This window comes from Lepidochelys kempii, chromosome 4 (assembly GCF_965140265.1).
Source record: "Lepidochelys kempii isolate rLepKem1 chromosome 4, rLepKem1.hap2, whole genome shotgun sequence".
NCBI classification, from domain to species: domain Eukaryota; kingdom Metazoa; phylum Chordata; order Testudines; family Cheloniidae; genus Lepidochelys; species Lepidochelys kempii.
The window spans coordinates 87,338,390-87,561,036 of NC_133259.1; the positions used below are offsets into that span (position 1 = coordinate 87,338,390).

Genomic DNA, 222,647 nt, shown 5'->3' on the forward strand with positions numbered 1-222,647 from the left:
AGAAAAAAATGATGATATGATATTCCCTGCACAGCCACCTCATATCTTGGCTCATACATGGAGGGGAAAGCAGGAACTAGGTGCCTGATACCCCACTTTATCCCTACTGTATTGGGTCAGGAGTAGGAGAATCTTGACTCTGGCCCTATAGCATGGCAACCAGTAGACATGTAAGAGGGGCAAAGTAATCGGTGTCTGGGAAAGAAGTAGAGCAGATTACTTCCTTGAGGTGCAAGCTCCTCCTGAGTTGATGTGCTATCCCTTAATCAGGGCCGGATCCAGTCTAGCCTTAATAAATATTGATTTGCTCATGAATTTACCTGCTGAAACTCCATAATATTCACTGTTTTAATAATCCATCTTTCCTGTACATATAATAGCTGTCAGATAATATTTAAGCTCAATATACAATTAGCAACCTTAATTTAGAGTTACTGATCTGGGTATAAGCTGCATTCTATTTATTGTGTAAACAGAATATTTTCGTAATTAGGTATGAGCTCAGACCAATCCAAACACTGAGGAAACTGGGCTTTGAAATCCACATCCATATTTTGCTGCTTGGATCCACCTCTAGTTTTAATTATTCATAATTAAAATAGCCAGAATGAATAGACGGTTCAAGGTGTTATTGGTATGACCAAAATATTCCATCTTACTTGAAATACTGAAAAATGCTACAGAGAAAGTGCAGCCCATTTTTGGATCACCTTTTATTCACAGGGCTTTTTGTGGGGGTAAAGTAGTATTCAGCATAAGTGAATGTGCCTGAGTCTGGCTTTTTATGTTTCTCAAATACAACATGTTCCATAGCCCATTCTTGTCTATATTGGAGCAATTTTGCTTCTAAGGGCAAGAATATATAGTATATATTCCCATCTGAAACACATGCTACCTTTGACATTTCTGGTCAATAGAAAGTCTTTGAGTGTTCCCCAAATACAATACTATTAATACTACAATAGAATGTAGGTTTCAGAGTACCAGCCGTGTTAGTCTGTATCCGCAAAAAGAAAAGGAGTACTTGTGGCACCGTAGAGACTAACGATGTATGCATCCGATGAAGTGAGCTGTAGCTCACGAAAGCTTATGCTCTAATAAATTTGTTAGTCTCTAAGGTGCCACAAGTACTCCTTTTCTTTTTAATAGAATGTAGCAATCAAACAATTTCTTGTGGCGGACATAGCAGACTTTGGAAAAAATGACCAAGTTTTCCTGTGTCTGTATCTGCTTTAGACTTTTAGTAAATACACTGTGTAATGAAGTACAGACTCAGTGTTCTTGGGTGTTAATTTTCCTGGTAGCCTTTGATCTGTAAGTAGGAAAAATACAGAGATGATAAAAGAGACCTTAACTGCAGGGCATTTCCCCTCTCAGACTCTAATCAGCAGTGTCAGGCAGCTGAGGATCTTCACTGCGCCGCTGCCACATGGTGAGATGAGCTGCAGAATATAAAGTGATTGAGTGATGACAAGATGGGTCAAGACTGTATGTGAGAGCTCTTAGCAGGAAGAACTTTAAAATTCAGTAGTAACAGGTTCTTCTGTCAGTAAACAAGACACACAAAAGGCCAACTGCCTGGCGTGCTGGGGAGAACACTTTAATTCTGTTCTAATAGAGCTCTAACTGAAAAGCAAAATAGACTATACTGTTTTTTTACAGATGTGTTCAAGAGTCAGAAAATCTTATTATCCAGTTAGGCTGGACATGGGCAAGAATTCCAAGTTCATTGCAGAAAACAGGTGGAGATTTTAATATATATGGCTTCAAAAATGCACTGAGTCTGCAATTTATTCGTATAAAACCTGTTAGCTGACATACTTTTTTAAAAGTCATTTAAGTTGTGTCATCACATAGCCATTCTGAAACTTGGATCAAACTGCTGCATGAAAAATTGGGTCTTGCTGACTGAATTGCATTGGTTTGCAGATATGCAGAAATTCAAGCAAAACATGAGTTAACTTACTAATGACAAATCAGTATCCCAGTCAGAGGAAAACTTTTACATGGTAGTAATTTGCAGGCTACATGACATGCTCTATCTGACACTATAGAATATACTGAATGAGTTCAAACAGTCCTTCCTCCATTTCAATCATTTCATATCTATTTCTAACAGAGCAGTTGTACATTAGCAGTTGCTCTTGTGACAATTTGATTTGACAGGTTTCAGAGTAGCAGCCATGTTAGTCTGTATCCACAAAAAGAAAAGGAGTACTTGTGGCACCTTAGAGACTAACAAATTTATTTAAGCATAAGCTTTCGTGAGCTACATGCATCCAATGAAGTGAGCTGTAGCTCATGAAAGCTTATGCTCAAATAAATTTGTTAGTCTCTAAGGTGCCACAAGTACTCCTTTTAATTTGATTTGAGGTACCAAATGGTTAGTTCTTGGCTATCAATAATCTTTCATCTATAATTGATAGCGCATTAGTCTTTCCCCAATGTATTATTTTAGTTAGTGTTTGTTTTCCAGATAAAAATGTCAGGTGAGCAGTCCTCACCTTCCAGCTTGTCATTCTAAAGAACAGCTACAGCAATGCTGTTTGAATTTGCATGGATGACTGACGAAGATCAATAAATGCTAATGGACATATTTTGCATTTCACTGTTCCACTGACATTTATGTGAACTCATTACTGGAAAGAAGGTTTGTGATACCTCTAGTTGCTAGAGGCTGGCATTTCATGGTGAGGTTTCTGACAACACTTTTTTTAAAGGATGTGAAATAATTGATACCATTGTTTTTGGAAACTTTTCATAATACATGGATCTGGATATTTTTTAGCAGCGTTGTTAATTGTTAGCTGCCATAGTGGCTCCTGTGAATAATTACTGAACTTACATTCCATGCTGTGTTCATTCTGTGAGGGATATTCAGCATAATCAGCGGAACTTTCATAGGAGTTGAAGGTGCTGTCTGGGATCAGCACCTTCCTCTGAAAGACTATAAAATGACATATTAAAAGCTAATCTAAACAGGCAGGAAGTCTCAAGCTCTCCATACCTCCTGGTGACTGGCTGCCACGTATGTCCAGATCTGGACCAATAACTGATATATTTTTTGATTCAGTGGCAGTTACAAAATATCAACATTGTCATAATAAATAATTTCAGGTTGACATTTTATGGAATTTTTGGTGAATCAAAAAAAATTCATTTCAGGTCTGTTCTAAAGTGGGGATTTAAATTTGAGTCTCCTAAGTCCCGTGTGAGTGCCCTAACCACCAGGCTAAAGGGTATAAGAGGGAATGGGTAGTACCCACACTGCCTCCACCTCCTGGCCATTTTGTGAATGGACAAAATTATTTGTGTAAAATTTTTGAATAGTTTTGGGTCTACCAAAACTGCACCTTTTGTGCAATAAACTAATCATTCTAAAAATTTCGCCCAGCTCTATATTTCACCCCTTTGAATATTGACTATTGAGCAATTCCCCAGTAGCATGTAAGCTCTTGAGAACCAAGTTGCAGAGTTGAGATCCAGATCTGGATTAAAATTCTCCAAAATGTAGAAGGTGCTGAGATATTATGTTAGCTTGACATCAACAGAGGGAGAGGTTGAATCATTAAGTCTTGCAATGCTTTCTTTTCCTGCAAAATATGAAGAATACATGACCATGGAATAAGTCATTCCTAACTAAAATAAATCATACAGTCATTTTTGCTGCCTGATCCTCTGGAGTGGCCCAAATTCAAGGGAGGAGCCACTCCCTTTTGGTACTCTAAAAATGCAGTAAACCCATCCAGCTGGTTTCCAGCTCCTGGAAAGTGTGAACAGTGACTCAATCTTAGTGCTGCTTGTCATCTCAGGTCAACAAAATCAACAGCACCATTCACAACCAGAAAGGTTCCAGGTTAAAAACCTGTCCTCTAGTAAATATGAATGTGTCAAATTCAGATGTCATGTGTAAGTTACATTCCTTTACTCATAATCATACTTCCTTACAGCTGCTTGCACCCACTTTACCATTGTGTGAGGGAGCTTAAATTGATGTAACTTAACTATCAAGGAGCCAGAAGGAAGTGTAAATCTGCAGTAGAGTGGAGACTACGTTTGTTTCCATCGGCTGTCTCCTTGATGTGTAAGGTACATCACCTGACTGAACTTCTTCAACTTTCTGGATTTTGCCAACAGATTATTTTAAAACATCAGCTGGCTCTGCATTGAAATGTTTTTCTTGTTCTGTCTCATCTCACAACATAGTATGACTATCACGAAAATGGGAAAGAGATCCAAAAGTCTTCCACAAAACCTTAATACAAACTCTGTGAAAGGAGTCAAGCGATATTGAAGTAAATCCCAATGTATGTGATAAAAAGCTGAATCTCTAAGTTTCAGATTTGTAAGAATTATTTATCCAGCTGCCTTCCATCCCATCTCCAGCCGCTGTTTTAACTCCTTCCTATGTGTAACTTTTATGAGACTTTTTGTAATGATTTCTACAGCTTCTTTGTTCAGTCTTTTTTAACCAGGGTGTTTGCTTTTAGAGGCCTCATTTATGATTTCATGTTTGTTTGTAAAAGCAAAATAGAAAAGACTAGTTCATTGCTATATGGATAAACAATATGTAAAAAAAATCCTTTAAAACTTTTATTTAATTCTTACTGCTTTGAAAACAAGTGCCACACATCATGTTAATATTATATTTTTCTCGATGCCTCCTCGTAGCTAATTTGTCCCATTCCTTCTTTCATAATTTTCAATGAACCCTAGAAATGGCAACAAAGAGAAGTTCAATTGAGTTATCATAGGCCCTGTCTTCTGAGCAAAAGAAGGGCAGGTAATTCTGTTCACATTCTAACTGGTAATTTTCATACTTGTAAATGCTTATCGGTTTTGTAATTGTAATATTTTGTATGTTGTTTATATAAGGATTATATGAATCATGGGAGCAACCTTAGATATAAATTAACAAAGATTTTTAGTATGGGGATTATAGCTGACTTGTAAGATACTTGGCTTTCCGGTGGGGAACATGTCTCTTTTTAAAAAACAAAAACAAACCTAATATATTATTGGATAATTATAGGCAAGGTGTGTTCACCTGATAGGAATAAAGATGTATAGAGCTGTATCTGAGCAATTCACAGCTGCTGGGCATTGCGCTAAATCTTTCAGCTGTCCTTTCAGTGTCAAACTTAATGTGTGTTTTTAATACAATACATACTTTTGTTATGACAAGGTACTTATTATCAAAAAGATCTGTGTGGTGTGAAAAAAAATGCATTAATACTGAAGTGAGTGTTTTAAACATGTTTTAAGGTTAAGAATGTACATTTTACTGTGCAGTGATCCACCATAAAAATGTCTCTCATAATAAGCCTTATCTATCAATTAAATAATACCACATTCAAAATCTCATCATTAAAGCATTTTCTGTCCCAGCAAAAAATGGGAAGAATCAGAGGGCTGTGTTATTTTCAGCAAACTGTCATTTATTTTTAGATAAATTTTATTTAACAACGTAATGATCATTTTAAAACCATTTAGTAAAACAAGTTAGTTTCCAAACACTGGTTTCTATTGTACATACCACTTTACTTCTAATATTTTGGCTGCGTAGCTATTATTACCAGCTTTATTTATTTATTGGCAGAGTAGTGCTCATATCATCCAACCTAGGTTGGGGCCCTATTATACAAACCCATGAAAAGTAAGCCATACCTTCCATGTGGCGTACCAGCACTGGACATCTGCCCCACACTTGCATAATATATTGCAACATACAGCCTAACTCCCTTCATGCCTCACGTTCACAAAGCCCTCCCTGAACCCGCTGTGAGGAAGGTGAAAACCCCCTACTTCACCTAGGCCAATCTGGTGGTGAGGGAAAAATTCCTTCCCAACTCCCCTAGAAAAGGACAGCTAGTGCAATGCCCACCGCAGGTCCTTTTCAACCCTTCCACCCTTCTGGTCCCAGGGGATGAGTCAGCATCACCATGCTGACCCATTTCCCCCTTTTGCAGCAGCTTCTGATCTCTTTCCCCTCACCGCCCACAACCCATAGAGCACTGTTCCCTTTCTCTCGGCCAGCTGGACAAGATCCTCCCCTCCCCCTAGGGTGACCAGGTGTCCGGTTTTCGATTGGAACACCCAGTCAAAAAGGGACCCTGGCGACTCCAGTCAGCATCGCCGACCAGGCCATTAAAAGTCTGATTGGTGTTGTTGCAGGGCTAAGGCAGGCTAGTGCCTACCTGTCCTGGCAGCACGCTATGCCCCGGAAGTGGCCAGCAGGTCTGGCTCCTAGGCGTGAGGCCATGGGGCTCCGTGTGCTGCCCCTGCCCCAGCACCAGCTCTGCACTCCCATTGCCCGGGAACCGCTTCCAGGATGCACACAGTGCAGTGCCAGGAAAGACAGGCAGCCTGCCTTAGCCCCACTGCACTGCTGATCAGGAGCCACTAGGGTGACCAGATGTCCCATTTTTGTAGGGACAGTCCCATTTTTGGGGACTTTTTCTTTTATAGGCGCCAATTACCCCTCACCCCCTGTCCCGTTTTTTCATAGTTGCTATCTGGTCACCCTAGGAGCCACCCAAGGTAAGCCCATGCCCCAGTCCTGAGCCCCCACACCCTGCCCCAGCCCTGAAGCTCTCTCCTGCACCCCAAATCCCTCAGCCCCACCCCCAGCCTGGAGCCCCCTCCTGTACCCCAAACCCCTCACCCACCCCAGAGCCAGCACTTCCAGCCCACAGCCCTCACCCACTCCACACCCCAACACCCTGCCCCAGCACCAGAGCCCCCTCCTGCACTCCAAATTCCTCAGCCCTAGCCTGAAGCCCTCTCCTGCACCCCAAACCCCTCATCCCCAGCACAACTCCAGAGCCCTCACCTCCCACGCACACACCAACCCCCTGCCTCAACCCACAGTCCCCTCTTTCATTTTGAATCCCTCAGCCCCACTCCCCAGCCTGGAACCCCCTCCTGCACCCCAACCCCATGCCCCAGCCCAGCGAAAGTGAGTGCGCGGGAGGGTGAGCAACTGAGAGAGGGGGAATGTAATGAGCAGAGGTGGGGCCTCATGAATGGGTGGGGCGAGGGTGTTCAATTTTGTGTGATTAGAAAGTTGGCAACCCTACCTCCCCCTCTTAAAGGTGTGGAGTGGTCATTAGAGCACATCCCGTCTTGAGTCATGCTCCTCACCAAGAAGGAACTGCCCGGTACTGCAGATTAGTTACTTGCATAGTGTAGGCAGCAGGATCACAGGCCAGCCCAACTGGATGGGCAACAAGGCAGGAACCTTGCACGTAGAAACTATGGAGTGTTGCAAAAAGCATATATTGTGAACAGGCTTTTGCTCTTGAATGCTTTTGCACCAATTCCATGAGACATTTGTCAACAAAATTTCAGCCTCAGGGAATTTACAATAATTTTTGCTTAGCTGTAACATTTTTGAAAGTTTGCAAAATACATCAAACTGCAGTTTAATTCACCTGAGTGTTACAAAGAGAGGACTGGAAATGTCACTTAGCTGTAGACACAATTAATAGATGGTGCATATACATTTGGATTCTGTCCTGCTTAACCTCACTCCACTCTTGTGAGCAAGGATTAATCCCGTAAATAAGGGTTTGCTAGATTTAGACTTTGAAACAAATAACTTTCTTGAAAGTCTATCTGGCAGAACTGCCTCTTTACTTTACCCAGTGGTTATTTGTTTAAGGTCTAATTGCCAATGGAAACTACTCACTAGGAACTGAAGCAGCCACAGTGCTTCAGATTGACAGGAAAGTGCACATTTGGCAACTGATTTGGGAACACTGGACAAGTACAGCGTTTCTCCAAAATGCATGTTTCAGTAGAACTGGAAGGCAAAAGGGGAAGCAATCAGGGATTTTAATGAATACCAAACTACAGGCCTGAAGTTAGAGAAGAACAGTAGTCAAAATACCTGCTCCAACAGCACCAAAAAAAAAAAAAAAACGTTTGCTCTTGGCAGGCTGCCTAACTCATGATCTTGTCCAGGAATGAATGTTCCTTTATATCTGAAGGAGGAGGAAGAAAGACTGAGACTTTCATCAAGAATTTCTATCTATCAATCTGTTGATTGACTTAAGTATAAATATATTTAAAGAATAAAGTTACTTATTTCATCAGATAGAACTTCATCAGACTGTATTTCATGGAACTATGTCAGAAAAAAACATTTGTAAATGGTATACAATTCTGTTAAATGGAATAACTGATTATCACTACCCATTAAACTGCAATGGAAACGAAATATTGGGTTGGAAATCAAATTACAAACTTGGACCAAAGCATGTGAATTAACTAAAAACATTTCCACATGTGCCAGGCATAAGTTAATATATTTCAAATTCTTATATGGCACACATATCATTCTAATAAAATGACATCATGGATGAAATCCCAACCCCATTAAACTCAATGGGGATTTTCCCACTGACTTCACTGGGCTCAGGATTTCACCCTGTATATGGATAAAATCTATCCCAAATGTTACCCAAGATGTAAAATTAATCCCATAACATTTTCCATTTAATATAAAAGCATCCAATGACTGAATAATTTTTGAGTCTGTCAGTAAAATTCTAAATATAGCATAGGCATATTAAAGCTTTATCTCTGTTATGTCTTTTTTCTGTACTTGATGATATTTTCACTGAGCTCAGTGAATTTATTATATAAATGTCCTTTCCACTTGGCAAGCATTGATTATATATACATTGATTATATAATAAAATTATCATTAAATTAAGGACATTCTATATTTCACCTCTGTGGAAGAAGTAATCTCCAAGAAACAGTGATATTTAAAAAAGCCTGTCTTGTTTAATTAAATCAGAGACAGGAGCTCAAAATCTGCAAACACATCTTTAAATTACACCACAGTCAGGCTGTTCCCTGAATTAATGGGTAGACTAAAGACTTAAAAAAAAAAAAAGAATACCAAGGTATAAGAAGGCAAATGCAAATTATAACCAAAGATTTTTGGAAAACTTGCAGAGTTCATAGAATATCATGGTTGGAATAGACTTCAGGAGGTCATCTAGTCCAACCCCCTGCTCAAAGCAGGACCAATCCCCAATTTTTGCCCCAGATCCCTAAATGGCCCCCTCAAGGATTGAACTCAGAACCCTGGGTTTACCAGGCCAATGCTCAAACCACTGAGCTATCCCTCCCCACAGCTAGAATAAATACATAACTTTAGCATTGTATTATTTCTTAATGAGGAAGTATAAATGAACATTGGGAGACATATTTTCAGTTTGAGAAGTTGCTATATTTATTACCTTCTGTAACTGATTCCACAGTCATTTCCAATGAGGCAATGTATGCCATATATAAGAGAAACTACAGGGAATGAGAGTCAGACTTTTTTCAGAAAGGATACCTAGATCTAAAACTTTAGCAAAGTAAATTACATTTACTTACATTAAAAGACTGAGAGATAAGAAATGAGCCATACTTATATTTTTTCCAGGATAAAAGTTATAACTTCAGTAAGCCAAGCTAAATCTACTGATCCACAAAAAGAATTCCACATCTGGAAAATCTTTACTACATCTGTGTTGAGTTTTTTTGCTTTCTACTGCTTTCTTCACCAGTTCCCATGACTCCAACTTACCTCTGTCCTGTTTTCTTAACAGAAAAGCATTTTGTTGTGCAAGAGCACTGCAGTTCAGCTAAAAATAGAGTGATCATTTCATTTCCTGGGATCTGTTACCTAAGCTTTCTTACCTTCATTTTCTTTAAATGAGACCAAAAAAAGCAAACCTGAAAACAAAGTGATACAAAATGAGACAAAATAAGCTACATACAGATTTAAATTTTAGAGACATTTTAGGCAGTATCTTTTTTTATCTCGCTTGTTTTTACTGGCTGTCAACATTTGATCCTCTTTTTTCCACCTCTGACTTAAATCAAGGAAAATGAACAACTTGTATCATTCTCTGGTATGGACAACAGCTTTGCTTCTGTAAACTAAAATCAATGGATGATTTTAATGTAAATGGCAGAGCTTATAGACACTAGAAAATGTATGTTTATACAGATTCAACTTAATTCATCCCAGGTGGAAACTGACAGAGACCCTTGTGAAGGCCTTAAGTGAGCAAGAGGTTGCAGCAACACAAAACAGACACAACTTCTTCTCCATCATGATCCTTACAATGCCAGAACTGCTCAAAAGGTGAGCCGTGATGGATGGCCTGTGTTGCTAGTGCAGCCAGGGGAGAGTTGATTCTTAGAAGTAATGTACAGCAATTGACAGCTGATGATCCCCTAACCATTCAGAAATCCTGAGGAAGGCAGCTGCAAAAGTACCACCTACCCTCCCTTGATGTGAATCCCCCTCTGAGATGTAGGAATCCAGCCTGAAGAATGGAGGTGCATTTCATTTGCCATTTCATAGGAGGTTTTAAGTGCAGCACTAATGCCTCTGACTGTATACCCCCACCTCTGTGGGAGGGGAGGCACAGCTGACAGGGGGGCTACCTGACATTTTGAAGGTGCAGTAGTGGTAGAAGAGCCACTCTGCTAACATTTCATGGCCTAGGGAGAAGTTTGTCTCCCTACTTTCCCCCACGCCCATCAATCCATATTGACCTCCCTCACACACAGCCAGTTTACTCAGGTTAGTCTTTGGGGGAAAGATTTGGTTTTAAAATCCAGCAATAGTCCATTCTGGGGATGAGCTGCTTGAACGGGGTTTTACCCTGATGTCTCCCAATGAAAGTCCCAGAAATGAATGCCACACGCAATACTTTGAATATGTGTCACAAAGAGACTAGTCTACTTACATTTTGTCTTCTAACAAAAATGTCTCAGTGTCTGAATAAGAATTGCTGGTCTCACATAACCTTCCACCGCCCCCATGCTCTCCCCGACTGAGTCATTGTCAGATTCTTTTTTAATTTTTACCAAAAATGGAAATTGTGGAGAGTGATTGTTTTCACTGGAATTAAAGGGCCAGGTGATGTTATGTGCTGTGCCTGCAAGCTGTGTAGCTGTTATTATCTTTCAATAATTCATTTGGTGACGGGAAGAAGAAAAATCAGTGATCTAGAACATCAGCTGCACCAGTCTCTACTCAACACTACTGGTAGGAAGGCCAAAGCTGGCATTAGGCCACTGTTATGCCTCCCTCACCCCAAGGGCTAGCTCAGCCCCGGCATAGTTGTAGAGGAGATTCAGGGCTCCTCTAATTTCTGGCAGCTGGTAACGGCTGTGACACTAGGCCACCCTGGCATTGTTAGAGTGCAGCACTCTCTACTGAGGCCTGTCCTGGAGTAGGAGGTTGGAGAGGACAGAGTAGAGCCTCAGGACAGTTTTACAGCCTTTTGTGCCTATATTGCAAGGGTATGTGGGAGCCACTCTGCAGCCATAACTAAAGCCCTGAAGCTGCAATAATTTTTCTGCTCTGCCTGAGCTCTCACTCCATCAGGGCAATAGCTAGTGCAGCTACAAAGTGATGGATCCACTGAATTCCCACCCTTAATCGCCTGCATGACACTAGGCAAAGAGCTGGGCTCCACAACATGCATGGAACATATATATCCTACTCAGCCTCCCAAAATCCTCCCCCATTCCAGCACTTATGCTCTGTATGGAGTCCTCCACAGTCCCAGAACAGGGGGCAAGATTTGCTTTTATGACGAATAGACCTTTTCAGATTCCTAATAAGGAGCAGCAGATCCTGGTGACTCTATCTGGTAAGCAGCAGATAGCATTGCAGGGCTAATACTTTCCTGAGCTTGCAGCTTTGACAGATTGCAGTCTAAACAGAATAATGCTTCCAAGGAGAAAGAAAACCTCATGTAATGGGCAATATTGGGTTATAGTGCAGATAGAGCATATTTTGGAATATTCTTCCACAGTACAATGGCAAACCATGAATTCCTGTTTCCTTCCATCATCTGTCCCTTATTATTCTTTGAGTATTTCAATTTTCAACATTTTATCCCATAAAAAATTACATAGCCATATTGCCAGATGTGTCCTGTTCATTATCCATAAAATTTCATATATAAAATACCACCATTTCCATATTACTGACTATATTTAAAAATTAGAACCAACAGCGGCAGTAAATCATGGCAGAAATGTGGGTGGACTAAGGTTTAATTCATAAAGTGTTTGGTCCTTTTATTTTATTAAATAAAAGACAAAGTTCCTAGTGCAGGTAAAGGCTAATTTGTATTCCCAGACAAAAACTACTTTGAAATAGAGTTAAGGTTAAGAGTATGTATTAGTAACTGACAGGTAAAAACCACAGAGATGTAATTATCCCCAAAATCAAGCATTAAAAGCCCCCAAAATTCAGAGTTAAGGTTTTGCTGAAAAGAAATCCAAACATGTTCAGGTAAGTCAAGGCACCCAGACAATCTTAACTTTGCCCTGCACTGATGTTAACATCTCAACATTATCACCCTTTTGTACGTCTTCAAACATTCTTTTAAACAGTTTCCCAGGTAGGGCCTTTAAAAGTCCCATGCTAATTATCTCAAAGGCTAGAATGAAGATCTACCCAGTTACAGAATCTTTTGGAACGAAAGCATTCATTGTGAATTGAGAAACTTTATCACATTCCATAACTGCATTTTGTTTTCATTTGCTCTTGGCTTGTTGACAATGCACTCGGCTGTAGCATGCAAGATTTTCAGGTTCAAAGCTAGCTGTCTAAAAAGTATTTTGTGTCTTGATTGAAAGGCTGTGGGAATGATGTGAACCCCTAAGAGCTGTCTCTGTTATAACTGCATGCATGTGGTTTGAAGCCCACTGTGGGTTCATATTCAAATAAATGCTTCTGATGTTTCAAATGACTCCTTTTTAATTAAAATTCAGGTAAGTATTTCAGTTTTTCTTTTTCATTATGCACAAATTTTGTACCCTTGGATAATGCATACTACCATATGTATATTGAAGGCTTGGGTATGATTTGCCCCTGCACAGGTGGGAGAAGAGGAGGTGCACAGGAAGTAAACAGGTTTTGCATAGGGAATCTTTGAGAATTGAAGGGATGCAGTCCTCCTCAACATCCTGCCATTAGGGTGTGGAGCGCACACACAGCCACTCCCATGCTGCTATCACATCTTGTTGAATGCAACAGCAGCTTGGCTAACCCCACACTCTCTCTGCAGAGGTTTGGAGCCGTGAAGAAACTCCAGGACCACCAAACCAAGCCCCAATTTCTCCCGACTGTTGTCTATGCTATTGCGGAGTGATCCATTGAAGAGTATTGCTTCATTGTGTTCAGGGAATGTGGAATCCCCATGCGCAGGCTCTCCACATCCTGCCCCCAAGCCTGACATGTTCACTGGAATCTCAAAAAGAAAAGGAGTATTTGTGGCATCTTAGAGACTAACAAATTTATTTGAGCATAAGCTTTCGTGAGCTACACTCACTTCATCGGATGCATGCTTATGCTCAAATAAATTTGTTAGTCTCTAAGGTGCCACAAGTCCTCCTTTTCTTTTTGCAGATACAGACTAACATGGCTGCTACTCTGAAACCTGTCATTGGAATCTCAGTAGTTCTGCTGCCAGTGAGACCTTTCCCATCTGTGTAAAGGATACTGGATTTGCTCACTAATCTGTTCTCAGCTAGATACAATTTTCTGTGGTTCAGAGAATTTTTAGAATTTCTAAAAGTAGCATGCATGAAAACCTGTGGGGTATGTTTCTGACCAAACTGCAACAGGAATGGAGTTAAAACTGAGCGAGGCATGATTTCTTTATAATTCTCTTTGATAAATTGATTAGATTCTCCCAAAGTTTCTTGAATATTGTCTTAAAATTAATCCTGAAAAATTCTTATTCAGTAATCATTTCACTTCCAAAGCACAATACGCTTTGCAAAGGGCATAAAGATTTTTCTTCAAGAAAACTAATAAGAGACTGTCTTGTAAGCCCAAATGAGCAAGGCAAGGAGAATTCATTACTCAACTTAATACCTCTGTGATAAAAGTTAATGCTCCACCTCTCATCAAAAAGGTATTTCAGAGCATTTTTGAAAGTTTGTATAAATTTGGACATATTTTTTCACCACTAGATATTTTGAATTCGTTGGCTGACAGTACTATACACAAGCTGCTGAACTGTTACAATTGTTTTTTGTATGTTTTTTATTTTCCCCATGAAAGAATAAATTATCTAAAACTAACCTAATTAATGAGGATTCAGTGCTGATATCATTCCTACAAGACAGAGCCTTTTAGGGCCTTTTTTAATATTGGACAAGATCTTGGACCCCTTCTGTCAATTGCACTATTTACTGCGTCTTATATATGTTTATTTTACGATATATATTTTAATTTTGTCCATTTGAAATATATATACATATGATATATATTATATATATGTATATGATATATATTTGTTTCTGATTTTTAATAACAGCTACTAGAACTTAGATCTGTTCTCTGTATCCTGTCAGCTGTTCTATTCAACAACTGACTCCAAATTTCAAATGAGCCGCTTACAAGTAGTCTCATTTTAAGGTGTGCAGGGGAAGGAGTTGAGGAGGCAACTTCACAGGGTTGAGGAACAAAATACTTTCCCCTTACACCCTTTTTCTTGGAGATTTTCACAGAATTCAGGGAGGTTCTTCATTTTTGGTCCCTGTATGTGTAACTTTTTGCTAGCCCACAAGAATGATATGATTAGATTTAACTCATTTTGCCACCATTTTTTGTAAAAACACCACCTTTTATTTCCCTTCCCACAAGCACCGTCACACTTTTCGTCAGTGTCATCCATTATGCATGGAATGCCTTAAATATCTCCTCAGAACATCATGAAGCCACTACCCCATCTTCCTTCAAATGGAAGGAAGTCACTTCTGCTGCCAACTAATAATGGTTAGACAGGGAGCAAGCTCATTCAGTGTATGAAAGAACACCCTTGTATTTCTGTATACTGTCTCCCCTTCCTGCTTTCCCACATTTATTTGGTGCATCCACCTGTTGGGTCTGAACTTAAACTAAGATTGGAAACACTTTGGGATAAGATTTGACATTTATGATATGTTAATACAGGACCTAGCATAGTGGGCCCCCTACCTTGTTGTGTCCATTAGGTGTGAATGCAGTACAAATAGTAATAATGATGCTGTCCAGTTAAGTGAAATGAAAAATTTCGCACCCGATTAGAATTGGAAAACATGGTCAAGAATTTTGTGTGTGTGTGTGTATCAACATAAATAAATAAAATCATATATACATATATGTATATATCATACAAAATACATATATGTAGAGATCTAAATATGACTGTATGCAGTGTAATGCCTAGAATATAGCAATTCAGATGGACTCAGTCACAGAAACAAGATTCACTTTACTGTGGGTGTATGAATGCATGTTGGCTGTTGTTAAACTGCATCCGCCAAGACCTAACCTTCTCAGTGCCTAATTATTACGTACAGACACACCTTGAGTGGTACCTGAGCTACTCTTCAGCACCTTTCCTGACACTGTCACAAACATAACCATCCTCAGAACTCTTGAAAATGTATTTCTGATGATATTATGGAAACTCAATCACCCCTTTTAAGACCAGTGCATTACTATGTACCAGATATCTCAGTAGCCCTTTCATCAGCGGTGATTTGCATAGTGTGTCATGCAGCAATTCCCAGAAGTACCATTTAATGGTAGGTGCTGAAAAATTCCTACTGTGTGTAATTTATGTATATAAATTGAATTGAACCAAAGCCTGGGTCTTGTACACCCTGGACTTTGTGGAAATTCTGATCTGGATTTGAATTTCACAGTTGTTGCCAATTTCCACAGCTTCTCTTGGGAGACAATTTCAGTCTGCTGGGGGAAGCCTGTTCTGTTCCCAGTAAGGATCAGGACAGGGAGGAAAGGTAGCTTGTTACTGTGGAGGAGCAGCACTGCTAGGGATGTGGGCCTTGTCCGTCTAAGTCAAAGCTGAGCCTGCTTCAGGGCACTCAAGGCCTGCTTGGAATGTGAAAGGAGGCCCTGCTTTGTGAAAACATTTTCTCATGGGTTTGTGAAGTGAGGGACCTGTGTGTATGGATTCCATGGAGGTGGAAGACATAGAAGCATGAGGCCAAAAGAGGCAGCAGCAGCTGAGAGTATAGGTAATCCTGTAGATACTGAAATAGCAAATGGGGAAGCTGGAGATTGGTTTGTGGCAGTGTCCCGCGGGAGCATGTGTGACCAAAAGAAAAGCAGCAAATGGGAACACTTGTGCTGACAAAAACCTGATGAGCCCAGAAAAAGAAAGAAGGATTAGTTGCTTCTTTAGAAAATCATCTTTGGGCCCTCCAGCCATCCTAGGAAAAGGTAACCAAACACCTAGGGGAGAAGTACAGGGGCTCTAACTAGGGTTGCCAACTTTCTAATGGCACAAAACCGAACACCCTGGCCCTGCCTTTGCCCTTAGGACACACTTCTACTCGCTCCATTTCCCCTCCCTCCATCACTCGCTGTCCCCCACCCTCACTCACTTTCACCGGCTGGGGCAGAGGGTTGGGGTGCAGGAGGCGGGTGAGGGCTCTGGCTGGGGGTGCGGGCTCTGGGGTGGGTCCAAGGATGAGGGGTTTGGGGTGTAGGAGGGGGCTTCTGGGCTGAAGCTAAGGGGTTTGGAGTGTGGGAGGAGGTGCGGGCTCCGGGGTGGGGCCAGGGATGAGGGGTTTGGGGTGAAGGAGGTGGCTCTGGGCTGGGACAGAGGGTTGGAGTGTGGGTGGGAAGGGGTGAGGGTTCCAGCTGTGGGTGTGGGCTCTGGGGGCGGGATGGGCTCTGGGTGGGGCCAGAAATGAGGGGCTCAGGGTGCAGGAAGGGGCTCAGGGCTGGGGCAGGGTGTTGGGGTGCAGGAGGAGGTTCAGGGTGCAGGGTCCCTGCGGTGCTTACCACAGCTCCCAGGAAGCGGCCACCAGGTCCCTGCAGCCCCTAGGCGCATGGGCGGCCCGGGAGGCTCTGCTTGCTGCCCTCACACCCGCAGGCGCTGCCTCCGCAGCTCCCATTGGTCGCAGTTCCTGGCCAATGGGAGCTGCGGATCCGGCAATCGGGTGGGGGCAGTGCACGGAGCCTCCCTGGCTACCTAGGCTCCACAAGGACCTGGCGGCCACTTCTGGGAGCCACAGGGAGCCTGCCTTAGCCCCAGACTCCCGGTGCATCATGGACCGGACTTTTAGTGCCTGGCAACCCTAGCTCTAAGACAAGGTGTCAGGAAGGGAAGGACCATCGCGCTCATGCAGTGTCACTTCAGTTATTTCAGTCAGGCACTGGGAAAGACAGTTACTCTCGTGCAATCCCTTTCTTTAAGTTCAGTTGACCATCGTGTCAAGAGACATAGTAGTCAGCAACTCTCTAGCAGACAAGGGGCCAGGAAGAATACAGGTGCTGAAATGTTATCATCTGGTAAAGCTGGCAAAGGTACTGGTCATGGGAAACAGTTTTTAGATGCCTTCTCTTCAGAGTTTTTATAGTAACAGTTTTGATCATGACCGGGCCATTGAAGAGGGACTTTGAATGTCCAAGCATTAGGACTCTAAATTCCAGCCACTCATAAATGAAGTTGTGATGCTTCTAGGTGTGTCACCTTGTTACCACCTGACTCCAGCATGAGGGAGTCTTGCCTGTACCAGCTGGCTGTTAGCTCCCTAACACAAACCAGCCTGTCAGCCACTCAAGCACTCTCCTCTGGGCTATCCCAGCCCTACCAGTTGACAATAGATATACCCCACTCGCCAAATCCCTTCAGCGCATGGATGGCAGAAATCATAGGCCGGGGAAGGCTGTGCCTCCTCAAAAAGCCTGGCACGGCTCTGCCCACGCTTTGCCTCCAGGCCTCTTCCTGCAGTTCCTACCTGCTCTTCCGTAGCCTAGGGTGGCTGAGGCTGGGATGGGCCAACATGCTGCCGGGACTTGGGGGACTGGGGCTGGGGCCACGCCGCTCAGGGTGATGGGACCCCAGCGCTCCAGGGCTGGGGTTGGGAGCCCGCACAGAGCTCTAGGGCTTGGGGCGCTGCGGCCATGCCGCCCGGCCTCCCGGACATGGGGGCACTGCGGCCGCGCCGCCTGGAGCTCCGGGGCTGGGTGTGCTTGGGTGGGCTGGGGCAAAGTGGTGAGGGGTGGGGCCTAGCGTAGAAGGGAAGGGGCCGGGGCTAGCCTCCCACAGTGGCTGGTTCACTGGCCGTCCATGCTTCAAAGTATCCCTCTGTGGTATCCAGCCCCTCATCGCTGGATTACCCCACAGAAATCCCAGATCCTCTGTTCCCAAAGGAACAGTGTATCCCAGTTTAACAGTTTTCCCTTAGACTGCCGCTGCTATATCACACAAAGCACTGGAGTTCAGTTATAGTCAAGCAAATGGAAATGTATTGAAGAAAGAATAGAGATTCAAACTGAAACAAGTATGAGTGATGGAAACAAATGGTTAGATACCAAACAATCCTAAAATGCAAACTAGGGCCTACACTTATTAATAGGTTTCAGAGTAGCAGCTGTGTTAGTTTGTATCCACAAAAAGTTAATAGTTACCTTGCCAATCTAATAAAATAGATTCTCACCCCAGTCTTTTGCAGCAGTTGTAGTGACAAGGAGCCAGGACCCAGTCTTCCATGAATCACCCCTGCGCATCAAGGTACCGCCTCATTGAATGAATACAGCCTGTGAGGTACTGAATCAGTCTTTTGTCTTTATTCACTGACAGGGTGATCCCCTCATTGTCATATCATTCCTTCTCACTGCCAAGTCGTTCTGATATTTATAGTTTGTCTTTCATGGTTTTCCATCGACTCTTCTGGGTTGTTGCAATAGTGGACAGTTGAGCAATACTTTACATAATCTGCTAGCCTAGCCAGGGAGGGGTGACAACACCCTTCACTTGAATGGGCCATCACTGAGACATGAGATTACCTGGTGACTCCCTTTCATTCCAAGACCATAAGGGCATAATTTTCAATATTGTTACATTATTCCTTAACTATTATCTATACACGTCTTGCAATGATATAAGTTACAAGCTTTCAGCGAAGACCTAGCATGCTACTCGTCATGGATAAATACCATGGAAGTGATGTATTAGGTGCAGTGAGTTTGTCAGAGCTGAGACAGGAGTTGCTTGTAATGAACAGTGAACCCTTTGCTAGTTGGCACCAATTCTTCAAGCTTTTGTCACTCTGTATTGTACCTATCAAGAATATAGCCTGAATCAGAGATGGGACTAAATACAGCAAGAAGGGACTGGCAGATAGTTATGGGCTCCTTGGGCCACTTGGGTATGGTGGGTTAAGGATATTAATTTAAAGGGAATTTTTTCAAATGTGTCTAAAGGATTTAGGCACATAGCTCCTTTTGAAAGCTAATAACTATCAAATAACCTGTCACTAGGTACTTGAGGTACAAGGCTCTTCTGGTAGGTTTCTGAGACGTTCACACTAATTATCATGAAGTGGTGGTATTTGGGGAATGGGGAATGAAGCAGGTTGTATTTAAGACCCTAGTCCCTTACCTTTCCATCACCTACTTGCTGGTTTTTGGTGGGAATTTCAGTTGTAGGAGTCATGTATTAAAAAGTGCCTCTTGAACAAGAATCTTGAAATCAGAGCATCATCTTTAGAATTGCAGATATCCCAGAAAGGACTTCCAGATGTTTTTTGGCACAATTAGTTTCATGGCATATAACACTTGGATTTACATATCATTAAGGGGAATGTAGAACTTATGGTGATTGTTTGTATGACCAGGATGTCACTTTCCAGTTCCAGGGATGGAATGATTTCAGTTTCAATGACTACATTAAGAACAGGAGGACTTGTGGCACCTTAGAGACTAACAAATTTATTTGAGCATAAGCTTTCGTGGGCTACAGCCCACTTCATCGGAGGCATGCAGTGGAAAATACAGTAGGATGATTTTATATACACACAGAACATGAAACAATGGGTGTTACCATGCACACTGTAAGGAGAGTGAAATGTACTCTCAAATGAGTAACTGGCATGTCTGAAAAGTAGGTTCCTGCCTCACAGGTATATCCTGAAGCACTTGCATGAGAGGAAAGTGATCAGGAACAGCCAGCATGGATTCACCAAGGGAAGGTCATGCCTGACTAATCTAATCGCCTTTTATGATGAGATTACTGGTTCTGTGGATGAAGGGAAAGCAGTGGATGTATTGTTTCTTGACTTTAGCAAAGCTTTTGACACGGTCTCCCATAGTATTCTTGTCAGCAAGTTAAGGAAGTATGGGCTGGATGAATGCACTATAAGGTGGGTAGAAAGCTGGCTAAATTGTCGGGCTCAACGGGTAGTGATCAATGGCTCCATGTCTAGTTGGCAGCCGATATCAAGTGGAGTGCCCCAAGGGTCGGTCCTGGGGCCGGTTTTATTCAATATCTTCATAAATGATCTGGAGGATGGTGTGGATTGCACTCTCAGCAAATTTGCGGATGATACTAAACTGGGAGGAGTGGTAGATACGCTGGAGGGGAGGGATAGGATACAGAAGGACCTAGACCAATTGGAAGGTTGGGCCAAAAGGAATCTGATGAGGTTCAATAAGGATAAGTGCAGGGTCCTGCACTTAGGACGGAAGAACCCAATGCACAGCTACAGACTAGGGACCGAATGGCTAGGCAGCAGTTCTGCAGAAAAGGACCTAGGGGTGACAGTGGACGAGAAGCTGGATATGAGTCAGCAGTGTGCCCTTGTTGCCAAGAAGGCCAATGGCATTTTGGGATGTATAAGTAGGGGCATAGCGAGCAGATCGAGGGACGTGATCGTTCCCCTCTATTCGACATTGGTGAGGCCTCATCTGGAGTACTGTGTCCAGTTTTGGGCCCCACACTTCAAGAAGGATGTGGATAAATTGGAGAGAGTCCAGCGAAGGGCAACAAAAATGATTAGGGGACTGGAACACATGAGTTATGAGGAGAGGCTGAGGGAGCTGGGATTGTTTAGCCTGCAGAAGAGAAGAATGAGGGGGGATTTGATAGCTGCTTTCAACTACCTGAAAGGGGGTTCCAAAGAGGATGGCTCTAGACTGTTCTCAATGGTAGCAGATGACAGAATGAGGAGTAATGGTCTCAAGTTGCAGTGGGGGAGGTTTAGATTGGATATTAGGAAAAACTTTTTCACTAAGAGGGTGGTGAAACACTGGAATGCGTTACCTAGGGAGGTGGTAGAATCTCCTTCCTTAGAGGTTTTTAAGGTCAGGCTTGACAAAGCCCTGGCTGGGATGATTTAACTGGGAATTGGTCCTGCTTTGAGCAGGGGGTTGGACTAGATGACCTTCTGGGGTCCCTTCCAACCCTGATATTCTATGATTCTATGATGAAGATTTTGTGGCCTTAATGGATCCTGTGGGATTTGTAAATTAATTGATGGAAGCAAGTCTACTTTGTGCATTTTGGTTCTGTGTCTACTAATGAACTGAATTTTTGTTAACTTTTATTGCTTGTCTGCACTATTTTGAGACTGACATACACTTGATGTGCCTTTGTTTTCTTTGTGTTAGTGATGTACCCATTTAGGCCCGGATCCTGCTAATTCACATGCATACGTGTGTGCAGGAGGGGGATTTACACTGTTGTAGCTGATACGTTTATTTCTATTTGTCTGACATTCTCTTCCGTTATGCTTCACATCTGCCATTGTTTTCCTTGATTTTTTTTTTTTCCTCATGTATCTGTTTTGTTGGATTTCTACTGCCAGGTTTATTTTTGAGGCTCTTTAAAAAAGTTCCACAGTATACTAGATCTCATGTTTTGGCATTGTTTCCTAAAATTCAGACTGAATATCAACTGGTTGTTCTTATCCCCTGTACCACCTTAAACAATTTCACTCCTTTGATGTGCACACTTTAAATGCTTGTTAACTGTTATCATTATTCTCTCCCTGCCCCATTAGCTGTCATTTGGCTAAGCTCAACATGTTTTGCTCTTTTAATCTTTCCTCATAAATCAAACTCTCCAGCCCATTAATCATTTATGTTGCTCTTATCAGAATTCCTTCAAACTTGTTGACATCTTTGTGGTACTGAAGTGCCTAAAACTTGCATTCTAGGCACAGTTCCATTTGAGTCTTACTAAATATGTCCAATTCCATTTATTTTTTGGTGGAAACTTCCAGTTCTTTATGTATAGCTGGTCCATTCTATTATAAAGGTAAACAGAGAGGTGATAATATGGAATAACAAAGAATAGTAGTGGTAAAGAAAAAATATTGTATATATTTGTCCCCTCATGACTACACCTATTCATATGCAAATAGGAGTGAAACATTCCATGTCATCACTGCGGACATGTTTTATTGTAACAACTTTATCTGCAAAAATTACTTTCATTTAATCATTCTCAGAATTATGCCTTTGTTTTTGTTTGTGTGTTTTTGAGAGCGAGTTTGTTTTTTGTTTTTATTTTAAAATACACAAAATGCTTTAGAAAATTCAGTGTGCTTTGGCAATTCCTACTGTCATGATTAAAATCTGAAAGGTATTAAAAGTTTGTCTTGGGAAACCACTATCTGATATCCTATCAGAACCACTTCCCCTTTAAAAGTGCCCTTTTACAGCATCCACATCAGCAAAGGTGGTTGCAAGAATTAATTTAATTTCTTCACTACTTCACCAACCTCTTTAATTGCCTCCTTCACCCTTTGGTGGTCTATAGTGAATGGAGTAACACATGTAGCTGTTTTGCTTCCAATGAAGTTAAAGATTTTTAAATGATTTTTCCTGATACCTATGGCTAGTTCTTTTGCAGAATACCTGGTTGCTTTTTTGACACCTGATCTTGAGAGATGTTGCACTTCCAGTAACTTCCATTGAACTCAGTGAGAGACTCTTAGGATCAGGCTCATATTTTCAGTTTTCACCAAGAACTGTGTAATAATTTATGAATATAACTTCAGGCCTGATCCTATAAACCTTTAGGGTGGAATCCTGACTCCATCCAAGTCAGTGGCAAAACTCCCATTCATTTCAATGTAATCAAGATTTTACATGAAGGCTTTACTTGTCATTACTTTACTCAATTGAGTAGCCCTGTTGAACTGCATGTTTACAGATTGGGCCCTATATCTTTAACTACATGAAAAATATAGTATGGATTCTTATATGTAAAGTCACAACCGCCCCAAAAAATCTATTTTGTTTGATTCGCTACTGTGCTGTGGCCATAAGAAACCCAGAGTGTTTTGCCAATTGACAAATACAGAAGCCGATAACAAACATTTCAGAAACTACAAAGAGTTAATACTGGTACGCTTAGTATAAATACTTTAGAACCAACAAAAAGTATTTTAACTATAAATGAACATTGGGTCAGATACTCAGCTGTGGAAAAACATCATGCAGTGCAGTCTGGGGTATGTGCTTACAAGGGTAGCCTACAGCTCAGTTAGGGTTGTCAACTTTCTAATTGCACAAAACCGAACACCCAAGCCCGGCTCCTTCCCGAGGCCACACCCATTCCCTGCCCCTTCCCCGAGGCCCTGCCACCCGCTCACTACATTCCCCGTCCCTCGGTGGCTCGCTCTCCCCCACCCTCACTCACTTTCACTGGGCTGGGGTGCGGGAGGGGGCTCTGAGCTGGGGCAGGAGTGTGCGAGGAGGTATGGGCTCCAGGCTGGAGTTGAGGCAGAGCAGGGGCCACCCTAATTGAGCTGTAGGCTACCCTTGTAAGCACATACCCCAATCTGCATTGCATGCTGCTTTTCTACAGCTGAGTATCTGACCCACTGCTCATTTATAGTTGAAATACTTTTTGTTCAAGGTGTGGAGGGGGCTCTGGGCTGGAGTAGGGGGTTGGGGTGCAGGGGGGTGAGGGCTCCAGCTGGGAGTTTGGGCTCTGGGATGGGGCTGGGAATGAGGGGTTTGGGATGCAGGAGGGGGCTCTGGGTCAGGGGGGCTCAGGGCTGGGGCAAAGGGTGGGGGCTCAGGGTTGGGGTGCAGTCTTACCTCTAGCAGCTTCTGGTCAGCAGCACAGTGATGGGGCTAAGGCAGGCTTCCTGCCTGTCCTGACTCCGCACTGTGCCCCAGAAGTGGCCAGCAACAGGTCCGACTCCTAAGCAGAGGCGCAGCAGGCAACTCTGCGCACTGCTCTCACCCGCAGGCACCACCCCTGCAGCTCCCATTGGCCACAGTTCCCAGTCAGTGGGAGTGCAGAGCTGGTGCTTGGGGTGGCAGCAGGAGCCCCATGCATTACCCCCCTCCCCTCCCCCCCCTCCCCCCCCCCGGGCCTAGGAGCCGGACCTGCTGGCCGCTTCTGGGACACAGCACGGAGCCAGGGAAGGTAGGGACTAGTCTGCCTTAGCCCTGCAGCACCGCCTACCCTACTTTTAATGGCCCAGTCAGCAGTGCTGACCAGAGCCGCCAGGGTCCCTTTTTAACTAGCTGTTCCGTACGAAAACCAGATACCTGGTCACACTAAGCTCAATTCTGTACTCCCTTGTTCCTGGAGTTGCTGAGTACAGATACACTGTATCAAAATAAATTGGAGCAACCTGAAGGTATATGCCAGAGGTTAATAGCCCCAGGACCCCAAACCACAGCTAGGAATTGGTGCAGTGTAGGGACTTTGGCCACACTTTCTCTGGCTACTCCTCCATACACCAACAGCTGGGGCTCTGCCCCTCTGAAGGGTCCTCCTTGGGGCAGAGTAACACTCCTGGAGCCAGGTAGGCCAGGTCTAGAGCCAGATTCTAACTAGGGGCGGGGGATGAAAAGTGGCAGCACTACATTTAGGTTTGGTAGAATTCATTTTTTTAAAATATAATTTAGAAAGATAATATCAATATTTATTTTTAAGTACTTTTTTATTTTTATCATTTACATTTTCACTATTATGGGAAATTATGGTGAATTATTTAGTGACAGTAGACATTGATATTCAAAAAGTTAGAGCTTTTTAAACTATTAAAACATAAAATGTCAACATCACACATCAAAATATACAAAATAAATATCCTTAAAGCGACATATCATACCTGTTTTCACCATTCATTTGCTAGTCCATTTGTAACAAACCTAATTCAGAAGTCTAAATCTGTAGATTTTCACTCTAAAACTATCTAAAGTGGCATTTTTCTTACTTTGCCTGTCTGTAGATTTAGATTATTATCTACAGAAATATTTTTGTCTGTGCACGTGTACAGTGAAATTGACATTTACTGATAAAAATCTAATCCTTCCAAGCCTAACTACACTGGAGGATTTAGCCATTTATAAAGTAACTTAAGGAAAGTCATAAAGAAATCTAATTCCTTGAATAATATACCAGACTATGTTATGAAACTTCATTAACAGTGTGGCTAGCACCACATAGTAAATGTCAAACATTAACGTGTAATGATAACCTTAAATGCTGTTGTGACTCAATTTTAGAATACCTGTGTGTTTTAAGGTTCATTGTATATATTCATTATTCACAGCTGCTTTATTGTGGATAAGACCATATCTTTCAGCCGATATGATAATTGCTATAATCTTCAAGATAATTGTTTGACACTTCCTATAATGCTTCCTCTTGCATCTTTGATACAATAAACTTACATCAAGTTGAAGTGAAACATTAGCTTGTTTCTCTCTTAAAGATTAGGCACTAGAGCTTGTAATCAGCAAGCAGTTACTACAATGTTTCAGTTGAAATATTAGAGCCAAGGAGAAAGAGACTGTAGACAAAAAATAGCTGAATGTTTCATATTCGATGGAGGGAACACAGTTTAAAAAGCAAAGCAGTGTAATATTGTAGTAGTCAACACCTATAGAAAATTGGTCTATACACTAAAGGGCCTAAAATTGCACAGTCTTCTATTGTAAGCAAAGAAGATAATAGTATAATAAAGAAGTGTTTGTTCTGTTTATAATATTAAACAGAAAACAAAAGTACATTGAAAGAACATAATTAAAGTTGTGAGCTGAAGCACTCAAAAGTTAGCAAATTTCAGAATTAAGGTTTGCCTGTACAAAACTACCTTTTGAGTCAGGCTCAAAATCTGCAAGATTGCTCATTACTTATCACTTGGAATCAAATTGGTCAACTGTTTCTCACATAATCAAACCACTACGTGTCTAATGAAGTTTTCTGACAAGAAAAATAAAATACAACAACTAAGGGCTTGTCTACTCTTAAAACGCTGCATTGGTGCCACTATAGCACTTCAGTGAATACCCTACCTACGCTGATGGGAGGGCGAGCACGGTCCACATCACTGTCTACATCACGGGTTAAGTCGGTTTAACTGCTTCATTCAGGGCAGGGTGTCAATCTTTCAAGCCCCTGAGCAAAATAGTTATACCGACCTAACTTCCAAGTGTAGACCAGGCCAAAGTCTTCCCCTTATTCCAGAAGGAATAAAGCTAAGAGAAAGGAGCATACATGAAAATATTATGGATTTTTTTCATCTATATCATCTTATCCTTAACTAAAGCAATGTTTAAAATAGTTATAAAAGCCAAAACATTGAATAGAAAAAATCAAATAATGCACTAATGCAGTGGTTCCCAAACTTGTTCCGCCGCTTGTGTAGGGAAAGCTGCTGGCGGGCCAGGCCGGTTTGTTTACTTGCCGCGTCCGCAGGTTCAGCCAATCACTGCTCCCATTCGGCTGAGGCTCCCATTGGCTGGAGCAGCGAATCGCGGCCACTGGGAGCCACGATCAGCCGAACCTGCAGAGGCAGCAGGTAAACAAACCGGCTCGGCCCGCCAGGGGCTTTTCCCGCACAAGCGGCAGAACAAGTTTGGGAACCACTGCACTGATGAAAATCCAGATGCTTCATAGAGCCAGTTTAACAATATTTTTTAGCACTGTGTTTCTGCATACTTTCATTAGCTGTGTATGGTAACACATGAAAATGACCCACATACCAACTTTTCTCTTACTAATATCTTTAATCCAAAATGATCAGACAGGGTTGATATATACACACATTTTTGTTATCCTTGCTATGACTCTTATATGAGTAAAGAGGATAAGCTTTATCTGGGCAGCTTATATTTTCCAGGTATGTCGTCCTAGAAAATTAAGTCCAAGTGGAGATTTGACTCTGAAGTTAAACTTATGGATATCTATCAAGTCAGCAAAAATTGAGTTGATGCTTATCAATCCAGCTTCTGGGTAATAAGAACTAAGTTATTTGCCAATATTGTTCATTTTTTGTAGCTGTAGCTCCCCAAACTTTCCTATCCTCAACTGTTGTCAAGGCTTTTCTTGCTCAACATAAAGGAGTCGGCCTACAATAGCAACGGTCCTCCCAGTTAATGTTTACATAGCCTGCAGTGGGGCACAATCAATTCCAAAGCCCACCACCATGCTGGGGAAAGGCACATGGTGCATCCGATGAAGTGAGCTATAGCTCATGAAAGCTTATGCTCAAATAAATTTGTTAGTTTCTAAGGTGCCACAAGTACTCCTTTTCTTTTTGCGAATACAGACTAACACGGCTGCTACTCTGAAACCTATCATTTTCAAAGAACTTCCCATTTCCCCTCATTCATACACATTACTAAAGAAGTACCTGCCAGCAATTTGGGTAAGGCTACATGTAGTAGTCTGAGGATGGCTTAAGACTAATTACATGAGGAGCCGGTGAGGCCACCAGTGAGCAGGGCATAATGGAGCCCTGAAGCCAAAGCTGTCTTGCAGTGAATGCTGGTTTTGGTCACTGCTTAGTGTTTTGTATTTGTTTTTGACTGATTTATTTTTATCTAGTTTTTTCACTTTGAGGACACAATACTCACTGATTTCATCTGTGAGCCAAACAAATCACATACACACATGCTGAACTTCAAACGCAAGTCAATGGGACTACTTACATATTCAAAGTTAAGAGTATGCTTAAAATTAAATGTGTGCATGTGATTTGCTGGATCAGGGTCATAATGTGCACACAGTGGCAACCTTGTAAATGTCTGCTTGTATTTTGAATATTTTTATATAAAAATAATAAAAGTACAATCATAGAAGTACTGAACTACTCCACTGTGCTTATGTAAATCTGTCAGCTTGGATTTATCAAACAACAAAAGACAATTAAGTGTCTGCCCAGGTGGAGTGTTTTGAGAGGATTTCCTCCAAGCACTTTGCCAAGAGAAGTGTGGTTGTCTAGGTATGGAAGAGACTTTGGAAGAAAAACAAACCATAGTGAGTTTGGGGTATACCAGAAAATGGTGCTAATGGAATAGCCTGGATTGTTTTTTAAAACTTTACTGTAATGCTTGTTATACAGATATAAAGGGCCAGATAATCCCCGGATATTGCATCAGAGCAAGTGTGGCAAGGGGTAAAAGGCTCGCATGCGCTGTGCAAGGGCCAAAGACAAATACTTAGAGAAATACAGGCACTGCTCTTTCTATGTACTCCCAGAGGAGTACATTGCCCTGGAGGAGTTGCTATGCCTCTTCCTCCACTTCAAAGCAGGCCAGGTGCTCCAAGGAGATTAGACTGCATATTTCCCCTATGTGTTGGGAAATCCAGGGAGCTCCCACTAGGGCAGGGCAGTGGCCGACTATCTCCTGCTCAGGGCTATGCTCTAAATGCCACAATTAAATCCATGGTTGAGGCCTGTAAAGATATGTCTACACAGCAATTTGACACCCACGGCTGGCCATCCTAGCTGACTCAAGCTAAGGGACTTTTTAATTGCAGTGTACATGTTTAGGCTGCAGCCCAAACTCTGGGACCCTCCCACCTCGCAGATCCTAGAAATAGGGCTCCAGCCCAAGCCCCACCATCTGCACCTCAATTAAACAGTCCCTTAGACTGAGCCCCACAAGTCTGAGTCAGCTGGCATGGGCCAGATGGTGGTTTTTAACTGTGGTATAGACATATTCTATGAGAATTCCCTGCATACCTGCACACCTTGCAAAGGTCTTTCATCCCCATTTCTTTCTATCTTCATGCCTGATCTTCATTTTCATTTCCTAGCTTCCTTTTATCTGCACTACACATTGACCCTTGAGCATGTGACTGCATCCAAATGTTCTTTCTTAGCCGCTTTGCCCCACACCATGTACGTTGGAGAATAAGGATGGAGGTGTTGCTCAACGTTATAGTTCCTACTTTTTCTGATTTCTAGTATTCTAATTTCAAAAGGCTAACCCCATGCTTTTCAGTAACCAGTAGACTAGTAGAATTTCCATTGTGTGGGAAAATCTGACATTTTGAAATTTGTTTTCATTCCAAATTGCAATGAAAAGTCAAAATTTAGAAATTTCTCGCTGAATAGAAATTCCAAAAAATTTCTATTTAGAAGTATCAAAATGCTTCATTTTGATAAGTCAAAACATTTTCTGTAGATAATGTTAAAACATTATCATATAAAATATTAAATGGTATATATTATTAAATATATTGTAGAATAGAAGTAACATTTTAATAGTCAAAATGAAGTGAATCTAAACAAGAAAGTTGAGGTGAAATGTTTTTACCTTACTGAGATGAAATGTTTAGTCTTAATTTAAACAAATGAGAAAGTCAAATGAAATAAGACTTGTTTAAACTTTTTCCCATGAAAAATGTCTTCAAAATTGACACATTTCCACAAAACGTTTCTATTTTGATGAAAATACATTTTCCAGCAGAAAACTCTTTTATCAGAAAAATGTCAACCAGTAACCAGACTGGTCATAACAAAAATCAAACACTTTCCTCCATGCCTGTGGGGTCTAAATTAAGCAGTACTTGGGAATGCCGAACTTCCAAGGCTGTGGCTACACTATGCAGCTTTTAGCAACATGACTGTGCCGCTAAAAGCCGCGCAGTGTAGCTGCTGTTTCCTGCCGACAAAAATCTTCTACCCCGCATGAGCGGCAGTGTCTTTGTCGGCAGGAGAGCACTCCTGCCAATAAAGCGCTGTTTAAACCAGTGCTTTTCATCGGTAAAACTTTTGTCATTCAGGGGGCGGGAGTGTTTTTTAACACCCCTGGACGACAAAAGTTTTGCCATTGAAGTGCCAATGTAGACATAACCTAGGGGAAACACAATCCTTAAAACCTTTGTTTGGATTAATGTTTGCCAGCTGGGGATATGTGTCCATCTGTTTGTGTCTGTTCCTGTAGGAATTTCCCTAATTCTTTACAGTATGCTGGGACTGGTAGCTTTAAAAATATTGAGCATGGGTGAGGATCTGATATGTATCAACATGCCATTTAACAATACAATACCAGGTTTCTGTTGGAAAGTAGCCTCGGTTGAGCTCCAGTCTGAAAACTTTAAATTATGATCTTTCATGTTGTTGTAAATGGGTAAAAGCTTATTTAAAAGCTGATATGCTAAAGGTCTGCTTCACAATCTGATCTCACATACTGCACATGGTATGAGGTGTGAACTGGTAAATGTTGACATGCGTGCGTGCACAGCAGGTGATTTTACAAGACACACAATGTTGTGCACCATGAATTTGAGCTCAGAATCACGCTTGTGATAGTTAACATTGCAGAATTCTGCCATTGCTTTTATTTTAAAAGGTCATGTCAATGACAGTCTGACACTCATAATGTCATTGGTTGCTTTGAGGAGGGCAAGAAATGTTTTCGATGCTAGCTAGCAGAAGCAGAGTAGCACCAAGGTAAAATGGTCTGGATTTGCCAGTCTAGGAGAACTGGTTTCAGAGTAGCAGCCATGTTAGTCTGTATCCGCAAAAAGAATAGGAGTACTTGTGGGACCTTAGAAACTAACAAATTTATTAGAGCATAAGCTTTTGTGGGCTACAGCCCATTTCATCGGCTGCATAGAATGGAACATATAGTAAGAAGATATATGTATACATACAGAGAAAGTGGAAGTTGCCATACAAACTGTAAGAGGCTAATTAATTAAGATGAGCTATTATCAGCAGGAGAAAAAAACTTTTGTAGTGATAATCAAGATGGCCCATTTAGACAGTTGACAAGAAGGTGTGAGGATACTTAACATGGGGAAATAGAATCTATACAGTTTGTATGGCAACTTCCACCTTCTCTGTATGTAAATATATATCTTCTTACTATATGTTCCATTCTATGCAGCCAATGAAGTGGGCTGTAGCCCATGAAAGCTTATGCTCTAATAAATTTGTTAGTCTCTAGGAGAACTGTGTGACAGTTGCAGCCCTTGAAGAGGCCAGTCACTGATAGACCCAGAGTGACAACACAGCAGAGAGTGATGTAGCCACATGCAGTATAGGCAAACCCAAGAGTTAATAGACCAAGATAAACACAAGGCCCCCAAGTCCTGAAGGCTGTGCCAAGCTGATACACACATGTAGGGGATCTCTGTGTGTTCCAACCAATCCTGAGGGGAGCTAGCCTGGCATAGCAAGATTATTTATGCAGCTGCTCTTTCCTTAGGTGCTGCCAAAGCCCAGAAATAAAAATGAGATCCCCATCCACCCAGTCCTTGATGAATCTGGATTACCCTTTCTGTTGTAAGAACAAGAGGGGTTACTATTGCCCATGTGTATTTGTAGCCCATGCAGAACCTCCTGCAGGAGTGGGAGAAGAGGGGGAGGCATGGTGATGTGTGGACTTAGATCTGCTCAGACACTAATGTGTGGAATTGAGGGGTGACAGGAGGGGTTAAATGGGTCTCCGTTGCTGCCCTCTGCCCTCAATCATCCTGAGAAGGTGATGTCTTTGGGCAGGTGGGTTGCTGTTGCTGAGTGACAGCTCAGTTTCAGAGTTGTTAGCCAGTTCTGGTGCAGCATGGAGAAGTTGATGGCTCATACCTTTCTTCCCAGCAGTCACTCAGTAGGGAGATCCCACCCCTGGCAGAGGGACATTAAGGAAGCGTTCACTTTAATTCACTGGTGATCGATTGTCAAAAAGGGCAGTGGGGAAGGAGGAATCTGTAACTCCATTCCAGAGGAGGGTGGGATCTGGGTGACTGCAGAGCAGACCTGTGATTGCTGACCATGGGGAGCCTCCACCATCTAGATTCCAGGCTGCAGAGTTCTGGCCAGACCCACATCTGCTGAATAGGAGGCCAGGATTTGGCCCCTAAGATTTATTTTCCATCTGAAATTACACAGAAACTATTTCCAGAGCATGTGCTCTTGTCCTGTTTGCATATATTGCTGCCTTCTGCCTGGTAGCATACTACATGCCTGCTTCCTAGTTGCAGACCACTGCTTAAGATTTGTCCTCTCCAGTCCTCTGTTGCCGGCAATTTCCCCCTCCCCCTCAGAGCTCTTTATTTTATTATTAACCTGGTATGAAGTCTTTGACATAGCCGGTTTAATCTGTGACTGAACCTATTTCTTTGGTTTTCATTTTATTCATACAACAGAGAAATATTGACTAAAATAAAAGAATTCTAGAAGACAGCGACAGCACCCATGTACTGTAACTATAAAAACTAAGATTAGTAATAAAGTACTAAAGTATTCCACTGATGGGCTTCCTTACATTGCCAAAAGTATTGAAACACAAAAATAGGGCTCTAGCTGCATCATAAATTTAACCCATTGTGGCTAGACGTTGAAGGAGGTTTCAGAACAGTGCTTGTCCTTGCATGGGATATATTTTGCTGCAATACTGGTTGTGATGGGTTTACAGTAAGGTAAACTTGGTGGCGGAATAGTATTGGGCCAAGAAGGCCCTGCTCCTCCACAGCTGCCGGGCATGCTTCCTCTGGAGGACCTACTTAAAAAGGAGCTCTGGCAGGCTGGTGGAAGGATAGAAAGAAACGGGCTGCAATAAGGCAGACAGGCTGCAGCCAGTGAGGCAAAGCAATGTACGAGGGAAGGACTGGGACTGTAAAACTTGGCCGGGATCCCCCTTCTCACTGATGAAGGGGGGGACAACTGGACTTTGAGGGTGAGCTTGGAAGCATTCACCACGCCCCAGCTAAAGCCCTGGACTACCAAGACTGTGTAAACAGAAGGTTGAGGCCATGCCCCAAACTGAAAGGAAAACTGAAGGCCCAGGGGAGGCTGACCTGGAGTGGCAGCCAGAAAGAATTGACCGCCTCTCACCTCTCTCCCCTTGGGCCCTCGGTTGGACCTGGTGGAGAGGGAGGGCCTGGGTCCCCCTATCTTTCCCCCAGACATTACCAGGCCCCCAGGACTTCCCGGAAGAAATGCCTCAAGGTTACTGTTTGGCTGTGGCCTGTCCACTGTGCCTGCTGGCCTCCAACCAAAGCCCATTATACCTGTGCACAATTAGTTGAATTGTCAGAGTTAGAGACAGAAATTACATATGAGGGCACCTGGGTGATTCACCAACAAAAGCAGGTCAGCCTCTTTCAGTTAACATCCCTGTGATTTGTCCAGTCTAATTTCAAATATCACAAGCAATGAGGCTTTCACTATTTCCCTTAGAAGCGTTTCCCTTCCCAGAATAGAAGACCTGACCATTAGAAACTGCCAACTGATCCCTGACCCCATCCTAAATTTTCATTTCTTTAATTTTTATTTCCATTGTTCTAGATTAGCTGTTTGATTTAATTTTTAATCTTTCCTCATAAATTAATCCCTCCAACTCGCTAATGAATTTTTCTCTTCTCTATTCTTCCATACTTTTGTCAAAATCTCTCTGATATTGAGGTAGCACAGACCAAAACGGAATGCATTATTTCCGATGTGCCGTTACTTGAATTGTATAATAATGTAGGGAAAGACTATCAGCCGCCTCCTCAGCTCTGACCCGAAGTTTCAGTCCAGAAACCTTTTCTGCTTCCATATTGCATTGGAAAGTCATAGCTAATTTTCTGTCTACTGTCACCTGCTATGTTGCTTTAAGCTTTCACTAGTGATGACCCTCAGCATTCCCACATAAGTTTATGGTTTTGTGGTATGAATGAATGAGGGTGGGCAAGTGTGTATATTGTGATGGTTTGTGATGTCATGGAGACTATTTAAAAACACTATAATAGAGGCTCAAACTAAATGTATATCCAAATAAAAAAAATGGTAAGACGACCTTACCAAAGTCTCTTAAGCAACTAAGAAGTCATGGGATGAGAGGGAAGATCCTCTCCTGGATCAGTATCTGGTTGAATGATAGGAAACAAAGGGTAGGAATAAATAGTTTTCACAGTGGAGGGAGATAAATAAATGAGTCCCCCAAGGATCTGAATTGAGACCAGTGTTGTTCAACATATTCATAAATGATCTTGAAAAAGGGGTAAACAGTGAGCTAGAAAACTTGCAGATGATACAAAATTACTCTGGATAGTTAAACCCAAAGCTGACTGCGAAGAGTTACAAAGGGATCTCACAGTTGGTCAACTGGGCAACAAAATGGCAGATGGAATTCAATGTTGATAAGTACAAAGTCATGCACACTGGAAAAAAATAATCCCACCTACACATACAAAATCATGGGCTCTAAATTAGCCATTACCGCACAAGAAAGAGTCATTGTGGATAGTTCTCTGAAAACAGCCACTTAATGTGCAATCGCCTTCAAAAAAGCTAATAGAATGTTAGAAACCATTAGGAAAGAGATAGAAAATATCATAATGCCAAGATATAAATTCATGGTGTGCCCACACCTTGAATACTGTGGACAGTTCTGGTTGCCCCGTCTCAAAAAAGCTATATTAGAACTGAAAAAGGTTCAGAGAAGGGCAATGAAAATAAGAGAATGGAGCAGCTTCCATAAGAGGAGAGATTAAAAGGCGAGGACTGTTCATCTTAGAAAAGTGATGACTATGGGGGTATGACAGAGGCCTATAAAATCATGAAGTGTATGGCGAAAGTGAATAAGGAAGTGTTATTTTCCCCTTCACGGAACACAAGGAGAATACATAACACATAACACAACTAGGAATCACCCAATGAAATGAATAGGCAATAGGTTTAAAACAAAAGGAAGTACTTCTTCACACAACACACAGTCAACCTGTGGAATTCATTGTCGGGGGTGTTGTGAAGGCCAAAAGTATAACTGGGTTCAAAATTAGAAAAGTTCATGAAAGATATGTCTGTCAAGATGGACAGGGATGCAACCTTATGCTCCAGGTATCCCTAAACCTTCAACAGCGAGAAGCTGGGACTGGATGGCAGGGGATGGATCACTTGAAATTGCCCTGTTCTGTTCATTCCATCTGAAGCATCTGATACTGGTCACGGTCAGAAGACAGGATACAGGGCAAAGTAGACCACTGGTCTAACCCAGTATGGCTGTTCTTATGCAGGGAATGGGGGGGAAGTGAGGGGCTATGTACGTTTGGGGTTCTTGTGTGTGCTGGTTATGTTGTTATGTGGGTAGTTGTGTTGATTTATTCCTAGAGAGGTTGTGCTGGGAGGTTTGTGTTGATTTGTGCAGGTGGCAGTTATGCACACGGGTCTGGCAGCTGGCGAAGTAATCTACCATCTGTGCAATCTCCCTCATACAATTTGTGGCATGCAAATTAGGTTGAGTAAGGGCAGTGATTGGTCGAGTTACCTCTGTTATCACAGTGGTCTAGGACTCTTGGCATGGCATAGATTCATGCTTTACTGTGGCTGTACACTGTATTGGGTGCAATTTGTAAAGTCAAGATGGCTGAGAATTTCAAAGCTGAACAGTAAAACCCAGTGATGATTCAATTTGGGGATACTCTGAACAAAAAGAACCCTCAACCATGCTTGTAGCTGTTCCCATCTCTTTACATGACACTACAGATTTAAACTTAATAGGTTTCAGGGAGAAACGCAGAGTGACAGACCTGGAATCTTCTTATATAGACGTGTCTCAGATTTCTTCCTCTGACAATATATTTCCTTTGGATTAGTTTTTCCCTAGATGCATCAGTTAATGGTTTTCCAAAATCCATCTCATTTTATTCCCTGATCATATTTCTAACTTCTCTATATTATCTTAGTGTTTTTATGTCCCCACACTTGTTTGCAGCACCTTCCATATTAGTATCACCTGAAAATTGAATTAAATTCTTTGCATAACATCTTTAAGATTATTACTGAAGATGTTAAGTAACATCAGACCAGTAATGCCCCACAAGTCACCTCCATCCAATTTGTTGTGTTTTATTACTTTCTTTACCCTTTGTTTGCTCATTCTGACAGTTTCCAAACCAAGTTCTTGAGCTTTCATCTATTTTAATTGATACTTTGAATTAACACTTTGAAATTCCACATTTCTACATGTGTGTCAACAGTTCAGAGGCCACAGAAATGCATAAGGCATGGAACTATGATGCAACCATATCCAGTATCTCCAACACTTGGCTAACATGCTTGGTAAAATGAACAATTCTGGAGTTTCTGTTATCTCTCCACCTGCTCTTTTCCTCTTTGGGCCAGTGGGGCTCAGATAAGTTACGGAGATACATTTATCGAGTACTAGAGTTGAGCATAATGCTGCCGTCTCTACTGTAGGCACATCTATATGAGGAAAATGTGTGTTTTTCTGTATTGGTGCATCTCCACCATTGATTGAAACAGTGGAAGATGTGGGGCTGTGGGGAGTAGTTAGTTCTACTACCCTGAGTAAGGTTAGATGATACTATGGTCAAAATGCCTGCACTGGTCTCTGTTGGTACTTCCACTGTGACTATAAATGCTGGGCTGTGTGGGAGCAGAAGAACACTTACAGATTATCTCTGTGCATACCCCAGAAGGCTCAGATGTCTACACAAAGAGGCTGGCTTCTTTCCTCACCCACTGCCACTGCCAGGGAGAAGGAGGAGTACAAAGGGTGCAAGATTATGGTTCTACTATTGTTTTTGCTCTAATATTTATGCAGGACAACCGAGTTTACAGGTACTTTACAGAAATAAAAAAAGACAAAGGCCCTGAGCTGAAGAGTTTTCAGCCTGTGTTAGACAAACAGAGGGCTAAATTCTACTCTCACTTATACCACTATAAATCCTGGGGACTTCTGTTCTGATCAGTGAAGTCGTTCCCAATTTACACTAGTGTAAACAAGATCAGAATTTGGCCCAGAAGAAATAATGACAACAAAGATGAAGGAAAAGATAACAACAAATAGGAAGGTGTAAAGTAAATGATTTGTATGCCTATTCAAAGAACAGTTCTTTTAAACGTGAGAATAAAGTATAAAAGAGTAGAACCTCCCCACCCCTATCCTTCAGGGTAGAATCTCTGGTCCTGATTCTGCAATGGAATCTGTGTGGGCTGATCTGTACGTGAAGTTCATCAGTTAATTTTAATGATAATAATACTTCTCATGAAAATAGCGCTATCTGTTTTTAAAAGTTCAGTTGCTGGTGTAAAAATAAGGAACTATGGCTTGAATTAACTCCAGGACAACCTGCCCCTGAAGTCCTGACACACACATCACTCTCATTGATTTCAAAGGAAATTAGACACGTGTAAGGTTTGTAGTCTGGGAGCACTGAGCTATTCACACATTGCCAGGGGCACTTCAGACACTGCTAGTGGAGAATCAACTCCCCCTTCATTCCTTCCTTCCTTGGGGAAGTGCAAGGTCAAACTGAGCAAGGTCAAACTGGCTTCATTCAGGGTCACTGGAGTTTGCCTGAACCTTTTAGAGTGTGGAGTCTTACATTCCCTTTTAGCTAAGATAGAAAGGGCCCAATTCTGTCCCCCACCCCTTATGTACTGTGACCAACAATATTACTTGTGCAGTAAGGAATTACTCAGCAGAAATAAGGATGGCAGAATCAGGCCCTAAATCATCTTGTGCCACAGACAGAATGAAATGTAAGAAAAATAAGGTAAAAAAATAAAATAAATGAAACAAGTCAGAAAAAAATTGCTCTTTCCCATTCCTTACTTTTTTCCTCTAAAAAAAAATGAAAGATTACCTGAGATGTCAGTTAAGCAGAGACATGTTATCTTAATAAATGAGCATGCAAGTATGTGCCCAGTAAGTTTTTTGATTAAACAGGAAGCTAGAATCATATAGATATCCACAAATAAAGCTCCAAATCTAAACGAGTGTATCGTTAGCTCATTTGTAAGCCTTTCCAGATGTAGCAGCAGTTCTGACTTTGGCAGCTTTCCAGGAGGTTGCCTGCAGTCTGAGCTTTCCTGTGTCCGCAGTGAGAACTGCAATGCCTGAGTCTTGAAGGAAAGGGCTCCGCAAAGCTGACGACTAATTTTACAAAGTAACGACCTGCCTCGTGAAGGAAATTTCAGGCAGATAACTGAGCAAAGAATGCCCATTATCCTGTGGCCAAACTGCTGCAGTTTTACTGTGGATGTGTGATACTCTGCACTGCATTATGGAACACCCAGTGAAAGCCCCTTTGAGAAGATCATTTAGTGATCATATCAGAGACTCTACTGCTAGAGCCCTGGATGTTATCTGGAAAAATACAAGAGACAGACGACTGGCAGGTGAGGAGGGGGTAAAAAACATGTTTTAAAATACACAGGGATAATTAGTGGTGTCATTTTTATAAGGTATGTCAGTGTCACTCCACAATATTTACCTGTTATTTTCTTTCTATGTCATGTTACTTTGGTGCTCCCCCTTCAGTGGGACTGCGCAGGATTCTCCAGCTATGATCTTGTGATATATATTTTAAAGAGCAGGAACAATGGATGTAACATTTCACTTTTGAAATTATGTTGTGGATCCCTCACAGCGAAGCATTTTATTTTGCCATTAAGTCAGCTTCTGTGTTCTATTGGTATGATATGCTTCAGTGAGTTGCATTACAGACTGTGTCCAAGCCAGGAAGTATGTCAGTTGGAGTATCTGGGCTGTGCAGTGAAAGATTACTGGTATTTCCTCTGGCAAGGCGCTCACTGCTTTAAGGTCCAAGTGTGTGTCAGGTATGCCAGAGCCAGGCTTTTGAAATATAAATTAAGTATAACTATACAGTTACAATTCATATGTTCTTATTTTGGCTTACAAGATGCAAAACATGTGGCAAACCATTATGGAGGCCTGGGGAAGAAAATAATTAACCAATTGTTTTTCTTCTGTTTGTTGTCTATCTCTGAGACCAAGGGGTTCTCATTTACATAAATGAAGGCTGTTGTTTCATAACATTTAGATACCTCAGAAAAGGCAGCAGAAATACTCAATGGGTGAGGCACATAAAAGAGGCCACTGCAGTTTGTTTATTTACTTTTACAGGGAATGGCTTATTTTGAGGGGGTGGGAGGAGGGGATTTTTTAATGATAGTGGCAAAATTAGTCATCCCTGTGATGACCAAGAAAAAAACCTTTTGGATCCAATAAAGTAAACTGAATGTTTACATCATTTTCATTTCCTTCTCTGTAGGAAAAACAAGGACAGCTAAATATTGCAAAAGCTTTTGTGATGGTGCACTAATGCCAGAAATTATTATATTGGATATTTTGGGGGAAGGATGGGCATGGATTATAAAGAAAAACATTTTAAAATTATATACTTTTTCTTCAAGACAATAATAAAAATACATTAATACTAGCCATCTAGTGCAGTTATCTAAGTATTGTAAGTTATAGTAAGTAAAACGATGTTATCTGGCAACAGTTTTGCCATCAGATTATGTGATATGCCTCATACAGTGGCAGGGATATAAATATACTTTAAACCATAGTAGATTATAAACAACTTCAGCCTGCTGTGCTAGTTATTAAATTGCAGGATTATTTCTGTGGCTGTTACTATATCTTACTATGTAGCCTTTCATTATTTTTAGATTTCTGAGATCCCTTAAAAACACCCATTTCCTTCACTTTACCTTCCATCACTGAGTTTCACAAAGAGGACCACAACACTTGAGATGGAAATGTTGGATTTAAAACTCCACACCTTGAGGTGTCAATAGCTAAACATAAACTTGCCAGTGTCATTGAGGGGCAAGACATCAACCTTTCTTCCATGATCAATTTAATTTAGCAGTCAGCCATAGACTGAGTATCATGTCTCCACTGTCTTACAGAGACAGATGGGTCGGGGAAGGGACACTGGATTTTTCTCTGTGGAAAAGGATTATGGGGCATTGTATAAGAGCCACAACATCAGGACCTATTGCAGTCAAAAGCAAGGTGCATGTAAGACAACTGGAGACAATGACAGGGAAAAAATTGGATAGGTTCAATGACAAAGCAAGGTTACACAAAATCTAGAAAAGGGAGGCTGGGTTGGCCAAGTGGTCCTTTATGTTTAATATTTTCTTATTTCCTAATCTGGGTGTTGCCAGGTCATCTAGATATTTGTTTACCCTTGGAACTTGTTTTCATTCCATCTGCTAGAGATGTTTGTATGAAATGCTTTGAGTAAGCTTTTCAATTTACAGTTAAACCTGGCATGGCATTTACATCAACAGGCTCCAAGAATGTCTGACTTACTTCCAAATAAGACAACAACAACAACAAACTCCCTTGTCTTCCCACCCATTGGTTCATACAGAAAAACATGTAATGACACAGGTAATTTGTTCCTTCCCACAGCGAGTGACATATCCATGAAAATATGTAGGTTTTATCAGGACACAAAAAGACGTTGTTAAATATATATATGCATATGTGCATATGATTGACAAATATCTGAGGAATACACAACTGATAATTTATTTCTTGGAGCTGTCACATTCCTAGAAATGAGTGAACATGTAACCCTTCAACCTCTTAAAATATGTTGATAAGGGTGGGTATGTTTTTATTCTTGATGGCAGACGTTTGTGAGCAGCCACCGTTTTTATCAATACAGTGCTTAGATGTTGGAGTGCCCTTAAAAGTAGGGAGCATTCCATTTTCCAGGCTGTGCTGGTGATCTGAGAGTTGACAGGTACAATAATACATTGGGATTGTTGTCAGCCAAATCGCTTTATTTAATCGTCAAGCTGGTACCCAGATATACAGCACAATACATAACTGCATTGAAAATATTCAGGATTCATTTCGGTAAAATGCAATGCTAGTACTGGATGAGATCAATAGAGAGACAATAAGAAGCACAAAACATCAAATAACTTTATGCTGGTTGATTGATTTACAGTATTAGAAGTTCATGAAAGGTACATGACACTAAAATCAATATTGCAATTAGATAAGCAAATTTTCATATCAGGACCTTAAAAAGCACAGGGTCCAAGTAACTTTCAAGGGAAAGCAGAAAAGGTGAAAAACTCATTCCTTGTGATATATTCAATAAGAAAATCATCTGAACAATGTTCTGCCTTGGAGTGGCCAAAAGTTATCAAAGATGTAAGCCTGTGCACAGTGATGGCAAATCCTGCAATTCAGTCCAACACAAGGATCAGACAGCTAGACACATCTACTGTAAACTTTTGGGCACCCAAGTGTCCTTACCCATTACTATTTTACATTTGGGGACAATGTATACCTTCAAATCAGCGGCACTGCTATGGGTACCCACATGGCCCCACAGTATGCCAACATTTTTATGGCTGACTTAGAACAACGCTTCCTCAGCTCTCGTCCCCTAACGCCCCTACTCTACTTGCGCTATATTGATGACATCTTCATCATCTGGAGCCATGCAAAAGAAGCTCTTGAGGAATTCCACCATGATTTCAACAATTTCCATCCCACCATCAACCTCAGCCTTGTCCAGTCCAAACAAGATATCCACTTCCTGGATACTACAGTGCTAATAAAAGATGGTCACATAAACACCACCCTATACCGGAAACCTACTGACCGCTATTCCTACCTACATGCCTCCAGCTTTCACCCTGACCGCACCACACGATCCATTGTCTACAGCCAAGCTCTGCGATCCAACTGCATTTGCTCCAACCCCTCAGACAGAGACAAACACCTACAAGATCTCTATCAAGCATTCTTACAACTACAATACCCAAATGCGGAAGTGAAGAAACAGATTGATAGAGCCAAAAGAGTTCCCAGAAGTCACCTACTACAGGACAGGCCCAACAAAGAAAATAACAGAACGCCACTAGCCGTCACCTTCAGCCCCCAACTAAAACCCCTCCAACGCATTATCAAGGATCTACAACCTATCCTGAAGGATGGCCCAACACTCTCACAAATCTTGGGAGACAGGCCAGTCCTTGCCTACAGACAGCCTGAAGCGAATACTCACCAGCAACCACATACCACACAACAGAACCACTAACCCAGGAACCTATCCTTGCAACAAAGCCCGTTGCCAACTGTGCCCACATATCTATTCAGGGGACACCATCAGAGGGCCACACATCAGCCACACTATCAGAGGCTCGTTCACCTGCACATCTACCAATGTGATATATGCCATCATGTGCCAGCAATGCCCCTCTGCCATGTACATTGGTCAAACTGGACAGTCTCTATGTAAAAGAATAAATGGACACAAATCAGATGTCAAGACTTATAACATTCATAAACCAGTCGGAGAACACTTCAATCTCTCTGGTCACGCGATTACAGACATGAAAGTTGTAATATTACAACAGAAAAACTTCAAATCCAGACTCCAGTGAGAGACTGCTGAATTGGAATTCATTTGCAAATTGGATACAATTAACTTAGGCTTGAATAGAGACTGGGAGTGGCTAAGTCATTATGCAAGGTAACCTATTTCCCCGTGCCCCCTCCCACCCACCCCCGTTCCTCAGACGTTCTTGTTAAACCCTGGATTTGTGCTGGAAATGCCCCAACCTGATTATCATACGCATTGTAAGGAGAGTGATCACTTTACATAAGCTATTACCAGCAGGAGAGTGGGGTGGGGGGAGAGAAAACCTTTTGTAGTGATAAACACCCATTTTTTCATGATTTGTGTGTTTAAAAACAAACATCTTCTGTATTTTCCACAGTATGCATCTGATGAAGTGAGCTGTAGCTCACGAAAGCTTATGCTCAAATAAATTGGTTAGTCTCTAACGTACCACAAGTACTCCTTTTCTTTTTGCAAGTGAGGAGGATATCCTAGAAAAATACCATCATGGAGAAAAAAGAAAAGAGATCTCCCAAAAATATCCTAACATAAATATTATATGCTGAACTCTAAATGACACAGTGATTAGTGCTTCTCATGCATAGCAAAAAAGTCATCAATTATTAAAAATAATTCACGAAATTAAGAAATGTTTTTGACTAAAAAATGACCTGTCATGCTGGTGTGCGGAAAAGGGGCTGAACAGGTATATGGATCCTCTTCTCACCACATCCCCCTCCCTCAGTCTACCACAGACATGAGGCAGGATACCTGCCTAGCATTTTTATGAGCCTTAAGATTTAAACTAGGGTACTGCATATGCACTCTGATGTCTAGGAAACATAATCTGCTACCTTGAAGATGTGGCCAGGCCCTCCTACACACTTGACAATTGGCAAAAAGATCTCAAAGAGGGGCATGCATTGCTCCTCTGTGAAGGAAGAGTAAGATGCACTACAAGTTGCTTTCACCATGGCCCCCCAGGAGCCAACCTGGACTATGCTAGCAGGATGACTCATGACCCTCTGCTCTGCTCAACTCTTCTTCCACACTCTCCCACCACCTTGCATAAAGACAGGATATTGCTTTTACAGTCCAGCAACATTCAATACATCAGGAATCATTGCAACGCCATGCCAGCAGTGTTGTTGTGGTGATGTCAAGTGGGAGCATCACATACCTATTGAAGGGGGATGAAAAAAGTATGTTTGTCTTGGTTTATTCACTGCTATAAAATCCACATTTCATAATTCTTTTTCAGAGTGAACTTCAGTAGTCATGAAAGTGAAGGGATCTCTACTTGCAGCTAATACTAGCTAATGGGTGGGGAAGCGGTCGTGCACACATGAGCACCCACAAAATCTGACACTGTATGATCTTAGAATATTGAAAACAAGGGCTGTCAATTAATCTCAGTTAACTCACATGGTTAATTTAACAAAATTAATCGTGATTAAAAAATTAATTGTGATTAATCGCACTTCTAACAATAGAATACCAATTGAAATTTATTAAATATTTGTGATGTTTTTCTACATTTTCAATATTGATTTCAATTGCAACACAGTATACAGAGTGACCAGTGCTCATTATATTATTATTTTATTACAAATATATGCACTGTAAAAATGATAAACAAAAGAAATACTATTTTTCAATTCACCTCACACAAGTACCGAAGTGCAATCTCTTTATCGTGAAAGTGTAATTTACAAATGCAGAAATTTTTTTGGTTACATAACTGCACTCAGAAACAAGAGTGTAAAACTTTGGAGCCTACAAATCCACTCAGTCCTTCTTCTTACTCTGGCAATCGCTAAGACAAACAAGTTTTTTTACATTGACGGGAGATTCTGCTGCCTGCTTCTTATTTACAATGTCACCTGAAAGTGAGAACAGGCGTTCGCATTGCACTTTTGTAGCTGGTGTTACAAGGTATTTACATGCCAGATACGCTAAACATTCGTATGCCCCTTCCTGCTTCAGCCACCATTCCAGAGAACATGCTTCCATGCTGATGATACTTGTTAAAAAAATAATGCATCAATTAAATTTGTGACTGTACTCCTTGGGGGGAGAATTGTATGTCTCCCGCTCTGTTTTACCCGCATTCTGCATACATTTCATGTTATAGCAGTCTCGGATGATGACCCAGCACATGTTTATTTCAAGAACACTTTCACAGCAGATTTGACAAAACGCAAAGAAGGTACCAATGTGAGATTTCTAAAAATAGCTACCGCACTCAAACCAAGGTATAAGAATCTGAAGTGCCATCCAAAATCTGAAAGGGACAAGTTGTGGAATGTGCTTTTAGAAGAGCAACACTCTGATGCAGAAACTACAGAACCCAAACCACCAAAAAAGAAAATCAACCTTCTGCTTGTGGCATCTGACTCAGATGATGAAAATGAACATGCATCAGTTCTCACTGCTTTGGATCATTATCAAGCAGAACCCCTCATCAGCATGGAAGCATGTCCTCTGGAATGGTGGTTGAAGCGTGAAGGGACATATGAATCTTTAGCACATCTGGCACGTAAATATCTTTCAACGCCACCTACAACAGTGCCATGTGAACGCCTGTTCTCACTTTCAGGTGACATTGTAAACAAGAAGCAGGCAGCATTATCTCCTGCAAATTGTAACCAACCTTGTTTGTCTGAGTGATTGGCTGACCAAAAGGTAGGACTGAGTGGACTTGTAGGCTCTAAAGTTTTACATAATTTTATTTTTGAATGCAGTTGGGTTTTTTTTACATAATTCTACATTTGTAAGTTCATCTTTCATGATAAAGATATTGCACTTCAGTACTTGTATGAGGTGAATTGAAAAATATAACTTTTTTGTTTTTTACAGTGCAAATATTTGTAATCCAAAATAAATATCAAGTGAGCACTGTACAGTTTGTATTCTGTGTTGTAATTGCACTAATATATTTGAAAATGTAGTAAACATCCAAAAATATTTAAAATAAATGGTATTCTATTGTTTAACAGCACGATTAATTGTGATTAATTCTTTTAATTGCTTGACAGCCCTATTGAAAACTGCTATCAAATCCCCCTCACTCTTCAATTCTGCAGACTAAATAAGCCCAGTTCCCTCAGCCTCTCCTCATGAGTCATGTGCCCCAGCGCCTAATCATTTTCGTTGCCCTCCACTGGACTCTCTCCAATTTGTCCACATCCTTTCTGTAGTGGGGGGCCCAAAACTGGACGCAATACTCCAGATGTGACCTCACCAGTGCCAAAGATAGGGGAGTAATCACTTCCCTCGATTTGCTGGCAATGCTCCTTCTAATGCAGCCCAATATGCCCTTAGCCTTCTTGGCAACAAGGACACACTGTTAACTCATATCCAGCTTCTTGTCCACTGTAATCCCCAGGTCCTTTTCTGCAGAACTGCTGCTTAGCCAGTCAGTCCCCAGCCTGTAGCTGTGCATGGGATTCTTCCATCCTAAGTGCAGGACTCTGCACTTGTCATTGTTGAACCTTATCAGATTTCTTTTGACTCAATCCTCCAAATTGTCTAGGTCACTGTGGACCCTATCCCTACCCTCCAGCATATATACCTCTCCCCACAGCTTAGTGTCATCCGTGAAGTTGCTGAGGGTGCAATCCATCCCATCTTCCAGATCATTAATGAAGATGTTGAAAAAACCCAGCCCCAGGACTGACCCCTGGGGCACTCCACTTGATACCGGCTGCCAACTAGACATCAATCCATTTGATCATTACCCGTTGATCCTGATGATCTAGCCAGCTTTCTATTCACCTTATAGTCCATTCATCCAATTCATACTTCTTTAATTTGCTGGCAAGAATACTGTGGGAGACCATATCAAAAGCTTTGCTAAAGAACAGGTTGCCACATACTTTAAAAACCTGATACAAAAATTAGAATTTATGACTTTTATTACTACAGTAACTTAAAACAAAGACACATCATTGGAAGATCACCTTCCTGACTTTAGTTCCTGACTTAACCATATATGTGAAAACGAAGGCAAAGTCTGGCTTGTTTGGCAGTCTTTGCTCAAGTCTTGAATACTTGAAGTGAAATCCTGATCCAGTTGACGTCAATGGGATTTTTGCCATTGACTCACGTGAAGTCAGGATTTCACCCTGGGAATGTTATCCTGTTGTGCACGAAGACAGCTGGCTGAGTACCATAAACTTGAATAGATTAGGCTTTCACTGTGCTTGCTTCTCTTGTTTTTTCACTTTCATACATACTCATTCACGAACATTGTTAGAAAAAAGAAACAAATAAGGAACCTGCCCAATAGATCTTGGACATACCCCCTATTTGAAGTTAATTGACTTTTCAATAAAGGACAGACCTAAATTCCTTACTAAAATGATTTGTAGATACCAAAATACATAAAAGATTAAAAGATGTATTGCTAACTCTCCTTAGAAAAGACTATCTTCAGATTGCAATGAAGAAAACAGGTTTCTGCAAGTTCAGATAAACGTTGTACTCAAAATAGCTCCTCTCTTTTCTTTGTGTTATTTTCAGAGAAGGTAGAAAGACATTTGCTAAGACCCTGCAAAATTAACTTTACATTTGCATGTGTGTGCACGTGTATATGATAACTGGACAAATAGTTCAGTAATATTTCTTTTGACTTTTTCCATTTTCAAAAAACCAGAAACAACTAAGGAATTTTAAGGGGAGGGTTTGGCAGGGTGGTGGAATGAATTTTTTCTCTCTTCCCCTTGCCCCCCGCCTCCCCCCCACCCCCAAACAGCCAATTTTCATTATTTTGGGGGGGGGGGATTTTTTCTCTCTTCTTTATTTATTTATTTATTTTTGCTGAATAGGATTATTATTTTCTACAAAACTCTATAATTCAATAGTCAATTTTTCTTCTGATTTTGGCCCTCAGGCACCTAGTCTTACAAATGGAAGGATATAAGAAGTAGTTAATATGTGGCCTTATTACTCAGGAGTGGTGAGCTTAATAAATGTGTTTTGTATAAAAGATGATATTGTGCAAACATGTTTTTGTTGACTATTGATATACATTTAAAAAGAGATACGGAAGTCGACATTTAGACACCTAGGATAAATAAATTGCAAGATTTTTCAGCGGTACATCAATTGAAGTAACTGGCAGATCTGAGTGCCCACCACCTCTGAAAACTAGGCCTATGTAGCCAGACAGATGTGGCTATCTGTAGCTCTCTAGTAATATAAATGTAAAGGTACATATGATGGGTGCATGAATATATAAATTTGTTCATATATGACAGACAGATGGTATGTTAAGTTTTTGTCTGCATTATTTAGCTATATAAAGTGTTTTGTGGTAGCTTTTATTTGAAAGACACAATATACTGCATTTATCTTACTTTAGTTCCTGACTTAACCATATATGTGAAAACGAAGGCAAAGTCTGGCTTGTTTGGCAGTCTTTGCTCAAGTCTTGAATACTTGAAGTGAAATCCTGATCCAGTTGACGTCAATGGGATTTTTGCCATTGACTCACGTGAAGTCAGGATTTCACCCTGGGAATGTTATCCTGTTGTGCACAAAGACAGATTCAAAAAAAATTTAAAGATCAGAAAGGACCATTATGGTCTCTTGTATAACAGGCCATAGAGCCCTGTAATTTTTGCATTAAGCCCATAACTTCTGTTTGAGGTACAACATATCTTGAGGTAAAGACTTCAAGGGATGAAGAGTCCACCACACCCCTATGTTCTAACAGTTAATTACTTCCCTCTTTAAAAATTTGTGCTGCCTTTCTAGTCTGAATTTGTCTAGCTTCAACGTCCAACCATTAGATTTTGTTATGCTTTTTTTCTGCTAGATTAAAGTGTTGTCTACTATCAGAAATCTCTGATACAGGTACTTGTAGACAATGATCAAATCACCTTTTAACCTTCTCTTGGGTTAACTAAATAGATGAAGCTTCTTGAGTCTCTATAAGGCAGGTATTCTAGACCTCAGATCATTCTTTTAGCTCTTTACTGAGCCCTTCCCAATTTTTCAACATCCTTAAAAAAATTGTGGACACCAGTACTGGATAGAGTATTCAGGTAATGATCTCACTAGTACCGTATACAGAAGTAATACCACCTCCCTACTCCCATTTGGTGATTGCCCTTTTGGCTACAGCATCACATTGGGAAATCAGTTATCACATAACACCTAAGTCCTTTTCAGTTTCACTGCATTCAAAGATATTGTCTGCCATCTCATAAACTATTTCACATTTGGGAACAATGTACACCTTCAAATCAGCAGCACTGCTATGGATACCCGCATGGCCCCACAGTATGCCAACATTTTTATGGCTGACTTAGAACAACGCTTCCTCAGCTCTCGTCCCCTAATGCCCCTCCTCTATTTGCGCTACATTGATGACATCTTCATCATCTGGACCCATGCAAAAGAAGCTCTTGAGGAATTCCACCATGATTTCAACAATTTCCATCACACCATCAACCTCAGCCTGGACCAGTCCACACAAGAGATCCACTTCCTGGACACTACAGTGCTATTAAGCGATGGTCACATAAACACCACCCTATACCGGAAACTACTGACCGCTATGCCTACCTACATGCCTCCAGCTTTCATCCAGACCACACCACACGATCCATCGTCTACAGCCAAGCTCTACGATCCAACTGCATTTGCTCCAACCCCTCAGACAGAGACAAACACATACAAGATCTCTATCAAGCGTTCTTACAACTACAATACCCACTTGCTGAAGTGAAGAAACAGATTGACAGAGCCAGAAGAGTACCTAGAAATAACCTACTACAGGACAGGCCCAACAAAGAAAATAACAGAAGCCACTAGCCATCACCTTCAGCCCCCAACTAAAACCTCTCCAACGCATCATCAAGGATCTACAACCTATCCTAAAGGATGACCCATCACTCTCATAGATCTTGGGAGACAGGCCAGTCCTTGCTTCCAGACCGCCCCCAACCTGAAGCAAATACTCACCAGAAACCACACACCACACAACAGAACCACTAACCCAGGAACCTATCCTTGCAACAAAGTCTGTTGCCAACTGTGTCCACATATCTATTCAGGGGACACCATCATAGGGCCACACCATCAGAGGGCCACACATCAGCCACGCTATCAGAGGCTCGTTCACCTGCACATCTACCAATGTGATATATGCCATCATGTGTCAGCAATGCCCCTCTGCATGTACATAGGCCAAAGTGGACAGTCTCTACGTAAAAGAATAAATGGACACAAATCAGACATCAAGAATTATAACATTCAAAAACCAGTTGGAGAACACTTCAATCTCTTTGGTCACTCGATTACAGACCTAAAAGTGGCAATTCTTCAACAAAAAAACTTCAAAAACAGACTCCAACGAGAGACTGCTGAATTGGAATTAATTTGCAAACTGGACACCATTACATTAGGCTTTAATAAAGACTGGGAGTGGATGGGTCATTACACAAAGTAAAACTATTTCCCCATGTTTATTCCCCACCCTGACCCCCCCACTGTTCCTCAGATGTTCTTGTCAACTGCTGGAAATGGCCCACCTTGATTATCACTACAAATGGTTTCACCCCCTCCCCCTGGCTCTCCTGCTAGTAATAGCTCTCCTTACCTGATCACTCTTGTTACAGTGTATATGGTAACACCCATTGTTTTAAGTTCTCTGTGTATATGAATCTCCCCACTGTATTTTCCACTGAATGCATCCGATGAAGTGAGCTGTAGCTCATGAAAGCTTATGCTCAAATAAATTTATTAGTCTCTAAGGTGCCACAAGTCCTCCTTTTCTTTTTGCGGATACAGACTAACATGGCTGCTACTCTGAAACCCATCTCGTAAGTGTGACCCGTCTTCTTTGATTTTCTAGATGCCGTTATATTTGACAGTACTAAAATGCTTGTTGTTCAAATGAGCCCACTTTGACAAGTGAGCCAACTCAGTCTGTATCAATGAACTATCCCCATCATTATTATCTCTCCTCCAATGTTTGTATCATCTACAGACTTTTCCAGCAATGATTTTTCTATTTTCTTCCAGATCAGTAATAAAGATATTGAATAGCAGTGTGCTAAGAACACACCACACAGCGGCACTCAAAAAAACAAACAGAATGTTGGGAATCATCAAGAAAGGGATAGATAATAAGAAAGAAAATATCATATTGCCTCTATATAAATCCATGGTATGCCCACACCTTGAACTGCATGCATATGTGGTTGCCCCATCTCAAAAAAGATATATTAGAATTGGAAAAGTTTCAGAAGAGGGCAACAAAAATGATTGGGGTATAGAATGGCTTCCATATGAGGAGAGATTAACAAGACTGGGACTTTTCAGCTTGGAAAAGAAGTGACTAAGGGGGGATATGATAGAGGTCTATAAAATTATGTGTGGTATTGAGAAAGTAAATAAGGAAGTGTTATTTACTCCTTCTCATAATACAAAAACAAGGGGCCACCAAATGAAATTAACAGGTAGCAGGTTTAAAACAAGTACAAGAAAGTATTTTTTCACGCAATGCACAGTCAACCTCTGGAACTCCTTGCCAGACCGTGTTGTGAAGGCCAATACCATAAGGAGGTTCAAAAGGGAGATAGATAGATTCATGGAGGATAGGTCCATCAATGGCTATTAGCCAGGATGGGCAGGAATGGTGTCCCTAGCCTCTGTTTGCCAGAAGCTGGGATTGGGTGACAGGGCATGGATCACTTGATGATAACCTGTCTGCTCATTCCCTTTGGGGCATCTGCCCTTGGCCACTGTCAGAGGACAGGATACCGGGCTTGCTGGACCTTTGGTCTGACCCAGTATGGCCGTTCTTATGTTCTCCATAAAATGATGATTCCCCATTTATAACTCCTTTTTGAGATCTATCAATTAACCAGTTTTAATCCATCTAATATGGGCTACATTGATCTTAATATAGTACTAATTTTTACGAGAATATCCCTGTGGGACTAAATCATATGCTTTATAGAAGTCTAAGTATATTATGTCCATGGTTACCTTTATCAACTAAACTTGTAATCTTATCAAAAAGATATCAAGTTTTCTTACCAGACCTATTTTCCATAAAACCATGTGGATTGGTATTAATTATGTTACCATCCTTTAAGTCTTCAGAGATTGCATCAGTTTTTCTGTGATTTTGCCTGGGATCAATGGAAAGTTAACTGACCAGTCGTTGCCTGGATCATCCCATTTGCTCTTCTTAAATATTGGCACAAATATTATTTTTCTTCTGTCTTCTGGCATTTCCCTCGACTGGAACTTCTAAGGTTTATCAAAAGTCATTATTAATGGTTCAGAGAATTCCTCAGCAAATTCTTTCAACACTCTTAGGTACAAATTATCAGGCCCTGCTGATTTTAAAAATATTTAATTTTAATACTTGCGCTTTAACATCCTTCCTGAGGTTACTGGTGGAAGAGAAAGCATTTCCTTGTCACTGTAAGATAGATACGAGTATGTTGTTCTGCTTTTTCCAAATACAGAACAGAAAAATGTATTGAATATTTTTCCTTATCTGTTTCATGATTGACGTTATAGTATTAGAACTATAATGTTGTTACAGTTTTGTTTGTTCCTGGTATAATTAAAGAATTTCTTCTTGCTGTTATTAGTCTACTGGCAATAGATTTTTTGTTTGATACCTTTATCTTCCCTAATTAGTTCTCTGCATTTCCTAACTGCTGGTTTGTACACAGTACTGTCAACTTCCTCATTTTTCCATTTGTTAAGTATATTTTTTATTTTTGTTTTTATTTTGACTTCCCCTCTGAACCAGGATGGCTTTTTCACAGAAGGAGCCTTCTCGGGGGATTGTGAGGTTTTGGGGTCATCTAATAAAGCATTCTTAAACAACTTCCAATTATCATTCTCATTTTTTGTGTTTAATTTTTTCCACCCACTGAATTTTGCTCATCATTGTTTTGCTCATCATTGTCCCTGTTTAAAGCACCAACTCTACAGGATCTCAGATAAAGGTGTATTGTATCACATTTTACCTATTCTCAGAAACGTATTCTCTGCATGTACAAGGAATATATTGCTTTAAATGTTAGCTCAGTAACTGTCTTGAGGTTGGAAGAATATAATATATTTGGTGGGTGGCTGTGTGGGTGTAGATGAGGTAATGTTTTACAAAATATGCAATTATACAAGATACCACACATTGAGTGCATTGTGAGGCTTCAGGCCAAGTGCTTTCCACCACTTGATATGTAATCCTTCTATAAACTCACTTTTGAACAATATAAATGCTTTTAGAAATCGAGTGAGGTATCTATTGATTAATAAGAATCACACATGCAGTTATTCTACACTGAATTCTGGCCTTCCTTGGAATCAGCTTCCTGATCTGATTGTTCCTTTTATCCAGGCCATTTTATAAATAATTAAATATAGCCACATCTAAAATTATCACATTTGCAAAATATTTATGAATGGTGTTGATGTTATCCTGATAAAACAGTAATTTGATAACTTCTTGTTAATAGACAATAATTCATGGAAAGCAAACAGCACAACAATACATAACTTTTACTGTTTTGTCATGAAATAATCCATACCCAGTAAAGAACATGACAGGATGCAGTGAAAGAAATATTGATCATTTCTTCAGACTAAAAGCTGCCAACTGTTTTTATCAGGTTAAAGTTTTCTCACTTCTGCAGAGGGTTTGTTGTTATCCTGAGAGCTACCTGAAAAACATGTTGTAAACTAATATTTGAGAGGAATATTAATTAAGTGGGTTTTATAATTCATCACAACTTCAAAGTTCAGACTACATATGTGATTGCACATAGATCTATGTGCACTTGTCTACATATAGACACACTTGTCTGCACAGTACATATACATCATATGTTTTTATATATTTGGAAAATGTTGGCTACACTCATATTATAACTGTATATGGAAAAATGAAATATTTCACTTTGTTTTTTAAACAGGGGAAGGTTGACATTTGTAGTGCAACGTTTCTGAGCCAAAATTCCCAAATTATGACTGAAATATATTTTGTTGTTGGGTCTTTTCCTATACTTTATTCTCTTAATTTGTCACTCTCCAAAGAAAAATGTGAAGAAGTGTTGAAATGATCTGAAGAGGTTGTAGTGCTGCTTATTTTCAGCTATTGGATTTTGTTTCCAACACCTTTGCACTTCCAATTTGAAGGGTGATATGGGTGGAGTTTGTAGCTATCATACAGCAATGCAAGTGAAAGTGTACTTTCTCTGTTATCTTGGCTATTTTTAATGGGTATTTCAGTATAAAACCGCCACATTGCAGTTTGGGCAGGATGAGGCACTGGAGAGTTGTAGCTATTGTTTTGACATATTTCACCATAAGTTGAATTTTAAACATTTCCTTCATGCAGTTCCTCTGTCATTTCCTTAACCAGAATTCAATAATAGAATTGTTTTGTCAACATTTATTAAACAAAAAAAGAGCACACAGTACACTAAACACATTATGAAAGTGACTGTAATAAGGTTCTCGTGTATACAAGTTAGAACAGCTGGAGGGTCTTATGGAAATATACACTATTTTCAGCATTCTGTTTTTCCACAGTCCTCTTAGTCAGTTCCAACACTGAAAGAAACACAGCCTGATGTCATGTACTGTGCTTGAGCTTTTAGGGTTGTGTATTGATAGAATGCAAGCCCAGAAATTTTCTGGAATCTGTAAATTTTGGAATTAGTTTTACTGTGATCCTGGAAACCCAAAATATTTATAAAGATCACATGCAACTGCCAGGAAGGGACGAGATACACATAGGGAAACGCTCAAAGCTTGTCCCATTAGGGGATGAGTACTCCTGTCGACCAGCAGAAAGAGGTCGAGCACCACCACATTCATTGGTCAGCTGTGCAGCAAGGCAGTTTGAGCTGATTCTGGGGGAAGAAGGAGAACATAGCTTGCATCAGGGAAGCTGCCTGTTAGGATTCCAGGATATGCCCCCTCATCTGTATTTCTCAATGTTCTGAGGCCTAAATGTGGTTTACATTGTGGGACAGGAAGCGAAAACAAGGGATGAGGACAAAATTATATCTGTTCTCTGTGGCCCCAGCTTTATGATTCAACATTGTAGATGTTATTAAACTATACTATAAAAATTGAGATACAACAAGATCGTTGAATGAAGTTCGTCTTAATGACAGACTATTGAGAGGTGTGCCCCTTTGAATATCACAGTTCTTTGCATGTTCATATGTTTCCCAAGATCCTGGGACTGAGTTCCTCGGTTTCCAGGACTGTGTTCCCTTGCTGCATTGTGTGAGCAGTTCACACATGTGAAAGATTATTATATTATTGAAGCTTTTCTAAAAGTGCTGAAAAGTGATGTAAGTGCTGAACTGCTTTACTGCTTTGATTGTTTGGAAGAGCCTCCCTCAACAAATATTACAATCTCTGCAATTCCATTAACATCTGGACGATTTCCTCACGTCAGAGTTTGGTTGATGAGTTCCAGATGTTATGACTTATTGATATTTTCATTAACTTCTGAGCAGTACTGTCTTTCTGTTTTGTTTGCAGACTCAAACTTCTTAATACACCAGTGTTATTGTGGGTAAGGAATGAAATTAGTGTTTGGCACCAACCTAGAACAACTGAATTCTCTTGTTACCATGTGCATTCTCAGTTCTGTTACAAGATCTCTAGCCTGTGGGAAGGTCAACTTTAACCCCCACTAAGATAAGGATAATTTCACTGAACTGCTACTTTCAATTAAAATGAATTACACAAATTGCTAATTCTGCTCCAGATTTAACTTTATACATTGAGTTACCCAGACATATGAAGCACAGGAAATAAGACAGTATTAATAGGGAGCATTCTCAACTTTTTTCACTTCTTATAATGTAACTGTAACAATCATGTAGAGAATAGGTATTGCTCTGAAAGAATACCACCATCGCCCCACTTTCAGGAAGAAGCTCAGTTCTGTGGTTGGTTGCATATTAGGAATTAGCTGCATACTCATTGTTAAGTGGTAAGGAAGAAAATGAAAAAAGTGGAGATAAGCGGGATATGTAAAACTACATATCTATTCAGCTGACTGATTATCTTCTATGGAGATACATATATTTTATGGTTGCTAGTTTTATGATAGAACTCCTAGAGGATAAGAGTTGAAACAATTCCCCCAAGTTAGTTCCATCAGCACTTTTTGGAAGTAGTTGCAAGTTGAATGAATGACATCAGAACAACTTTGCTTTCATTAAAAGAAAAAAGAAAAGGAGTACTTGTGGCACCTTAGAGACTAACCAATTTATTTGAGCATAAGCTTTCGTGAGCTACAGAAGTGAGCTGTAGCTCACGAAAGCTTATGCTCAAATAAATTGGTTAGTCTCTAAGGTGCCACAAGTACTCCTTTTCTTTTTGCGAATACAGACTAACACGGCTGTTACTCTGAAACTTTGCTTTCATTGTATTGTTGTTCTGGAGACTTGAGTGTCAAATTTTCAAAACTAGCTCTAAAACTGCACTTGAAAGTTTTTCACAAGCAAACCGTACATTTATGTATGAAAATTAGATTCTGTGTGTGTGTGTTTGTGTGTGTGTGTGTGTGTGTGTGTGTGTGGTTTGCTGTTATTTCTTAAGTAGCACAAGTGTGCTTGGCACCATATAAGACACAGATATAAAAAAAAGTTCTTGCTTCAAAGAGTTTACAAGCAGGGAAACAAACAGAATGACAGTACTTAATGGGAGAAGCAGAGGAAGGAGATATGTTAGCTCTTTCTCTCACACACACATGTACATTATGTTTTTCTATTAAAAATATATATACTGATGTGATCCACTGCTGCATAAGGAACACAGAAGGAGAACTAACTGAGCCCCCTGGTTCCTCCCTGCACAGCCAAGACTTCCAACTTCCACGAATGGGGTGTGGGCTGGACTCCAACAGGGACTTCCTCAGCATCCTTAAATAGGAGAAACTCCATAGCCACCTCCTTCACCAGGGGGTTAGAGACTCAAGTGGTCCACTGATATCAGCAGCTCTAGACTCTGTGAGGGCTTGTGTGGTTGGATCGTTGCCTTTTGGATAGGAGAGGCGAGAGAAAGGGGAGTATCTGAGTAGGGGCTTAGGTAATGGATAGACCCTAATATCAGCCCTGGTGCTCACTGACATCAGAACATTCACTCCATGATGGACTAGCCTTCTGACACCTTCAAAGACTCGTCCTGGCTCCTGGACAGCAGAAGAAAGGGTGAGAGATCCCTCCTCAGACCCAAATAGTTCCCTAACCCACACTTGAGGCATCCCAAGGGGAGGGGAACTTGTGGCTTATGTAGAGAGGGAGTTGGGAGGATAGCTTACCTATGACATACGTGTTATATATACTAAAAGGAGCTAATCATGTTAGATGAGGGAATGGTTTGGGAATAATCTATATCGAAGGGATAAAACAAACATACAACCAAAAATAAATAAAATAGTATGAAAATAATGGGCAGTGAGCGCTAAGTTGCTTTTTCTGGAGTCAGAGAAAATTTTAAGGAAACGTGGGGCGTTCTGCAGTGATTGGCATTTTTAACATAATTTATTTTAAAAGTTTAATTCATTGCCACCTAATTGTGCACAGACATTGCAGGATATGATTACTGTTATCTCATCCTCCCTTCCCACTACCTTCCTCATTTGTGACTTTGTTTTGTTAGATCCTAGGCTCGTGTCTTTTTATGTGGTTGTACAAAGGGGCCCTCATTCAGATTCGTGTTTTTTGGCTGTCACTCTACTTTAAAGAGTTATTCATAACAATACAATATATTTCTCAAACTCAAGCAAATGTGAATCTCAATCAGTGAGAAGTTTGCACACTCATCCGAGAATGTTCATGGCTGCCTTTCAAAGAGAAATTATGGGGGAAGAGCAAGTATTATGCATTCCATTTTCTCTGGTGTGTTTTCTTTTATTTTGAAGTTATAGTTCCATAATTTAGACATTTGTTACTTCAGGAGTCTGACATTGATTTGGTAGAAGAAATAATTCAGAACCTTCACAAGGCTCTGCAGTCTCTGGTCTTAGGTGAAGAGTGTCACTGCCTATTGGCATTCCATGAAGCCTGTTAGCTTCTAATCTATTGGTATTCACAGATGCTCAACTTGAAAGCTTAGCAGTGCCTGTTTAGAGTTGTGCCCTGCATTACTTAGGCAGCTTGATGTTCTATATTTGTTGTTTGGCAGTCACCCTAACATAGCAAAGTGTCTGCCACTCTAGCTGATGTAACACTGGGCTGTACTAGGGATCCAGAAGAAGACTTCAGCACATGCCCCTGCTTGTTGTTGCCTGTCTTGGCAGACAAACTCCAGGCATTTAACTGGCATCAATCCAGTCCAGAAACTGAAACAGCATCTTGTGCTTCTTTTAGTCAGTCATAAACTTGGTGTTTTTCAGGTCAGTTGAACTGCAGCTGAATCCATGAAATGCATAGAAGAGAGATTCACACCGAGAGGCTGTCTGCATTAATAAAGATGTATCTGCATTAATAGTTTTCATGCACTATGCTGTGCTGCAACTTTTCGCTGTGTAGTTTCATTTGTCCATCTTTACAGTAGATGCTCAGTCACTACTTCAGTCAAACCCTGTATAGCTGTAGATAGGAGGCTGTACATATGAGACTACCAGCACATACCCTATAAGCAGTGTTTTGAACCCTAAACAAGCACAGCAACATGACTGGAATGGTAACTGGAATAGTAAACGGTTGTGGGAACTGCCTGCGGGTGGTTTTCATGCTCTGTGGGCTACCGTAATATTGTGTTGTTACAAGTTGTGTGACAAAGTTCCTCATCTGCCTTGGTGAGTTCTGTGCTTATTGGCAGATTTGCTCACCTCAGAGGTTCACGGCAGCCCTCAGTTTGCCCACTTTTGCTAGTGGCTCAAACCTGCTGTTCACTCAGTTAACCTCATCACTGGGCAGCATGGGGAAAAGGAAGGAGAACAATCCCCGCAGTCTCTGCTGATCCACCTAGTGGGTCGGGGGACAGGCCAGGGACCTTCCCCTCTGGTGGGACCCACAGTCCAGGTCAACTCCTCTTATATCCAATAGGGAGGAGGGGGAGGGGGAGAACCTGGGCCCTTTCTCGACTCCGGGTTCCAGCCCAGGGCCCTGTGGATCACAGCTGTCTACTGTGTTTCTTGTAACAGCTGTGTGACAGCTACAACTCCCTGGGCTACTTCCCCATGGCCTCCTCCCAACCTTCTTTATCCTCACCACAGGACCTGATGCCAGATAGCGTTTGTACTCCTCAGACCTACAGCAGCACACCCTCTCACTCTCAGCGCCTTGCGCACCCCTCCCTGCCTGAAGTGAGGTCCTTTTTAAAACCAGGTGCCCTGATTAGCCTGCCTGTTCTAATTGATTCTGGTAACTTCTTAATTGGCTCCAGGTGTCCTAATTAGCCTGCCTTAATTGGTTCCAGCAACTTCCTGATTGTTCTGGAACAGCCCATTATCTTACTCAGGGAAAAGGGACCTGCCTAATCTGGGGCTAATATATCTACCTTCTATCACTCTCCTGTAGCCATCTGGCCTGACCCTGTCACAGTTGTTTTATTATAGATATTGTTTTCATTATTATTCCTCTCACTAGGTGCTTGATCCTGCACAATTAAAGTTAATGGAAGCTTTTCTTGGACTTGAATGGGAACAGGATAAGCCATAAGGGCCTGATCTGAAAGCTCAGGCTCACCGGGAGTCTTTTGATTGAGTCTACTGGGCTTTGGATCACTCTCTAGTGGTGTTACATGTCTGAGGTGTAGATCATTAGTCAGTGTAAATAAAAGTTAAATCCAGTTAGCAGAACTCATTCATTTATCGCTGTAAATGAATAGTTCTAGCCAATCTACCAAAATGGACATGTGCCGGTATAACAAGACCAGACCAACTCTTCAGTTCCTCAAGATGGCTACTTTAATCAGCTAGACTGTGATTAGAATGTAGTATTAGTATGCAGTACCTGTGACAGATGACTCTTAAAGTTGTAGCATGCTTCCATGAGACTACAGGAGATTGTGGTAGGTGCCAAGGGATCACAATAACTTCCTCAACCCCTTGCAGGGCCACAGGAGTCAGGCAAAGTGACATTTTCATATGCACACCTTTCAAAGGGAAGGATGGATGCTGAGGGTGGTGAGATCTGCACTACTCTGCAAGAAGTAGGTGCAATAAGAGTGACAATAATTTCATGCCCATGCAATGGGGAGCCCAGGAGACTATCATTGGCAATTCTATAACCATGGAGTGATCCCTCTGCCTCAAAATACACTATAATGCAAGTAATCTTTGCCATAATTTTACAGATTAACCCCCTGTCACCCCCAGGATTGGGAGAAATGCAAAGATTGCTTAGGACCTCCTTTGCCTAGTCCCTTTAGCAATCCTGAGCATGAGCCTGGTACAAATAAGGATTGTGTCTTTCATGTTTTTATTCTTATGCTTTCTTCCCTCCACGTGCCAGGCCCATAGTTGAACCAGCAACAGCTCAGTTTAAAGAACATTTTGGGAATCCTAGAAAACAGGGCAAATGAAATTTTCTTTAATATATTGAAGAGTCTAGGGTATTTTGGTTTTTGTTTTGTTTTTGTTTTGTTTTTTTATGCTGTGAATGAACAGAAGCCCAAGTTTAATAAATAATTAATATTAGTTACTAGTGCCAATGAGCTTGTCACCCAGAGATCTCAAAGTGCTTTACAGAGAAGGTACATGTCATTATCCTCACTTTACAGCTGAGAAAAGTAAGGCACAAAAAGGTAAATTGTGTTTCCCAATGTACTTAGCAGGTCATTCCAAGTGAAACCTTGTTTGACTCCATTCTCCATCCCTAATCTGTCAAACACATATTTTTTCCAGTGGGCTGATAATGGTTTTTTGTTTGCCCAAAGAGCTTGGGTATCCCCATTGGGGTCACTCTGCCTTACTTCCTTCTGAAGCTTGGCATTCTGACCCAACACTCTTTCATTAAAAACTTGACAAATTAAAGCTTAGAATATATGAACGTCATAAGTAGTCATGCTTCTGCTAACCAGTTAATAGTGTAGTTCGTGTTGATCTGCACTCATTATTTTTCCTTTCATTTTTATAACATGAGGAAGATAAAATAGTCAGTCTGATCTTATTCAGAGTCTGACGCAGTTGGCCACTAATATCAAAGATTCCCATCCTATTAACTTCAGTGGGCATTGGTTTAGACCTTGACACACATGCAAACTGGAGTTACTCCAGTACAGTCAGTGGATTTACTTCAATTTACACTGGTGCAACTTAAAGCAGAATTGGCACGTTCTTGTCATCTGACTTGACTAACATACTAGAGAGAAGATGTTTTTATGGTCTCAGATGGATTATGGAAGAGAGAAATCAGTCATTAGCAAAAATGGATTAGTTTAAGTAACAAGCTTTGAAGGATATTGGCAGAAAGAGAGTTCTAATTGGAAAAAAATAGCTTGATCGTCTTACGGGATCTTTTCTCTTTGAAGTTATGGGGAGGGATTTTTTGTGCATCTGAAAGAGTGAGTATATTATGTACCTAAGTGCATGTGAAGAAATTATTTCATTTTTCATTTTTTGCCTGAAAAGCAGAAAAGATTGACAACAAACTTTTTACTTCTCATTTGACATAGTCCAACTTAATCTTCCATATCTTAGTTAGTAGTATTTATAATTCTCATCTTGCTCATAGGCCATCTTACATTAAGTCACTAAGGTTAGAGTCCTCAGAGAGCTCATCTGAAAGTTGAAACCTGTAATTCCTGATCTTTGCACCCACCATTGTTTTTTGTAAGAGCTTCTGAAGCTGTTCGGAATTAAAGGTCATTATGGCTCTATGTATATTTGGGCTATTTGGCCAAATTAGCTTACCACGGTGGCCTGCTGGTTGGTGATGAGCACATCTGGTTCCATTTCTTTGGTGCTACCACAGTAAAATGTGATTTCAAGCACAAGGTTTCACTATCCACCATCTGGGGAAATTCTCCACAGGGAAATAACTTTTCCCTGCCCCTTTCATTAAGATCATTCGATCTGATACTCTCTTTGCTCTAATTGCATCACACCATCTCCATTTTCATCTCTTTCAGATGTAACAATTTCCAGTTGTAAGCCAGGAGCCAGTTCACAATATTTATGAACAAATTGGGCTGTAAAATTCTTCAACACAAGGACTGACTCCCACTATGTGTTTGTGCAGTGCCTAGCACAATAGGGTGTGATTATGTCCTCTCTGTGGTACTGCTGTACACATACTAGCAATAATACACTATAAAGCTTTGTTTGCTTATTAAAATTGCATAGTAATGGGTAAAATGTTATGCTTTTAGGGAATAAGAGGAATTCCTTTTACATTACACAGTATGCTGTAGCTATATGGTCAGATTAATATTTTCTGGCAAATCTACCTCAAATGTATTTAAACAAAATAAATTAGCTAAATTAAAAAGGTAGCAATGTGTGACTTTTAGGTATAATACTCAGACCAGACAGCAATTTAAAAATAGTATTGTCATATTGTGCATTCTAACGGGACAATAAAATGTAACAGGAATAGCAAATCAACTTGTTCACCATTGGATATGTCAGTTACATGTACACGCTGCTACATATTTGCAAATGTAAGCTCAAAATACGTGCCTTGCACTTGGTACAGAAGGTGGTGAGGTTTTGGGTGATCCTTTGATCCTGTGTGAGTTCATTCCACGGTCTCAGACAAGGCCCTGAGAAATCACACAGACCCCACATTTACAAATACAAATTGCTCATTTCCATGTGCAGTTTCTCAATGTGCATGTGAAAAAAGACCTTTATTTTCTACTGAGCCTGCAAGAAAGATGGTGCTTTAGTTTCTTTTCATATTCTTCCACCACAATCATAGCTTTTTCCAGTGTTGGGCACATGATATGGCTCTGTCCGTAGCCCTGGCGAGATCTTCTATGGTGCACAGTTCCTCCAGGAGCTGGCAGACCAACAGATGTTCCATGGTTTGTGTTTCACTGTAGTCATATGTGTCAGGTCATTGGAATAGCTCCACTTCCGCATATTAACTTTTGACTGGACAGCTGCTTGAAGGCAGTTTAAACATCTCCAGGTCAACCAATCCTTCTCCACACCTGCAGTAAGGCGTTTGGCACTGTTGATGTGCAATTTGAAATCCTTGTCAAGTACGTCAAGCAGAGTGCACCATACTTCCAGTCTTGTAGCTGTCAGTGATTTTTTTAAATGGTTTCATTGCAAGTAGGAAGCTTTTTTGCGATTTCTGGTGGCTAACTGTTGCACTGTGGCCATGTAGTGGGTATCTGGAGCTCATCAGAAAGGCACCACCTACAACTGTTTCCAACAATATAGGAGAACAATTTTGAAGCCTGATTGTTCACTGAGAAGAAGAGGAAATGGAAGTAAAATTTCTACATTGAGAAGGCTAGCACCTGCCTCACTGACTGCTGGGGAGGACCCACCCATTTGTCTGAAGAAATTTTGCCACTTCACAGAAAATAGTGAATTAAGAGTTTGTTTTGACATTGTGAAACCATTGCTCCTGATCAGTACAAGTATTCCAAGATATTTGAACCAACATCTCTCCAGAAAAGATTCCCTTTCTGTCTTGTCTTAGTCAGTTTTCAATTTTAAGTAAATTTATGGGCTTAATAGTCAAAATAGTTACAGTAGAGTACCTAATTAGGATGGACTGCAGGAAACTGGTGAGGTGCCAGAACTGTGCTGAATGGAGAAAGGATAATTAGTGCCTAGAATTAGTGAATCAGGATGTTTATAAAAGCAGGAAATAGGCTTAAAATAGTTTTCTCACAAGTAAGACAATCACTTTCAATTAAAAGTGAGTTTTCCTGAAACCTAAGAGGCACATTAAATTTTATGCTGTGATGTTACATTGTCACATAGAGCTGCACAGAACTCCCACCCAAACTATTTCTTTGCCTGTCTTCCGTACTAACTGCTCATTCTGACAGCAGTTCTTTTATCTATTCAGCACATATACTGAAAGCCTGAACCTGATTTTTCACCAGCATAATTTCATTAACTTGAATGGAGTTACTCCAGATTTACACTTGTGTATGTGAGATCAGAATTCTAATACTGTAGCACCCAGAGGCTCCAAGGAGGGTCAGGACCCCATTGTGCTACATGCTGTACGAAGACAATACCTGCCCTGAGGCACTTAAACTGTAAGGGGGCTAAGAGAATGTCTTTCTCTCACCAGGCATGTATGATATCAACACCATTGAAATTAATGGTAATTACTGATCCATTTGAAGGAGCATATATGGTAACCTACAATTAACCCTTCATAAATTTTTGCAGCTAAAGATTAAAAGTCAGATTTTTACTTACACTAAGGGCCTTTTATGCTGCCTGGTAATTTACACCTCTTTTAAGCCCTCTTACTTTCAGTGTAAAGGGATCTTAGTATAAATAAGGCTATGTCTACACTACAAGCGCTACAGCAGCTACACCGCTGTAGTGTGTGTAGACACTTCCTACAGCACAGACAGGGGTTTACTATCGCCTAGAAATCCCACTGCCCCAGGGGTGTCTATACAGCAGCTCAGGTCAGCTTAATGATTTCTCCCAGGGATGTGAATTTTTCACACTCCTGAGCAATGTAGCTAGGTCATCCTAAGTTTTAGGTGTGGATCTGGCCTAAGAATCAGGCTCTGGAGCTTTAGAAGTCACTGCTTTGTTGGTCCAAGGTGAGGATGGGTTCTGCATCAGCAGAAATGGCTGAAGGCATTCTGCGTAAGGAGAACACAGGCGGGCAAAATGTCTCTGTGTGTTCTAAGAGAGGGGCAACTGCTACACCCTTTAAAAGTGTGAATTGTGCATACCCGTCAGCACCAGTCAGGGTCCCCCTCAGTTGGTGGGTGGTAGGGCTACAGTCCCATCCTATCCTTCTCCCCTTGGTGATGTGTAGCCAGTGATACTGTGAGTTTTTGATACACTTGCACTAAGGACTAAAGATGAGGATACTGTCTGGACCCACAGAGCACCCTAAGAAACATAATTGAATGTACACACTGTGAAAAGAATGTGGATGAGAAATTACTGGAGGAAAGTAGTCTCAGAAAAAATTAAAGGACGTTCAAAATCAGTTGTAATGGAAATCTAGTTACAGCTTGTCATTACCATGGCTCCATAATCACTTCAAGGAGGATGAAGATCTGTTTGCATCCCTTCTTAGACTTAATATAACTTCTTTGGATGTTTGCAGTTACAGTTGGAGGAGCACTTTAGATATTACAGTATTCCTGCGACAAACTATAGCAAACTGAAACAACACACAGTTTAAAAAAGGGAAGAAGTCATCAGAACGCAACTCAGACTCATGCATTAAACAGACGGGCATTGTAAAGTGTACTAAGGTAGAATTTAAGATAAAAGCTCAAAATTACACACACAAGACTTTGAGACATTTCAATAAAAATGGTACAAGATGACATCAATTAGTAAGGGAAGAAACACTTGAAAAATAGCTATGAAACTAAGAATCTAAATAATTCAGTGTTTAGACAGAGGCCATTAAACTAGACAAATAGCAATAGAAATTAATCTAGTTTTTCCTGCCTTTAGTCTGCCCAGTCACAGATTCCTTACATCAGTCCACATAGTAGTATGACTTGCTTCTTTTTTCCTCATTTCAGAATCTATTCACCAAACATTCATAGCTCTCTGGAAAGCAGGCTTTCTGAAAATCCTCAGAAAACATTTGACACCTACACAGCAACTTTTCCTAGAAGATTGTATGTGTTGTACAAACAGCAATTTTCAGATTGCAAAATGAGGCAGGCCAAATCCAACCCTGGTGTAACACGATGAGCTTCATTGGAGCAATAGGCACTATTTAATATGATCCTATCACTTCATGTGAGCAGGAAGGATATCATTAGTTTTATTAAGCCAGTCTCTGCTCTCATTTACACCATTTTTAATTGTACCAGTAATTCTACTGACTTCAATAGAGTTATACCTAATTTATTGCAAAAGTTTCTACTTTGAGTGCTTGCTTTCTTCCATTAGCTTTGTTGGTTATTTTTCAGTAATCTGAAAGTAGCTCATTGTAGGTATAACATTATGAACACTTCTAAGAGTGCTTTATTACAGTCTACTCCCTCTCCTCATCCACATTCTTTAAATACCAGCAGTGATCATACCAAGTATTTATGAAGATATCTTATAATCACTTTGTACTGGCAGTGAGTGAAATAAATGTGTTATTACTCAATATTTACAAGACATCAAAGTGATTTCTTAGAAAGTAATGAAATTTGCCTCCTGGTCTGTATGCGTGAAATCAGTGAACCTAAACTAGAAAAGCCTCATTAACAGGAACAACAAAGTTGCCACTGTCCTTCATGAGTGAGCAGCAGCAACAGATGAGATCAAAGGTGCTTTGCCTCCTCAATAGTGTCTGTACATCTGTTTTCTTTATATCCAATGTGTTATTTAGTTTGTTGTTTGGCAACATCAAAGCTTCTAGCAATTACGTTTTTTCTATGATATGCTGACTTCAGTATTTCAACCCATCTTTATCTAAGGCATAAAAGCATTGTGACCTCAAGTTATTTACTAGTTTGATTGGCATGATTTGTCTCGTAGTTTAATACGGGGCTTGTGGATAAGATGCTCATCACCTGCCTTGTACTGGCAGTGAGTAAAACTTCCAGTTAGAGCTGGGCTTGAGCTAAAACCCTTTAACCAAATATCACCAAAATTTAGGGTGTTTAAAACTGAGATCCAGATCTGAATGTTAAAGACTAGATCCATCATTATTAAAAAAAATTCATACTTGAACTTTTAAAAAGGAGTGACAAGTCATGAAGAAAGCTATTGAGGTTTAACTTGTGTTTTTCCAGAGCCCATACATATAATCACCATTTTGCAAGATCATCTTTAGTTAGTTTCCAAATTTTGAAATCTAACCAGTACATTTTGGGCAAAACTCCCATTGATTTTAATAGGGACAGGATTTCATCATTTGTGTGGAGTCAATATAACTGGTTTAGTTACCTCAATGTTTTCAAAACATACGATGTTTTGATAGGCATCTTTCACAAAGTTTAGGGTTTTTCTAGGGCTTGGCAAATAATGAGAAAAAGTATGGAGAAACATTTTTACCAGATTTGAATAGCAGCTATCCAGCAACACTCTTACTTCTTTTTGTACATTTTCCCACAAATATTTGTGCAACCGTTTCTTTGTTTGCATAAATGTTTTGGAGGTGTCTCATCGGAATATGAGTATTCACGCATGAACATATGTATTTGTGTGCAAATTAATATATTCATACTTGAATATCTGTATGTTTGGGAGTAAGGGGTCGAGGGGACAGTGAGATTAGGAGAGTGTCATAAAACTGGTTTTCTGAGACAAAATAAATGAGTACAACCAATCAGCATGAGCAGCAGTAAGAAGAAGATGGGAAATAGAGTGGTAGGAGGGAGAGATGCTCAGTTAGCAGTGTGTTGCCTGGAGACATTTCACCTATGTTCCAGCACCTAAACTTGAAGTATGATGTATACCGTGTGATCAGACAATGAAGCAGGGGGACCCTAGCAGTTAAGGGCAACTGTTCTATAGAATGATCTCTACACCCTACACAAACCCATGCATATGCTCCTGCAGCCATGGTTACCCACCAGCAGTGAAGGCCTACTGTGTGTGGCTGGCAGTGATCATGATGAAAGATGACAGAAAAAGTGAGACACTTTATTGAAAGTTAATTCAATAAAGGTGAAATGTTGTATGAGATAGTTAATACAGTAGTTCCCCAAATCCTGCTTCTATCTAGACCCTGGAATTGAGACAGTTAATCAAAAGGGATTGTAAAAGGCTGCACACTGAGTATGTAGCACTGTGCACATACATCTGATTACTGAGTGTGGTGAGTGGCTGATAACAGTGTGACATAGAATAGAGTCCAGTAGATTCAATCCATGCCCCTTGGAAGATATATAAAATAGTATGTGTAGGATGGAGGAATACATAGAAGATTCTTGAGTCACACTGGCTCAAGCCCTGATGGCCAAGCTTGTTAAATGAGCTAGACATGTTTCTGAGTGACCCAGTCTTCATAAGGACTGCACGTACACACGCGCACACATTTACTTAGGAGAATGTAATAGGATGAGAAAATTGAATTTAAAGTCTGATAGGCAACAATAAACTTGTCTTAAATCTTTCTCTTTCCTCAGGAAGGACCCCAGCTAATTTCAAATCTAGGGTTTAAATTTGAAGCCAAATATATATGCTCTTTCTTTTTCAAAAAAGGACAGGAGAGGATTTGTAATGTCCCAAGCCTGTTTGTTTCCCCCTATCTTTATCACTCCCCAGAGTGCTCACTACCATCCCCCTGATTTAATGACTCAATGATTTCTTCAGGCATTCTTGTTAATAAAGGTGGAGTCACCCAATCTGGAAACAGAAAATACACTATGAGAGTTAGGTGCTCCATTACACAGTTTAGATAACAAATTCCAAATATCAAATACTCTGAACACATTTTGTGAACAGTCTGGAAACAACCCATATGCTCAGATATGTTTGTAAAACTATTCATGGAACAATTGCAAGTAAAAATCTTCATTCATTTATGTATAATTTGCCAAAAAAAGAGTAAAGTGGACAAATACAGTGTATTGTCTGCTCTTAATAATTTAGCCAGCCACAAAGCTTAGGTATCAGAATGGATCTGGATATGTCAAATTAATTTTTTTTCTCCCAATTAATCCCATAGTAATCACAATGGAGGACGTGTATTGGAAAATTGTAGATCTCAGAAGTGTAATTGTTTAATTAATTTCATTCTCAATAATATAGCTTGGATTGAAGATTTGGGGCATGAGAAGTAAGTCCAAATAGATTTTGCAAGCCGTGGGTCAAACTGTGCTTCACTGAATGCTTACAGATTCAGTGTTGGTTGTGTATGCGAATGAGTAAAGAATCTGGCTTAGTTTCACTTGCAAGTATAGCCCCTGATCTTGTAAACTCAATTAGACATACTGTGAATAGTTCCTTTGCCTTCAGTGGGACTACTCCGAGTGCATAAAATTAAGCGGGGGCATAAGTGCAGGTTGAAGCTGTGTTTCTTTCTCAAAATTTCAGGTGATGTAAATTGGCCACCTCTATATTAATCTGATAATTGCAATATACACTTATCAATCCATGTTGTTCAGTACAATCAGTAGTCTTCTTTCAATGATACCATATGAGTTACTTTAAATATATGCACCTTTATGTAATCAAGATTTTCTTTAATTCTTACTGGAAGGTGTACATCATTGGTAAAAGCCCAGCATCTTTCTTGGAATTTAAATAATGGAGCTATCAGATTTTGTATCATTAGGACAGACTAATAATTAGCCAGCCATTACAGGCAAGATATTTTGAATTATAGTTCATGGCTATCAGCCAAGGTAAGCTATTAATATCCAGACACACAATGAATGTCAAAGAGTAACTACAGTCTGATAGAACTTTGGCAACTTCATGCCATCTTTATTAGACATAGACTGTAATCTAACAATTTTCTTTTTATTACAAATGAAAAAAAGGGATCAGGATCACCTGTCCATGTAAACAAAGTATATCTCAGAGACTGCTTTGCTTCCCATGCTCTTACGCAACATTTAAGATCAGGTAAGGAATTTGAGATGTCCCCAGATATGTATGTCTGGCCATTCTCAAAGGAGGATCACAGACTCTGGAACTTACTGCTCTCCCTTTGTCCAGTGGAGCCCAGTTAGCTGGCCTTCAGGACACGCCGCCAGGTCTGTTGATGTAGACTTTTACTGAGAGGGTGGTAAAGTGAGGAGGGCTGTTTTGTGCTGATTGGGGACGGGGAGAAGCTCTTAAGTATTGTAGGTGTTCTGAACATCAGTCTAATTTGATTGTGATATGCATTTTTAAATAGTAAGTGACTGATTCTCCAGTCTGTGACATTGAGATCAAGGGGGTTATGTAGATGTAAAATGAGTACAATGGAGTGGAGAATCAAGCTTTTAATGCATATTTACTAAGAAATATGTGATAGGCACACTACATAACTTGAAATATATGTGTTTACATGTATATGAGTGGTTTTGTGTATGTATATGGTCCAACATTACACACACAACCTTCAAATTATCACTTGATCAGGTGAGCCAGCTTCCTGCATCTGCAGAGAACAAGCACAAGCAGATTCACTCACCTTTCTCCTCTTCAAGCAACCCATGGGAAGCCGGAAGGCGCAGGTTTCAAAATTCAGACAATATCTCTGACTTCTGGAAAACCTAGAGTTTCCCATAATGGGGTTTTGATAACTGAGGTCTGACTGTATGTGAAGTGGAACACTTGCCATCAGTGCTGCCTAGTAGTCAAGCTGAGGTGTGGCAGGTTGTCTTCCTCCTGGATGTTCTCCTTTCTCACACATTTCAAGAAAGATGCTGGGCTTTTACCAATGATGTGCAGCTTCCTGTAAGAATTAAAGAAAAACTGGATTACATAAAGGTCTGTCCTTTTAGCAGCTCAGCCCTCCAGCTGGGTCACACATTCAAGACCACCCCTTTTGGGGTACACATAAAAGGTCCAATGATGTGGAAGTCTTCAGAAGTCAGCAAGGCCTTCAGAGCTTTCCCTTTGGGTTGGGATCTTGGGGTCTTGACCCTTGTACCTTCCGAATCTTCCCCAGCTAGGCTCCACACCAAGGGATAGACTTCTGTCATTGTCCCCTTTATAAGGGTTGGTAGGGGACACACCCTCTCCACCAGACTCCAGTGGAGGGCAGCTAAGCCCCTGCACCTTGGGGTGCTTTGCAGCTGCTTCCCTGGATCAGTTCTTATTGGTGCCCCCTCTTTCCTAAGGGTAAAGAACTGAACACAAAAATAAAGTTTCTGACCTTCAAAAGTCCCAAGTTCTTTTTTGCAGTCTTGTTCAGGTCAATATTTCCAAGCCTCAGGCAGCAAGAGCTCCTGTGGTGCTCCTTCCCAGGAGTTCAGAGCACAGGTCAGCTCACTTCTTCTCTCTTCCTGCCACTGAGCTATGCTGCTTCCCTTTTTAAGCTCTCCCTCCAACTTGTGCAGGCTTTGCAGGTCCGGTGGGCCTGGGTCACCTAGACCCAGAGCAGCTCTTTAACCCCTTCTTCTCACGCAGTTTGTGTACCCCATCACAATCTATGACAAATCGTTGAAAAGAGGTGTTGAGATCATTGTAACTACATTTACATTTCCCTGTAAATGAACTTCTATGTAATAATTAAAGCTGAGTGGGCAATATGTAACAGGTAATTTATTCAGCGACTTTTGCCTCTAGTTCTATCCACAGAATTTCCATAAGCAGAACATAACTTTCTCAAATGGACTGGTTACTCAAAAGTATTCAACAAAAATTTCACATATTTCATTTACTCTGTGTGTTACTATTTGAAACCCAAAATTTGAGTTGTATTGCTGAGTTGTGGTTGGTTGGTCACAAGGTATTGTTGCTGTCCCTAATAAACTATTGGCTGGTATGGAGGGGGTAGTCCTATGGCCCTATCCTCTCCCTGCCCCATATGAGGAGTCTTCTGCCAAGCTGGTTTAATGAAGGCTCTGTTCTGTGGGTGCAGTGATTGTCCAGTGCGATTTTGCTAAACCCTGTTTATGGACTCAAAAAGGGAAGCCTTTGCATGACTGCATGGGGCTAGACACATTCTCACAACAACATTTTTAGATGTTTACATTCTTCACCCTTTTCTCTAGTGAGACACTATGCATGAAATCCTGCCCCATTGAAATCTGAGGGAATTTTGTCATTGACTTCAGTGAGGCAAGGATTTCACCCCCTCGGCTTTCTGAGAGGAGACCATTTAAAAATGATCAAAATAACATGAAATATTTAACCCAGTGTTGTGTTAGTGTATACCCTGAAGAGACATCTTTTGTAAACAAGATTTAGCAGTCTTAGAGGGAATTTCCTGCTGTTGGCCAGCTTGTTTTGAACACCAATGACCTTGCTGTAGAATTCTATTCTGAGAGAAGCCATTCATCTCTGTCCTAGAATCAGTTGCTTTGATGGCAGTTGCTGCTGGGGAGGGTGGATAAGGAAATCTAGAGACACTCATTCCAGTTGTGGGGCCTACTGATAACTAGCCCAGACTATGTGCAGGCTAGTCTCTACCAATTTAAACACTGCTTGGAAGGAAATAGTTTCTGGGAGGAAGGAAAAAAAGGAACTATGAAAAAAAACCCAGAATTTTCTAAGTATAGCATTAACCTAGGACGACCTCATGTTGCCATCCCATTGTCAGTGCTCCACAGCAAAAGACATGTTAAGCATGTCTCAACTTGCATTCCCTTTAAACACACATAAATATGTTCCTGAAATTATTGTCACTGGTATTTGTAGCATTCAGACACTCTTCAGGCTTTCAGTTAGTAATAAGCAGATGAATACACACCACTTGTTCCCACTTTGCAAAGAATGTTACATCCCTCAACCAGAAAACATATTCTGTAAACCTGGGAGTGTAATGACCATTTCATGGACACCCGGGCAGAGATGTATTCACAGAAACAAATGCCTACACGGGGAGAGAGGGGACTGACTTGTTTAGTCAGTTCAGTCTTTTACATGTTTTCATGTTTTCCCAGGAAAGAATGCTTTCAGGTTTTTAATCTTCCTCCTATAAAGATATGAGCTATCTGTAGTCGGATTATATTTTAATGGATTCACACACACTGCAAGATACATAATCATTTCTCTTCTGTCCTCTTGGAGTTGGCTGACCTCCCATTCTCCACGTATCGCAAATGTTTGTAGCATAACATTGTTTTCATGTGTCAAATACTTTATAGCCGTCAGTGTCTGAAGCCATTCCAAAAATTGCATAATCAGATCATGGGAATTTAGTGTAAAATAGAGACAGAAAGAACTAGCTTCTTAACCATACTGTAAATTTAGTATCCCCTTAGTAGGGTTGATTTCTTCAGCCATTCTTAACATTTCATAGGAAATCTTTTGATTTTGGTTCTGTGTTACTGAATAATAGAAAACAGCCCACATTGCTCTCCCAAAATAATGATTAGTAACATCAAAAAATTGAATAGAGTTTGTGTAGCTAAGGGCTAAACATTGTATCTGAACAGATGGGACCAATTTCAATAACCTTAAAGCCAAACTAAAACATTTCCATACAAACATTTAATTCTCTTCATTTTAGAAATTGTACCTTTTGTAAATGCACTAAAATAGAGAGCTAGACGTTTATTGAATTTAGTCATTCCAAAGGCTTCTGTACGTGTATGGCTTGCTACATGAATTCTTTATAAAGCTTGTGTTTAAAATGGCTTAGAAAAGAATTCTTAAGATATTGGTTTCTGTTGATACTTAGAGTTGGAGCGCTGAACTCAGTCATTAAACTCTAATTTAATATCCTTTGCTTTTGTTATGTTTAATGAGGGCCACCGGTGGGAAAATTTTCAATATTTCTTACTGTCATTGCTTAATTTCTATAAAAGTATATCTCATAACATGCCATGAAATTCCTGGCTCTTTCATGGCAAAACTCCCACTGGAGCAGGATTAGGCCCTCTATACTAAGGCATACAGTAGTGCTATGGCTTTCATTTCACAGGGCCTGATCGAAAGCCCATTGAAATCAATGAGAGTCTTTCCATTAACTTTATGGGTTCTGGATCAGGCCTAAAATCCCAGATGCCTCCAAGATGGAGGACTCACTTACCTTACAGTCATGACAATTCTGCACTCAGTTACACATGTGCAATTCCCACTGAAATCGACAGAAAATGCATATGCCATTCTGAGCAGAGAATTAGGACTTTACTAATAAAAAATATTAGTTAATTATAGTTCAGTAATCCGTTCTGACTCTTGGGACAAAGTTATGTTCTCAGTTACATACATTCTTTGGTGACTTCATTGCTGTAGCTCTGCATATATGCTGGTGGAACTGGAAGCAGAATTTGTCTTCTGTTTTACACATATATTTTAACTGCCCCACCGATTTCCAGTTCAGAAAGGTGGGTTCACTGGCAACAGGCTGTTGACGTGAAGTGAAGACAATTTATAAAATCTGTAACAGCCCACTCATATTCAGACAGAATTTATCTGGCTTTATACTTTAATTCGGTGTCAAAAAAGGAGTGCAGATTTTCCTTTTTGTGACCATAGTAGGTAACAGTTAAATGCTGACTGTGCACCTCACACAGCATTCACCGCAAAGAGAGTTTTCATCGGGGAGAGGCAGCTGCCTCAACCACTGACAACTTGTGTGAATTGTTTAAAGCAACATCAGCATTCATAGCTTTCTCAACAAAGTCTGGTCATACTTGTTACTTTGGATGCCATGAACACCACAGCCTTCCCTGCTGTGCTCTTGGCACCCAGGCACACTGTTGGGCACATTTTAGATCAGTTCAGAGCTCCCTGAGGAAAATTAACAGTATTGCTCAAAATGAAGAAACTGATTGTTTCAGAAAATTCCCATGCAGTCCCAGTTGTTGTTAGACCCTGGAACAGAAAGCAGATCCAAATAAATCTAGAAATTAGTCTGAAACAATGTCCTGGAGTGCATTGCCTCCCTGGGACTCTGTATGCCGGACTTCGGGAAATAAAATAGCTCACGAAAGCTCATGCTCAAATAAATTGGTTAGTCTCTAAGGTGCCACAAGTACTCCTTTTCTTTTTGCGAATACAGACTAACACGGCTGTTCCTCTGAAACCTGCTATTAGTAAGAGGGTTAACGAAAAAATATGAAAGATGAAGGCATGTAGATGTTTTTGAAAGAAAGTATGTTTAGGCCTTAAAATCTATATTCTCCTCTTGCACATATAAAACTCAGGAAAGACGGTGCAAAAATATTGAGAGATCAGAATCACACCCATTGTTCACAATTAATTCTTATGTAAAAAGTGCACTGTAATATTTTGTATTTCAATATGAATCCTAGGTGATCTATGGCATATGTACCAGACATAAGAACGTGCTAAAGCTATGAAGAGGCAGCTGTGCCGTACAGCATTCTTGAATATTTTTTGACTCTCGGCAACTTGCTCCTTTGGAACAGAAATCCTAATATCCCACATTCCCTGTCTTTGGTTGTTATGTGAATGCTGAAAGACTGTTCAGTTCTGTACAGAACTCAGAGGAACACATGCTCCCTGTCAAGTATGCCTTACAATGTAGGTAGGTAAACACAATGTAGATACATAGAGAAATGTGTGATCTAAAGCTCACCAAGCAGTGCAGGTTTACTTGTGCTCTTCTTTAATAAACAAATATGACATACTTCTTTGCAGAAGGAATGTGTATTTCAGCAATGATATAAAGGACAGCATTGGCACTGGAATGCAGAAGGAAGTGCAGGAATAAAGGGCAACATGGAAACATGCTTGGCACATGTATCTCAACCCAGGGTCAAAAATCTAACTTCACAGAATTGTAGTAGTGTAGGACTAGAAGGGACCTCAAGCAGCCATCTAGTCCATCCTCCTGTGCTGAGACAGTATGATGTATAATGTTCTCCAATTTTACCTAGGATAAATGAGTATGTTCTAAGCCTGTGACATGGAAGTTCCATATGTTAAACAACGAGCCGGCATGAGATGAAACTATTTAGGTACATCTACGCTGCAACTGGAGGTGTAATTTCCAGTTCAGTTAGATGTACATGCACTAGCTTTGGTCAAGCTAACATGCTAAAAATAGCAGTGCAGCTGCAGCAGCATGGTCAGCCGTTTGGGCTAGCTGCACAAGAACAATCCTGTCTGAGATCCTAGGTCCATACTGGAGTAGCTCGCCCAGGCCATTGCCTTACCACCGCAGCTACACTGCTATTCTTTGAGCTAGTGCACTGTCAACACCAGTAGATATCCATCTACCCTCGCTGGAAATTACACCTCCAGCTGCACTGACCAGATATCATCTGAATTAATCCCTTAGGATGTCATATAGATACAGGTATTTTTATCTGATCAGTCTTGCTGGCTGTCACAACTCAGAAAACTCACCTATGATTTTGGTTATCTAATGTTTTACCTAACACTAAAGTAGATGCTGTAGGAAGAATAAGTGGTCCAAAACTAAATACACCAAATAGAAATTACTGGCTGATGTTCATATAACCTGTGTTGTACAGGAGGTCAGACTGTCAGACTAGCTGATCAGAATGGTCACTTCTGGCCTTAAAATCTATGAATATAGGAATCTCTTAGCTCTTTCTCTACCACCACCACCCCAAAGGGAGCCTTGGTAGACAACATCTTCGTGCTGTGGTAGATAACATGGGCTATCAGTGCTGATTTTCCTGATTTTATGTTTATAGTATATGGTGATTTGTGAAGCCAAACTGAGCCTGTTTGTTCATGAACAGTTATAAGTCGCTACCAAAGTGGAGAAAGGTTTATTCTGACCGCCATGTTTTTGTCCATGATATAAAATGAGATTAAAATGATATAAGTGCTGGGACTGTCATTGTCCAATGATGAACTTTTATTAATTCATAAAAACACTTTAGGAACGAGACAACTTTTGTCTAACTATGTAAATAATTCCCTCTCACCAACCACTAGCCTGCTTCTACTCTGCCCCAAGTCTCTCTCTGTTGTTTTGGCCACATATCTGATCCTGTGAAACTCAACCTGCAGTCAGGTTTGGGACTGATAAAACAGGACACTTCATCTCTTACAGGGATTAACTATAAGGATCAAAGGTTTTCATCCTATCCTGATATTGACTGCACTTTCCTGCATCCCCCAACCTAGGCTTGCTGGACATTGAAAGCGCTTTGAAATATCTTTCAGGACCAGCATGACATGATGGTGTTGCCCAACTTCATGATGCAATAAGTTTTTACTGCAGAACAGACACCAGGGTGGATGGCTAACCAAGTTTCTGCTGGATCAGCAGTGTCCACACAATTATTGTTAGCATGCTAGCTTGAGCCCCGCTACCATGAGTCTGTTTACCCAGGCTGAGAGGTTCGCTCCCAGCTGCAGTGAAGACATATTCTTAAACGTGCTAATCCTAAAGTTCCCAGCATATCTTCCACTGTCAATATATTGCACACATCGGGCAGAGAAAGCAGAAAACATTCACTGCATCCTTTTTTATGATGTTTCCCCTCCTGGCAGAAGGCTGCCCATTAGGCTTAAATGCTAATCTGCTAACACCTTTTTATGCGGTTCTGCATTTCATCACTCAGCTTCCTGCTGGACTTGCTGACATTTTAAGGCACACCTTAGTTACAGTCATTACAGTGTCACTCAGCAGCTGCCCTCTCACACTTCCCAGCCCTATTGGTCAGTGTGTGAAGGATTAACAGACAGTATTCCCAGTTCTATTCTCCGAATTTTAGCCTGTACTTCAATAATGTACTAAATCAAAAACAAAGAATGTTTATTCAACTCTTAAGCAATGATATATGGATTAATTTGGTGGTCAAAAAGACATAGGATAATGTGTGTGTGTTCTAATCAAAATTAAAAAACTGGTGAATTATATGCAGTCTCATAATTTTTTGGTTTGTTAAGTACTGTGGGACATCACATCTGATATTGAAGGTACAAACAATTTGGTGACACATGGTTTAAACTTGTGCATGTTGACTGGAAGGTTCACTGATCACACTGGATACATTTGGCCCCAAAGCGAAGAAAATATTTCTTTTTGTTCCTTTTATCAACTTTGGATCAAAGACTAATAAAGATTTTGGAGTCCAAGCTGATTCTTCGAGTCCAACACTAACCACTGATGATTAGAGAAGGATTTCATGTGAGAAAGGAATATGGTATAGAACTCAAACACTCAGGGTAGTGAAGAGCAGACATTTGGGTCTTAACTTTAAAATGCCTGGATATATCCTACTCAATGCCACTAGAGGCTTAATTTACATCTCTTGTTCTACAGCGAGATCAGACACATGACTGAGGAGCTCAATCTGTGGACATGTGTTACCTCACATCCTGTAAAACCAACTACTGTACATGTCCATGTGAGTACAGTAGCTGATTTTTGCAAGATTCTGTGAAACAGTAACATGATCATTATACAGAATCTAGGATCAGAATTCAGCCCAAACGATTATATAGGGATATGTTCAGGCATGCCATCTTGCAAAGTGCAGGGAGCTGTGCACCTTGCCTTGAGATGTTTGTGTGTCCTGTGTGGGCAGCCCAAATAGTCTCCTCTTTTTCCCTATGCTATGAAACCACACTGGTTAGGCAACAGTCAGGGTGATCTGTGCCCATTGTAAGGGAGAAGGATTTGTCCCACATAAATAAATCTCTTCACCAACCAGTGAAGTGCAGAAGCTATTTAGCTATTTAACACTGCACAGTGGTTTGAGGCAGGAAGTGAAGAAAATTATATTCAGTTGGTTAATGGTAATTACGTTGCTTAAAATCCTGGCACTAACCTGAGAATATGCTCCATCAAGCCTTCCTGTGGTAGAAAAAACAGAATAAGACCAGAAAAAGAAATGTAAAGGTGAGAAAGTTACGCATTACCCTGAAGGAAACAAAGCATCTAACTTTCTGTTCACCAAAATGGAACTTTTTTTCTTTCTCACCATGCATTACAAAATATCTTAAAGACAGAAGTTCTTTTTGGCCAAGAGACTTCTCTCTCTCAAGGCTTCCATTTGCTTCCACTTTCTATAATCTTCATCCTGAACTCTTCTCCTCCTCCTCCATCTGTAAATCTACCTATTGCAAAATCTATTCTTCCTCTACTGAAATCTTAATCCAGCTCTTTCACTTTCATTTATCTTCTGTGTCTTCCTCAACTCCCAGCTTTCCAGATTCAAACACATACAGAATGTGTCTACCATTCTACCAGCCTTCCACATCCACCAAGAAGTATGATCATATTACCCTACCCTAAAACAACTTCCACTAAATCCCTGTTCACTTGAGAATCCAATTCAAAATGGTACTTCTTTTTGTTGTTGTTGTTCCTCTGTAGATTTACCCTATGGATCTTGGGCGTATCTCTTTCTCTCTCTCTCTCTCTCTCTCTCTCTCTCTCTCTCCATTCCCTGCCCATTCACACTCTATTCTAGTACTGGCCTCTTAGAGAGTTCACCTAGTCTCACCACTCTTGTTGCAGAGGAAAAGGCTCTTAAAACTTCTGCCATCTGGCATAAATCTCGTATATCTGCCTTATCAACTCTGTCTCATTTCACATCTTGAGTAAAACATATTTTTCCCCTGTCTCTGTTTCTTAACTCTCTCTCTCTCTCTCTCTCTCTCTCTCTCTCTCTGCTATTATTTCTCTTCAGAATTGTACCACTTAATTCTAGGGAGGATTGGAAAATATATCCCTAAATGTTATTAAATGGTTTAAGCTCTGATTTTAAGTTTAAGCACTTCATTCATCTCACAGGTAAAGGATATATTGATTTTTAAAAGTGGCCTGTGATGTCCGGCAATTTTGTTGAAATATAAATTCATTATTTTTGCTTCTGTTTGTTTTGTTTAACATAACCGGACTCTGGTTTATCATTTAATTTAGGGTGACAAATCATTAGCCCTAATGACACTGTTTTGCATCATATCTCCTCAGTCATTCACTTCTAAAACTCATATCACTATTCTCGGCCAGTTGCTGTCCCTGCAACAAGGGCTATAAATTGCTCATTCCCCTGAATGAAGCACTATAACAATGAGCCCAGAGACAGCAGCTGTGGAAGGCACACCAGTGTGCATGTGCTTTTCCAGCAAGAAAATCATTATCAGCTCAGTTAGCACAGCAGTAACCATCTCCCCCAACCAGCTAGCCATGACAACTAGGAGATTCCCTGTTGTTGGCTGCCGGTAAGATACAAGTGGAACTAGTAGTATGAGATCAGCCTGCCTCATCGAAAAAAAAGATGTTGGTACAACACAAAGAGAAATATGTTATATAGCACCAGCTTGATTTTAGAGCCCGATGATTTATTTTATAACATGCTGACACTATACTGTAGCATAATTACTATGGGGGTGCAGATGTTTCTTCAAAATCTCAATTATATTCAGTGTCCTGTATGTGCATGGCACTTTATAGATGAATGAAGGCAATGTATCCTTCCTATAGGGCTTTCAGTCAGAGGGCCTGCTTCTGCTACCCTTACTCAGCGTACAGCCCCATTGATTTTGACTACTACTCCACATGACTAAAGGAGGCAGAAGGAGGCGTTAAAATAACCCCAAAGGGATGTGAACAAACAGTGCTTGCGGGGGAGGAGGGGAGAAAGGAGAGCAAGCATTACATTGATAATGATGGCTGATGCTTTGGTCAGCAATGGGGATGTCTCTCTTGGGTGTCCCCCGTTTTTCAATGTTTATGATGATGTTGTTACTCTGATGGGAAGACTAGGGATAAAGGACATAAGAACATAAGAATGGCCATATTGGGTCAGACCAAAGGTCCATCCAGCCCAGTATCCTGTCTACCGACAGTGGCCAATGCCAGGTGCCCCAGAGGGAGTGAACCTAACAGGTAATGATCTAGTGATCTCTCTCCTGCCATCCATCTCTACCCTCTGACAAACAGAGGCTAGGGACACTATTCCTTACCCATCCTGGCTAATAGCCATTAATGGACTTAACCACCATGAATTTATCCAGTTCTCTTTTAAACCTTGTTATAGTCCTAGCCTTCACAACCTCCTCAGGGAAGGAGTTCCACACGTTGACTGTGCACTAGTGAAGAAGAACTTCCTTTTATTTGTTTTAAACCTGCTACCTATTAATTTCATTTGGTGGCCCCTAGTTCTTATATTATGAGAACAAGTAAATAACTTTTCCTTATTCACTTTCTCCACACCACTCATGATTTTATATACCTCTATCATATCCCCTCTAAGGATATGTTTACACTATGAAATTAGGTCAAATTTATAGAAGTCGATTTTTAGGAAGCGATTTTATACAGTCGATTGTGTGTGTCCCTACTAAGCACATTAAGTCGGCGGAGTGCATCCACAGTAGCGTGGCTAGTGTCAACTTTCAGAGCTATCCCACAGTTCCCTCGGTCTCCGCTGCACATTGGAATTCTGGGTTGAGCTCCCAGTGCCTGAAGGGGCAAAAACATTGTTGCAGGTGGTTTTGGGTACATGTCGTCAGTCGCCCCTCCCTCCATGAAAGCAACGGCAGACAATCATTTGTGCCTTTTTTCCGTGCAGACCCCATACTGCTGTCAGCAGACAGTGCAGTAGGACTACTAACCGTCATCGTCATCCACCGCTTCTGCTGCAACTCTGCTCTCCAGGTGCCATGAATCCACCTCGCAGGTCCTCTCGTCGTTCTGTATAAATAACTGTTCTCTTGGCATCCATCATCATCCACCACTTCTGCTGCAACTCTGCTCTCCTGCAGACGACATACCAAGGCAAGCATGGAGCCTGCTTAACTCACCGCTGCAGTTGTGAGCATTGTAAACACCTTGCGCATTATTCTGCAGTATGGGCAGAACCTGCAAAAGCACGTGAGAAGGCGAAGACAGCACGATCACGATAGTGATGAGGACATAGCCACAGACTTCTCTCAAAGCACGGGCCCTGGCAATTTGGACATCATGGTGGTAATGGGGCAGTTCCTGCTGTGGAATGCCGATTCTGGGCCCAGGAAACAAGCACAGACTGGTGGGACCGCATAGTGCTGCAGGTCTGGGATGATTCCCAGTGGCTGTGAAACTTTCGCATGCGTAAGGGCACTTCCATAGAATTTTGTGACTTGCTTTCCCCTGCCCTGAAGCGCAAGAATACCAAGATGAGAGCAGCCCTCACAGTTGAAAAGTGAGTGGCAATAGCCCTCTGGAAGCTTGCAACGCCAGACAGCTACTGGTCAGTCAGGAATCAATTTGGAGTGGGCAAATCTACTGTGGGGGCTTCTGTGATCCAAGTGACCAAAGCAATCAGTGAGCTGCTGCTATCAAGGGTAGTGACTCTGGAAAACGTGCCGGTCATAGTGGATGGCTTTGCTGCAATGGGGTTCCCTAACTGTGGTGAGGCAATAGACGAAACATATATCCTTATCTTGGGACCCGACCACCTTGGCAGCCAATATGTAAACTGCAAGGGGTACTTTTCAATGGTGCTGCAAGCACTGGTGGATCACAAGGGACGTTTCACCAACATCAACGTGGGATGGCCGGGAAAGGTGCATGATGCTTGCATCTTCAGGAACTCTGCTCTGTTTGAACAGCTGCAGGAAGGAACTTACTTCCCAGACCAGAAAATTACCATTGGGAATGTTGAAATGCCTATAGTTATCCTTGAGGACCCAGCCTACCCCTTAATGCCATGGCTCGTGAAGCCATACACAGGCACTCTGGACAGTAATAAGGAGCTATTCAACTATAGGCTGAGCAAGTGCAGAATGGTGATAGAATGTGCATTTGGATGTTTAAAAGCTCGCTGGTGCAGTTTACTTACTCGGTTAGCCCTCAGCGAAACCAATATTCCCATTGTTATTGCTGCTTGCTGTGTGCTCCACAATATCTGTGAGAGTAAGGGGGGGACATTTATGGCAGGGTGGGAGGTTGAGGCAAATTGCCTGGCAGCTGATTACACGCAGCCAGACACCAGGGCGATTAGAAGAGCACAGCTGGGCGTCCTGCTCATCAGAGAAGTTTTGAAAACCAGCTTCATGACTGGCCAGGCTACGGTGCTACAGTTCTGTTTGTTTCTCCTTGATGAAAACCTGCCTCCTTGGTTGACTCTACTTCCCTGTAAGCAACTGACCTCTCCCCTTCGATCACTGCTTTCAGAGACAATAAAGTCATTATTGTTTCAAAACCATGCATTCTTTATTAATTCATCATACAAATAGGGGGAAAACTCGCAAGGTAGCCCAGGAGGGATGAGTGGGGAGGGAAGCACTGGGAGGGATGGTGAATGAGGGGAGGAGGGAAGGACAAGGCCACAACACATTTCAAAACTTATTGAATGCCAATCTTCTGTTGCTTGGGCAATCCCCTAGGGTGGAGTGGCTGGGTGCCCAGATCCTCCCCCCACTCGCGTTCTTGGGCATCTGGGTGAGGAGGATATGGAACTTGGGGAGGAGAGCAGGCAGTTATACAGTTATACATGCTCCTGCTGCCTTTCCTGCAGCTCCACCAGATGCCTGAGCGATGTCAGTTTGCTCCCCCATTAGGCTCATCATTGCTTCCTGCCTCCTCTCAGCATGCTCCTCCCTCCTCTCATCGCGTTCATTTAACACTTTCCTGGACTCTGCCATTGTTTCCCTCCACGCATTCTGCTGAGCTCTTTCAGTGCAGGAGGACTGCATGAGCTCTGAGAACATGTCATCGCAAGTGCGTTTTTTTCACCTTCTAATCTGTGCTAGCCTCTGGGACGGAGATGATAGGGGGAGCATAGAAACATTTGCAGCTGCAGGAGGGAAAAAAGGGAGAATATTTTAAAAGATACATTTTAGAGAACAAAATGAATGAAGCGATTCACATTACTCCCCCCTGGCAGGTGTCCATGGACAGTGGTGGGGTAGTGGTAGGGGCCCCCCCAGAATTGCATGCAGCTCATCATAGAAGTGGCATGTATGGGGCTCTGACCCGGAGTGACCATTTGCATCCTTTGTTTTTTGGTAGGCTTGCCTCAGCTCCTTAACTTTCACATGGCACTGCTGTGTGTCCCCGTTGTAGCCTCTGTCCATCATGCCCTTGGAATTTGTGGCAAATATATTGGCATTTTGTCTTTTGGAACAGAGTTCTGCCTGCACGGATTCTTCTCCCCGTACAGCAATCAGATCCAGTACCTCCCATTCGGTCTATGCTGGATCTCTTGGCTAATGTAGTGCCAATCTTTAAAAAAGGGAAGAAGGAGGATCCTGGGAACTACAGGCCAGTCAGCCTCACCTCAGTCCCCGGAAAAATCATGGAGCAGGTCCTCAAAGAATCAATCCTGAAGCACTTACATGAGAGGAAAGTGATCAGGAACAGTCAGCATGGATTCACCAAGGGAAGGTCATGCTTGACTAATCTAATCGCCTTCTATGATGAGATTACTGGTTCTGTGGATAAAGGGAAAGCAGTGGATGTATTGTTTCTTGACTTTAGCAAAGTTTTTGACACGGTCTCCCACAGTATTCTTGTCAGCAAGTTAAAGAAATATGGGCTGGATGAATGCACTATAAGGTGGGTAGAAAGTTGGCTAGATTGTCGGGCTCAACGGATAGTGATCAATGGCTCCATGTCTAGCTGGCAGCTGGTGTCAAGTGGAGTGCCCCAGGGCTTGGTCCTTGGGCCGGTTTTGTTCAATAGCTTCATAAATGATCTGGAGGATGGTGTGGTTTGCACTCTCAGCAAATTTGCGGATGATACTAAACTGGGAGGAGTGGTAGATATGCTGGAGGGCAGGGATAGGATACAGAGGGACCTAGACAAATTGGAGGATTGGGCCAAAAGAAATCTGATGAGGTTCAATAAGGATAAGTGCAGGGTCCTGCACTTAGGACGGAAGAACCCAATGCACAGCTACAGACTAGGGACCGAATGGCTAGGCAGCAGTTCTGCAGAAAAGGACCTAGGGGTGACAGTGGACGAGAAGCTGGATATGAGTCAGCAGTGTGCCCTTGTTGCCAAGAAGGCCAATGGCATTTTGGGATGTATAAGTAGGGGCATAGCGAGCAGATCGAGGGACGTGATCGTCCCCCTCTATTCGACATTGGTGAGGCCTCATCTGGAGTACTGTGTCCAGTTTTGGGCCCCACAATACAAGAAGGATGTGGATAAATTGGAGAGAGTCCAGCAAAGGGCAACAAAAATGATTAGGGGTCTGGAACACATGACTTATGAGGAGAGGCTGAGGGAACTGGGATTGTTTAGTCTGCAGAAGAGAAGAATGAGGGGGGATTTGATAGCTGCTTTCAACTACCTGAGAGGTAGGTTCCAGAGAGGATGGTTCTAGACTATTCTCAGTGGTAGAAGAGGACAGGACAAGGAGTAATGGTCTCAAGTTGCAGTGGGGGAGGTTTAGGTTGGATATTAGGAAAACCTTTTTCACTAGGAGGGTGGTGAAACACTGGAATGCGTTACCTAGGGAGGTGGTAGAATCTCCTTCCTTAGCAGTTTTTAAGGTCAGGCTTGACAAAGCCCTGGCTGGGATGATTTAATTGGGGATTGGTCCTGCTTTGGGTGGGGGGTTGGACTGGATGACCTCCTGGGGTCCCTTCCAACCCTGATATTCTATGATTCTATGATTCTTTTGCAATTCTGGGACTCCATGGTCACCTGTGCTGATGAGCTCTGCATGGTCACCTGTGCTGATCAGCTCACCACGCTCACCAAACAGGAAATGAAATTCAAAAGTTCCCGGGGCTTTTCCTGTCTACGTGGCCAGTGCATCTGAGTTGAGAGCGCTGTCCAGAGTGGTCACAATGGAGCACTCTGGGATAGCTCCTGGAGGCCATACCGTCGACTTGCGTCCACACTAACCCAAATCTGACCTAGCGAGGTCGATTTTAGCGCTAAACCCCTCGCCGTGGAGGAGTACAGAAATGGATTTTAAGAGCCCTTTAAGTCAACAAAACAGGCTTGGTAGTGTGAACGGGTGCAGGGTTAAATCGACCTAATGCTGCTAAATTTGACCTAAACTCATAGTGTAGACCAGGGCTATGTCTCCTCTTTTCCAAGCTGAAAAGCCCTTGCCTCTTTAATCTCTCCTCATATGGGACCCGTTACAAACCCATAATCATTTTAGTTGCCCTTTTCCGAACCTTTTCTAATGCTAGTATATCTTTTTTGAGATGAAGGGACCACATCTGTGTGCAGTATTTAAGATGTGGGAGTACCATGGATTTATATAAGGGCAATAAGATATTCGCCATCTTATTCTCTATCTCTTTTGTAATGATTCCTAACATCCCATTTGCTTTTTTGACTGCCGCTGCACACTGCCTGGACGTATTCAGAGAACTATCCATGATGACTCCAAGATCTTTCTCCTGATTAGTTGTAGCTAAATTAGCCCCCATCAGATTGTATGTATAGTTGGGGTTATTTTTTCCAATGTGCATTACTTTACATTTTTCCACATTAAATTTCATTTGCCATTTTGTTGCCCAATCGCTTAGTTTTGTGAGATCTTTTTGAAGTTCTTCACAGTCTGCTTTGGTCTTAACTATCTTGAGCAGTTTAGTATCATCTGCAAACTTTGCCATTTCACTGTTTACCCCTTTCTCCAGATCATTTATGAATAAGTTGAATAGGCTTGGTCCTAGGACTGACCCTTGGGGAACACCACTAGTTACTCCTCTCCATTCTGAAAATTTACCATTTATTCCTACCCTTTGTTCCCTGTCTTTTAACCAGTTCTCAATCCATGAAAGGATCTTTCCTCTTATCCCATGACAATTTAATTTACATAAGAGCCTTCGGTGAGGGACCTTGTCAAAGGCTTTCTGGAAATCTAAGTACACTATGTCCATTGGATCCCCCTTGTCCACACCTTTGTTGACCCCCTCAAAAAACTCTAATAGATTAGTAAGACATGATCTCCCTTTACAGAAATCATGTTGACTTTTGCGCAACAATTTATGTTCTTCTATGTGTCTGACAATTTTATTCTTTACTATTGTTTCAACTAATTTGCCCGGTACTGACATTAGACTTACTGGTCTGTAATTGCCAGGATCACCTCTAGAGCCCTTCTTAAATATTGGCATTACATTAGCTATCTTCCAGTCATTGGGTACAGTATCTGATTTAAAGGACAGGTTACAAACCACAGTTAATAGTTCCGCAATTTCAAATTTGAGTTCTTTCAGAACTCTTGGGTGAATGCCATCTGGTCCCGGTGACTTGTTACTGTTAAGTTTCTCAATTAATTCCAAAACGTCCTCTAGTGACACTTCAATCTGTGACAATTCCTCAGATTTGTCACCTACAAAAGACGGCTCAGGTTTGGGAAACTCCCTAACATCCTCAGATGTGAAGACTGCAACAAAGAATTCATTTAGTTTCTCTGCGATAACTTTATTGTTTTTAAGTGCTCCTTTTGTATCTCGATCGTCCACGGGCCCTACTGGTTGTTTAGCAGGCTTCCTGTTTCTGATGTACTTAAAAAACATTATGTTATTACCTTTTGAGTTTTTGGCTAGCTGTTCTTCAAACTCCTTGTTGGCTTTTCTTATTACATTTTTACCTTTAATTTGGCAGTGTTTATGCGCCTTTCTATTTACCTCTCTAGGATTTGACTTCCACTTTTTAAAAGATGCCTTTTTATCTCTCACTGCTTCTTTTACATGGTTGTTAAGCCACAGTGGCTCTTTTTTAGTTCTTTTACTGTGTTTTTTTAATTTGGGATATACATTTAAGTTGAGCCTCTATTATGATGTCTTTGAAAAGTGTCCATGCAGCTTGCAGGGATTTCACTCTAGTCACTGTACCTTTTAATTTCTATTTAACTAACCTCCTCATTTTTGCATAGTTCCCCTTTCTGAAATTAAATGCCACAGTGTTGGGCTGTTGAGGTGTTCTTCCCACTATAGGAGTGTTAAATGTTACTATATTATGCTCACTATTTCCAAGTGGTCCTGTTATGGTTTCCTCTTGGACCAGATCCTGCGCTCCACTCAGGATTAGATCGAGAGTTGCGTCTCCCCTTGTGGGTTCCTGTACCAGCTGCTCCAAGAAGCAGTCATTTAAAGTATTGAGAAACTTTGTCTCTGCATTTTGTCCTGAGGTGATTTACCCAGTCAATATGAGGATAATTGAAATCCTCCACTATTAATGAGTTTTTTATTTTGATAGCCTCTCTAATCTCCCTTAGCATTTCATCGTCACTATCGCTGTCCTGGTCAGGTGGTCGATAATAAATCCCTACTGTTATATTCTTATTAGAGCATGGAATTACTATCCATAGAGATTCTGTGGAACATGTGGATTCATTTAAGATTTTTATTTCATTTGATTCTACATTTTCTTTCACGTATAGTGCCACTTCCCCCCCAGCACGACCTGCTCTGTCCTTTGGATATATTTTTGTACTGTGGAATGATTGTGTCCTATTGATTGTCCTCATTCCACCAGGTTTCTGTGATGCCTATTATATCAATATCCTCCTTTAACACAAGGCACTCTAGTTCACTCTTCTTATTATTTAGACTTCTAGCATTTCTGTACAAGCACTTTAAAAACTTGTCACTGTTTATTTGTCTGCCCTTTTCTGATGTGTCAGATTCTTTATGTGAATGTTTCTCATCTGATCTGGCCCATACTTTATCCTCTTCCATCCTCTCCTCCTGACTAAAACCTAGAGAATCTCTATCAATAGACTCTCCTCTAAGAGAAGTCTCTGTCCGATCCACGTGAGCCTCTGCAGCAATCGGTTTTCCCCATCTCTTAGTTTAAAAACTGCTCTGCAACCTTTTTAATATTAAGTGCCAGCAGTCTGGATCCACTTTAGTTTAGGTGGAGCCCATCCTTCCTGTTTAGGCTCCCCCTAACCCAAAAGTTTCCCCAGTTCCTCTCCTCTCTACACCATCGTATCTGAAGCTCTGCCTGCCTACCTGGCTCAGCACATGGAACTGGAAGCATTTCTGAGAATGCTACCATACAGGTCCTGGATTTCAGTCTCTTTCTTAGCAGCCTAAATTTGGCCTCCAGGACATCTCTCCTACCCTTCCCTATGTCACTGGTACCTACATGTACCACGACTACCGGCTCCCCCCCAGCACTACACTTAAGTCTATCTAGATGCCTGGAGAGATCCGCAACCTTCGCACCAGGCAGGCAAGTCACCCTACAGTTCTCCCAGTCATCACAAACCCAGCTACCTATGTTTCTAATGATTGAATCTCCCATTACTAACATCTGCCTTTTCCAAATGACTGGAGTTCCCTCCCCCGGAGAGGTAACCTCAGTGTGAGAGGATACCCCAACATCATCTGGAAGGAGGGTCCCAACTATGGGAAGATTTCCCTCTGTTCCCGTTGACTGCTCTCCTTCTCTGGGCCTTTCATCGTCCTTAACGGCGCAGGGGCTGTCTGATTGGAAGTGGGACAAATCTACAATGTCCCGGAAAGCCTCATCAACTATCTCTCTGCCTCCCTTAGCTCCTCCAGTTCTGCCACCCTGGCCTCCAAAGCCCATACATGGTCTCTGAGGGCCAGGAGCTCCTTGCACTGAATGCACACATATGCCACCCGCCCACAGGGCAGGTAATCATACATGCTACACTGAGTGCAATAAACTGGATAGCCCCCACTCTGCTGCTGGGCTTCTGTCTGCATTTTCTCCTACAGCTACCTAGGTTAATGATAGGGTTTTTCTTTAAATCAAGACGTTTTGCTTATAGTTTAGTTTAAATGTTTTAAAAAATGGCAAGTGTACCTCGCCCCCTTCCCACTCCCCTTCCAAACTGCCTCTCAAAACTCCCAGTTAGCGGTCCCTGGTTGCTTGCTCACTGCTTTGTAAAGCCCTGGCCTTCTTGATAGCCCCACCCCCTGACTAAGGCTCAGCCAGTGAACAGAGGCTTCTAGATTTCAAACTTTGTTTAGAAGCTCACAGCTTCCAACTGCCAGCCACAGAACATGGTCCTTCAAACAAACAAACAAACAGACAGACAAACACAAGCTCAGCACACAGCAAGTAACCCCCTAAAACAAACACACACTGCAGACAGCCACTTACCAATATAGCTGTAATATAAACATAAACAAAATGCTGGATTCTCCAGTGCCTCTGGTGGTGAAAAGATAGTTGAGGAGTCCCCCTGTGTAGAGAAATCCTCCGGTGGTCTAGATCAGCTGTAGTTGCCCCTAGGCCTTCACCACACAAACCATGGCTGAGCTGAAATGGGCCTGGCCTGAGCAACTCTATGCCCTGGCAAAACCTGGCGAAGGTCTGGCCCTCAAAATTAAGCCAGGGATTGCAGTATCCCCGAGGCCATTCCAGAATGGAAAAAGAGCAAAGGAACTCTGGTACAGCTGAGTATCTGGTGTGTATCTGAGTATCCAGTGATAGTATCTGAGGCTTTATAGTAGTGGAACGATGAAATTTATGACTGTCTATCACACTCCCTCTCATGCCAGAGTAATATATCAGATAAAATATTAAGGCCTTGATACTGAAATGCTGCACAAGTGGGAGTTGAGGGGGGTTGTGCTATGCTGAGGGGCAAGTAAAGATCAGCCCATATTTTTTAACCTTGGGCACCTAATGTTAGGTCTCTAAATCCATATTTAGGCACCTCTGTAAGTGGCATGATTTTCAAAGGTGCTGAGCACACATGGCTCCCACTGACTTTAGTTTTAGGGAGTCAGGTGAAGTGAGTGCTCAGCAATTCACTTTGCTGCCAAGGCAATACACAGTAATGATGCCCATCAATTAAAACATTCAAGGGACATGGCTGTAGCTCTGTTGCACAGTACTTCACTGGACTTTGGTATGTAATACAATACTTGTGATTTGTTGTAAGGCAGCTATTAGCAATGTCCATTATTCTAATATCTTTTGCTGTGATCTGTGCTTTATCATTGAATCATTAGAAACAATAAACAAACTGAATTGCTTTTTCCCCCCTGAGCCTTTTGAAAAGCCCTTTTGGTGATGATGTGCCAGGTGCAGCAGGGGTATGAGTGGACACAGAGAGGAGTAAAACTCATTGATGCAATCCCTCCCAAAGGAAATGGCAATTGATCTGTCTTACAACACCTCTATCTCTGCGCTCACATTGAAGAACAGCCCCAGCGATGTTTTCTTCCCCAGCAATGCACAGGGAACAGCAACAATGCTCTTTAATCCCCTGTCACCAAGCCTTGAGTAATAATGACATTGTGCTAATGCCACCAACGATAACAGAGTGTGTATTCCTGGCAACACTTCAAGAGGTGTCTGAAGGGCCAAAGAAACCACAGCAAGTGGAGAAAAATCTTAAATGCCTGTTAAAATGCTTTGAAATAATTGTAGCAATGCATTGCATACCCTGAGATACACAAAGAAGTATGTCTTTGCACCAAACTGCTGAATGTGAGAGGATTCATTTATTCACAGGCCCTTCAGGTGGGACCACAGAGGCTTTGTCTGAAACAATTTATTCTTTTCTGCTCTTGCAGAAACTGGCACGGACATTTTCCATGGGCCAGATCCTGCTAATAATCCATTGGCTTTCATAGGAGCAGTGTTGGGCACTATTTAGACTGACGCGTGAGCTGTCTTGCATGCCAGTGGAGTAAAGGGACATAGGATACCCTGACTTCCTTCCTCGCTACAGAGGTGAATGCAGCCTCCAAAGCCCCTACTCCCTTTCCCACCCAGGTGAGCAGGCAGAGAGTGGGAAGGGGTGAAGCCATGATTCAGCCCTGACACCCAATGCACTGGCCAGAACAACTGACCTGACATGAAAGGGGAAGTAACCTACACTACATATAGGGCTGATACAGATTATTTTCCCTCTGCAGCAAGGGCAGGGACCAGATTATGACTCTGAGTTGTAATCTGTTTCCTAGTCTGCTCCTAGAGTAGCACAACAATATGATGCCCCTTCCTTTATGGTAGAACTACAATCTAGCCCTTAAGGTTTTTAATTGGTTATTTATCTATACAGTGAAAATGAAGTAAATGAAGTAAAGTGAAGCCCAGATTCTTAACTGGGGTTCCTGTATTGGGGTTCCTAGAAACTACCTTGCCTAGGAAATTACTAGGCCAAATTCTGCTCTTATTTATCCCCTGGCACAAGCCCATCAACTTCTATTGGGTTATCTGAGTTTAAGCCAATGCAGAATTTGGCTTTAAATTCTTAAATGACTATGGTGAAATATATACACCAGGACTATGGTTTTATGTCTCTAAAGTAGTGTGGAGGTATACAGTGAGAAAATTATTGTAAATACAATGGTTTAGGATCTCACACAGAGGGACTATATCCTGCCGTAAAGCTCAGCCAGGGAAGGACTGAACACAGAGAATTTATTCTGGAAGAAGGAGTTGAAATATAGAACCCTCATTCATGAGAGTCTCAGTTTTCATAACACCTGTTGGAGCCACAATGAAGTCACTCACAGCTATGTCACCTGCTAATAGGAATTTCACTATTAAGAATGTTTGTCCTTGTAGGTAAGACAGTGCCATAGAAATGTGAGTGTTTTTTAAATAAATGAGATATATAAAATCTGGTCAAAGTTGGTTTGGTTTGGTTTGGTTTTTTGAGACGTGAGTTTGTTTGGTTTTTTGTTTGTACAGTTTATTTTAAGCACCAAAATGTGTTCATGTTACAAACCCTATCTGCAGCTAATGACCAAACATTTCCATGTATTTCCAAGGGCAATGAAAAGAGAAACTTAAGTTTTGTTTTTGGATTTATAGGAGAAGTTTAATAAAATGATTAGTTCTGTTTTAATCTGTGATGTAATGTTAAGTGTCTGAAATACCTGCAAAGAGTTGCCAAGGGCAAAATACCATTCAGCTCTGTTGTTTGGATACTAGTAAACATTTATGAATCCAAACTTTATTTTGGATGGAAGTGTGGATTGCATGTTCTGGCTGGAAGTGGAATTCTGACTCATAGGTCTAAAAAACTTTAGTAATTGGAGTTTTCTAAATTCCCTGCCCATATGTGCATTATTTTGTCCTGTGAATTTCCACATACCAGGGTGGATTAAGATGGAACAAATCCCAAATCCACTAAAATATTGTCATTCCCCCACCCAAATAACTGTCAAGTCTTCCTAAACATCAACATTCCCCTTTGCAAACTCTTCCTCTGTACACTGCTCTCCTCAATCCTGGGACAAAATCATTCTCCCACACAAGCTCTACCTAACCCTCATCTCCCTTTCTGTAGTTCCCCTCCCTTCCCCTTCCCCTTCCCCTGTAGTGGCAAGGTCCACATTCAGCTTTTAAGCTTTTCAGAGAATATGAAATAAACCCGGCAGACCTCCTACTGCTGCCCTGTTTGCTATTTAGCCCGACTTCTTCCATCTCTCTCTAGTGTTGTTGTATGCATTGTTGTAGCCACGTTGGTCCTCAGATATTAGAGAGACAAAGTGGGTAAGTTAATATCTTTTATTGGACCAACTTCTGAAGAAGAGCTCTGTGTAAGCTCACAAGCTGGACTCTCTCACCAACAGAAGTTGGTCCAATAAAAGATATCACCTCACCTGCCTTGCCTCTCTCTCTAGCATCATTTATCTCCGTGATAATCAGTAGGCATCACTAAAGAGTGAATGACTCAGGCTTAATAGCAGCAAAGTGGTTATTGCTTATTTTCTGAGAGGCTGTAGAGCTGGGAGTGAACAAATCCCATGGTGGAAGTGGCAGTTAGATTTTTTTTTCCTTCCTCCCACCTCAGGGAACGGAGAGGAAATCAGCAATCTTTTTTTTTCCCCTTTCTGTTTTACAGTCATCAGCAATTAGCTGGACATGAGATGCCAATAGCCAATGCAAAGCAGGAAAGGAAGGACAGTGGTGGAGCCTAGATTCTCAGGTGCAGAAAATCAGATGTTAATCTATCACTGTCTCCATAATGATTTTCCACAGTATGCTTCCATACTAAAGATTTAGATGCATGGCTGTGCATGACTTCTATAGGAAGGATTTCAACTCCCTGTATATTAGTGAATCTGTTATATATTGTCTTGAGGAGCATATATGCAGTCACCTCCGATTTTTGCAATTCCCCAGTTGGAGGTCTTCAATGGCAAAACCTAAAGTGATCAATAATAATACTTAGCACCTATTACATACATCACTTCACATCTTGAAAACACTTTACAAAGACCTCCAAACTGGATTACTGTAATCCTCCGTGGCTTAGGCTGCCATGAGCCCACTCCCAAGTCTTTCCACTGATTCCCAGTCATCTTCCAATGCCAATTTAAGGCTTTGTACCTAATTTTCTAAGCAATGCAGGGTTCAAGCCCCAGGTACACTAACGACCAAATTTTGATCTGTGAATAATTAAGACAGCTGTGCTCCTCTAGCACAATGTAAATCACTCAGCTCAGGATGATGCACATGGAGCTGAGAACAAAGCATTCTTGGTCAAGGGGATCCAGTTATGGATAAACCTCTAGAAGAAATTAGTTGATCCAGAGCCTAACTTCCTTTAGGAAATGCTATGGGGCCAATCTAGCTATAGGGAAGCTAGAGAGCTGCTTAGGGTGGAAGATTTGGCCCAGCAGCCCCATCATCATTAGAGAGGGATGGCTGCCCCCAAATCTACCACCGTAGGCCTATGAGGAGGGGGATGGCACACTGAAGTTTTGCCTAGGGCAGCAGCTTGTCTTGAACAGCCTCTGGGGAATGCTGCTAATCCTTCCTCTTTGTGAAAGTGTTTAAGAATGACAAGCACAACACTAATGCCCCCTTCTAACCAATAAACTCCTCAAGGAAATATAAAAATCAAAAATAAAAACCCTACCTCATGCAGCAAAATTTTGACCTCGAAAAGGGAGAAACGTCAGAGACCCCATGAAGTCAATTAAGGAATTAGCTATTGCTATTGATTTTACATGGAAGACACTCAGATACTATGGTGATTGGCAGAAGTATAAAAAACTAAGGTAGAACTAACTGATAGGCATAACCCCCATAAGTATTAACTGTATTTTACTGATTAAGCAAGTTAAGCAACTTGCAAAAGGCCACACAGTCAGATCTAGCATTAGAACTCAGATCCATGTGCAGATCATTATACCACAGTGCATTTTGATTATTTGTGAATGTTAACATAGGAAAATTACTTTTACTTTTAAATGTATTATTTTATTTCTGGAGGTTTTAAGGAAAGAGTCAAGAATGAGACATTCAGATCCTGTTTATTTTCTGCAATAGAGACAGGTGCAAATGAATACAAGAGCAGCACTACTGTGGGCTAATTTTCTTTTATTATGCATCTAATGCAGAGCGCTGATGACAGGGGCACCACTAATAATGACCACGATACAAAGACCTAACAAACTGGCCACCCAATTCTGCAAAGTCATTGCCATGAGTTTACAGGGAGCCCATAGTACGTGCTACTATTGTGTCCTGCTTGGCTGTCTCATTTTTTTAGTGTGTGTAAGAAGAGGTAGCCTGTACTTAATAATAGAAACATCAGAGGCTATTGAGGTTTTTGTCCTTCTAGATAAATACTAATTTATATTTTTCCTGCACGTACCCTGAACTCTAAATGCTAGTAGTACTTCCCCCTTCTATAAAATCACTTTTGGAAAGATTTGGGCTTTACTATTTTACATTGACATTGTTATTGTCCCTTTGAATAAATACTACCAGGGACGTTGCAGTCTCTTTCTTTGGTTTGTAGCTCATAAACAAACAAACCTAATACTTGGCTGTAGGAAGTGATATTTTGATTACGTATTGAATCATATCTCTTGTATACTCCTGCTCCCAATCTAGCTCAATCTAAAATGACAGGCCTGACTTATCACAACTCTAATTCTTTATCTGGCCTCTGTGGTCAGACCTGAATGTTGTTAAGAGCCCCTCTGAGTGGCTGCTTCTTTTATCATTGGATTAAATGTATCTCTGACACTACTTCATATATGCTTGTTCTGGTGCCACAATGATTAACCAGCACAGGGTTGCTCCATTCAAACAATAGTACATGGGTCTCTTCAAAGGACTTCCAAATCTTTACTGATTCTCAGGGCAGAACCTTAGGGGCCAAGTAGTCACCAAAAAAAAATTAAACAACCCTAAAAGAGCTGCCACGCTCTTCTCTGATGCAGAGAGTAATAATAAGCCGTGGGCCAGGTCAAAACTGTAGCAATAGAAAAGCATTTTAACTGAGCCAGAACAAAATGATGTTTGCCTTTAACTACTCATCTAGGTTACTGTGAACAAAACAAGTGTTTCTCTCTTGACCAAAACAAAGCTCCAAACGCAGAGGTACAATAAATGACCAAACCCGCTACAAAAATTTTCAGAGTGTCTTGGGGAAACATTCATGCAGCAAAATCTCCAAGTCCTTGCTCAGATTTTATTTAGACACACTCCCACTGATCTAACTGAGACTAAGGACTGAGTGAAGGTTTCAGAATTTAGCCAGGTTTTTAAATAAGCAGTGACTCTAAAACATTCAGAAACTGTAATTTTCATTTTTATACAGTGTTGTATCAGCAATGTCACAAGTTACAAACTAACCTCCTAAAAGTAATGAAATTGCAGCCAAAAACTTTGACTAACACAAAATCTGCTGCTCTATGGTGAACATATGCCAGACTACAAAGATGAAAATGATTTGGTTTAGCATTTGAACAGATTCATCCCTCTTATCCTGAAGAGATAAAAGGATAAACATTTAGATCGTTTGCAGCTCACAATATTTTCTGAGTGAATGTGATTTATAACAATGACAAACTGGGATATGTAACTATGATCCTGGTTCTGACAGCTGTTCAAGGTCTATGCTTCATTAGTCTCAGATCAGTCCATTTCACTGCCACAAACTGGCATCTTTGCCGGCAGCCTAAGAACATATTCTTAGGATTGCATGGGCACAGAGCAAGAGATTGAATTACCTTCTCACCCTCTCTGAAAAGGATTGAGGCACATAGGTAGGGCACTATGGAGAAGTATGAATAGGTGCTGGCCCTGCCTTTCCTATTCTGTCAACAAATTTGGAAGTTCAGACTCCGGAGCTTTCAATCCAGCAACTTTCATGAACGCTAAATATGTGACTGTAATACCAAAGGTAGAAGCTTCGTTACTCTATATTGCTCATACTGCCTCGTAATCCCAAACGTTATAATAAAACTTCCTTAGTGAATCCATGTCTGCATCACCACACAGTAACCCATCCCCGCGTGTGACAGATGATAGCCATTTAATGCATTTCTGGAAGGCACTCAAATGTCCTAAAGATGGGAGCCAGCATAAAAACCTGAAAAGAACAGAGTCCGTAAGGGCCCAAGTTTGTAGGGTACTAAATTCCTTTTGTCTCCCATGAACATCACAATTAATTCAATACTAGTTTATTCAATGGGAGTTGAGGGTTGGAAGTTACTGTGTGATCAGTGGAGGATCAAGTGATCACGATCAAAGTGCAGTTTGTATTGTATAACCAGGACAGAATTCAGTTTAGTTTTGTATGCTTACTCAAGATGCTTTTGTGGTGTGTCTACAATATTTACACTGTGGTTTGTATAAACAAAAGTAAATTAGCTGTCCCTTATTGTCTATCATGCACAGTGCAGCTGTTCATGTGAATGGCTTCTACGGTGTGTTATTCATGCATGCAATTTTTTAAAAAACTGTAGTTTCTGTGCCTTGGCTTGCCAATGTGCAGCATGTGATCTTCGTTAAAATCTCACTGTGGAATGCTGACATGTACACAGGATTATTTTTCCTGCCAGGAGTTCATATAGATTTATATGAAGTTTAAAAAATGCAGGCTCAACTTTTATTTTTCCTTTCAGAAAGAAAGGAACACAGCTGTCATACTGGTGACAAATAGCTTTTAATTTTAAATGGTCAGTAGAAAGGAACGGGCATCTTTCCTGACCACTAGGTGGTGGGATATAACTAACTGCATCCTATCAGCTAGAGAACCACTTATCGCATTTGTAGGTAATTTAACATGGCATATTGCCAGCTGCTTTAGAAATACTAATCTTAATCTCACATTTCCCCAGAAGAAGACGTCACAAGCTATTTAGCCTCCTCAGCAACTCTTTATACATTCTTGTACTTTGGGGTAACTGAAATTCTGAACAAAGGCAAAACTAACCTGGACGACACATGCCTTTTTAGCGCCTTGTGCGAAGAATGAAGACATGGGAGGGAGGGAAAGAGAGTGGAGAGAGCTATACAAAGGCTGACAGTAAAAATGCCACAACTTTTCTCTTAAGCTAATATGAAACAAATACTTTGTTCAAAAAGAATTCCAGCTTGAGATACACATATTAAGGGTAAAGCACTGGACAAATGGGGTGGTGGGTGTGGGGGGGTAGGACTTCTCTTACCGGACTATGGAGTGGTTGCAGGGCCACTTTGCAGCCTCTTATACAGCTTCCCAATGGTTGAGAATGGGAGGATCTGTGTTGCAGCAGATGCTCTGACCCTCCCTCAGCTCTAAAGAAGCCTACTCACAGTCCACACCTAACTTTCTGCACAGTTCCCTGAAATCTTGGCACAGTCCCTTTGCACAGTGGAACTGCACTTATTCTGCTGCCTGGAAAGCCTTTCCACCTATGGTGGAACGGGGTGGGTTTGCCCCTTAGTGTTCTGGGAGGAAAACCTAGGGATTTAAGGTACGCAGACACTGCAGCGAGGAGGGCCATACTGTGTGATAGCTACTATATGACTACCACAGGACTATGGAATATCAAATGAGGAACACGTGGGAGCCATCTGTATGACACTTGATTCTTCAACATCTGTTACCCGCATTCCAAAATTATATGGCCAGATCATCCCTTGAGAGCCGTGTATGGAGCACCTCCCCCACCCTTGCAGAAAGAGGGGAATGCCACCTCTGAGGCATTCCACAGGATTTGGGCTCTGAGAGTTGGAAGGAGACAGAGAGGGGCCTCTCAGCTCTGCCATAAATCCAACTTCCCCCAGAATTCATGTGGAAACTGTCTGCAGTAACTTATGTTGTTTTCCCTTTCGTGGTTTGGAAACCCCCTTGATGTGGTTTCAGGGTAGCCACAGTTGGGCGTGCCCCTGGCACTGTAGCTCTCTCCAAACCCACATTCTCCAATGGCTTTGACAAGCTGAGGAAGCTGAGCAACAGTGAGGAAGCAGAGGGGCTCTGTACAGGAGCCCCTTGCATCCAGCAACTCCCTGAGCAATGCAGTTGGGGAAATGTGGCTGCCTGCCCTTTCCCCTCTCTCAATCCCCTGCCCCTCCAGTTGAAGAAGTCAAGGAAAATTACATGGTCCAGGTCTTCACCTGATGTAAATAAACATAGCTTCACTTACTCCAGTGGAACTACACCAATTTACACTAGCTGAGGATTTGGCCCCATGACTGAAAACTGATTTCAATTTCTCTGTATGAATTATTCCCAGTTATTCCCAAATTGTTGTTGTAATGTAAAGTATGATTGATTTAACACATTAAAAATTAAGCTTGCAAGAGGACTTGCAGATGGGCCTGATCAGAACTTTCCCAAAGTCCTGTTTGGCCATGTGGGGCCAGCTGCCATCTAGCTCAACAGTGTTTGTAGATCATTGGAAGGGATGCCCAGTAAAAATGCAAAGTATTATATATTCTCTCAGCATACTAAAAAATAGTTAAAGCTGGTACATGACAATGAAATATTAACCATACTCTCACAGAATTTACATTGCAAATGTAACAACTGTAAATTGTGCTAATTTTTAATGATCTGTAATGCAAAAGCAGTTATATTTTCTTCAGTGTCTGCAAAAACATTCCCCTTTGCCACCAGAATAAATCTGGTAATTTTTAGACCAATCACATTTTCAAAACCAAAGTTATAAGGGTGCTACATAAGTATTTTACAAAGGAAACTTGTTGCAATCTTCAATTTACTATCTGTTTATCTAATGCCCATCACCATATTGTCTGAGTACTTTGTCCACCTCTTTATAATATTTAAAAATAAATTAAGGGACTCAACCACCAAAAGTCTATTAAAATATTGCAAACCCTTCAATGAGTGAGGTATTAAACAAATGGAATAGTTAAAAAATTTGAATGAATGTGAAATCAGTATAAAATATCTAGTGTATCCTTAAAAATCTTTTTAAAGTTTTAAAATACCATGAGCCAGAAATGTATTTTAATTGCCAAGCATTCTAGCAGTAATGGAATAAAAGCTTCAAATATCTGTGCCTTTAATACAATATTTTATTAGTTCTAACAACTGAGAAGAATATTTGTAATGAAGGGGGGAAAATGGTCTGAAGTTTCTGCATCTGCAGCTGTTTATTTCTAGGTAAAAAGTCAAAGGGAAGGAGTTTGAGCTTTACCCTATCTTAACTTATCTACAAAATACACTCAGATGTAGTTTGAAAGACAGAAACAAATACTGTGCTTAACCTTAAGAGGTGCTTGGGTTTTCCCTAATCTTGACCTGCCACATAACTGAAAGTGGAAGCCTTTGAAATGGTTTTACAAAAATATTTACTTTTTATTAAAATTAGGGATAGAGAAGATTAACATGGCTTTTGCTCTCCCTTTCTTTTTAACCTTGCAAACAGTTTAGTCATGAACCTCTGCAGGTCGGCATGTTCTGTTGTGTTTATCTGATAATGACAGAACAAACTCCAAATATTTCAAGGGCTCAGCTATGCTAAAGCCTCACATTTTAACCAGCTGAGTATAGAACAGCCTTTTCTAAAGATATTTGATTAATAGAACACTCTTCTGCAATGAGTTCTGTATTGTTAGGTTTCGGTGGGGATTTTTTCCTGACAATTATGCCATTAAAAACGTGGAGGGGAACTAAATAAAATGAGTAAAATCTGCAGTATTTGGCCTTTTTGGTACTATTTGCTACTTAGAGTCTAACTATCTGATATACATGCTCCATAATCTCCCCTAATTGACTCACGTTGTGGGTTTTTCATTTAAAAACTGGGAGTCAGCAGAAAAGGAAAACATATTTCTCTGAACCAAAGACCAAATCCTGTGGTCATTATCCAAACAAAACTGTCTGTGGGCCCAATCTTGCTATCATTGATATCAGTTGAAGTTTTGCTATTGCTTTCAATGGAGTCATGAGTGTGAGAAGGCCAATTGATTTCAGTGGGGGTTTGCCTGAGCAAGGAGTAGAATTGATGATATCATTATGGCAACTTGCTGGGCAATGACTATGTGCAGCAATAAGGGTTTCCGGAGTGGGCTGTGAGTAAGCAAGGACTACAGGATTAGCCCAAAAGGGCCAACAGCAAGAATAGATATCATTACAATTTTTTGAAATGGCAGAACACACAGGGAGGTGGATCCTGCAAGCAGTCTGGTTGAAGATGTCCCTTTCGCTCCTGTGGCAATACGTGCTGGATTGGTATGGATCAGGTAATGATGAGAAGCAGTGCTTAATTTGTGCCAGGACTTGCGAGGGCTGAGCCCTGGCACCTCTGGACTTGGCAGTTCATAGCCCGGGCACCTCTGGGCTTGCTGCATCAGTTATGAAAGTAAAAAAATTGCTTGAGCCCTGGCACCTCTTTCATTACAAATTGATCACTGATGAGAAGTCATGAGTTGTTGTCTGACCATTGACTAAAGAAAGGACATTTTACTATGGTACCTATTGCACTCCATGCCTCAGATCACCTGTCCTATCTAAAGAATGGGCTTTCCAAATGAATTTAATGCTAATTCAAGGTGCCAGATTGGCAGCTCCAAAGAATAGATTCCTCTGTGTCCTCACAGAGGGGGTACAGCGCAGGTAATTCAAGCTTCTCCATGTGGCCCATGTGGTCCAGCTCAGCCCAGCATTAACCATCTCTAGAGTGTATAAATACCTCCTCTGGTAAAAGTCTCTATGCCAGTGATATTCAAACTGAGGCTTGCGAACGGCAAGTGGCTCTTTAATGTGTCTCCTGTGGCTCTTTGAAGCACATGATATTAAAATACTGTGTGATTTAATTATTAACCAATCGAAAGTATTAACCAATCAGGATGCTTTTACTGTATTATTAACCAATTGTAGTTGATAAAATAATACTTGGTCAGTCATATTATATATATAATACCATATACAGTAAATGAAACAATGACTTCACACTACTGGGGCTCTGAGGGTTGAGTGTCACTGCTCTCTGCTAATTCGACCTTTGGCCTCTGTTGCCAAAACCAACAAGAATGTCAGTTAGTGATTGTTATGGCAGTGGTTCTGTGATGTGCAGCCCAGTCTATCAGAGACCAAACATTTGCCCACTAACTTTTTGAAAGAAAATATTGATGAATATGGATAGTTCTCAGGTTGGATTCATATTTATGTCCATTAGGAAACCACACATCTTAGTGATTCTTTACTAAGAGAATATTTGTAAAGAAAGCACAGGTCCTATATAAAAAAAATTGGCTGTTACTTTTTAAACCCCAGTAACTAATGAGGGAAAATTGGTCTAAGGAGCGTGTGAAAGGGGAGAAAATGTTTTTTTCTGAAGCAAAATCTAACAGCAAAACACAGGAACTCAGGTATCAGTCCTACTTATCTTCATGCACTATAACCATACTACAGACTAATAACAACGCTTATATATCCTTTAAAATCTTTCAACTCTTTTCCCCTTCATAGTCCCACTGACATTTCCATTGACTCTTGGAAGTAACCTGCTGTTTTTTTCACTCCAGGACACACCAATTTTAGTGGAAGTTTCCCTGTTTCTCATCAGCCACAATATGTCTCCTATATCCCTGAACTATTAAAGGAAGCTCTCTGTGACCATTCGCTTTGATGACAGAGCATGATATATGACATCTTTCTGCCTTTACTGTATACAGAACTGATCAGTGCACACTAACAGTGCACATTCCTGTGTTCAATTAGGGAAAGAACATGCATCGTAAGAGAGCCATGGAAATGCTTCTCTTAAACATATTAACTCATTCCCACAATCTTGACAACAGCCCAAGCCAGCTGCTAATCTGTATTTAAAAAAAAAAGAAGAAGAAGACGACAGGTGGTTGGGTTTTATGTTCAATTTATTTATTAGGTTATTATGTTGATTGAAATTTGGAGATTGACTCCAAAAAAGACCTTGACCCCTTTATATGGGGTTTTAAGAATGAATGCATTCCTTTAGCCCAATAATAGCGAGCATGGGAGATTTTCAGGCTTTTGCTACATATAGCTGATACAAGGACATTAAAACAAACCCAGGAAACAAACCTCACCAAATGCTGTACTGAACATTAATTCTCTGATATACCACAGCAGCAGCATTAAGAATCAATCACACCCCAGTATTTCGACAGAATATCAGGGTTGCCAGTGACAAAATAGAGCTTATAATTTTTTTTAAATTGAATTGAATAACCTCATCACAGAGTATTTGAGAAATTAATGACTGGCTAGAGTTAATGATCCCTGAATGAAGTTAAAAGCTCTGCCTCCTGCCATCAATTTTCCTTGAAAATCATTAATCCCCAGGAAATGCCCATTCCCTGATTGTTATTGTTTAAATCTCTTTTCCTTCATGAACCAATGGGAAATTTTTCTCTATGTTTATAGGAGGTGCTCAAGTTAAAAATAGCAGATTTGGCTGTTGTTCTGCACAGGGAAAAATATCTATACGAGAAAACAAGACTAAGTAGATTTTTTTTTTTAAAATTAGGTTACAGAAATTAGGCCTGCTTTACAGGTCACCTTAACTTCTGTATTAGTCCTTTGTTTTATACAATCATTTCAAGCACAAACCAAGTCAGAATCAATTTAAAACCAAGCTTCTGGAGCCTATTGCATAGTTGCAAAAACGATGTTACATAAAATGACATATGAGGTCAGTGTGACAACCAGCAGAAAGGAATTCCAGAAAGGTTGTGTTGGTTTGGGGGGTTTTTTTGTGGTGGGGAGGCTTCATGTTTGTAAATAAAGCTTGTCAGGAAAAGATTTATCCCCTACACACACAAACCATGAAAAAAAGACAAAAAAGTAGGGCTGTCAATTAATCGCAGTTAACACATGCAATTAACTCAAAACAAATAAGGTATTTTTTTTAACGAGGGTTAATCACACACCTCTGGAGATGAGACTTGGTGGCAGCCAAGCGGGGAGGGAGATACAGCTGGCCTTAGAGGTGAATGAGGGGTCCACCACCCATGGCACCCTGCTCAAGAGGGCGCCGCTGTGTGCCTCTGGGGCAGGGGTGCCCCTCCTTCTACCGCCCTGCTCCACTGCTGCTCCCGCCTCCTCACTCCCCATGCCATGGCCTCTGGCCAAGTTGGTCCGGACTAGAAACCTGCCTCCTGTCTGTTGTGCAGAGCTGGGGGGACGGGACTGATGTCAGGGTGTCCCCCCCCCTCCCACTGATAAGCTGCCAAAATCTTAACAACAGGTTCCCGCCTCACCCCACGAGGGGGTCGTGGCCCACCCCCGCCCCACAGGACTCCTGCCCCATCCAACTCCCCCGTGTTCCTTGACGTCCCCCGCCCCCTCAGGACTCCTGCCCCATCCACCCCCCTCCCCTATCCCCTGACTGCCCCCAGGACCAGACAGGAGGGTCTCATGGGCCACCATAGTGGGTGCCCACCCCACCCCTAAGAGCCAGAGGCACCTGCCGGGGGGGTGAGGTGGGGAGTCCCGGAGGTGCTTACCTGGGGCAGCTCCCAGGAAGCATCCGGCAGGTCCCTCTGGCTCCTAGGCGCGGGGGAGCGTAGCTGGGGGGGGAGCAGGGGGAGCGGCCACTCCCCCACTGATCACATCAAAAGTGGCACCTTAGGCACCGACTCCCTGGGTGCTCCGGGGCTGGAGCACCCAAGGGGAAAATTTGGTGGGTGCAGAGCACCCACCGGCAGCTCCCTGCCCCGCGCCTGGCCCCAGCTTACCTCATCTCCAGTCTGCCTCCTCCCCTGAACGTACCGCCCCGCTTTGCTTCTCCACCCCCTCCCCCGGCTTCCCGCAAACCAGCTGTTTGGTGGGAAGCCTGGGAGGGCTGAGAAGCAGGCGGCAGCTTCCCGCTCAGGCCGAGGGAGGCGGAGGTGAGCTGGGGCGGCGAGCGGTTCCCCTGCGCCCCCGGGTTACCTGCTGCAGCGCGGGTGGCACTCCTCATGCACCTCTGCCCCAGCTCACCTCCACCTCCCTGGGCCTGAGCAGGAAGCCGCGGCCTGCTTCTCAGCCTGCCCCGGCTTCCCGCGCGAACAGCTGATTCACGGGAAGCCTGGGGGCGCGGAGAAAAAGAGCCGGGCAGCGCGTTCAGGAGAGGAGGCGGAGCGGAAGTGAGCTGGGGCCGGGAGTGGGGCGGGGAGCTGCCAGTGGGTGCTCTGCACTCACCAAATTTTCCCCTTGGGTGCTCCAGGGCTGGAGCACCCAGGGAGTCGGCACCTAAGGCGCCACTTTTGGCCAGTTAAATTTAGAAGCCCTTTTAGAACCGGTTGTCCCTTGCGGAACAACCGGTTCTAAAAGGGCTTCTAAATTTAACAACCGGTTCTAGCGAACCGGTGCGAACTGGCTCCAGCTCACCACTGCCCCCTCCCCTCACCTGTGTATACAGTCGCAGCTGAACTGGGGTTAGGGAACGGGGAGCCTGTCTGCTGGCTCAGGATTTATTGCTGCTGCCAGCAGCTGCTGCTGGCTGAAAATGCATTCAAGCTCCCGAGTGCTCTGCTTAAAGAGACAGAGCTCCCCCAACACACACACAAAACCAAAATCTGAAATGGCGCCCCTCGTGAGCCAGAAGTGGCCAGAGGGCTGTGGGATGGCTGTGAGCTCCGGCAAGATGCAGCCCCTGTGCGACAACACGGAGCCCACCTTGAGCCGCAGACTGAGTGCCAGGCACCACGAGCCACAGCGGCAGTGCAGAAGTAAGGAACACTCAAAAATATCTGAATAAATGGTATTATATTATTGTTTAACAGTGTGATTAAAACTGCAATTAATTGAGACTATCTTTTTAATCTCGCAATTAATTGCAATTAATTTTTTTTCGTCGTTTGACAGCCCTACAAAAAGGATATTGTTGATGTTTTTGTCTACATTTTTCTTAGACTCTTTTGGGGAGGTGGTTCATTGAAAAAACAAAAAGCCAAAAACCAACTGTTTTGTTTTAGTTGCTGAAAAATGAAACGTTCTCATGTATTTGATGAAAAAACAAAAAGACAAAAAAACAGAAATTTTTATGTGAAAATTTCCATTTAGTCTACAAGTAATTCTGTGTCTACTAGCTCTGCTTGTAAAAGAAAAATATAGATTTTCAAGAGAATATAAATTTTTATCCAAAACTTTTATTTTTCATCAAATGAAAATGCTTCAGTTTTCAGAAACTGAAAACTAAAATTTCAGGTTTTGGATATCAGATTTTTAAAAACTACCTTAAAATCTAAGTTTAGATTCTCTCTAAAAGGGTTTTAAAAAACCATCCAGAACAAGATTTAAATCAATATTGGATGTTTTTTCTAAAAGAGATGTTCTAGTTCAAACAGGAATTATTTGGGGGAAGTTCAATGGCCTGTGTTATGCAGGAGGTCAGACTACATGATCACAGTCATCCCTTCTGGCCTTGTACTTGTATTGATATAGCCATTCCTTTGAGTGGACATAAAGCCCAGCAAAACATTCTGGTCAAGATGATTTCAGCTTTCACTGGCTTCTCCACCTTACTAATTTTTTAAATCCAGAAAAATAAGCAATAAGAACACCTGTGAAACATAAAACATACAGTATATCAGTTCTGAAATACATACCCTCCAATGCACTCTCTTGATTATTCTTCACATCTCTTTATGTCGAAAATTTCCTCTGCAAAGAGAACATCTACTATTTTTGCAAGTGTGGAGACCTACTTAATATTCTGAGTGAAGGGCTCCTCTAAAAAGAAAGTTGCCTTTATTTTTCTTCAGTGTGTTGGAAAACCAGATGGTCTGCATTAAATTCTAATGTAGCTAAGCCTCTCCCATGGATATGTTTTCCTTTGAGATCTGCAGTCATCTCTTAATGGATTTGGAGGAATTAATAATTACCTAGCTATTTGCATATTCATAACATCAGAAGAATTGGAGCAGGATCCCTACATAGATACAATTCCTGGCCCCTCTTTGGAATTTTTTCCCCTAGAAGGGTACACTTGCTGCATGCTAGACTTAGAAGCTCTGCACTAAGTAAAGGAATTCCTGATCACATTGGTGGGCTAATTTGGTTAAGCCCTCTCCCCAATCCTGCCTTCCTTGAGGGTCTTCCACTGTGAAGTTTACATTACACATTTTAGGTCTGGCGTTTTGGTTGTTTTCTTGTTTGGTCTGTTTGTAGCATACAACTTTATGCTGGAATAACATCAGATCCTATGAGGCTTTGGTCAGTACTTGGTTGAGAGACCTCCAAGTTATACTTAGGTGTACCATAAGTAGTGGTGGTGTATATTCAGTAAGTGGTACTCTTCCTTCCTCAGATAGTAAAGAAACAATGGCTCAGCCTAGCGTTAGAGGCGGCACTTTGCTGATGGAGGTGTGGATTTAGATAAAACATAAACACAAAGTCTTGAGCATTTGTGGTCATTAATGTTCCCATGTCTGTTCTGTAGCAAACAGGATGTTACTCCCAGGGCTTACATTCATTAACTTCTCAGACCTACTCATATGAGTTAATCCCATTGGTTTTTGTGGACATGTTCACATGAATTGGTGTTTAAAGGATATGGCCCTATAACTGTTAGGAAAACACTGGCTAATTTGAAAAGTTTTTAGAAAATCATCTGTTGCAAAAAACTTAAGAAGGTTTGTTTTAAATAAAAGAACATAAACATTTAATATTGTTTTGACAAGAATGGTGTTTTTAGTTATTGCAAGAGTTGATTTCATTTATTTATTCCACATCATTCCGGACAAGAGAAAATCACGGTCATGAAAATTCTTCTAATGTCCTATATTAAAAGCATTCAAACTGAATTAAAGAACATAATTCATATTCATTTCTAATGCCCTTGCCAAAAATTACATTGTTGGCCTCTGACTGTATCCATATTTTTAAAACAGGTGTGTTGACTCATACTTTGAGTAGCATTAGCAGAAATCTTGGAGTAGTTCCAGTCCGATAGTACATGGCTAACTCAAGTCCATTACTACTTTGAGACTATCCTCTGCTGTCAGACAGAACATTCTTTATGAAAATGTAGAGTATTGTTTTAATATTAATATTCCAGGGAGATTACTAACATCATGTGCAAAGACTAAGGAATGATTCATGGCTGTACAATTATCTCCCAAGATTTAATCGCTCCACAGCTAACTCTGTTGGTGTATTGGAAAGCTTTTCTGATAGCAAAAGCAGCAGTCCCCTAAAATGGTGATTTTCCTGGGAATGTAGCTGAATGTAGCCCTGGAAGTTTTACTGATTTGGAAAACATGATTTTTCCTTCACATTTTGAACACTGTTGTAATGTACAGGTGACCAGAATAAGAGTGTTTTCTTTAGCAACTCAATGTCAGTATTAGGTAGAGTAAACATAATTATTTCTAGGATATTTCTATTATCTATCTAGCAGTTTGCATATTTTTTTAAAGTGATACAGATTATAGGACACAGATAGGTGTGGTATTTTACACACTATCCTATATCTTATGCATTTTAATTTTCTAATTATTTCTACTTAATAAAAATGCACCTAACTAGTAACCTGAAGACATTTACAAACTTCTGTTATTTTATAATTTTAAAAGGGACCAAATGTCAGCAGAAAACTTCCCTCAACCATATTCTCCATCAACTCAGGCCTTTTCCTAGCTCTCTCAAGAAAGCCTGGGAGAACACACAGGCCTTGCAATGGTACCTCAAAGTAAACATATCCAGGCTCTGGTGAACCAGTGGGAGAAGATACCATTACTGAGACTGATCTGCCTAAAGCCCCATGCATTATCTCAAGGGATTGTGAGCTCAAATTCCTCAATTTTCTTAGCTGCCGCAGTTTCACCTGAAGGGAAAGGTAGTCTCTGAGATCACAGGCACTGACTTTTATTTTTCCGGTGGGTGCCCCACCCATGCTCTGCCCTGAGGCCCGGCACCAACTCTGCCTCTTCCTGCCCCCTCCCCTGAGGCCCCCCTGCCCACTGCTCTCTGCCCTTCCCTGAGCACCTCCCGCCAGCTGCCAAAAAGCTGATTGGCAGCCCCGCTGAACAGCTGTAGCTGGTGGGTGCTGAACACCCCCTATTTTTTTTTTGGTGGGTGCTTGAGCCCTGGAGCACCCATGGAGTCGGTGCCTATGACTGAGATACCCAGTGACCTCCCATTTAAAACTTTATAGGTTAAAACCATCACTTTAAATTGCACCCAGAAGTAACTTAGAAACTATTTCAAATCATAAAGCACAGATGCAATGTATGCTGAGTAAAAAATACCCTTTAAACATGCAGCTACATTCGGGACTAGTTTAAAGTTCCTGTGACATCTTAATGTCCATGTAGAGAACACAATCTGGAGGTAACAAAAGCATAGACCATGGATAGTGCATGTTTCCCATGAGTGACAAATGCTTTTCCCTGAGTAAGCATGCATGACATGAGCTGGCAGACTGAAGCCCAATAGATACTAGGCTGGATTCCACACCACAAAACTGTCACTGCAATTTGCACTAAAAGTATGTCCATACTGCAGTTAGACACCCGCATCTGGCTCGTGCCAGCTGACTTGGGCTTGATGGGCTCAGGCTGTTTAATTGCAGTGTAGATGATCAGACTTGGGCTGCAGCTCAGGCTCTGGGACCCTCCCACCTCACAGGGTTGCAGAGCCTGGGCTCCAGCCTGACCCCAAACGTCTACACTTCAATTAAACTGCCCCTTAGCATGAGCCCCGCAAGCCCAAGTCAGATGGCATGGGCTAGCCGCAGGTTTTTAATTGCAATGTAGATATACCCTAAGTGGCATTCTTCTTGGTAATATCAGAAAAGAGGCCCATGTAGCTAGAGAGAGCCCAGTTCTGTTCAGTTACACCACTGTAAATATGGAGTAACTCTACTGAAGTCAATACAGTTACAGTATAAAACCAGTATGAGAGCAGAATTAGCTTCAGATGCTCAACTACTCTATCATCCCAAGAGATGATAAGTACTGATCAGGGTTCAGCTGTTTGGTGAGACTTGAATTGTTGTCCTTTATCAGTCGTGTGGGAGAACAGGACTGCATACAAAGCTCCCAATCTGGCACCTTTCATAGGCACTTTCTTAGAAGGAGAAAAAAGCATCTTCAGCCTTTGGGTCATTTGTTATTTCAGCCTCTAGTCATTTGTTTTAAGAGCTTTGAATTCCATCATGGAAACTATCCATGGAAATTGGTTTCAGAGTAGCAGCCATGTTCGTCTGTATCCGCAAAAAGAAAAGGAGGACTTGTGGCACCTTAGAGACTAACAAATTTATTTGAGCATAAGCTTTCGTGAGCTACAGCTCACTTCATTGGATGCATACAGTGGAAAATACAGTGGGGAGATTTATATACACAGAGAACATGGAACAATGGGTGTTACCATACACACTGTAACCAGAGTGATCACTTAGGTGAGCTATTACCAGCAGGAGAGTGGGGGGGGAACCTTTTGTAGTGATAATCAAGCTGGAAATGGCCCACCTTGATTATCACTACAAAAGGTTTCCCCACACCCCCGCTTTCCTGCTGGTAATAGCTCACCTTACCTGATCACTCTTGTTACAGTGTGTATGGTAACACCCATTGTTTCATGTTCTCTGTGTATATAAATCTCCCCACTGTATTTTCCACTGCATGCATCCGATGAAGTGAGCTGTAGCTCACAAAAGCTTGTGCTCAAATAAATTTGTTAGTCTCTAAGGTGCCACAAGTCCTCCTTTTCTTTTTATCCATGGAAATGTATTTTTATCATAGAATACCTGCAATTACTTTGTTCAAGCCATTTATGGATATTATTGGATATTAGGAAAAACTTTTTCACTAAGAGGGTGGTGAAACACTGGAATGCGTTACCTAGGGAGGTGGTAGAATCTCCTTCCTTAGAGGTTTTTAAGGTCAGGCTTGACAAAGCCCTGGCTGGGATGATTTCACTGGGAATTGGTCCTGCTTTGAGAAGGGGGTTGGACTAGATGACCTTCTGGGGTCCCTTCCAACCCTGATATTCTATGATTCTATGATTCTATGAAGTGCTGCTTTCTTACAGAATTTTGTATTTATTATAGAATTAACTACATTGTCAATTTACTTTTCTTTAATGGCAAATGTCAGTGGGTCTGTGAAAAATGGGCCTAATTCTCCGGTCACTTACACAGTGTCAGTCAGGAATGACTCCATTTATGTCAGTGTTGTTGGAGCTGTGTTGGTCCCAGGATATTCAAGAGACAAGATGGGTGAAGTAATATCTTTTATTCGACCAACTTCTGTTGGTGAGAGAGATGAGCTTTTGAACTTACACAGAGCTCTTCTCCAAGGCTACCAGCTAGCTATTTCTCTTACTCTTATACTTATTCTCTTCTTCTATGTAAGCTCGAAAGCTTGTCTCTCTCACCAACAGAAGTTGATCCAATAAAAGATATTCCCACACCCACCTCGTCTCTCCATTTATGTCAGTGGACATACGTCAGTTTATAATTAATGAACGTGAGAGGAGAATCAGGCCCAATATATCTATGTTTGTAAAGCACCATGTACATTATGAAGCTATGTGAATGATTTAATTTATTAACAACCATAAACCTTTTTGTAATTTAAGTAATCTCTAATATTTGAAAACCTGAAGAAAAGACATGAATGTTAAAAGTGGTGACACTTCTATGGATTTAATTAGTATTTATTAGTAGTAATAGTAGTATTATCATAGCACTAGGAGGACCCCATTGTGCTAGGCACTGTACAAACACAGAATAAAAAGACAGTTCCTGCCCCCAAAGAGTTTACAATCTAAGTACAGAACAAGAGGCAACAGCTGGATACAGACCTGGGGGAGGAGGGGATTCAAAGAAAACAATGAGACAGTATTAGTCAGCATGTTAGGCTGTGGGCTCAAGCATCTCAGTAAAGGAGAGTTTTAAGGAGGCATTTGAAGGAGGATAATGAGGTCTTGCAGCTGTTTCCAGGGAGTTCTTTCCAAGTGTGAGGAACAGCATGGGAGAGAGAACGAAGGGTGTTTGAAAATTTGACAAGTTGGCGATAGAGGCTGGCATCATAGGCCAAACAGAGGTGAAAGTCAACGTTTTCATAGTGAATGAGATGGTCGAGACAATAGAGAAACAAAAGCCAGTGGTGGGATTCAAAGAGAGGCATGGCATGGTCAAACTAACGATCTAGGAGAACGATGTTTGCAGCAGCATTATGAATGGAGATGATTGGTGCAAGATTACATTTGTCTAGGCCAGAGAAGAATGGTGCAGTAATCAAAATTCAAGATAATGACAGCTTGGACGAGAGTTTTAGCTGTGTGGATGGATAGGAAAGGCCATATCTTGGAGATGTTATGCAGAAAGCATCTGTAACTTTTGGGACCTATGATCATGCTAAAAAAGCTTACCACAGGTCACTGCAACTCCAATTGCTCACTCGGGTAGATGTCAGTCATGCAAAACTCACAAATAGGTTTCTCCTATGTTTACAAGTACATAACTTTCAGATTCTTTATACAGCTCGGACCTTTGATCTCCAGTCTCTGGGCACAGCAGACAACAACCCTCTCTTCAGGATGTAGCTTCAAAAGGCTGGGGTTTTGCCTAATCGGAAGTTGGGGGATTTGCATTAACCTCTTCCTAGGTATTCCCTAAGAAATCCACTTCACACTTATTGGCCCAAAAGTACATTCTTGTCTGGCAAATGTTCAACATAGTCCTTTCAACTCCCAGTCCTCACATCACATCTTCCCCTAGAGAGGGTATATACAATCCCAGACCATGATAATACATCAATTTAATACAATAAGGTTTTTCAAGGATATTGCAGGAAATTTCCATATCAGTCACAACAGCTAGCAGGGGAAACTGAGACTCAGAAAGATTAAGTAACTTGCCCAAGGTCACAAGGCAGGCCTGATTCTCCACTGTGTTATACCTTGTACAGTAATTTATCCATGTAAATGAGTGAAACTAAACTTCCTCTATGTCAAAGCTGCATTTAACAATATGCTCAGTTTTGCATTTTTAATAACTTGCTAGTTAGCAAAATGTCATATGTTATTTCAATGGTTAATTGATCTTGTAATTATATCATTTTTATGGTTATCTTCTTAAACTAAGTCCTTTCCCCTTAGAATCAATCCTTGCTATGCAGTGTGGTTTATGTAACTGGTTTGATCATGAAATTTTCAGCAGTTTTGGAAGTCATAAGAAGAAGTAAATTATATATATACACACACACATATATAAATACATTAGAGTTACACCCACTTTAAGACCACTTGACACTGCTGAAGTGATATAAAGGGGCCTCACTGTAAATGAGAATCAGGAACCAGGTCATCTATGCATACTCATGGCAGAAGATACACTTCCCTCTGGGAGCAAAGATGACAGACAGACCCTTACAGAGTTAATTTCAAAACAAACTAAATTATTTTGCTGTCACCCTCGTGTGACATTTGACCACATCGTTACATTTCTGTTTTATACCAATGTAGTTTTTATTGAGGCATCTATTTCCGCTGTCTGCTGTTCCCAGGTTGACAATGCTGAAGAAGCAACCAGCACTCAGTACATGGTCTTGCATCACTCAGCAGGGACCTCTTTGGCTTTTTTAGTGTGTGTTGCAGCCAGGCTCCAAAAGAAGTCCCTTCTGTTCAGTCCTCTTCAGCCAGAAGGATTGTGATAACAGCAAAGCACTTGAGGAGGGGATTGAAAGTATGTGTTGAGAGGATGGGGGAGGGTGGGATCTTTAGAGCTTATTTTAACATGGAAAATTGCCATGTTTTGGTAGTCAAGGAAAAGTTCCATGCTAACATCAGAGATATTAACAGTCCTAGTGGGTTTCCTAGCATAATAATGCTTACAATGATAGCTTTAGCAGACTAAAACTAAGATCTCAAATATTATATTACTATATTTCTCATATACACACATAATCAGAGGTCAAATTCTGCTCTCATTTTACATCCATGCAACCCCCAACATCAGTAGATTCACATGGATAGTAAGAATTAATTTTTTTTTATATATATAATTTTGACAGATAGCATCAATTGTTTTATCTATGTAAATATTAACAGTTGCGTGAAATTACGGAATGTAAGCATTTTTTATCTTTATCTTTTTTAATTTTCAATTATGGGAAATTATGGGGAGGGTGTCAGACAATTGCTTTATAATTATTAATCTACAAATTGTCAACATCACATGTCAAAATATACAAAGTAAATATCTTGAAATCATATTCTAATCAGCTCTCAAGCAACATTTTTCATACTTTGTCTATCTGTGAATTTCGATTGTTATCGACGGAAATATATTTTCATCAGTTTGTATGCGTAATTGATGTTTACTGACATTTATGGATGAAATTCTAATCTTTCCAAGCCTAGGTGTAAGTGAGAGCAAAATTTTGTCAGCTGAAGCCATTGGGGTTGTATGGATGTAACTGAGGGTATGTCTACACGACTAAGTACCCACAACTGGCCTGTGCCCACTGACTTGGGCTCACTGGGCTCAGGCTGCAGGCTTGTTTCATTGCTGGGTAGACTTCTGGGCTCAGGGACTCTCCCGCCTTGCAGGGTCCTAAAGCCCAGCCTCCAACCCAAGCCTGGAAGTCTACACTGCAACGAAACAGCTCCGCCAGTGTCCAGTTGCTATGTAGACATACGCTGAAGGGAGAAAAATTGTTCCACAGTATATAAGCAGGAGCAAGAGCAAAAGCAAAAGGGTTGGGGAAAAAAAGAAAAAGAAAAAACAGAAAAGGGGTGTTTTCACTTGATTTCCAGCCTGACCAGGAACAGGAAGTACTGGCGAGTTCTCTCTCTGTCTGTCATTTCCTCACAAGAACCATTGTTCTGATTAGATTACTAGACCTGTTTTGCTGACCCAAGGATAAGAATCTGAATTCTAAGGTACTCATCCAATTCAAAATGAACCTATGAACCTTTTGAGGTTCACCCATCACTAAGTGCTAAAAATGTGAAAGTGATCTCTATATAGCTTCTGTACCTATCAGTGGGAGTCCTGGAAAAAAATACATCACTGTGCTTCTTATTTCATTAAGTTGAACACTAAAATAACAAAAATAACTAAACACCTGTTAACAGTGAAGATAGCTTACAGATAGCTGCAATGTTCAAATAACTGAGAAATGCCTTACACATCCTTGGGTGCTAAAAATTATTTCCGAAAGCTGAAGACACTAGCAAATGATATAGCTATACTAATCAGAATACTTTTAGATATAGAATTTCAAATAATGTAGTACACCCCACAATGCACCTGTTACTCCCAAACAGGAAGGCTAAAGCATGATACTGGGTAAGATAAGAACAAACTGCCTAGAATGTATACCCTGAATACTGTAAGAAGCCCATACTTCACATACAACCCATATTTTTCATTCTGTCATCAAAACAACTTCAGCTTTAAATTTCTGCTGGAGTCCCTGGATGCAATAAAGCACAGTGTTGTACCATGGAGGTCTTAATCATGCCTTCCAGGCACCTGCCTACATTGGGAATCATGGGGCGCTGCACCCTCTCAGGCGAAGCTGTATCCATGAGAATAGTGCAGCATACTCACTTCTCTAGGCCCTGGCAGCTCTGCTGGAACTCCCTGTTCCTTTGGGGTGGGGTGGGTTGTTTCCCCATGTGCATTAGGAAGGAGCACTACTGTGCTACACTGAGCACAGGAACTTCAGCTCTGCCTGGCTCTTGCACAGAAGTCCATGAAGACTTTTATTGTCTTCTGCTACACCTGTGCAATAGGCAGGCACAACTTATCCCACAGCCATTTCATCCATAGAAATGCTGTAAATAGAGCTTAAGGATGGGCCTGTCATTAAACCACATGAATGGGAGTCAAGAAATCAAGGTTTGGTTCCAAGTTCTCTTAATGGTCTCACTGGGTGACACTGGGCAAGCCATTAACTTTTTGGTGCCTCAGTTTTCCAAGCTGTAAAATGAAGACAATAAAAGTTACCTACCTTGCAAAGGGGTCATGAAGATTAATTAATTGTTTGTAAAACACTTTGAGAGCCTGTGATGGAAGGCAATATATAAGTGCCAAGTATCTTGGTATGGTGTCACAGATTTACTAGCACTGCCAAGAACATTAGCCCTTTTCATCAGCATGTTGCATTTGAATTCATATTGTATGATCAAATACAAAAATATGCAGTTTTCTGAGCTCAAAATATAAACTGTAATATTATGAAAACTAGTTTGTTTCCCCTAGAAAAGCTTTTGGGTCCCCAACTAGATTGTAGTAACTTGGTTGTGAATAATCTTTGAAAAATTACCAGCAGTAATTAGAAATGAATGTTTTCCTGCATTGTATGATCTATAATCAGACTACTGAGGAAAAGAGTGATGATGTATAAACAGTCTGTGTAATGTGTTTTGACAAGTTTGCTCATTAAGAAAATAATTACCTAAGTCCTCTAACTATGTAAAAAATATTCTGCAAGTCTGGTAAATGTTGAACTTGTTTCTTCTAATTTTCATCAAATCTTTCTATGAAATATAACGATATTCTGAAATGTATCTGCAGTTACTGCCAACCCTCAGCAGGAAAGTATCCAAGATTTTCATTTCTAAGAAGCCCAACAACATAGACTGCTGCCAACACACCCACCCATTAACTACTTTAAAGCCAAAACCTAGCAATTCCACCCAAAGTTAAAGCTCACACCCCAGCCTTAGTTCATCACATACTGGTGCTTAGTATCAGGCAGTTATCTGAGGCCTCCAAACACAACAGGATCTGATGAGGATGCGGTTGTCAGTCAGTATGAACTTGATTTTGTTGATTTGTATCACCTGTCTGAACCTTAAAAAAAAAAAAGTGTTAATTTACTTTTTATTCAGGATTAACCATTTAAGTAACTAACTCTGCTGGAACAACCTCCAAGTCAGCAGTAGTGGATGGCACTCTTACTCTGGAATCCATCAATGCCACTCCTTTCCATTCTCCCTGTTTAAATCCCCTATGTGGTTTCATCTGGAGAAGTTATTCTCCACTTCCCCACCTAATGAAAACTCAGAACAGTTCATAACAAACTTTCCTGAGCTGGGGATGGCCCCTTAATTAGTCCAGGGGAGGGGGGGGGGGGTAAAAGAATAATGCATTAGAGAAAGCTGCGTTAACCTGAACCTGCCCCTACTCCCACTGCAAAAGTGCTTCTGTGGCTGTGGATAGCTCCTTGAAAGCTACCCATTTCATCCATACCAGCTCCTTGGGACCCCTAACATAGCCAGTTACAGCAGTGGCTTATGGGGAGAGGTCTGCAAGTTCTATCTCAGCAACCTTTGCTTCTCCTCGCTGGGTCCAGCAGCACGTAGCTCAGCCACTGGAGCACATGCTAGCCTTACCCCATGAAGTCATCACTGGATGCACCCACTCCGAGTTACATGCAGCCTTCTGATAAGCAGGGAACAGCGAGAGAGAGTCACAAAGCAAGAGTGCAGAAAGCAACACAGTACAGAAAATAAAGACAGACAGAAATGGGGGGAAGGGAGAGAGAAATGAGCGGGGGGGAAAGATGGCAGCAATTGTGCCAGGGCCTAGTGCAGGGAGACGTAGGAGGGGCTCTCATCTGCCAGTCTGTTGTTGAGTGGAAGCCTTAACCAGGAAAAGGTTAGAAACCACTAGCTTTTAAGTCAATGCAGAATGCCTGCCGCTGAAGAGGCTGCATTTTACGGCACAAGAAGTGCAAAATTAATATGATCCTGCCTCCTTCCCCATCAGCTACTGGACCACATGCCACTCCCTAGGAAAAGGTGTCGTAGGTGTGATTCCGGTGGCAACTACGCAGCATTGCCACAGGTATCCTGGTCACCAGCTGTCACTGTAAGGGTTACAATAACACAAATGTTTTAGCATAGACTAGCTATGTGCTGAATTCACTGTGGGTAAAAAGCTTACAGCGTTCAGAACTTGCCCCCTTCCTAGCCCAAACCTCAGGCACCTATCACCTTGGTATCTAAGAGCTGATGAACAAAAAGGTTTAAAAAACAATTTCAACTATCCAAATTATAGACGTAAGAGACAGAATAGGCCTAGTAGGTCAGTGTTTCTCAAATGTGGCCACCAGGGGCTTTTCTTGCAGCCGCAGCCTCCTGAGGTGTGATTGTGGGGTGGGGGAAGCAGCAGTCCCTCCCCCTCCCTGGTGCTCCTGGATGCACAGTTTTGGTGTTGGTTGCTGAGGCTTCCAGCAAGGGCTAGGTAGCCGGTGAGTTCCCTACCTTCCCAGGGGTGCTGGAGCTCAGGATTTGGGCTTCAGACTGGGGGTGGCATTAGGCAAGCTCTGGTTGCGAGGTTTTGAGCTCTGGCTCCAGGACTTCAGGCTCCTTCCCCACACTGCCTCCCCTGGCCAACCCCCCGTCCCTGTCCCCCCCCGACATTGCCCCTCGCCCCTGCTGCCTCCCCCAATCCCCCATCCAGAGCTTAATTTGTCCCCAGACTTCCCTGGGCTGAGTAAGTCTGCTGTGAAAAGTGATACTTGTATGTTTGTTAATATCACTTTTCACAGAGGACTTACTAGCTAGCAATAAATAAATTACAATGATTTGGACATGTATATGTGCATATTTATTTGTTTTTCATAAAGCTAATTAAGTATTTTAGGAAAAAGTGTGAGAACGGCCACCAGGAAGAGTTGGTGGCCGCACTCTGAGGCCACCAAATAATTTGTCCTGAGAACCCCTGTGCTAGGTTATCCACTCCATCTCGCTGACAGTGCAGGTTCATCCCTACTGTTCACTTAGTAGAGCTTTGTCTCGTCCAATTTAAATTAGCCAAGAAACAGAGTTCCCACCACTTTCTGTGTGATATTATCCCACAGTCCAATAGCTTTTCACTGTCAGCAAGCCAAACTGAACTTGCATTGAACCAAACTGAACCTTTTCTTAGGGTTCAAAAAAGTTCATTTTGCCTTGTTTTTCTTTAATTTCCATGTGTCTCTGACTTCCTGGTGTCAGCCAGAAGCAAAAGTACTAAAATACTGAAGAAAAAACCCTTTTCATGGCATTCTGGCCTAGGCAGAACAGGGTAGAGGAAATTGCATGAGAAATCTACATGTTGCAAGACTTTCACCCTGATTTAATTTCCAGAGCGAGGAGAGAGAATAAACTTCAGCTATTCATTAGAACATTAGTTGCTTATCTGATTATAATCTTTTGAGTATCATTCATTATAACTGTAGCTAGGGTGACCAAATAGCAAATGTGAAAAATCAGGACAGGGGTGGGGAGCAATAGGTGCCTATATAAGACAAAGCCTCAAATATCGGGACTGTCCCTATAAAATCAGGACATCTGGTCACCCCAACTGTACCAGACATAATTTTACATGTGAGGTTGAAAGTTTTAATGCAGTTTTACAAATGAACTATTTTGACACTTTAATGCTGTTTTAATTCATTAACATCTGCTCCTGTGAATAATTCATTTATCCTATCAGCTTTTCTATTTTTGAAAGATTAAATAAGGAAGTTGACAATGGGCCTCCTTTCCTGGAATTCCAATAGAATGCCATTATTCTTTGTTTTTACTGCATTATTTACAGGGCTGGCAGACAATGTAGTATTTCACTGGCTACACGGATTCTACTGATAATATGAATGTGCACCAACCAAGATTGCATGATATGCTGAAAGCATCCTATCTTGTCTGACAAATGCTACATACCTTTGCATGACTTCAGGATTTACCTCATGCATCACCAGGGATAAAAACAGTATATCATTGGAAAGCTGCTTCTCAACAATACATAGCTGTTCTGGTCCTAGTAGTTTGCAATATGTCAGGCCTTAACATCACATTATTCTGATTACCATCAGGGGACTTGTGAAAGGATCTAACATTAAAGAGCTCTCCAGTCTAGCAGACAAAGGCATAATAAGATATGATGGTTAGAAGTTGAAGGTAGGAGAATTCAAACTGAAATAAGTGGCAGTTTTTTAACTCAGTGGGTAATTAACCATTGGAAGAGTTTGCCAAGAGATGTGGTAGATTCTCCATAACTTAACTTCTTTAAATCAAGATGTCTTTCTAAGGGTTTGTCTACACCATGGGGTAATGTACTCTCTGAGGGTGTGATTTCTAAAGGGCACTAACATGTTGTTCATTAATTGGTTGATCTGTGTAGACTCTGTTAGTATACTTTAACATAATGCTGTTTGAAATAGTACTACATTAAAGCACGCTAGAGAACGTTTAGTGTGCATCAGCAGGGTCAATTATTGCACAACACATTAGTGTGCTTTAGAAATCATGCTCCCGTAAAGCACATTACCCTGTAGACAAGCCCATAAGGAGATGCTGTAATTCAACCACTAGTTACTGTGTTTGATGCAGGAATTGCTGGGTAAGGATCTATTTCTTGTGTTATACAGGAGTCGGACTAAATAATCATAATGATCCTTAAAATCTATGAATTACACTTCAATTCTGACCTGCTTTTAGTAGCCATACTCTCAAGATCTGCACTTTGCTATATACCACAGAAAGTTTGTAATCTGATCTTCAACAAGTGGCATGGAGAGGAAGAGGGTGACTGGTCTGCTTGCTGCATGGAAGAGGCTTGTTTGCTGTGGCCTGTAGCATTCTAGCCTCTGACCCAGGCAGTCCACCTGTGTGCGCGCAACCTATTAATATTTATAAAAAGTGGGATTTCTTTAGCTTGTAGACAGAAGTTAAAATTGTTTCTTATTTTGTCCCAGTGGAAGTATGGATTTTCACAGGCAAAGAAGAACTTATTTCTTGTTAAACTAAGAACTATAAGAGGTGGCATTCCCACTCTAACACAGCACACACGCAGCACATAAAGTCCAACCTCCCCTTACCCCCAGGATTTCCTTTACTGTTAACTTAACAAAAAGCATAAATCTCACCCTGAGCTTGTCCCTGAACAGGGCTGTTCCGAGGGTTGCCCCCTACAGGTCCTCCTTATCATTGTCCTTAGCTTCTTCTGCCTCAGAACCTTTCTATACTCCTAATAGGACCCACTTGATCTGTCTGCCAGGTGAATTAGAAGAATAACTCTACATCTCTGTGCAGGGTGCTAGAACCTGATACCCTGCTATGTTTACCTCCACTAATGGTTGAGAGTCTCATTTGTCTTCTCAACCTACTCACTTCAAACTATAACCATTTGTTAAGGGATAGATTTTTTTCAAAGCATTTAAGGGAGTTAGGCACATAAGTCCTATTGAAAGGTCCCAATAGGACTTGTACTCCTAAATTGAAAATCCCCTGCCCTCCTCCAACAACAAAACTATTATGACCAAAGAGAAGACAGTAGTAAAGAACACACCTCATCTCCAACAGCTCTTGCAGTGGCTAGTTTGCGTAGATATTAAGCAAAAGCTACATAATTAAATGTAGGTAATAATAAAAAAGTTCATTGTGTCGATATTTGCATGTGGCAAATAATTCCCATTCATATTAGTTTAGTGTGGATTGAACTTTGAATTTAAAGAGCTGCATAAAATAACTTAGTGTCTAACTCTAATTATTGCAAAAGGAGATCAAAAGAGGAGCTTATCAGCAGTGGAGACAGCTTATTTTCATCTTGGAACAAAAGACAAAAGACACAGTGTCTTGTCCTTTCCTTTGAGGTTCCTCTCTCTGTTCCTTTCCACTCTCTTTCCTGATTGGCTGCAATGTCTTGATGGTTGATCTATTGAAGAAAGCATAATAATCAATTTTTGGGAACATGTTAGCTACTTATTACCATAACAGGAACAATGGAAATAGCATCACATTGTTGCTAGAGGTAAAAGTGATTAAAAATACCCTGTTAAGTTTTCCTTTCTAACTCCAGTAGTCACAATGAACTGGAATTAATCCAGGACAAGCTCTGTGATTTTGCAGTCCCACATTTTACCGTGGTCAGAGAAGTCTGACTCACCTTTAGCCTAAAAAAGAATCTTTGACTTTTATAACTATTGTTAGATATACCAGGAGAATCTAGTTAGTCTTTGAATACACAGATCTATTTATGCAGAACACAAAACCATTACAAAACAGACAAAATATAGCTATTTACTTTGGTCATTAGAATTACAGTGTGTTTGTCATATCACTAAAATGAGATGTGATCATTTCCATACGATATTTGTTAATGCAGCACAGATCACAAAGATAGCTAGTTACCTTTAGGTCAGATTTACAGCATTTGTGTACTTGAGCTTAATGATTAATGTTCTGAAAATGACAATGAAGTAACTGAGTTTAGAACGAAGGTGCCATCTCAACTTCAACTACAGCAACACTTCAAAAATGCATGAAATATATGAGTGGGGAAGCTTGCATAGCATTTGCCTGGCAGAAACCGGTGTATTGGTTTCTTACTTTCCTGAATACAAATATTCTCCACCAACATCTCAATCAAACAAAGAAAATTATATTTGAGTTTAGCACCTTTAAAACAAAGGCATACTGTTTAACACATCTAATGCAAATAGTATTGGCGTGTTATTGTTTCCTTAATTACAGAGAAGAATGCAATACAAGAAGTCATGTGTTGGTTTGGGTGCTGTCAAATCCAATGGGAACTTCATCGTAAAAGGTTTTATGAGGCTAAAATAATTCAGATAGGTGCAGTCTACTTCAGTGCTACACATGCCAAATAAACAGTGTTCTGTGCAGTTCTTCTTTGAGACAAGCCACTGATTCAGTGCCAAGTGTATTAGAAATTCATTTTCTTAGCTGGCACAGTGACTTATCATGCAGGGAAGCCATTGTGAAAAGCTTTACTGTTCTCAGGATCTGTACTTTGATTTCCGGCATCATCAACCAGACCAGAAATAGTAGCTGAGTGGCCAGAGGATAAAAGCATCATCAGCCTTCCATTCCTGGAACCTATTCTTAGTGGAATGAGTTTAATGGGCTCGAGTGAACTGTGGTCAGCATCACAAGAATGGACTGTTCCAGGGCCAGAAACTCCATCATCTAGAAATTAAAGCCTCCATCCTGCAAACACTTATGTACCTAAATGTCAATGGGACTTTTCAGCTGAGTAAAGTTGCATGCATACTGATGCAACTGCAGCACTGGGGGCCTAAATTCCTTCTCATACCCTTAGAAAAATGAAGTCCATCCTTATCAGGGTTGAGGAAACTGGCAAATCCGATGACAAAAGCATAGCAAACAATATTTCAAGACAAAGGAGACCTGTCTAAGGGTATGTTTACACCAGAACTGGAAGGTGTAATTTCTAGATCAGGCAGACGTCCTGCGCTAGCTCTGATCAAGCTAGCACACCAAAAACATAAGGATATTGAACGGAGGGATGGGCTAGCTGTCCCGAATACCGTTCTGTGCAAGACCCTAGGTATGCATTCAGGTGGCTAGCCTTGCCTACCACTTGTGCCAATGCGGCTATACTTCTTATTTTAGTACACTCACTTGACCAGAGCTAGCATGGGTACGTCTACTCAAGCTTACACTCCAAAATTACACCTTCCGGCTCCAGCACAGCTATATCAAAAGTCAACCCCCTTCCTTTGAGTTCCCTGTTGTGCTCTACCTTACTTTACCCTTCAGGTAGCTTTCCAAACTTTTTTCAGAACTATTATATTCCATGTGTTGTGATAATTTATACCATATAATAACTGCTATGCAAAGAGTGCCTAACCAAAATTCATTAATATACTTCTAGACAATTCTCTTTCTTTTCTAGCTAGTATCTTATTCTGTGCCTATTGCCGTAGCAACTGTGCACTTTACAATATATAAATAATAAGAGCACAGCAGACACATGGAACTGGTATAAATTGGCATAGCTCCATCAATCTATTAAAATGACAGAGGGTTTACCTTGGCCAGTTGTTCAACGGCAGAAAAGTTTCATCCTGTTGTGGAACACTCTATGCATGTCACTACTCCCAGTCCTCCTAGAGCTGTCTCATGTTTCCCTTGTTAGCTCTAGGTTCAACAGATCAGCTGGTTTCTCCCAGGGACTAGCAGCACTTCTAGGCTGCAGTTTGTATCTCCCTTCCCTACCCTCCAGATCCCCACCCCACTAACAGAGACAGCTGTCTCTGCTCTACAGATACCCCCTCGCCTGCTGCTCTCACTGTGCCCTCTGCCCCTCATTTGCACAGCACAAAGGAGCAGCTGATGAAGAGAGGAACTGAGGAGGGTCTTACCCTCCCACCCACTCTAATCAGTGTTAGTAACATCTGGTTCCTCATGAGAAGGAAGGGGGAAGCCAGGGGAAAGTTGCCAATATTTGAAACATTTTTCATGGGACAGTTCTCCAAATAAGTGGAGGGTTTGGAGCCTTTCAGCTTCCAGTCATTAAAAGGTCCTGTGTACATTTGGTGATGTTTTTGGTTATGTTACCTTAATTATCAGAGGCTCAAAAGTACTGCAGTTTTCCACATGTTCTTGCTATTTGTAGTATACCCAACATAGCATCACATATGATAGATATACATCACATGTTACTCAAAGGCCCCTTCCAAACTTCTCCCAACATGTCCTGGCTTCCCTTACCTGCTGCTGGATAGCCAGCAGGCTGTTTCTCCTCTCTGATGTTTTAAGGGGGCAGAGGATAGCAGGCCTCCTTCATTGCCTTCAGGTGACATCTCATGTCTCTCTCTTCCTCTAAGACTCTCTGTCCCTCTGCCTGCGGATTCCCCCTCTGTCTCCGTGGCTTCACCACTCATTCTGGTTGCTTCCTCCCATGTTCCCTCATCTCTTTTCCCCTCACTTCTCTCCTGTTAGTCCTCTGTGGATCACTGTTGCCAGCTCTCAAAATATTATGCTGAGTGTTGCAATATTTGGTATTTTACTTAAAGCCTCAGCTCTTGAAGGCAGGTGCAAATGTCAGCTTTCACTCTGAAAAAAAGAGAAAACCCCACATTTATTTAATTATTTTAAATCTCATGATTTTTAAGCCAGTCTCATCATTTTTGGAGACTTGGCTCCTGATTTTTGAACATTTGAGGTTGACAATACTATGCATATCTTACTTTCACCCTGAAGACTCTGGGCCTGATTCAGACCACATAGTGCTTTTATTCTGGTATCACTCCATTGATTTCAGTGGAGTTACTCCAGATTTACATCAGAGTAGCTGAGATCAGAATCAGGCACTCTGAGTTGTTGATCCTAATTTTTCAGACTGCCCCAAATGTGATATGTTATTCTGTAGGGTTTTTTATAGCTGTCTTTGATTTACATCAAGGAGTTGAGAAGCAGGCACTCAGTTTCTTATAGCTAAGGTAATTAAGTTTGTAAGCTCAATATGACATGCATGACAGATTCTAAAGAGCTACTGGTAAATCAGTTGGAAGGTTCTGCATGCACACCTTTCAAGTCATTGTTTACACGTTCTGTCTAGAAATCAGATCCCTGTCAATGCTGTTAATCCTGAAGTTTTTAATAGACCCTCTATACCTGGAAAATATAAAGAATCCTCAGCAAAGAAAACTGCGACTATTTTTCTACCCTAATGTTGTTCCTCAAAATATAAATCTACTTATGTGATGTAAAGTCTCTTGTTTCAAAAGAGGGAGGGTTCTGGTTTTGGCACTGGGGGGCCCTTGGCATCCCATCATGGGTAATCTAATTAAGTGTGTACCAGGTTAACTGTAATTCCCTGAAGTTGTGATCAAGCAAAGTGCTAGCTGGTTGCATTTAGACTTTCTTTCTGTGTTTCTTTATTGTCCTCCAGCCACCATGCTAAGCAGGGTCTGGAAAGCAATAAAAGCTTCCAGCAGCACTGATCTCAGAAGTGGAAGACCCAAGGAGTTCCACAGACTGTGTGTCCAGTGGCACACTGCATTTTATTAGGACTTTTTCAAAAACATTTCCAATATTTCTGCTGCTTGTAGGTATCAGACGAAAGGGAAGGGGGATGAGGCCAGGACCAATTCAGCAAGGACCAAAGGAGGGGTTTTTTTTATGAAAATGTGATTAATTTGTTATAAGTAACAGCCCACTCACTATTCAGGGGCTAAATCATTCTCTGAGTTACACTACTCTAAATCTGTTGAGGTCAATAAAGTTACAAAGGCAGATCCATTTACTTCTGTGAAGCTATGACAATTTACCCCAGCTAAGGATCTGCCCCATAGTACTTTGGAGTTAAACTGGTATAACTGAGAAAGAATTTGGCCCTATCTCTTTAATGGTAACAGTAGGTTGCATAGAATCCAAAGGCTATCTATCACACATTCGTGCACTAAAGCATGTTTTTTCAATCCTGTAATCCACTGGATTGCCAAATAAGACCAATTTCTAAGGTTTAATAGATTAAGTGATTTAGGTAAAACTTTTTCTCTCCAATCCACACTGCTTCTGCATGCATTTTATAGTCTGAAAAATGTAACTGATTCTTGTACTTGATTTATATTATTCTGCATGTGAATTTAAGAATTTAAAAAACCTTGAATTTTACTGGCACTCAAGAACCAGGCTGTTCTGCATTTTCATTATGCATATCTCTTTTCTGGGGCTCCTAACATAGAGATGCTAAAATTGCTCCAGGCTCAGACTTGATATAAGTATTCTCCCAACAGCAAATTTGTTTATCAAGTTTGCTTGTAAAATGATATGACTGAAAAAGTTAGAGTGCAGAAAAAGAAAAAAAAAGTGCAGTCTTTCCTAATGTTGTAATATTAAGCATAGTAAGTGTTTTCCATGGTCCTGTTTCTTCTGATCATGTAATGGAGTATGAAGCCTTATCTTTAAACTAGGCAAGCTCCTATTGACATGTCACTTCTCCAGTTGTTCTTAGGTATTGCAACAAGTACTTACATAACTCCATATGCTAATCTCAGCCCTCTGTAATATCCCGACATAATAAGGGAAGTTTGCAAATAGAAAAGAAGCATTATTATTTAGCTAAATTGGCCACCCTCCAAGGATTCATAAACTTAAATGAAGGAATTGATCTTACCTAATTCTAATCACCCCCTTCTATGGCTATTCAACCGTCTCAGCTCTCCAATCTGTTCATTTGGGGCTGGACAGCAACTTCTGTCTGTTCTGAGTCAGGCCCTCTCTCCCTAACTCTGATGGCTCTTGTTCAGGTCTAGACCACTTTCATGGAGTATGGAATCCCTTGATAGACTTTGTCCAATCCCAATGTGTTCTTACTGGCAATACGGCTAGTTCCTCTCCACCCCACTTTCCGCTCTTCAGCAATTTACTGAGAGTATGGTACAGTAAAAGCTGCTTTTGATCAGTGATAGTTGCTAAGTAGGTTGTGGTTTCCACTGCTGCTTTGATTCTCCCTCCATCACCAAAGTAGCCTTTATTAGAGTATTTCTTGTTGAACCTTTTCAAAGCACACGCCGTTGTCAGATACACTGCAAGCAACTAAGAAGTAGTACTAATAAGAAAAAAATTGAAAGGTAGAGAAAGGGAGGGTCAGAGTAGAAGGGGTTAACAAGAAAGAAAGAAAGTTAGTTCCTAGATTCCTCGCTGATACCAAATTCTCACATATCAGTATCGATGAGTCACACTTTCTACCTTCTCTGGTTAGCTAGGAGACTTCATCCCATGCTGATGGATGATGACCTGCCCTCACCTCCCATCTGGATTACAGCAATGCAGTATACCTGGGCATTAAGCCATCTGCCCTAAGGAAACACCAACTAGTACAGAACACTGCCAAGTACAGTATCTCCTCAGAAGCACAGGCTACTATGAACATGTCAAACTTGTCTTCGACCCCCTATGTTGTCTTCCCATAGAATATCAAGTCCAGGTCAAGTTTTCGGTCCTTATTTTCAAGCCACTTAGTGGCCTGGGCCAGCATATGTAAAGGATCACCTAAAGCTCTGGGATGAAGACCTTGATTGACAACTCTGTGAGGCACAGTGGAACTTTCTGCCATAAGAGGAAAGCTCATCTGTGCAGGAGACAGAGCTAGTCTAGGGGCTGGTCTGAGACTGTGGAATGAATTCTGACAGGAATTAAAGATCATTACAAACCTCACCATCTTCCATTCCAAATGCAAGATGCACTTTTTCAGTGTTGCCTAAACACATAAACACGTAACAGTGTGTACATTTTAACAAAAAAAAAAACCCCAAACCCACCTATCCCTAGGAGAGGATGAGAGAGAAAACAAATCACACATAACAAATGTTAGTCACATTATTTAATGCACTACAGCACAGTGCTCAGATACTAGAGTGGTATAAGAACATTAGAAGAGAACAGAACAGAGTTCTGTAGGCAAGGAGGGGAAAGAAGCATTCAAAATGGCAAAATACAATAGCCCCTTACTGGTACGAGTTAATGAATATCAGTATTTGACATTGGGTACCAAATGAATCCCTGATACTGGGAGGGATGGGACAGGCAGTCAGAGGAAGTGCCTGGAGGGGCTCTGGACATGAGTTGGTAAGAAAGAATGAACTGTGGAGTTACACTGACTTACGTCAGGTCTGAATTTGGCCCATTGCCCTAAATTCATTTGTGTTTTTCCCTCTTTACTATCTCAGTAGCTTTTCATTATATTTACTACAGCTGCTGCCCAGACTATAGTATCTCATAAATATCTCATAAAAATATTATTTTCCTTTGGTGACTGTTGTAGTGAAATTATCCATCAGAGAGTGTGTTCTAGCTACTTTAGTTACCTTGCTTTATCGTGTCATTGGTTTAAAATGATTTCCTCCATCCGGCAGATTCCCCAAGGCTAAAACAGAAGCAGCCTTTTCACATAATTGGTCAACTTGTGCAGGTGGATGCATATGCCTATTTCCTCCAGAGGAAATAAGTTTAATGAATACAGAGCTAATTTAACTACAAAGCTTTGAATCATTCAAAAGGGGGATGGGCAGATGGGAGAATAAAAATATTGTACTTTAACAGGAAACTTGAGTGATTACTTATAAATTCTTAGTTACTGTAGCTAAAAATGGCTCTGGTCAGGCAATGCAATCTACTAGTGTGGACATCTTTATGGCCCTGCGGAGTCCTATTGAACTCACTGGGACACTGCAAGGGAGCAAAGATCTGTGCTAGTGCATTGTTTTGAGATTAGAGCCTAATTATGATGTTTACTTGATTATAATAAAACTGTTTTGCAAATTCATTTTTTGAAAATAGCTCTCATTGTTTCAGTATGTTCAGTAACGGCCTAATCCCGCAATTCCCATTGACTTCAGTGAGTGCTCAGGACAGTCAGTATCTTATAGGACCAGGCATTTTGTGAATGGTGCTGTTATCTCTTAGAGCAAGAGCTGACATTTTTCAGATATTTCATCAGATTGTATCTCCCACTGGGAAATAGACTGAGACATAGGAAATGCATCTCATCACTGGAATGCATGGGAACCTGGTGGTTTCAAAAATGTGAAGTAAAATCTAATTGTTAAAAAAGACGGAGGAAGAGTTAGTTAATTTAATAATGATTTAACACTGTTATGCTAACAAAAATAGTAAAAATAAGAACCTTAATATATAAATCTCCAATTTCCCATATATCCCTATGGTGAGATGTATTTCTTGTCTTTTAGGCTATGTCTACACTAGCATTTTTGTCAGTAAAGCTTTTATTGGTCAGAGTGTGTGAAAAAAACACACTCTTGACCGACATAAGTTACACCAACAGATGCGCCGGAGTGGACAGTGCGATGTTGGTGGGAGAACATCTCTCGCCACCATAGCTACTACAACTCTTTGGGGGTGGTTTAATTATGCTGATGAGAGAGCGCTCTCCCGTCGGCATAGAATGGCTATACAGGAGACCTTAAGGCAGCATAGCTGCATCAGTACAGCTGTGCCGCTGTAAGGTCTCTAGTGTAGACATAGCCTTAGACTACATAGTGAAATGGTCTAAATCGCATTTCTTTGATTATTCTTTTATATATTATTAAAAAATAAAGAATAATCAAATAAATAGTACTCTATGGAGAGAGAAGTGATCTTTTTAACTGGATGTAGTGATTCATGAGTGTAATAAGATTCATAGATTCCAAGGCCAGGGGGGACCACTGTGATCATCTAGTCTGACCTCCTATATAACACAGGCCATAGAACTTCCCCACAATAATTCCTAGAGCAGATTTTTCAGAAAAAGATCCAATCTTGATTTAAAAAATTGTCAGTGATGGAGACTCCACCACAACCCTTGATAAGTTGTTCCAGTGGTTAATTACTTTCACTGTTAAAAAGGCATGTCTTATTTCCAGTTTGAATGTATCCAACTTCAACATTGGATTGTGGTATACCTTTCTCTGCTAGATTGAAGAGCCTATTGCTAAATAATACCATGTACTTATAGACTAATCAGGTCACCCCTTAACCTTTTACTTTGTTAAGCTAAATAGATTGAGCTCCCTGAAACTATCACTATAAGTCATGTTTTCTAATCCTTTGATCATTCTCATGGCTCTTCACTGTACCTATCCAATTTATCAACATTCTTCTTGGATTGTGTGCACCAGAATTGGACACAGTATTCCAGCAGCAGTTGCACCAGATTCTGCTGGCAGATTTCTCCTTGTGTCCCTTTGCTTCCCCTATCAATTTTCTACAATTCCTAGTTTCTGATTTATAGTCGTTACTATCAACTTCCCCTTTCTTCCATTTGTTTACATATTTTTTTTAAAAAAATTGTATCTGCCTTCCCTTCCCTTCTAAAGCGGGTCAGTTTTGTAATCAATAGGGCCTTCTTTCTCAGTTGTGTGATTTTGACTTTTTGGGCATCCAGTAAAATTTTCTTAAACAATTTCCGAAAGAAAGAAAGAAAGAAAGAAAGAAAGAAAGAAAGAAAGAAAGAAAGAAAGAAAGAAAGAAAGAAAGAAAGAAAGAAAATAAATATCCAGCCAGGGGAGGTTTTCTCTGGTGTAGGCACTGGGGAAAACACTGGTAAGGCTGTCCTTCAAGGACCCCCTTGCAACTCCAATTTTTATAGGGGCCATGCCAGGATCAGGACTGCAAGCAGGTGGCCAAGGTTGGGGGCAGGGCTGAGATTCCAGGTATTACTGCAGCCCTAGGGCAACCTGAGGAGTCTGCAATAACCTAGAAAGGCTCCCCAAGACTAAAGTTGTACTGGGGAACCCAAAGCAGCCCAGGATGAGCAGGATGCAAAAGTGGCTTAAAGCCACCTTAGTCTGCACTTCCCTTGGGCTGTGAGTTCTGGGCTGTGCTTCTTATAGCACTGCACACAATTTCTCCTGATACACTTAGCCTATTTCATAGGAGTGTGGTAAGGATGAATTAATATTTTTATTTTTAAATCCCGTTATTACCAGAATTATATTGCAATTTTTGTATTTCAGCGGTGGCACTTGCTTTTCTTCATCCTAAACCTCAAAAAAGGTTAAAAATTCACTTTTTAAAAAAAAAAATTGATATAATGATTCCTGATACTTCTCTTAGTTTCTGTGTAAATGAGGAGTAACACCACTGAAGGCCATACCATTATGCAGGTGTAAAACAAGTTTACATCGAGGGAGAGACAGGCCTAAATGTACACCGCACACAGAGTGATCTGAATTATTTTTAACTAGGGTACCTTGAGAATATTCATTGCACCTTACCAATCACGTATATTTTCTGCTAAGTTTTTTAGCTAGAAGATAAAATAACTTTTTTTTTTCAGTGTAAACCTATCCTTAAGCTCTAAGGATAAAAAAAATTGGTACTTTATGTTTAGGTGTAAATTAGTGTAGCTTTATTGAAGGCAATAGAGCTACACTGGTTTACACCAAGTGAAGCTCTGGCCCTTTATATAAAACTGTTGTATAAAATGAAGCAAGTTTAGGTAGAAGTGAAGTTACAATGTATGAAATTAAATGAACTTCAACATACAGATACTTTTGCATTATCAAACCTCTTGGTAGCTAAACTGTTGATCAAGACTATATCATTACTAATTTACTCAATGGCTTTTTAATGGCACTAGTCTAATAGCTTCTTTCTAATGGATGTGGAAGTGAAATAACATTACAATAATGTGACTTCTGTTTTCTCCTGATAATTAAGGCCTTAATCTGCAAATATTTATGAACATGTGTTATTTATTTGAATTAAGTTTCGCACATGCATAAGTGTTCACAGAATTGAGAAGTAAGGCATTGCAGTGTTCACAGATAGATGTAATTCAGCATTCGATTCTCCAGTGCACTCCGTCTACTTTACAGCATTCACGTGTAGAAGATGACAGATTGTAGGGTTATCTTGTCAATGGAGAACTCCCCTTGCACAAATAAATTCCACTGGAATAAGGCTGGCAAAGCCAGCTTTTGCACTCCCCACCCCCATCCCCAGATCCCTGGCAAACAGGGAGGAAGGGCACATGTTAGGGGTGGAGAAGGGATGTGGCAGAGCAAAGCTCCACTACATCTATCCTCCAGTTGGCTGGTGCTGAATCAGGAAACCAAAACCATCTCCCTGAAGACCCCTTCTCTACACACAAGTAGAGTTTGGGTGGGGTTGAGAATTCAGCCCAGGGATTTTTCCTGATAATTTCAGGTGCAGACTCTGCTTTATGAACTGTTGTTTTCACCAATAAAATAGATGAGATTGTTGTGGTTTTTTAGCAAGACAAAGGAGGGTTTCATCTGTTATCTGCGGAGACTATTGTTCCATGAGCTATAAAGTCTGTTCCATCCTTTGGCCTCCATTATACGCTAGGTAGTCAACAGGCAGACTGCTGGCCAAATCCAGACCGCAAGGCGCTTTTGAACAGACCCCAAAATCTTATTATTTAATTTATTTATTATCATTATTGTTATTTTTGTATTATTTTCTCTGGAGTCTGGACCTTGACTATACCTTTAGCCAAGACATTTGGACCTTGACAAAAAATAATTGTCTACCCTGAGCTAAAAGTTCTAACTCGCCTCCTGTAGCATTTCCTATGAACTAGGATGAACTAGCCTGAAAAGGTTTGAATTTTTGTGAAATTCTCAGTCTCTTTATTGGGTTCACAAAGCTATTTTGAGTTCTCAGACCTTATTTTCCTGAAATTTAAAACTAAGTTGTAGTTTTCCCCAGGTGAGCCACCTTTTGATGAAAAAACATATTTTCTAGCTAAAGGGAAGTCAATGTGCTATTAGCAAAAGAATCCCATCACCCACTTAAAAAGGCATCAGTGCTATTCTATATGGAAAATATTAAGGACAGATCCTCCAGTGGAATAAATCAGAATACCTCCATTGATTGCATTGCATCTATACTGATTTAGAGCAGCTGAGGATCTGGCCCTCTGTGTTAAAATGTATTTAGAATGTGTCTCTCTCTCCCTCTCCTTTTGTCAGTCTGTATTTATTTTACACTTTGCCAAATCTGCTTCATTTTCAAGCTATATTTGCATCATTTTTTTCCTCTCTCTCCCCTCACTGCTTCTATTTTATACAGTCTCTCCTAAGTGCAACATGAAACCAGTCCTGTTTTTGTTCAGACTGAACTTTCGAACTCATGGAGTTTGAATACATTTGAACTCAGGCAAAATGAGTTCACTTCTCTCTACATTTAAGACATAGTCAATTATATTCCTAATATGTATCGGAGCAAGTTTAGAAACATATTGATTTACTTGTAAAAAAAAAATCTAGGTGTCATTTTGATCAACAGCTGGGATCAGAAATAAATAACAAGCACATACACACAGAGTATTTACTATTGCATAGTGATAATTGACATTCTTTGAAGTGTCTCTATGGGTTATCTCAGGAGACAAGATACTAGAATAGACAGACCATATGTTTGTATGATATAACTATTAGTTAGTTAAAGTTAATTCAAGAACATATAGCATTTCATTTTAGATTCTCTGAGATGTTGAACAATAATCTTCCTTCTCAGAAAGCCCAAGTATATTTCATTTCTAAGAAATGACACTGTAACCTTTCTTTTTAAAGAGGGCTGCACAATTATTGCCCACTTTAAATAATTAATTTTCAATTAAATCAAGTGCTTTAGAATTGGATTTAGTTGTTACTTCATTGACAAAGTGTGCAACATTGAGGTCCTTTAGAATTCAGAAACAGCCTTTAAAGACCCAAGACCACACTGAAGCCAGGTCTATAGCCAGAGGCCTGCTATCCCATGCAAGCTGAAGCTGCTCTATAATCTATCATGCCATTGCTAAAAGGATATTAAGACAAGCATTTAGAATTGTAGTCCTGTGTCTTACAATCCTGTGTTTGTATCAGCAAGTCAGATGACCAATTGCAAATTGTAACTCCTCTGTATCATGCTGTTTAAAAGAGGAGTGATGGCCATAGTACAGTTAGCTATCAAGACATTTGGGCCTTAGAAGGAAAACAGAAGACAATGAAGTACTTATTATTTGTTCTCATCCTACGAATCACTCCCTTATACAGTTCAAACAAAAGGAGAATTCACCTATTAAAGTGAGTAATTGTGCCTGTTGGGCAAGCCTTTACAGTTACTTCACCATCCATCCAGAACTCTTTGATTGCATTAAGGATAACAACACTTTACTGCAAAAAGAACAGGAGTACATGTGGCACCTTAGAGACTAACAAATTTATTTGAGCATAAGCTTTCGTGAGCCAGCTCACTTCACCGGATGCACAATGTAGCCCACGAAAGCTTATGCTCAAATAAATTTGTTAGTCTCTAAGGTGCCACAAGTACTCCTTTTTGCAGATACAGACTAACACGGCTGCTACTCTGAAACACTTTACTGAGCAAGTATCTTGCTTCTTCCGGTAAGCATGACTTTAAAATCAGTACATTCATCAGGAACCAGCCTAGGATTCTACTATGAGATTGCCTCTTTTTTTGTAGTAGTATTAGCTGATGCATAAGTAGATAAAAATGTTGAACCAAGACTACAAAGGGCAGTGGCTTTACTGATTCCACAACACTCGTTAGAGACAAATGAGTGATTACAGTGTAGTTGCTGCTGCTGCATGGTAAACACCCATACCTAAACTGGAATGTTCCTTTAAGCATGCTTTCCTGCTAATACAAGACTTCTGCTCACTTTTTAATTTTGAAAATACATTCACTTAGTGTTATAGAAATCCAAGTTAAAATGCAAACCAAAGAGACTGCATGGCTGCAAGAATTGATAATGGGATGGAATCAGAGCCTTCAGATTACTAGTAAGACTCTAGTACAGGTCGATGATTATCCTCTGGCATCTCCATAGTGATCTATGTGAAATTAGTTGGTGGTTTCCATCCAGTTCCTAGCAGACAGACATTCCAATCAAAAAATCCACTGGCCCTGACAATGACAGTATCTACAGAGATTGAATGGGGATGGAGACTGAGCTAATCTTTCACGACAGTGGTTGATTTGCTCTCCAAGTCAAAAAGGAGAGCTTATTTAGGCTGATAATGGCACTATTAATTATTATTTATTATGCAGCACTGTAGGTAAGCATTCTGAACTTTGGTATAATTTCTTAAGGGCGCTCAGAACGTCTACATTTTTACCATGTCACCCCAACCTCCTTGGATTGCTTCACTGGCTTCCTTTCTCTTTACTGAACCAAATTTAAGTGCCTCATCCTTGCCTTCAAGGCACTAAATCAGTGGTTCTCGATCTGTTTATCACTGTGGACCACATATGTGTCGATACAGTCTCCCATGGACACAATCTCCCATCGACACAGCACAATGTAGCCACCGTGCTAAGTGGATCTAACTACGTTGACTTCAGTTATGTTATTCACGTAACTGAAGTTCCGTAAGTTAGATTGATTTACTGCGGTAGTGTAGACCAGCCCTAATAGAGTGAAGTGGATGGTGAACTTGTAGCTAAGGTTTAGATTAGGGATTCAGGAGATCTGGGTCAGATACAGACTTTCTGTGTAACCTGGGCAAATCAGAGTGGGATCCAAGAAGGGACTTAGGCGTTGTAAAGCTGAGTGTCACAGCACCTAACTTTTAAGTGCCTAAAAAAAATCACACGAAGAACACTATTATCCACAAAGCCTGAGTTCAGCACCTAGGCTTCCTATATAATGAATGGGAGGAGAGTGATGTGATCCAAAAAAAGCAAGCACACTAGGTGGGGAGCCACCTAAGCTAGCCAGTGGGAGAGAGGTGTGAGCTAAACTCTCCCCTAGATGCCTAAGTCCAGGCTGCGGGGAGGAACCTATCTTCTGCTTGTGATCCATGCACAGGAACCCACCGCCAGGAGTCAGGTGGTTTAATCACCTAATGAGTTAGGCACCTGCCTCCCTCCACACAAAATGGCCAGAGGAGATGATGGTACCCATCTGATAACGTCAGGTCCTGCTCACAACTTAGGTGGCCAAATGCCTGTTTTCCTCTGGTTCGTGGGCAGCAGAGTGCAATCCCCAGGGTCTAGAAATTAGGCACCTATAAAGCTTTTAATGCAGAAAGTTAGGCACTGAGTGAGTGTAGGTGCCTACAAGATTAGGCAGCCAAGTGGGAGTTTTGTGGCTTGCAGTGGTGCCATGCCTGGGAACTTGGGCACCTAACTCTGGAGTTTAGGCACCTAAATTGCTTCATCAATCACACCCTTAACTCTCTGTTCCTGAATTTAGTCAACTGTAAAATGAGGATAATAAAAATACTGAAGGCTTGTCTACACTGCCCCGCAGTTCAGACTTTGGGGGTGTGAATAGCAGTGCACCCCAAAGTGCTGCGCTGTAACTCCCATGTGTCGATGCTGCAGTTGTGAACTAAAAGGTTCCTAGTTCCCATTAATGTATTCCTAACAGCGTAGCACTTCGGTATGCATTGCTATCCACACCTCTGTATTCCAAATTGTGGAACAGTGTAGAGAGAGCCATATTGACCTCACAAGGCTCAGTCCTTTCGTGTATGTAAAGCCACCTCAGATCTTTGGATGGAAGGTGCTGTGTAAATGCAAATTATTAATTATTTGTATTTAAATGAGTGAAACATATATTTTAGGATCATGGCATGCGAGGTGGGTAAAAGCCATTCATAAATATGAAAAATGTACTACAAACCCAATGGGAGTACTTATGTAAGTGCTCGCTAATGTAGAATTGCATAATTGGGCCCTAAATATTTCATCATTTATAACTCAAATTTATGAATGGTACCTTCCTAAGCCTTGTCTACACATGATTTTACTAAAAGGGTCATTTAAAACCAATGTAGTTCAACTGGTGCAACACTTACATCAATTTAAATCAGCCTTATATCAATTTAAGCATTGCCCTGATCTTCCAGGTGCAAGCTAAAGCAATGTAACTAGTATTAAAGAGATATATTTCTGACCACACAGAGGTCTGCTCAATTTAACTTAAACCAGTTTATAACCAATTTAAATAAAACTAGTGCAACTGCTATGTGTAGACAAGCCCTAACTTTCAACAGGAGCATTTCAACCTATTTCACAGATTACAAGAACTTCAATAAAATTGTATTATTTTTAATCCTGCCTAACCTTGATTCCACTTCCCCGCTCCCCTACACACACAAACTCATACCCCAGAGATTTGAGAAAATGTTGTCTCATACAGTGCCTTTCCCAGAAGTGAAGGTCTTTCATAGGTTCTCTGGGTAACCTGCTTTCTATTCTTCTTTCCTTTTCTGTGGCTTGTTGCAGAAGTAACTTATTTTCTCTCTTTTCTCTAAGTCAGGCTGCCAAAGTACAATACTCTTCCAATCACTGCCATGCCAACCCTGTCATTTCCTTGTCTTGTAAAAGCTTAAAGGTGTAGCCAACAGAGAGAGGACAACTAATTATAGTGGCATTGCTTTGCCTGTTCAACAACAGGAAATGAAATTCCCTCTGGAAAGTTAGCATAGGTCTGTCTTACCTGCATTAGCTGTATGCTCAAGACTGAGTTGAAAAAGTTATGTCAGGGGCACCAGAACCCCTAAGGGACTCGTGTTTTATGGGCCAGACCTGCATTTTAAACTCACAACCTCCTGCCATAGAAGAAGCATTCAAAAAATGCAGGTAAATTCAACTGAGTCTATAAGAGTTGGAATTAACTAAGATAAGAAGAGGTAATTGACTGAGCCTGTAATGGGTGAAAAGTGAAGCTTGAAGATACAGTGCAGCACCATTCTCCTGTTGACTAAAAGTGAATTAATGATCTGGAGCAGTGTGGGGGTTTCCAGAAACAACACTGTAATAGCCAACTTACAAGTTAGCAGCTTGCTGAAAGAGATGTGTATTCTTCACGCAGATCGCGGGTTCAGGTACCACTCTTTATATCTGTCTGAGCTGAAACAACAGTTGGAACTTCAACAACCAAGAATTAATATGAAATATGAGACTGATCTGGGATAAAATTAAGCAATCTCAGTCTTTGATATGCAGACATTTTCAAAATTTCAGCGCTCTTTTACATGCTTGTGACTTTGCAACTGCTCAAAGTACTTGTGCATGTTCTGTATCATTTTAAGGCTCAGAATGTGTCTACCAAAAAATGGGTGTTTAAACAATCATCAGAAAATGTAAAAGGGAGTAGATGGCTTAGGAAATTGTTATTGAGATACATAGCCTTTCACGTTTAGCTATGACTTTCTAGTGACTTTAATAGCCACTGTGAAATGTGTTTGGTGGTCTCTGTCCAATTCCTGATAGATGGGTGTCCACATCTCAGAAAGCACCACTCAAATTAACAATTCTTTTAAAATAAGTCTTGATAATAAGGCCAAAGACTGAATGGAGATGGAAGTGCAGGTGGGATCCCTGCGTTCACCAGGTGCTCATTCCAGAATTTGGGCCTAACATACATTTGGATTTGGAGCTGGATCCAAATTTTGCTGCTTATGCCCCACAGTAACCAAAAACTGTACACTAGTTCCTACTGATACCAAGGAACATGCACGATACTCAGAAACTCACTCAGCACTATTCTATACAGTAACATTTATTGGAACAATTTTTTCAGAGCTGTTCCCATTGTTTCTTTTAATAGAGAATAAGCTATATTCCACTATAGTGAGCTGTCATGACAATATTTTCTAGTATATATATATTGTAACTTGTAAATTAGTTAAAGCAGCATTGATTGCATTGACCTTTACTTTTTGACAGTTGCTATCAAGGAAATGCCTCTAAAGCCCACTGAACATGGCTCATGCTATGACTAACATTTCAAATATCTACAGGTTAGGGCCTTGGAAAATAGTTGAAGACAACCAATGAATCAGTCGGCTTGTAGTCAGCCTCTGGAGAAAAACAGTGGATTGCAAACACTGTGAGCAAGAGTGTTTTTACCGAGGTTGTCCCTGTGTGGGTAGGAGGAAGCTTTGACTTTTTAATCCTCACTGGTCTGTTGGCAGTGCCCTAAATCTGAGCTATGCCAAAATTATGTAGACTTTTGAATCAACTGCAGGCTCCCAAACAGCTGAACTTTGGAAGCCCTGCCACATCTCACTGGCCCATCTTCACTATGGCTCCCGTATTGCTACCACCCATAGGAAATGTTTAGAAAATGTCCCGGGTACAGACAGGGCTGTAGACACCCACCACAGGGCTGGTGCTGGAGGAACAGGGGCTTTGTTTAAAAAACTGGAGCTGGGCCCCATCTGAAAACCTCAGCTGGGGAGTTTGCATTTCCTCTGCTGCCTTCCCTGCCAGGCTTACCAAGGTGAGGAGTGCTGGAGCCCAGGGTTTAGGGTCATGCCTGTCTCAGTGCAAAGGGGGAACGACTGTTTCATAAAGAAGGGGGTTGTACAGCAGGGTTGCCACTTTTGGTTGGATGTGTTCCTGGAGGTTTCATCATATGATATACTCTTTAATTAAAGATTAATCTGGAGACTCAGGGACAATCCTGGAGGGTTGGGAACCCTACGTAAAGCTCTCCAGCAGAGCGTGCCTATAGCCTAGGAGAGCATTGTCCCTGGGGAGCTGAGTCTTTCCAGCACGTCACGACACCCAGGCCCAGCTGGGGCTGGACGGGAGGCGCCGACGCGCAGGAGGCAAATTGAGGAACAAGCTAAGTGATCAATCCTGCTCCCGGTGAAAGAGACACCGAGAGGGGCGGGGCGGCAGGGGGCGTGGCCTGCGGCTGCCCAGCTGCGATGCCGAAGTTTATGTGGGACAGGGCGGAGGGGGGACTTTTTCAAACTCATCGCAGAGCCGCCGCGGCAAGGCAGGAGCGGAGGCCCGCGGACCTCACCCGTCAGCAGCGCGCGGGGGCCAGGCGGCCCCAGCCAGCTCCCCGGGGAGCAGTGCGGGAGAGGGGGCGATGGCTGCGGGGCGTGCAGCTGCCAGCCTGCTCCGTGACGGGCTTGGAGCGTGAAGCAGGGGAAGGCGCTGGCCGGGATCCTGCGCGCCGCTGGGGAGATGCGCTGAGGTCCGCCCAAGAAGCCCGCTGGCCGCGTGTGCCGCCCTTTCGCCCGGCCCTTGATGTGCCAAGAGCCGCAGGAGACCATGATCCTGACACGTAAGCCCTGTCCCTGCGCGCCCGCAGCGCTGGCCCAGCTGTGAGATCCGCTCCCGCGCCGCTGGTCCGGCTGGCCTCTCTCTGCTGCCGATCGCTCGTGTTGAGCGTACAGCCACGGCAGGCAGGCGTGGGAGCCGGATCCTGAACCCCTCTCTCTTGTGGGGGCCTGTCCTTGTGGCACTCTTTGGTCAGTCCCTCGCCTGTGGGCTTTCACAGCGCGACACCGAAAGCTCGTAGCTTTTCCTTGTGCCCCTCTAGAGAGAGAAAAAGCGAGCAGGGTTTAAGTTGCGATCGCTACAATGTGTTATGCTGGGGGGGGGGGGCGTGAAAATGCCTTTCGTCCGGGCAGCGGGACTGGGTTGATGTAGGGTTGGGGGGTGGAGAGGGAGGGGAGGTTGCGTTCAAACGCATGGAAATTTCCCTTCTGCTGCGACAAGCCTGATCCGGCTTGAGAAGATCATCGATAGGCAGATGGGTTCCCTGCATGGGTGTGATTAGATCAGTGTCTCTTGCTCTTGTTGTGCTCGAGGAAGGGGCGCCTAGCAGAGCTGAAAGGGTGGGGAGGCTTGTCAGAGCAGACCTTTATCTTGGCACGTACACTAACTATTCACAATTCCCCGGTGTCTCCACTTCTCGCCCCTCCCCTCCCCTTTTGCATTTTGGTACGCGTATTTCTTAATGAGCTAACTAAGATCCTGTGCATCCTTTCTGGCTTGCTTGAGATTCAAAATCAAGCTTCAGTGCTTTTAGTGTTGTTGGCTTTTACCTATCCAGTTTAGATTCCCTCTTTCCCTCAGTTCTCTACTGAGTTAAAAAGTTTTTGGTGGTGGTGGTGTTTTTAATAGCCACTGGCAATACTTTCAAATCTCTTTCTAACTAGGAAAAATGTTTTTAAAACACAGAATATGTTCAGGTGCTGGAAAGTCTCAACTAGCAGTTGACTTAGTTTGAAAATTTGTCTGTAAATGTTAACTTCTGTGGCTGGTGACATACCAGGGCAATAGCTAAGTTTGCAAAATGTAGGTTATTAAACTTATGAAAAATCTGGTGCTGGTTTGGACTAGCAAGACTGAGGGGCTTTTCTTGAAACATGCTTTTTATTAGATTGCTTAGAATTTGTGACTTTCAATTCCAAGTGAAAATGTCAGTTGTAATTCATAACTCATAAAGGAGCTTGTTGTAATTGAGCTGTGCCTGAGGTTTTTAAAGGGCACTACAGTTGAAATAGTTAAACCAGTCTTAAAAAAAAAAAAAGTGCCCAGGAGAAGGAAGCATATAGTTTCTTTTGAAGTTCTCAATAATTAGTCTGATGGCTTCAAGGAGCCAGATGACTCCCTCCTGTGCGGTGGTGCCCAAGCCCATGATGTCATGACTGGAGCCTTTGATCTCTTTCAAGGAACACCCCTTCCCTCCCCCCCCCCCGCAAGTAGTAAACAACCCCCTATGTTTCTAGCACAAATAGAAAACAAATTCTTTTTGTTGTCAAGTTACATTTCAGTACTCCCCTCCTCTTTCTTGCAAATAGCAACCATTCACCAAAGACCCACTTCTACCATAATTGTAAAGCTGCTGAACAATGCGTTTCCATTAAGCTAATGAACATGGTACTACTACAAGTTAAAGTGCATTTACGATTAGTGTGACAAATCTCTTTTAACTCTATTCTTTTAAAGAAAATAAGTTTTACAATGTCACCTACATTTATAGCACTACATAAATAATTTGTAATATGCCAGAAGGTTTTGATTTCCACATCATATGGCAACAATTTTTTAAATGTGTGGGTCCATGGGCTGAGGGAATGCATCTTTATCTTAGCCATCAATTACAGATGCATTTTTGACATGAGTAAGTGTGACCTATTTGAATTCTCTGGCTTGATCAAGAAATTCCCAGCAGCAAAGCAGTGAGATACCAAGTGTCAGATTACATTTTTAATGCTGTTTTGTGGAGAACTAGAGGGAAGATAATAGCCAAACAGATTGCAGAACAGCCTCTGAATGTAAATCTATCAACAGCTCGAAGTTTGACTAATTCAGCATCCATCTGGCCAGCAGGCTATTGCTGGTCCATAGCGTAGATAATTGGTATTAGGTTCCTCCATTAATTCAACCAGTTTGGTTTGCCATGTTGCCTTTCAGGTTGCAGCAGATGGTAGCAGTATCCTTTAAGTCACTTGACCTGCATTTCCAATAAAAGGAAAAAACTCGATGACAGATTAAAATATGGAGGAGTGGGATAGCCTGCTGTTTAGCAGATGGGCCAGAGGTTATTTCAAGACTTGTCTGAGACATTGTTTAAGGTTAAGATTCCTATATTCAGTTTAGGTTCTAAAATACATTATATGCAAAGAATATGTATCTATAGTTTAATCAGTGCTCCTGCTCTGATAGTTTACAATGAGTCAAAACAATTTGAGATCAGCTGCATTCAGTAACCTCTGGGAATCCCCAGACCTATATGACATGTAATAAAACAAGTTCTCTTTGCTCATTCTTCACCAATGGAATGTCTGAAAAATGCAGATACATTATATTGGTTTGTGCACATAGAGAGTTCTAGTTCTCTTTGAGTGATACCAGCTGTCACTCAAATCATTTACTAAGGAGTAGTTAAAAATATGGAAGGTGATCTCTTTTGTTTTATTTAGATCTTAAATCTCAAGGACATAACCAGAAGTTTTAGAATGTGCAGGGAGATATTTGAACAGTACATTGCATTGCAACAGAGAACCAGAGCTGAGGCTGGGTATGTTCTGTTCTCAGGCCTGGGGCCTTACAGCCAGCAGAAGTTGAGTGCTTCTCCTCTGATAAACAGCACTGTAGCTGCCCCTACCGGATGATGGAATTATACTGGTGCTCACTATAGAAATCTAAAAGTACTTGCTTGCATACCATGCATACTGACCCTCTTGAAAAAGGAAAAAGTGTGTACCACCAGTGTTTCTGTATACGAATCTGTAATGCTGTTAACCTACGTATATAACATGTTTTTGATACCCCGTAAGAGTGTTCTAGGGTGCTGATCTTCTCCAGTTGTACTTTGAGTTATGAGCAGGGAGGTTGGGGGAGAGTGATCATGCTTTTATTTTATTCTTCCTTTCAAGCAGCTATTTTTCATACTACAAGTAATTTTTAGCTTAGATATTTATGCATTTTGTAAATATTTAAAGGTGGGGTTTGTGTGATGATTTTTTTTTTCCTGCCCAAGAATACCATGATGTAGTGAGTTTCTTGGGGCCCCACCCTTTTTCCATTGAAGTCAGTTGGTGTTTTGCTATTGACTTCAATGGGAACAGGATGGGGCCCTTGGCCTGTAAAAGGAGATGGAGGAAAAGAGCCCCTGTGTTGAACAGGATGGTCCAGTATTGTAAACAAGAGTTTCTCATGCTTAACTATCTTTCCTAGCAACAGGAAGAAGGAAATGAGGCTATGCAAAAGGACCCTGACAGGCTCCAGACAATACTAGCCCCACCCTAACATTCACACTATATGACCAGAAGACTTAGAAATAAAAATAACTTCAGATGTTTCCCCTTCCTCCCTGTGCATATTGCAGAAATATAGCCAAATCAAATGATCTACAGCTCACAAAGAGTACTGTTTTGTTGTCCAAGGACTGCACTGTGGTAAAGGGTAATAATATAGCCCTAAACGATAGTAACATCGTGATAGGGCATTACAGTAGGTTTTCTCTACAGACTGCTCCTTACAACTGTCATTGACAGACTAAATTTTCTTTCATTCTTTTTTAATTCTGACAATTTTTTAAAACTGAGTAGCTCTCAAGGATATAGGTAAGAAATTTGACAAAATCAGCAGGGCATTTCTGGAATTATTTCTTTGACCTGTTAAAGGGAAGATAAGCTTAGTCATAGTTGAGATGAACTGCAGAACTTGTAAGCTCTTGATCCAAGAAGCGACCATGAATGTCAAACCAACTAATCCCAGTAACGAGTTAGCAATTCCAGGCATATTTCTGACTTATCCGTGTGCTTTTGCAGGCTAAGGTAGACTGTAAATAATTCTGTGTGGTTCAAGATGTCAAAATGGTCTTGTTTATTTTTTACTCCAAGGCTGATGAATATAGAGGAATGTGAAGGCTGTTGCTTTTCCAACAGAGACTGACTGAATTAGTGGAGTGGGTTATGTTATTTAGGCCAAAGATCTGACCACAACTTTTAACTTGTTCTTTCACCCTCTAGTGAATACTATGTCTCCAATAAAATTGCTTCTGAGTCTGGAATAAGTTGCTATGATATATCTTTAGTCTTTTGCTGTTTGAGGAAAATCATAACCTGTGTTTCATTACTGATGAGATGCATGAATGGGCCACAGGACTTGAGCTTTGAAGTCTTGGTTCTTTTCCTGGTTCTGCTTGCTGTGGACCTCATGCTGACCTACCTTACCCTGCAAATATACCCAATGAAATCACTGTGACTACTTGTGAAATAAGGTACTGCTTGACACGCATATAAAAGTAGTTGAATCAGGTCCTGTATGACCATGAGCCAACTTACTTAAGTTCTCTGTCTCAGTTTCCCCATCTTAAAGTTGGGGATAGTGATATACACCTTTAAGAAGCACTTTAACATCTGTGGGTGGGTAGAACTGTGTAAAGTACTAAGCATTATTATTTGTTATGAAGGATTGTTTCTTTCAAATAGTATCCTAGCTCCAACAGAGGTGTATGTCAATCTTTTGAGAACGATAGTGGTGGGTGACATGGGATTATGACATTTCGTCCCAGAAATACATTCCACACTAGCCCATTTATGGCCAACGGGAAGATTATCAAAAGCACCCAAGGGATTTAGGTGGACTGCTTTTCCATTGACTTTCTCTGAGATTTGTTCACCTAAATAGCTTTGGTGCTTTTGAAAATTTCCCTCCAAATCCTCCTCTTTGCATACAGCTGAAGACCACACACAGAGGAGAGCACGCATAGAAGAGATCTGTTGGAGTCTATAGTGGACACATATCTTCCCCCAGAGAGCTATTCCATGGCAACTGCTGCAGCTTCAGGGTTACATTCGTGGAGTTTTTTGTATGTCCTGTTATGTGAGGAAATGGCCGGTGTCACAGATGCAGGGGCTGTACGTCACCCCAAGCTCCCCATACACACTAAGAAACAAAGGGCCTGTGTAACCCACACACTTTCTGGGTGTGGTGTTCTGTCCCATCTAGTGGCACCGAGACCAATTAGAGAGAGTTAGCTAAGGCTGTAGAGCAGACTGATTTAAGAGACAGTTATCAGGTAGCCGTGTTAGTCTGTATCCACGAAAACAATAAGGAGTCCAGTGGCACCTTAAAGACTAACAGATTTATTTGAGCATAAGCTTTCATAGGCAAAACCCCCACTTCTTCAGAGACAGTTGGCTTTTAGCTCATGTGGTAGAGGCTCATGCTTTAAGTTCCAGAGGCCCCAGGTTCGATCCTGCCCACTGACAACCAGGGTCTGTCAGTGTTACACCTGCACTAGATGAAGTCCTCTTCTTCAGATGTGCCAAAATCTGCCTGTCCCCCTGCAACAGATCAATGTCTCCACTGCATTTAGGCCCTTCTGTAGTTCTTACTTGATACAAGGTTTGGCCTTTAATTTGGTAATATTAAGCAAGGTATTTTTCAAGAGGACTTTATTTGGCTCCATTGAAACTCATTATTATAACTCTCTCCATAACGTATCTGAAGTTTCTATTATTTCCTAAATACTTGCTCCAAGAAAAGCCAACTTATCGCCTGGCATGTTAAAAGTGCAATTACGGAAGTTACCTTATCTCAGCCTTGCAGTGCCTTCTGTGAGCAAGGCTGTCTTCCAGGAACTGCTCCTGAGTTTATCAGCCATGTCTAAAGGCTTTTATCCACAATAAAAATCTGTACTTTTATCTTTAACTTGTGTAGTAGGAGCTTGTTTTTAGTCTTCAGATTAAATAGTGGAGCCCACTCTGATATCTGTTAAAGGAATGGCCTCTTAAAGGAGCAATTTTCATGGGAAGCATCAAAACTATATAACTACATTTTAAATATATATATTAAATGAATGTCTCTTGAAGGAAGAGACATTTTGGGTAATGGGAGTGGTTGTACCAAACACTAATTTAAAATACTGAAGCCCTAAAGTATGTATGGTTTAGGGCCCAGACCTTTCAAGGGTCCTGGATTTCACAGTATGCGCCATATTCCGGGTGAATCAGCCTCCCTGTCTTGCAGCACCACCAAGCCAAAAGAGTTACTGTCCAAATAGCCTTTGTTTTAGGGAGTGGTCATCCAGCTGGGAGCCAGGAGGCCATAATTTCAAAGCTCATCTTTTCCATTGACCGGTGTTTATATTTCTTCAAAACCCTTATTATTGAGCATTTCTGTCAGAAGTGGAATAGAGACCAGATCCCTAATATGACAGAACTTAGTCTTGTCCACTCAGCCATGCTGCTTTTCAGAATGAATGTGGCAAAAATGTGTATTTGGTTGGCCTGTCACAAAGCATTGCTCTAACCACTAGCCCACAAACTTCTAGATCCAGAAATGGAATCCTGATATCCACTGTCATACACTTTGCCAATGGCTTACACAACTATTTGTGAATGTCACGTTCCCCTCTAGGGTCTAGTCCCCATTGAGAATAACAGTGTAACCAAAATGGAAGAGGTCTGTGCCTTAGATCTGAAAGGCCTGGCTTCAAATTCTGATGATCATGTATGTGTGGGGAAAAGTAGTATGGGACTACATAGTTAAAGATTGTGTGGTAATGCATGACTAGGATTATTTATTTATATTGTAGTGGCACCTACAGGCCCAGTTTGGGGGTTGGGGCCCCACTATGCTAGTCCATGTACACTCATAGAATAGCCCATGTATTGGCAAGGCTGAAGACGGGTGTAGTGAGACCTGACTAGCTAGCGATCAGATGCTTCTCTTCTGAGTCACCATTGTGACAGTTGAAATCATCTGGGGGCTGCTTTCAGTGGTCTCTAGATCTGAAATCTTGAGCTTTGACGCAGGCATTCTCAGTGGAGGCTCTGTGGCTGTGGGACTTGTTCACTCTTGCTTTTCCCCCCTAGAGCCTGAGTTTGGTTGCTGGCCTTTTGCTTGCAGAACAAGTTCTTGGTTTGGCCTTGGCCTTGGCCTTGGCCTAGACTATGCAGGCTTATGGATCTTGTATGTTGGGATTTTTGGCAGGGACGGGGGGAGTGGCTGCTGTTGCTGCCTTTGGGGGCAGTTCTGTTGATGTTCGTCTTTCAGTGTATGTCCAGATGCCATAGTAAGCGGGCACTTTTGTGGGAGTGGAGAACAGGGATGAGGATTACTACTCCCTCCAGCCATTGGTTCTTCTCCACTTCCACTCCAAGGTCCTTTGAGAAGGATTGGATGTTTCTCACTCTGGAACCTGCCAGCATGGCTCCTTTGGGTGGCCACGCACAAAAGGCGACCGTCTGCTTTTCCTCCTTAATAATACTTTGCATGCCATCACCCTATGCCAGTGGTAGGCAACCTGCGGCCTGTCAGGGTAATTCGCTGGCGGGCCACGAGACAGTGTTTACATTGACCGTCCGCAAGCATGGCCGCCTGCAACTCCCAGTGGCCGCGGTTCGCCGTTCGTGGCCAATGGGAGCTGTGGGAAACAGTGCAGGCTGGCCGCCGCTTCCCACAGCTCCCATTGGCTGGGAACGGCAAACCTCTGCCACTGGGAGCTGCGGGCAATCAATGTAAACACTGTCTCGTGGCCCACCAGCGGATTACCCTGATGGGCCGCAGGTTGCCCACCACTGCCCTATCCTATCATTCGACCAATAATCAGGCCAGATAAAAATTGAAGTGTCCAAATTTTTTTCCATACCTTTTCTCACATGGATGCTCATTGGATAGCTTATGTCCCCACATCTTAAGCCCTTCCTTAAAATCTCTGAGAGAACCTCTTTAGCACATGAACACAATAGTTTATTGTAAAGGAAACATACAGATTATAATAGTCCCTTCTAAACAAACTTGTTAAATTTTTTTTTTTTTTTTACAAAGTTAAAGTGTACATCAGATTACACTGTATTTTAACTTGTTTTCATGCCCTCTTTGTAAGAAGGGAGGGATGTACACTGTTAATGTGGCCAACATGCAATAAATATTTGTGAATCGCTGATGTTCCTGGTGTACAACTACACTTGTGAGTTGTGGTGTGTGTTGACGGTGTCTCCAGGAGAATAAAATGGGCTTTTCTGGCTTCTTCACTGCTAATAAATCTGTGTTGAATTAGGGATTAGGCAGAGGAGACATATTCATGCTTGCAGGCTTTGTTCATAATCTTTATAAAGAGAAACAATATGTACAGGTGAGTGGTCTGTATCCTTCAGTGAGTAGTGCCAAAATACCAGCAGTGATATTATTTCTCTTCCCCCACCCCTCCCGCCATCCTTTCCAATCTATTAAAAGTAAACCAAGTACACATCAGTTTGCCCCATTGACAAATTTGAAAGTAAAGTGATCGCTTTTGGCAATACCAGGTTGATTAGTTTTATCCAGATGTGGGAAGATCACATAAACCACTAAAAGCTCGATTGTTCCCAGTCATGATAGAACATAAGGCGATTTCTTACCTTTATCCCCTTGTACTTCTGAAAACAAGGATTGCTCTAGGCTAACACCTGATCCAAAGCCCTTTTGAAGTGATGGAAAGACTGATTTCAGTGGGCTTTGGATCAGGTCTTAAATGAAACTGAAACGTTTTATATCAAAATCAGTTTCCTTTTCTTTACTAATCCACATCCTTTAAAAAAAAGAGAGAGAGATTGGCCTGAAAAACATTTGAAATAATTTTATATACCAAGGACTGTGGAAAAGAGAATTTTGAGCATGAGTTAATCAGCGTTTGATGCATGAGGTCAATATTATATTTTATGTGTTGCGTGCTCTCATCAATATGCTATAAAAGCTATTATATTATTTATCTTCCTATAATTTTTAGGAAAAAGTAAATGGAGCTAAGAAACAGAGATGGGTTAATGAATTTGGAAACTAATGTTAAAATTTGGCTGTCATCATTATGCAAGTAAGTAAATTTTAAAGCAGCAGCTATAGAAATGAACTGCTCGCTCTGACTCTGAATAAGTAGTGGGGGCTGGTATCTTTATAAAAAGTTCTGTTTAAAAATTGTACTCAGGCTTTCAGAGAAAGCATCAATATCGGATCCCAAAAGAGGATCCTAAAAATCTGATTCCTTTCATTCTACTTTCTTCTCCTTCTGTTACCACAATGAATTCCACACATTTTCTGTTGCTTCTCCAAATGTGGTGTGGTTTATACATAACATGAACAGCATAGTTAGAGCCTTGCGACAGGGTTCCAAATATCTCCATAACTTGAAAATCCCCTCCAGTGCTTGACACAAAGCCAGTCAATAACACAGGGAGAGTGTTTTTCAGTTGTCATCAGCTCATCGAGAAATACTTGAGTGGGTTTTTTTTCCTCCTCCTTCTACGGCTTTTATTATTAGAAAGCAGCATGTTTGTTTGAAAACCCCAGGCATTGCTAATCTGAGGAAGGGAAAGGAGGTGGTGCCACACATCTTCCCTTTCAAAGACCTTACACTTTTTTTTTTCCAAAATGTTTGGCAAGAAATATCGTGAAAATCAAAGAAATCTGTACAGGCATCTTTTAGTTTGACTTGACTATTGAAACATGCAGAGTTAAATAGAGATTGACACACACCCCTGGTGAATGTAGATCAAAATAGGTTGAAGCAAAGTGAAATTCGAGGGTGTATTAAAATAGTCATTTTGCAAAAATTTCTTGTGTGTTTTTGAAGATGCAGAAGAGGGAGGAAACCTCCGGAAAGGCTGTATTTTTAGCTTTTCTTCAGACCCTGCAAATTGAACACAAGGGCCAAATTCATCCAATGTCAGTGGCATTAACCAGGGGTGAATTTGGCCCATAATGTGTTTAAAAGTTATCAGTAGTGTACACCTGCAATAAAAGGGACACGGTATAATTAAGTTTAACTCTAATGTCCTATCACTGTTATAATAAGAATGGATTAATGCTAGTAAAATCAACCTTTGAGCAAGAACCTTTGTCAGGCTTTTCAGAATTAAGTATTTTTTGTTTGACTGTCCATTGAAATTTTTAACAGATTTCAACATTTATATTAAGATGATTTATGATAAAATACTGATTTTTCATTATACATTTTGGGTTTATTTATTTTTTTAAACTGACACTTGCCAAAAAACAATGTTGCTTTCTTGGAAGGTATACAGCGCTGAGTTAATTTCTCTGCTGCGTTCATACTAAGGAGTAAGTTAATAGTAGTTTTGAGAACTTTATCTGAGGTTATGAAAGAGAATTTGTGGATGTGGTGATCCTGGCCTGAAAGGTAAGTTTAGAATGGAAATCACCGGTTGAGTTATAATGGTCTGATCAAACCTGATGTTGGATCTGTGATGTAACTTCATAATATTTGGCAGGAATGTAATTCAAATAAACAGAAAAATGTTTGCTTCCCAAATTGCACTGGAGTGGTTGTTTTGCATCTTAAGGGGGACAGGCATTAACATGGGACATCTTCTGCCAGGGTACGAGCCACTGCAAATCCTCTGCAAAGTAACAGGTCAGAACTTCTTGAATAGTTCAAGACACTAGTTTGGTATTGACCAGAAACTTTCCCAAACTGTGCCAAAAATTAAGATGCTAACCATTTTAATGGGAGAACTGTGAGGAGCAGAATCCTTTTGTGCTGCATCCATGCAATATATATCCAGTACCTTAGAGAATTCGATGTATTGAAGTAATTGTGACATCAGTTCTAGTATCTGACATCATGAGGCATCACGGGGGATTCAGTTTTGGTTAACGTACATCTTTGCATAGGTCTCTCATAGTAGCTAGTCCATGAAGGTTATTTTGTTAACTATTTTGCAAAAAATATTTTTTGGGCAGGAAAGTGAGTCTAAATTAGAACTATTAATCTGCTCGTGGATTAAGGAAAGAGTAAGTGGATTTTTTTCCCCACAGCCTCCCCAAGTATCTATGTGCTAGGGTTGTTCCAGGCTCTGATCTTCAACAGCGAAACCAAGCTTTTGGTGAGATCCACTGATATTAAACAGCGGTGATTCTGTTCTACCTCATAGCAGTTCTGTAAAACCAACCACCTTGATGCAGCCAAAAGGAGTGATAAGCAGAGCTTCACTGATGTTTAGAGGAAAGAATAAGATCATAAGGGTGTCTTGAGTTCAAGCCAGGGAAAACCATCTGCTTGGAATAATTGCTTACATTCTGTTTGGTGCTTAAAGGGAGCTGATTTATGTCTTTCTGCAGGTGTATGAGGTTTGCACCTTGTTGCATGGGGCTGCAAAAGTACCAGTGTGTAAACCTTTGGCAGAAGTTCATGGATTCATGGGAATTATAAAAACCTGCAAACCATTTACAAGTTTTGGATAGATCAAAATACTCTTTCCTGTGTTCAAAATAGATAGTAACTGTTGTGAATTTTCCTGTTAAAAAGAAATTAACTTCTGAATCAGGCTACACACAGTTTTGATTTTTATAATCTGGTACCAACAAAGCGAAAGTCTTTAGACCTCTTGAGCATTCCATTTTGAAATCTCAGTGTCAAATTATGTGAGAATTAAGGGATTTTGCCCTGATGCTTTAGCATTGCAAACTCTCCTCTTCAGGAATCAAGACATTGCAAAGTTATATAAAATGAAGGGAGGGTTAAGAATTCCTGTTTGTACGTACTGCTTTGGAAGAGGACTGGGTCATCTTAACACCCCAGGAAATGTGTAAATGTGGCCTAATGATTCCCAGCTCCACACAAAAGGAACTCCTAACCTTAATTTAAAGATATTGGTCTGCTTTGTGAAACAGACTAAAAAATAAAACTGTTTCCAATAAAAATTTCCTGTTTCCCCCTTAACACATTTGCCTGCTGTTTCTTGATAGAAAGCCCAAGAATAAAGACTTCATTGTGTTTCCTTTTTATTTTTTGTTTCTAAAATAATTTCTTGTATATTGGGAAATTTTTAAAAATGTTTTTCTCACCAAAAGCTTTCCATTGCTTAAAGAGAAGTAGCACAGGGCAGATTCTGTCTGAAGGGCCACATATAAGTTCACATTTCTTGCCTTGTGAAAAGACTGAATTTTGTAGTCTAAAATAATGGGTTTTTTTTATTGATATGAGCATTTGAATCTATTGCTAGTGGCAGACTACTTACTTTTAAAAGGAAATGGCGCATCCTTGAGACACAGACAGTTGTAGGAGTTCCACTTGTCTGTCAGACTGTAAACCAGTGGTGGGCAACCTGCATGTGGCTCATCAGGGTAATCTGATTGTGGGACATTTTGTGAGGGCTTTTATATACAAGTGTCACTAAAGCAGATTTGCAGATGGTTTCAAATCATTTGTGTAAGTTCTCTCCTTGCCTGTGTCCCCCCTGAAGTCCCTTTTCTAATTAAGGTAGCCCTCATCAACGATATGCTCAGAAATCCATTTATAACCAGGGCTCTGGCCTATAATCTGGATTTTCTGGGCTCAGGTAAAGATGTAGAAGCAGGGGCCCAGGTGTCCCTCTGCCTTCAGCAGCTGCCTCCAGACAGCAGCTGCCATCAGCATCATCCCAGTGGCCGTTCCCATCAGCTCCTTCCTTTCCTTTTGTCTCTGTGCCCCAGCACCCAGACAGGCACTGATGCACCCATCCACACTTACTCTGACAAGCACTCATACGGACTCACTTTTCACCTCCAGCTGGGTATGAGCCCAGGGCAGCTGGGGATGTCTAGAGCCTCAGTGACGATCATTCTGTCAGAGAGGAGAAACTGTTCTGGGCATGGACTTTAGTTGTCCTCAGCCCAGGACAAAATACCCTGGCTGTGCCACACTGATTGTTTTTTTTAACTAAAGCCTTCTATTTTCCCATAAGGCTCGCACTTCATTTGTGGCAGGAATGGCTGCTATCCATCTATTTATTCATTATTCTGTAAAACAACAAGCTTTGCAACGCAGTGAAAATGATCTGTTATCAGCAGTTTAATAAGCTGTTTGTTCAGCACAAACTAGATGCTGGATTCTCATACTGTAAAACCTGGTATTTAAATCTCTTTGAATAGATGTTCATGTTCTATATTGCTTGTCATCCTCTAGCTGATAGAGCCTAGCTATGCTGAAGTGGGGACAGATGCCTCCTAAGCCACCTTTCTATTCCTCTGATCCTGGGCCAATTGTAATGAAAGAGTCCCAGACGTTACTTAGAGCATTCTAAGGGCAGATCTAAGTTCTGCCTGCTGGAGCTGTCCTATAGGAACCACTCACTCTGTCAGCCAAGGATCTGCTGGCATACTGTTCACTCAGCTTCACTGCCTACATGCTCCTCCCTGACTTGCTCTTTGCAGAATGGTAGGAGTAGGTGTCCTAGAGCCAGCTACTCCACTACCTCAGAGGAATTCCTGGTTTCCTTTTTAGGGCAGCTTTCCAGCTGATTTGCAGTGTAAAACAGTTGGAAAGGGGCCAAGGAAGTGGTCCATAGTTTCCCAGAATGCTTTGAGATAGATTTGGGATAGCACAGTGTCTGTGGGTTTAACGAATGCTGCCATTAAACATTTGGTCGTATCTCACATCCATCGTCGACTATTGTAACCTGTTTGATTTAGAGGCACTCAGGTGCTGTATATCAGCTCTTCTGCTGTTGTGGAAAAACCAAGAATAACTAATTAGAGGCCAGATTTTGCAGGGCTTTGGAGTGGAGACTGGAGTTGGAGCACAGAGCAGCTCCGGAGCAGTGGAGCTGCAGGTTTTTGCCTGGAGCTAGAGCGGAGCCGGAGCACAGCTCCAAAGCCCCGAGAAAGGTATTTAGGTGTTGCTGCCCTCAGTGCTGCAACACCTACCTGATTTAGGAGTCTAAATTTAATTTTCAAGAGTGATTTTAGGCACTGAGGAACCAAAATTCTATTGACCGGAATTGACAGAACATGGTTTAGCTTTCTTAATGCCTAAATACCTTTTGAAAAATGAGATTTAGGCTCCCAAATCAGTTAGATGTTGCAATACTGAGCTCTGCAGTGCCTAAATTATCTTTTAAAAATCTGAATCCTAGGCTTTTAACTCCCATTGATCCTTTTGTAAATTCCGCTAGGTGCCTATCTACATCTGTGGGCACCTAAATACCTTTAAAATCCTGGCCAATTCTGTAGCTTTTAATCATGCAAAACTTCCATTGAATCCAATGAATACTGCAGGATCTAACCTATGAAAATGAGAAATACTGCAACTACTGGGTTTTTGAAATATTTTCAAGAATTTATTTCAGATTAATAATTTAATATGTCATTGCATCGGAACCTCTTTTCTATGAGGCCATTAATATTTTGTTGTTGCCTTTCATGCCCTTAGCAAGACCAGTCTCGAAATAACTTTGTGTGAGATTTCTCTCAGCATCCTTTCACGTACCACTGGACTCTGCCTAAATTAAAATCCAGCACTGAGTAAAGCCCCAAGTTTCTTATGCTTTATAGTTGGAAATGAAGTAATTTTTTTTCTTATTGAATAGCTGGGTGGATGTGGCTTCATATGCTTGTTCTCATGTGGTCCCTTAATCCGAAGATGAAACAAACACAAGTTGCACAAATACTTGCCTGGCTTTGTTAGTGAGCAGGGATTTCTTACTGTTTGTTTATCTATCTTGAATGTTGTGCTCTGGCTCTCCTTAGTGTCTTGATTTGGATGTGCATCTTAGCAGAGCAGCAGTATACTATGTTCAGCAAAACAGAAAGCTCTTACTTTTTAATTCTGCAATATATCTGGAAGCTCAGAGTAAGTGAAATTGTTTTGGAAACCCAAAAGAGTCTCACGATTTCTTTTGACTTCGTGTGCGCATCTTTAGGAATATTTTATAATGTGTGCCAAAAGCATACTATGATTTTAAGTATGCAAGTGAAGCATTGTTTTAAGTCCACTGCTACCAGACCTATGTGCTGTAACTCGTATTCTGAAGCAACTGTATTAAACTCCTGGCATGTACTGATAGCAATGGTATCTAGTCAAAGTAGGTGGCAAAATTGTCTAGTCACTTGTGTCTAATTAAGCCTTTTTGTTCTGGCTCATCAAGAAGTCCTGAATGTAGTCAAGGCTGGATAAACATTAAGAATTTCTGATTGCTCACCACCTGTTTGATCAAGTAAAATGTTAAAGAGCCAAACACATTACATGTATTGGAACGGCTCTGGAACAGTACAGGACTGGACAGTAACAGAGGAGTTTGTTTATTTTCGCTTCCCCCTCTCACACCAATAAGTTTCAAATTCTTATTTCTGTATTAGCTGTTATTGTCAAAAACTAAAGCAAAGACAGTGCTTCTGTGTACCCTATTAGGTTTGCAGTGCGTATATGCAGAGCTTAAAAAGGCAAGTGATCCCCACACATTATCTTCAACATCAAAGCAATTGGGTTTGATTTTTTTCCCCCACTTGCCCAATTTAATCAATTTGAGATTAATCTCTTTTAATAAAAATGGACCAGAAACTTGAAGCCCCTGATAAGAGAAAATGCTTCAGTAAATCACCACTATTCACTGAATTTTTAAGTTTGGCTTTCTGGTTAACCAAATTTAGTAAGAATCCTGACCTTTGATTCTTTTGTTAACAAGCTGCGACAGTTTGCTATGGAGTGTATGAATTACCAGTACTGTTCTTTTAGTTCTCATTATGGACCATTACCTCCTAGATATGATCAATTCTAAGCAAGATACTAAAATATTACCCAATTTATCATTTTCCTGAGCGTTTAGAAGAGCAAAACTAGATTCAGATTCTCCTGTTAGTTGAAAGAGAGCTCTTCTAGCTCCATACAGTTCTGATTAATCCATAACCGATGCTCTTCTAGAGCTGAACTTAACATCCATTACATTCTTCTGGCTTGTGACCTATTGAAACATTAACTTCTCTATTTCTTCTGGGATAAAGAACCCAAATTAATTAGGTATATTGACATGCTTGACAAGAAAATAGAACCCTTAATCAGTATATACATTTCCTTTCTCCCAGTGTCATGTGCATATTTGTGAATTATTTCATTTTGAAGAGTACTGGTATTTTCAGGTGGAGGGAGAATAATTTGCTTACAAACAGTGTAATTCATAAATGGCTTGGATACGTCCAGTGCTGCTCAGTTTTAACTGAGTAGTAAATATAAGCTTGAGTGAGCTGCAACACAATGTGTCAGTTGTTCTTAGGCTTTTGGTCTATCAGTATTATCTACATGATGTTAAAGCACAGGGTATTATAAGCTTTATTAGGTATTTCTGACTAGAGAGAATAGCTGTGCCAAGGGATTACACGACTTATTGAATTAATGCTGTTCACGTTGACTGCACCCTGGTTTCTCTGGTTTTAACAAAACCTGCACAGCATAGTCCATAATACCAACAGCATTCATCTGTTTTATTTAAATATTGGCATTGAGCACCTTGTAAATATGAGATGAGTATTAATGTAGTTCCAGTATCTGAGTTTGGTCACAAAAGGAAAGGCAAATCAAACATGAAACAACAAAGCCTGGAGAATGATAAGCTATATTTCAGCTAGGATTTTGCTGAATATTTACATGCTCATTTTGTAACCATAGCAAAGGAAATTTTACAAAATAACTTTTTGCTTTGCAAATGACTAACCAGAGGATGTTTTGCTCCTCTCCTCTTCCAGAAATTGAGGCTAAGGAAGCGTGTGATTGGCTACGAGCAGCAGGGTTCCCACAGTATGCTCAGCTTTACGAAGGTAAGTAGCGGAGTTGATTTTTCTGTGTCATCAATTTATGAGAGCTTTATTGTTTAGACAGGATAATTCATTTCTAAATGTAGTGTCAAATATGGAACTAGAGTGGGGTGTGAAGAATTGAATCACTATCAGATCCTGTACTGTGCTGGTATCTACCATCCACCACATGCAAACACACAAGTTGGTGAGTTTATACCAAAACCTACAAAGACACTCCGACATGGTGGCAGTTTTAAATAGTTTCCCTTCATAGATCTTTAGTTTAATGCAGGGATTCCCAAAGTTTTTCTTAGCCAGATTTTAATGACACTCATGGACCCCTCCCATTTGTGATCTCATAATATGCCTATGGCATTTATAGCAATTAATTACTGACCATGTAAGAATTAATGACCATGTAAGAAAGTTTGTCATTCATTTTTGGCACCGCTGATGCTATTTTAGCAGCTGCAAATAAGAAGGGGTAATCAACACTCTACCCAGCAAATGCTTCACTGACCATAGTTTTGCAACCTCTGGTCTAGAGGACTGAACAGGACTGAGATCCGAGTACACTTGACCTCTTGTCCCAACTCTGATACTAATTTACATGGGTGGGGGGAGACCTCTCTACCCCTGTTTCAGAGTTGGGGGAAACTGAGGCAAATACTTCAGAGCTCAGTGAGGATTAGTTAATGGGCCAAATTAAACAAACTTCAATATGCAGAAGTATTATACTATTTGTGTTCGTGGGGATTCACCTCAGGGCAGGAGATGTCTCCACCACTGTCCTTCATGGGTGGACAGCTTTTGGAACCCAGTCCTTCACTGCAGTAGCGTCCATAGCTTCTGTGCCCAACCCTTCATGCACACACAGTACCCATTGAATCTGTTCAACAGTGGATCCACCAGTCCAATCCCACTTCTTACCAGCAGCTGTAGCCAGAGAAGACCCTCCGGTGGAGCCACTGCCAGGAAAAAGAGAGAGAACTGAGAACCTATGTCAGTATGTAAGCACCTGGGCTCCTCATGGATGGTCCTTGCTTCCTGTGTGTTTTCTGGCATGAGTTGGTTTTGGGGGACAGGGTTCATTCTGTGGGGTTGAGAGAGTGCACGCACGCACACTAATTTAAAGATAAAACCCTGAGGAGATTTTTCAATTCCCAAGACTCTCAATGCCAGTATGTTTGAGGGAGGGATTACTCTAGGTCACCGCTTCTTCAAAGTCCTTACTCCAGCAAAACTCTGACTTCACTGGCAGTTTTGTCTGATAAGCACCTCAGGATTTGGCTTAGCGTTTTTAAGCTACGTCTGGTTTTCACTAAAATGCAAAGTCTGTTTTTAAAAAGATGCAGTGAAAGTCCTTGGTTTTGTCTGGTTTTTGTTTATAAAAGTTATTTGCATCCTAGCAAAGTTATGAAGCACTGTCATAGCTGCCTCTTCTTATTCATAAAACCAAATCCCCAGCTGTTAGTTTTAACACTGTATATAGACAATCCACTATTTACAGAGAATAATGGTAGGAAATTGAAGCCAGTGCTAAACTGGCCCTCTTGAAAAATGATCCATTTGAGCTTTAATTTGCAGCTGCATTGGCAATGTGAGAAAATAATAGCAGTCGCAAAGACAGCGGTTGGCAATTTTTTTGTTTGCCTGTTTAGAAATGAAATTTCCTTCTATTATGTTTCCTCTCTTTTGGTGCTGACACGGTGCGAAGAACATACTTTCTTGGGACGTGTGCTTGGGGACTGTAGATTCAATACTGTCAAAATCCAGGGGGCAGGGATTTACATTTGGAAAGTTTGGATTCTTAGGCAACTTAGTGCTTCTGAGGGTCATTTTGATCATGCTTTATTGTTATGCCGAATCTCTAGGAAATTGTTTGTACACAAAATTGCTTTTCCTTATTCTACAAAATCTGTGTGGTCAGAAAGGCAATACAGCTGCAGCAGTAGCTTTAGCCCCTGTTCATACATTACTTGAATACTCAGAACTTTCAGTGGCTTCAGTGGGAATTTTGGCTGTGCAAGGAATCCAGGATCAGGACTTGTGACATTCAGGAATCTGTGGAAGACAGTAAATAATATTTGGGTGCTGTTTCAGAGCTGTAGTAAATTTCCAGCACACTGCCAACATTGTTTCCTCCTCCTTGCTCTTCCAAAGTGTTTATCTAAACAATCTTTTAGGGAATGAAAACAGCATAGGGCTCTTAGCAGTTTGGTTTTTTTTAATTGCAGTTCCTATCTTCTTAATGTCGTAACAGTGACAGACTATTAAATTGCTTGATTAAAAGCCAGAGATTTTGAGTTTGATTGTTTTCCAGAGATTTTGATTTTGATGACCTTTTGCTTTAATGTGAGGTATACAAGCTTGATCAAAGTGCTAATATTTGTTTTAAACTAGGCTAGCTTGACTCAATTGCAGCTTTTGACAACAGGCAGATGGCTGCATTCAGCTTGTTGCTGCCTCTCTTTCCTTGTTTCATCTGTGCTTTGCTCAATATTTTTTCCGTGACGCACGTGAACTTATATCAGTTATCAGAGCTACATGCAAAAGTTTCTACACGAGGGGTAAATATCTTTCTGGCATTTGAAATGGTAAGACATGCAATTTATCTTGGAGGAGCTGGTTGCCTGCATCTTAGTGAGCTGACTCTGAGACAGCTGGCTGCTTTGAAATGAGTAAATTTGGGGAATAAGGTTCTTTTTGATTGTCCATCTCTCTTGTTTCTTTCAGATCTCCTTTTTCCCATTGACATCACTTTAGTCAAGCGAGAGCATGACTTTCTGGACAGAGATGCCATTGAGGCCTTATGCAGGTAAGTGAAATATATTGTTTTGCAAGAAAGCACTTTATGTGGGATAAGAATAACCTCAACTGAATCATTTACTAATTAATAATCTCTTTGAGGACTTTTGTTATCCAGTAGCCATGGCCAGAATATCTTAATTTTAAAAAGTCATATAAATATTTTTGGGTTTTTTATTTTAAAGAAAAGTGCTAAAAAGCAACTAGTGGCCATCTTCATGATAAATATTTCCCAGTCTTTTTAATTCCTTGTTTGATTTGACTACCTCTTCTTGAATTATTAAGCCACAGCAGAATCAGAACTATGCTGGCTAAAACTGTGTTTAAACAGGGTTGTTGCTAACATCGCTGTATCATGGTGTCCATCCCAAATGTGAACAGGGATGATTTTCTGAGAACTGTGCTACTGCTAATCACAGACAGATTGCTAATCCCTTACTCACATTGGTGAGCAGTTACTTACACAAGTAGTCCTACTAAACTCGGCTTGACCACTCATGCAAGTAACTGATCACCAGAATGAGTAAGGCATTAGCAATTCTGCCTTAAGTATTCTAGACTACAAAGCCAACCACCCTGTTACAACGTCTTAGTCTGACACAGTTAAAAACCAATTTGTGGTGTTTAGTTGTTGCTTGCAATTACTAGAATTGGGAGCACTGGCTGTTCGGAGTCTGAAAGAACAGGAAGGAGGGGGGAGGAGTTGAAGAGGCTGAGGGAGAGCTACTGAGGGTGCAGCAGCAGCTTGGAAAAGAGGTTTCCACTTTAAAAAAAATAAAGTCCTGTTGAAGTTTGTTAGTACTTTGCCTGGCTACTACAACACAATTCCATTCTCCAGTGTAAGATTTCACTTTCTTGCATTGGGGTAGCGCCCGATCACTCATCTTTCATATCTGCCTCGAGCTAAATAAAAGTAAGTCTGGTAATTTTTTCTACTCCTGCCTTTCACTACTGCAGCTTTCCAGCATTCTAGTCAAATGAACACTATAGGCCAATACGTGCATATGTCATCAGCTTCTACAGAGTTAAAACCAAGTCCTGAAGAGAAGTTTGTAACTTTGGTGCAATTCTATGCTGTCCTTCCAGCACAGGGGAGAGAAAAAGGCACCAGCTAGAATAGAAAGTACTTCAGAAATATCTAAAATGATTTAAGCTGAGACACAGAAAAGGAAAATTAAGTTCATTTCACATTCATTGAGGATGTCATGAAAATGAAAAGTTCACACACAGTATGCAATATACTGCATATCAAATGCTCATTTATATGCTCTGTAACCCGTCAGGCCATTTAACAGAAAGCACAGTGATGTGGTTTTTAAAAAAAAAAAAAAAAATTCCCAGAAATATAGTCTTTCCTTGCCAGGAAAAAAAAATGTAGCCAAACCAATGTATTTTGAATTCAACACTCTCTTGCTTAAGTATTATCTTAACCTGGATTTTTTTTTATTTATTTATTTATGTGGGGGGCAGGAAAGCGTTTCTCTCTCTCACTGAATGAAAGTAAGACTATTTTCTGTATTAAGCTATGACATTCCCTGCTCATGTGATCCGTAAAGTTTTAGGTTCTGCTTTTGTAGCCTCCTACCTTAAGGATAAGTTACAAGTCTTCAGGAAATGGAATCTGACAAAACAGCCTTCTGATCACAAAACCAACTCAAGAAGACTTATTTTTTTTGCAAAAGTATCCCCTTTTTCATATGGCTGTTTGTTGTAAAATAACTAATTTGCTTTAGTCTTCAAAATATAATATACAATATAATTTGCTTATTAGCCTAATGGGATTACTATATACAACAGTGAAACCAAGGACAGAGTTTTTGAAGGCTATAACATGGTTTTGAAGCCATTGTGATTGATCTGGCAGTATTGTACAAATGAAGAATGTTTTTGATTTAAGTTTAAAATTTTGGGGGACATATTCAGACTCTACTAACCATGAAATAAAACCAAATAACTCCATGGAACAACTCTGAAATCAGAATTTGGCTACATATCCTTTATAAATATTGCCCCATATTAATAGGTTATCAAATTCTGTATTCCTTTAGGGTTCCATCATACACTCTTGGTTAAATTTTGTTAAGTCAATTAAATATCTTTGGCTAGACTACCTCTAGCTAATGTGGTTTGGAATTAATGTGCTATATTTCTTCATGCTTTTTGCATTTATTTTGACTGATGTTAAAGACACTTTGTAAACATTATAATTAATTTAGGAAAGGGCTTACAGCTGTTGTCACAGAGCTATAAATCTGTCACTAGATCTTGGCTGAAAATCTTGGTAGTTGGGAATTCTCTTGCATTTTTAGCACAATGTTCAGTTAACACCCAAATGCAATTGACAGTAACAAAGTAATGGAAGGTGTGCGTGTGTGAGACTTCCTGTGCCCTGGGCTGAGAATATAACTCTCCATGTCAACTGATGTGCTACTAGCAATCCTTGTTATCTTCTTATGCTTATTGCACATTTTACAGAGAAATTAAATCAGAACATACATTTTGAAAACACGTACAGTAGAAGTGATCAGAATTATACGTCATTTAATGCAGCATTTCAAATAACTCTCTTACCCAAAGAACAGGGACACGCAATTTATAATGTGAGCAGGGAAAACCACCAGCAAAACTTTAATCACAGACTGATTGTATAAATATTATTCCCTATTGAAAACTATAACATGAAGAGAAGTCAAGGAGTGTAGTGCTAAATGTTTGCTGGAAAACTTTTGGTAAACACTTCACTCTGAAATATATAATACTTGCCTTACTTCAAAGGGAGGCATTATTATTTGTATACACTAAAGATTAGTGATTGAGTCAGCAGTGTGCCCTTGTTGCCAAGAAGGCCAATGGCATTTTGGGATGTATAAGTAGGGGCATAGCGAGCAGATGGAGGGACGTGATCGTTCCCCTCTATTCAACATTGGTGAGGCCTCATCTGGAGTACTGTGTCCAGTTTTGGGCCCCACACTACAAGAAGGATGTGGATAAATTGGAGAGAGTCCAGCGAAGGGCAACAAGAATGATTAGGGGTCTAGAACACATGAGTTATGAGGAGAGGCTGAGGGAGCTGGGATTGTTTAGCCTGCAGAAGAGAAGAATGAGGGGGGATTTGATAGCTGCTTTCAACTACCTGAAAGGGGGTTCCAAAGAGGATGGCTCTAGACTGTTCTCAATGGTAGCAGATGACAGAACGAGGAGTAATGGTCTCAAGTTGCAGTGGGGGAGGTTTAGATTGGATATTAGGAAAAACTTTTTCACTAAGAGGGTGGTGAAACACTGGAATGCGTTACCTAGGGAGGTGGTAGAATCTCCTTCCTTAGAGGTTTTTAAGGTCAGGCTTGACAAAGCCCTGGCTGGGATGATTTAACTGGGAATTGGTCCTGCTTCGAGCAGGGGGTTGGACTAGATGACCTTCTGGGGTCCCTTCCAACCCTGATATTCTATGATTCTATGATTTACAGCTGGGTATGAAGAAAAGGCCCCGCCCCCATATAGTTTACAATCTAAGGGCCCCATCCTGCACAAATTTAGTGGGATCTGCAGGTGCTAAGCACCTCTGAAAATCAGGCCATTGAATTAGTTGCCTAAACAGGGGCTTACGTCCCCAGTGTTAAGTCAAGCATCCAAGTTTTTAAAAACTATCTCTTTAAGTTGTGCCCAATATTGACATTTTAGCAGGAATGGGTCCAAACCAAATCCCCGGATCCAAACACTTCCAAATTTAAGGCCCAGTTTCAGATCCCAATTTTATCATTTGGACAGATCTCTAATCTGTATATACTGCTCAAACCTGAACGTTAGTGTTTTTTAGTGGCAAGGTTGAATGTTGTTCCTGTGTTACTAGCTTCCCTGAACAATATAAACTACCAGATAAAATCAAGATTATAGAGATAGCATACAGTGCTCATGATACTTAATAGCAACACAGTGGAAATAATTAGAAAACAGTCTGTTACTGATCATGAAACATATGGTTAGCAGATAACATCAGGGATTATATCCTAATCTGCCAGGGATGCTTCAGGTGGTTACTGTCTGCAAAGCCCTGTTTGTTTGTTTCTTAAGAAGCTCTGTAGAGTAGTGACTAGGAATTTATCTTCAAAGGGCTACTGGGCATACAATGTGTGTATGAAACAAGGTCCTGAAACATGTTCGTCCTAAAGGATGTTGCTACCGAAGTACAAATTTTGTAGCAGACTCTTATGGAAATCCTGTCTTATCTGTGTCTCATTTTGGGGGTTTCTAAAGCGCCACCACCGTAGTGGCTACACACAGGCATAGCTGCATAAGAGAGATTGGAACATACTTACACCCTGGGGCTCCCAGACTTTTGAGCCAACTAAGATTATTGTAGCAGACCAACATGACTAGTGCTTGCAGCTCCTTTGAGCTTTGAGTTTGGAGTCTACCCAACCACCATTGCAGGTTAGAGTACGCACAAATGAATGGGAAGCAGGCAGGCAGTGAAGGCACATGATGACCCAGCATAGAGACTCATCGAGGTATGGTGGAAAAGATTAAATCCCAATCACAAAAATCTGAAGTACCAGGATTTAAGCATACTGTATTAATGACTGGGAACCACTACTTTAACACAGAGTAGTGGGCCAAATTTTGCCCTCAGTTACACTATTCATAAACATCACTGAGGGCAGAATTTGGCCCAGCAGCAATTTATTAAACCTTATGGCTGAGTGTGCCTAAAGGATTTAAATGCTCAATATCCAAGAAGTATTTTTGTAGGCTGGGGGGTTGGACAACTAAAGGCCAAGAGGGAGAAAAGAGAGACCGATTGGATGAGGATCTAGAAGGGGGAAAACTGGGTCTGGCTAGGAAGATTGAGGACAAGAAGCCAGAAGGGATTGGGAATGGTTGAGTAAGGAGATTGGGATGGGGGCGAGGGGAGAAGATTGTGAGGGGAGGGGCACGTTGGAAGTGATGAGGCAGAAGAGGTCTATACAGGGGAGAACAGTCGGAAGAGTCTGTGCTCACTAGAGAACATTTCCCTCTAGAGCTTGGAACGGAACCCATTATTTCCGAGTCTCCCCACACCTCTGCTGTCATCAGATACCTGTGAAACCCACTGGCAATGTGTTTCAATGCTCTAATGCTAAGTACTCTGAAAAAATCAGGTCCTAAGTATCTCAAATTTGGTCCCCCCAAATTAGTGGACACTTTTTTTTTAACCTTAATCTTGTTGTGCCTCAGTTCCCCATCTGTAAAGGGGAAGAATACCACCCCCTCGGTTTATAGGGGTGTTGTGAAAATAAATATTAAACGTTTTAGACAGATTCGGATGCTATAAAAAGAAAAGGAGTACTTGTGGCACCTTAGAGACTAAAAAATTTATTTGAGCATAAGCTTTTGTGAGCTACAGCTCATTTCATCGGATGTATGCAGTGGAAAATACAGTGGGGAGAATTTATATACACAGAAAACGTGAAACAATGGGTGTTACCTTACACACTGTAAGAGTGATCAGGTAAGGTGAGCTATTACTAGCAGGTGAGAGAGGAGGATGGGGGTGGGGGGAACCTTTTGTAGTGATAATCAAGGTGGGCCATTTCCAGCAGTTGACAAGAACCTGTGAGGAACAGTGAGGGGGAGGGAGGAGAATAAACATGGGGAAATAGTTTTACTTTGTGTAATGACACATCCACTCCCAGTCTTTATTCAAGCTTAATGTAATGGTGTCCAGTTTGCAAATTAATTCCAATTCAGCAGTCTCTCATTGGAGTCTGTTTTTGAAGTTTGTTTGGGTTTTTTTGGGTTGAAGTATTGCCACTTTTAGGTCTGTAATCAAGTGACCAGAGAGATTGAAGTGTTCTCCGACTGGTTTTTGAATGTTATAATTCTTGACGTCTGATTTGTGTCCATTTATTCTTTTACGTAGAGACTGTCCAGTTTGGCCAATGTACGTGGCAAAGGGGCATTGCTGGCACATGGTGGCATATATCACATTGGTAGATGTGCAGGCGAACGAGCCTCTGATAGTATGGCTGATGTGATTAGGCCCTGTGATGGTGTCCCCTGAAGAGATATGTGGACACAGTTGGCAACGGGCTTTGTTGCAAGGATAGGTTCCTGGGTTAGTGTTTTTGTTGTGTGGTTGCTGGTGAGTATTTGCTTCAGGTTGGGGGGCTGTCTGGAAGCAAGGACTGGCCTGTCTCCCAAGATCTGTGAGAGTGATGCGTCCTCCTTCAGGATAGGTTGTAGATCCTTGATGATGAGCTGGAGAGGTTTTAGTTGGAGGCTGAAAGTGATGGCTAGTGGCGTTCTGTTGTTTTCTTTGTTGGGCCTGTCCTGTAGTAGGTAACTTCTGGCTCTGTCAATCTGTTTCTTCACTTCAGCAGGTGGGTATTGTAGTTGTAAGAATGCTTGATAGAGATCTTGTAGGTGTTTGTCTCTGTCTGAGGCGTGGGAGCAAATGCGCTTGTATTGTAGAGCTTGGCTGTAGACAATGGATCGTGTGGTGTGGTCTGGATGAAAGCTGGAGGCATGCAGGTAAATATAGCAGTCAGTAGGTTTCCGGTATAGGGTGGTGGTTATGTGACCATTGCTTATTAGCACCGTAGTGTCCACGAAGTGGATCTCTTGTGTGGACTGGTCCAGGCTGAGGTTGATGGTGGGATGGAATTGTTGAAATCATGGTGGAATTCCTCAAAGGCTGCTTTTCCATGGGTCCAGATGATGAAGATGTCATCAATGTAGCACAAGTAGAGTCATTAGGGGACGAGAGCTGAGGAAGCGTTGTTCTAAGTCAGCCATAGAAAATGTTGGCATACTGTGGGGCCATGCGGGTACCCATGGCAGTGCCGCTGATTTGAAGATATACATTGTCCCCAAATGTGAAATAGTTATGGGTGAGGACAAAGTCACAAAGTTCAGCTACCAGGTTTGCTGTGATATTATCGGGGATACTGTTCCTGACGGCTTGTAGTCCATCGTTGTGTGGAATGTTGGTGTAGAGGGCTTCTACATCCATAGTGGCTAGGATGATGTTTTCAGGAAGATCACTGATGGATTGTAGTTTCCTCAGGAAGTCAGTGTTGTCTCGAAGATAGCTAGGAGTGCTGGTAGCGTAGGGCCTGAGGAGGGAGTCTACGTAGCCAGACAATCCTGCTGTCAGGGTGCCAATGCCTGAGATGATGGGGTGCCCAGGATTTCCAGGTTTATGGATCTTGGGTAGCAGATAAAATACCCCTGGTTGGGATTCCAGGGGTGTGTCTGTGCGGATTTCTTCTTATGCTTTTTCAGGGAGTTTCCTGAGCAGATGCTGTAGTTTCTTTTGGTAACCCTCAGTGGGATCAGAAGGTAATGGCTTGTAGAATGTGGTGCTGGAGAGCTGCCGAGCAGCCTCTTGTTCGTGTTCTGACCTATTCGAGATGATGAAGGCACCTCCTTTGGCATCCTTCTTGATTATGATGTCAGAGTTGTGTCTGAGGCTGTGGATTGTATTGTGTTCTGCACGGCTGAGGTTGTGGGGCAAGTGATGCTGCTTTTCCACAATTTCAGCCCGTGCACGTGCGGAAGCACTCTATATGTAGAAGTCCAGTCTGTTGTTTTGACCTTCAGGAGGAGTCGACCCAGAATCCTTCTTTTTGTAGTGTTGGTAGGAAGGTCTGTGTGGGTTAGTATGCTGTTCAGAGGTGTGTTGGAAATATTCCTTGAGTCGGAGATGTCGAAAATAGGATTCTAGTCCACCGCAGAACTGTATCACGTTCGTAGGGATGGAGGGGCAGAAGGAGAGGCCCCGAGATAGGACAAATTCTTCTGCTGGGCTAAGAGTATAGCTGGATAGATTAACAATATTGCTGGGTGGGTTAAGGGAACCACTGTTGTGGCCCCTTGTGGCATGTAGTAGTTTAGATAGTTTAGTGTCCTTTTTCTTTTGTAGAGAAGCAAAGTGTGTGTTGTAAATGGCTTGTCTAGTTTTTGTAAAGTCCAGCCATGAGGAAGTTTGTGTGGAGGGTTGGTTTTTTATGAGAGTATCCAGTTTTGAGAGCTCTTTCTTAATCTTTCCCTGTTTGCTGTACAGGATGTTGATCAGGTGGTTCCGCAGTTTCTTTGAGAGTGTGTGGCACAATCTGTCAGCATAATCTGTGTGGTATGTAGATTGTAATGGATTTTTTACCTTCAGTCCTTTTGGTACGATGTCCATCTGTTTGCATTTGGAAAGGAAGATGATGTCTGTCTGTATCTGTACGAGTTTTTTCATGAAGTTGATGGATTTCCACTCCATATGGCTAAATTCAGTGCCTTGCATAATGACCGGTTTCAGAGTAGCAGCCATGTTAGTCTGTATTCACAAAAAGAAAAGGAGTACTTGTGGCACCTTAGAGACTAACCAATTTATTTGAGCATAAGCTTTCGTGAGCTACAGCTCACTTCATCGGATGCATGCAGTGGAAAATACAGTGGGGAGATTTTATATACACAGAGAACATGAAACAGTGGGTGTTACCATACACACTGTAACGAGAGTGTATATAAAATCCGTGTATATAAAATCTCCCCACTGTATTTTCCACTGCATGCATCCGATGAAGTAAGCTGTAGCTCACAAAAGCTTATGCTCAGATAAATGTGTTAGTCTCTAAGGTGCCACAAGTACTCCTTTTCTTTTTGCGGATACAGACTAACACGGCTGCTACTCTGAAACCTGTCAGATGCTATAGTAATGAGAGCCATAGAAAAGTCCATGAGGAAATTAATAAGAACACAAGAACGGCCATACTGGGTCAGACCAAAGGTCTGTCTAGCCCAGTATCCTGTCTTCTGACAGTGGCCAATGCCAGGTACCCCAGAGGGAATGAACAGAACAGGTAATCAAGTGATCCATCCCATCGCCCATTCCCAGCTTCTGGCAAATAATTCTGAATAGTGTGCAGGAAATAAGACCTAAGGCCACACATTGAATAATGAGGACAAAACAAAATACTGACTAGCTGCTCATTAATTGAGCACCATCAATCTTATGCACTGAATGAGACAGGGGTCCTATGGAAAAATAGTATGTGATCATATAATGCATATACATATGGGGGCTGAATTAAGGTTGCAAAGGCAACATTAATCCCAGCATTTCATACCGTTGAGTGTTTGGTTTTTGTAACCTGAATATGGGTGGGTGGGTGGGTGCATGTGTATTTATATATAATATTCATTCAGTGGAACTACTTATAGAGTAAGGCACCACTATGCAACATGATTAAAGGTTTCAGTGTCTCGCCCTGTATAAACAAGCTGGAGGTGTGATTATGGGACTGTTAAATGAAACACACAGATCTGAGACATCTCTGTAGAGCATTTAGATTTTCAAAACGAAACTGTTTTTATAATGAAAACATGTCAGATCTGAAACGGAATCTTTACATGCCTGGTTGTTCCTGTAACTGATCTCATTCATAAAGGGATGATCTTAACTTGCTTTCATATTTGTGTTTGTGAGGGGTTGGAGGTTTTGTTGTTTTTTAAAAGGATCTCTGTAGAAATAGTCTCTACGCTTATCTCATTCAGCTGTTCAAGGGTTGTATTTTAAATGAGGGGGAGGGCAGGCTACAATATAATCTTTGTGAAATCAAAGAGTCACTTATCAGGCAGGCCCTAAATATGTTTTTCCCCTGACAGATCAAAGTGGTCAGGCTAGTTAAATGCAACAGTCTGGAAATAGATAAAACCTGATATGGGGACTCAGTGGCAGCTTCTTTGCTGTATGAGGCAAATGCTTCAATACTGTAAAATTCACAGATTGTTACATGAAACAGAACTGAAGGCCAAGTTTAGTATGCTTTGGATTGAGGCCCAGGAGTTCCAAATTATAAATCAAAAGTTAAAGAAAAGCCAAATAGTGTTTACTCCTCTGGAAGATATACCGTGACCTGTGTTTTGAGTAATTAACATTTTATTCACAGTAGGGCAGGTATGCTTTTAAAAAAGCTAGTTTAGTTTGGTTTTTTGCAACTAAACACTTGGGAATTCATATTTTGAAGAAAGGTTTTAATTTTTCTTCAAAATTAAATTAACAATTGCTGTTATGCAATCCAAAAAGGAGGGTTAGTCACAATCACATAGCTGAGCCCTGTTGTAAAAGTTATTTGTGAACAACTCCATTACATTTTTTGTTTTTCTTTCATGTTGATAGTTTAAAAACTACACTGAATATATAACATTAGCACAATGCAGGTTATCCAAAAAAGAGAATCAACATATCCCATCAATGTTTTGCAAGAGAAAAATGTCCCCTATAACATTCTGAGAGGAGATCAGCGAGAGAGTGTGAAGGAGGAATTAAAAATAAATTTGAATACACTCTTCAGACAAAATTGTTCTGAATTTTACTCTAAGGCAGAAACACTTTCATGTGAGTAGGGCCCTCCTCAGGGTCTGTTGTATTTAGTCTCCGACTCAATATCTATTTGGTAAGGCCTCACACACCAGAATGTCAGCTTTCCTCTGATACTTGTCTAAAGACCAGTGAGCCTTATTCTGCTCTCCATTACACAATCAGGAGTAACTGCATGGAAGCCAATGAAGTTATACAAGTGTCAAGCTGGTATCAGTGGAATCAGACTCCACAAGTTTCATGACAGAATAATTACTCTGAAGACAACATGGAGTGATGTTTTGGAATGGTGGTGTGCACTGTAATCTTTGTCACTTGGAGACAGGACAGTCTATTGCAAGGAGACACAGGACTGAGAGTCAAGACCTGGGTTCTACTCCCAGTTTCCCATTTGTAAATGGGAATAATCCCACTCCTTTGTTTTGTAGGGGTGTTGTGAAAATAAATAGCAATGTTTGAGAGACGCTCTCTCATGCTACAATGATGAGAGCCATAGGAAAGCACACACGGAAATTAATAATTCTGTCTTCAGAGCAGGGGCTGACTAGTGCACTGGAAACAGGGCCTAGGACCACCCATTGAACAATGAGGAGACTGTCCTGCCCCCTACTTGCTGTGTGACCTTAGTTTTGAGCAAGGCTCTGTACCTTTGTTTCATCTTTATCATGCAACTGGATCCTCCATTTCCTAAGGGCCTGATCCTTCACAACTGAAACCAATAAAAGCTTTGCCATAAACATCAGTGAGTGCCGGGTCAAACCCTGTGTAAAAACCCTTGTCTGTGCAAAAGGTGGGCAGAAAGTGAAGGAGGTTGGTGGTTCATCCTCTAGGCATTACTAAGTTATTACATAAAATTAACAAGACTCAGTACTGATACGTAAAGGTATCTAGGATTTTCCTTTTAGTTTCTCTTTTTTTTAAAAAAAAAAGAGAAACTAGGGGTATATTAGCTTCTCCAAATTTAGCTTAAAAGACATCAACATTGTAAAATAAAGACCTACATTTTAAACTGGGAGTGTTTATATGCTTGATTCTGCTCTCAATGAACTCAGTGCCCTAATTTATCAGAGGACTAAGAAAAGGTCAGATTACTCTGCTTGGAACTGTATGCACGCAGGGCCTGATTCAACACTACTGAATTTAATGGAAAGACCTCCATTGACTTCAATGGGCACTGGATCAGCAGCCAGCCAGAGAAGATTATACAAAAAGATGCATGTAATGCCTTAAAGTATGAATTTAAAAGCGCATTTCATGGGGAGCCTGGTTAATTATAGCTGCTGTACTCTTACCCAGCAATGAATTTTGTTTGTTTTTATTTTGAGAGCCACAGTCTTAGATATGAAAGAAACTGTACAGACTTGGAAGGAAGAACAAGGTCTATGATTTTCTTTTTCTTTTTTTTTTTTTTTTTTAACAGATTAGTAGAGTTGTCCTTGGGCTGTCTTGAAAGTAATTTATGTTACACCACAGAGGAACAAAATAGGCACCTGATGTGTGGAAAATTAGTTTTCCTCTTTGAGGTTTCAACTAGAAGGGTAAAAAATTAAAGCAACAGCAGGCTGCATTACACCCACAGTTGCAGAGAAGCACTTTCTTTGTACCTTATTCTATGTATGTTGGGATAATTTGCTTCAGGATTATATGTAAAAAGATATTTGATATTAAGCAATAATTATTAGTAATTCATTAATTTAAAGGCACTTTCAAACTTGGTCTGTCTCTATGCTCTTTGGACTGTTCAGTTATTCACTTCCCTCTCTTTGACTAGACCCAGGGAAACTAGTAAATGTTCCTCTACCCCTACTCTTCTCACCCAGAATTCAGATGAAGTAATGTGTTAATAATTAAGCATAATTGCTAATTGAGGCTCCCCTTGTGGCTCTTTGTATGCAAAGGAGTTTGGAGATAGCCTTCACAAAGGCATTTTAATTGAAATAGCCAGCGTCACAAAAGTCATAGGCCTGCTGTTGTTAACTTGGTGTGTTTTGTTTTGTTCCACAGGCGCTTAAATACTTTAAACAAATGTGCAGTGATGAAGCTAGAAATTAGTCCACATAGAAAAAGGGTAAGATGTGTTTTGTTTTTGTTTTGTTTTTTAACATCCTACGTTACAGAACCATTAAAAAAAAAAAAAAAAAAAAGCTGAACATGATCTCGTAGTTCATCTAATTTAGCTGCAGCGCAAGATTGTTCCTGGGCCAAATCTGGCATCCTTACACAGGTAAAACACTCTTTACTCTTCATTGTGATCTTTTGATTAAGGACTTCAGGATTTGGCCCTGTAAGCGAATACACTCATTGATTCAGCTAAATCTTTTACGGACTCTGAGACACGGATGTGGCGCACTCTCAACTACTGTGACCTGTCAGTACACTTATGTCAACTATTCACACTCTCGTGTTCATCTGTGATGATGACTCAGCCCATATGGTGCTGACTAATCAGCATGGACCAGAGTAAATCATCATCTCAGCTAACTTGAGCTGACTCTTCAGAACCCAGTTAGAACACCAAAATGCTTTTTCATGTAGGCAGGCTCAGAGGGAGCGGAGGATTCCCAACCTTTCCCAAAAGATGCTCAGCTTGCAGAGTTGGACCCATTACTCAGGGGCTTTTTAATCACTGTTTAAAATACTAATCTAAACTAAGGCAAAATCTCTGAAGAATACTGTTAAATAAGCTTGAAGCACATTGGTAAGGAAATCAGCATGGTTTGTAGAGTTTCTCTGCTGTTCGCTCAGGACAATCTCATTAGTCAGTGAGTCTTAAACTAAGACCACTACCATTCAAGATGAGCAATGATAGAATTTCTAGTTTGGATTTGGTATGATAGTATTTATGAAAAGTTTAGTTGTGCTTATTGATTTTTAATAGTAAGATATAAATAAAGGAATTGGCATTATAAAACATTATACCCTGGCGTAAGTCCTTGATTGATGGGCAAAGGCATTGTGAAAGGTTTTTTGGAGATGTGGGGAGGAACTTCTCTTCAGTTCAGTTGAACAGCTGGATAGCAGTCTGAAAGCATGTCTGCCTGCTAAAGGTCAACAGTAGTCACGACTGTCCACTGGAAGTGAATAGCTGCAGATGAAGATGACTAAACTTATGCAATACAATGCTGCCATTCTCATGACAAGAATGCTTGCAAATAATCTTAAGGGTGTTTACCAAGATCAGTCTCCTTTCTCCCTGCCCCCCACCCCCCATCCATTTGTGGTATGTAGCAAAGAAGGTTCTGAAAGATAACATTTTGTGATAGCATACACATAAGAAATGTATAATGAAGTTTTCTGACTTCCAGAAGATTTCTGTTTCCTGAAATCAGGTCTCTTTCTTGTTTCTGAGCCTCATTAACAACGGAGTGATCAAGATTTGTGTTAAAAATGGGCCTAATTTTCTACAAAGTCTGGATCTTATGTTTTGGTTTGGACCTATTTCTGGTTTTGACTCAAGCATCAGTAGAGTAATATACAAATATAGGGCCAAATTCCACTTTTGTTGACTTAATGAAGACCAGGATTTGGCTCTTAAAGCCTTGTTTACAAGAGGAAAATTACCTGTTGCTGACAGTGTCAGCAATGGGTGCATCTGAATGAATACTGTTTTCTTGGACTTCCCTTGTAGTCAAATCATGTTCAATGCCAATTGAGTGGCACCCATTGTCAGGCATAGGTAATTTTCCTGTTGTAGGCAAACTTCCCAGTTTAATTAACAAGGCAAACTTCTCCATTGTTTCCTCACTCAGGAATGGAATCTTAAGTTTCAGCATCCGGACCACAGAGTGCAGTGTGTCCTCTATGTGCTGTACATACGTATATCTGTAATGGCTTCTGTGGGGTTTTTGGTTTTGTTATGGTGGTGTTGGTTTTTTTGTTTGGTACTTTCTGTCTTCTTAAGGAAAACAGTTTAAACAAACTGGAACTTTGGCACATATTAACTATGTAGAAAACTAACTTTGGCAAGTTTACGTTTTGTTCTTTGTTTAGCACCAAAGATGTATCCTGTATTGCTATGGTGTGTTAAAATAGTACTCTTTTTAGTTCTGGTCTTCCAACTTGTGTGTCATATGATCTTCTCCATGTAGATGGAAAAGAAGTGTGGTGGTCATACAAGATCATTCCCTTGCAGTAAAAGATTGAGGCTTAAGCGGCAATGCTGAAACATACCCTCAGGCTCTGCCCATACATCAAATATAATCAGTGGAGAGGTTACTGACAATTTACTTGTGTTACACACTGTTGCTGGCTTTTACTGCTCAGTATCTATGAAGTAATGTTTAAAATTGCCTGGAGCTAATCTGAAGTAGAAACTTCACAGGACAATCTTAGTGTCAGCTGCTGGGTTATGGGGGAGGAAAGGACCAGGTAAGAGCCTGGAGGCATTAAACTGTAGCAGTGTAATAGGTTCTCTTGCTATCTCATTAGTCACAGTTATAAGACCATTTAAGCTTCAAGGATGTGTAAGAAGTTAAGCTACTACAATTGAGAATGTCTGAGAAGCATCTCTTAATTGCAAAGGAATATAAACAAAGCCACGCTCAACAGAGTAACATTGGAGAGAGACCAGAGTGAGACCTGCCCCTCACTGACTCCGGTTTAAAATTTTATGTATGCCAGGAATTTCCACTGATCTCAAGGGTATCCACTGTGACCAATTAATTAAAGGCCTAGAGATACTGGGGTTTGTTGAAAAGAGCAATTTAAGGCAGATTATATTATTTGGTCTGTTTGCTTTATGTCTGCAAGACAGCTTTGAAATGAACTTCAAACATATATTTCATCTATTTTTAAAAAAAAATAAGTCTTAAGATATATTGCATATTATGTGTTATCATGACCTATGATTGGCTTCAAAGGCCCAGTCTTGCTCTAATTGAAGCCCATGGCTGTCTTGATATTAACTTAAATGATAGCAAGATCACACACTTAAGTATACTTACTGAAAGGACTTTGCCATCATCACTACCAGTTTGCCATTATACCTTATGGATGCTCTCTTTGCTCGCAGAGTGAAGATTCCGATGAAGATGAGCCTTGTGCAATAAGTGGTAAATGGACTTTTCAAAGGGACAGCAAGAGGTGGTCTAGGCTTGAGGAGTTTGACGTCTTCCCTCCAAAACAAGATTTGAATCCCTCATCCCCAGAAGCTCCTCTCCTGACGAACGCAGCTAGCCACGAAAGCGTGCTGACAGACCTCAGTGAGCGTCAGGAGGTAGCTTCCATTCACAGCACCAGCAGCACCAGTAGCCACCAAGTCACCCCCCAGAGTGAGGCAACCACCACCAGAACAAACTCAGTCGTTAGCGTTTGCTCATCAGGCAACTTCATAACAAACGATGACTCCTTCAGCAGCCTGCCCTCGCCTAAGGAGCTGTCTAGCTTCAGCTTCAACATGAAAGCTAATGAAAAGAATGCGAGGTCTAAAACGAAGAGCCTGTTAAAGAGAATGGAGAGCCTGAAAATCAAGAGCTCTCACCATGGCAAAAATAAAGCCCCTTCCAAACTGGGTCTTATTATCAGTGGGCCCATCCTGAAAGAGGGCCTGGATGAGGACAAGCTAAAACAATTTAACTGTGTGGAAATTTCTACTCTCAATGGCAATCATATTAACGTCCCCATGGTACGAAAAAGGAGCGTCTCCAATTCCACCCAGACCAGCAGTAGTGGCAGTCAGTCTGAGACAAGCAGCGCTGTCAGCACACCCAGCCCCGTCACAAGAACACGCAGCCTCAGTGCATATAATAAAAGGGTGGGAATGTACCTCGAAGGCTTTGACCCCTTCAACCAATCAACCTTCAGTGATGTCATGGAGCAGAACTTTAAGAACAGGGGAAGTTTTGCAGAAGACACTGTGTTTTTTATCCCTGAAGACCACAAGCCAGGCACCTTTCCCAAAGCGCTCTCCAATGGTAACTTCTCCCCATCAGAGAGCAACTCTTCAGTGAACTGGAGAACTGGAAGCTTTCATGGACATGGACATCTCTCCCTCAGGAGGGAGAACAGTGCAGAAAGCTCCAAGGAACTGAGCACTGGGAAAAGGCGCAACTCCTCTAGCTCAGTGGGCAGCCGCCTTAGCATTTATGACAATGTACCAGGTTCAATTCTGTATTCCAGTACAGGTGACCTGGCAGACCTTGAGAATGAAGACATCTTTCCAGAGCTGGATGATATCCTGTACCATGTAAAAGGGATGCAGAGAATAGTGAACCAGTGGTCAGAGAAGTTTTCAGATGAAGGGGACTCCGATTCAGCACTAGATTCTGTTTCCCCATGCCCTTCCTCTCCAAAGCAGATTCACCTTGATGTAGATAATGATCGAACAACCCCCAGTGACCTTGACAGTACAGGAAATTCCTTGACTGAGACTGAAGAGCCCTCAGGAATGCAGGACAGAAGGGACTCTGGGGTGGGTGCATCACTGACACGGTCCAACAGGTCAGTAACAGGCTTCTTCCACTAGACCAGGGGTGGGCAAACTTTTTGGCCCAAGGGCTACATCTGCGTGGAGAAGTTGTATGCAGGGTCATGCTGGGCTGGGGCACAGGGTTGGGATGCACGAGGGAGTCCGGGGTGTGGGAGAAGGTGTGGTGTGCAGGAAGGGGCTCAGGGCAAGGAGTTAGGGTGCAGAGTGCAGGAGGGGGCTCAGGGCAGGGGCTTGGGGTGCAGCAAAGGGTTAGGGGGCTTAGGGAAGGGGATTGGGGTGCTGGGTACAGGAGAGGTTTGGGGTGTGGGCTCCGGCCCGGCGCCACTTACCTCCTGGGAGTGGGGTGGGGCATGGTGCCAGCCACTTCCAGGAGCAGTGTGAGGCCAGGGCAGGCAGGGAGCTTGCCTTAGTCCCACTATGCCACAGGGCTGGCAATCCCACAGGCCAGATTAAAAGCCCTGATGGGCCAGATCCAGCGCTCCGGCCATAGTTTGCCCTCCCCTGCATTAGACCGAATTAAAGCCTTAGCACAGAAGTAACTGTGGTGGTTAAAGCAAATATGTGACTTTTACATATCAGTTTCAGAAATTAATGGTGAGGATAATATTTTTATAGCACCTTTAATCTGGAATGGTTTCCAACCAAGCCACTTTAAAAAAGTGTATTTGTTTATTCAAAATGTTGTGTTCACCACTGAAATGCAACTCTTTCTGCAGTGCAATGTCAGAGTCATCTTCACCAGCAACATTAAAATAGTTTTTTGAGTGTGGGTGAGGAAGAACTTGTCAAGCTGAAATTGGGGTGTGTGGGAAATGTAGAATGTAATTGCCAGAATTTTAAATAAGAGAGGATACTGGTGGTGGTATCCCTGCTCTTTCCAAAACAGCATCACAAAAGAGACCATGGCTATGTGGTCAAATCCTTCATTTTACAACTTGTTGGAAGTGCCATATTTTGAACATCATAGTGCCCCTTCGTACCATATTGTGCAAATTGCCATGATAGCACTAACTACATCGCAGTAATCAGCCCAGGTTGTGTGCTCCCACATTAATACCTGAAATTCTGCCTTATCTACTATATATATGGAGTTAGGAGTTTCTGATATGTAGTAGGTAAGTCAAAATTTCCAGATGTTGTCAGAAATGTCAATACGGAATGGAATGTTCTTCTAAATGGCACATTCTTAAATACACTCATTAGAACATATGCTCTCCACATCATTAGAGAGAATCCTTTCATTGTGGTTTCCACATGTACCTTCCAAAGACACTTCAATAAATTGCTTTTTATTTTCCCCTCCTTTCCTGCAGGCATAAACTGAGATGGCACAGCTTTCAGAGCTCCCACGGGCCCAGCTTGAGCTCTGTGTCATTACAGATTAATAGCCAGTCTGTGGCACAGATGAACCTATTGCAGAAATACTCTCTTTTGAAGTTAACTGCCCTCCTGGAGAAATACACACCTTCCAATAAGCATGGCTTCAACTGGTAAGGACCATTCAAACCCTTGGGATTTGCCAGTAATGAATGAATACAGAAAACATGTCACTAATCCCCAACTATCTTCCCTGTTTGTTTACTTGCATCTAACATTCTGCCACCCTCCTAGGGGGCTCTAGCCTCAGAGGACAATACTAAACCCATTAACCCTTCACTTTGTTTTAATGTCATTGGGTGTCAGATGCTCATTAAGAGGGAGCCACAGAGAGTGGCTGCAATTAACGGGGAGGGACATGGGAGTGCATTTCAATACGGATGCTCATGAAACACAGACGAGCTGGCTGTGTTGGGAAAAGTCCAGCTAGCATTCACAGCACAAAGGAATAATCATGTATTAAAAGAATTTGCACTTAAGGAGACCTACTTCAGCACATCTTAAGGTACCAGAAAACTGTCTTCAAAGTCTTCTGCCTTTCTCCGTCATTGGTATTCTTCTTTATATCATTTATTTAATGCCAGGGCACTTCAGCTGAGTAAGTTTCCATCACTTTGAGTGTGTCACTATCTGACCACTAACCTTTTTTATGCTGAATACATTCTGTTTTAAACAAAAAACCCAAATCCAGTTAAGTTATTTATAAAAACAAAATAAAAAAATTCAGCAAGTTTGGAAAAAAACGCAGAGTTTTCCTGTAGCCGCTTCAGGTTTTCGTTACCCAGTCAATATTTTTTTGTCAGATTAGTGAAATAGAAAACCTGTTATTGCCATATCTGTATTGCATAGTCTGTGCAACCCTAAAGCAGCAAAAAGTACAATATTTTTTTCCCCCTTCGTTCTTATGGCCTCCTGCTTTCTCCAGGAATCTGAGTATTTAACTCCAACATCAAAGTAGCTCCTGTTCAAAGGCTGTTATTATGTGAGCCATGCTAAATACAGAAGTTGTTTGTTCTGAAAGACAGAAATAAGTATTGACCGGTTATCCCTGCATGCTTCAGATTCTCGGTGGGGATCGTAATGTGTTCGTTCACATTCTGCTGGCGTGTTTTTTGACAAAGCAAGTATTATTCACACATATATCAATAGTGCCCCATGTTTAACTATAGTGTAATAAAGTTTGATTCTTTTTATTTTTTGTAGAACACGCTATCCCCCAAAAGCATAATACATTGTATAGTTAAGTCTCCCTGTTTTCTAACACTGTTGTGTCCTCTGAAGTTTTGTATCCTACATTAACTTTCTCTTTCATTAGCGAGATGATCTCAACACTTTCAGACGCTAAAGGATTTTTTTATTTGAGAAAACACTCTTGAGACTCCAAGAGTAAATAATTCTTTTGAGCTCTGGTACATTTTTCCTCTGAGTCAAAAGCAAATGGAAAGGCCTTTCATTGAAAATAGGGGCCTGGCAAGGAGGGGGGTCCCTCAAAGAGGTCATTTGAAGAACTGAAATTTTTAGCTGACAAACTCAAATGTATTACATCAGCTTCCTGCTGTTACACATACGGGTGGGCGGTCAGCCTGGCTTGAGAGCTTTATAGAATGAGTGGTTGACATACAAAAAGGTTATTGTTCACATGCCCATCTTTCTTGAGAGACCTAAAGAAGCTACATTATAAAGGGTTGTTGGCCACGGGATTTATTTTGACTCTACTATAGTTCATCCTGGTTCTTGTTCTACCCCATAGCATTTGTCGTACTGGAGTTGATAGACTAGCACCACCTATTAATGCTTGCAATCAACATATAGCCCCTTCCTAACATAGATATGCTCCATTTCTACCCCCGCCGTCCTCTCTGGAAAAGATTAAATGTTTTCAGTGCTACTGCTAAGGCTTTCACATAGAAAGACTTTAATAGAGTGAATACTATTTCACTTATTTTTTTTAGCATGTTACAGCTACTGGAATCCAGAAGATGGTGGGTGGGTGGGTGTGGTTAGGAATGATGTGTATGCTGTGCTAACAGCTATGCTTTCTCCTTCTCATTCTCTCTGCTTAAATAGGGCTGTACCAAAGTTTATGAAAAGGATTAAGGTCCCAGATTATAAAGACCGAAATGTGTTTGGAGTTCCCCTGCCAATTAATGTCCAGCGTACAGGGCAGCCTCTCCCACAGAGCATTCAGCAAGCAATGCGGTACCTCCGCAGCCACTGTTTGGATCAGGTTAGTTTCACTTCACTGCCGTTCCACTACGCTGTCACCATCCCAGCACTTGATTGATTATTGTTCTTGAGCCAGATCTTCAAGCCCTTATTTCTTTTTTACTCTAGCCATATTCAAGCACAATTCCCGTTGAAGTCAGTGGATAGGACTGTAGGAATTGGCACCTCCTTGGTGGATTAATGTCTTCTTTTTTTTTTTTTAAATATGCAAACACATGTAGGTTGGACTGTTCAGGAAATCTGGAGTCAAGTCAAGAATCCAGGCTTTGCGCCAAATGAATGAGAGCTCAACAGACAGCGTTAACTATGAGGGCCAGTCTGCTTATGATGTAGCAGACATGGTAAAGCAGTACTTTCGTGATCTACCTGAGCCGCTCATGACCAATAAACTCTCTGAGACGTTCTTACAGATCTACCAATGTAAGTCCTCAGATTCCCAGGGTGAGACAGAAAATTGGGCCCTGGTTTCAGAGAAATATTCCCAAATATGCACTCCTACAATGTCTAATTTACAAGGCTGAACTGCCAGATATATCCCTCATCTGGGCACCACATGTGTTGGCTACTAGGGAATTTGGAAACAATGCCATTTGATACCATCGTATACTTTACTTTCTTTTTGAAGTCTCCATTATTTGTCATCCTGCCTCTTGTGAAACTGCTTTTTGGTTCTCTAGTTATATGGTGATGTAGCTGGCAAATTCTCCCAGTTTCATCTGTTTCTGAATGCTTGGAACCAATACAAACCCTCTGCCTCTTTGAATTGGAATTTCCTGTCTTCTCCTGGCACAGTTGGTGATAAACTTTATTTTAAATCTTAATGTCTCATTTGAGAGTGGGGTGAGGGCATGCAAATACAGGGTTAGGAGAGCTTTCTGAAGAAATTTGCAAACTTGCTTTGAAAATTACTACGTTCTTTTACATCAGGATTGATCAAACTTGTGACATTCCTTCATCTTGTGTCATTTTATGCCCGACAGCAGCACTCATAAGCTTATGAAAACATTTTTAATCTTACAGTTGCCATTTTATCATTTCTACTATTGGTGCCTAGGGTAGGAACCACAATGGTACTTTAGGCACCCGAGGCCCAGTGTTGGCTCTACTGCAATCCACAAGACTCCTGCTGAACCCTGTTGGCATCTAAACTCACTTGGCACCTAGGGGCTTGTCTACACCAACAATTGTTTCATGGCATGCTGAGGTGTGACTCTACCCCGCACCAGCCTGCCACAGACAAACTGTCCTTGTAGACCCTGCTGATGTGCAGTTAGTTACTTAATGCACTTTGATCCAGTCCCGTTTCAAGGAGGGTTAAGATCAAGGTGGGTGCCCTTAATCAGTGGCCTAGAGAGTCATTTTCACTCTCTCTAACCCAGTGACTATATTTAATTTATCCACAGTGGAACAGTCATTGGGCTAGAAAGGTGGGAGACTCCGGTCCAGTCTCCCAGCTCCAATCACTTTTTTGTTGTTTCTCCACAGTGGAACAGCTTCGGCAGGAGAGATTGCAGGAGCCCCACATAAGACTATCCCAGAGCTCTGAGATTAGAGCACTGCCCTGAGAGGTGGGAGACCACTGTCCAAATCCTTTCTCCCCCTCTGGCAGAGGAAGGAATTGGTTCTGGGTCTCCCACGTCCCAGGCAAGTCCTCTAACCACTACGTAGAAGTCACAAGGTGGGTGGTGCTGCTGATGCAAGTGCCATCAGCAGCCATTCTGCATAGCATGAGGCAGGTGCCTAACTCGTTTAGCAAGAAATATCTTAGGCACCTCAGCCATCTGACTCTAGGCGGCCGGTTCCTGTTCATGGATCAGTAAGCAGAGTTACATGCCTATCTCCAAGAAAGGGGCAGGGCTTAGCACATTACCTCTCATTGGCATATCCAATTAGCTAGCTCTGGCAGCTGGCATGCTGACTCTTTGTGGATTGAATTCTTAAGTGCTTATCTTTCCCTATTCATTGTAGAGGGAGCCTAGGTGCCTAACTTGGCTTTGTGGATTGCAGTTGTTCCTATGATTCTCCCTCCCAGATGCCTAAAAGTGAGGTACCATGATGCTCAGTGTTGCAAAACTGAAGTCCCTTTGCAGATTCCCCCGCCCAGCTAGCATACTAGAGATGATCAGATCACACCCCAATTCTCCTCTGTGTTGAGCTGTTACCTAACCGTTTCTTTGGAATGGGAGGGCATCAGCTGTCATAACGTTTAGATCCTCTGACCTCCTCGGGAGGCCAGGTTGATGCATACATGGACCTTGTGGTTTCATGCTGCCTCTGTGGTCCCGTGGTGTCCTCCTAGGCTCCATGGTAGCATAGCACTATGAGGGACTCTTCATGCTATCCATCTAGGTTTCATCACTGCCCTCATCACCATAGCTGAATGCCTTACGTCACACCCCACCTTCCCCCAAAGCTCCCCATGGGAATTCTACAGGGCTGAAGAGGTTGTGCTAATGCCGACTCAGTTAGCACCAACTGATATGGGGTGGAGAGGAATGATGGCTGTCCCACCACCCTGGATACAAACCCTGCAGAGAAATACTTTCTAGTGGCTGGTGCCAGGGGAAGTTTAATACAGTGCTACAAAAACTGCACTCCCCTATTCTGCTTCTCCTTCCCGTGGGATTGATCTGCAGGGGTTGCAGCTGCTGTGCCCATAAAAGGGGGGTGAGCGAGGCCAGAAGTTTGATCTGCTGTCCATAGACAGCAAAATCCTTTAGAAGTTGTACATTTTTCTTCCTGGTGTATGGCCAGAATTTCCCCTCCCCTTGGTATTATGCTTAGCATATTGTATGCTGATTGTGCCTGTGCACCACTTGTAAAATGTCTTGAGCTTGTTGAGGGTGGAAGGCAGTAGATCATATGTAAGATATTTTAGTGTACTCTTTAAAACATTCTAACATCATCACCTACGTCAGTTTAAAAAAACCCTACAGTTTAGCTTATGCTCAAAGTGATACAAAATAAATGGGCTGTTAATAGTGAGAGAATTACAGATGAGATATACTGCCAAGTTTCTCTTGAGCATGTCATCAAAGTTTTGCAGTGCCAATGATGGTGGAAAGGCCAAATGATTCAGCCCCTCAAATTGCCTTTTTGGAGGTGGCTCACTGGCACTCACTCTGAGAAGCAGAGCTGGCCTGGGTTATTTCTTTTTTTTTTCTTTCAGACTTTGTTTTTATAAAAACACGAGTCAAAATTTCCTGCCCAAGGTGTTTGTTGTCCGTAACCATGGAGCTGTGTAATGGTATGGGGCTGCATCTCAGTGACTTTTCTTTTTCCACCCTGTGACTTTGAAAGATCTACTCAATAAAACAGACCTGTGTGTGTTTGGTGAAGCACTTTCTGGTATTTTATGGCATCAGTGTTGAAAAGGTTTAGTACCCATTTATTTATTGTGTTTTTTTGCTTCACTGATTGTTAAATGCATTTCCCTTGTGAACTTTATGAGAGCTGAAGAATTTTTGCTGGAATCTGAGTTAGCGGGACATTGTTTCCATGTTCGCTACTGCCCATGATCATCAGTCAGACTTCTGCAGTTAACAGCCCTTTTAGCAGGGCTGCTGGAGGATATAGCGCTTGAAATTAAATTCTATTACGAACTGTGGTATAGGCACAACTTTTATACTATTGAGTTTCTCTTGAGGCAGGAAATAACTGAGGGGTAGGTAAGTTGACGGCAATAAGCAAAAAAATCTTCTGTGCAATCCCTGTGACTGGTATGCATCCTGGAGAAAATCCTTTCAAACTTGAGTGAAATAGTTGAAGCTGGAGTTTTGGATTGGGATGTATTCATGCTTATGTGTGTGGAAAATCAGTGAGCTGATGAGAATATTACTAATGTTATGCAGATGTGCCAAAGGATCAGCGGCTCCAGGCTATCAAGGCTGCTGTTATGCTTCTACCCGATGAGAACAGGGAGGTCCTACAGATTCTTCTTTATTTCCTGAGTGATGTCACCGCTGCAGTGAAGGAAAACCAGATGACGCCAACAAACCTTGCTGTGTGTTTAGCACCTTCCCTCTTCCACTTAAATACTCTCAAGAGAGAGAATTCTTCTCCAAGGTTTGTCTCCTGCAGTTGTACAACAGTATTAAAATAACACCACTAGGTATCCCTGAGGATTAAGAAGGCATGTTTTAGCCTCCTTACTGCATATGTCTTGCAGGGGTAATTCAGTTCAGTTGTGCCACTATCCTATGTCAGACTAAGTAATTAAACTTTAAATTCCCAGAGTTTAGGTCAAGCTAAAGAATGGATGGGTGTTATGAAGTTCATTGGGACATTCCATTGCAAACAGCGATTGGGAGAAAAATTGAAGAGGTGGTCAGATATGTAACCAACCAGGTCCGAGGAACAGACCTGGCTGGTTACAGATTTACCCTCATTCACTGGAGAGTGGTACAGTTTACCCATAATCAGAATGGAATAGTCCAATTAGTGCTGCTTCCTCATTTATTTTATACATAAACACACTCTAATGCTGGTATTCAGATCACCAGCAAGAGCAAGGAACCAAAGTGTTTACAGACAGGTTTTTATTCCAATTTCCTCTTATCTGGGGGCTAATTGAAAGGAAAGGCTTTGCCCTAGTGAAAAAGTCACCAAATAGATTACCAGGAACTAGAATCACATGGGGGAGTCAGGCTGAGCATTGCAGAACCTAACATTTAGGGGCCCTGTCACTCAGTGGAATTCACAACCCGGAGTTGGGAGTGACTGGTAAGTGCTATTTAAACTTTTTTTTTTTTTTTCAAGACATTGAACTGTGACTGGTAACCAGCCTTTGAGGCCATGTCAGCAGCATCCCCACAGCTTGAGGTGGAGTCTCAGTTTTCCCATTATGAACACTCCATTCTCTTTACTGGAACTGGTCATGGTGGTCAGCTAGGCAGCCAGTGTGGCTATTTACAACTATGAACAAGTTTACAATGGGTTAGACTTGCCACAGAACAGGCATAGCTGCAGTAGCAAGAAAAGTCATCAATAACATTTAACATTACATCCAACTTTTCTGTCCTAGGCAGCTCTAGTCTATGCCATCAGGACATAGTGCAGTTATACTGCTTACTTACAAGCCATTAATTAATACTGACTTGTTTGTTTTCCTCCTCCTTAGGGTGATGCAGAGAAAACAGAGTCTGGGCAAACCTGATCAGAAAGATTTAAATGAAAACTTGGCTGCAACTCAAGGCCTCGCCCATATGATTGCTGAGTGCAAGAAGCTCTTCCAGGTGAGACAGCTGTCTGTGAAACAAATAGCACCATTGGTTCAGCAGTAATCAAAAGAGCTCTGTGAAAAATAGACAAGTACTCAATGGAGAGCCAAGAGTCTCTTTAGTTTGTTTACAGACTATATTCTTAGACAAACAGATAAGCACCTTTTAAAAAACAATATAGAATCATAGGACTGGAAGGCACCTCGAGAGGTCATCCAGTCCAGTCCCCTGCACTCATGGCAGGACTAAGTATTATCTAGACTATCCCTGACAGGTATTTTTCTAACCTACTCTTAAAAATCCCCAATGATGGAAATTCCACAACCCCCTTAGGCAACTTATTCAAGTGCTTAGCTACCCTGACAGGAAGTTTTTCCAAATGTCCAACTAAACCTCCCTTACTGCAGTTAAGCCCATTGCTTCTTGTCCTATCCTCAGAGGTTAAAAGAGAACAATTTGCTTCCCTCCTCCTTATAACAACCTTTTCAGTATTTTAAAACTGTTTTATCTCCCCTCTGTCTTCTCTTCAGACTAAACAAACCCAATTTTTTCAATGGTCCCTCATAGATCCTGTTTTCTATATCGTTAAATCCTTTTTATTGCTGTTCTCTGGTCTCTCTCCAATTTGTCCACATCTTTCTTGAAATGTGGCACCCAGAACTGGACACAATGCTCTAGTTGAGGCCTAATCAGCACAGAGTAGAGCAGAAGTAGTATTTCTCGTGTCTTGCTTACAACGCTCCTGCTAATACATCCCAGAATGATGTTTGCTTTTTTTTTTACAACAGGGTTACATTGGTGACACATTTAGCTTGTGATCCACTATGACCCCCAGATCCCTTTCTGCAGTACTGCTTCCTAGGCAGTCCTTTCCCATTTACTTCAGACCATTTCTCCAGTTTGTCCAGATACATTTGAATTTTAATCCTATCCTCCAAAGCACTTGCAACCCCTCCCAGCTTGGTATCATCCACAAACTTTAGAAGTGTATGCTGTGCTACTGTATAAAAACATGATGAAAATATTGAATAAATCCGACCTAGATCCGATCTCTGCGGGACCCTACTTGTTATTCTCTTCCCCCCCCCCCCACCCATCTTGACTGTGAACCACTGATAACTACTCTCTGGGAATGGTTTTCCAACCAGTTATGCACCCACCTTATAGTAGCTCTATCTAAGTTGTATTTCCTTAGTTTGTTTATGAGATGGTCATGCGAGACCGTATCAAAAACTTTACTCAAGTCAAGATGTACCAAAACTACTGCTTCCCCCTATCCCCAAGGCTTGTTACCTTGTCTAAGAAACCTATTAGGTTGGTTTGACGCTATTTGTTCTTGACAAATCAATGCTGTTACTCATCACTTATCATTCTTACACATTATGTATTTATATATAATAAAGTTTGTTGTAGTTTGATGCTGGTAGTGAGGACTGCAGTTTTTCCAACCTGCAGGGTTCAAAAATTGAGTCAGATCCCAAAGCATGAGAATGATTTAAATATAAGCCTTGGGCTAGAAATCGCAACAGTTGGGAGGAGGAGCTCCAGCAGGTGGGGCATTGGGGTGTGGAACGGTGTGGACATGGTTGGGTGTCTGACTTGAGAACCTGGCCTCTGATTTGCAGAAGTGCTGAGCACTCAACTGCAAACTGAAGTCAACGGGAACTGTGCTGTGAACATGTAAATTGTTATAAAAAGTTGAGTACTCTGAAAAATTAGGCCCCACGCTTCTCAAATTGGGCACTCAAAACTAGTGTCTTCCTCATCTGTAGAATGGGAATAATAATACCCCTTCACCACATAGGGATGTTATGAAATTAATTCATTAATGTTCGTGAAGTACTCAGATCCTATAGTAGTGATTGCTGTAGAAAAGCCCATGAGGCTATTAAAAATTCTGTGTTCAGAACACAGTGAGTAGTGTGCAATAAATGAGGCATGGGGCACACATTGTACAATGAAAAGAAATATTGAGTAGCTGTTCCTATGGTGAGCACCATCCGTTCTGTGCACGGAATGAGGTCCTGTGTAAAAATAATTAGATCATGTAATTAAACTGTATCATAATGCATGCACACAAGGGGATCAAATTAAGGTTCCATGAGCAATTTTAATTCTGGCACATAACGTGAGTGCTTGATTTTGCAACTGCAGCATTTTAAATATCGTTTGGGTGCAGTATATACACATATATGCACCCCTCCATGTCTTTCACTGTTTTTTTCTCATCTGGGTTGTGACTATATTTAGCTTTTAAATCCCAGTTGGCAGAAGTATGTAGCAAATATTTCTTTCAACAGCTGGTGGTTTTTTTTCCCCCTTCATTCTTTATCAGGTTCTTTGTCTTTTTCTTCTTTCATTTATACACAATCAATCTCTAAATTCATCCTCTGTGTTAATTGTCATCCTGCATGTCTTCAGTGGGGGGCTGAGTTCAGATGACTGTTGTTTATGAATTTTTGAACTGTTAGCTTTGACCCTACTGAGTCCTTCAGTTTCCCTCAAAATATGAAGAAACGGTTCTAGGAGGATTATTCTCTTTCTGCAATTCCCAGATTCCTGAAGAAATGAGCAGATGTCGGAATTCTTACACAGAGCAAGACCTGAGGCCTTTAAGCCTGGAGGAACTTGGGCGAAACAACAGTACAGAGCCCTCAGACTATCATTGTTACCTTCAGGATTGCATGGATGATCTGCTTAAAGAGATGAAGGATAAGTTCAAAGGCTGGGTCAGCTATTCCACATCAGAACAAGCAGAGCTGGCCTTCAAGAAGGTACATCAGTGGAGTCCCAAGTTCACAATTCCTGTTTAGTTGGCGGTTTCTGTGGTTTTAGTCTGGTACAGAATAGACCTTTTAATAGATGAGGGTACAGCAGAATAGAAAACAATTGGTAAAGTGCATCTGTATTCTGAAAAGTGATTATGGGGGGGAAAAGCGCACACATCTTAGTGAGTCTTCTGTTTTTAGGGACAAAAGTAAGTTTATTCCTGTTAGTTCCACAGAGCCAGCAATCTAGAAGGCAGCTCACTGCCTTCTGTACTTCCTTGTGCATCATAATCAAAATATTTACTGAACTTCATTGACAGGATCAGTTACCCCTGTGCAAACCTATAGCCAACAAACTTTCACAGATGTAACTGAAGGTATTGTTTGGCCTACAAGAACCTTTATTACTTGTAAGAAAAGAAGCTTTCTTGCCTCTCAGATCAAGTTTGCAGAGCTGGTAGCGAGAAGTGATTTGAGAGGCAATAAAGATGGAACCACAGAGTGCTATTCTCAGTTTCCCTTTTCAGTTCAGAACCACTCTTGAAAGTTATGTTCACTCCCTTTAGAAAGTAACTTTGGAAGTTTGCACATCAATTCCATTGGGCCATGCAGCTTATTCTCACGCATGAGGTTTTCTTTCTTCTGACAAGACTAATAAGACATTATGTTTTGATCACTTTATAGTAGGTTTTTCAACACTAAGAAATTAAGAAAGAAAAGTGTAACTTGTAATAGTACTGACAAGCCTATGCTGATGTTCCCAGGTGTCTGAAGGACCCCCGCTCCGGCTGTGGAAAGCCACCACTGAAGTCCCTGCTGTGCCTGAAGAGGTTTTAAACCGTTTACTTAAAGAGCAGCATCTTTGGGATGAAGATCTCTTGGATTCTAAAGTAATTGAAACCTTGGACAGTCAGACAGATGTATACCAGTATGTCCAGAACAGCATGGCACCACACCCAGCCAGAGACTATGTGATTTTAAGGTGAGCTTTCACATACTGCAGCACTAGGCTTAAGACAGAGAACTATCAAAACTTAAGAAAAAAATCTGGTTTACACTACTTCAGAAGAAGGGAGTTTGTAGACACATGACTATGCAAATTCTAGCAGTTTTTCTAAGGCTAGTAGAAACTTGTCACATTACTGTAAGAAAAGGAAGGCAATTATTTCATGTTTGTTTTTAACAGAACATGGCGGACAAATTTATCAAAAGGAGCTTGTGTGCTGTTAGCCTCCTCGGTGGATCATGACCGTGCTCCAGTGGTTGGTGTTAGAGTTAATGTGCTTTTGTCCAGGTATCTGATTGAACCCTGCGGGTCAGGAAAATCCAAACTCACCTACATGTGCAGAATTGATTTAAGGTACAGTCTACCGCTTTGTCCTATCAGATTTTGTTGGTGGCGGCAGTTCCTCGGCGGTGGGGGGAGGTTCGTTTTGGGTTGATTATTCAGCATTTGTACTCATGGCCGGCTCATATCATAGGCTGAGGAAGGCTGTGCCTCACCAAACAGCCCCACATGGCCCCACCCACCCACGCTGCCTCAAGGCCCCCTCCTGCTTGCTGCTTCCCCCTTGGCCCCAGCCCAGGCAGGCTGCTCCTCTTCCTGGAAGCATGCTAGGGCAACAACCTGTGGGTGGAATCTCACACAGTTATTCAGTAAGCCAGGTACATATTTTGGTGGTTCTGTTCTTTATGTAGTTAGTTGTTTTTGTTCCCCTTCACTTCTAGTAGGCATGAGTATTTGAGAGAGAATAGTTGAATTCACACACTTCTTACATTAGTGATCGAGCCCAAGTTCTGATGAAATCTTAGTTTTCTTTGGTAAAGCTGTGTGCGTTTGATTTGGATGTTGGATTAGTGAAAACTAATAACTGACCTCTCCAGAGAAAAGGGGTTTCCGTAGAGTTCTGTTCAACCAGGCTTTTGGAATAAACCAGTACTGCAGCCAAGCAGATGTTCATTTGAACGCCTTTGATATACTTTTGTTGAGTAAGGACCAGTACTGCTGATAGAGCTTCTTGTTTACTTTGTTTCCCTCTATGCTACAGGGGCCACATGCCAGAATGGTACACTAAGTCTTTCGGACACCTATGTGCATCTGAAGTTGCTAAAATCAGAGACTCTTTCAGTAATAAAGAAGTAAAATCCAGGTGACTACAACTACGCATTGAACCCATCATCAGTGTACACATTCCTAGCAACTGAAGACTATTGAATGGATTATAGCATGACATGCAAGTGGTGAATTGGAAGACTAATATATTGAATTGGACTGTGACCATCCCATACATTTTAAAGCTGCTTCCTGTCTGTGTAAGGTCTGTAGTATAGACCTTGACTGGAATATATAGGAGGACTGTATGCAAGGAAAAATAAACTGTATATTGTACGATTACGAGATGGTTTGAGTTGCTTCTGAGAAGCAAAACTCTAAACACAAATATATTATGGAATGGGGTGAAAATACTTCATTCCCATGTGATTATTAGCTTTATGTACATATGTCATTTTATTTGTAATGTTTTGGGGGACTGGTGTATCCACTGGAATAGCTGGTACTCTTCAATGTGCTCTCACTGAGAGAAGCAAAGAAAGGTTTGCACAGAGATAAGTGTGAATGAGTGTAATTGTTGAAAGGAATAGCTAGAAGCATGGTGTCTGGCACACTGATATGGATCCACAAAATGGATTTTAATGTATTGGATACAGTTCAACCTGGAATCTCTGACTACCCAATGGACCAGCAGCAGCAATCCTTCATTCTTGCCTGTTTTGTGTTACTAACATTTGTTAACCTGTAAGCAATTGTTATAGTAGACTTGCTCTGTCTGTTTCATACCCATGTGATCTTTTTAGGAGTGATTAGCAAATTTACTGCAGTACAGAATATACTTGTAAACTATGTAGATTGAAGTAGCGTTGAAATTCCTCTTTAGTGGTCAAAAAAGCCACGAATGTCAAATCGTTGTATTGCCTAAAAGTGAATATGTGTTGCATTTACTCCTGGATGTGTTGTAATAATTGTACATGCTCTTGGTATGTTTCGCTATATCCTAATGGTTTAAGAGTAAAATGTAGACATAGGAATCCTGATGGTAGGACTCCTAGGGCAGCAGACAGAGTAAGTTGACTAGGAAGATTCAGATGGATTTTCTCTCTCTCCTTTACCTGCCTTTCTGAAAGCTGCACATTAACATGAAGCTTTGAGAGCTTCAATGTGAGCCATTTAATTTTTTTTAAAAACCTTTGGATATTTCTCACTGACAATCATGCTATGGACAGTAGGAAACCAAGAGGTCCTCTGGAAAAGGTGGTCTTTATGCAGGTTTTACGATAAAGTACAGATTTGATTTAGAGATGCAGTATTAAGTGGAAAATGTATTTTGTGGCTGAGGGTATGAATGAGTTGCAAGGTGGCTGAGACTTTGTTACCATTGTCAGTATTATTTTTATTTTTTTTAATGGCAAATGTATTATTCTTCATAAATAAGGAGCCCTTCTATATTCAATTTGAAACTTTGAATTTGTAAAATTATATGGTGTACATACCATTTTATCAAATATGTATACTTGCCCACAGTGTACTGTCAAACATAAGTAAAGCATGATAAAGATAATAATTTAAAATATACTTGTATTTATACCTCAGATATTCTTTTGGGTGTTTGTACCTCAAGTATTTTTTTTTCCTTCTAGTGTAAATATGCTTTACATATTAAGGTTTAAGAGAACACAAGAGGAAAAGGTTTATAACTTGGTATATGTCTGTACAGAGTATAATCAATAAGTGCACTATTAAATGTTTAAAACTGGGGGAAAAAAAATCTAGTGTCTTCCCATCTTTTTGAACATAGTTCTTCCTAAATTCCTGCCCTTAATCTGTATTTCATACCAAGTCTGACCCTAAGAGATGCTGGAGTGCTCTTAACTCACATGGATTTCAAAATTGCTCTAGATGTCACCGAATCCTCGTCATAAAGCATCCTCTATTCAGCTCCCACTCAAAGTTCCCACTGCTATCAAAGGGAATTTTTGCCTGAATGGGAACAGGGACTGTAGAATTGGACCCAAAATCAGTACAATAGCTCCAGGAAGCAGAGTTTATACCCTTGCTAAAGAGATCTTCTGATTGGAAAAATTGCATTTAGATAAAGCTTCATGTAAAATGAGGTTCACTGCAAACAGGAAACTCTGCTGGCTGTTCAGGTAGTGTGTAGATTCTTTCAAAACAAGAGGACAGATGAATAAAACATGAAAATCTGAGAGTTAAATCCTATGCACCAATGAAAAAGTCAAGCAATTAAAAATTATAGTCAATTGAAATATCCCTGGTCATCTGGAAAAGGATTTACAAGATTTTTTTGGGGTTGGTTTGGGTTTTTTTGAACACCAACTCAATAATTAAAATTGTGCCGCTTTCTAATTAAGTGCACTGGGTTTAAAACTTTTGTTTTTGATGAGCAGGGCTGGGTAATCTCAAGTCATTTATTTTAATGGGACAGCTCCTCCGAATTGGACCCACAGAGCAGTCAATGCAAAGTAGTGATAGGCATCTTGAACATACTTTTATTGATCAGAGCTAAACACCCCTTTGCTTTTAAGAGTTTGCAATATTAAACTTCTCCGGTCAGAAAACCTTGACCTGTTTTCTTCTTTAGCAATCCTCTTTTGGGCTTACACCATGAAGCACTCCCCCCCCCCCCCCCCCAATTGGATAGAGTAGTAATCAATGTGTTAAACAGTAACTAACAAAAACTGATACCTGCATGATGAGGTGAAAGCTGCATCTTCAATTTCAGGTTTTTTAACCCATGCTGAAGTTTACTCAAACCTCAGTTAAAGCTAAACATGGCTTTTCTTCCTTGGCAGATATGCCAAAAAAATCCTGCCTCAAACATTTTAGACTAATCGTGACCTAAAATGTCTGATTTCTTTGGAACACTTTGCTAATGAAATAAGATGGGCTTAATATTTTGAAACAAAGTCAATTTTTCTTCACCTTGTAACTAAGCTCTTTATGCCTAACAAGGTGTGTGTTTGGTTACTTCAGGTTCAAGTGCCCAACACTAGTCTCATTTCCCCTTTTTAAAAAAAAATAAAGTAACACTCCTATACGCCTTAACTCTTATTCAGACCAACTTCTATTGCCATCACTGGTAGCTTGGTGCCAGGAGTGCTGGATTGCACCCCAATGAAATTCCCAATACTTTATCTGTATGACAAGCTATACAATTCTTGCCTAAGTGTAGCTCAGCGAGGATCAAGGTATTCTGTGCAATTCCAGTTTGAATTTTTGAAAAAAAATCAAGCATGACATTCTCACAGATTTCATGGGATTCCAAAAACTCTGAAGAGAATTTCCCAATGCCATGAAGTCGTAGTTAATTCCAGTGAGTTCACCCTCAAGCACTACATGCTAAACTCCCTTAGTTATTTTGAGGTCCTAAATGAAGTGACCACATTGGTCTCAGCTCAGTTCTTTAGGCTAGGAGGCCACGTCATAAGCCAGAAGCATCTAATTTGACAACCTGATAAGGTGAGGTGCAAGGAGGAACTGAAGACATACTTCTCCTTAAGTCTGAATGGCAGTGGCTGTGATCCCTGCAGGCTGGGGTAGGAAACCCTGACTTAATTATTTTTTAAACTGCAGAACAATTTATTTATCCTATTAAGTACAGGAAATCACAATCAACAGCTTAACTTACAGGCACAGGTTAACCAAGCCATGTAAAGCATTTTTTACTGAAATGTGAAGAGTCAGGGCCCTAAGACAGTTGTCAGAACAGTTCATATTGGAGTCTGAGCTTATTTATCTTAAGTTCTTCTGATGTTGCTTGTGTATACTGGAGGTGGAAGTACTCTGCAGAACTGTTGAAATCGGCCAAACCAGCTGCATTTAACAAGCTCTGAAACAAGGAATGATTTAGAGTCTGCATTTATTGATGTGCTATTAGATTGCCTTCCTTCAACTCCCTCTTCAGCATCTCACGCAGACTTGCAGAGAGCCACAGCAGAAAAGCAAACTTCTCCTCTCTCACATTCTGTGGGCTGTCTGCATCCATCCACGTTGACAAACAGAATAAAATGGAAGTTCGCTTTATCCTCCTCCTACTTGACATTGGCCTTCTTGTGCAACAGCATTATGGACTTCCTGAATAGCCTTGTTATTTTCAAGGCATTTTGCTCTCTCTTCAGCAGAGAGATCAGCTGTTTCCTTGAGAAAAACTAACAAAATTAAGGAGCAATCTTTGAGGAAAGATTAAAAGAGACCACATCTAGTAAATACTTGTCAGGCAGCCAAGTGGTGTGTAAGGGGAATATGGTAAGTGCCTGCTAGTACTGGAAGATTATAAAAGCCAACCAAGGAGAGCAATGATTTAATACAAGCTAGAAATCTATAAACTCAGCGTAATGGGATGAAGTTTATTAATGGAAAAAGTGAGGCTGAGAAATCAGGGGAAAAAAATTCCAAATCAGTGAGAGGTTCCCCCTCCAAAAGAAGTGGTAAAAACTTATGCCATTTGCAGGGGGGCTGGAACAATATTTATAGTGGGGATATTGAGAGCCATCAACCAAAACTGTAAACGTTGTATATGATGGAAACCACTTCAAGCCAGAGAGTGTGGCAGGACCCCTAGCAACCAGTAGTTCTGGAACTAGGAGTATTTATAACTGCATTGGACAAAACTCTTGATATACGCTAGAGGACATGATGGTTCCATACAGCTTTCCTAGCTCCTCGTTATAGGATTCTATCTGACAGTAGCTCAGACTTTACTAGCTAACAGTTTTCACCTGAGCACATTTGGGATAAGTCCTAGGCTGCACTTTCTTTCCTAGTGTAAACAAATTTGAGTTACTCCCCTGACTTCCAACCTTAATCTTGTGCTGATTGTTTAGGTGTCTCAGATATCTGTGAAGCTTTTGGTGGGAGAGGCGAGGCATGACCAGAGTGTGTATTCATTTTGGTTACCAGTACAGCATAACAGGGAGCAACACTGTTAAGGTTAAGGTTAATAGTTAAGGTTGCCCAACACTTTCTGTTTAAGACCCAATTTTCAGTTGCTTGTGACTTTGCCAAACTTTAACCATTTGTATCTATGCTGGGTGTTTTGGTTTTTTTTTTTTTTGAAAGCTTCAGCTAAAATGGCCAGGTCTTGTAATTATTTTATTGAGACAGTCAAGCACCTCCAGCCTGTAGATCCAGGAGTTGAAACTTGGCATAGGGGATCAATCACTAGTGAGCTTTTTTCTGTTCCCCTGAAAATTCACCAATATGGCCAAGTTACAAACCTCTGGAAAAGTCTCACTTTGCACATGCTCAGTAGAGACATGCATGAATTGGGCAGAAAAATTTTCTGAAGATTCCATTTGCACTGAGCACTCTCCATCTCCTAACAGCTCCTGTGTGCTGGCTGAACTAAGTGGCACCATCCCTGGCCCATAGTGTGATTGAGTGTGCTCCATCCCCAGGCTGAGCAGGGCTTTCCCTGCAGTTATTCCTCCCAGTCACAAGAGCAGAGAGCACAGAAACTCTCTCCTGTGTCTTCAATGCTGCCCCTGTTGTCAGTGATGAGGAGAAAGAGGACACCTACTGACTCAAGTGCAGAGAGGTGAGGAACCGGAGGAGAAAGATACAGAGGATGTGGGGCGGGAGGGTAGGAGCTGAAGTGCAAGAAAAGATAAAAGCAGGAGGGAAACCATGAGCAGAGCTAAGGATGGGGCAAGAGCCAGGGTAGTGAGTAGGGGCAGGAGAAGAAAGGTCTAACCATCAAAGTAGAGTATAATCCTTTTCAGAATCTGGACTTGGACCCTTTATGCCTCAGTCTCTACAGGCCTTTGCTGTCTAGAAAATAGCTGTGAAACTCATTGGCAAAAGCAAAGTGTCTCTCTATCCCTTTCTCTCAACAAGTCCTCACACAAGATACCAGCCTTCTACTGCTACCAATTACTCCATTGGCTTGAGTGGTAGATTACTGTGCTGTGGCTCTAAAAATCCCAACTCTGCTGCTGTTGCATGGGGGTGGGTGGGCGAGAGGAAGGGAGGGTCCAACATGGTTTCATAGGATGAAATTTGGTTTTTTTTTCAATTTAAGCATTTTAAAAACCTTGAGGGGTTAGATGCAATTTCCTATGTTAAAAAGAGAACACTCAAGTTGCTAAGTCAAGGACTTTAAGGTAGGAACCACCAGAATTAAAGTTGACCATACAACCTTAATTCAGTCTTCTTGTGCATATGTATTATGATAGTATTTAATTGCGTGATCACATTTTTGCTGCCTCCTTCAGCGCACAGACTGGACCGGCTCCGGAGATTAATCTGGATGGTGTAGTAAATGATGTTGCTTGTCAGATTCCTGCTTCAGGTATTGCAGAGACTGGAAGATGTGTAGTGTACAAGGTAGGGGATGGCAGTATGAGAAAAGAGGGTCTCATGGTTAAGGCAGTAGAATGCCACTCTGGAGAATTGGATTCTAGCCCTGCCCCTGCTAGACCTCATGTGTGTTGCTAGACACGTCCTGTAAAGCGAACTTTTGCATAGCTGGTCAGTAATTGGGTGCTTCTCATTTTCTGGGTGCTTGACTTGAAGACCTGGGGTCTGACTTGCAGAAGTACAGAGCAGTCACAGGGTGCCCTTGAAGTCAATAGGACAAAAAGTGCTCTGAAAAAAACCCAGGCCCCTTGCATCTCCTAGTGGAGACCTAAAATTAACGGACACTTTTGGCCTTAATCTCTGAGTCTCCATTCCTTGTGTGTCAAATGGAAGGAGCACCACGGTTCACTGAAGTGGTAGGATTATGAACATAAAAATCTTGCTATTGTTTGTAAAGCAAAGACTCTCTACAATGTGCTCACCACAGAAAATCCTATGAGGAAATCAATTTTGTCTTCAGAGTAGGGTTTAAATAGTGTGCAATAAGTAATGTAAAGTCCACCCACTGAATTATGAGGATATTAAAAAAAAAAAAAACCATGAATACTCATTAAGCAAGCATCATCCATCCATCCTGTGCATTGAATGAGGCAGGGATCCTGGGGGGGCTGGGAAGAGAGGGAAAATAGATCATCATGTAATTAAAAAAACTGTATCATAATGCGTACATGCTAGGAGGCTTAATTAAAGATTGCCCAGGCAGGCTTAATTCTGGTATTTCCTAATATATGAGTTTGCAACCTTCATGTTCTTTTGAGACAATAAATACATTTTTTTAAATTGCTAGTACAGTAGCACGGGTACACTTTTACTAACAGTGTTAACACCTGCCTAGTCTTTGTACCTCCTCCACAAGAGAAGGTACTAGAGAGATAATAAAGCAGGATATGTATTTTTACATATGGTAGGACGATGAAATAAAAACCCTCTCAGGAAAGTGAAAGTTCATTGGGCATGTGAAGATTACTAAATAAGAGAAACTGGGCAGGGCTAGGTAGCAACATGACTAGGACCAAGATAATTGCTGCTGCTGCATACACAGGGTTCACCTTTATAATTACAGTATTGCCACCATGAAGCATTCAAACTGTCATATATAAACACACACAGAGCAGCTTAAGAGTTGATGGAAGGAGACAATGTCTTTTTCAGACTGGCAGACAGCAAAAGATGGAACTAAGAGTGTGTCCAAAGATTTAAATTAAGCTGTACTTATCTGTTCTGCTAATAGATCTGCCTACAAATATATTCCTGATCTTGGCTTTAAATTACTCTAACGTGCTTTTAGGACTAGTTGTGCATATTTTATAAGTATAACTGATGCCAATATGGGGTTAGAGGAGCAGAAAACTGGTGCCCCATTGAGAGCCTTTATTTCTAAGAGTAATACTTACCACTTACATAGCACTTTTTATCCAGGGAGCTCAAAGGCTAAGTATTGTTATTCCCTTTTTATAGAAGATCACAGAAAGGTTATGCGACTTGTCCAAGGCGACACACAGTCAATGACAGAACCAAGAATGGAAGTGGATCCTGTGTGTATCAGAGTAGTGCGTAATCTGGGATCAAGGCCCCACTTTGCTCAGCAGTAGACAAATACTAATTAAAGAGGCAGATGCTGCCCCAAAGAGCTTAACGTCTAGGTTACAACAAAACAAGGAAATTAAGGTGGAGAACCAGGCAACATTAAAGGTTGCCTGTTTTAGCATAGCAAGCAATAGTCAAGGTTCACCATTCGACTAACCAATCTACAGGACAGTGCCAGCAGACATAACAGCAGAGGGGAGTTTTAAGGAAGCACTAGAAGGCATTAGTACCTTTATTGTACGGTGGCATTTCACATACCACAGATTGTTCAGCATTTTGGAATAATGGCTAGGTTCCCTTTAGGTAACAGGAAGTCTCGCAGCCAGTAGCAGGGAAGTGGGTCACATCAAGAATCCAGACCAGGCCGGAACAGAGACCCTCCAGAAAGGGTAGGTAGAATAGGACAGGACAGGACTGGACTTACTCCGACCCAAATTCCTGACCACAAAGTATCCCTAGATCTTTTCCTCCTCTCTGGCCCAGCGGTCTCCAGGTCTCTGGAAATTGGCCAGTTCCCACATGTCCCCCAGCTGAGAATCAGCCATTTGCAAGAAGAGTACTTTTAAAACCAACAATGAAAAAACAAATACCTACAAGATGAAGAAAATACCATGTTAAATTCATAATTCTCCAGCAAAAACAATGACGTAGTATATTTGAAGCGTTCCACACAGACTATTTAAGTATCTAAGAAGACCCCAGAGATACTAAATATTTCTTCTTCTTCGGCCACCTAGCAACACATACTCTTGGAGGCTCATTTCTGCAGTTATCTTTTGAGTGTGTGCAGAGTGAACAATGAAGAGTTGGTCCTAAAGAACACAGGAAAGCAAAAGACTAACAAGTCCAAGTCTAGCACTGGAAACACCACAGCTTTCAGCAGAAAGTCAAGAGAACATTCAGCGGCAAGACCCAGGACTGCTTGAACTGGACACAAATGCTATAGTGCATGATTGACTGTACATTAACACTATTTCAGTGGTGTTATTGTGGCAATAGAGCACCAATGAAACCAAAGATCCTGATCTATGATCAGTTCTGGTCACAAGCCACAAATGGCTAAAATTGCTTTGCTCATGCACAGAAGGCCATAGAACATTTAAAGCCCTCTGGATCAAAAATAGGGAAGCCCACATGGATGCAACGGAATTGGATAACAGCACTGGCTCTCCCTTTGGGATAGTTAGGGTATTAGACCCATTATGTAAACATTATGCCCCTTTATTTCAGCCATGAAGAGCCGGAAGTCAGGGGTACATAGATAGCAGAGAGATAGCACAATGTGGTTCCATGTTTGGTGACAAAGTATTGTGTCCTGTCTAGTTGCAGAAACACAGCATTCAGAAGGCATCTTGGTACCTGTCCCTAGGGTGAATGGGAGAAAGTGAGGATGCTCAGCCTCTAATGGTATTTGGCATTAATAATGGTTTCTTAAATATTAATTGATAAGGGTTTCCCCCTCAAGGTCATCAAATCCTGCATACAGCTTATCATTGCACATTTCTCTGAATACAAGAGCAAAGGGCCATTCAATGAAAGTAATAGTGCACTGGATCATATGTATGTGCCCATGCAGTCCTCATTACAGTCCCTCAAGTGCTAGGACTTGTGGTCTTCTGAGGACTCTCAGTTCCACCTGGGAAGGAGTCACATGGCTATGAGATCCCATGACTGCTTTTGCAGACTGCATAAGAAGAAACTCTGAAGTCAGAGGGAGATGCAGAGTTAGGGGAAGGACCTTGGAGGAGGTTCTCCCCACTGGTCCAGCCTCTGAGCTCTCAGAACAGTCTCAAGGACTGTGAAGCCCAGACAAGTGGGTTTGCTTTTATTGAATGGAACTGTACGTTTGTCAGTAAGCCAGACTCCAGAGGGCTGCAAGGATGGTGAAGCTCTGGAGGGAAGCATGGAAGACTTGCACTGATTGGAACTATACACTTGTTACTAAAGCAGACCCCAGGAGGAAAGATACAGTGTTGGAAAGCACGAATTGTACAGCAGGTGGTGGACTGGGAAGAAATTAAACTGAGGCATGGTGCACTGGATCCAGGGAGGGGAGAAAGAGAGAAATAAGCCAATCCTGCAACACAGATAACTGGAAATACTTATTATATGCCATTAACCTGTAGAACCAATTGCTTGCCATGACATCATGGAAGCGAAGAGGCTCTGTAGAGCTCACCAGACAATTAGATGTTTACATGGTCAGTGACAACATTCAGTGTCAGTCAAAAGAATAAATAGATCCATATAAATAGAAGCTGAAGCATGAGGGTTTAAAGCAATCTAACCCACTGTTTACCTGGGGTTAAGAAGAAACTTCTCTATGAGCAGGTTATTTCCTAAGCGTCCACTGTGGGGTTTCTTGCACCTTCCTCTGAAGCATTTCCTAGTGGTGACTGTCAGAGATGGGACACTGGATTACATTCCCTGCTCCTATTTATTATACAAGTATAACAGACTGGGTGGGGTTGCTTGGGTATTTGAAACGGTTTGATTTTTCTAGTCACTCCAGCTGTGTGGCTCTCATTCAGGGTTTTATTTTTTAAACCCTCTTATTAATTATTATTAAACTTGCTTGACGGTTTCCAGAGCTACTCTTTCCCCTCAGTGGTTCACTGTTGTCTGATGGAGGAGTTGCTCTGCCAGATTTTGTTAAAGAATTATCACTGGAGCACAAGGGGAAGGAAAGTATCCATCAGAGCTCGATAAACAATATGAAAAGAAAACAGGGAGAGTAACAAACAAGAGAACTGCCCTCTGGTTGCCATGACCCTTGTTGAGATGTGTCTCTTTCAGGTGCAGACACATATAAACGGGTAAGGAAATGCTGCCATTGCTTTTTTAAAAGGCAAAAAGAAATAAAGGAAACATTGTTTATCTAACAAACAAGATCACTCCTGGCCACCCTTGTCCTTTGTCTTAACTCATGTGGGAAGCATCCCATAAAGCAGTGGAAGTTTGGGCAGGAATAGTTTCCTGACCTTTTACAACATTCTTTTTTTTTTTCAAGTGGCTCTCTGCACTGCACTGAAAGGTAGCAGTCAGGCTAGAGCCCAGGATTAGCAGTCAGGAAGCCTGGACCATATTCCTATCTCTGCCAAAGGCTTCCTGCATCATTGTTAGCAAGTAATTTACCTCTCTGTGCCTCAGTTTCCTCTCCTGGACCTGACAGGACTGTTGTGACACTAAATGTATCTTTGTAGAATGCATTGATATACAGTACATTCCCATTTATCCAAACGCCCTGGGGGACAGACTAAAGTTTTCAATAACTGGGTGTTTGGGTAAATGGAAGTGTACTATAACATTCATGGAGGACAAGCTGTGGATTAGGATAACTAGGATTTTCAGATAAGTTGAATTATACTGTATGCGCTTTCCATGTATGAATAAGTTCATTTCTTTCTATTATAGGAACGCCTAGAGGCCTGGAATGATTTTGCGTTTCCATTGTGCTATAAGAACACAGTCCCCAAAGAGCTTACAGTCTAAATCTGTAAAACAAGCAAAGGATGGGAGAAATTATTAACCCCTTTTTTACAGATGTGGAAAGATTAAGTGATTTACCCAAAATCACATAGGCAGTGTGTGGCAGAGCTAGGAATCAAGTTCAAATCTCCTAAATCCCAGTCGGCCGGTTAAAACGCATGACTAACCTTCCTTTCCAGTGTGTGTTTATTCTGGGAATTGGCTTAAGATCTCTCTTAAATAATTAAGGCAAACCTAGTTTAAAATGTACCTTGAATACATTTAAATCAATAATTAACAGATTATAGGTATGATTTTTAGAAATGCGTGAATCAGAACACCAGTCTCTAACTCACTTAAGTACTTTTGAAACATTGCACTCTACCTGGATATTTATATTAGAAAATAAATGACTAATGTTAACACTGGCAATCAAAATAGTGCTTCATCTCTGGAAGCATGTGATAAAACTTTTATATTTAATGATAATTGTGGAACAATCAATAATCTGCACTTTGCATGCCTCTGTTTTCCTCACCTGCTCTCTATCCATTAGCATCTCTCATCAGGCCTATTTACACCATGTCTAACCTCTGAGCTGCTTTTTCAAAGACACCAGTTTTTCAAAATTAAGTCTGACCCAAAAATATTAGATTTCCCTCCCAATTGAACAGGTCTAATTAATCCCAGACCAGTGACACATTTACAGTAAAATGCTGCGAACCATCTGGGCTAAAATGAAAATTTTATACTGCTTAATTGGAATGTTACCCTTTCCCTCACCCCCCGCATTCATGAGAGGCATTTTTCCCAGCCTTGATAGGCTGTAACATAGCAGACCTGAAAAATAAATTGACCTTATGAATAGAAAAAGCTATATTTTAGGTGATTTGGTTCAACTGTTTATCTATCATTTCTTTCTCCCTCCAAAACCATTACATTAATATTCATGGTACCCAAGGTAGTCTGGGTTTACAAGGAGACAGATATATAAAGTGTACCAGTAAAAGATTTTAAAAACTCCCTACAAATTTCAAAAGTAGATTTTCTGTAAAACCTGTGGCATAAAGATAATATAGATTGTATTGTCTTGAGTATGGGACCACAACAAACTATGTTTTCTCTGTATAGATCATTGGATTGGATTCAGTCTATCCTCTTCTCCTATCTTATGTCAATAGGTCCTTCAGTCACACAGAACTACGTGGAGTAATTCTTTGACAGTTGGAGTCTTATAGCTGAATAGCTTTAATATTTGTCCATCTTCTTTTCATAGAATCATAGACTTTAAGGTCAGAAGGCACCATTATGATAGTCTAGTCTGACCTCCTGCACAACGCAGGCCACAGAATCTCACCCACCCACTCCTGTAACAAATCCCTGACCTATGTCTGAGCTAGTGATGTCCTCAGATCATCGTTTAAAGACTTCAAGGTGCAGAGAATCCTCCAGCAAGTGACCCGTGCCCCATGCTGCAGAGGAAGGCGAAAAAACCCCAGGCCCTCTGCCCGGAAGGAAAATTCCTTCCTGACCCCAAATATGGTGATCAGCTAAACCCTGAGCATGTGGGCAAGACTCACCAGCCAGACACCCAGGAAAGAATTATCTGTAGTAACTCAGATCCCACCCTATCTAGTGTCCCATCACAGGCCATTGAGTATATTTCATAAGGCAGGTTTTTCATTCCTCAGATCATCCTAGTAGCCCTTCTCTGTACCTGTTCCAGTTTGAATTCATCCTTCTTAAACATGGGAGACCAGAACTGCACACAATATTCCTGAGGAGGTCTGACCAGTACCTTGTATAACGGTACTAACACCTCCTTATCTCTACTGGAAATACCTCGCCTGATGCATCCCAAGACCACATTAGCTTTTTTCACAGCCATATCATATTTGCAGCTCATAATCAACCTGTGATCAACCAATACTCAGAGGTCCTTCGCCTCCTCTGTTACTTCCGAGTAATGCGTCCCCAGTTTATAACAAAAATTCTTGTTGTTAATCACTAAATGCATGACCTTGCACTTTTCGCTATTAAATTTCGTCGTATTACTATTACTCCAGATAACAGTGACTCTGTTGTGTGGCTGTGCAATGGGTTCTTGGTCCATGACTGGGGCTTCTTGGCATTATTGTAACACAGTCAATGCTTGTGTTTCATTTGGATACTATATTGCACAGATATTTCCACTATTTATTGTTATGTATCTTGATCACACACAAACAGTCTATTGGGGTGGGGTGGGGTGAGAAACGGACTTTTAAACAAAGCTAAAATACTAACAGACATTTTCAAATAAAATGGGAAAAATAGATGCAGAGAAACAAGAACCACAACTAATTCAACTTTTTGTGTGACAGTCAAGCAACCAAAAACATTTGGAGAGGATTTAATCAAGTGGGGGAGAAAAAAAATTGCCCTGTTCTTCCCTTCCTACAGTACTTTGTAAATAGTTTGCACAGAGAGAGGGAGAGACAGACAGAAAACAGAGAGGGATCTGTTTGTTATCATGCAAGAACTGGAATATGTGCATGTTTCTGTGGAAAGCTGCCTGAAGGAAACACCTATCACAATTGATGTATGGAGTCAGGTTTAGGTGTCTCCACAAAGGTTAGGACCCAGTGGGCTTTTCCATTATAATCTACACCCAGATTTGTACCATTTCAAGACATGCTGGGGTTTGTTTATTTTTTAAAACAAGTCACTTTTTAAATATTGTTATATACCCATTACCCTGCTCTAGGTGGTTATAGGCTGGGACCAAATATAATTTGTAGCCATTATCAAACCACGTTTTACCAAAGTCTAAACGAAAGACATTCATTTTTTGTAAAGAAAACACTTTCTGGGATGCTGCTTCTTAAAGCACAAGTATAAAAACCCCCTATCCACTCTTTACACTGCACATATCAACTCTTTAAACACACAATGCGATCAGTTAAAATTTACATAATACCAAAGAGACACCAAAAGACCATCCAATCCCAGCTAAGAATTTCCGGTTGGTCTCTGTAGAGGGCTATATGTTTATTTGATAACATGTAAGCACAAAGGAATACTAGGCTCCCTGAACCTATTTATCGCTCTTGTGGTACTGCTAGTTTTTGTATTATAACAACATGGCAGATTTGAGCAACATTAAGAGAGAAGCATCTGCATCTTAGATGCAGTTCTCTATTGCTTGCGTATTTTGCTTAGTAAGGACCATTGTCAGATTTGTTTGTACTCCGTTGTTGATTGCCAGAGGCTAATGCTCCTTTCTTGATAGCTGCTTTTTACATTCTTTGGAACAGCTGATCTCCCCTGAAGCTCTGAAATAACCCAGGTGTTGAAAGCATATCATGTTATTTTCATTGTTCCCATTTCTCTACAATTCATTGAATAACTGTTCATTTTTGTTACTGTGCCTTTGAAGACTGAAGTGACTTGAACAATAATCAGATTTTTTTAAATGGATTGAAATAAACCGGTGGATCAAATGCTATATTTTGCAAAGTTCTGGCAATTGTTAAGGCACGTCAGTGCGTATTATTGATACCACACCATGCTTACCGTGAAATAGTAATGCTGTCCTGTGAACAGCTTTTCTCCATCTTTTGGCATAATGTATCTGAATCATGGACCATACTGCCCTGAGAAAGAGCATTAGCCTCTGGCAATCAACTGGCAAACATGATATTTCAACATCACACTAGGAAAAATTATTTCTCCTGAACAGCTCTATAGGAAACAATGTTATTTACATCATTGCACATCCAAAACTGTGGAGCCATAGTTCCCATCTGTTAAACTCTACCACCTATTAGCTCCTATCACCAAAAACTTCTCATGGCTCAAATTCCATTTCAGATACATACGCCAGCAACTCAGTCTCTCAGGAATGATGGGAACAACATTAGGGCAGCACAAAAGGAGAAAATGATAAATGGTTTCTTGCATTTTTGAAATGCAAGTTAAAATGCAGGCGCCCATTCTTTCTGGGTGAAATCCTGGCCCTGCTGAATGAAGTTAATGGTAGAACTTCCACTGATTTTAATGGGCCCCGGATTTCATCTCTGGTATTTAGAAGCCAAGATGTTTATTATTTGATATTCCCATAAACTTCAGAAGTCATCAGTATTAGATGATGCATTGGAACAATTGGAGAAGAGAGCGCAGAGTACAGCTCACAGAAAGAGGCTGGGGGGCAGGGGGGAAGAGGATAAAAACAAACAAAAAAATGCATGCAGTGGGATTGTTTTTCTATTAAACAATCATTATGAAAAGCTTGAATTGAAGCAAAATCTAGCAAATAGCTACTAGGTTTTTCATCTACTGAGTTCCTAAAAGACCTGACCCTGAACATTTTTTCCTTCACATTAAAGAAAGATAAGCTTCAGACTTAAGTAGCTGAAACTAAAAAAGATGGCAGAAATCCTTCAAAAAGTGAATGTGATATTTCTTAATTTGATTACAGGCTTTAAGTAGTGCTGAACTGGAATCTCCAGCCCCAAGAACCTTGCACACGTTGTATAAGACACATATGCCCTCCAGGTCCTTTTCTCATGGTGAATGGTAACTTGCTACATGAATAGCCCATTGATTTCAGTTGAGCTACTTACAGAGTAAGGTAATGCTCAATTCAGCATGGAAGGGTGGCAGAATCAGGCCCTGAACCTGCAAGGGGTGGCTCTCAGCAGATACATATTTTTGAAATTGATCACACTGCCTGCCATTAACCCCAATGCCCATAATACCTCATTTGGAAATATTTTTGCCTTGTTCCAGTGAATAGGCAGCTTTGCATGTTGAGGGAGGGTTGGGGGAAAAGGAGGGAAGGTAAATTACACATAGGGTCAAGGGGTCTCTCCTTGACTGACTAGCAGTGGACAGGATATTCATACAGGGCATGACTTACATGACAGCCAAACTATATACTCAGGAAAATGAGGCAGCCATAGTGTGGAAATGTGCGGCAGTGTTCATGGAAGTCAGCACTAAAAGCAGACTGGCTTTACTGGGCTAATAATGATACCTGGCACTTACATATCGTAGCACCTTTCAATTAAGATTCTGAAAAAACAGTATGAAGGCGAGGATGTATTTTTATTCCCATTTTACAGACAGTGAAACTGTGGAAGAGACAGGTAAAGTGAGCTGCTGAAGCTTTACACCGTCTCGGTGGCACAGTCAGGAAGAGAACTCCTGATCCCTTATTACCTGCTTTCACCACAATACTGCCTCTAGGACATGACTTGAAAGTGCCAATGCAATCTAATACACTACTGTTACATATTTAACAAAAAACAAAGCGTTTACAAGTGATAACTGTTTGATGCAGAGTGGAATTCCACCAACAGAAGGGGATCTGGGAAAACTACTGTGATCTAGCTTTGTTTCTTACAAAGTTTAGTTGCATAAATAAAATGTGATTCTGGACATGCTTTTTTCTTCTACATTTAGGATAAAAAACGAGCAGGCTGAAAGATTGATTGAGGGAGCAAGGGCACACACCACTGAGCTGTGGATCAGTTTTACTAACCATGCAAACTCTTTCCACTCTGTATGTCACATAAAGCTTCCTGAGCAACTATAGAAAGGTTTGTTTCTTTCTATATTCCATGTAGCATGACCAGGAAGCAATAGCTAGAACTCCAGGAAATATACTGGTGTGATCTCAGACAGCACGACTGGGTTATTTCAATAGTTCATTCAGCCTTTATATTGAAATATCATTTATCATTGCTCTAGCTAGTTACCATGGTGACGTTCACATTAATGAAAGCAGCTGCCAGCAATAATTTACATTCTGCTGATTACAGCTATCTGTTGATCTAAGGGATTATTTTAAGAGCCTGAAGCTAGAGTTCCAATTGGTGCACCATGGAATATCAATAGGATAAACAGGACAGGAGGTCTCTCTCAACTAGCATAACAGTCTGAAATGAAGGTAAAGTAGGTTAATAAAGGTTGTTACCTGAGCTCCATGCAGATAGGAACTGACCCAAATATACTCAGAGAAAATTAGCTGCAGCAAATTTAGCAGACTGAAGACCACTTAGGGAGAAAATAAGTCAAGGAATGTAACAATCAAGCTAATACTGATTTTTACTTAGATGATGCAACCTGAAAGAGACCATCAGAGGTTGGCCATCTCCATATTCATGGATAATAAAACACAAGTTGATGGTTCTTTGTTGGTCTTTCTACTCCCAGAAGATGAGCCCAACATTCATATAAACAAACCAGCATTTCTCTGAGTCCTAGCAATCAGCTCTCACACACTAGCAGGAAGAGGACAAACAGCAGTCCCAAAAATCTAGCTTTCCCTGTTACCAGAGTGAGTTTTCTCTCCCTAATAGTATAATTACTTTCAGCTAAGGCTAGCTACCTTCTCTGCCCTTCCACCTTTAAACTGGGGTCTTTAGCAGTCCCCACAGTGAGGGGGAGACACCTGTTGCATCTTGACTGAGCAGGGTTAGGGTTTTAACCCTATCACTGCCACATAGTGGCTGGAGACTACACATCCCATCACAGAGCCACTTGTTATCTGTTAATATCTATTGTAAACTTTTGTAAAATGGCAATTTATCAGATTCTTTTAAATGCACAATGAAATATTACTGTATGTGATTCAAAAGCATATTGACAATCAATATTTTAGGAACATGAGCCTGTAGGTAACCACTATGGACTCATGTATATGGTGCAGAGGAGGATTTCCCTAAGGATTTATAAACATATGCCCCAGTCCTTCAAGCTGAGCCAGCAATGAGACTTCACCCAAGCTGGGGAGGTAGGCCACCTGGATCAGTTTGCAAGATCAGGGGTATAGTGTAGCTGCATCTTAGTGGAGTGCAAAACCATGCAAAGGAAAACGATAGGCTCTAGGTGCCTCCCACTAGATATCTATCTGCATCTCTGTGCCCTAGGGCAATTACCTTCCCCCCCCAGGCAACATTATATTTGGAATGTCACTAACATGCTATGTTTGGGTGATATTTGGCTAACCTTTGTGTGTGCGCGTGTGTATGAACCAACACAGGGGTTCAGCTTCTTTCAATGTGTTCATAATTCATTATTGCAGGAAAGAGAAAATGAAGTTTCAAACCACAGGCTGACTGCTCTGTGTTTTTGTGGTGAAGCTGAGCTGCTATTACTTTAATTGTTTCCTATTTCCTCAGTCTTATTTTTCTTTTCCCCTCCTTTGTCTCATGCTTTATGTCACGTTCCCTTTTGCTCGCTTTGCCTGTTCTTCCTCTGCACCTTAGATTTTGTTTTCCTCATGGTGCCTTTTTGCTGCTCTCTCTTCTTGCTCTTTAAGGGCCTGATCCACTGAGGTACCCGGTCATGCTCAATTCTCATAGATTTCAGTGAGGCCTGAGGGACCTCAGGTCCTGGCAGGAACAGGCCCTGTCTGGCCTATCTATCCATTTTCGCTTTGAGTCTCCCAAACCATTTTTGTCTTTCCCTCTCTCCTGTCTTTGACCCTCATTTCTGCATTCACTCCCCTTTATTCTGTCACCTCTTTCATTGTTTTCCTTCCCAGTCATCCCTTGCTCTCCTTTCTCTCCTCTTCACAATATGCCCCCACCAAAACCAATTCAATGAATAACATTTCTGTGGTAGTATGCAAGTAACTAACTGTCCCTTGTCCTAGTGCAGGAGTTCAAAGACTTTGTTGAGCACTGCCTTGGAATCTGTGTTGCCTCCTTTCTTAGTTGCACTATGAACTGAGACACAGAGGTAACTGATCCAGCATGTTACCTGGGAAGGATCAAATCCTGCTTCTGTTGAAGCCAATGGAAATTTTGCTATTGACTTCAGTGGGGGCAGGAAGAGAGTTAAAATTGTGCCTAATATCATACTTTAACACTACTTCTGGTAGAATTTACAAAAATGAATATTTATGGGAATTTTTTACAGTAGTTTTACCTCTGTATTTTCTTTATATTTTCACTTGGAAGTATGGGCTATTTGGAAGAACTATTAAACTTGAATAGAAAAGGAGTACTTGTGGCACCTTAGAGACTAACAAATTTATTTGAGCATAAGCTTTCGTGAGCTACAACTCACTTCACCAGATACATGCAGTGGAAAATACAGTGGGGAGATTTATATACATAGAGAACATGAAACAATGGGTGTTACCATACACACTGTAATGAGAGTGATCAGGTAAGGTGAGCTATTACCAGCAGGAGAGCGGGGGAGGGAGAGGAAACCTTTTGCAGTGATAATCAAGGTGGGCCATTTCCAGCAGTGGACAAGAACTATTTCACATTTGAGGTCAAAGTATACCTTCAAATCAACGGCACTGCTATGAATACCCGCATGGCCCCACAGTATGCCAACATTTTTATGGCTGACTTAGAACAACGCTTCCTCAGCTCTCGTCCCCTAATGTCCCTACTCTACTTGTGCTACATTGATGACATCTTCATCATCTGGACCCATGGAAAAGAAGCCCTTGAGGAATTCCACCATGATTTCAACAATTTCCATCCCACCATCAAACTCAACCTGGACCAGTCCACACAAGAGATCCACTTCCTGGACACTACGGTGCTAATAAGCGATGGTCACATAAACACCACCCTATACCGGAAACCTACTGACCCCTATACTTACCTACATGCCTCTGGATGAAATCCAGACCACACCACACGATCCATTGTCTACAGCCAAGCTCTACGATACAACCACATTTGCTCCAACCCCTCAGACAGAGACAAACACCTATAAAATCTCTATCAAGCATTCTTACAACTACAATACCCATCTGCTGAAGTGAAAAAACAGATTGACAGAGCCAGAAGAGTACCCAGAAATTACCTACTACAGGACAGGCCCAACAAAGAAAATAACAGAATGCCACTAGCCATCACCTTTAGCCCCCAACAAAAACCTCTTCAACGCATCATCAAGGATCTACAACCTATCCTGAAGGATGGCCCATCACTCTCACAGATCTTGGGAGACAGGCCAGTCCTTGCTTCCAGACAGCCCCTCAACCTGAAGCAAATACTCACCAGCAACCACATACCACACAACAGAACCACTAACCCAGGAACCTATCCTTGCAACAAAGCCCGTTGCCAACTGTATCCACATATCTATTCAGGGGACACCATCATAGGGCCTAATCACAACAGCCACACTATCAGAGGCTTGTTCACCTGCACATCTACCAGTGTGATATATGCAATCATGTGCCAGCAATGCCCCTCTGCCATGTACATTGGCCAAACTGGACAGTCTCTACATAAAAGAATAAATGGACACAAATCAGACGTCAAGAATTATAACATTCAAAAACCAGTTGGAGAACACTTCAATCTCTCTGGTCACTCGATTACAGACCTAAAAGTGGCAATTCTTCAACAAAAAAACTTCAAACACAGACTCCAGTGAGAGACTGCTGAATTGGAACTAATTTGCAAACTGGATACAATTAACTTAGGCTTGAATAAAGACTGGGAGTGGATGGGTTATTACACAAAGTAAAACTATTTCCCCTTGTTTATTTCCCCCCCTACTGTTCCTCACAGGTTCTTGTCAACTGCTGGAAATGGCCCACCTTGATTATCACTACAAAAGGTTTTCCCTTCTCCCCCTCGCTCTCCGGCTGGTAATAGCTCACCTTATCTGATCACTCTCCTTACAGTGTGTATGGTAACACCCATTGTTTCATGTTCTCTGTGTATATAAATCTCCACTCTGTATTTTCCACTGCATGCACCCGATGAAGTGAGCTGTAGCTCACAAAAGCTTATGCTCAAATAAATTTGTTAGTCTCTAAGGTGCCACAAGTCCTCTTTTTCTTTTTGTGGATACAGACTAACAAGGCTGCTGCTCTGAAACCTAAACTTAAATAGCTTGACTGACATCTGGTGGAAAACTGAAGCGATCACAACCATGTATCTAATTCTGCCTCTTGCAGTGAGTTAAAAAACATTTAATTCTTATAAAAATTATCGATCAATAATTATCAATACTACCATCTCTCCCACATTTTACTACTAGACAATGTTGGGTGTTATACATCTATTTTAATGTTAATATGTAAAATCACAGAACCTATATGATCAATAATTAATAGACTGCAACATTTCCCATAACTCAGCATATTTCTCCCTCACAAGGATCAGATCAGTAGCACACAATGAGCCCTTTAGGTATACGTAAATGAACATAGGATAATCCTTGAGAGTTGTATCCTACTGAGATTTTTATATATAGTAAAGGCAGGATTTCTGATTCATCTGTAAAAATGAACACTAAAATTTGGTTTTAAATTGTGATTTCTAATGGTTTTACAGAAGTTCTTTGCCTAGCGCCATTTAGCTGGAACAAGAATGGAAAGAAAGCTTTGCTCATTAGAATTTCTATGTACTTTGGTTTCACTGGTCATTCCCTTTACTAGGCTGCTCAGCATCTGCAGAGGGCTTTCCCAATGCCAAACATTGCTCAGCTGACACACTGTTCCCACAGATGAAAACAGAAGTGATCGTCCATATGGTCTTGTGACTAATAGATCTGATTCTTACAATGTTGTGCTTTACAGGACTTGCTGGGAAGTCACTTTACAGGGTCCAGCTGCAAGAGAATGGAACTGCAGGGATTCTTTCTCAGGCTAAATGCTCAAAATATAATTCCCCAGAAGAGAAACTCTTTGCATGACTCTCTGTAGAACAGCACGTCAATTCTTCTAACACCTATGTCCAAAATTTCCAAACCTGGGGGCCTAAAATTAGGTGTCTATGTCTATATTTAGGCCCCAAGACCGCAAACTCCTACCCTCATAAGTATACCATGTACAGGGTGCATAAAGTTATTCATGTATGTAAGTGATCAGCAAGTTTGCAGATGACACTAAACTGAGAGGAGAGGTAGATACGCTGGAGGGTAGGGATAGGATACAGAGGGACCTAGACAAAGTAGAGGATTGGGCCAAAAGAAATCTGATGAGGTTCAACAAGGACAAGTGCAGAGTCCTGCACTTAGGACGGAAGAACCCCGTGCACCGCTACAGACTAGGGACCGAATGGCTCGGCAGCAGTTCTGCAGAAAAGGACCTAGGGGTTACAGTGGATGAGACGCTGGATATGAGTCAACAGAGTGCTCTTGTTGCCAAGAAGGCCAATGGCATTTTGGGATGTATACGTAGGGGCATTGCCAGCAGATCGAGGGACGTGATCGTTCCCCTCTATTCAACATTGGTGAGGCCTCATCTGGAGTACTGTGTCCAGTTTTGGGCCCCACACTACAAGAAGGATATGGAAAAATTGGAAAATGTCCAGCTGAGGGCAACAAAAATGATTAGGAGACTGGAACACATGACTTATGAAGAGAGGCTGAGGGAACTGGGAAGAGAAGAATGAGGGGGGATTTGATAGCTGCTTTCAACTACCTGAAAGGGGGTTCCAAAGAGGATGGATCTAGACTGTTCTCAGTGGTAGCTGATGACAGAACAAGGAGTAATGGTCTCAAGTTGCAGTGGGAGAGGTTTAGGTTGGATATTAGGAAAAACGTTTTCACTAGGAGGGTGGTGAAACACTGCAATGCGTTACCTAGGGAGGTGGTGGAATCTCCTTCCTTAGATATTTTTAAGGTCTGGCTTGACAAAGCCTTGGCTGGGATTATTTAGTTGGAGATTGGTCCTGCTTTGAGCAGGGGGTTGGACTAGATGACCTCCTGAGGTCCCTTCCAACCCTGATATTCTATGATTCTGTGATTGCAAAATAATGGCTTAAGATAGCTAATGGGGCTTGATTTTCCAGTGAGGCTGGCCACCCACAACTACCACAGTATTGTCTCTCTCACCAAAGAAAGATGAGCCAATAAAAGATGTTATCTCACCCACCTTGTCTCTCAGTTTGTTGCTCAGTCATCCAGTTTAGTGATATCCAGTTGATATCCAGTGATCTTCACAGTTAGCTTTGGACGTAACTATCTTGATTTAGTATTGTCTGCAAATTTTGTCACCTCACTGTTTATTCCCTTTTCCAGATCATTTCTGAATATGTTGAACAGCACAGATCCGAGTACATATCCTCAGGGGACACCAATATTTACATCTTTCCATTGAGAAAAATTACCATTTTTCCTACGCTTTGTTTTCTATCTTTTAACCAGTTAATTATCCATGAGAGGACCTTTCCTCTTGTCCCCGACTCCTTACTTTGCTTAAGAGCACTTAGTGTGGGACTTTGTCAAAGGCTTTCTGAAAGTCTAAGTACAGTGTATCAACTGGATCACCTTCGTCCACATGCTTGTTGACACCTCAAAAAAATTGAATAGATTGGTACAAAAGCCATGTTGACTCTTTCCCAATATATCGTGTTCATCTATATGTCTGGCAATTCTGCTCTTTACTATTGTTTCAACCAATTTGAAGTTACGTTTACCAGCCTCTAATTGCCCACTAGGGACCCTTTTTTAAAAAATCAGTATTAAATTAGCTGTCCTTCACTCTTCAGGTACAGTGGCTTATTTAAGCAATAAGTTACATACCACAGCTAGTAGTTCTGCGATTTCATATTTGAGTTCCTTCAGGACTCTTGGGTGAATATCATCTGGTCCTGGGGACTAATTTACCATTTTCTTCCAAAACCTCCTCCTCAGAGTTGTCACCTAAAAATAATGACTCAAATGTGGGAATCTCCCTCACATCCTTGGTAGCGAAGATTGATGTAAAGAATTTATTTCACTTCTCCACAATGGCCTTGTCTTCCTTGAGTGCTCCTTTAATACTTTGATTGTCCAGTCACCCCAGTGATTGATTGACAGGCTTCCTTGCTTCTGAAATACTTTTAAAAAATCCTGTTTGGTTGGTTGTTTTGTGTGTCTTTTCCTAGTTGCTCTTCAAATTCTTTTTTGGCCTGCCTAATTATACTTTTACACTTGACTTACAGAGTTTATGCTTCTTCCTATTTTCCACAGTAAGACTGGACTTCTAATTTTTAGGGATGCCTTTTTGCCTCTAATTGCCTCTTTTACTTTGTTGTTTAGCCATGGAGGCATTTTGTTTGGTCCTTGTACTGTTTTGTTTTGTTTGTTTTTATTTGGGTATACATTTAGTTTGAATCTCTATTATGGTGTTTTTAAATAGTTTCCATGCAGCTTGCAGGCATCTCAAAATGGAAAAGGCAATATCAGATCACAATCATAATCTCACTAATCTATAATCTGTTGTGTCTGCATGTTAGGCAGTGAATTTATTGTATTTCATTTATCATTGTTAGGAGGATCTCACAGTTCATCCTCACCCCATATTGGGTTTCCATTGACTGTAGGATATTTTATTGGATGTATTAATTTGCAGTTCCAGCAATATTTAGGTTAATCCACCTCAACAGTATAGGAGTGGGGATTTATCTGCTCCATGCATGTTGCCCTTTTCCATGTGGAGGCTCTGTCCTGAGGATATAGAGGCGCTCTTACTGGTTCTCCAGGTTGTCTCTCTGGAAGGTCTTTGGCCTGTCTTTCATAATAGGTTTTAGCTTTGTTGAGCTTCTCTTCTGATTGATCTGTGAATCCTTCCACTACTTCTGGTTTTAATAGTAACTGGCTGTAGGCAACAATCTGTGGGTTTTCTTTAAGAGAGTTTTTACAGTTTTGATGGTTGATTCAGTTTTGCCATTGGACTCACCATTGTAGTGGGAAGCTGTGATATGGTTCATTCCCAATCCTTGTCAAAGCATGCAAATTTCTTGCTGGTGAACTGTTATCGGAGATGACACAATCCAATATGCAATGTCTATCAAAGTGTTCCATTGCTTTGTTTTATCGTAGCTGCAGCCTGTTCAATAGTTCATCTAATTCCCAAAAGTCAGAGTAGTAATCAACTAGGACAAAGTCGTCAGTATTATTTACAACAAAATGGTCCACTTCCATCTTGCTCCAAGGTCCGTTGGGAATGTTATGTATCTTCAAAGTTTCCTTCTGCTGACTTGCTTGGGATTCTGCACCTGTGTCACAGTTCCTTATCAAGACTTCAATTTTACTAGTGATATTTGGCCAATATAATACATCCTTAGCTTTTTGTAGACACACTTCTATTCCTGAGTGGCTGCAATGTATTCAAGCTAGGGTCTCTCTTCTTAAGCTTCAGGTATAAGTATTTGTGTCGGACATTATATTCAAAGCAACCACTGAGTTCATCACGATAGTTCCAGTATTCACGAGAGGCCTCTAGAGCCTCTTCCTGGTCTCTCTGTGATTGCTTATTCATTTTGTAGGTTCAGTCCCTTTGGCAATAATGCCATCCTTTTCCATTTGTTTTATTGCTTTCAGTATTTTTTCTTTTAAAGCTATGGAAACTCTGTGTGGTAGGTGTTTCACTGGCTGGATGGTTTTGTGTATTTTTAAGTGTAGCGTGCCTGGGAGCCACCCTAGTCCTTCAAAAACATCTTTGTAGAGCCTCAGGATTAAGCCCTTGAAGATGCCACCTGGTTATGTTTGTCTATGTGCATCATTTTTCTTCTGATTTTGAGTTTACCATATGAATTGTAGGCAAGAGGTTTAATGTCACAAGGTTCATGTGTTCTCTTGTATTGGCTGATGGATGTGGTTTCTGTCTGAAGTTCAAAACCCAAAATTCTAGCTGGTATACTTTTCCTTGGTGTTCTGCTCATAACACCCATTTCCCTAGTGATGTGAGGATGGTGCTATCAGAGAGTTTTCATTTAGCGTTGCTTGGCCGCAATTTTGATGCTCCATCTTGCATGATGTTGAGGAAGTCCTTGTATCCCATTACATTTTCAGATGCTCCACTATTTGACATTCTATTTCTTGCTTGTGCCAGTGCTTCAATGTTACTTTGCACGGTCCTAGTATGAGCTTAACACACCTTTTTTTTCTCTAAGCATGTATTGCTCTGACACCATGTATATGGTATAAAGGATCTCACTATCTGGGTTGCTGCTCAGCTCATCATTGTTCATCTCTGCTATATGGTGTGTTGCTTTCATTTGCTTTCCTTGATTGCATGCTTGCCCATAATGATTCCTCTTTCCACAGTTTCTGCATATAGTGCCATAAACTGGCCATTTGCCTGCTTCGTATCTTGTTCCTCAGTAGTCACAGCTTTCATTGTGAGGTGCGCTTGCCACATCACTGTACTTATGTAGTTTAGGTTTGTTTTTTGTGGATTCCTGTGTTTGCTTTCGTTTACATAATGCATACTCACAGTCTCCTGTGTGTTTATCTTCTTCATTTTAGTGAGTGCTTGTTAGCTCACTTTGCACATTTCTCGATCCCTGTTAGTGTTAACATGGGATTTCTGAGCACCTTTGTCTTTGGTTCCTATGACTAAGTGATCTTGTATCAACTCCTCTTTCAAAATGCTGTGCTCATACAAATCTGCCATTTTGCACAGCTTTACAACGTACTGGTCAACAGTTTTTGCAGATGCTTGCTCACACTTGTTGAAGAGGTAGCGTTCATATATAACATTTCTTGTAGGTTCAAAATGGAGTGCATCCAAAACTTTAGCAGGATCGCTATAGTCTGCAGGTGCTCCTGGAGCATGTGGCATTCTTTCCCCATCACTGACAGCAATATTGCAGACATTATTCTTTAATCTTTTTCATTCAGTCCAGTGGCAATTTCATAATTTTCCCATTGTACACTGAAGAACAGCCAGTTGTTGAAGATATCCCCTTCCATGTCCATGGGTCCAAGGACCAGCATCAGGCTTCCTGCCTAGACTGAGTTTTGTGTTATTCTGACTGATTATGGAAGTATAACAATTAGATCTGCTGATTCCTTTGTCCTTACAGGGGCACGTTTACTTCTGACACCATGTTTAATTCTGTCAATAAGACACAGAAGTCCCTGAAGCATTCCAGCAACAGACCTTTATTCCATATATCTGAGACGTTACAAACAGGGCTGCAGCATAGACTCCTTCCTTATCTTTTGTCCCTGTGATCTGCCCTCTGACCTGATGCTGACTGTTTTACATCCTGTTATACAAAATGTTGCACAGCTCAGGCCTTGGAGGTTCTAGTGGCAGCTCCCTCTTGTGAGTGGGAAGCTGCCCCTCGTAACACCCAGTATAGGCTTTTAACCTTCTGTTTTCTTTATAGCTGCATATAGATTAGTTAGCTGAAGAACTACACCTGCTTTGTAGTTCATATTCACACTTGAGTCCTGACTTTCTTTCTTTCTGACCCATTTCTATTTAATTTCTTTCTGCTTCTTTCTGACTGACTGACTGCTTTGCTTTCTCAGATCTGTCAGGAACTTTGCTAGCTGCTACCTTCTTCCTCCTAAAAAACTGTCTCTCTCTTCTGTTCCTTTCATCTCTGAATCCTTCTCCCCTATTCTCACAATCTTTTCTACTTGTTCTCACAAAGGGAGGTGGCACACAAACACAGGAAAATGTTATGCATAGGTAATAAAAATTCTAACAGAACCTTCCATTATTCTGGTTGTGAGAGTATTAGCAATGACCTTTGGCGTAGCTAGGAAAATTTCACCTTAAAGCGTTCTGTTCTTCCACCTAACAAATCCAGAGCAAAAAAACGTTTTTGCAAAGTATACCAGGGCTTGGAAACAGCCCGTACCTAGTACCTATATGCTATACTGGCACTTCTCTGAAGATCTGATCTTTTTCTCCAGAATCTCAGCTTTCATTTAAAAGCAAGTAGCAGGCCTCCAGCTGTTATAGTTCCAGAGAATACTTGAAAAACAAGTAACAAGTATAACCGATGCAGAGGTGAGTCTGCAGGGACACCTGAAAAATAGCTCTGAGAGTTCTGACCTGCCTCATTCATTTTAGTGAGGAGTCCACTGAGATGTCCAATGATGATAATGTAATTTCAACAGTGTTAACTATTTCATTCCTCATGCAAGAAAGGAGATGGAGAGTTACCGATCTGCACAGTTTCCTGAGAATGATGTCTCATTTTGGTTACACAACCGTGTGATGTTTAGGAGCCACCAGTACTTACATTTTTCCCCCATTCAAGAAGGATCCAAGTCCAAGGAGCCTAGCAGAGTCCATGGGCATATCTAAGTCCTCCTGAGGGGGGAGCCAAGTTCCAGGAGTCCTGTGGAACCAAGCACCTCACACAAACACATTTTGCATATTTTGTGAGTTGGCTCTCATTTTGGGATTCACATGGGTGGAGCTTGTTTTGTGGGCTTGAAAGAGAGCGATCACCCTTTTCTCCCCAGTCAGACAGCTCATGTATAGAGTTAAATTAGTTTCAGAGTAGCAGCCCTGTTAGTCTGTATCCGCAAAAAGAGGAGGACTTGTGGCACCTTAGAGACTAACAAATTTATTTGAGCATAAGCTTTCGTGAGCTACAGCTCACTTCATCGGGTGCATGCAGTGGAAAATACAGTGGGGAGATTTTATATACACAGAGAACATGAAACAATGGGTGTCACCATACACACTGTAACAAGAGTGATCAGGTAAGGTGAGCTATTACCAGCAGGAGAGCTGGGGGGGGGGCACCTTTTGTAGTGATAATCAAGGTGGGCCATTTCCAGCAGCTGATAAGAACATGTGAGGAACAGTAGGGGGGGAAATAAACAAGGGGAAATAGTTTTACTTTGTGTAATGACACATCCACTCCCAGTCTTTACTCAAGCCTAAGTTAATTGTATCCAGTTTGCAAATTAGTTCCAATTCAGCAGTCTCTCACTGGAGTCTGTGTTTGAAGTTTTTTTGTTGAAGAATTGCCACTTTTAGGTCTGTAATCGAGTGACCAGAGAGATTGAAGTGTTCTCCAACTGGTTTTTGAATATTATAATTCTTAACGTGTGATTTGTGTCCATTTATTCTTTTATGTAGAGACTGTTCAGTTTGGCCAATGTACATGGCAGAGGGGCATTGCTGGCACATGATGGCATATATCACATTGGTAGATGTGCAGGTGAACGAGCCTCTGATAGTGTGGCTGATGTGATTAGGTCCTATGATGGTGTCCCCTGAATAGATATGTAGATACAGTTGGCAACGGGCTTTGTTGCAAGGATAGGTTCCTGGGTTAGTGTTTTTGTTGTGTGGTGTGTGGTTGCTGGTGAGTATTTGCTTCAGGTTGAGGGGCTGTTTGGAGGCAAGGACTGGCCTGTCTCCCAAGATCTGTGAGAGTGATGGGTTGTCCTTCAGGATAGGTTGTAGATCCTTGATGATGCGTTGAAGAGGTTTTTGTTGGGGGCTGAAGGTGATGGCTAGTGGCGTTCTGTTATTTTCTTTGTTGGGCCTGTCCTGTAGTAGGTAATTTCTGGGTACTCTTCTGGCTCTGTCAATCTGTTTCTTCACTTCAGCAGGTGGGTATTGTAGTTGTAAGAACGCTTGATAGAGATCTTGTAGGTGTTTGTCTCTGTCTGAGGGGTTGGAGCAAATGCGGTTGTATCATAGAGCTTGGCTGTAGACAATGGATCGTGTGCTGTGGTCTGGATGAAAGCTGGAGGCATGTAGGTAAGTATAGCGGTCATTAGGTTTCCGGTATAGGGTAGTGTTTATGTGACCATCGCTTATTAGCACCGTAGTGTCCAGGAAGTGGATCTCTTGTGTGGACTGGTCCAGGCTGAGGTTGATGGTGGGATGGAAATTGTTGAAATCATGGTGGAATTCCTCAAGGGCTTCTTTTCCATGGGTCCAGATGATGAAGATGTCATCAATGTAGCACAAGTAGAGTAGGGACATTAGGGGACAAGAGCTGAGGAAGCGTTGTTCTAAGTCAGCCATAAAAAGGTTGGCATACTGTGGGGCCATGCGGGTACCCATAGCAGTGCTGCTGATTTGAAGGTATACATTGTCCCCAAATGTGAAATAGTTATGGGTGAGGACAAAGTCACAAAGTTCAGCCACCAGGTTTACCATGACATTATCAGGGATACTGTTCCTGACCGCTTGTACTCCATCTTTGTGTGGCATGTTGGTGTAGAGGGCTTCTACATCCAAAGTGGCTAGGATATACCCTTGACTTTACATTCCACAGCATTCATAACAATACAATGTTTTTAAATCAGTGAGAGACGTGATGCTCAACACCTTTGAAAATCAGATCCTGGGTGTCCCAAGGTGGGCTCCAAAAAGGGAGGCACCCAGAATTAGTGGGACTCTTTTGAAAATGGAGGTCTTAGTGTTTGTACCTTGTCAGTTGATAACGTGCGGTTTGAGAAGAGTAGCTTCTACTGCTACTGTAGAGAAATAAAGATTTTGGACTCCAGGGATGTCACACCATCAATTTTCATAAGCAATAAACAAAGATAATTCTAATACACACAGATACGACAGTGATAAGCACTATACAAATAGCTAAAAATAAATACCATAGTTGTCTTGAGTACTTTTAAGAATTCTCCTCTCCTTCCAGGTTCTTTCCCACCTGGAGACTGCCATGCCAACAGTCTACTTAACTCTACATGAAAATATATGTGTTCTTTATACGAGTTTGCCTTTGATTGTTCATAGACACAGCATCTTAAAATAATTGTAAAACGTCATAATAGAAAGGACCCACCAGGCCCAGATCCCCAAAGATACTTAGGTGCCTAACTCTCAAAGGAATTAGGCACCTAAATACCTTTGTAGATCTGGGCGCTAGGATCTGATTTAGTATAATTTTGCGCTCCTGGTGTTTAGGGTTTTCAGAATGAAAATACAGAAAAGAATTCAGTGTCTGATACATTTAGCTGTTGTTAGTGATATTTTAATCCAAATTTTGATCCCAGCCCTGCAGTGAGGATTGTGCAGGGGATCCTATGGACCACAGTGCAGAATCAGGGATTTATTTTTGGAGGAGGCACCAGCTATTTCTTTGTCAGGTAGGGCTGATCCAAAGTCCATTCAAGTCAGTGGAAAGCTTCCCAGTGAGTTCAGTGGGTTTTGGATCTGGCTCTTAATGCACAGAGGCCAGGCTAGATAAAGCACAGTAATAAGTTTATAAGCATGTTGTATTCCTCATCAAGGCTGGGAGAGGAGCAGTTTTTAACAATTACACCTGAGAACCCTATATCCTACACCTATTTAAACACCCTAGAACACAGGACCTAGAGCCTGCAGCAGTCTGTTGCTCCCCAATATGTCCCTGCACTCCAGAGCCCTACTTTCCAAAAATGGAAGTGAATCTTTAGTCCCTGCCGCCACACTCACATCCTTACATAACATTGCCACCCCAAGTGTTCAAAAATCATGGGGCAGCCCTCCAGAATCACAAGATTGGCTTAAAAACAGCAAGATTTGAAAATATAATAAACAATGTCTTCTTTATTTTGTCTGGTTTTTGAGGCTTTGGGGTACCCTGGGATCATATTTTCTAGCTTTTCTCCACAACTATGAGACCTACAAACTTACTTTTTTGTAAAGTGAAAGCTGAGATTCTTATCTTAGTAGAAGATGCCAGCGGCTAGCGGTTCAATAAAAAAAATCAAATCCCTCAAGAATCCCAATCAAATTGAGCGAACTGGCAGGGCTGCTAGTATACAACAATGACAGCTGCTCTGTGCTTATTTAAGAGAGAATTTTAGGAAGACAGCCATTACTAGAATATCTCTTTTGTCTTTTTATATTTTTTTTCTTTATGTTCATTTCCTTGTTTTGTACAGATACATATATAATTTTATGACTGAACAGGAATAGATTAGTTCATTGGTAATGAAAGAATGTCTCTTAATAAACATGATACTGTATATGAAAGCATTTTTGTTTCAATTTTTGATATGGGAATATTAAATTTTAAATTACCCATTTAACCATGGTGTTAAATTGCCTTTGGATATTTAGCATTAAACATTAAGTTTAATGTTTTTCTTCAGTTCTTTGACTCCAGCGAGTTGTCATTTATTCTTCTCTACTCTCAGTTAACCAGCACCTAATACATTCCACAAAGTCCTTACACATAATGCAGGTTGAAGCACTCATTCTAGGCAGCCTGTTAAGGAACAATAATGGTTTGTTTAATATTTCATAGACCAGTTGGTTATAAATTCAGCTGGCATCTGAACAGCTTCTTTGCACAACCATAAATAGCTTCATGATTTCTGTAAAGCCTTCATATGATATCAAAAGCAAAGGTGAATCTGAGGCCGTACAGTTCCCTCACCTGCTATGACAGCCTGCATCCTGACTGAAGGTCCAGTGCGCTCAATGGCAAAATTTCCATTTATGGCCTGAGCCAAAGCCCACTGAAGTCAACAGAAATAGGATTAGGCCCTATTTCTTGCACAGCTCCCTTTTAGAAATCTTCTGTTACTCCTGTAGCACTGAATTGGCACTTGTGGTAACAGCTCTGTGTAAGGCCTGGGGCCAGGATGACTGGAAAGATTTATTCCACTACTAGGTTGGTTGAATTAAAATATATATTGAAATGAACTTTCCAGGGACCTTTGTTTATTTCAAAATCTAATCTGAAACAAAAAGGCAAAATCCAGAGTTAATAATCCACTTCATAAAGCTAGTGTCATTTTCAAGTTAAAAATAACATACTGTTAAAACAAGCACTCCTGAATATAGCCTAAATGTACAATCTCTCTCCAGATGCATAACATGGAACCTTGTTTACAATGAACTAAACATTTCATGGCTATGGATACTTCATGTTTCTTAAATATTCCACATACCATTCAGTCTTCTGAAAATGAAAAATTCTAATTACTACTGAGCAGCAATAGCAATTATATTATAAAGCAAAGAAAAACTTTTTTCCCCCAGATATCTGATTTATTTAGTGTGGAAAAAAGAACAAGAGCATTGTCTGTATACACACACACACATGCACACACACAATATTTGTTTAAAAAAAAATTAAAGGACCTCATGTCATATTTTTTAAAAAATAATTATCCAATAGCCCTCTGTTCAGGAACATCCAGTCCTTCTACAACTGGCAATTTGGGCCTGATCCCAGGAAGTACTGTGTACTGTTGGCTGCTATTAACTTCAAAAGGACTTTTTAGTGCTCAAGCATCTCTCAGGATCAGGGCTTTGTTAGGCATTGTCATTGAATAAAACATCAATTTAAAGTAGTCTGGGGATGCTGCATGAGTCTTGTTTTCTATTAAATCCATCAATGTCTCATCTCTTGGATTTTCTCAGACATACTAAAAACTGGCTTTGGATAATGTCCCACACTACCATCAGTGCACCATTGTTTTTTGTAGTAAGGTTTAATCTGGAACTG

At 41.2% G+C, this 222,647-nt stretch overlaps 1 protein-coding gene across 2 annotated transcripts; it reads left to right on the forward strand.

Annotated features, from left to right (window-relative positions):
• Nucleotides 1-37,879: 37,879 nt before the first annotated feature.
• Nucleotides 37,880-190,877, forward strand: LOC140910602 (rho GTPase-activating protein 7). 2 transcript variants are annotated; one of them, XM_073341954.1, is made up of 14 exons: nucleotides 37,880-38,181; nucleotides 155,805-155,876; nucleotides 158,592-158,673; nucleotides 171,016-171,079; nucleotides 174,023-175,449; nucleotides 176,752-176,928; nucleotides 178,883-179,042; nucleotides 179,263-179,461; nucleotides 182,893-183,106; nucleotides 184,161-184,275; nucleotides 186,816-187,034; nucleotides 187,793-188,010; nucleotides 188,215-188,388; nucleotides 189,077-190,877. In XM_073341954.1, exons 1-14 carry the CDS (start codon nucleotides 38,043-38,045, stop codon nucleotides 189,180-189,182), a joined length of 3,366 nt encoding a protein of 1,121 aa, XP_073198055.1. In that variant the 5' UTR covers nucleotides 37,880-38,042; the 3' UTR covers nucleotides 189,183-190,877. The 2 variants fall into 2 exon arrangements, with proteins under 2 accessions (XP_073198055.1, XP_073198056.1); XM_073341955.1 differs by lacking the exons at nucleotides 37,880-38,181; nucleotides 155,805-155,876; nucleotides 171,016-171,079 and having other exon boundaries at nucleotides 158,590-158,673.
• Nucleotides 190,878-222,647: the final 31,770 nt, after the last annotated feature.

What these genes read in the sequence shown, in the direction of transcription:
- LOC140910602 (XM_073341954.1), top strand. Translation starts at nt 38,043, where the DNA reads ATGTGTGATACTCTGCACTGCATTATGGAACACCCAGTGAAAGCCCCT. An exon ending in GTATGCTCAGCTTTACGAAG is followed by an intron (nt 155,877 to 158,591) that starts GTAAGTAGCGGA and finishes TGTTTCTTTCAG; the next exon opens with ATCTCCTTTTTCCCATTGAC. An exon ending in TTAGTCCACATAGAAAAAGG is followed by an intron (nt 171,080 to 174,022) that starts GTAAGATGTGTT and finishes CTTTGCTCGCAG; the next exon opens with AGTGAAGATTCCGATGAAGA.